We start from the raw sequence: 243,605 nt of genomic DNA on the forward strand, positions 1-243,605 counted from the left end.
GGTCATGAATCCACAATTTTAGTAGAGGCCCACATGGACATCATAACCATGTATTCAGTTTTTTGCTCACATGTGTGGGAGTAGAGAAGAATATTTTTAAGATTTAAAACAGTTTTACTATATGGCCATATTGCCCCCCCCCCCCCTAGAGCCTGAACACCTAACAAAGGGGTCATGAATTTTACAATTTCGGTAGAGGGCCTCATGGACATCATAACCATGCATTTAGTTTTTGACAAATATATATGGAAGTAGAGAAGAAGATTTTCTAAGATTTAATACATTTTTACTATTTTGCCACATTGGCCCCACCCTAGAGCCTGAACCCCTGACCCAGGGGTCATGAATTTCACAATTTTAGTAGAGGGCCTCATGGACATCATAATCATGCATTTAGTTTTAAACAAATATATATGGGAGTAGAGAAGTAGAGCCATCAATTTCACAATTTAGATTCTTCTTATTATAGAGATGCTTCACACCTAAAATGATAACGATTGGCCTGGTAGTTTTCAAGAAGTTAAAAATGTAAAATTGTTAACGCACGACGCACGACGCACAGATGCACGACGACGGACGAAGACCAATTGCAATAGGTCACCTGAGTGACTCAGGTGACCTAAAAAAAGCCTTCTGCAGTCCAACGCACGTATTCATATTCTATACCAAAATACAGCTCCGTTAAACAGCACTATCTACTCACAGAGGAAACCTTCTGTTCAAACCGTTAATAATACATTGCGTTCAAGTCAAGGCTAACAGATAACAATGAGTAACAATGAGTAACAACTGTTGTATATTAATTGTCTTTATTTGCAATCAACAATCGTGCAAGTTTATGTTGTAAACTTTGTTCTATAGTAAACAAATGAGTGTTATAAGTCTATCTAAATTGCACCTAAATTTACTAAGGCTTGTAGGAACTAAGAATTTTTTAACTGTGCATACTTTTAAGCATTGTAATAAGTTACATCTTAGGTATTGTATCAGTTTTAGGGATATGGAAAAAGACACCATATCACGACACATTTGAAAAACACTTCCTCGTAGCTGGCAAAATCTCTGTTTGGCAATACCATTTATTAGGTTATTTAACCTTAGGCTTTTTAAACTAGAGTTTCGTCAAGTAGCCATTTTTGCCAAAGTTGATCGGAGGATTAGAACTGCACGATCATTTTGAAGCTTGAACTTGGTATAACCAAGGTACTAGTATTTGCTTTCCGCAATATTAATAATTCCGGTCTATGAAACACTTTCACCCTTATTGTTACATGTTACAATGTACAACTTAACATACGTGGCCAGTCAGATGCATGTAATGTTGTCATTTTAACAAGACTGTGAACATTGGGTAAAATGTAAGTATTTATTTCATCCATCGCAACATGTTAAAAATGAGATTCGATTTGCAAGTGAAATACGTACACACACTGAATGCGTAAGCAAAGCCTAGAGTGAGAAAATTGTTATCTTTGAACCATTGACTGAACTATATACAAGTCATAGACTGGTTTTGACACAAACTACTCAAATTCCATATGCATGTTCTTGTTAAAATAGCTCTAAAACGGAATAGATATCCAAAAGAAAATTCAATAACATTTTAAGGTTTCTGTAACACATCATTTTTGTTGTTTTTAATTTTGATGCCACGTGCTATAACGATACTCCTTGATAATTCAGTCCTCATACAAAGTCTTCTCACACTCACAAAGAAGTAAACTTAATTAAGTTCTAAATTCGAATCACATTTCATCATCATATTTCATGTTTTAAAATAAAAACTCATCTCCGGATCAAAATTCAAATGGCGTTTAATGGTAAAAAAATGATAGAGGGATTTGTGTACAACTGTGACGTACAGTGAACATTTAGAATTGTCACGATCATGCATGGGTCAACAGAGAAAGAAAGGTAATCGGGATGATGAACTTCAGTTTCAATGTGGCGTGAGCCCATCGATACTACTTTGATTATCAGAAGGTACCAGACGGCTGATACATAGGAGTGAATGAAGCTTATAAGGTATCTCTGTACATGATCTCACACAATAATGCCTCAAGTCTGAGCTGTTGGATACTTTGATGTCCGAAATACAGCATAGTGAGGACTTCCATTAAAATCGGATTAAACGAGCAACGTGAAAACACCAAGAGTGGGTATTTATAATAGGTGATAAGGATTGGAACACGAAGGAATATACGTATATATCACTTGTATCTAAAAAAGGTTTTATGTTACATTAAATAAAAACAGCCTGTTGTAAATATATTACCTCAATAAAAACCCACATGTTTTGAAAGAAAAGATAATATTCCCATAGGGTTCTCGATCCATTGCATCAACCATCTTCTATATCAAATCTAATACCATAATAGAAATGTCAACAAAAAGATATCACTTGAATCTGATAGCTGAGGTAGATGAAATATAGTTGTGGTAACGAAAAACTCATGATATTAAAAAAATGGGACATTGCCTAACATGAAACAAACCATAATAAAATTGGGGGATTGGTGTTCTCTGAAAACCCCATTACTAGTTCTATGTAAATTGTTTCAACACTGATCTATTTGTCGTCTTAAAACCCGAGATGAAAAGCTCCCTAGTCAATCAAAGAATCATTAGATTCACTATATCATCAATTTTTTCAGTCCCTATCCAAGTGATAATGCGTGAGCAGTGTATTAACCAATGACTTCTCACTAGCCAGTCTCTGAAATATGACATTACCGTATTAACAATGTACATCTATCGCCGGGAAAGTTCTCTTTTTTGTGGTATCAGTGCTTGCATTAATGCACTTTTGATTTTCTCATCTTGATGCAGATCACTCACTGCAGTGTACAAGGGATTTTTTCACAGCAATATTTGCGTCGTAATGATATTCGATAATGACAATATGGAAAGCCACTTAACTGTTTTTTCAAGCTTAAGAAACCTATCGCACATTCTAACTGTTTGATGAGAGATTGTTACATGCTCTTTTTATCAAAAAAAATCCGTGCGTCCACACTGACCAATCTTTAATAAAGTTTATGTAGACTTAACGTTCGAAAAAGCTTTAGGGAATTTGGTTTTTTGATAAAAAATATTCACAGACTCGACAAAACCGATAAAATCAAGGCAACTAGCACTCTTTATTAATTAGTTTTCATCATGGGTTTGGTCAGAGATATATTAATCTTGCCTACGATATAGCAGATTTGAACATGCGATTTCTAACGAGGAGATGTCCTCTTAACACGTTTCTTTTTATTCTGAGAGTCGTTTACCAGAATCCTCGTTAGACATCAGAGACTGTGCAAATATATACACGTTCAGACAATGTGTGGTAATTGTAGATGTTTGCTAGCGCTCTGTCAACAAAATGCTTTGGGAAAATAGAACGCTTTCCCAATACTCTGGCATCTGTTGAAAACAATAAGAGCGCTGAATGGTTGTAGCCATTCTTAGGTTAAATTTACCTCCTTAGTATGAAAAGCCTTTTATAGAGATAAAGGACAATGTTCTAATTTTAAGCTAAAATTTTTGGATTTTTTTCTTCACTTCATATTAGTTAATAGCCAAAAATGTCAAATTTTGAGGTATATCTGATGGTGACTCTGTTCACCACTAAGCCACCTTAACACTAAATACTCGTAACTTCATATTTTAACTTTCATAAATCTATTTACTGTAGAGATCCTACAGATCAGGATTTTACATAGTTCTTGCACCACCAATTAATTCTACAGCAAACGTCACTAAACTTTCTTTATAAGGAAGCATGAAATAATACAGAGTACAGCATCTTTTAACAGTGAAAAACATTCAGATCGAAAATGTTTGTTTAAAAAACTAAATATAATTGGATTAACAGCCATACTTAACATATAAGATCTAAAAAGAAGATGGTAAAAATTAAGTTCAACAATGGATGCATCATTCATTTGAAGGTGTGGCCTATGAAGGTCAATGATGCTTAGTACACAAAAAGGTAAAAACGTAAGAATATAAACTATTGTGACGGTAAAAAGCATGAAAGTAGTCTTCCGGGCTTTGAATGAGGGTCCGAATCGTTTACCTTCGCTATTACTAAAGGTAGAACTGCGATGCTTTTGAGAATCACGATTAATCTTCAGCAATGTCAGCAGACTTCCTATGGCCTCGCTCCCAGAGCGGTCACGTGATTCAGGTTTGCTCTCTTGCTGCAGAAATAGGTCGGTCTTGGAAAAGGAATTGTATCCATTGCCTTCACTTTTGCTAAACAGACTTAAGGTGCTTTTATCTTTTTCTTTTGAATAATCGATGGAGGTGGATTGATCGGCGAGATTACAGAGGTCTGTGTCTGATTTACTGCAGATCTTCGTCGTTTCTATGCTTGCGTCATTACTTTTGACTGTCTTATTCCGTTGCTGACATATTGTATATCCTATCAATGAATATATGGAAATGAATATAATGTCTCCGATTAATGACGCAACAATACTAAAAATCACTTGCGCCGTAATGTAGCCAGAGTTGTTAAACCTTGTTGCAAAGTAACAAGTTCTATACAGACCTTCTTCGTAAGTACCATAAAGAAATAAAGTTGGCCAAGTTGTCAAAATTCCTATAAATACGGACAGCCCCACAATTATTCGCGCTTGTCTCATTGTCAGAGATCCTAGCTTAAATCCATATCGAATACCCAATAATCTGTCAATGGCTATTCCCAGAAGAATGACAGTAGATGCTGCATTTAAGCCGTAAGTCAAAAATTTTGAAAGCTTGCAGGCGATTGGAAAGTCAAAGGACATGTAATTGCATACCAACGCCATCTCGAATGGCATGGTAACGAAGCAGTTAACCAGGTCGTAGCCTGCCAAAACAAGGATGAATAGAGTGGATGGCTTCTTTTTTATTTTCCATTTGATTTTGTAGACGTAGCACACCAAGGCGTTTCCGATTACCCCCAAAATGAACAAAATGCAAACGTATACCAAAGTAGGGAAAAACTGCGACACCAGGACTTGGTTATTGAGGACTCTGTAGCTGACCATTAAATGCGTCGCCTGCAGAGGAGAGCTTACATTTAACGACGCAAACGTTTTAGTATCCACCACTAGGGACCCGTTATAATTCCATGAATCGTTCATACTACCAACACTCTGCGATAACTCATTTTCTTGCATTCCTTCGTATATAAAGCTGAAATAAAAAGGTAAACCCTTCAAAATTTGAACGTTTGTGAAAAATGCACTGTTATTATGTAATTATTATTACCTAAATACAAAACCCTCTTAATCGACTAACAGGTACTATGTAAACATTTAGCGTCGATGATACAGTTCTCAGTACTCTGCAGGTAGATGCGTTTGGATCGTTCCTAATGACTTCCGTTTTGAATTGAACAAAGGCAACTGATTACGTTTTTCCTGGAACTTTCCATGATGGCTCAAACATGTGTGCACCGTCATGTAAAAGGACCCGAAGAGATACATTAAGTACATAAATAATTAAATACACTCGTCGAGGAAGAATCGACCGAAATTAGAAAAAAATGACTAAAATATAAATTTCATATTGTTTTACTCGAATTAAAGTTTGCTACAGAATGGCACATGAAACTACCATTGATCAATTAAAACAACAAAATATAACGAGGAACGCTGGAAGCACAGCAAAACGATCCTGTTAACTAGGAGACTGCGGAAGACGATCTCAAAGTGTAAATGACTGGTTTTCGCTTTAGGCAAGTTTTTAATTGCACTGTTCAAATTACACACGGGGATTGCACTTATCTTATCAAATCAATTTTCTCTCGCGCTCTTTATCCTCTCTCATTTATCTTTTTGCACAGTAATAAGTGCATCCGCAATGTTTGCACATATACAAATATATTACTTGAATTTGTTCCAATATTTATTAACTTAAGTATAATAGCGCAAACTATATAAAAGAAAACATTTCTCGTTTGAAGTATGATTTTATTTTAAATGTCACCATTTACAAGCTGTATCACTTGTTCTAACTCTTTACGTTTTCAAGAAAAAAATGTACACGTTTTGGAACGCGCTTTTACAATTATTGTCAGACGAGAACACGTCAAAGTACCTTTTCCCCAACAATCAAATGTTATTTTGAGAACCATATTTGTGTTTATATTAAACTACAATGCAGACAGTAGTCTAAGAATTAAGGATTCAATCAATAATAAATAGAGCAGTTGGTTATGAGGTGATTCATTACAAATTACATGTCTGCGACAACCTGACTTTAGCAAGAAACGATACATGCATAACCGAGGAAAAACATCTCCATCATGAAAACCCTGATTATTAAGATTGTGGTCATCAACGATAACAGTATAACGTAAAAGCATTGACAACGAAAACTATGCTTAAAGTATACACTATCTGTACTGCTGTTGTTGGTTCTTAAATTTACTAATTCTTTAAATATTATTAAAATTCAGTACTTACCTCTTCTGTAGCACTATACTTTCTGACATGAAGTAACAAACAGTATTCCTCGTATAGCAAGTTTAGTCCGCCTTATTCAACTGGACCTGTTCACAACATAATCCGTATCTGATATGCTACGACGAAACAAGGGATTTTTAAACGAAGATCACGTCGACCATCAATGAAATTCAAAACGATGAATTATGCAGGATATGGACTCTCTGGGTCCGATTTGAGTTTCCAGCTGATGCCTAATCAGCGAGCATTAAATTGATCGGTATACTATCTGGTTTTCCTGAAATCGTATTTTGCAGGAACCAGACTTTGGTTTTTGCTGTGTGGAATTCTGTCGCTTTGATTATGGATTTTATGACTACTCTTGTTCAATAAGGGTTTGTAAGATTCCCGAAGGATTACTCGATTCATGTTTATCAAGTGTTCATTTTGCACGAAGGAAAACATACCAAAGCAAGTGTAATGTTGTCATATGGCTAAACAATACTGAATGTTTATATCATGATAAAATATATTTGCAGATGATATTCGTAAATATATTAAAGATAAAATTTTACAAAATGTGGATTCAAGTTTTTAAACTGTTTATAGTATGCATCTCAAAGTCAGTCGCAAATCTGTTCTTCTTATTTTAGTTTAAAAAAAAAAATTTCTAAACAAAAATATATGAATATTGTAATGTACTGTGTCAATCTTATCTTCGAGTATGTCCAAAAAGCAGAATCAGAAATAAAGTGTCACGCGGAAGAGACTGGCCAAAACGAGACTGATTAGGGGAATAACCAAGCGAACAGCATTAAAGATCATTCCAATCAGCTAATGACGGTCTTCTACATGACTGCAAAGACGATAGGTCTTACTGCTTAAAACTGCTGAATCAGGAGAATGATCACAAAAAATCGACTCAATAGTGGTTTTTTAACGATTTGTTTTTAATTGAAGCCTACTTATATTAATCAAATAAAAATTTAGAAATGTGTCAAATGTTTAAAGTTTGCTTTTTCTTTAAATATGTCATACGAAAACACACCCTTTTTAAATTTGAAAATAAAAATACATCATGCTTCTTGTAATCAGACAATTCACAAAGTTGAGGCCCATGATATGTCAATTTTGTTTATCGAAAATGAAAGTAGGTTTTTAGTTATTTCTTAAATGGTTACTTATCAAGTAAATTTAAATTATAGCTTACAGACATTATAATACATGGGTTGAAATACCGAAGGTGTAAGCAGTTACTTTGGTGCAGGCTTTTTAGCTCACCTGAGCTGAAAGCTCAAGTGAGCTATTCTGATCAAATTTTGTCTGTCGTCCGTCTGTCCGTCCGTCTGTCTGTCTGTCCGTAAACTTTTCACATTTTCAACATCTTCTCAAGAACTACTAAGCCAATTTCAACCAAACTTGGCACAAATCATCCTTAGGCAAAGGGAATTCAAAGTTGTGAAAATTAAGGGTCACACCCGTTTTCAAGGGGAGATAATTAGAAATTAATGAAAAATTTCGAGAAATTTTCAAAAATCTTCTTCTCAAGAACCAGAAAGCCAGGAAAGCTGAAACTTGTGTGGAAGCATCCTCAGGTAGTGTAGATTCAAAGTTGTGAAATTCATGACCCCCGGGGGTAGGGTGGGGCCACAATGGGGGGTTGAAGTTTTACATAGGAATATATAGAGTACATCTTTAAAAATCTTCTTCTCAGAAACTAATCAGCCAGGAAAGCTGAAACTTGTGTGGAAGCATCCTCAGGTAGTGTAGATTGAAAGTTGTGAAAATCATGACCCCCGGGTGTAGGGTGGGGCCACAATGGGGGGTCGAAGTTTTACATAGGAATATATAGAATAAATCTTTAAAAATCTTCTTCTCAGAAACTAATCAGCCAGGAAAACTGAAACTTGTGTGGAAGCATCCTCAGGTAGTGTAGATTAAAAGTTGTGAAAATCATGACCCCCGGGTGTAGGGTGGGGCCACAATGGGGGGGGGTCGAAGTTTTACATAGGAATATATAGAATAAATCTTTAAAAATCTTCTTCTCAGAAACTAATCAGCCAGGAAAGCTGAAACTTGTGTGGAAGCATCCTCAGGTAGTGTAGATTCAAAGTTAAGAAAATCATGACCCCTGGGGTTAGGTTGGGGCCACAATGGGGGGTCGAAGTTTTACATAGGAATATATAGAGTAAATCTTTAAAAATCTTCTTCTCAGAAACTAAACAGCCAGGAAAGCTGAAACATGTGTGGAAGCATCCTCAGGTAGTGTAGATTCAAATTTGTGAAAATCATGATCCCTGGGGTTAGGTTGGGGCCACAATGGGGGGTCGAAGTTTTACATAGGAATATATAGAGTAAATCTTTAAAAATCTTCTTCTCAGAAACTAAACAGCCAGGAAAGCTGAAACTTGTGTGGAAGCATCCTCAGGTAGTGTAGATTCAAAGTTGTGAAAATCATGATCCCTGGGGGTAGGGTGAGGCCACATTGGGGGGGGGGGTCGAAGTTTTACATAGGAATATATAGAATAAATCTTTAAAAATCTTCTTCTCAGAAACTAATCAGCCAGGAAAGCTGAAACTTGTGTGGAAGCATCCTCAGGTAGTGTAGATTCAAAGTTGAGAAAATCATGACCCCTGGGGGTAGGGTGAGGCCACATTGGGGGGGGGTCGAAGTTTTACATAGGAATATATAGAATAAATCTTTAAAAATCTTCTTCTCAGAAACTAATCAGCCAGGAAAGCTGAAACTTGTGTGGAAGCATCCTCAGGTAGTGTAGATTCAAAGTTGAGAAAATCATGACCCCTGGGGTTAGGTTGGGGCCACAATGGGGGGTCGAAGTTTTACATAGGAATATATAGAGTAAATCTTTAAAAATCTTCTTCTCAGAAACTAAACAGCCAGGAAAGCTGAAACTTGTGTGGAAGCATCCTCAGGTAGTGTAGATTCAAAGTTGTGAAAATCATGACCCCCGGGTGTAGGTTGGGGCCACAATGGGGGGTCGAAGTTTTACATAGGAATATATAGAATAAATCTTTAAAAATCTTCTTCTCAGAAACTAATCAGCCAGGAAAGCTGAAACTTGTGTGGAAGCATCCTCAGGTAGTGTAGATTCAAAGTTGTGAAAATCATGATCCCTGGGGTTAGGTTGGGGCCACAATGGGGGGTCGAAGTTTTACATAGGAATATATAGAGTAAATCTTTAAAAATCTTCTTCTCAGAAACTAAACAGCCAGGAAAGCTGAAACTTGTGTGGAAGCATCCTCAGGTAGTGTAGATTCAAAGTTGTGAAAATCATGATCCCTGGGGGTAGGGTGAGGCCACATTGGGGGGGGGGGTCGAAGTTTTACATAGGAATATATAGAATAAATCTTTAAAAATCTTCTTCTCAGAAACTAATCAGCCAGGAAAGCTGAAACTTGTGTGGAAGCATCCTCAGGTAGTGTAGATTCAAAGTTGAGAAAATCATGACCCCTGGGGTTAGGTTGGGGCCACAATGGGGGGTCGAAGTTTTACATAGGAATATATAGAGTAAATCTTTAAAAATCTTCTTCTCAGAAACTAAACAGCCAGGAAAGCTGAAACTTGTGTGGAAGCATCCTCAGGTAGTGTAGATTCAAAGTTGTGAAAATCATGACCCCCGGGTGTAGGTTGGGGCCACAATGGGGGGTCGAAGTTTTACATAGGAATATATAGAATAAATCTTTAAAAATCTTCTTCTCAGAAACTAATCAGCCAGGAAAGCTGAAACTTGTGTGGAAGCATCCTCAGGTAGTGTAGATTCAAAGTTGTGAAAATCATGATCCCTGGGGTTAGGTTGGGGCCACAATGGGGGGTCGAAGTTTTACATAGGAATATATAGAGTAAATCTTTAAAAATCTTCTTCTCAGAAACTAAACAGCCAGGAAAGCTGAAACTTGTGTGGAAGCATCCTCAGGTAGTGTAGATTCAAAGTTGTGAAAATCATGATCCCTGGGGGTAGGGTGAGGCCACATTGGGGGGGGGGGGGGTGTTAAAGTTTTACATAGGAATATATAGAGTAAATCTTTAAAAATCTTTTTCTCAGAAACTAATCAGCCAGGAAAGCTGAAACTTGTTTGGAAGTATCCTCAGGTAGTGTAGATTCAAAGTTGTGAAAATCATGACCCCTGGGGGTAGGGTGAGGCCACATGGGGGGTGTGTTAAAGTTTTACATAGGAATAAAGAGTAAATCTTTAAAAATCTTCTTCTCAGAAACTAATCAGCAAGATGATTCTTTATAATTGTTAAGACTTTGGCTCAAAACAATTCTTCGGCCTCCTAAGAAGGTTCAGAGTTTGATGTAGCTAAATATCCCATATATAAACAATTGTAAAGGATCTTTTTGAGAACTGCAATACTCAACATGTGATATGACTATAAAATTGAAGCAGGCAGCTATTTTTTCATTAGAATCTTTTTGTATTACTGTTTTGGGTCATTGCCCTTGATTTATTGATTCTTGATTATTTTAATTAATGCATCCACTGCTAACCAATTATTGTGATGATTATTTTTATACAATAATAAATATTCAATGTATATAAGTTGTTCTGCATAAGTAGTTTTGGGTTAGGCTGGATTAGTTTGTTTATTTTTGATTTCCAATTTTTAGATACTATGAGTTATTTTAGGCTGGTCACATATATAGCGACAGTGTCTATAGCATTGCAAAGAGCGACTGTTTGGGGTTAAACTTGAACAGGTACGGAGAGATTGAGGGTGTTGACATCCCTGCTCTTTCTAATAATCGTGTTATTCTAACCAACGATACAGAATGTGCGGTCATTTCTGCCCTGTATTGCATTAATACAAGTGTGCGGTCATACCTGCTTGTATTGGTGGTGGTTGCGGCGGAGCACTAGTGTATGGTCATCCCTGCTGGTGTTCTGGCCTTTCTAGCGCAAGTGTGCGGCACTCCCTGCGTTAGGTTGAGCTGTTGGCGCAAGTGTGAGGTCATCCCTGCTTGCGTTACCTCTGCTTGCATTAACGTTGGTACCTGTTGAGTTGCGTAGGTGTGCGGTTATCTCTGCCTGCATAACGTTGAGTCCCTATATATGTGCAGGAGCGGTGATTAAAGTCTGCTCTTGTAAATATTTTCAGCAATCAGGGCTATCTGAGTTCCAAGGGGGAAAAATGGATTTTATTTATACAGGCTCATGACTCCATTAAGCTGACTTTATCATACCTATTGTTCCTCAGGTGAGCGATGTGGCCCATGGGCCTCTTGTTTAATTTATTGGCAGAATGTCTTAATTTATAAATGCAGATGTTTTCCGTTTATTTTTGTACATGTACTAGATTAGTACACTAGTGATGCATTTAAGATCTTTGCAACATGTGATTTATACTCCTTTTACATACATAGAGGTACAGTCTGGTTTCTTACGTGCAAACAAAAAGTCAACATTTAACTTTTATTTAATCGTTGATTTTTTTCTTAAAACAATGCACTGTGAATGAATCACTGAAATATAAATGACTTTCACAGGGTGTCATACCCCACTCCATACACATTGAAGGTTTTTGTCACATTTATCAGGGCATGTAAAGTCCAAAATACTATTTTATTACACAGCAGCAGACTTTGCATTAAAAAGTCCCACAATTGCATTGAAATGATAGATGTTTTCTGAAAACAAGTCAGGAGGAACTTCAGTATAAACTATATGTCACAAAATGCCACTCTCCTGAAGTTGGTTTTTTGTTATTTTTACGATTCATTTATGGACTAATTATTCATATTGTTGCAAACCTTATAAATTTATCATATTCATATTATACCCCATTCATATTTCTGATTGCATCTTGGTGTACATTAAACGTTTTTCCTGATCGTCTTCATGTATTTTCCTATGAATATCTGTGCATTCGCATTAGACCTCATTTGGGATCTTTGGATCATGGTTAATAGGAAATTTAAATCTGAACAATAATTGAACGCATTATTACAAATAATGACATTTATAGTTCCAAGATAAAAAACGGATAATAAATCTTCCTTCACTTTATATGATAAGAAATATTAATACAATACAATTTTTCATATTAATTTGGTATGATTTAAACAACTAAATGCTTTCTTTGGTGTTTCATGCGAGTATGGAGAAGAGCTAGCATTGTATAAAAAGTAAAGAAAGTTATTCAAACTTCTTATCTTGAGCACCTTGTTTCATATCAAAAATTGAGAGTTTACATACATATTAAATTTAAACTAAATGTAAGATATATTGCAATTTTCAAAAACTGCATGGTTTGTATAATCCACCAATGAAAAAACCTTGCACACAAAAAACCTCTAATTTTGAAAGGGTTTTGTGAGTGCTGTGCCATAATAAAAATCAAAGTACTGAAGTACTGACGGGAGTTGATTTTATAGATTATCATTTATTTTAAAATCAATTCATCTTGCATGGCAATTAGTTTCTAGTTTGTATTTGAATTACGCACTTTTTTTTATAATATGAATTTTTAGACTTTTCCGACGAGAATTTCGAGAAACCCCATATGAATCATGTTGTGTAATATTTAAAGATAGATTTCAACTACTGGTATGCATTAGTTATCGAAACAATTCTAAAAATTGTATGGATCCAAGCACTATTGATATCAAACTCTAGTCTCGTTTAACTAGACGCTCGGTTGTCTACGTTAATATCCGACAAGCAAGAGAGCCCCATCTCTGATTGTTGAAGATTTACGGAGATAGCCGAGCGTCTGGTTGAACGAGATTATATTAACTCTGGCGTAGGAATACATGAGACTACAAAAATTTCTAAATTGTTCGTAGTATATAAAATTTGACTATTTTCAAAGTGTTTATAGATAAGTTTCCTTGAAAAACAATGCTTCAGCATACATTACATCAAATTTTTTTCTATTATTTTCAAGAACTTAGTCTTGTCAGTGGTGATGATTTGTGCTTAGGTCCAAACACTGTTTCACTTTCGGTTTGCCAGAGTAACTGCATATGAGAGTTGGTTAAAATCAACTCCCAAAAATAGTTAATCAAAGATTACAGAGCACGTCGAGACGAGGCAATCATCTTCATGAGACCAACATAAACATTTTAAACCAAGAACAAAGTTAATGATCTACATGGATATTATAGTATTAATAGATAATTAATATGTAATAGATATATTATAAATACCTTTTTTCCATATCACAGCCTGTATCATCCCTCGACCAATATCATTCCTCGGGCCTTCGGCCCTCGGTCTGATATTAGAGTCTTGGGCTGATACAGGCTGTGATATGGAAAAGGGTATGTATTATTCTCTATGATCTTTTGATATCATATCATATCTATATAATAGTGTTGTGTTGTGCATGTACATAGTCAGGGTTTGATACATAATTTTAATTGCTTTATGTCAGTCGTATACATTTACGTTTTATATTTATATAAACACCATCTTTTACCTTATCGGCTAATATACCGTAGCGTAACGCGTTGGGATTCAAGCTGGAATGATTTTAGCGTCGTGGGTTCGTAACCCGCTATCAAGATTTTCGTTGATAACATTTGCCGTGCTCTATTTTGACATAGTATGCTTACGCTATATAAATCATTTGTATACTATGCGAAAATAGATGAGTATTGAATATATAGCGACAAACTGACAGGAGGCATAAAATATACAATATGATTCTGTTCAAAGATAAAATATCATAGGATAAGAAATCATATGATATCTCATAAATCAACAATGATTATCACATTCATCAAGCAAGATTCAATGATGTAGAACCAAGTTTTCTAATCATTCTTCATAATGGAGATCAGGCCCTGTATTTGAAGCCAACCTTCAGATTACAATTCAAATTTTTCATAAAACACGAAAGTTTGTCAGGACAATATCTTTTACATTCAAATATGCTTTAACCTTTCACAAAACATTTACACCTGTCCCAGCATCTAGATAGGTCAAGCTATGTATCAGAGACTAATCTATCCTATACCTCAATAATCCAATTTACCGGTATGGTTATGAATAGGATTTACTCCGTCATGCAACAATCTCCAAGGCCCCCCGGTGTTGTCAGGAATCACATTTTATAGACATTAGAATCTACAATATCCAAATGCAGAGTTATCTGCAAAACTGTAGCACTATAGTCAATTTTTGATTTTTTAAAAATATTTTCTTTAGTTTTTTTTTACTCTTTGGGCCCCAATTTTTGTAGTGGGGTCACGGTTTGAACAATTTGATATCTTCACTAACTGATGGTGTTTGCAGAGTAATATGTTATAATAAGAATACGGACGTACGGACTGACGAACGGACAGCAGGTGATCAGAAAAGCTCATTTTCATTTTCGGTTCAGGTAACCTAAACAAGAAAAGATGAGAACGATAAAAGGTTAACATGTTTCATTTCGGAGTAAGTGTGAGCGTTAAATTACAAAGAAATAACCAAAAAGTTGTTTTCAGCTTTTTTTAGCTCCAGTATTATCACTATTTTAAGGTGTTTTTGTTGTGGATAATATAAGAGCTATCAATATTCATGTGAACCTGTAAAGTAAATTTATATACCGTCAACAGGATTGTTTTTGCTCTGTTTTTTTATTCGCCCGACTTATCTTATACACAGTTTTGCACCGACTTAAAATCGCCCAGGCACATTTGTGTTATATTTACAATTTAATTTGAATTTACCCAGATTTAATTTCGTATCCACTATTCATACACAATATATCAAACTTAAATTTACATAGAAACAATTTCACCCACACCATAAACAACAATAACAAGTTTTTAATACTTTAAAGGGGAATGGTAACGGTTTTGGTCAAATTCTATATCTATGTTTTTATTATTGACAATGCTTTAGAAATGCATTTCTAATTATAAAATAAAATTTGAGAGTCACTCGTAGAGTGTACGTAATAAGCCAGATACAGGGCTCACAACTCTTTGTCATGTAAACAAGGCTCGTGCCCTGTTTTTGTTTACATAGGTTCAATGTACCAGTAAAAAATCTTTTTTCACCTATTTGTCTATCTTTTTATTTATATTAAGCATAGATAACAAGTTCCTAACGTTTAATACATTCGTTTTAGGTTTAAAATTGTAATTTTTACTTTAACGTTCAAAATGTAAACAAACGCTTTGTTTACATTGCTCTGTAGCTCGCTTATAACTCAACAAATGACACTCAAATTTCAGTTGCCTATTAAAAATGCCTCTCTGAAGCATTGTAAATATCAAAATCGGAAAAATAATTTTTGACCAAAATCGTGACCATGCCCTATTAAGAAATGTGGTTTATTTCAAGCGGTACAGCAATGTTTATAAAAATTATACTCCAGGAAGGTAACGCTCTAGACAACCTCGATCGTCACAGCAGAAGATTTCCCCGAATTTGGTGGACATTAATTGGCAATCTGAACTCTAAAACATGAAATTTCATGTCCTAGAAGAAGCATTTTGTTACATAACTCTAACTAACAAAGTAAAAATATTTTAAGGTGACTCTACTTTTAAGTACATCTCAAACCAGCGAACCTTTGATGCATGATAAGTATATCAGAAAAATTGTTCGAATATCCACATGATTTCCTGAAATTAAATTAAACATGAACAAAAATCTCAGGCAGATTTGAACTCGGGATATGCAGTTCATAATTCCAATACTTAAACCATTACGCTATGATGATATTCATTTGATGGATACAAACAATTCCATTAAACTTACGAATCGTTATCTTTGACGTAGTGTCATAAAAACCCAAAGCCTTTTGGAGTTAGCGGCCTTAAACTATATTCAGCTGATGCTTCATAGCTTTGATCCGACAAATTTCATTTATAGTTCCTATCACATGATCCTGTTCACTATAATAGTTTTTTTCTAACATTTTTGTAATGTGATAAAAAAAATTGATGAAAGTATTTGCCGATAAGAATATTAATAGTTTTGTGATGTTCCGTTAATTACGACCAGCAATTAAGGACGACGGACCCAATTCACTTCTACAATAACTTGAGCTAATATAAAACTCATAACAGTATTGCAACATTCCCTAAAGAAATTTTTGCATATTAAATAATGTTGAAAAGCGTATTTTAGCATGTTAAATTATAAGAAGGTCTGCTTGCACTAAATAACGTAAGTAATGAAAAACAGCTATATATTGCGTCATAAGCAATTTTTAATTGAATTTTAATGGTTGTGACGTAATATTGAGAATTTGATGTTCGTAACAATCACTTGTTTTTTAGGTGCACGATATATCTGCGCAATGCGAATTGGGAATGCCGTCCTTAAACTGTGTTAAATCCTAAAACCAGCGGGAATCCAACTAGATGTAATATGGTTCCCTTTAGTTATTGGAATAGGAAAACATGACAATTTTGTCGGATCGGAATTAAGAAACTGTTCTACCCAAAGCCATTTAGTTCGGCATCAGGGCTATCGCTCATGATACCCCCTCCCACATACACACCACTATCACCAAAAAAGAATATACCTAGATAGTAATAGCAAGATAAGTAACTTTAAAGAAGCTGACAGAGCTAATTACCATAATACAGTGGACTGAGAACTTAAACCCTTGTTCCAATACAGCTCTAACCATACACGTCTCACTGTCGGAGCAAGTCTGGTTCCATACACAATTCAGATCTGTGTCACAGAATGGGCAAGGTTTACCTGATTTAACAAACCGATAAAAGAGACATTCATTAACAATTCTTAAAAATACATGTCTTCATAGCTTAAACTCTAAATTGCAAAGATACCGTTATTACACTTCAATTATGGGATAAAAAATACATTTGTGTTAAAAGAAACAATTTCAAGTCAGGAGCACTTTGATTCTTCCACGTTGTCAACTTTAATTTACCAGACGTTTGGTGCGTTGCTGTTGTCGTAGTTCTCTTTGTTGTTAATACTGTTGCTGTTGTTTCTACAAGCACAAAACAAAATTCTTTTAATTTGCTTAAAGAACAAAAAAGTCGTCCATAATTAGAGCTCAACCTTCGCTCCAGCCGGGGGTTTGACTCACAAACTTTGGAACCGACATCCTAGCAGTGAGCGACCAGCGCGCTACCAACTCAACCTTAATGGCAAGACAAAAATCTTGCTTACGATTCCGATGGAATCTAGCGCGCCGATCTATTACGAAGTCAAACGGCTATGTCATGCGCGGCCCGCACGCTAGACTCTGATTTTGCGCTAGGTTTAGTTTATCATCGGAAGAAAAATTTTTGTGGTAGGCGCACTGGCCGCTTATTGCTAAGAAAGTTGGTTCCGAAAGTCTTGAGGTTATAACCCCAGCTGAGGCGGAGGTGGAACCCCAATAAAGAGAATTTCTCTGTACTTTATGCATATATCTTATTTATACCAAAGATTTGAAAAGAAAATTCTGAATCCTAGCCACACCAAACCATTCTAAAAGACATTTTCGAGTTAATTGCCACATACCTTATGTAAATCTTGTGAATGCAGTCCTGTCAGATCCACACATCTTAAACTTACATAACCAGCAAAATTTGTATTTGGATTTATATGTTTCAATTCCTCAAAGCTTATCAATGTTTCATCTAGATTTAGTAAATCATCAACAAAAACGAAAAACCCACTCTGTATGTTAAATATGAGTAAGATTTAACTAAGGGAGCGAATACGTGTATATTTTCCTAAAAAAATTCTGCTATATTTTAACTGTGTCTCTAAAGACAATGTAAGACCAGACAGTGTGTCTAGATTCCCGTCGTTATAAATAGCGAGCTGACAAAAATGATATAAATAAGGTTGGTTTTGGTGTAAAATTAAAATATAATCGATACTTTAAAACTCAACGTGAATCATAGTTTGTTGGATTTCCATCCGATTTGAATACATCCAATTTACAAAGGTATGGCACAAATTTAAAGTCTTATGTGTACATCGAAATAGAATATTCTTCTAAGTAAACATTCAGTGTAAACGTAACGATTCTTTGAGATGAGATTGTCATGTGGCTATACCATTCAAATTGTCTGAACGACTGATATACAACTATGAAGTTGTATATGACTGTAAACATTAAATCTTGTATTCAAAATGTACAAAGAAATAATGATTGATGAATAATGCATTACCCATAGCAATTCCACAGACACAGGAATAGCTGCGGTCGAAAATGTTAAAATAGCATTTTCCCACTAGTCCCGAGGGACAAAAACAATGACTGTCATCTGTGCAAACTACAAAACAAGAAAACATATTGACACAAGCGTCCAATGGGCCGCAAAAACATAATTGAGAAACACATTAACAGGAAGAAAATTACGAGTTGGTTGTACTCATTTCTATGGTAAATTTTAACATATTTTCTCTTTTTTGTTTTTTTGTTTTTTATTATTTTTTTTATTTTGACATTTTCAATTCACAATTGCATATAAACATGTCATTGGTATAATAGCAAGTGAAATTACAATTTCAAAAAAAAAATTCTCATTAGCTAATGTCTAATATATATATATAGAAATATATATGCATATAAATATACAATAAGTGAAAGTTATAGAGGCGAAATTTCAGAAAGAAAGACTGATAGTTTTATGTACAGAAACATTGTATTGGAGCACTTAGATAAGTAAAATTGTCAATCTATTGACATACATAAATTTATCAAAGTCGATTTTTCATTGAACATTTCATCAGTCAGAGTAGATCACAAATCGTTTTCAAGTGTTTTTCATACTGAGTGAAATTACAATTTTTTAAAAGTTGATATTTTTCAATAAGTAATCTATTGGTTATTATGGTAAACAATGCACTCATATCCAGTTTGGGTACCATTTTGTATTTACAGACAAAAACAAGAAATCTGTGAGCCAATACTCACTAGTGATACCCCCGCTCTGATGTGAATATGCAAAATAAGCAAAGTTGACATTTAGCAGAAAGCTGGCATCCGATTGGTACAGAAATATATCCCACAATTTGGCATGCCTAAACAAATAGTGTGTTAAAATTTCAAGCATCTGCGATAAATAGCTGCTGAGAAATCTTTGAGGAAAATTTTGTTGAAAATTTTGGCTAAAATAAACAAAGTACTCATTTAACAGGAAGATGAAGTCCGATTGGTACAAAAATATATCCCACAATATGGCATGCCTTAACAAACACTGTGTAAAAATTTCAAGCATCTGCGATAAATAGCTGCTGAGAAATCTTTGAGGAAAATTTGTTTGAAAATTTTGGCAAAAAATAAAGTCATCATTTAACAGGAAGTTGACGTCCGATTGATACAAAAATATATCCCACAATATGGCATGCCTAAACATATAGTGTGTTAAAATTTCAAGCATCTGCGATAAATAGCTGCTGAGAAATCTTTGAGGAAAATTTTGTTGAAAATTTTGGCTAAAATAAACAAGGTACTCATTTAACAGGAAGTTGACGTTTGATTAGTACAAAAATACATCCCACGATATGGCATGCCTATACAAATACTGTGTAAAAATTTCAAGCATCTGCGATAAATAGTTGCTGAGAATTCTTTGACGGAAATTTGTTAGAAAATTTTTGCTAAAAATAAACAAAGTCGTCATTAAACAGGAAGTTGACGTTTGATTGGTACAAAAATATATCCCACGATATGGCATGCCTATACAAATACTGTGTAAAAATTTCAAGCATCTGCAATAAACAGTTGCTGAGAAATCTTTGACGAAAATTTGTTTGAAAATTTTGGTTAAAAAGGAAGCAAAGTCGTCATTTAACAGGAAGTTGACGTCCGATTGGAACAAAAATATATCCCACAATATGGCATGCCTATACAAATACTGTGTAAAAATTTCAAGCATCTGCGATAAACAGTTGCTGAGAAATCTTTGACGAAAATTTGTTTGAAAATTTTGGTTAAAAAATAAGCAAAGTCGTCATTTATCAGGAAGTTGACGTCCGATTGGTACAAAAATATATCCCACAATATGGCATGCCTTAACAAACGCTGTGTTCAAATTTCAAGCATCTACGATAAATAGTTGCTGAGATAAATGCGACAGAAATTTTTGTTACGGACGGACAGACAGACAGACGGACGGACGGACAGACAGACAGACACACAAGGGTAAAACAGTATACCCCAACTCCTTCGGAGCGGGGGTATAATAAACGGTTTCACAACAAGTGTCAGTAAGTTATGAACTTTGTAAATATTATTGTTGTTAAATTTACCGAATAATACAGCTATCTTATCAAAAACTATTAGAAAATTAAACTTTGATAGAAACATTTCTTCAACTGCACACCATATCTCTTTTACATTAGGACAATCATAAAAAAGATGCTCAATGGTTTCAACTTCTACCTTACAAAATGTACAAAGCTCATTGTCCTTTTGTTTTAATTTCGTTAAAAAGTAGTTTGTTGCAATTATTCTGTGTAATATTTGAAATTGTAACCAGTGATATTTCTTTGTAGTTTTAAAAGGGAGCTCAAAAATTTTACCCCAATCTTTGTCACTAAATCTATAACCTTCTTCATGCCATTTATAAACTGCTTTGATTGTTTCTTTCTTTTTACTTATTAAAATATTATACATATCTTTACAACCTTTGTTTGCTTTCTTGAAAATTGCAATTGTATTTGGTATATGTGCTTGTATTTTAAATCTTGCCTCTTTAATATTGTAGGTACCAATTCTATCCAACACAGCCTTTTTAAGTCCAGCATATTCTAAAACGTTTGCATTTACATGTAAATTATTAAGGGATTCAAGACTTCTGAAATTGCCTTCTGAATCGAAAAGATCAATGATAAATATGAAGCCTGCATTAAAATAACTTTTTAGGAAAGCTGAACCACTATCAATTCTAATATGTGGGTTATACCATATGTGTTCACTGTGAATGTTTTCATTTTTAAGGGCTGAAATGTCTATTATTTTCTGCAAGCTATAAAATACTTCTTTCCATAAACAGTTATGCATTTTATTACCAAGTCTGGACAGAAAGTCTGTTCCTCTTAGCCATAAATTGTTCACTGTTAACATATTTTCAGCAGCACGATTGAAGTTTAGATTTTACTATTATTAAGAAATCAGCATTTCCAACAGTAATTGTATGACCAGTGACATAGTATGAAGTAATTGAGAACACAATGATTTGTACATTATTCGAATACTAAGTTCAGCTCATCATTACTCTCTTGAAGATAATGTATTTCCAGGGACATACATCCCTGGTATTTCAAACCATTTTGATTTTTCTTTTGAATTGTATTGAATGTAAACTAAATGCATTAGTTTATATGATTTCAAGGGACCACACAATAAAATGGAAATGGATATTTTAAATGTACAAGATCATGCTCATCCGATAGAAACTGCAAAATTTAAAGATAAAAAATAAGCAGGAGATTGTTTTTCCTAACTGGAATTATACATCTTATCTACGCTCAGTTCATGAAGATAATCATGATTATTTAATTGCATGTGGTTAGCAAAAGAATTAAAAAAAAACACAAACTTTCAACAAACAAAATTTGTTGTACATGAAAAGGTAACAAAAAAGGTAGCAGCCTAGACGAAAGAAAGTGACAATAAAAGCTTTGACAAGAACATAAACGACTAAATAAAAAAGAAAAAAATTATATCTAGTATGTTAATAATATAATTGAGATCATAAAAACTGGTACTAATCAATACATAAACACACTAGCTAAAATAAGAAGGAAACACAATAGCTTCAAACAATTAACAAAATTATGCATCTTGTGTACACCTATACTGTTTTGAAATAAATAAAAAGAACAACAAATTTCTCTTACAAAACACTACTTTCTAGAACAGTAAAAAAATCAACCGTAATCTATAGTAAGTTGCAAAAAGACAATAACAATGCAAGCTATGAATCCAGTCATCAGCTAAAAAATGCAGTTGCAATATAAAAACAATTTTGAACATGCATTTTTTGTTACTGGTGTTTAATGGTGATATGATACCTTAAGATACTTAATGATCAAAATCATGCCAATTGTGTAAAGCGTACTGTTTTGAAATAAAAAATTATGACCACTTTCTAGCACAAAAAACTACTTTCTAGTACTGACAAAAAAAAACTCCTTATCGATGAATTAAATCATAAAAAAAATTATATCATTTAAAAAATCCAGTTGCAAAATAAAAACAAACATCCATATTTTGTTTCTGGTGTTCAATGTTCATTTTCTATTTACTTTGCAACATTGTAAAACATGTTATTTGCACTAATGCAAGATTTATATCTGATAGGTAGCCTAAAAATCAACATTTGAATCAGCTCCTCTTTGTCATCAACTATCAACTCTTTTTGTAAAATAACTTCAAGCATGCTTTTAAATACAGTTGTCTTGAGATCTTTTTTCTCTCCTCGCTTGAACAGGAAAATTACACGAAATGTTTTATTGTAGCTGCTGGTCCTTTGGCATACTGGGCACTGTCCTACGTATTTTTTTTTTACGACAAGCTGAAAAAATTCCATAAATAAAATTATTTTACCCGAATTTATCTCGTTTTGCTATGTGGTACACCTTTTTCAAAGAGAGTTAGTTTATTTCATTAAAAGCCTTATTTATTATTTTCAGACTTCCTGTAAAATTGTCATCAATTTACCTGCGTTGTCACAACAGATGTAAACATCAACATCAGTGAAGTTAGTAAGAACAATTTCTTCAGGTGTTGTTTTTTCCAGTTCTTCCGAAAAATCTTGATCAAGGTTCGCAAAACTAAAATCTTCATCACTAAGGTTTACTTTAAGCAACAAACTTAAAGGATAAAAACAGAACTTATTAAACTCGGGTTTCAAAAAGAAAAAGTAATTATATAAATATCTGTTTAATTTATGACATTTCTATTATAAAGATTACTTCACAGGAAGATGTTGGGCAAGTTGTTAGCTGTTTTCTTGTTTGAAACACTTTTGGGTAATCATTTGTGACTTTAACAGTGTCCCCAACATTAAATGGACTCAAAGCATTCTTGTTGAATAAGTAAACTTTGGCGACACTGCTGGTGTCTTTGATCATGATTGATTTCACTGCTGAACTACCTTCCTGACGATACTTCAATGGTGAAACCTATTATATACACAAGTACACATTGAATTCTTAAAATATATAAGTACACATTGAATTCTTTAGGTATACATGCTTCGTTAAAGCATTGTAGAGAATTCTTATATGCAAATATTTCTCGTGTCAAAATAGTGAAAATATACAGATAATTTTCAATAAAAAAAACAATTGTGCAATTTGGTTATGTTTGTTAGTAGTGGAATCAATATGATATTGTTTTAATTACCTTGAATATCTCCCCAGTAACTTCCGATTTATCTGGTGACTGCAAATCATCCTTAAGCAGTCTTAGCTCTCCTTGTTGTGGTGCATTCTCAGGTAAATTTGGTACCTCTATTTCTTCACTGGTTTCCACTGATGCTGCATATGCAATTATACTTCTTGATGTTATCCATAGTTCGTTTCCTGTTTTCGTCAGTGCATTTTAGAATTTAAAGCTCATTCTCTCCTTGATCATGTCAAACCTTGCCTTTTGATAGATTCTAATTTTGTATGTTTCTGTGCCATTCCCACCAATTACGTTGAAAAAGTGCATTGTCCTGTTTGAGGTTTTGTTGCAATAGGACCGAAGTTCTTTTGATTTCTTTAAAACCTTTAATGTAACTGTCAATGTATCATCTGAAGATTCTTGAGACTAGAGAGAAATTATAACATTTTTTAAAAACAAGCACACCACACTCTAGCTCACTATATATGTATCTTAACCTAATAAATCAGACTTCAATCATTTACCAGCAAATGCAAAAGTACATTATTTGACACAAAATTAATATGCTATGTTTAAAATCACAAAATTTCTGCAAAGTGCTGTAAATCCAATTTTAACCCTGTTCGAAAAACTAATTTGCACAAATATTTCTAAAGTGAAAATCTTTATTAAAAATGTTTGGTTATTCACAAATATTGTACCCAATAACTTAAATTCTGCATCGTTTAAAGTGTTATGACTGAAACTTACAATAACCATTTATTTATTAATATTCTTCAGCCGTTCATATTCCACAATAACATCATCTGAAGCTTTTATTTTTGATGGATCAAAGTTGATCAAAATCAAGCCTGTGCTACAAGTTACCCTGCTTAGTGCAACATATGCCATACCAAATTCAAACACAGTACTACCTAAATCAATAATGAATTAAAGAAATTCCTTGGACTTGTGAATTGTGCACGCCAAAGATAACATTAAAGGAAACTGTGAACGTACAACATGTCTACCTCTATAAATAAACTTATGCTCATGTGGTTCTATTGCAACTGGACTATGAAGAGAGGATTCTTGTTTCATCAGTACTCTTCCAATTTTATAACCATCAGACTTCACATATATACATGATGGCTTATTGTTGTCACTTGAAAAAATAATATTCACAATTGTTCAAATAGCTCCATTAACCAAACCATTTTCAGTTTTAATATTCCTCATAAGCATAACTCTTGCTTCAACAGACACCATAAACAAGTTTCTTAACCCTCCAGCAATAGTATCATTGGAAGGAATACGATCACTTAAAACTTGTCCCATGAAATTATCATCCTCTGATGCATAAATATGATCTGCATAGATTCTGATGGTATTTGCTAATTAACTAAGCTGATTATTTTATACATTTCTACTTGCTGTCTTGTGGGATAAAAAGGTAAAAATTTAGAAAACTTTGTTTCATCATATTGTAATATACTTTTCAGAAAGGATATATCATTTTCTAGAGGCATACCAATACGTACTCTATTCAAAAGCAAATGATATGATAAATCAGAATTTTGTCTGTTATTTTCTTTTAAAAACATTGGTTGAAATAAATGCCAAAGTAACTCATTCTTGAATGCAAAATTTCCTTTCACAGGTCGCAACTGAAAAAAATCTCCAACAGCAATTATATTGCATCCCCCAATTGGAAGGTCACAATCTTTTATTTCTGACAACCGCCTGCTAATAAATGTTAAAATGTCACCACTGACCATACTTACTTCATCAATGACAACTGAATGGACATTTTCAAATTCTTTACGTACTTGTTTCAATGTGTAATTAGACAAACCTGCATAATTCAAAAACTGTGCCACAGGAACTCGTAACAATGAACGAATCGTACGACCATTTATATTATTTGCAGCAGTTCCAGTTGGAGCACATACAAGAACACAATTTGAATTTAAAACCCTTGCACAAAATAATTGTATGTATTCAATAATAACTTTTGTACATGTAGTAAAGGTTTTACCAACACCAACTCCACCTGTTAAAAATAAATGAAATCGCAACTCATTTTTTTCAAATTTAGATTTCACAAAACAAAATGCCTCCAACTGGGACGGTGTCAAAACTTTTCACACTTTCTCGAAATTCAACAATTGACATTGAACATGAAAAACTGTGCATATGCAAATCATCATCAAATATTTCTATTTTATTTTTACTTGTATTTAAAGATGCAGCTTCATTCACATCAGCAAAGAATAAATTTTCTAATACAAGATCATTATTCAAAGAAAACAGTGTCATTTTTGGTGTTTTCAGAAGAAGAGTTCCAGGCAACTCTGACATCAATTTCAGTTTCCGTATTGTATTTTCGATTTGTTCCGTGAATGAAAAGTTAATGAAATCAATGCTTGTATTGAATAACTGTCTCTTGTAAATGAATGCTTCTGTAGGGTTGGAATAGGGAAGAACAAGCTCATTTTCAGATATGTGTTGCAATAATAAAAGTAACATGGAATAAAAATGATCATCTGAAGATGGAGGAAAATGTGGAAATCGTACAACACTTGGTTTCTTGCATTTCTTCATAACTACATCATACTTTTCAATATAAATACGAGACAGAGAAACTCTCTTAAGCATTTCATTGCTACATTTCTTGTACCAGTAACAAAATTTGAATAAACAAATATCACTTAATTCCACAGGTTGACAATGATAATAATCAATAATATTTGTCTGAAACACTTCTGTAGAATTGTCATCTAGAATTTCAATTTCTTTTCTACTTTTCAAAATTCTGTATCTTTTGCTTGGTTGTCTTGTATTCAGATAAACAAAACACCTGGTTTCATGAATCAAATTCAAATTGCTTAATCTGAAAGCAGCTTCTTGGGAACTCAATCGTCTATGGCGCAAAACTGTTAGTTCTATTTTCAAAAACCGCTCATGCTGTGGAATAGGATTTTCTCTAAAGACATTGTGAATTAGTTGACCCAGTGCATTTTTTAACTCATCCGGCTCTGACTTGCAAATATAGCTACACACATACTATGCTGCACCCTCAGCATTACAAACCATCTGGATATCCATATTTGCTCTCCAGTGTCTAAATATATAAGGATTTTATGAATTTATCATCACATCTTTACTTGTTCTTTTTGTTGTGTGAAACTTTAAAACTTTCCTTTATTTTTATCTGACTAATTTATATTTCCAACAACAAAAGTTTTTTCACATTCTCGTTTTGGAAAACCAAATCTACATTAAGACTTAAATCCTTTACTGCAATAAGAAGTATGAGAATGACATTGTAATGTAGTCACTAATTGATTCAGTTCAGCATCATGCTCACAGTTGGGAATAACAGAACATATTGTTTTATCTATAAAACGAACCAGGGTTGGAATTGTTAAATTTGAAATTTCATTTGGTACATCTTCAATCCATATAAACATATGAATGTGTGGGCTTCCCCTATTTTGAAATTCTACTCTTGCAAAGTAATCAAGAACTTTACCTGAAGGATATTTTTCACTCTGAATAACATATTTCATTAAAGACTTAAGCTTGAATCTGCGCTCAAAGTATATTGAAGTCATTAAAGGATCACTTCTCATACCATTTCCAAAACTATTCCATTGTTTAGCTTCATTAAAATCAATATTATGTAACATTATTCCCAATTCTGGCCAATGCAAATCATCTGCTGATAAGTTCATGAAAAATGTTGGTGGACCTAAACATCGAAACATCGCCAGTAAATTATACAGCTGGTTTCTGAAATAAGCCACGGTTCCACGAATATTTTTCATCAACATGTAAGAATTTTCTTTCAACACAGCATTATTCTGCAAATTTTAATGTCACATGCTTTCACAGACACAGCATTATTTTGGCCCTTCTTTATTTGCATGTTTATATTTATCTCTGATTTCAGACAGGCAAGATCATATGAAACAGCAGAATGTAACAGATAAGTCAAATCTTTCCTAAAATTTCCATTTTTGTTATATAACATGTATTTAAAATACATAGAATTTGAAATTTTCATAGGTCTATTGTAATTTAAACCATTTTTACCATATGGAAAAAGCCATGGAAAAGCCATTTCCTCACCACTTTCCATTTCGTACACTCTTATAGGTTTTTCGGAAATATGAGGTACATTAATAATGCCCTCATTTCCGATTACAGAAATGTCGTTAGGTAATGTACTATTCATTAGTGTAAGGGTAACAAAATCTTGAAAATTATCCATTTCTTTGTCTGTCAATAATTCTTCATTTTCTTCAGAAATAGCAATGTGTTCATAAAGCAAGTTATTTCTTTTCAACCATAAAAGTGCCTTTTTAACTTTTTTGGGGGAAACAAAATATTTAAATTTTTCAGATTCTACATAACCTTTGTTTTCAAAATTCACAGCAAAAAAAACATCCATAATTAATACTTTTGGGTAGTTGATTTGCAATAACTTGCACATTTCTTGGCAAATTTAGAATCAACCCTCTTTTCAGCCATTTGACCCCCTGGTAAAATAATGACTGTCATAAATATCTGAATAAGTGCAATTAATCTTTTTCCAATTGATGACAAAGTTCGCAGTTCTGAAGGAATTTCAAATGTTTTCAAGCAATTAACTTCCATGCATAAATATGTAATTTCTTTTTTCTTTATTAAAGAATGACAAGTTTGACACAAGCCATCACTTCCATTAGTTGTTATATGTGTTAAGTTTTTTAGCTCTGCATTCTTAACTCTGTGAGTTTGTTTCCGAAATAAAAATCTGTCACACCAAGCACATGAAAAAGTTGGACATTCTCTTACTCTACCCTCATAAGCATGTACATGATTTTTATCATGCAAATAATTAATATCAATTCTTGTAGGAAATGCATCTCAATGATCTGATATTGTAAAAAAAACATGAAACATAATCAAAACCGCTAATACTGCCACCACCCCTATTCAAGTCTTTCAGTATCAAATTGTGTGCAGATCTTTCACTATTTTCAAAAGACACATTTTCATGAAAGTAATTTTGAGGAACATGAACTTCTTGTGCAACTTGCTTTCTCTTTTTTTTTTCATCGAACAAATTTTTTCGTTTGGTTTACAATAACTATGAAAATTTTTATTACTACTACATGTACTATTAAAAACTGGTAAAATCAGAAATTGTTTTGTTGCATGCATATCCATATTGCCTTTCTTTTTGCTCTTCACACAAGTTATTTACTTCATCTTCATTTGAGAGAAAAGAACTTCTTGAACTTGTCGCAATTGCACTACAATCAAAATTGTACCAAGGAAAAAGCAACGGAGTTATTTCATACCTCATATTGCTAAATAACGTTGTTACATATTGAAAAAAATCTTCAAAATTTTCAAACTGAAGCATGACAGCATTCCCATTTTCATTAGGAAAACCTAAAGAATCTCTTTGATGCGAGTCAAAAACATAAACAGTGTTGTCACATATATTACTATAAACTGCCACAGTATTTCCACCAAAAGTAACCAAATGAAAACTTGTTATTCCATAAGCTTCTAAGAAAGCATATTCAAATGACATTTCACCGGCATCTACATTAAAAACACCATTAACAACGCCATAATATCTGTCAAAAAATACTCTATCTCACCAGGTAACCCGTTCCACGAGTAAAATGTTTGTGGTAAATCTCAGTGAGATAAATATCCATACCCACGACCAGAGGACAAAATATGACCATAAAAATTTGTACCGTTCGCAACAGATTGATTCAAATCACTGGGAGATAATTTTGATAAATCAGGCATATGTTAACTTTAACAAACATGAGCAGAGCAACTAAAGCTATCGCAATACATTGTACACCATTATAAGGTTGGAATTTGGCACAGCCTTGATGGCAATTTACTTACAAACTTCTCACCATTTTTCCTGCTTGTGGAAACCGCAACCACGTGCGTTGTGAATCGTAAGATAAACGCAGTCCTCCTCCGAAAGTACCAAAGGAAGCGCGGGAAAAATTGCCGATCCTGATACATTGATTTTGAAAACAATGAAAAACTCTGAAAAGTTCCGAATAGATTATAGTCTCGATAAAAACCAGACAGGCATTGATCTTCTATACATTTACGAGAAATAATATTCAAATATTTTTTAAAAAAAAACATTTAACATATTTATACATTTACTTTTAATACAAATAGTAATAGATAAACATAATATTAATTCTAAAAAAAAAAACTATCCCGCAGAAACACATTAACACTTTTTAAATGTATATCAAAAAACGGACCGCTTCCTGGCGACCCGTAATAAAACCTAACCATTCGCATTATTCATTTATTTCATTTATTATACACGATATGTAAACTAAACAAAATTTATATAATTAAAAAAAATCAAAATATCAATTGTTTATGAATTTGGTTTCATCGTATCAAAGATATCTTACTTTGAAATTACTTGAAATTTTGCTCTGTTCATCTGATTTTGAAGCTATAAACACCGAACTTTTAAAGAAATCATTGAATATATTTTTCATATCCGTAGCAAACAGAAACACACCCACAATGCCACAAATTTATTGTTAACAGTTACGTCTCTTCTCTCGTCGACATATGGTGGGAAATGACGCTGCGCTTGTGTAGAAATCTTCTGAACTATACCCGGTATTGGTTTCTGTTTTCACAAAATGCAAATCGGTTGCCGTTCCACTCTGAGGTTCTAGTTCTCATAGTGTTTGAAAAAGGATTCATATTCGTTGTCCGAACAGTATGAGTTATAGATGCTTTTTTTGGTCTATTATTTTTAAATTTCATTTGCAGTTTACTTTCTATAATACGATACATGTACTTTTTATGCGTTTATTTACAACAGGGGACATATAATCAAGTAACCATCGAAAAGTCTTGCGTGACGCGATTTTAAAGGTCGTTTTATGCATCTTCTTTTGTTTTGAAAACATTTACACAGTATCCTTTTTAAAAAAAGGAATGTGTTACTTGCTTCACTCCCGTAAAAGATCATAATTACAATGGTGATATTTATCACATAGTCTATGCTCATAATGACGTTAAAATTTCGTATTTATTTTCCTTGTATCTCATTTAGCTATGAGCATGATAATTCAAAACTGCTGAAACATGAAGAACACATTCATTTGCCTTAATCAGAAGCAATAACTTAACAGTATTTTTAAGTACTCATCGCCCGCGTCCGATTGATTATCCAACATCTTAACTTACTACCGATTTAACTAAATATCTTTTTGCTCGGCATGTTTCTTTTTATGTGGCACATGTCTCGAATAAAACACAGTCAATGACTCTTGTTCACAAAAAAGCTGGTTACACTAAGGTAGAGTTTCGGTTGCTTCCGGATGATTGCTTTTACATGTAGTTAAGCATATCCATTGATATCTTTAACTCAAAGGGGAAATGGCATTTAAGAAAGAAGTTAAAATAAACAATTCAGCGTATAAAAAAACCCGATGATAATAAACTTAAACATGGTTTAATAAACGTACACTTTTCGATGTAAATATTATAGAAATCAGTTTCTTCAGGTTTTTGTCTTTTTTTTTTTTTTTTTTTTTTTTTTTTTTTTGCAAAAATCGACCCAGGGCCGGGATGCTCCTAAAAATAATTTATTCTTTTGAACAAAACTCAAAAGCTATCAAATATCTTAGATTTATTTTTACAGGCAGGCCGGTCCTGAATGATATCTAGGCCAAATATTATGAGCGCGGGCATGTTAAGGCTTTCCGATTGATTTTTCAGTGATGTGTAGAAAGTCACTTGTCTGTACGATATAACGTCATAATTAACGTTGACGTCACGATCTGCATTCCTGTCGATAGTTCTCAGAGAATGTAACTTAACGTTAAAAGTGAACTATATCAAACAAGTATAAAACCGCATGTTTCCTTGAAAATGTTATAGCCAACTTTGAAGAATATTAACAATATTGTAATAGCAGTATGATTGGTTCACAATGCAAATTTGATTGGAAATATATACTATAGGAAATGACAAAATAACTTAGATTTTCAAAACTGATTTTTTTTTCGGGAAATTCATCTCCCCTATAGGTCAATTCTTTTATTTTTCCTTTACTAAATTAAGGGAGTGGACATGAAAAAAAAAAATAACTCTTCTGCAATTAACTTTAAAAGTCCTCTGAAACTTGATAATGAAAGTTGTAGCTATTCAATTTATTTATTTTGAGATATTTTATCAATTAAACACTCTCAGTGAAAGGTTTATGGAGGTAATCCTTTATTTCCCAGCATGCATCTGTGCTCTGACGTAGATGAGACACATTGCTGCTGCTGACTGGGTCACTGTTACAAACTGATCGCATACGGGAAAATCATGTCTGAATGCCAAGCAAAATTTTGCACTATCGGAAGGGGACAAGGATTTAATACATTTTCTATTCCTGACCCTAAACGTGACTATGAATTGTGCAAAAGATGGATACATAAATTCGGGAATGAGAAATTAAACATAAAGACTTTTGTGTTTGCATATCATAAAATTGTATGTGAAAAGCAATTTGAAGAGGATTGCTTTGAAGATGATGATGAAGGTAGGAATTTGCTTTTATGTTTTTAATTTAAGTTAAATGTGCATTTGATAAACGAATGATTTTTTAGTACGGACAAAATATAAATATTTTGATAAACAATCTTCAATACATAGCATATCTCTTTAATAAAGGCACGACTGATGAATTTCAAACCAAGAAAAAAACTCAAAAAGGGGGCAGTTCCTACTATTTTCCTTGACAGCAAAACTCCAAAGAAAAGGGAAACAAGTGAAAAAAGAATAAAAGAGAAGGAAAAAGAGGAAGTGAGTACAGGGCAATTTTAATAACTAACGTGGATACAGTAAAATTCATGAACAGTGAATCTGTGCATTAAATAAATGCCTTAATTTGTATCATTCTTGAATTCACAGCTACTTGAAAATATTCTTGTCAATGCTGAAGATGATGACAATATAGATGAGCCAGGCTGTTCTTATGATACTGGGAGATCTGGACAGAAAAGGAAAGGAGACACAATTCCTGTGGGAAAAAAACCAAAGGTAAGAAATTTAAAAGTTTAATGTATATATCTATTTTGTAAAGTAAAAGCAAAGGAATATTACATTTAAAACCATACTGTTTTGTAGAATTCAAAGAACACTGTTGATGTTGGAATTCAGTTTGAATATATGGATGAAAGAATTATGAAAGGTATGGGAACACAATGTGACATAAGAACTGAAAAATCAACAGAATTCTGTGTCAACTGTAGATCAAGAGAAAACCATGGTCTAGCAACATCTGATCACGGATATTCAAAAATATTCCAAAATATTCCTTCAAAATCAGAAACTAACACTATTTTTTCTCTACACCTGTAAAATCTGCACAGTGCTTCTCGCATACATTTGAATGGGATGAATTATCGCCTGTCAAATCAATTACTACCAAAGATGACCCAGATTTCTCTTTCATTTCATCAGATCAGTCAACAATTTGACCAAATTTATCAAGTGATGAAGAGCAAGATGTTAATCCTACTGAGGATTCAAAATTTACTGTCTTTTGGTCATTTATCAAATCTCTTTTCTGTATGTTAATGTGCCAAGTTTGCCAACAACCGTTTGATGCCAATGCAACAAACCATTATGTCAATGTGACAGGATTGTCTGTGGAGTTTAAATGCATGAACAACCGTAAATTTACCTGGAAATCACAGGGAAACAAGCCATTGGTAACATTATCTTATTAGCAGTGGATTAACTTTCTCAGGTATTTCAAACTTTGCTAAGTGCATGAATTTACAAATAACATCTAGAAAAACTTTAATCAATAACAGCAAAACATTAGTGTTACCTGTCATTGATATGTACTACAGAGAACAACAAAATGATATTCTTAAAAAAATGAAAAGAAAACCCCTAGTAATTTGTGGAGATAGTAGATGTGATTCTTCAGGTTTCAACACTAAATACTGTACATATACAGTCATGAAGGCAATGACTTCTGCAATTTTAGATTTTAATGTTGTCCAAGTAAGTAAAACGGGGTCATTTTCTACAATGGAGTTAGAAGGATTTAAAAGATGCTCGTCAAAATTAAAACAATCCAATATATCGATAAAAACTTTAGCAACTGACAGACATGTACAAATTCGGAGTTTTCTTTTAAAAAAAACACCCTGGTATTAAGCATCAGTTTGATGTTTGGCATTTAGTAAAAAGTATATGTAAAAAGCTTATGGTAGCATAAAAAAGAAAGGATGTGAAGATTTAGCTCCTTGGATAAGGGGTGTAAACAATCATATTTGGTATTGTGCATGTCGATGTAGAGGTGACCCTGATTTGCTTGTTGAAGGTCTTTATAACATTATATTTGTAATGTGCACGAATTTCCTGGTAACAATTATACAAAATGTGGTCACCCTAAAATCTCAATAGAGGAAACAAGAAAGAAAAAATGGCTGCAGAAAGGTAGCAAGGCCCACAAAGCCCTATTGACTGTTATTTTTCACAAAAGACTTCTAAAAGATATTCTCCAGTTGAATCTGTTTTGTCATACTGGTGAAATTGAGGTATATCATTCAATGATGCTGAAGTACATTCCAAGGCGTCAAGAATTCAAATATGAGCAAACGGTAGCCCGTACACAATTGTCAGCTATTGACCATAACTTCAATATTTGGAGAAATCAAAAAACTACGAAAGCCGAGAAGGATCATTCGAAATACGAAATTCAAAATACGAGATTCGAAATACGAGATTCAAAATTCGAAATTCGAGATTCAATATCTAATCAACCAATCAAACCAAGGATCTGAAAACACGTATCCTAGCGACATCAAACTGTTCTAAATAAAGATCATTTGTACATGCTCTTATATACAAATAAATGCTATGTTCACTTCTCTCTAGCTAACTAAATAATTATTTGTATTTATATTTACACAGAATATTCAAGTAGACTAGTAATAATGCAGTGTGTTTCGCGGATCTAAGTGATTTTGTTTGCCCTGGTGCATTTCCACCTGATGCGTTTGAACCCTGGGGTATTTCACCACCAGTGGTTTAAACCCCGGCTTTATTCCCCCCTTTTGTGTAGAAATGCGGTTATGGTAGAGAGCTTCATAAGCGGAGCCAATTTTTTTCGGTTGGGGGTACCTAGGCCAATTTTCAATAATTTTACTATGTAAATTTAATAAGCTTTAATTTTCCCAAGGAAAGTCCAGACCCCCTGACCCCCTCCTTTATAGCTCCGTGCATGAAGATTAGTATCTAAAATATGTTTTAATCAAAATATAAATAATCAGTCCGGTTTCACCAATAAATATAAGCATTACTTATCGTTTTTTATGTATACAGGCATACACTAGTACTATGATTATAAACTAATCATTGAAATATTATCACATCATACGGAATTAGTAATTAATACAATTTTTTTTCCTTTTCTTGGGTAAACAACTTATTATGAGTCTTACTTTTGGCATTGTTTTAAATATCGAAGGATACATATTCTGTACAATTAAAGGTAGGGATAATAGGGTGCCAATTTGTTCACATTGCCGATTTCTTGTGCAGAGAACAGTAAAATTTTAAAAATTTGATTGTGCATGAATATTTTAAAATTTATTGTTGTAGTTTGTTATAATTCATTCATTGATATATCAACAAGACAGAATAGAAGGTATAGACAGGCATATGTATCACACCCAAGTTGAGTGTCTCTGTAGTTTCCTACCCCCTCCCCACCCCCCCCCCCCCCACCACGCACCAAAATTGACAATAATTGCATATAAATCATACAAAAGTTTACTTTGAATGTAAGTAACTCTCTAAAGATGTGAATAAGCACTGCAAAGATGTGTGTACTTAAATATACTACGACATTACACTAAGCCAGATAAAATGTTATCAGGGTAAAGCTACAAGGGGCGAATGGTGCAAATTTACCAATTTGTCGCCATACACACAGAACATCAAAGAAAGAAACTGTGTGTGGTGTGGGGAATGCATAGAAGATGGCGGCAAATTATCTCAAATAACCAATGCGGAAACCAACAAATAGGCTCTTATTTGTTACCTATCCTGCAAATACATTGATAAACAAGAGGCCCATGGGCCACATCGCTCACATGAACAGTAGTTCCTTGTAACATTACATTTCGTAGCATATGCTTTTTCTATTTTAAACATCGGACCCCTTTCTTGGGACCCAGTATTGGTCCGAGGTTTATGGTTGGCTTGAACAACATAAATAGTAACATATAGGAATGAAAATGTGTAGCACTGCGGTGGGACCACACGTACACAGCCTGAAAAACTGAACGACGAAGAGTTCCACTTCAAGAGGAATAACTCTCAGACTGTACAGAACATCAAGAAAGATAACTCTTGGTTCCACTACATTAGAGTTTACACAATTTGAGGATCCTTGCATAGTAATCTCACAAACCGTATCATTATAGTTCTCGAGAAAAACTTTTTAAAAACATTTTCAATATATCTATCTCTGTTAAACTTCGAACCCCTCTACGGCCACAGTATTAGTCCAGTGCTAAAGTTTTAAGTATTTGGACTCTACATTATTTAAGAATGCTTGCATAGTAATCTCACAAGATGAAGCATTATAGTTCCCTAGAAAAAGAATTTTTTAACATTTTCCCTCTATATTTCTATGCTAAACTTTGAACACCTCTTGGGGCCCCAGTATTAGATTGAGGTCACGGCTTTTATAATTTCGAATCTACACTATCTGAGGATGCTTACGTAGTTATCTGACAAATTGATGCATTGTAGTTCTCGAAAAGAAGATTTTTAAACATTTTCCATATATACTTCTACATTTAACTTTAAACCCATCTTGGGTTCCCAGTATTAGTCCAGGGGTCACTATTTTAAAACTGTCGAACCTTCATTATCCAAGGTTGTATGCATGATAGTAATCTCACAGATTGAAGCATTGTAGTTCTCGAGATTTTTTAACATGTTACCTTAATATTTCTATAATAAACTTTGACCCCCTCTTGGGGCCCCAGTATTGGTCCGGGGGTCACGATTTTACCAATTAGGAATCTACATAAGTGAAGGATGCATAGAAATTCCACAAACTATAACATTGTAGTTCTTGAGAAGAACAATTTTAAACTTTTCCTTTATGTTTTTTAAAATGTTTAAATTTTGAACCCCTCTTGGTGCCCATCAATGGTCCGGGAGTTACGATTTTTACAAATTAGAATCTACATTATTTAAGGATGTACATGTATGCATAGTAATATCCCAAACAGTTGCATTATAGTTCTTGAGAAGAAGATTTTAAAACATTTTCCTATATATGTTAAAATCTAAACTCCTCCTGGGGCCCCACTTTTTGTTCGGGTGTCACGATTTTTACAATTTAGAATCTTCACTATATATACAAGCTTTTGTGTAAATATTGGCATTTTTGGTGCAGTAGTTCTTGAGAAGAAAATTTTTAAACATTTTTTATATGTAGTTCTATGTTAAACTTTGAACCCCGCATGAGGCTGCATTTTTAGTCTGAGGGTCACGATTTTTACAATTTAGAATCTTCATTATACATATCAGAGTTCGGAATGCCCACACAGGCCTCAAGCTGACATTTTCTTTAAAATACATGTAGGTATCATTAATTTAAATTTCTGTACCAATAGTCGTACATCAAATAATATCAGACTAAAAATATTTTGTGTAACTATATTTGTACATATTATAGTATTTATTGCCAAGCAGACAACATACAAATACCCATAAAACATGGGTTCATCAACGATATTTCACAATAGCCCTCGCCATGCACCGTCCTCGACCAGGGATCCCGCGAGATAAAGATCCGTGCACGCGCTGTCTGAGTTAGGTCGTACGTACAATAAGTCCATTTATACCACAATATGCAACTATATTCTTTATATGCAATTTTAACATTACCATGTGATTGTATACTCAGTGAATTTCCTTATAAAATACGTATTGATGCATTTGTAATACAATGAATCATAACCCATCAAGGTTACAAAAATCGAAGAAATTTCAAAGTTCAAAAGTAAATTATCTTTTTTCTGCTTTAAACACTCTTTGAGCAAATTTTACGGGTTCATCATTTGTATACGAGGGAAACACATTAACAGTGTTTCCCTAATTATCATGAAACATACTTATTTTTAAATTTTATTCCCGTGTGAAACAAGATTATCTATGGTATGGTTGTTTATAAATAAATCCACACCACGTGCGTTGATCTGCCGTTTCTATAATGCTCAACCAAACTAGCTGCAATATTGCAACAAAATCACAAGATAAATTTATCGCTTACATTTATTTTGGAGACCGTGCCCGATAACAAATCAATTTACATATTAATTTTTTTTATCGGGCACGGTATCCAAATTAAATGTGAGCGATAAACTAAAATAATATTTAGTGAATTTTTACACCTTATCGTATTCATCCGTCATTTCTTGATTAAACACCCTTATATACTTATGCAATGAGTTGTCGATAATCAGGGAGACACAGTTCGACAATTTAGTGCACAATTTAGTTGATTAAATGGAACAAAAGTCATGAAAACATTTTTCCTATGTATTTCTATGTTAAACTTTGAACCCCGCCTGGGGGCCCAGTTGTGGTCTTGGGGGGGGGGGGGGGGGGAGGGTCACGATTTTTACAATTTAGAATCTTCACTATATATACAAGCTTTTGTGTAAAAATTGGCCTTTCTGGTGCAGTGGTTCTTGAGAAGAAGATTTTTAAAACATTTTCTAATGTATTTCTATGTTAAACTTTGAACCCCGCCTGGGGCCCCTGTTTTGGTCCGAGGGTCACGATTTTTACAATTTAGAATCTTCACTATATATACAATCTTTTGTGTAAATATTTGCATTTCTGGTGCAGTGGTTCTTAAGAAAAAGATTTTTAAAACATTTTCCTATGTATTTCTATGTTAAACTTTGAACCCCGCCTGGGGCCCTAGTTTTGGTCCGAGGGTCACGATTTTTACAATTTAGAATCTTCACTATATATACAATCTTTTGTGTAAATATTTGCATTTCTGGTGCAGTGGTTCTTGAGAAAAAGATTTTTAAAACATTTTCCAATATATTTCTATGTTAAACTTTGAACCCCGCCTGGGGCCCCAGTTTTGGTCCGAGGGTCACGATTTTTACAAATTAGAATCTTCACAATATATACAAGCTTTTGTGTAAATATTTGCATTTCTGGTGCAGTGGTTCTTGAGAAGAAGATTTTTAAAGACATGCACCATATACTCACTGTTTCGCAATTATCTCCCGTTTGAAAAGGGTTGTACCCTTTATTTTAAAAATTTATAATCCTCTTTCCATAAGGATGCTTTGTACCAAATTTGGTTAAATTTGGCCCAGTGGTTTTTGAGAAGAAGTTGAAAATGTGAAAAGTTTACAGACGGACGGACAGACAGACATACAGACGGACGGACGGACGGACGACAGCAACGGGTGATCAGAAAAGCTCACTTGAACCTTCGGTTCAGGTGAGCTAAAAATGTTATCGTCACATAACATAGCCGATTAAATTATTGTTTACATATGGTCAACGTACATGTAATTCTAATATACAAGGAGGGGATCCAGAAAAATAAATTCCAAAAATGATCGGTTGAATTACAATAAACGCTTTGAAAATTGTTTTAAACTATCGCACGGGTCAAAATGCATGATAGAAGCTATGTACAGTGTAATTTGAAACTTTCATTTTATATCAGTATGTATTATCTGTTATTACAACTGAGAGTATAGCACAAGCAATTCATAATGTCCTTAACCGGCACAACCCCTCTCCCCATAAAAAAATGAAACAATTGTCGTTTTATTTGCTAAACATGTGTGGAGAAAAAATTATTTTAAGATTTTTCTAAAGGATATACCCGCTTAGTAATGGAAAATGAGTCGTTTAAAACTAATTTCGTCATATTTTTTAGGTTCTTTTTGAGTATATTTTGGTCAATTTGGGTATATAGATGCACCAGCGCAGCTCTAATTTATTCATGATCAGACCATAAATTCGAAATATTTTCAAAAATTAATAGCTTTAAAACCAGTAGATAAAAAGAGGAACGCAAGTCGAACTCGATGAGTGCTAATAGCTGTGTTGAATGAATAGAACAGTAGGATATGTGCAAAAAAGTCCCGTCTTCTCTTTCCTACCCTATATTTATTGGAACACTATATCCAGTCATAAGAGTCAAATTTGAAATTAAGTACAGATATATACCTGTTTATCATTCAAAAGTAAAACTACTCATACTTTATCTGTAGTGCATCGTTATGGAGCAACACAGAAAGTTTGAAATTAATTTGCCGAGCCAAAACGAAAAAAAAAGCCTGGAAAACGGAGTATTAAATGAGGACTATAGCCCCCTCCCCCGAAATTTATATACTGAAAACAGATCATTGAGAAATTTCATGGGTTTTTTTTCATTTTCACTAGCTAATTTATAAGACACATACCCCAAATCCCCTCATGAGAGAGAGAGAGAGAGAGAGAGAGAGAGAGAGAGAGAGAGAGAGTATGTAAATCACACGTGCGCTAACACCGTTGAAGTTGGTCTGCCCTACCCTACCTACCTCCTCTCTTTTATCCTTTAAGAGACTTAATTATTGTCTATATATGCTTGTATCATTATGTATCAGATGTACTGGTACTGTACCAGTTATCGGCTAAGACCAGTTATCGGCTAAACTGAGAGTTCGGGTTTAAAGCACGCAACAATCCAAGATTTTTTAATTCAGTCGTATTTTTCGAATAAAGAAAAGTAAGTTTGCTTGAAAACTTTCTTGAATATGTTTTATACATGAGCTTAAACGATCATTGTTTACAGCTGAGTTTACATCTTTGCACTTTCAGCAGTGGGGGAAGTGACGTAATAAGTTAAAAATAGAATGTTACCTGTTTGTGACACGTTATTATATCCCTTCTTTGATTTCACATATAAAATCAATACATTTAACATGCATAAACAAAGGAAATTCACAAATTTCCGACAGATTCGTAGCGCAGTTGAACGCATGATTGCATAATTATGCTTTGAATAGTCTACGATTTGGTGTATTACCGTCTGATAATAAACGAATAATTTTATGAGTTTTGTTTATAATGTATCATGACCCCGACTACTTTAGTCTGACCCCACACGGGGCATAATTCAAACTTCATTTAAAAGAGTATAAAATCGACATGAACTTGGATTTTACTATGTTATTATCACGAAGCCGATAACTGATACAGTAAATCGTAAAAACTCGGCAAATTCGGGGCGCGCTAAAAAGCACAAAAAAAGATGTTTTTGGTTCTAAATACAGTAAAACTCGGTTATAGCGAAGTCCCAGGGACCAATGGAATTACTTCATTATATCCGTAATTCGTTATATCCGTATAACGAATTCGTTATAATATTTATAGCGAATTCGTTATATACATGTTTTCTTTCACCAGACTGTATCTTTTGCTAATTAATGCCTGAATTAAAAATACATTACTTTGATACCTTTAATAAACAGATTGTGAATTGAAAAAAAATATAGGAAAATACATTCATTCAAACTATTATGTTAAATGGTAGTGCAAATTTTTTAAACAGTAAAGAAATTCGTTATAAAGGTGTTAAATTTCGTTAGTATTCACCTCAACGGGACTCAAAATCAGTTCGCTATATCCGTAAATTCGTTATATCCGAATTCGTTATAACCATAAAATTTTGCAAAGATTTGTTAAACATTTTACCGGGGACCCGAAAAAACTTCGCTATATCCGAGAATTCGCTGTATCCGTGTTCGTACTAAAAGAGTTTTGCTGTAATGATATAAACTAACAGATTGATAAATAAGGAGTTCAGTTTTTAAAGTATGTCAAGTTTTATCCAAAAATATCAAGAAATAAGGAATTACGAAAAGAAAACGTTAAATTTAAGCCGAAAACTGGTACAGTGCCAGTATGTGCAAGTGATTATACACAAATGAGATGTTGTCTAAATATTGATTGTATTTGAAATGATTCTTTGGGAGTCTTACTTGTTATTTAAGTGCTCTGGGGCTCTTCATCTCTGGCTTTTACCGGTATATCTTAGATAGATAATATAAGCTGTCTCAAAGATGACAGGACTAAGACACACTGTATCAAAATCTGGGTGCTGGGATACGCACTTTGTTGTTTGTTAATGTAGTCCGCCACATAATGTTCAAATTCATAGCAACAAAGACATTCCTTAGATGTCGATAGAATTGTACAGTTTTCACAAGTACACCAATCCAATGATGCTCCTCTCTCATTCACATTAACTGCAGATGGAGGGGCATCATTATGGGCTTCAAATTCTTCCTTTGTAAACTCTGGTTCAAACTGATAGCCTTCAACTTCAATTTCAATGTTTAATTCAGTTTCTGACGATGACATTTTAACTGCATAACTGAGTGTTGATTAACCAATGTGCCAAAATGCATGCTTAAAGATAACCCAGCAGGGAGGTAATGATTTTATCAATATGGCGGCTTCCATGGATTGCAAGAATTAGTTACTTTTAATGGAATATCTTCTTACTGCGGAAATCTATGTCTAATTGGCTTTACAAAATCATAATATACATCAAACTGAAAAATTTAAACCCTTGATCATTTTTTCATGTTCACTTCCTTTAAAGAAACTGTGAAAATAAATAATATATTTTTCAATATATGGTAAAACATTCTATTGAATGCCACATTCAATTTCAAAGATATATTCAGTTATTCTTGAATAGTTTGTATAAAAAGAATCAGCAACAAGAATTACTTATTTTTGCATACGAATAAAAAATGATTTGAAATTTCTTAAACAAGTGTTGATATACAAAGATGAATCCATACAAATCTAGACGAATAACACTCAATAAAAGTATAACTTTTTAAAAGTGTATTTGATAATACAAATCAAATATTTTTAAAAGGTTAAATGCTCCTTAATGTTTTTAGATGAATTTAAAACTAATTTCATTGTAAATAAAATCAGTTTTGGCAACAGAGTTTGTAATAATATACTTGTGTGTGTTTTATTATTATCTCTTTGTTAGTCAACCTTGTAAAATAATTAAGGGGGATATGCTCATCAACAACCATGGTCAAAATACTTTGTCATGTTAGGGATGGTAATTTGCATCTGTGCACAGCACTGGGGGTAGGTTTCAAGATTGTTAAACATAACAGATCAATTAACATGTCCAGCATCCAATCATCTTTTGTAATAAATTATTGTCTTATCAGAACCTGGTATTTATTTTCTCTGATTGTGCTGCTGGGTGTAAATTTTTCCATGAACTTTGTTTTACCCACCCACCTACACCCTTTACATATGCACGCACATTATATCATAGTCAAATGTTGTTCTAAATTTCATTGAGTATTTGAATTATTGTGAGTTGGCGGTTTTTAACCCAACCTTTGGAAAGGAATTTGTCATTTATTCTGGCTTTCATTGAGTATTTGAATTATTGTGAGTTGGTGGTTTTTAACCCCACCTTTGCAAATTAATTTGTCATTTATTCAATGATTTCTCAAAGTTGGGCAAAACTAATAAAGTGTTTCTCTTGGAAATGCTTATGTATTATATTTATTGAAAAATTTGTTTTACAAAAATTAAGTTTTTACATCTCGAAAACAGTTCATAATTAGTTTTTAATAATTTATTTCACATTTTGCACTTTTTACAGAGGAATATTGTTTGTCGTTAAGATTTCGTCTTTTCGTCAAGGAATGATACTTTTAAGCTTTTAATTGCGAGATTTGAGCTTTGATTTCAGTATGTGTCGTTTAAAGTCTGTTATCGTATACTTTTATCAGTGCAGTGGTTGTCATTATTTTCTTGAAAACGTTTTCTAATGTAAAAAACAATTATGTTAATAATTGTATTTATTCGTGAATGCTATAATTTTATTTGCTGATTTATTGTATTTTTCATGTTTATGTTTGATTAGATAAGTTGCATTTCTTTCCCAGGCCTTGTAGAGGTCGTTGGCCATATTATGTAATTTCCCTGCAGCGGTCACTGTCCATGTCTATTTTTAGCCCAAATTCCTAGTCTAAAAACCTCCCAGTGACCTATTATGTAATTGCTAAAAATTCCATGGTGTAATTCTCCCCAAATTTAATTTAATAGCCAATCAAATTAAGCGATACGGTCACGTGGTTTGATGCGGTCAGTATCTGACCAGTGAGAGTATGGTCATTCTGTCTTCATCTATGAGAGTGTTAGCACGAGTAATGTTTTGATACAGTAAGTTTTGAAACGCAGTTTCTAGTTTTTTGTTGTATGCGATATCGCATGATTATTTCTGCTGGTTCCAGTTGGGATATTGTATGTAAACAATGAGTATTTCAAATGTGTATTGTGTGCGTGATTGGACATTCTTACATCAGAAGATTAAGAGATTATTGTATGCAGACAGAAACAGACAATCTGAATTTGGACCCTGGAGTGTTTAAAGTATCATTTAGAGGAAAAGGCGGTTTGAGATTAAGCAAGCGTGTCTTTAGGGCGGAGATTCTCCATTTTGACTCAATTCCTGATGTGGTGTTTTTACAGATTGGTGAAAATGATATCTGTGAAAGTACAAACATTGAGAAATAAGCTAGGGATATTATATCTGTTGGACAGTATTTAAGAGATGGTGTTGGAGTAAAGGTAGTGATAATAGGCCAGTTAATTCGCCGAATGCAGTTTGCATCATGCCAAAATTTTAACGTCTTTGTGGTTCAGACTAATGAACATTTGAAACGTTTTGCTGAGCCCCTTGGTGGAATTTATTTCTGGGCACATCGGGGGTTTTGGAAGGACTTTAATTATTTAGGCCCGGACTGTGTCCATCTGCTGTGTACCCCTGCCGAGGACCAGCCCATGAGGAAGTTTCGCCGCAGCATTAGGAATGCGGTGATCCTGCACTCAAAAGTTTTGAGGCCAGTGTGATTTTAGATCTTATGTGCTACCACTCTAGAATAATGATATTCAATAATATGTGAATATATATATCCATATTTATATATATTTACATTTTATTTGTTTTAATTAAGACAGTGTAGGGGCAGTTTATGTCTTAACTCCCTGAAATTTAAATGCGTGATTTTTTCATGTTGATGAGTATCAGTTCAAGTTTTACCTTGCATTTTTAACTAAGCGTTTTGGCTGGAACTGATAAATTTTATGTTTGATGAGTTTGCATACTAAAGAATGATGAAGGAATATTGGGTCTGTGTTACCCATATGGCCAGTGGGACATGTTCCTTACAATTATGAATTTAATGTTAACATGTAATTAAAAGTCATGTTGGGACTATTTAGTTACATAATGTTTGAATCTACATGTACTAATAATGATGAAGGAGCATTGGGTCTGTGTTACCCATATGGTCAGTGGGACATGTTCCTTACAATTATGAATTTAATGTTAATAATGTTATGTAATTAAAGTCATGTTGGGACTATTTAGTTACATAATGTTTGAATCTACATGTACTAATAATGATGAAGGAACATTGGGTCTGTGTTACTCATATGGTCAGTGGGACATGTTCCTTACAATTATGAATTTAATGTTAATAATGTTATGTAATTAAAGTCATGTTGGGACTATTTAGTTATATAATGTTTGAATCTACATGTACTAATAATGATGAAGGAACATTGGGTCTGTGTTACCCATATGGTCAGTGGGACATGTTCCTTACAATTATGAATTTAATGTTAATAATGTTATGTAATTAAAGTCATGTTGGGACTTTTTAGTTACATAATGTTTGAATCTACATGTACTAATAATGATGAAGGAACATTGGGTCTGTGTTACCCAAATGGTCAGTGGGACATGTTCCTTACAATTATGAATCTAATGTTAATAATGTTATGTAATTAAAGTCATGTTGGGACTATTTAGTTACATAATGTTTGAATCTACATGTACTAATAATGATGAAGGAATATTGGGTCTGTGTTACCCATATGGTCAGTGGGACATGTTTTTATTATTATGAATTTTATGTTAACATGTACATGTATATCAAAATCTGTGTTGGTATTCGCTTAACTGATCAGGTCAAAATACCAAGTACATGGTTGAAATCATCTGTTAATGCAAAAATTATTATGAAAAAATGCTTATGGGTTAGGCTAATCATATATGTGAAAGGATATGATTCATACTTATTATTCTTTAAATTATATATTTAGCCATTATGCCACCCAAAAAGAGAGCCAGGAGAGATGATGTGGCAACGGGAGAAGTATCACCACCAACACCACCAACTGAAGTACATAGGGGCAAAAAAGGGCAAAAAAGAACCCGAAAACAGTCGGAGATTGACACTGTCAATGTGCTACCAAATATTGATTATAAACTTCTGGCAAAAGAAATTGTAAACCAACAAAAAGCTGCTAGTGAGAAACAAAACACCGGTGAAAGTGTTGGGCAACCTCCAATAGTGAATTCTGTTGAAGATACTGCACCAGTAGTTGGGGAAGCTATACCGGCCGCTGCCACAATTCCTACCGCTGCGGCTGCCACAATACCTGCCTCTGCACTGGGAACATTACTGGATAATGTGTTCACAGGTGAGCCCGCAGGCAATTTATCTCAGAGTACGGGTAGTAGTTTTGCATGCTTTAGTAGCCCTCAATTTCACTTATCAGATTGTGTGCCTCTAGGAGCATCAGTTTCCTCAAAACTGAAACTTAAAATTTGGAACAATGAATTTGTTGACTTAAAAAATTTATTGCCGACCTCAGGAGATGAACCCCTTTCAATTGTGGTACAAGCGGGGAAAATTGAGCTACATCAAACGGCTTCACATAAAACACCTATTACAATCCATCAATGGACAGATGCTTTTCTGGTATTCATTACAAGTTGCTTACAGAAATTTTCCCCATGAGGCATGCAATCTGTTAAAATACATGTTTACAATAAGGGAGATTCACAAGCTTCATCAGGACCAACCCTGGAGAATGTATGATGAGTCATTTAGGAAAATAAGAGAGACATCCCTCCTGCCGTGGGAGAGAGTAGTAACAGAGTTGCGACTTAAGGTAGCCTCTATGGGTTTAAAGTCTCCTACCCAATTCCAAGCTTATAATGTAAACAGCAGCCCTTTCGGGCAAAACAGTGCTACAATTATAACAATGGGCAAAAATGTAACTCCCTACCTTGTCGATTCGCCCATACTTGCCAAGCCTGAAGTGGACCCCACCCCCGATTTCAGTGTAGAAACATGTCATCCAAATCTATCACATCAAACAGGAATGGCGCTGGTTCTTCCAACTCCAGTAAACCCGTGAAGACTTCACAATGAACTATTAGGTTATGAGGCAGATGAATTAAAATTGTTAGTGAATGGCTTTACATGTGGGTTTCGATGCGGCTGTGTTAAGTCCCCTTCCATTCATCCTCCTCATAATCATAAGTCTACATATGAGCACCCAGAAGTTATTTAAGATTACATTCATACGGGTTTAAGTAAGCAGAGGATAGCTGGCCCATTCACAAGACCCCCTTTACCTCTTTTTAAAACTTCTCCCCCGGGGGTTGTACCAAAATCCGAGCAAAACAAGTTTCGAATCATTCATGATTTATCCTTTCCTGTTCAGGACTCAGTTAATTCTAATATACCTATGGAATACTCTCAGGTTCATTATGATTCAATTGATACGGTACTCAGTTTGGTTCATCAATATGGGATGGGTTCTCTTATGGCTAAAACAGATATAAAGGATGCTTTCAGAATAATCCCCGTGAACCCAAAGGATTATCATTTTTTGGTTTTTACATGGAAAGGTCAATTCTACTACGAACGCTGTTTGCCAATAGGGGCAAGTAGCTCTTGTCAAATATTTGAGAAGTTAAGTACAGCTCTTCAATGGGTTATGTTAAACAAGCTAGAAGCAGGGGGTATGTTTCATATGTTGGATGATTTCTTTTTTATTGGGCCTCCTCAGTCTGAAAAATGTAAAAATATTTGATGAATTTCTTGGATTTATGTGGAAGGATTAATATTCCAATTAATGATAAGAAAACTCTCTGGCCAGTAACATGCATCACCATTTATGGTATTTTTGGTTGATTCTATTTATATGATGAGTTGGCTGCCACCAGACAAATTAGAAAAATGTAGGACTCTTGTATATCAGTTTAGTAGGCGTAAAAAAGTTACTTTGCAGGTGCTTCAATCATTAATTGGAGTCCTAAATTTTGCTTGTTTGGTAGTAGTTCCTGGTAGGGCATTTTTACGTCGTTTGATTGACTTGACTATAGGTGTGAAAATACCTTATTATCGAATAAAATTTAATAATGAGGTAAGAGCTGATTTAGCCATGTGGCTAGATTTTCTTCAAAATTTCAATGGAAAATCAGTTCTTTTTCAAGAGGAATGGGAATCTTCAGATGTCACGCGACTATTTACAGATGCTTCTGGTTTGTTAGGATTTGCTGCTGTGGTTGGTTCAAAATGGTTTGCTGATGAGTGGACACAAACTCTACCTTGCAAATTGCCGTCAAAGAATTGTTTCCAATTGTTTTGGTTTTGGAAATTTGGGGTTCAGAGATGGCAAATAGAATAATCTTATTTATGTCAGATAATATGGCAGTGGTAGAAGTAATCAATAAACAGTCCAGTAAGGAAAAGTGCCTCATGCATCTACTTCGGCGTTTTCGGATAGGGGCAGCAACACATGTTGCACAGTTAGGCTATTCTGAGAGTTTTATTCAGCATTTAGGCCGCTGGAACTCCAATGCATTACACATATATATTAGAATACAATCGTTTCAACTGTAATAATTTGTATCTACATTCTTTCTTACCCCTGCAGTTTATTTATAGCAGGCCAGTGATTAACTGCTGCTATTGATCTGTACAAAAAAAATGTCCTTATGTTTGTTACTTTTTCCATAAGAGAATCTTGTGCGTAAAATAAGGAGGGTGTCTCAATTTCTTTTGTTAGTTATAGTATGTTTACAGGTGTAGTAATGTGTAATGATAGGTCAGTGTTTAACTGCTATTTTTTAGTTGCACATTGTGTCTTTAGATATTGTTAGTACAACTTTTTAGTTAGTCTATTAGAGTGCCTGCGGGTTATCAGCTTGGAATTGCCATTCATGTTACATTTGTACGGGTTATACTGTAAACGTGGTTATATTGACGAGTTCAAAATTTGACGATTTTTTAGTAAGAGACAATTGGAGAGTTTTAATTTTGACGAATTTTTTAATAAGAGTAAGAAAATCAAAAGCCGAGGGAAAACATCGGCTTAGTTGACATAGACATGAGAACGTCGATAGTTAAACCGCTTCATGCAAAATGGGTGCAGAAAGTTCATGATGTCATCAGCAAGGATTGCAACTTTCTTGCGAACTCTTTTACAAGCGTTGGTAGTAATAAAATTTAACTTTGATTTTAAAAAAAGTCTGTACTGATTTGATGGAATAAAATTGTTCTTTGTATTTTGTTTTTATTCACTATACGATATTGCCTGAGGTAACAAAGTAGGTCAAACACGGCACGATAATTACGCACACAAAGTTATTATAGAATGTTGTGACGATTGATTGATAATTGCATTTAAAACATGCTTGTTTAGATTTTATGGGTTTTTTCAATGCTAATTATGTGTTTTTATAGCTATTTAAATAAATAAATCATTAACTTTAATCTAGTCCTAACGGGAAAATGCCGATTAAAAATTCTGGTATTAATAGGCTATATATATGATATGAAGTTTGGCGAGTGGAAATTTTGACGAGAAAAAAAAAATCGCCAACGTAGTCAAAATTAACACATCGTCAAAATTTCCACGTTTACAGTAGTATAATGAATTATATGCACTTATTGCCATGTCAGTGGCTAACTGCTGGAAACAGTATGCCAAGTCAGTGTTTAACTGTTGGTACATTTGACTATAAACTGTGATTTGTGTATGTGTTCACATCAGCATCAACAAGTGCACAACTCACCTTGGATGGCACAATGGAATTGCCAATTGTCATTATGCAATTCACATTTGGTGGCATATTTTATTTTTGAGGTGCCATCTTTTTGCTGGTTTTGTATATATTGTATATAATTTTGAACAAAATATTGTTTTTCTGTATTTTAAGGGGATCAGCATATTGATAAGTTATTTAATATTTTGTGTGAACAGATTTGGGTCTTATCCCCTATTATGTTGTTTATATTTTTCTTTACTTTCGTCATTTTTAATAAATGACATATTTCATCATGCACAAGTGTTGAGTTTATTTATCAGACAGCAAAAACGGAGCTGTGGTGAGGTTGTGCAGCATGAAAAAACATAAAACAACAATTATGTTAATAATTGTATTTGTGTGTTGAATGCTATAATTTTATTTGCTGATTTATTGTATTTTTCATGTTTATGTTTCATTAGATAAGTTGCATTTCTTTCCCAGGCCTTGTAGAGGTCGTTGGCCATATTATGTAATTTCCCTGCAGTGGTCACTGTCCATGTCTATTTTTAGCCCAAATTCCTAGTCTAAAAACCTCCCAGTGACCTATTATGTAATTGCTAAAAATTCCATGTTGTAATTCTCCCCAAATTTAATTTAATAGCCAATCAAATTAAGCGATACGGTCACGTGGTTTGATGCGGTCAGTATCTGACCAGTGAGAGTATGGTCATTCTGTCTTCATCTATGAGAGTGTTAGCACGAGTAATGCTTTGATACACCCACCACCATCCCCGTTTCACCACTCCAATATTCGAAAGTTGCATACATGTACAAAATATTGTTATTTTGCATAGGGCATATTTTATTTTTGAGGTGCCATCTTTTTGCTGGTTTTGTATATATTGTATATAATTTTGAACAAAATATTGTTTTTCTGTATTTTAAGGGGATCAGCATATTGATAAGTTATTTAACATTTTGTGTGAACAGTTTTTGGTCTGATCCCCTACTATGTTGTTTATATTTTTCTTTACTTTCGTCATTTTTAATAAATGACATATTTCATCATGCACAAGTGTTGAGTTTATTTATCAGACAGCAAAAACGGAGCTGCGGTGAGGTTGTGCAGCATGAGAAAACATAAATTTATTTTGGTGATTGAAATGCCTAAATGCGATGAAGCAGAAATTGGGAATGCATATCGAACTTTTGTCGAAAAAGATAAGATTTATTTTGATACTTTTAGTTTTAAGAAGAGAGAATAATGCTTATTTATTTATGTCAGAGGATGAGACAGAAAAGGAAGTTGCAATGCACACCTGCTGATGGAAACAAAAGAAAAGAATATTCGAAGGCTTTTAATATTCTTCATACTGCAACAAGATTTGTTAGAATTGCGTTATATATATACATATATATATATATATATTTATATATATATATATATATATATATATATATATATATATATATATATATATATATATATAACTGGGCAAAAACGTGATGCAAGAAGACGCAATTGAATTGTTATGTGCGTCTCATTTTGGCAACTGTGTTAATTGTTAGCATGCATTGTACCGGCAGTTTAGAGCGCACTGAAGAGGAGAGAGTACTGTGCGGGGGTCTACTTTTGATTGTCAATTATGTATGTGTTTTAATCAAAGCGGACGAGATCGTGAGAAAACACTTATATTTCTGTTTTTTTTGAATTGATTATTGTGTATTGTCTATCTTTCAAGCTCGTATATTTATTATTAATTCATATAGTATTGTTAGATTCACTAGTAAATAAAAATGTAACAGGTTTTTTTTTAAATTGTTGACAATTGGTTTTTTGTTTGTTTATTTGTTTTTTTTTTTTTTGGGGGGGGGGGGCGAGTGTTTTTGTTACATTAATGTTCTCCTAATAGTACTTGAATTAAAACAAAACTGAAAGGTACCTGTGTTTATGTTTTTAAATTTTTAAGCAGGTATTAAGAAACATTTTCGAACGACCAAAATGGCCGGTTTCTAGTAAACTTAATAATCATTAAATGATTTCGGTGTTGTTTGTGTTTCAAGATCAACTTACCTTTTCGTTTTAAATTTATATTTTAATATGTTCTAAATTAATATTATCATCGTTTTTATGTATTTGAAGCAGATACATTGTTAGTTTCGTCGACTGTAGTCTATAATTTAAAGGTCATATGAAACGATATCCTGACCATATTGAGTTATATACGGGAATGAGTTCATAAGTGCCTATTTAATAAGACTGACATTGTTTTTTGGATTTTTATGCAAAATGTGAGCGCCACAGTCGATCAAAATTACTTAATCGGGAAAAGGAACATTGACTTACGCGGCTTACCTCCCTTGCTTATGACGTCAGTAAGACCCAATCGCCTTATAAAGCTATGTTGTGAATACAAATATCCATGTCATTTTGCAGCATTTTAAAAGAAAAAAAATACTATTTTATATAAAAACTTGTATAATTATACAATAATCAACCACGTCAATATTTTTTCTCTCAAGAAATGAAATCGTGTGCGTTTTTATTTACATGTAATAGCGTGTACATAATGATATTCAGTTTCGAGACTGCAGGGAGAATAAATGATTTTCTTCATAGATCCACATGCAAGTATAATATAATTTTAATATAAGCATATTAATATGTTTTATTTTGATCTTTTTAATGAAATTGACAAATTCAAAAATAGATCTGATCGTTTTTTCCCATTTGCATGTTCATGCAATTCATTAAGATTTTTTTTCTAAACAACTTGTAGGCCTCATTGTGTCTCATTCGCTTCACGATTATATTGTTTGTTTCACTTTCAAATTCACAAATATGTTACCATTTAATAACTTTTAGTCTAAGAGAAATTTCTTCCAATGTTTTGATTTTAAAACGTGTATGTGTGGTGTTTACTCACAGATCCCTTTTACCTCACTTTCTTCTGCAATGTTTTCTTTAGTTTTTTATCATTATTGATGCTTGTTCTTAATAAAATCTGTTGATTATCTTCACATTCGTTCACAACTATTTTTATCAAACAACCGATTTATTTTACCGATACATTTCTAAATCCTTAAATGCCATATTTCCGCGATCTAATTTAATAAAACGTTAATACACGTGTACACAAAGTATTTTCTAAAGATATTGCTACATGTATATATCAATAAGTCAGAAATCTATATTATTTCGAAATAAAATTTAAGAATAATTTTGCGGCATTTTATAGCAGCTCTTAAATAAAAACTATGTACACAATGCCTCAAACATTTTCATTGGCCTGCCTTATATACTTTTTTATGTGACAAAATAAATCAAATCAATTTAAATGCTTTAAATCCCTTTAAATGTAGCTCAATCATTAAACGTACCGAAGAAGAAAATGATGTTTCTATTTCAAAAGGATAAGGATAATTCATTAATCAGCTGTAAATGTTGGAGCATTTCCACTGCAGTACGGGATCTTCACCATGATTTTACTCTGGTGAGAAGCTGATATTAGATTTATTCATTAACGACCAATTAAAACTAAGTCATCTGTAGGCTACTACAAAATCAAATAATCTCATTTGAAAAGAAAGACACGTTCATATATGCAAAAATTACTAAAATTTAATCGATAAACTACTGTAAAATTACACTAGTTTTAATGCATTGTTTACATCGGTGGGTCTTTGTGACGTCATAAATCCACAAAATCAAGAACGATAAGCGGGCAAGAATTTTTTCAGGTGCTCAGTTTTCACGGTTATTACTCAGTAATGCAAAGGCAAAAAAATCTTACATCATGTATTTTAACATTTGTTTATACCAAGCTTTATATTCATGAAAGAAAATCATAGTGTTAAAAATCGTTTCATATGACCTTTAATAAGTATTTATCAGAAATATTTCAAAATTCTATCCTGTTCTTTAATAAAACCTTTTTTTTTTACAGATTATCGCGGAGTTTTTTCAAAATAGTTTGGAATTAAGTAAATTTAGTAAATATATCAAACATATCACAACATTTCAATACGTGTGGGAACATCTTTGAAATTATTTTTCACATGACATCTCGACATCTCCGAAATTTGATGCATGTAATCGGCATCATATCTTTTAAAATCTATCATAAGATAAATACAAGTATATATCTGATTAATTTAAATGATATTTCAATTTGACACATATCTAGATCTCACCAGTACACTGGCAATCCGTTGAACGCTGACTAAAGCTACAGTATGGGTGTTTACCAGCCGGACAAACATGACTACTACACTCCGTGTGAGTCCTACACTTCAATAAAACTTGTGAATCTACTGTGGTAAATTCTAGAAAATAGAAAAAAAAACCCGCTCATTTAATTTTCTAGAGAGTAAGCTTTTCGGCATACAGAACATTCTTTATATAAAGAATATAGACAATAAATAAAATCAAACTGAAAACAATCTAAGTATAAAGTATATAATCAAATTATCAAAAACATTTTATAAAAAGTAATTCAAAGATCACCTACGTCTTATGACATGGAATTTTTGGCTGCATTATGTGTTACATCGAATCTTAACCTTTACGAGACCATGGATGACAGATTTGTGATGTATAATCTTGTTTGGTCTTTAAGGCTATGCAATTTTACCTAATTCTTATTTTTAACTAGATTATCAGCATAAAAGAAATAAATAGCTCTCTACCTGACCTCATGAACTTTCATGTTTGTGAAAGTTAAAACGATGGTCGCTAATACAATCCCATTTCTTTCTTTCTTTCTTTTTCGTGTTTAATTTTGGCGAATAAGAAATACATCTAGTTTAACAAAACTTGAATGAATAATAATTTCATTAATTTGAAAGTGGCATGTTTAATATATGATCATAATAATTGAGTTTTTAAATTCCGAAACTAGAAGCTTTGTCTATTAAAATAGCTATGTTAAATTTACCTACCACGGGTAGTTGTTGGTGCTTTAGTAGTTGTTGTTGTTGGGGTCGATGTCGTTGTTGTAGTTGTTTCTGTCAATGAAAAGTAAAGTCTACATTGAATTATCTTCTTATCGAATAAACAAATTAGCAAGACATTAAAATTGTCTCAAAAAAATTAAATTAATATAGTGGATTTTTAAATAATCTGGCTTGCAATGCTTTGTGTCTGCGCTTTATATACCGGAATATTGATTTTAGAGCAAAAGTTATAATCATTGCACTAGTACTAGATCGGTGGTATTTTTTCCTTTTCATACGGAGTCTATTTAAGTCTATTCAAATCTTGGAAGTAATAAACAATGCAAAAGTGATACTTTATGCGGAAATATTGCTTAAGGTATCTAATTCCTTAAGATTTTTTAAAGAAGTTTATCAATGTAGATCAATTACTATAAAATACAAAAAGGGGAGTGGGTTAGAGTACATCCGTGTGAGTAAAGGCGCATTTAATTTGACCTATTTGCACTGAAAATGAAGTTTTCGCTGTATATACATTCGAAGCAAATTTTTCTAGCGAAGCAGATTTATTACATCTGCTGTTGTTTTAAATTATCTCAATGATCAAGTTGAATATGGTGATTAAGAAAAAATTACATAAAGCCGCATAAATTTTTCATAATCCCTTTTCACATTAATTGGCTTATATTTCAAGAGTTATAATTTGAATTGAAATTTTAAAAAATGAATATTAAACTTTTTGTTTGTCGAGATATGTCCTCGTTATGTAAATGACATGGCAACACATGGAGGAAGGGTCGTGATATAGTTCTTAATAAAAGAGAGCCTCAAATGTAAAATTCTTACAGAATTTGGCTAAAAAAAATAGATTTTTTATTTTGGTATAGTTTTACGGTGAATGTAAATCAATTTTTTTATTTTAGATTCCTACATTTAAATCAAGACCAACAGAATATATTTTAAACATATCACTTGTTGAAAGTTTACGGGAATGAAAAATATACAATGAAATGTTTGGTGTTAATAAACTTTCTCAAAGTCTTTTGAACCAATTATAGTTTTCGGCAAAACTTACCTGATTATTAATTTAGAATTAATTTTCTTTATAAATATTGCTTAATAATAAGAGAAGTATCTTTCTGTCCAAAATTAATAAATATAATTTACTTACTTTCAAAACTATGATCATATGCGCAGTAAACTAAATATGCGACGAGTGAGATACCTTTAACCAATTGAAGTACTTTGAATCAAAGGGTTTTATAACCAGCATCTTTCTCAGGATTTAATTAACTTTGTTAATAATATTTGTTTCTTAGTATGAACTTTATATACGAATTTGAAATACTAGAAGTGTGTTGATTAAAACTGCTTTGGCTATGATTGATACTTAGCCATGTAATTAATAGTAGAATTTTAAAATTATATATTTATTCTAATAATAAATTCAATTCAACATGATAACTGTATTTGCAAAGAAAAATGTATTTCTGAATTCCAAATAAAACAGATGGTCAAAGGGGCATTTTAAAGATGTTATTAATCACATGTTAACTGATGTTCAGGTATATATTTACAATGCAATTGTCTTTGTTCCTGAAAGAAGTTACATGTACTTCCTGGTGTATGTAGTAGTGGGATTTGGCAAAAAAAAATCAATTCGAGGACCCAAATTCAACATGCAAATGGCTATATATATTTTTAAAAGTCCTGTGAATAAACCTGTAAATAAGAATAAATAAGAAAACTTTTGTTTCGAATTTTATTAAATTCACGACCAAAAGTAAAATTAGTCGTCTTATCTGTTTTATCGAGGGTTATTTGACATCTAGAATATTTGTTGACATTCTTGGTTAGTAAAAATAAGATCAAAATAAGTCTTATCTGTTTATATGTTTAAAAAGATAATTAGATATCCTCTAGTAAAACATATCATTTCTAAACTACGAGATCAATATTTATTATCTTTACAACAGTTTACCTCTCTAACCATGACCCTGTAATTATAGATCCTAAACCATGTGTTTTTAAAAACAAAAGTTATCCATGCATGCATTTAGATGCATGTGTTAAACGTCACCTATACAGCTGCATCTTCCATGTAAACACATAGATTTTTCGCTGGCTCTGCAATGATGATTACAATCCGAATTGTGTTGACAGTCGATATCTGTTGAAAAGACAAATTCTTTAAAAGAAAACTGACCTAATTCTCTTTAGGCAGTTATATCGCGCACCTAAAAGGAGTGAATGTTACGAACATTTAATTCTCGACATAACGTCACAATCCCGAAAACTCAATGAAAAGTTGTTCTACGTCATCAATACACTCTACATATAGTACAAGTAGTGACTGAACTTGGTTTAATTAATTAAGCATTGAATCATTCTTTTTTTTTTTTTAACTGAACTCATTATTTTTTTAAAGAAGTAGAATCATATATATCCATAACTGCAACAGTGTCATTATTTTTGAGATATATAGTCTCATAACTGCAGCAGTGTGTTCATGCAAAATTTCATAACGCACTAACACGCGATACTCAATTTGTATGCACACACTGCTGCAGTTATGAGACTATATCTTTCAAAAATAATGATTTAATATTTATATAACACTTTTTGCTCAGCTGAGCTGATTTCAACCCAAACTTAGCACAAAGCTGTGATGGGCAAAGGGGATTTAAAGTTGTTAAAATGAAGGGCCATATACTCTTTCCAGGGAAAATAATTTAAAATTATTAAAAAAAAATATGTTGCAATATTTCAAAAATTATCTCAAAAATCACTTCACCAGAAAAGCTGAAAGTTGTGTGAAAGCATCCTTAGGTAGGTATGCTCTACTTAAAATCAGAAATAAATCAGTCATTTTTTGAGTTGTTAATGTTTACTTTGTTTTGTGATCATGAAGAGGATATTCGAATGAGCCTCAAAATGTCAAATCTAAATCTGTAATATCATAGCGAAAAAAATTTTCATCTACTTTGATCTGAGCATATTGTGATTGTTGTTTTGTTATTATTATTTTTGTTTACCCTTCATTGTCCCAACAATATTAAATAAACATGTAAACTGTTTGTTGTGAGTTTTTTGGACCTGGCGAGGCAAGGGTTATATTGAAAAAAAATCTTTTTTAAGAACAGAACATTCCTCAACCACAAAACCTTTAACTTTTTTGGAAGCATTCTCAGGTTGGGTAAATTGAATTTTGTTCAAATTTTGATCTCCACAGGTAGGGGTGGGCCACAAGGGGGGGGGGGGTGTCTTATTTTTACAGAGGAATATATAGAGAAAAATCTTTGAAAATCATCTAAAAAAACGTGTCCGAGAAAAGCTTTAACTTTAATGAAAGCCCCACAGATAGTGTAAATTCAAATGTGTCAAGATATAAATTAGGGGTAGCCGTAGGGTTAAGCCACACCGGGAGATCGAATTTTACAAACCAATATAGAAAGAAAAATCTTTGAAAATCTTCTAGAAAAACATTTTCCTAGAAAAGCTATAATTCAAGTTTAAGAATTTAAACTATTCTCATACACTCAAATTTTATACTATAAGGAATTACTTATATGCAATCATTTTGACATGCATGTATTGTTGATCTTTTTCAAATTGCTCCGACTTTGACCGCTGGACAATTCTTGGGCCACACACAGGGACAAAAGGTTGATGTAGGTTTATATCCCACATTTAAACAGTTATTTTAGATCTTCTTGAGAACTGCAATTCTTTATGACTATAAAATCATCCTGCCTGTAAAGGGACTCAATAATAAACATAAGAATATCTGAAGAAAAAATTGAAAATATTTTCATACAGGATCTATTCTACTACTTTGGTTTGATATTTTGTATATGACTCCATAAAGCTGATTTTATTGTGCTTAATGTTGCCCAGGTGAGCGATCTGGCCCATGAATCTTTCACTTCATGCCTTGTCTATACCTTTAAGTTAGAAATTCTGTTACCGCTACACACGTGAACTTTGATTTTAGCTTGTGACCTATCATTTTACAGCGTTCAACGTCTGTGACGTCATAATAAAACTCGACGGTTTAACCTTTCAATACTCTGTGTGTGTTACACTGTTTTTGTTACAGAAGTAGCATTACACACACTTTACTTGCAAAAATATGTCAAATGTAAACATATCATACTAAAATGCGCTTTTCAATATTATTTAACATGCACAAATTTCTTTTAGGGAAGTCTCAGTACTGAAGCGAGTTTTAGAATAGCCAAAGGTATTCATAACCATCTACCAAGATAAGTTTATGTACAAAAATTGAGCCAGTGAACAAATCAATTCTATTCCGATCTCCTTCAATACTCCTATTGAATATAGAGTAAAACCGTCCCCGTATTACGTTTTAAAGTATTCTACCTGCAAAAAATGGGCATATACACTAATAGTTGTTTTGTTACATAAATTACCCTCAAAATGATGTACATGACATTTATTTATCGAATTTTTGCAGTACTTTTAATTTAAAATTGAAGAAAAAAAACACATCAGACTTAAGCATTTGTTTAAAAAAAAAATTAAATTTGAATAAAAAATCTATCGCACAATATTTTTTAAATTTCCTTTTCTCTCACAATAAGGCTTTCCCCAGTATGTTTTATTAAAAAATAGAAGTGATACAAACAAATGTTGGAATGCTCCCTACTTTAAATCTATGTAATGCTATTTTTTAATTGATTTTAATTGATCTTTAGCTACTCTAAATTATGAAAAATGTTCACGAAAATCACTATTGTAGATGTGAATTGGTTCCGTTGTCTTCACGTTAATGGATAAGAAATATCCTGTGATGTACACGGCGTTCACAATTACCACAAAAAAGCATTTTTATCCCTAAAATGATGAAGTGGACTTTTACTAACTAGTATATAACAATGATCAAAACCATCTTTCTTGATCTCTCTCTTATTATATACGTGACTATGGTATTTTGCACAGTCAACATTTTTTCACCGAGAATATTAATTCTGTGCTGATCATTTTTTTTGGTGTGTGCATAGCATATACCCCTATTTACTCCTAAAATAAATTCATGACAATGAAAAAAGTTCAAAGATGCTGACAAAATTATTATCTAAAAAGCTCATATTGACCAACCGCTGAACTTCCAGCACACATTTTGTCCTTATTTTCATAAAACACATTTCATAATCGTTTGTGATATAGTAATCTCACTATTCTATACTATGACATATATTACTATCCATAAAAGTTTCATGAGTTCTTAATACCAAACATTTTTAATACGTTGTTTTGCACCTTTATCTTCAAATGCAGTTATTCTCCCATATTAGCAATTTAAACGCAGCAGCATTTTTACCTCTTCAGATTGAAATATTTCCTGATTATTGATGATAAGCGTTGGGAAAATTTACACTTCTTAGGAGGTAAGCATAAAACCATGTTATATATCCCGGCACGTATCATAACAAAAATGAAAACTCTAGAGTGGTAAATCACACAACCGTGTATTTAATACCCATGCGTATTGTGTGACTACAGGAAACGATTGTAAATAACCACCTTTGCAGCTAAATCTATATATTGCTGAGAGTTGATTAAAAATGATTTAACTTAGGTTAAGTACCAATTCTTTGCAACAACTACGCTTCATGCAGTGAAAGGAATTATTCAATTCCACTACCGAAATAAGGCACTTCAAAGGATCTATGTATATCCTTTTACACTTGCCCTTGACATACACCATGAGCAGCATCTAATACCATTACTTCAGCCACGTTGTTAATCTTATTGTTCAAAAACTATAAGAGACAGGTTACCATAACATAATATACCATGCTTCAAAATAGGTTCTATCATGTCTCTAAATCTTCTTTACTGTATTGTTATAAAACATACCTCCACAATGGCAGCTACCACGTGCACAATAAAAGGGTTGATAGGCATTACAATGGTGAGAACAGTCGATGTCAATACACCCTGAATCTTAAGAAAGAAAATTTTGTTAAGCAAATGAAGCAAGGATGACATGAGCCTAGAGATTGACCTTAGTGATTATATGGAGAATTTCCATATACTTGCTTTCTATAAGTTTTGCAAGTACCTAGTACATTTAGATACGATGCATTTATTCGACATAATGCAGCACACAGATGCATTCAGACGAAATGAATAAGCAATATGATAATTTTCCAACTTACATCTCGTCAAAAATTGTTGGAGAAATAAAATAAACTTGTCTAAAACGTAGACTGAACTGAGGACCGTCTGTAATCTAAGATAGCGAGTGTTGTCCCTTTAAAGAACTTTATATACAAAATTCTTGCAAAATTTGGCATTAAAAAGCTATTCGTTTTCTTTATATTTGAATAATGTACGCTGAAAGTAAATAAAAATTTGTTATTACATGTATAGATTTCTATATTATGGTCAACAGAATATGCCTCAGACATTACTAGTTGAAAGGTTGTGGGAATGCAAATATAGAACGAAATATTTGGTGTTATATATAGTTTCAAAGAGTGCATGATGTTTATCTTTTCTCTCAGAAAACCTTCCGCAAAAAATAAAATTTTCGGCAAAACTAACATGTATCAATCTATTTTTTTTTCTATTTATAGATATTTTTTTATTTATAAAATATTTAACTTAATGTGAAAAATGAATATATTCATGCTTACTTTAAAGAATATGATCATGAGTGCATAGAATCAAATAAAAATACTTTGATTCAGAGAGTTTTTCTTCATAACCATTTTTTTTTATGGATTCAATTCAGTTTGATTTTCTTACTTCCAAATAAAGTATATGGTTAAAAGAAGATTATTTTATTGATGTTATCTATCACATGTTAACTTATGTTCAGATATGTACATGCATTTACAACGTAATTGTCTTTATTCATTCTGCGAAAAAGTTACTTCATTAAGTATGTAGTGTATTTGCAAATAAATTCGAGGACCTAACTTCAACATGACTGTACTTGGCTATATTTTTCTTTTTAAAAGCCTTGTGAATAAACCTGTATGTAAGGAGCATTAGAAATGAGGGTATTTAATAACAAAAAACTAATAAATTCATGGCCAAAAAACAGTTTATGTCAGTACAATGTTTATGTAAGCTGGCAATAACATCATCTGCTTTACACATGAGTCATTGTTGATGTTTACACTTGTCTACATTCTAAGCATTACTAGGCATGCGTATTCAGACCATTTAGTAATTTCAGCAATATGCACGCGCATTTATCCATTCTCCTACTATTGTTGTCGCACTAGGAAAGACCATTTACCTTTATACATGTATGAGTTTTTTTTGTGGCAGGCTGACATACAGAAAATTAGTCGACTCATCTGTATTATCGAGGGTTATTGGAGGATAATTATACATGTTGACATTCTTAGTTAGTAAAAATAAGATCACAACTAAAATTTAAAAACATAGCAAGTTATTTTCTATTAAAACATATCCTTTCTAAACTTCAAGAATATTATTTTTTATCTTTACAACAGTTTCTCTCTCAGTTACCTCTCTAACCATTACGTCGTAAATATAAGTAGATAATAGATCCTAAACATGTCTTACCAAAAAGCAAAGTTATTTATGCATGCATTTAGATGTATTAACGTTACCTATACAGCTGCATCTTCCATGTAAACACGTAGATCTTTCGCTGGTTCTGCAATGATGATTACATTCCGAATTGTGTTCACAGTCGATATCTTTTCAAAAAGACAAATTCGTTTAAAGACAACGGACATAATCCTATTTGCGCAGATATATCGCGCACCAAAAAAAGAGAGATTGTTACGAATCTGAAATTCTCAACATTACGTCGCAATCACTATAACTCAATGAAAAGCTGTTCTACGTCATAAATGCCCACTGCATATAAAGCAAGTAGTGGCTTAACCTGGTATAATCAATTAAGCATCAAATCATTATTGTTTAAAGATGCAGCCTCAGAACCGTAACTGGAGCGCTGTGTGCATACAAATTGAATCTCACACGTTAGTGCGTTATAAAATGTTGCATGCACACGCCGCTGCAGTTATGAGACAATATCTTTCAGAAATAATTTAAAGCTATTATTTACATTTTTGCTCACCTGAGCTGATTTCAACTAAACTTGGCACACAGTTGGGTAAAGGGGATTCATATTTATTTAAATGAAGAGTCCTGCCCTTTTTCAAGGGAAGATAATTAAATATCCTTGAAATGACGTTGGCATTTTTCAAAAATCTCACAAAAACCATTTGACCTGAAAAGCTGACACTTGTGTGGAAGCATCCTTAGGTAGGTTAGATTCAAGTTAATTCAAATTATGATTTCCGTGCATAGGGTGGGACCACAATGCAGTCAAATTTTTACAAAGGAATATACAGAGAAAAATCTTTAAAAATCTTATTTTCAGAAATCGATTGCCCTGAAAACCTGAAACTTATGTGGAACACTCCTCAGGTAATGTAGATTCAAGGTTGTCAAACATGAACTATGACTTGTGTGGAAGCATCTTCAGGGAGGTTACGTTCAAGTTTATACAGATCATGATCCCAGGGGTAGGGTTGGGCCACAATTGGGGGTCGAATTTAAACATACGAATACTGGTCCATTAAAACAATCTCATGGTGTGTAAATTCAAAGTGGTGATAGTCATGGTCCCCTGATGAAGAGGAGCAAAACGGGAGTCAAGTTTTCAAATTGGAAAACATAGAGAAAAATCTTTGAAAATCTTTTTCGGAGAAACCGATCAACAAGAAAAGCTGAAACTTATGTGGAAGCATTCTAAGGTTGCGTAATAAAAAAAAATTCTTTAAATTATTATCATCAGAGGTACGGTGGGGCTACAATTAGGGAGAGGTCTAATTTTTACAAAGGAATATACAGGGAGGAATCTTTGAAAATCTTCTAAGAATAACATTTTTCTATAAAAGCTGTAACTTTAGTGAAAGGCACCTCAGATAGTGTAAATTCAAATTTATCAAAAACATAATCTTCAGGGGTAGCCGTAGGTTGGGGCCACATCGGAGGGTTCAACATTACAAAAGAATGTATAGATAAAAATCTTTAAAAATTTTCTGAAAAAACATTTTCCAATAAAAGCTGTAACTTTAGTGAAAGTAACGTCAGAAAGTGTAAATACAAATTTGTCAAAATATTAGTCCTCAGGGGCAGCCGTAGGGTTAGGCCACATAAGTGGTTTAATTTTACAAACGAAAATAATTTAAACTACTCCCAAATGTTATAATATATGGAATAACTTATATGTAATATATGACATACATGTATTGTTTATTTTTTAAAATTGCTTAGATTTGGCCCCTGGACAATTCTTGGGCCCAACATGGGGACCAAAGGTTGATTTAGGTTTACATCGCACATTTAAACAGTTGTTTGAGATCTTATTGGGAACTTCAATTCTCAATGACTATAAAATCATACAGCTTGTAAAGGGATTCAATGATAAACATAAGAATATCTGAAGAAAACTAAAAATATTTTTATACAGGATCTTTTCTACTACATTGTTTTGATATTTTGTATATGACTCCATAAAGCTGATTTAATTGTGCTCAATGTTGCTCAGGTGAGCGATTTGGCCAATGGGCCTTTCACTTAATGCCTTGTTTAAATCTTTAAGTTAGAAATTCTGTTACAGCAACAGGCGTGAACTTTGTTTTCTGCTTAGGACGTTTCAATTAACAGAGTTTAACGTCTGTGACGTCATAATAAAACTTGACATTTTAACCTTTCCGTACTATGTGTGCTTCAATGTTATAACTGCGGTAACATTTTACATGCAAAATATTTTGAATATAAACAAAACGCACTAAAATGCGCTATGCAACATTTTTTAACATGCACAAACTTCTTTCAGGGATGTCACAGTACTGAAGTGTTTAACCCAAGATATCTTTCTACATAGATAAGTTAATGCACAAAAATTGAGCCAGTAAACAAATCAGTTTTATTCCGATCAGCTTCAATATTTGTATCGAAAAATTAATAGAGTAAAACTGTCTATATGCTTACGTTTTAAAGTATTTTATCTGTAAAAAATTTAAATATACACTAATAGTTGTTTGTACATAAATTACCCTCGAGATTATCTATATGACCTTTATTCATAGAGTTTACGCAGTACTTTTAATGAAAAGATGAAGAAAAGTAAGGACACACCGCAATTTGGCATATGCTTTCAAAAGAAATCTAAATTTAAATAGAAAATCCATCGCTTTTTTTTTTTAATTTTTTAAATTAATTTTTCTCTCTCAAGTACGCTTTTCCCAAGTATGCTTAATTTACAATGAAAAGTGATACCAACAAATGCTGAAATGGTCCTAACAAAAAGTCTGTTATTTTTGGATTGATTTTAATACATCTTTAGTTACTCTAAATCATTAAAAATTATCATGAAAATCGCTATTGTAGATGTGAATTTGCTCAGTTTTCTATAATTTAAGTAAATGGATAAGATATATCCTGTGATGTACATGACGTACACAATGATTGCAGAACAGCATCTTTATCCCTAAAACGATGGAGTGGACGCTTACCAATTAGTATATAACAATGATTTAAACTATCACTCTCTATTTTCTTCTATTTATATACGTGACTATGGTATTCTACACAGCCAACTTTTTTTACCAAAAATATTAATTCTGTGTTTATCATTTTCTTGTTTGCAAAATATATACCCCTAAAATTTTCAAGACAAAGAAAATAAGAATAGTTGATAAATGCTGACAAATTATTATCTAAAAAGCTCATACTAGCCAACAGCTGAACTTCTAACACATTTTGTCCTTATATTCATAAAACACGTTGCATAATAGTTTGTGATATAGTAATCTCACTATACTGTACTATGACATATTTTTACAACCCATGAAAGGTTCATTAGTTCTTAATACAAAACGTTATCTTTAATACGTTGTTATGCACTATTTATCTTCAAATGCAGAAATGTTCACATATTATCATTTTGAAAGCAACAGCATCTTTACCTCTTTAGATTAAAATATTCCTGATTATTGAAGATACGTGTTGGGAAAATTAGCATTTTTAGGCGGTTAGCTTAAACCCACGCTATATACCCCCGCGGGTATAACTAAAATGAAAACTCTAGAGCGGTAAATCACACAACCGCGTATTTAATGCCCACGCGTATTGTGAGACTACAGGAAACGAGTGTAAATAATCACATTTGCAGATTTAACTTTTTTACTGAGAGTTATTTAGAAATGATTTAACTTAGGTTGAGTACCAATTCTTTGCAACAACTACGCTATATTCAAGATAAGGGATATTATTTAATTTTACTGCTGAAGTAATATTCTACTGTATATCCTTTACACATGCCCTTGAGTTGTGAGCCATAGAAAGCTTCCATTGGTCCCGATGAAGGACTTAATATAAATTTTTGGGACCTCTCTAAGTCACAATTTATAGGATTTTCCGTGTTAATTACTTTAATATATTAATTTTCTTTATCTAATGTATCAAGTAAAGTTAAAAACAACTGAGATAAACTATAAAAGATTAGCGATGTACAACTGAATTTTATGTTATTTTGTTTGATGATCTAAATTAAGAGTATAAAACGTTGACATTTGGGTATTATAAGTAAGAATGATTAAACTCTCTTGACATAAAAGACCTCAACATTAAGAAGTATCTAATACCTTCATTTCAGCCATCATATTGTTCAATAACTTTAAGAGAAAGGTAACCATAACATAATATACCATCCTTCAAAATAGTATCTATCATGTCTGTAAATCATCTTAACTGTAGTGTTATATAACATACCTCCACAATGGCAGCTTCCAAGTGAACAATAAAAGGATTGATAGGCATTACAATGTTGAGAACACTCCGTATGGTTAAGACACTCTAAACAAAAAGAAAGAAAATATGTTAGGCAATTGAAATAGGGATGATATTAGATGAGTTAAAGATGTTTAGTACCATTGCACAGAATTTTTATAGACATAAATTTATTAACCACAATTGACTTTTGATTAAATTGATTGTCAATTTTATTTTTTTTTATATGTTGCAAAACAAGGAATATAAAATATATACAGCAAGCTAGAGTATCTCACATCAAGTCAAAAATATCATATTAGATATTTGGTCAAAGGTGCTTAGAAATGAATTTCTTATCCTCGTTAAAGAGTTTGGCTTAATTTAATATCAATGATTAATTTGTGATATTTTTAATATAGGTACTTCGGTAACTAAACAAAGTATAAAATCCATCAAATAAAACACCACATACTAAAAGCATTAAACATAAAAGGTGGAAAGAAGGGTTCGAGATAGAATATGGTAAAACCCTTTTAATCCAACAAAATTAATTAGAAATAAATAGGATTTAATACATGTACCTGAAAAAGCTGCCGACTTCAAAACAACTTGCTTACTTAGCTTAGTTCAGTTTTTCTAGCACTTCACGGTTGTGGGAGTTTTATAAATAAAATATTGCTGTCAGATGATTGTCATACCTTACTTTAAACTAATTATCCGCAGCCAGGTGTTTCTGTTGAAATTTCCTATTTTTGTTGGTACACTTACCTACACAGTGGCAGTGTCCATCATCGGAACAGTGTGGCCTCTGGTTAATACCACATTGATGTCCACATTGGGAGTTTTCATTACATTCTATATATTTTAAAGCAAAATAAACTGTATCTTTTGAAATTATAATTTGCTGTGAAAACACATTTAATGAACATTCAGTGCTTCATTATTATGGTTCAATCATTTTCATCAAAATAAATACTACTTTCAGATTGTTATACTATACTTTAGAAAAACATCCCATTGATGCAAGGTACATGTATCTGTGTTGCAATTGCCAGTGTCAATTAGCTTACCTCTACAATGGCATTGTTCTTGTGAACAAAATGGCCTCTGGCTGGTAGTACAGTGATGTGAATGACAATCTGAATGTTTATGGCACCCTGAATGTTCTGAAAAAAGTGTAATTTGAAGCAAACTAACCTTTACTTTTGATATCCTAATGTGCTGCACAATTACCACTTACATGTATAAATGACAATTTTATATAAACATTAAATATGAAGTGAGAAAAAATATGAAAGTATATTAAAAATACATTTTTCTCTACATTATGAGGAAAATGTTGATATGTATTAATCAAAGCGTCGGAATAGATATTTTCATAAATGTAGTAAATATACGCTTATTGACCCTAATGTTCTCTGTCAAAGAAGATTTAAATTAAAACTTTTAAATTTATCAAAAGAACACCCTTATTTATATTGCATTTAATAGAAACTTAATTGATATTCTAAATGTAGAAAGAATACAAATACATGTTTAATATATATATATATATATATATATATATATATATATATATATATATATATATATATATATATATATATATATATATATATATATTTCACCTTATTGGAGCTCCACCTCCGCCCCAGCCGAGGCTTGAGCTCACGACCTCTGGAACCCATTCTCCTAGCTGTGAGCGGCCATGTGCACCGCTCTAACCACTGGGCCACGTAGTCAAGACAAAAATCTTGCTTACGATGACGAAGGGAAACAAGCGCGCTGGTCGCTCACTACACGGTCGTTTGAGATACAGGTGGAATGCAGTTAAACGACAATTTGAGAGGATCGTGAGTACAAGCCCCGGCCGGGGCGTAGGTGGAGCTCCAATAAGGTGTATTTCTCTTTACTTTATAGATATATAAATACTGGACAACAAGTTCCTTTTTCATGACAAAAGAAATAAATAACATGGGTAAAAACAAAGAAAAGAAAATCTAGCGCTACTACTAAAACTACTAAAGAAACTATCAAAAAGAACAACTAAATTATAAACAGTTTTAGTTCACATTCTTAAAGAAGGTTTGACAATTAATGCGGCCAATCACTCGAAAATAATCAACAACTGCCAACTTCACACCTGCTTAAGTTAACTTGCTTATTGAGTTGAGTTAACTTGTTAAATTGACGTCCGAGTTAATAAATGAAAATTTGAACCCCCGTTGTTAACTCCTACGGCACTTATAATTTAGACCTGTATTTTTCAATTAAGATTATTAAGGGTAAGAGTTTGATTAAAAAGCGAAAAAAAAATAGATAATTAAAAATAAAAAAAATTATAAAAATGGTTATTAACAAGTAAAATGTAATCAAGGAAACTAATAATTGAAAGAGGTGCAGTCGACAGATTTGATAGAATTACTATATGGGTGTCAGGTGATGTAAGGTTACGAGACGTTCATTTTAGTGAAGTAGATTTATTGTTCATCCCATATATATTGACAGTGCAAATCAAACCCGATCAAACCCAACTAAAACCTGGACTTACTTTCTGGGTTTACTCTGGATTTACTAGAGTGAACCCATAGTAAACCCATAGTTAACCCAAAGTGGACACAGAGAGTAATCCCCGCCAGAAGTATACCCCTGATAGCAGCCGCTTCAATGTATTTGGAATATACAAGGGGCAGGAATAACAGACAGTAAGATGGTTAGATAAAATACAGGCCTGCTTCACACTTCAGAGCGTACAACTGACCCTAAATGCAATTTTCGAGTAAACCCAAAGTAAACCTCGAGTGGACCTAAATTGTCAAAGAGTTAACCCGGAATAAACCCAAAGTAAACCTAGAAAGTAAACCCGGAGTTTAGTTGGGGTTTACTCTGGTGTTAGGTTGGGTCTGATCGGTACTGTATCTCATTCGTGTAATGTATACTACCCCTGTAATAAACGTTTGCTTTATCAAATGGGTGAAGCTTTAGTTTTTCAAATACTTCCGGTCCGAACACTGCCCCTTGCTTCAACGCTTGAGTGACCTGTTTTCGAAGTCTTGCAAGTACTTTCATAAAAACTATATCTACTACCAAAAATTGATATAAAATGGATTTTGTCAAAGATTTCAATTACAAACATGAAGGAAAACACATAACTGTGTAGCATAGGCGTCGGAACCGGAGGACGCGATATGATGAAAACAGAATTCTTTTGTTGTGTTTACATAAAAGAACTTACCGGAATAATGTTTTTAAAACTTTTATTCCACCACCATTAAGTATCCTTACTCAATATTTTCAATTTTGAATCATTAGGCTCGTGTTTTTTTTATTATTATTTTTATAAAATATTAAAAACTGTTCCTCGTTTGAGTCAGTTTAAACTAACGAGCAGTCGCAACTTTGTGTATGTCAACTTGATTACTTAAGTCTTCTGATCAGTATTTCCGTTTAATCATGTGATTAAGCTCTAAGAAAAAAAAATGAGCCTAAAATTATTTCAACGTTTATTTCAGTAAAACTTTACAATTAAACAGATTTATCTCCTAAATGATGAACGAAATTGTATTGTTTTGGTTATGACTAGAATGTCTCGACGTCATTGGATGAAACGCGTCACGTGATTGCCTTACAATATTACTTATTAGGTTTGTTAATGACTGTTTACAGAAATTTGTGGCTTTGTTTTGTCAGGACCTAAAGTTTGATACGTAAACAAAAAAAATAAGTGACAATTAAATTCATAGCTTAAGTCCCTAATTTTTTTTACCTTTCTCGTCAGTCGTCTGTGCAAACCAGGATGCCATTGTAGGATCGTAATATTACGTAGCGGGCAAAGGGGGGGGGGGGTCACTCTAAATATTTTGGGACTTCAAAAATTAAAGGTACATGTATGTTGGAAGGTTTGTGTAAAAAATCAGCTCAAATAACGTTACGTCCGCCATGAAACAAATTTCTTAAAAAGGCGAGCGTATACACTATTTCGTTGGATAAAGCAAATATAAATATATATATATATATATATATATATATATATATATATATATATATATATATATATATATATATATATATATATTAGAACCTGAATTACGAATGTTTGATCTACATTTTTATTAAAGTAATATGGTAAATTTATAGCGGAATATAAAGCGCGAGATCACTGTGAGCTCATACGTTGAAATCTATATTCATTTGTTTTCGTATCTAAAAGCTAAAAAGAATCCTTGAATTATTTGTAAAGGTGAATTACAGTGAGGCGTTTGATCAGTACCACAGGGATAAGTATGACAAACATTATTAGTGTAACATTCTGAATCTTTCAACAACAAAAAAAAAAGTCGACGAACTGTTTACTAAAAAACGTAAACCTCAGAATAGTTAAAAAATAAAAGAAACTTTTTTACATGCCATAGTATAGAAATATACCTCTACAATGACAGCTTCCAAGAGAACAGTAAGGCGTTTGACTGATACCACAGCGACAATTATTATCAGAGTAGCATCCTGAAACTGTTTAAAGAAGTTGCCTAGAATATTGTAAACCAAGTTTTATGTTTTAATAACTGTGAAGAAATTTGCATGATTAGTGATTTTTTCTATTTCTAAACTACATACACCGGTTTAAACATCTTGTTTAAATTTTTTAATAGTTTCTTTCCAGTAACGCATTTATAGCTGTTAGAAAATGATGACTCAAAAAATAATAGAAAAATCCATAATACAATATCAATATTTAAATGAAAAATCTTCAATAAACAACGAAATCACATTATTGACATCATTCTCGGGAAATATCAAGTTCTGTGAGTGATTATCATTGTTCAATGCGTATATATCATATCACTTTAAAGATGTAGCCGTGACATTATATTTCAAAAATGTTTACATGCATCGCACATACCTGTATTTGTTTGAAAACAAAATGAAAAGGTTTTTCTTATTTTAATTGGCATTTGAAGTTGGCATTTGATTATTGATTGCATTCGGTAGTTCGTTGAGAAAATTTATTTCCCGGAATATATTATAAGTCAAAAGCCACAAGGACACAAATCAATTTGTTCCTCTACATCCACTCAGTTGTTCAAATAATTGTTTTTAATTCAAATACCAGTATATCGTTTGAAAATTTGAATCAATAGATTAACTAATTATTAGCTAAAAAGACAAAATTAAATCGTTCTTCTTTTGAAAAAGTGGATTTTTTATGATTAAAGTTGAGCAGCTACTATTCCTATTAAGTTTTAGTCTTTGTTATACAATTCACATGGTAGTCCTTTTTTGAGTCTTAATATAACACATAAATTTACTAAATGTATCTGGGTAAACAATATCTCAAATGTTAACTATATGGCATGATACTACATCTATATTGCATGCCCTATAACGATTTTTCCGCGGGATGCTATTTTTACGAAACTCTATAGTAAAGTCTTAATCGCAAAAATACATTAGAATTTGCTCGTAAAAAGCCCCATTGAAGACTTCTTTTTAGAGTCCAAACTTTGATATAACATCGGTTATTTTAATTCATAGCTTATACCTGTCAATTGAATTTTGATGGTTTTACATCTTCAAAACTTATTTGACTTTTACACAACATTTTTATTTCTTTATTTATTAAACTCATTTAAACAACAATTTGTGTGGTACAACAATAAAATAAAAAATAATAAATTATTAATCTTTACCAATAAAATAATGAACTCCGATTATGGTAAAAAAAAATTCAAACGGCTTCTTATCATTTTCACAGTAATGACAAAACTGCGTTTTAAACATTTTCTGTTACTTTTTACAAACGTCTTCTTTAAAAAAAGGATAGTAATAAGGTGCCAAGTTAACAGCTGTGTAACAAGATAATAACCAAAAAAATATCGAGGGATCAAGTTTGTAAAAACTTGATAATACCATCAAAAAAGTGTAATTCTTTTTCTTTTCTGTTTTTCTCAAATTACTTTGATGTTTTCTACAACTGTTTATTTTTTACAGAAATGGCCCATTGGAATACCATTATTTTTAATATTATCACTTTTCTCTGTCGAGTTCATAATTTATCAGTGTTCTTTTAATTTTTTGATACATTATTTTTGAAAAAAATAATATTAAAGCTTTATATCATTTTTGTTGGTTATCGGGTACTTCTTACTCTGTAATCTTAAGGGCAGATCTACGACTTAAACTTTTCATCTTCAGCAATTTTATTGCATGTCCTATATTTCTTCTTAATCTGACAAAGTTTTTTTTATTCATTTTAATCAAATGTCCCATGCCTCTTAGGACTTGTTTCTAAAAGCCATGCTACCATACTTACAACAAATCGAGTACAGATGTATAATAACTAAATGAGATTTGGAATAAGTATGCAAATCTAATCACTAGGTGTTTAATAGAGTACGAAAGACCTGCCTTTTTAATAGCTGTTTCTGAGCCGTCAACAACATTTTGAAATTAAAAAGACAAATCGGTGAACACCGTAATGTTATTTGTTATTTTAAAAATTAATTTACCACGTTATATATTTAAATAATTAATATGTTTGAGATACATAATTCCAATTTTCATAATTTAAAAGAACCTAGCAATTTAGGTTTTCATAAATTCAAAATTTCATAAATTAAATTAATTCATTTTATTTTCATTCAAACTTTCGATTTGGATTAATCTCTACTTGATATAGAAACGATTTTGTTTAATAATAAAAACCCATTTAATTCCTTTTTACTAATAATTTAAGAGAGCTGGATTGTAAACCATACTTTCCTCCTTAAAAATATGATCTATAAATAAAGATATATGGGGAATATAAATTTTATTGCTAAAATATTTCAAATGCTTTTATTTTTTAAAAATGTTCATGTTAGTGGTAAACTTTGGCTTCTTATCATTTTACTTCGAAATTTTTTTTAACTCTTTGGTGCATGAAGCCTTTTTTCAAATATTATAGCATATCACAGCATATCACTAAGTCCTTTATTTCAATTTCTCAAAGCATAGCATTCAAATCTTACAGCATTGCATTTAAATCTCATAGCTTATCATCAAAAATGAATAACATAGCATAGCATAAAGTTGTAAAAAAAACATATGCATGAAATGACTGCATATTACTTGAAATTTTTGTAAAAAAAAAATCACGTCAATTTAGATTTTAAATTTAATCCTCCACCAAACTTACCAATAAATCCTGCTACTTCCAAAATAGACATTCCTATATCAATAAAAGAAAACTTTTGAATAAATGTTAACTGAAATGAATAAACATTTTTTTTATTGACGGACAACTTTGAACAATCAATTGAGACCTATTAGAAAAGCGGTCACATGATTATACAACAAGGTAATAGATAATCAAAAGAAGTGTTTCTCAAAATGTATTTCAACATATATGATATATATCAAGCCCCTTGCCCTATTGATATGTGTACATTATCTATTCAACATAACCATGTTCCAAAGTATGTAAGTATGTCAACAAGTAAAGAATATTCCTTACTGCATACATGTTATTCATCCCCACCACCCTCAAATGTATGACCACTTCTCTAAAGATGCTATGTAAGAATTGTTGTCATGATTTGCCCTATTGTTTAAGGAAAAAATTCCTAGCGAGACAGAGCATGAGTGAAAGACAAAAAAGAGTAGCAATATATAAACTACGTGGCTGGAATGAGCTAAAATGACTTAAAAAAAATTCGGTATTCTTGCGACCTACAATTCACAAATTGTGCAAAAAAACAATTTCTTTGCTTACAGGATAATCTAAATTCCTAATTTTCAAAGTGATGGGATGCGTGTCAAAAGATAAAATCTATTTCCCCTCTCATTTCAAAATTTTGAAGAAAAAACAATTAACTGCGCTATTTCGTAAACTCCAAACTACAAAAGGAATATTATTAAGGCTGTATTAAACATAACAGTTCGGAAAAAGTTGATTAAAATCGACGACCAGGTCTGTGATTTGCATAGAAAAATTGCGTTATGATATTGATATGATAATTTCTACATGCAGACATTCTCATAATGTTTGCAGTCTTTACATTATCTGACAAACTACTTAGCTTCTCTGTTATTGGAACAATTATTGTGTTCTTCAATTAAGCTTTTCCAAATTTTAATAACTTACTTTTTTTTTAAAATAGGATACTTTAAGCTGTTTTTACCTGCTAAAAGAACCAGGAATAACACTGAATTTAGCATTGTCTTTTACTCACAAAATACCAAGCCAGATAAGACGACAAGTAATTGAATGCATGGTTATATAAGATCCACTGATAAGATATGGTATATCTGCATATACTGTCTGATCACGTTGAAATAGTTTAAATTTACCAAAATCTGGACAAAAAATTGCCATGTTTCTTAGGGATTTAAAAAAAATTAATACGCAAAAATCATCATTTCACTAAATTGAGTCTCAATGAACTGTATTGTTATTAGGTCAACGATTTTAGGTTAGTCTAAGTAAGCCTTATTAAATCAATGCATCAACATATGCCCTTTTGAAAATTACCTCCTAATATTGTTTTACTGATTGTATGGCTTTCTATCATAAGGGGAAAAATGCAATTAAAATTTAAATAATCATTCAGTATAATGTTATTCTAAATGATTTGTATAATGTTTAAAAGAAATAGTCAAAAATGTATTTTTTCTTCAATTATTGCAACCGTTCAACACGTCAGGCTTAAAGGTTATTTAAAACGATTTCAATTTTTTAAACTACTCCTATCTGTAAACAAATGCTTTATGAATTACCTTTTACTCGGAATAAAAAAAACTTCAATTAAGATAATGAAATATAATTGACCTATATTTTTGAAGCTTTAACGTAACAAAACAATCAAAGTTCTATAACAAACAATACATATATATGACCTTCTTTTTGAGTTAGTAGCTTTGGAGTGTTTTTTTTTTTAAATTCAGTAACATTTAAAACTATAATTGAGAATTTCTTAATTGTGAAAGAATTACAATTAACACAACTCTTTAAAAGATGAAATACAGTTTATGAAAAGGCAGTGTTGTTAAATAGATACAAAGCATAAGGTTTTGAGCAACATTTTTTTTTATCTATTTCCCAGTTCGAATTTCAAATATACTCTGACAGAACATGGGCAATGCAGTTCTCAACAAACCTGAGTGGTAATATATGCAGTTTGTACTTCAAAATTGTTACAGTCGATGGGGATTGTTCTTTCTGGGCTGCTTAGCATATATTTGCATGTAAACTTTGGCCAAATGACGTTGCTAAGGTAAGCAATGTTGCCCATATGTCTCTTGTTCTGATATGATATATAAACAGTACCAATCCGACCTAACACCAGAGTAAACGTTAACTAAACCCCGGGTTTACTTTTGGGGTTTACCTGAGGTATACTCTGGGTATGCGTTTTGAACATTTGGGTTCGCTCGGGGTTTACATTGGGTTTACTTGGAAAATGCATTTGTGGTCAACTGCACGCACTGAACTGTGAAACAGACCCGTCATTAATCTTACCATCTTAATGCCTGTAATTCCTGCCCCTTGTATATTCCAAATACACAGTTATCATCTGTTTTCAGGGGTATACACAAGTACAAGTCCACTCTGGGTTTACTTTGGGTCCACTCTAGTAAACCCGGAGTAAACCCAGAGTAAATCTAGAAAGTAAACCCAGGTTTAGTTGCGGTTTACTTTTTGTTAGATTGGGTCTGATCAGGTCTGAAGTATTCTGTTTTTACATACTAGTGGTACAGTCTAGATAGTAATCATGCGTAACGAATGCAGTGACTACACACGAGTGTTGGTAGCAGTAATATGAAAATTGATATGAATGCGTATGGTTCATAATAAGCTTCAAAGCACCTGTATAAAGTGTTTTTCTTGATATTAATGTATGTTTTATCATGCGATGAGCATAATTACGGCGTGTTTCAAAATATAAACATTGCAACGAAATTCTTTTTATTCGTAATTCAAAAAGTTTTTACATATTCCAAAATCAAAACGCTCACGCGTTAACATTACAAATCTCAAAATTTCATTCAGACTTTGATGTATAGGGTGGATTTGCTAGGAATCTGCTTCGAGTTACATCCGTCCGATGTACAACAGAAGTGACAGCTAAAGGAACCTTCTACAAGGACGTTGCCATAGTTTGTACAGTGTTCAAGGTCAGATGTTTGGTGGAGCCACTTGTTCCGGCATTCCTCTTCCGTTACACATCTGTTTATTGAGAAAAAATGATGGTGCATTTGCAATTACCTATTATCCATAAATTTTCAAAATAAAGGCATTAAACTAACCAAAACCGCGTAAGGAAAAACAAACATAAAATCAACAAGACAAGTAAGAGTGGATTTAATGATTAAGCACATTTCTGAATCTACCTTATTATGTACAGATATATTTGACATTTGGCGATTTACACAGCAGCTAAATAGAATGCACAGCCAAATGTTATGTGTTTTTGTTCTTTTTTTATTATAAAATAGGACATATAACCTTTTATAGATTTTTGGATACGCCTGTCCATCATGAATCAAGTCCGTCATACAGAAATCTTCACCTTGACCACACTGCTGGAGATTACCAGTGTAAATGGATCGTAAGTCGCAGGATTTACCGTTAGCATTGTCTCCACATACGTGACACTGCATCATTGCTGTTATAATGAGGGTATATACAGTGTTGAAGTAAGGAAAAAATCATATACTTATTTATGCACGACATATTTAAATAATGAAGGTTTTGGCATTTACATTTAATTTTGAATGTTTTTTTCATATTTTGTATGAAGCTGATAGGTTACAACAACTATCATTTCATATGGAAATGTATGTTGATGATTTTTTTATCATAAAAATTGATGTTTCTCATTTAAAAATTACTACTTCAATAAAAAATGTTTAACGGTTTGCTCCTTGAGTATTATAATCTATACCATTAAGTTCACATTGTTTGTAGGATAAATTTGCGTACTTGATGCTAACGTGGTTTGTCGCGTTGTGTTGGTTTCAAGCTGTGCTGCCGAGGGCTGTACCAGATTTGTAGGATCAAATGTTGATGGTAAGTCTGTTGTTGAGGATACAACAGGTTGATGCTGCGATGATGGCTGGACAGGTATTGTTGTAGTTGTCGTATGGGCAGTAGTGAGTGGTAGTGTTGTTACTGTTGATTCTTAAGATATTTTTTCTTGTGAAATATGTAGCAGTCAACAAGTTTTATTTTTTATTAATCTAAAATAACTGTATTTAATTGCCATGTCTATAAAGCTTTTATTTAAATACTAATGAAATAGAGCATGTAAATCGCACAGAAAATCTTTTAATTAACTATATTTCTTAATAAATCATTATTCGAAAAAAAATTTGGTAGACAATATTGTTCAATTAAACAACTAAATTAAAAAAAAATTATTTGTTTTAAGTATCAGTTATTGTGCAAAACATGATATAAAATGTATCAATTTCTCTCTCTCTCTATCAATTTATTGATTCTTATAATTACCTGCTAGATGTTCACAAGTGCAGCTATATCTAAGTAGAGATAAGTCGAAATGACACTTCCCAATTTGTCCCACAGGACATGAACAGTGACTGTCGTCCGTGCAAACTGCAATATATTTGGGATACTTCAATTTTCAAAGAATTTTTTCATTGGAGTGTTTAAAAGGTTCGTTTAGTTTACGTCATGATATTTGCGGAATAATTTTTTTCCTGCTTCTATTTTTCAGCATAATTTTCAGCATAATTTTAACGGTCTACTAACTGCAGAAAAGATGGACAAGATTAACAAAATTCCGTCAAAATTATCATACTGTAATACAGTATTGTATTTTAAAATTGAAACAACAATCACAATCAACATTATTTTTAAACAGTTTATTGTGTAACTTTGTCTCAAATAAACACTGCCCGTCTTGGTATAAAACTTTGTAAAGCCGTAAACTTTTGTTCAATGCTATTCAAGACTTCCTAAAGATAATAAACGAAACGGATACGATACTTAACTAATTTTCGCATCCCAATCTATATTCTACAACTCTGATTTTCTATTGTGGCTTCAGTCTGTTTAAGGTTCTATTAAGTTTTGCAAAAGAAGGAATATAACTTGTTTGCATAAATTAATATAACAAAGGCTAAAATCACAACGAGGGAACAACTAGCATCAATATGTAATTTATTTTCTACATACGGCATAATTTTACCTTAAATTGCATTTCAAATTTAAATTATTAATAACATTCAAAAATGTTTTGTACATTGTTTTTTTTTACTGGAAGAGCAGTTATTCTCCAAATGTGTCAGCAAATACTTTTAACACGACGATCTTCACAGATTATTCTATTGGTAACGTTTATCGTAGGGTCAGTTAAAAACATACGTAGACCAGTGCTCTTTCACTGGTTTCCATTTAGAATGCATTCAGAATTTATCAATAAGGAAAACATCCTTTTATCTGATATGTAAGATAAGAAGAAAAAAGGCCAATAAACCTTAACGGTCATCTGAGTACCATAGCCCATACACAAACTTGTCGAGAAGTCTCAAATTTGCATTTTATTGAGTTCCATTTTGGAGTAGAACAATTGTAATGTCAACCTCCTCCCTGCCTGAAATCTTTCATAAAGAACTATTAAACCTAAAATTCAAATAAATCGTATTTATCTTAATGGAATGTATGACCTAATATTTAAAAGGCGCAACACTCTGAGAGAAAATATTTTTTCCACATATGCATGAATTTACTTTCAAGGTTTTTTTTATGGTTATATGCTTTAATATAAACTGAAAAAAGGTGGCTAGTATACTAGTTATCACTTTACTATATATAAACAAATCTACTTGTTTATTTTAAAAACAGCTGTATTTGTTTCAAACAATAAACATACTTTTTTTGGTCAAACAAATTCTTAATCAAATTATATTTAATGATTAATTACTAAATATGAAGAAACAAAGGAAGATAACTCCATTATGAAGAAGCAAGGAAAGATAACTCCAATAACTGTTAGAATTCTCTTTCTTGAATTATTTTCAAATTCTTTCACAATATCTAATCAATAACTTTGAAAGACAGCTTCAATTTTTTTTCTTTTCGAAACATGTGAAATGACTCATTTATTTCATTGAAATTCCTGTCAATGAGCAGAATATGATAATAGGACAAATACATACACCCCCTCTTCCCAGCCATAACCCTTGCCTTACATGCAGGTTATATGAAATATTATTAAAGATGACAGCTTAATGGGTTTTTTCCCTCTAAATAAACAGTTAGTTTCTAATCTGTCAGTAGACGTTTTTAAACATGTCATAAACATTAACACTAAATGACCATTTTGGCCACACCCTGCGTTAATTACCCTTACTTTATACATTATTTGAGTGATTTGCCCCCTCCCTAGATTCATTTTATTTTCTTTCTTTATATGCTGTCAGTTTCATTCAGTGTCAGAGGAAGTTAAGAAGATAATGTTTTTAGACATTAAATGCATTAACAATATATCACTTTTTTATCCCCACCGTAGAGTCAGAACATATACCTCCGGGGACATAAAATTAATAATCTTTGTACATGGTACAAAGTTATAAATATAGTTTTCCTAATAGGTCTGTGGAAGTAGAGAAGATAAATTTAAAACATCATATTCATTAACAACATACATCCACAGTAAAAGACTTCCTGGTTAACATAATTATTGAGTCAATTTTTCTAACAAGTTTGTGAAAGTAGAGAAGAAGATTTTTAAACAATATATGCAATAACACACTATGGTCACATTGCCACCATTCCCACCCCACGACCTGAACCCCCGACCTATAATTTTCCAATTTATGTAGAGTAGTTCGTTGACACCATAAACCATGCGTTCAGTTCTTTTTCCCACATGTGTGGAAGTAAAGATTTTCTAAGATTTCATACATTTTCACTATATGGATAAATTGGCCACACCCTAGGACCTAAACCCATGTCCCAGGGGGTAATGAATTTTACAATTTAGGTAGAAGAGTCTGTAAACATTATAACCATGCATTCAGTTTTTCCTCCTATTTTGTCGAAATTGAGAAGGAGATTTTTTAAAATTTGGCTTTTTTGCATATTTTGCCCACCTGTGCCCCCCGGAGGTGGTAGAATCATGAATTTCACAGTTAACATTTCTTTTACCATAGATATGCTTCAAACAAATAATAGTAACAACTGGCCTTATAGTTTCCAAGAAGATGTTAAAAATGTAAAATTGTTAATGCACAACGCACGATGCGTACCGCACGACGCACGACGACAGAAAGAGGACTATTTGAAATATATTACCTGAGTGACTCAGGTGACCTAAAACGCTTAAAAGTGTGTGCGAATTAAAACTTGATATTCATAAAGAATGCAGTGATTCGTACATTCTAATTGTTGATGATCCTTATCTAAGATTTTTACACTTTAACTAAGGAAACTCAAGATTTCTTTAAAATTCAAATAACTATCTTAGGACCATTGCATTGATTACATTGATTTAATGCATATTTTACCTGTACACTGACACTCTGATGAATGCTGGCCAAATTTGCAGTAAGGGTGGTGACCTGCTTGACACACGTGTCGGTTACAGTCGGAGTGATATAAACAGGTTGTTGATGAGAGTGGAGTAACAGTAGTTGGTTCTTAAAATAAAGATTGGTCAGGTAATTTGACTAATAACATGATGGATGCAACTGTTACCCAATATTAGAAATAAGATAAATATTTTTTTAAAAATATTTTATTTCTTGCAATTCGAGGTCAGTAAAATTTTGATCTTTTGAAGTTGCTTCTGGCTTGTATTTAGCTATAATAGACTGATTTGCATGCACAACCGTGCTGCCTACTCTCGCTTAAATAATTGATGAAGTCATAAGAATTTTGGTGGTATATTTGTAATCTTTAAATTGATTAGAAATTACAAAAGACAATTTTTTTTATTACAAACCGATATATATATATATATATATATATATATATATATATATATATATATATATATATATATATATATATATATATATATATTTATATATATAAAACGTTGATTTATAAATGTAAGTTGTCCATTGCTGATCGATGTGAATAATCTTATGATTCAGTACAGAATAGATAAACTCTCCATAATTTTATGTGATCATTAGTTCTGGATGGAATACCCCTTCTTGAATATCTGCTTTTTCTGTTCTTTTATTTGAACACTTTCAATTAATAGCTTTTAACTTAAGCTGTTTATATCAAAATAGGGGTACGGTATATTCAGGTAGCAAAACTAGCCTGGTTTTTAATATATAATTGCTAAAATTATTTTAAGCGTGAAACCCAAAATTACAATTCAACAGTTCTTTCTTTGAATTTTCTGGGCTTTGTTTTTAGCAACCATTCTTCAACTTATTCTAATGCAGTGTATAAATAGTTATTAGTTGTACAAATGAATATGTGTGGTTATTTATGAACTACAATTCTCAATAAATCATTATTCAAAACAAATGCACTGGACTCTATCATTTAATAAAATAACTAAATTGAAAAAGGAATTTTTTGTTTATTTTTTTTTTTGGGGGGGGGTTCAAGTGCTTTCCATATATCCGTCAGCAAATAAGGCATTTTTATTGATAAATGTATTTACTTAATAAATTAAGTATCAGATATCGTGCAGATCATTATATTAAATATATACTCTCTCTCTCTCTCTCTCTCTCTCTCTCTCTCTCTCTCTCTCACACACACACACACACACACACACACACACACACACACACACATACACACACACACACACACACTATATTTCTTAATAAATTATTATTCGAATAAATTTGGGAGACAATATTGTTCAATTAAACAACTAAATTAAAAAAAATTATATTTGTTTTAAGTATCAGTTATCGTGCAAAACATGATATAAAATGTATTAATATTCTCTCTCTCTCTCTCTCTCTCTCTCTCTCTCTCTCTCTCTCTCTCTCTCTCTCTCTCTCTCTCTCTCTCTCTCTCTCTCTCTCTCTAACATACACACAAATTTTAGCTGGATAATTGTGTTATCTATCAATTTATGAAATATATCATTACCTGCTGGATGTTCACAAGTGCAGCTATATTTAAGTAGAGATAAGTCGAAATGACACTTCCCAACTTGTCCCACAGGACATGAACAGTGACTGTCGTCTGTGCAAACTGCAACATATTTTCGATAATTCATTTAAAAAGAAGCTTTTACATTGATAGATTTTAAGGTCAGACGACACGTTCCTCGAGAATCTTTTTTGTATTTCCTCGTAATAAAGAGTTCCGATAAAAAATATTAATTTTATAATTACTTTAAAAATGATCAAAATTAACTTGAATTTGGTTATATGTGTACATGGTCGAGTGGTTAAAACCGTGGCCGATCACTGCCAGAAGCGTATAGGTTCTAGAGGTCGTGAGTTCAAAGCCCCGCCCCGGCGGAGATATAGTTCTAATTTAGTGAATTTCTCTGCTGTAGATGTATTTATTTTTATATCAGCAATTCAAGTGTATTTTCAAGAAGATTATATAGGAAATTCCATACTCTAGTATTTTGCAGAAATGCCTGGTAAGGTACCCTAATTTTTTGCAAGAAAGCTTGTCAAAGTAGTAGTAAACCATTAACAAATTCCTGGAAAAAGTTATCTAAAATTGAGGAACGTGTCGTCTAACCTTAAAGGTAAGTTTTGGGGTTTTTTTTACGATCTTTGTAAAATATTTTTTTCCCTGTTTCTACTTTACAGTTTTTATTGTCTATAGGCTGTTAGAAAGATGGACAAGATTAATAAAACAAAAGTCAAAATTATCATACTGTAATACAATATTTAAAGTTTACAAGAGGCCCATGGGCCTTGTCGGTCACCTGACTAATTGCAGTGGGAAATTTGCAATGTATATTCATGTGAATTATAATAACATGGCTAATAGAAACATCTTTAATATTCCGGGATTGCTTAGTGCAATAAACATTCTAAATTAAAAAAAATATATATTTTAAGCTTTAAGCATCACATAGTGTGATATAATTGAATAAATCTTAAGTACAAAAAATAATCAGTCGAAATTACACCCCCTACCCTATATAATCATTAGAGCCCTGCTCTTACATATGTACACCAGAAATCCTTTCCCAGGGACCATGAAATTTACAATTTTGGAAGAGGCATTCTTCATTATCATAACTATGTACTTAATTCATTGGAATATACCCAGGAGCAGGGAAGAAGATTTTCAGCAAAGTATTGCAATCATTCAGAGCCCCATACTAACACAACCCCCCCCCCCCCCCGACCCAGAGGCCATGAACTTCACAATTTTAAACGTGGCATTCTCCCATATCATAACTATGTACTAAATATTCCTCTACGTAATATTTAGCAGGTAAGGAGAAGATATTCAAAGAATTAACGCATTTTCTCTATATAATCGAGAACATCACCCTAACACAAAAACCCTATGTACTTAGTACATTTGCTTAAAGTCCAAGTGAAAAAGGTAAGATTTTTAAAAGAATTGATGCATTTTCTCTATATAATCAAGAACCTCGCCCTAACACAAAAACCCTATGTACTTAGTACATTTCCTTAAAGTCCAAGTGGAAACGATAAGATTTTTAAAAGAATTAATGCATTTTCTCCATATAATCATTAAAGCTCCGCCCTAACACTAAGACCATTGATCTAGGGGGCCATGAAATTCTCAATTTTGGAAAAGGCATTCTTCCCCTTCAAAACTGTTTACTTACTTATTGGGCCCCCTTCCAAGAATCAGAGAAGATTTCTTATGTTTTTTCACGATATAATAATTAGAACCTCAACCTAACACCTAGAACCCCTGATACAGAGGCCTTGATATTCCTAATTTTTGAAAAAGCACTCATCCTCATCTAAACTATACCCTTAGTTCATCAGCTTAATATCGAAGAGGGAGGAGAAAATTTTCAAAGAATTAATGTATTTTCTCTATATAATCATTAGACCCCTGCCCTCACACCGACACAGGGGCCATGAAATTCAAAGTTTGGAAAAGGAATTCATGCTCATCATAACTATGTACTATATTCATTGGCTGAATATCAAAGAGCAGAGGAGAAGATTTTTAAGGAATAAATGCATTTTTTACTATATAATTATTAGATCCCAACCCAAGCGCCAGAACCCCTGACCCTAGGGTCATGAATTTCACACTTTTGCTAGGCAGCTCAATGTATATTACAATTATGCCAGCAGTTTGATTACCTGATGTCGAGAAGTAAAAAAGAAGACTCTTAAAGATTGCATTAGTTTGGATGGTTTAAGCCCCATTCCATAGGCCCCGGGGGTTGGAGGGAGGGGCCATAAATTTTACAATTTTTACTCCCCTTTACCCATCGATGCTAAATGTCAAAATTGATTTAAATTGGTTCAGTGTTTCCAAAGAAGAAGCTAAAATGGTCATTGGACCGACGAACGACGACCGACAAAAACGAATACTAGTAGGTCACCTGAGTTACTCAGATGACTTAAATTTTGTAACAACAATCACAATTCACATTCTTTTTCTCTAAAACTGTCCTTTGTTTAATTATGTCTTAAATACACATTTCCTATCTGGATACACTACTGTGTAAAGCTGTAAATTCGTGTTGCAGTGATATTCAACATTTCCTAAAAACAAAAAAAAAACCAAATGGCCAGGATGCATAATCCAAATTATATTCAATAACTCTGATTTCCTTAGTGTGGCTTCATATTCTTTACATTTCTATTAAAATATACAAAAGAAAATTGTTTGCATAGAATTGAAATAATAAAAACTAAAATCACACCAAAGGAATAACTAACATCAATAATTTATTTATTTTCTTAAAAAAATAATTCTTTTTCTTTTGCTCAATTTTACCGTAGATTGCATTTCAAATTTAAATAATAGTTACGTTTAAAAATTGTTTAAAACATTGCAGTTTTACTTGAGCTGTTTTTTCTCAAAATTTGTCAACAATGTTTTGATATAAATCTGTTTATCCTAGGAGCAGTAAAAATTTTAGTAGACATTTAAAATGCATTTGGAATTTGTCAACAAAAAGAACGGATCTTTATCTGATAATTATAATGAGAAAAAAAAAACGCTTTAAAATGTATGCGAATTAAAATTTGGAACTAATAAAGATTGCACTGTGATTCGTAAATTCTAATTGTTGATGCTCTTTATCAAAGATTTTCAAACACTTAACCGCGAGGAATTCTAATTCTTTGGTTTTTAAATTCAAATAAATATCTTATGGCCATTGCATTGATTACATTGATTAAATGCATATTTTACCTGTACACTGACACTCAGATGAATGCTGGCCAAATTTGCAGTAAGGGTGGTGACCTGTTTGGCACACGTGTCGGTTACAGTCGGAGTGATATAAACAGGTTGTTGATGAGAGTGGAATAACAGTAGTTGGTTCTTAAAAGAAAAGTTGGTCATGTACTTCTAATATTGTGATAGTTGCAACTAATTCAAAATACAAGAAATGATAAAAAACTTTTTCTTTGAAAAATTTCATTTCATACAGTTAAGTTCCGACAACTCACAAATATTCATTGAAGTTGCTACTGGCTTGTATGCAGATACAGCAAACTGATTTGCATGCACAACCGTGCTGTCTACTCTTTTTTATCACCAATTCAAATGTTATAAGATTATATTGGAAATTGCACACTCTAGTATCTTGCACAAATGACTAAATAAGTACCCTAATTATTTTGCAAGAAAGCTTGTCAAAGTAGTTGTAAATCACTAAAAAAAATCCTAGAAAAAGTAATATAAAACTAGACACGATCTCGTTGCGAGCAACGAGGAGGTCTTCCGTCTGATTTTAGAATTTGAAATATATGTTCGATCTTGATTTTGCTATTTAACAGCTTAACATGATTTAGAATAGAAAAACAGGGTCTACATTCTAAGGGCTAGATACTATTTTGTTTCAGGGATAAGAGCTTTGTTCAACAAGTGTTTAGAAATACGTCACCGTTCTTGAGATATCTAAGAAAAAGAAAAGTTTTAGGGGCCAGTCCCTTATCTCCTTATTGGAGCCGCTGAACCAAAATTTGAAGGTTGCATTTTGTAAAGTACATCATTTTGAGCATCTTTTCTTCTATACTGCATTTCAAAATATTTTCCTTTTTCAGATATAGGTTGTCATAGTTTATGGACTCTTGACCCCTAAAAAATCCTTATTACATAACACATGAATAAATCATTACATTACTTGGATACATAACTGTAAGATAAACATATTTACTTCTATAGCCTTTCATTAAATTTCCCTCAGTAAAGAGCTACAGATGAAAGATTTTAGAACCCTTTAGTTCCCTAATTTGAGGGGCCAGCCCCTTTTTCTTGATATCAAGTAAAAGGTCATTTAATTCTCAACAGATTTTGTTCAACAGCTGTTGAGAAATTTGTTACCGTTCTTGAGATATATGAGAAAGAACGTTTTAGGAGCTGATCCCTTAACTCCTTATAGGGACTGTTTAACAAAAATTTGGAAAATTGCATATTATTTAGTACATCATTCTGAGTATCTTTTCTTCTATACTGCATTTCAAAATATTTTTCCATTCTGAGATATTGGTGATCAAAACTCTGGACGTTTGGCCCCTAAAAAACCTAATTACGTAACATATGATAAAATCATTACATTGCCTGGATACATAACTGTAAAATAAACATACTTGCTTCTATAACCGTTCACAAAATATCCCTCAGTAAAGAGCTACAGATAAAGGACTTTAGAGCCCTTTGGTCCCCTAATTTTAGGGGCCAGCCCCTTTTTCTTGATATAAAAAAAAAGGTCATTTAAATCTCAACACATTTTGTTCAACAACTGTTTAGAAATTCGTTACCGTTCTTAAGATGTATGGGAAAGAACGTTTTAGGGGCTGATCCCTTAACTCCTTATAGGGGCTGTTTAACGAAATTTTGAAAATTGCATATTATTTAGTACATCATTCTGAGTATCTTTTCTTCTATACTGCTTTTCAAAATATTTTTCCTTTCTGAGATATTGGTGATCAAAATTCTGGACTTTTGGCCCCTAAAAAACTCCTAATTACGTAACACATGACAAAATCATTACATTGCTTGGATACATAACTGTAAGATAAACATATTTGCTTCTATAACTGTTCACAAAATATCCCTCAGTAAAGGGCTACAGATAAAAGACTTTAGAGCCCTTTGGTCCCCTAATTTTAGGGGCAATTCCCTTTTTCTTGATATCAAATAAAAGGTCATTTAAATCTCAACACATTTAGTTCAACAACTGTTTAGAAATTCGTTACCGTTCTTGAGATATATGGGAAAGAACGTTTTAGGGGCTGATCCCTTAACTCCTTATAGGGGCTGTTTAACGAAATTTTGAAAATTGCATATTATTTAGTACATCATTCTGAGTATCTTTTCTTCTATACTGCTTTTCAAAATATTTTTCCTTTCTGAGATATTGGTGATCAAAATTCTGGACTTTTGGCCCCTAAAAACCCCTAATTACGTAACACATGACAAAATAATTACATTGCTTGGATACATAACTGTAAGATAAACATATTTGCTTCTATAACCGTTCACAAAATATCCCTCAGTAAAGGGCTACAGATGAAAGACTTTAAAGCCCTTTTTTCCCCTTACTGTAGGGGCCAGCCCCTTTTTCCTGATATCAAATGAAAGGTCTGGTAATTATAAACTTTTTTTGCTTTACATGTCTTAACAAAATATTTTTTAGAAAAGAGATAAACTAAATAAACCATGAAAAATTACGACGTTTTTTCAGTCTAAATTTTCGGGACCAGGCGAGCTTGAACGCCTTTTGAGCATGACAAATATGAATGCCAAATGGCACATCTACAATATATTGTCTACAATCCCTGAAAGTTTGAACTCAATATCTTTTACCGTTTAGGAGGAGGTCCCTGGACAAGCCGACCCTCTGAAAATCTAAAGTTTCATGAAAATCGGCCGAGCCGCTTTTGAGATATCGCGGGCACAAAATTTGTAAGAAAAAAAAAGAAAAATAATAATAATAGGGAAAAAGAAACCGTACGAAAACAATAAGGTCTTCCGTTGGAAAACGGAAGACCTTAATTAAGGAACGTGTCGTTTGACTCCAAGTGAGAAACCAAGAATTACTTTTCTGGACTTTAAAAAAAAACTTCTTGACCTTGTTCTTATAGTAAACTAAAATATCCAATTTACATTAGGATTGAAAACATTATACCTTTAACTTTTTCTAATGCATTTTATAGTTATTACATTTCGTACTTCAAATGATTATGAATGGTAATTAAGTCAGCACTTTTAACATTCAAATGGCATTTACCAATTCATGAAACAATACCACATCACAATAAACTATCCCACACAAATAAAACAATGAATCATTTCTGTGGAGGTTACGAAATTATCATTCTCTATCAATATTAAACACAATGATTTAGAGTAAATGAGTACCATTACCAATTAGAGATAAACGTTAGGTACTAAAAAGGGAAGAAATTACAATAACTGGTAATACCTGGTAAAACACAGATATAATATTTATTTGCTTTATTGATAAGGATTTTTATCAGATGATCTATTGTATGTCGGTGAAACCATTAAAAAAGTACTTAAATATCGTATTAGATTATTAGGTTGGACCTTTTTAAAAAATTTGGAATTGCTACTCTTTTTCAATTGAGTATAATGGGAAAACGCGTTCTTGTGAGAGAAAAAATAATTGTAAGAAAACATTTTGCGATAGATTTCTATCCAAACTGAATATGATATCTAAATGAAGATCTTGAATTAATATCATTTAAAAAATGACCATGTCATGATTTTACGGGGGCACATGCCAAAGTGCTGTGTGTTGTAATTTTTCTTCAATTTTTCATTAGAAGTATCGCGCAAACTCTAAGAAAAAGGTTATCTACATCATTCCGATGTTGATAATGAAACAAAGAACTATCATAGAGTGCTAAACATTTATCTATCATAAAAAAAGTGAAACGGAATGTAAATGATTTGTTCACTTGCCCAAACACTGTAAACTAATTTCTGTAGACTTATAAATTTCTTCAGCTAATATAAATCTCACTACAGTACTTTAAAATCCCTAAAAGTCATACATCTTTTAAAAACAAACTTAAAAAGCGTAATTTAACATTTTTAATGATAGCAAGGTCAGCCACTACTTGCACTATATAAAATTTGTTTGAGAATATCTATATATTGCGACACAAGCAATTTTTTATGGAGTGAAGTGATTGTGACGTAATGTTGCAAATTCGATGTTCGTAACAATCACTCTTTTTCGGTGCGCAACATATCTGTGCAAAGCAAATCGGGCCCGTTGTCCTTAAAAGTAGGGTTGGAACAGTAATCAAAGAAACTCCACATGAATGACTGTTTGATAAGACCAGTAATTGACTTCAAATGCTTTATCACTTTGTCTCCTTATGGTATGATGCATCTTTGGGGTAAGTAAAGAACATAAATTGTACATTACATAACTCTTGCATCACATAGGCAATAAAGAAAAGACCAAAATTACCAAAGATTGACCATTTTTATGTTGTTCCCCATGGTATACGTTTTTTGGACCATTATATATATATATATATATATATATATATATATATATATATATATATATATATATATATATATATATATATATATATATATATATAACTTAAATGAATAAAAACACAAAGTCCGAGTAAAACATAGGCGCTTTCATTTTCATCTTCAGATGTTTTACTGTTAGTTGTAAAACATCTGAAGATGAAAATGAAAGTGCTTATGTTTTACTCGGACTTTGTGTTTTTATTTAATTAATTTTTCTATATTTTATCCGACCACTGACTTTTTTCTAGATTTACCTATATATATATAACGGATTCAATTATAAAATGATATATTAAGCATAATTAAGGAATCAATTCGATAAGAATTTTTTATTTACCTATTCCGTCATTCTTTTTCTTCTGATTTCATTTGCCAAAATAGTAATTATAGTTACACAATCAATAAACCTAATATTCAAAGCATAAATCCTGTTTTGTAATGTGACGGTAAAACCTTGGTAGAAGGGGACAAAATAAAATAATTATAAACATGACGTATAATAAGCTTGAGATTTACCGGGTGTTGTTGTTCGTAGATTTGTGGTTTGTGTTGTTGTCGCTGGTGTTGTTGTTTGTGGCACTGGAGTTGTTGTGCTTCTTGCAAATGAGGTAGTAGTTGCTACAAAGAAATACAAATTACGTTTTGAGGGAGACTGTATGCATTCTTGATATTTTTTATTAGTCAAATATTGACAAAACTTCGAAATTTGTTCCTCAATTTCTTAATATTTCGTTTAAAATGACAGTTTAAAACATGGTTTTTCATTGTGTCTACCAAAACGTTTAGCCCCAGTACATCCTATCTAACAAGGCTATTGTTATGAAGCATCATTGAAAGAATTTATGTCTTCAATTTTATGAACATGTAGGCACATTTCATTTATTAGATCTTGACCTTAATGCATTTGAAAAGCCCTGTTTATATAATTAGTTTCTTAAAACAAAGTAGACTAAATTAATCCATCAGTTTGAGTATAATAATCCATATTTTATTATAATTCTTCTAAAACACATTGCTTTGCTTTCGTTTGTATTCAAATAAGGAAACTTTACAGACAACATACACAATAATAAAACGACATAGATGCAGTCAAACCTGCACTTTAAGCTAAATAAGTCGAATGAAGACAAAATGCTTCTAAACCATTCAATACTATTAAATAAATTATCTCTTAAAATACTGCATTATGGTCATCTGCAAATGTATAAACCAAAGTCAGTTTGTAATAGTTGTACCAGATTTTTTTAAAAGGAAGGGGAGGGGGGTCATTTAAACAAAATTTAGATTACCTTGATTTTAAAACAATTATAATGAGTTGTGGACTCTTTTGGATAAATATTACTAATTTTTGCATTTCCATTGCATTATTATCTACAATCCTCACAATCATGTAATTTAATTATTTTGTGGTAACGTCATGGTTATCTTTAGATTTATACAATAAACAAATAAATATTTTATTTTGCATTTTTAAGTTTACTTGAAAAATTTGAAGAGACATATTTGGCAAACACCCTTTGTAAGAAAAAGTAACCAACTATTGCATTATCTTATCTTATCTAATCTAAATTTGAAAATTAAAATGCAGCATGGATATCAATTCAAAAACAGTAAGATCAAATCACAAACCAATAAACTCTATATGCATTTAGTAGCTGTAAAATGTATTACTTGTGATGCAACATTAAGTCATAAATATTGGAAAAATATTGCTCATTAGAACCAACAATTTGGCTATAATGTTTCACAAAATGTCACAAAGACTGCTCGTGCACCTTTTTGAAATAAGTCACGTATCCACCAGTAATTGTAATGCTGATTTGTAATGTCCTCTCAAATGACATTACTAATATCAATCCAAACAATTTGAGACGTCATTAAGCACGCTTCGTATTTTAAACAAAATGAAACAAAAAAAGACACTTGCTCGATAAAAAAAAATTTGCATTTTTCTAATAAATTTCATATTACTTTATCTTTTGCTTTTTTTCAAGGAAAAAATATGTTATATATTGTAAACGAATTACAAACCTATGCAATGGCAGATTCCAGATGAACAATAAGGCGTCTCTTTGCCACTACATCTATGATGTTGACATTCTGAATCTGTGTTACATTCCGAATCTGTATTAAAATGTTTTTTGAGAGACTGAATGCAAAATATCATTATAGATACATTTATATATACAGCAAAATACTTTTTTGCCGATGAGTAAATTGATTGGAAGAGACCTCATTTTATATAAAATTCTGACATCCGGTAATGTTCATTCATTCGAAATGTTTGTTTGAGCTCTATTAGAAAGACCCAAGAATCTGCGATTGAGGTTATTTCATGTGTTAAGCAGGTCTCTTCATTTCCGCTAAATGCTGTGGCAGGGGCAGCTGTCTTATTTTCCTGTCTACTTCGTCAAACACAAGATATTCGGGGTTGAAGTGATACTACATGCAGGGTAGTCAAGTACGCAAATTCTTTTTTTTACAGCATCCGTTGTGTGAGGAGTGGCATTACTTGTATATAAACCATTTTACGATTTGTTCTAATGTGCGTAATCGACACTGGACTGGTGGATATCTGTTTTGGTTCTTCGGAGCATTAAGAATTCGCTAAATAGGTAACACTGGTTTGTTTTTAATTAAACCTATTATTTTTCCAATGAAATTGAATGGGATTAAGCAGCGAGCAAAGCTTATTTTAGCTATCTCCCACGTGAGGGTTTTCGTGTGTATAATATTCCAGCTAATCCATTACTAACCGCACCGATATTGCCTCTAGTTTAGCGTTTCTTCTCTACGAGACACACGGTCCCGTCCATTTGATTGCAATAAGTTCAATCAAGAGATTTCAACCCCAATCTTCACGGGTATAACTCAAACGTCCAAGCTTACTAAAGTTTTTAGCTCACCTGATCTGAAAGCTCAGGTGAGCTATTCTGATCTGTCATCTGTCTGTCTGTCTGTAAACTTTTCAAATCATCAACATCTTCTCAAGAACCACTGAGCTAATTTCAACTAAACTTGCCAAAAAGCATTCTTAGGCCAAGGGAATTCACAATTAAAGATCACACTCTTTTACAAGGGGAAATAAATAGGAATTATTGAAAAATTTCGAGAAAATTTTTAAAACCTTATTCTAAAGAAACATTTAGGCAGGGAAGCTGAAAATTGTGCTGAAGCATCCTCAGATTGTGTAGATTCACAGTTGTGAAAATCATGACCCCCGGGATAAGGTGTGGCCACAAAGTTTACATAGATATTTATAGAGTAAATCTTTAAAAATCTTCTCAGAAGCCAATCAGCCATGAAATCTTTGACTTATGTGGAAGCATTTGCAGGTAGTGTAGATTCAAAGTTGTAAAAATCATAACCCCCGGGGTAGTATGGGACCACAATGGGGGGGCGGGGGGTTAATTTTTACATGGGAATATAAAGAGTTAATTTTAAACATCTTCTTATCAAGAACCATTTTGCCAGGAAAGCTGAAACTTGTAAGGACACATCCTAAGGTAGTATAGATTCAAAGTTGTGAAAATCATGACCCTTGGGGTTAAGGTTAGGGCCACAATTGGAGGGTCAAATTTTACATAAGAGTATATACAGTAAATCTTTAAAAATCTTCTTCACAAGAACTATGTGGCCAGGAAAGCTGAAACTTATGTTGAAGCATCCTAAGGTAGTATAAATTCAAAGTTGTAAAAATCATGTCCATTGCATTGGGGGTAAAGTTTTGGCCATAATGAGGAGGAGTCGACTTTTTACATAGGAATATATAGAGTTAATCTTTAAAAATCTTTTTCTCAAGAACCATTAGGCAAGGAAAGCAAGGTTAGCAACGACGATGATACTCTCGCGAAGCCCGCGAAATTTTTTCGCACGCGAATAAAAGTTCGTAAAGGGTATTTGGATTAGTATAAAAGTACACTGATATCGTCTTCTGAAAACTTTATCAAGTTAATGCAAATCAACTTCACTTTATAGTATCTCAAATCGTCGTTCAGTAGACAAAGGGTCAGTTTTTACAATAAAAGTGATGTATTCCGTCAATATTTTATACGTTAACATTAATTTCCTTTTCTTTAGAAAGCAGTCTTGTTATAATTTATAGAAAATCCGTAAAATATATTAAAGGCGTCGTTTTAAAACAGTTCAAATTAATGACTAGATCCTCTAATTACATGTCTGGTATTGAAACATACCTTTACAATGACATTGTCCATAATGACAATATGTCGTTCGTCCTGTACCACAGTGATGAGAAAGACAATCGGAATCAGAATGGCATCCTGAATTTGTTAAAAGAAGAAGTCAGTTTTATAATAGAAGTGATTTAATCGGTCAACATTTTAAACGTTATCATTATTTATTTTTTTTTAACGCAGTTTTGTTAGAATTTATACAAAAATCTGTATAACATATTACGTGTCTTGTTTTCCAGCAGTTCAAAATCAATGAAAGGATCCCTTTATTACATGTCTGGTCTTGAAACATACCTATACAATGACATAATCCATGATAACAATACGGCACTCGTCCGGAAAAACAGTGGTGAAAATGACAATCTGAATCAAAATGGCATCCTGAATCTGTATAATCTGAATTTAAAAAAGTATGGTGTTTATATTTTACGTGTGAAACATTAAAATATGATAAACATTTTTGTTACTATAAAACATCAACTATTCCATATTCAATATTTAATCAACCCAAATTCAAAATAAATGGAAATGTTTAAAACAACACTATTCCATTTGAGGATAACGCCACATGCATGCAAGTGCGTCAGTCACTAATGGGCGTCCCACATATTGGTTACGGCATCATCTCAAACAGACAACGCTTACCAGGGCCAAACTGGTAAACCTTTTGCCTTAGACAGTAATCAGGCGTTTGTTCTTTGTAGATTACTCCTTGTTTCCTGAGACAAATGGACCCTACAGTCAGTTCAAACATATATTTTACACATACACTGTACTAAAGTACACAATAGCATAGCATAGCATTGAAATCTTACACCATAGCATTGAAATCTCATACCATAGCATAAAAATCTCATATCATAGCGTACAATCTCATAGATACTTATGTTTTTTGTTGCAACCCTATTTAACCTTTCTGTGATTTTTTTTCATTGAAGGGCCATTTGTGTAGTTGCATCATACTTTCCTGGGGAAAAATACCAAATGAGCACACCTAGACTTGTACATTTTAAGACACTACGTCACAAGATGGTAATTTAAATGTTTAAGGTGTAGTGAGCCACCTTAAGAAAATTTGTGTTTAGAACTGTGTGTTATTTGATTTAGTATGTTTAATTTTGGGCATTCAAAGATCGCTTTTGTTTTGTCTCTTCATATCTTCTAAGATTTTACTTGCAAGGAAATGTTTGGTGAGGTCTCGACTACTTGATTTGTTTGTCTGCAGATTGGAAAGAAGACTATAACATGATTAAGCTCCATATCTAAAGAAAGAAGATACTAAGTTACTCTAAAAAACCATTATGTGCAGCCTTGATTATTCAGGGATGTGAAAAATTCTTAGATTATCACAAAAATTTTTTTGAAATAAATCAAAGTAAAAAAAACCACACACAACATATTATGCAACATTCAATAATATAATTTGATAGTGTTTATAACCTGTTCTCTTTATCACGCTTTTCAATAGTGTTTAAATATACAGTTTATAAAATACTGTATATTTAATGCTTTAACTTATTTTCTCCCTCGTTTCACTCCTCCGAAAATAAATCTTTTCTTCGCTTATTTAAAAAAAACAACAACAAAATGAAATAGGTTAGGTGCGTTCGTTACAAGATCGCATATAATAACATTAAGACACAAAACGTATATATAAAATAATCGCAAACCATATAGCCAAACATATAAACTGTACAATACAGTGTACAGGGCGGGCAGGGAGGGATACTATCAACTCCTAACAATCTTGTAACGAACGTCGCAATGACCAAAATCACACATGAAAAACTATTTATACTACGCGCCAAGTCACTCGTGCTTTACGAAACTACTAAGAATAGAATAGAGATTTCCGTAATGTCGTAAAATAAAAAACGTTAAGAAATTCATATATATTTTTAATATGAGTAACTTGTAACTCATATTTACCCGGTATCAGTAAATGCAACAAAGGTAGTCACTTGTAAATTGTGTATTCATTATCACAACATATTGTACATATATTCCAACATAAAATTGGAATCAATCTACATAACATTGAAGAGAGTGAATGCTATTTGTCATTTTTTCAAGTTATTTAATTCTTCTTTCACCAAAAACGTTCTATATTCATAATCGTATTTAAACTATATTTAAAATAGTTCAATCACAAGATATATATTGAAATTTATAGCCAAAATTTGATGTATTAGTTTAAAATACATTTTTCTAGTACAAAATCATAATCAACAATTCCTTTGACGTGTCATCGGGTTATTACTTATCTGACTTAAAATTTAACTTATAGCTTCTTTCATTTTGTACTTACGTTGACGAATTTGCCTTGGCAGAATTCCCTCTAAAACCTGGATTTCCAGTCCTATGGGTAAAATAAAATGTCTGACTCCAGATGTGACCTTTTTTTTAATTCAACAAAAATCATAGGCAAGCTAAATATTTCATTTTTGCCACGCATGTAAAAACGTATGTGTAAAGATGGGGATGGGTCTGGTTCCTTAAATTTTAATACGACAACCTTTTTATATATATATCGCTAGAATTTGACATGCAACGATTTCACCCTCCTCCTCATGTCTGGCACCCCCACCTTGAGGCTACTGGTCTGATATACCATTCCCTTAAAACTTAGTTTCCTCAAAGTTGATCACAGACACTAACATAGAAAATTGGGAAATTTTTCTTTACATATGTATTAGCTTTTTTATAAATATATGGAAGCTATAATAATTTTGAAAGAGCATCCTGATTGAGGCATTTGTTTTATGTAATGTTCCTATGTAACAATGCATGATTGTGACGTTTAAGAGTTACAAAAAAAAAACCTTCAAAAGGTCAACCAATATTGATATCATTTTAACAATAATTATATAAAGTGGGATGTACAGTCATCGTGACATTTGGAGACAAAAATGTAAAATATACATCTCTAAAACTGTCTCCAAAAGTTAAAAAAGCATTAACGTTGAAGTTTTCCGTGTTGTTTTCTGTGCAAATTATACAGACAAGAACAGATCACTGCCATTTTAATAACCTAGAACAGCGCAGATGCATAGATTAAATTATAGCTTTATCTCTTTATACGGTATTCCATTCTTTTAAAGCGGGTCACAGAAACTATGAGTTGACACGAGATACATTGTTAATTGAGATATGGCTATATTTTTTCCCGAAAAATTTATGTATATTTATTTTATAATTTTTTTTTTTTATTTTTGTTGGACCCCTTCCTTGCTTCAAACAAGAATTTACCATACATTTATACACAAAGAACTAAAAGATAACAAACTCGAGGCTGGTTTACAGATGTTTGTCACATACCACATAGATTGTTGTGAATTGATATATATTTTATTTCATGAAATTTAACATCAATGCGGCTTCATAGAAATATAACCTCTATGTATAAACTGATTTTTTGTTTGTTTTAAAAATAGATGCCATGTCGATAAGAAAAAGGTATTTTGAGACAATGCCACAACATTAATGTGTATTATTGAATCTTTTTCTCAACAAATGAATATAGAGTCGACACCAATGACATTCTTTCATATTTTTAAATGTTCAATTTAAGCCTTCAGCTGCGCAGTTCTAAGTGATTAACAAAGGCATAGTTTTTTTGGTACTTGTTTAAGTAATTTGCGTAAAAAAACATGTATAGTTTTATAATTATTGTGGTATTTCTTTTATCTTTTGACAGCAGTTTTAGTCAATGTTTTGGCATATTTAAATTAGATAAAAAAGGTTAACATTTTGATCCACATGTGTACAACTATGCCCTTCATCCTATTGAATATTTCAATAATTCCCTTTTACAACATAATTTTTGAATTATTTTGATAACAATATTATAATTTTATATTTGTACACTAACATTTTAATTCCAAATAATGTTACACAATGTGCGAGGTGTTTAAATTAATAAACTAATACGGCCAGATAAGATGTTTTTAGGTCACCTTAGTCACATAAGTTGACTTTATTGCTATCTGTGCTCATCTATCGTCGTGCATCTTGAAAGATGAGTTGTTCATCATGCGTCGTTTGTTAAAATTTGAATATTTTCAGCTACTTTTTTAAAACTCCGAAGATTATCTTGACTAGATTTTAAGAAAAAGAAAAAATATATATATGAAGTACATGATCGATCCCCATTACCAAATCTATGGGTAAAAACTAAACGTTTGCGCAATTTCGATAAATTTAAAGCAATATGAGCTGTATTTTTTAGAATTTTATTTTGCTGCAAAAACCTGCTAGTACGATAAGTCTGCATGTAACTTAAACTTTAATGATGAATAAGGTTGGAAAAATCATTAATTTTTGTCAGAGGAAAGATATCTCTTCTAAGGAACATATTGCAAATCAATTTTTGTACAGGACGACAATAATTCAATTTCGCTCCAATTAATTATCAACAGCTAGATAAACCGCAAAAAATAGGCAGCTGGTTAACATAAGCAAGAGGACGTCTATTATAGCGGTAAATTATACGTCCCAAGGGTTAGAGATCCTGGTTGTTGTTTAGAAGAGGGATTGGACTTGACATGTAGTGAAGGTGCTATAATTTTAAGTCTGCTTTAATGATTGACATTTACCAGGCATTTTAACATGGGTAAGATTAACATGGATTCTTATAGTAATATTTTAAAAATCATGCAATGACCCTTGGGTGATGGTCCTTGTGGGGGGGGGGGGGGGGTGGTCAATGGTAATGTGGTTAATATGTATTTATCTTGAAAGTTCAAAATTCTCATTGCCTAATATAGGGCATCTAGCTGGCAAACTAAGTGCGCATGTGCAAGGAAGCTTTTACTGAAATTGTAAGGTGCATGCCCCTTTATACTACCCGACTGTTTTATTTTCTTGCTCTTTCATAACCTCTTTTATGCATCACGTTTTTAGCTGCATATTTTTCTTTAATACTTTATTTTGCATCATCATCGATACGTCAAATTTTCATTTTATAAATCCTTAAAATTGCTGCATCGTATTCAGGTGACCGTTAAGGCCCTGAGACTCTTGCTTTTCATGTGATTCAAAAACAAATTGATTGTGTCGTTAAATAATTTTAAAAGCGCTTTGTATTAAACATCGTTTGTTAAATATCGTAATTATTTTTATACTCTTACAAAATTCTGATTACCTGCAAAGAGAACCAAAATAAAACAGGAATATTTCATTGTCTCCCACACAGCTGATAATAAAACTTCAGTACCTTAGACAAGGTGTGCTTGAATAAGTATGTTACAGTCAAGGCCTTTTCATAAGGACAATGCGTGAATGTTACACACCTGATGAGAGTATATAGACCAGTGACGAAATGAACGGTATAGACAAGTGTACTCTAAAAGACTCAGGACTAAATTTAAAAGACTCAGTGTGTATTGTCTTCAAAAACAAGAAAATCTCAATGATCTTCCTAAATCAAACCAACAAACGTTATAAACTTCCGGGAGTCTACATGGTAGTACGTGTAACCGCATTAAACTAAAAGAAATTTCCGAGCATAAAACCAAACAAAACACACAAGAAGGGATTGATGTATAAAAAATCAAATACTATCCAAAGACTTGTAAGGAAAAGCAATGATTTATTAGCTAAGAAAGATTGTGCTTGGAGTATTGATAATGTCAGAATGAAGATGAAAACAGGATATCACAGCCAATTAATAATTTATGAATCTTAAGGGGTGACTATTTATGGAATGTTTTCTTACAAAGGAGCTAAGATACTATTGGAATGAAACCTTGAAAATACTAGACTTAATACCCTTTTCCAAAAGATCTGTTCGGAAAAGAATTATAGTTTCAAATGTAACAAAAACATTGACAATATATTTACACTTCAGGGTTAGGTCGTGTCAAACAGTAATAAGCGTTATGAATAGTGCAAAATAGTGGAATTTTATCGAATGAATGAAAATAGGATTTTTCTCATGGAGTAAGAAAAACTTACAGTTTCAAAAAATAAATATTTCTCACGAAATATTCTATCAATACTATGCGTTTTTGGAAATCGCAATTCAAAATACAATTATTTATTGGATGAACCACACAACCACTGAATTTAAAATAATTAAGAACATAAGCAGCTGCCAAGAACACAATACACACTTTTGTTGATTTGACAGTGGTTGTGGCAATCAGATATAGAATGGCAAACAGGGTCTGCAAATAATTTTCTTATTTATAAGAATCATTTGATATTTTCAAAATCTCCAGATATAAGCAAATTGTTTCAGTAGTTGAAATAGTTACATTGATCATTCGTTGTATTCGTGCGTTTCTTTAATAAGAGAGTCATCTGGGTATATTTTGGGTTTTGTAAGCTAAAAGGAACGTCTGGGAAAATACCTAAAACTAACTCCAAGTACTTGCAGTTTACTGCGCAAACTTTTCTTTGAAAGAAGGGGGGGGGTCATTTGTGATTAACTTTATATTGTTACTCAGTCTGTCTGTAGAAACATAAATTTACCTCAACATTCATCAGACAATATTTACTAATGATATTGACGCTTTACTTACTGCTGATTTTCTCTCAAACATGCTTACTGACCTCGGTTCGGAATGCTTAATTCACGTGCAGATCGAGTCGCCATTTTAAACAGTATTACATGTATATATACAAAAGGTTCTTAAATTTACGGAGCTGATGATGTTTCAAAGATTTTCAGTACAGATTTATTGTAAGTAAATAAATAAAGACATATACGCTGTTAAACGTTAAATGGATTTTATGGCGTGTCAACCCGATGATATTGATATATCAGCGTTCGGCAAACTATGATAACATGCTCCATTTATATGATTAATGGAACCGTTTCAGTAAAAATAAACTAATTATTTTCAAGAAAAAACATAAGTGAAAGAATCCCTGTCACCGAAAATGAAGACCATTTTATTTGTATTGTAATATTAAACAAGTTTACATTATACTCCATATAAAGTAAGGCTCAGGCTTTAATGTAAAGTGTGGATTTCTCAGGAATCTGATTCGAGTTACATCCGTCCGATGTACAACAGAAGTGACAGCTGTAGTGACCTTCTACAATGACGTTGCCATAGTTTGTGCAGTGTTCAAGGTCAGATGTTTGGTGGAGCCACTTGTTCCGGCACTCTTCCTCCGTCACACATCTGAATTAAAGAAAATAAAAATAAACACTCGTCTAGTTTAGTTTTTACGGGAAATAATTAAAAATCATTCAACAAAGGTATATAGTGTTTGTGTATTTTTGTTGTTTTTACCGTTTAAATATTGTAGGATACGTCTGTCCATTGTGTATCAAGTCCGTCATACAGAAATCTTCACCTGGACCACACTGTTGAAGATTACCGGTGTAAATGGATCGTGTGTCGCACGGTATACCGTTGTCATTGTCTCCACAAATGTGACATCTCATGCCTGTCATGAAAGTTCAATTTGCTGTGTTTGTGTGACGAAAATCGCAATTCATTAAACTAACACACTAAATGTAGTTTTTTGGGGAGTTGATTTTAATCAACTCTCCTATGCAGTTACTCAGGCAAACCGAAAGTGAAACAGTGTTTGGACCTAAGCACAAATCAACACCACTGACAACATTTAGTTCTAATCAATAAATTCGATGTAATGAGTTCTTAAGCATTGTTCTTCAAGGAAACCCATTTATAGATACCTTGTAAATAGTCAGATTTTAAATGGTACGAACAATTTAGATATTTTTTGAAGTCGTACATTTTATGTATTCCTACGCCAGAGTTCAATACAGTCTCGTTCAACCAGACGCTCGGTTGTCTCCGTAAATCTCCGACAAGCATAGAGTCTCTCTTGTGTTCGGAGATTAACGGATACAGCTGAGAGTCTGGTTGAACGAGAGTAGAGTTCAATTTTGTTTGGATCCATACAATTACTCATAAGTATTTTGATTACTAATACGTAGTTTGATGGAATAATTCTTTGAATATTACTTAACATGATTGATATTGGATTTTCACGGAATTCCTGTAGGATTCATATTATGAAAAAGTGCGTAATTCAAATACTAATAGGAATTTACTTGCCATGCAAAATAACATATCGTTGATTTTAAAATAATTAACAATCGATAAAATGAACTCCCGTCAGTACTTCAGTACTTTGATTATTATTGTGTATTGTGGGCGCTAGTTCTTTTGCAGGAGATATAGAAGAATGGTATATCTTGAATAAAATATTAAGTTTCATTTTATCATAATTATCAAGTATGAGCATACCTAAAAAATATTTCATTATTTTTTATTTGATTCAGTGTCAGATAATCAAGATTTATTGTTGTTGTTTCGTATTTTGTGTATAAAAATAAGACTTTATAACATAAATTCATTACGATTAAACCGTTGAAGGAATTTGAAAAATGAAATTTAAAAAAATGTGAGTATGGATGGATTGTTCTGCAATGTACACTACGTACCTAATGCCGGCGTTGTTTGTTGTGTTGTGGTAGTCTCATGCTGTACTGTTGTTGGGGGAACTGTTGTTGTTTCTTTGGGTTGTATTGTTGTGTCTTTGGTGATAAAACATTGTAGCTTATTATCCCTTTAAGTGCTACTTTTTTTTTACATATTGCAAACACATTCGATTAATAAGATTTATTTTATATTGAGTTTTCTTGATTTACCTCGTGCTAATCCACAGACACAGGAATAGCTGCGGTCGAAATAGTTAAAATGACATATTCCTACTAGTCCTGCAGGACAAAAGCAGTGACTGTTATCCGTACAATCTACAAATTATAAAAAAAACAAATATGTGTATCAAAGTTAAGGCATTCTGCTTCCTAGCATTTAAATGAAACAATAGTTTTAAGAGTAAATTTGTTCTCAATTATACCTTAATCAATTAAAGGGGAACAGGACACTGATCACGTGACTAACATCGCAACGATGCTTTGATGATCTTTTTAAAGTAATTAACGGCTCTAAAGTTGTCATTGTCACAACATGGGTTGGGGGATTCAACATGTTTTATTTAATAAAAGTAAATGTACAAAATCATAAGCCGTTAATATAATTAGATATAATATATTTTGATAATGATCTGTTCATGTTAATCAATAAATATAAAGAATGCATTACTAGTCTGATGGTTTAAACAGAATTTGTCACAAAAGGCCGTTTTTCCATAATAAGGGGTCGGGGTGATTCCTATTGTAGTATCTCTCTTGAATGCATAGAAAGTTATAAGTTATAAAGCACATGTTAAGGTTGATATAAGAATTTTTTTTTTAATTTATTGACGATCTCTTTTATGTTTTATCACATTTTCTTCAAATTTAGAATCAAAAACTTCAAAATTTGAAGTGCTGATTTCAGCATTATTTTGATAAAATAATGATATTGCTATTTAAAAAGGCCAATGTTGTAAATAATTTTGAAGTTTGTTTCCGTATTTAAAATTAATGAATATAATTTGCAAATAAATTCCATTATATGGAATAATTATTGCACTAAATTAAAATTGTAAAAAAAAAATCACAATGCCAGAAAAGTGGGATACTTCCTATCAAAATATTTCCCTTGCAATGTAAGAAAGTAGTCATAATATATGTTATAGTGGACATCTTTATTTCAATATTTTAAAAAAGCAACAACAAAAATTTGACAAATAATTTTACACTACAAAGTCCTGTTCCCATTTAAAGATAAAGATGTAATGCTATATCAATTGTATTTTCATTTGCAAAGGCACACCTAAGATTTCGAACATAGTTGTTACTATATACAGAGAAATATTCGCCCCTTTTGCCGTTGTCGTCGTTAGTGAGCGAAATTAGGACTGTGCTAATTCCAATGTCTCAAATTATCACTTTTAAGAAACCATGTCCTGGCAAGTTCAAAACAGGGTGAATCCGTTTGAAAGTGAGGGAAATGCAGGTCGGATATAACCAAGATACCGTAATTAGTACTAATAAGATAGTTCATGAAGAATTTAAAGAAATATAAACAAAATTGTGTTTTTAAAAGCAGACAAGTAGAATATATTCCATAAGACTTTATTTCTTAACCCTGACAGGAATATAGATCTCACCGGTACACTGGCAATCCGATGAACGCTGACCAAAGCTACAGTATGGGTGTTTACCAGCCGGACAAACATGACTACTACACTCGGTGTGATTCGTACATTTTATTAGAAGTTGTGGATCTACTGTGGTAGGATCTAGAAAAAAAGAAAGAAAAGGGTTCATTTGAATTTTAAGAAAATTTGAGCTTATCGGGCCACAGAAAATTCTCTGGGTATTACTTTTTTAGTCACTGCATGTGTTTAACTTCGTACTTTATCGAAATCATAATAAATAATAGTTCAAACTGAAAATATTGGTTTTAATTCTTCAAATAATTTCCGTGTGAAATTTCGGGAAAATTATCATTTCTGTTTGGGGTCCCATATTTTCAGAAAATGGCATGTGACATCGGTCACAAATAAAATAAATGAGCATCTTAGGTCCTCATCTTGATATTTAAGATGGATTCGTATGACTGACATTACTAGTATTTCAGGTACCAACTTTTAATTCAAGTGTTTCATGTTTTTTACGATCAGAAGTAACAGAGCTTTTTTTAATTCCAAAACTATATACTTTGTATATTTGAATAGCCTTATTACATCTTCCTACCGGGGGTATTTGTCGGTGCTTCAATTGTTGTTGTTGTTGTTGTTGTCGGTGTCGTCGTTGTTGTCGTCGATGTTAATGATGTCGGTATCGTTGATGTTGTTGTCGGTGTCGTTGTTGTTGTTGTTTCTTTTTTAAAGATTAAAACTGACATTAAAATATTATGTTATCGAATAGAAAAAATAGCAAAAATGTCACAATATCCTGAATACTCGCAAAGCTTAACAAAAACAACGAAAGTTTTCATTGATATAATCACAAAGGTGTTCCAGAAAACAAAGGATAAGTCTAGAGAGCCTAGGGAGGGAGCAAATATCCGTAAAAAATTTCTCTTGGTTTATCTTATGCTTTTGAATCTTCTCAGTGATTACCTAGAGAGTTTCCATCAACTTTCGTTGCTTTCCATGAGTTTGGCGAGTACCTAGTACATTTCGGATCGATGCGTTTATTCTGCGGCACACAGATGTAGTCAAACGATACAGATAAATAATTTGATTATTTTCCAACTAAGATCTCATCAAAAAACGCTGGAGAAATTAAAGAAGGTATGTAAAACTAAAGCGTGAACCAAGGACCCCTGTATATCTAAGATGGCGAGTCTCGTCCCTTTAAACAGCTTTAAATGCAAATTTCTAGCAAAATTTGGCTTTTCTTATCATCGATGTTCATCATTTTTCTCAGAAAATCATCTGCATAAAATTATAATTTCCGGCAAACCTTACCTGTATATCAATCAATGATTACTTTTCATCATAAATATTATTTATGAACAAAAATAAGTATCTTTATGTGCAAAATGAATAATATATTTATACTGATACATGTGCACATTGAACTAAATGGAAATAGTTAATAATCTTGGATATTCACAGATAATGAATTGTGTTTTAATACAATATCGAATTTCATATGTTAAAAAATTGTTTAATAATCATATGTTAATGTCATACGGAATTGCATTTTTATCAAAGCACTAATAAAAATATGATCTTGCATCCTATGATACTATACAATTTTGTGTCATATGATATATGATACAATATAAAAGTGTAATATATATATATATAAAAATACAAATGATATTGTTGCATTTGATGTGACATCATATCAAGATATTATATTGTATCATATCATACGATCAGGCTTGGGGTAATGCTAAATGTAATGGTAATGCATTGCAATGCATTACATGTTTTCAAAGTAATGCTAGTAATGTGTAATGCCTCAAAATTAGCATTACAAGTAATGCTAATGTAATGCATTACTTTCCAAAATCTAATGTAATGCTGGCATTACATGGCATTACTTTGCATTACTATGCATATTTATGCATGTTCACTTTAAAAAATGTGATGAATAAATGAATAGTTGAAATTGAACTTGATTAAAAGAAAGATATAATTCTAATTAAGAAAAAACATGTTCTAATTGTACATGTTTTATTAAAAAAGGTTTTTTAAAATTCATTTTTGAATTGTTTATATTACTAAAGATAACAGCACAATTTCATAACTTTTTTTAAAAGATTGTTGTTATTAAGAGTTTTTAATCATTTAAACAATTTACTCCAATTAGTTTGCACTTCAATAAGAAGTGTGTCAACAACACACTATGCCTCCAGGATAACCTAAGTATCAAAACAATCTATTGTTATAAGAAGTACTAGTGCTAAACACCCCAATCCCCTTCCCTTCGCTATGTCACAATAGAATAGGAGACAGACATGCACATTTAAAAGCAAAATGAATGCACTGTCCATCCATGATGAAAATCAATATCACTTCCAATATTATAACCCATTTGAAAATAATCTTACTTATTTTCTCTCTCTTTCTCTCTCTCTGTCTGTCTGTCTGTCTCTCTCTCTTGTATATTAATTACACTGTACATTAGTTTGGACTGATAGAAAATACAAGATTTATGTATTTAATCTATTATTGCACTTAATATATCCTAAGATAAAGATCGTCAAACAGTATTTTCCAGTCCAAGCTTTGACTGCTCCTGCAAAACATTTATTTAGTACAGCCCGGAAGATGGCTGCATTTAAAAGATGAACCCATTGAAACTTCGATCATAAAGTGCAACAGCAATCTTTTGTCTTAAAGTGTCCTCCGTAAAAAGAAATATGATTAAAATATATTAAGAAATATAACTGGGAAAAATCATCTGTTTATAAATTAATAAAATTTAGTGTCCAAAATTATACAGATTTGTGTAATCTGGAGATATATCTATATTTAGCTTTTAAAAACCGCAACATTATTTCATAAATTGTTTTTTGTTACGCATGTTATCCTGTGTCTCTATTTCATATCTGATATTGTATCATGTCAAATGTCTATAAATATCATTTTACTTATGTAATATGTTGTTCATATTGCCACAATATGATTATATATTGAGCAAATAAAGAATGACTCTTGGTTATTCATTGAATTTGAACCTGATACTGAGCATGAAGCTGTAGATATGTTAAAGAGTGTTGTATATTTAAAACATGTTTATACTCTTTATAAGCTTTACTTTAAAAAAAAAGTAATGGTAATGGTAATGCATTACTTTACTCATGTAATGGTAATGTAATGCATTACTTCAAGAAAATCAAGTAATGGTAATGGTAATTTAATGCCCAATTCATGAAGTAATGGTAATGTAATGCATTACTTTACAATGTAATTCGCCCCAAGCCTGCATACGATACAGTATTGTATCGTGTTATACGTTATTGTATTTGATCACATACTACAATATCATTATATATACATGATACAATATACCGTCAAATGACACAATATCATATTACTTAATACATCACAACATTGTAACATGATATAATACTGTATTAAATAGTATGATCTTATTCTATTAGTTACGATATTATATCATATGATATTGTATGATAATTTATCATATAAAATACATAATATAATATTGTATCATCTGATACAATATGTTTTAATATAACTTTGCATTTAATCAAAAAATACAATATCATGTGATACAATGATAGAGTATGTGTTATAATATCATGATATACAATATAATATCATATGATACATTTATATTTTATAATCTCATATTATACAATATCGTATCATATGATACAATATGCTATATCATAAAATATTTTTTCATATGATACAATAATAGATGTTACTATATTAAATGATTCAAAATCTTATGATACAATAATACTTACATGTCAAACAATTTCATGCTATACAATATGTAATACTTATCAACAATATTATATATGACAATATCATATGATACAATATCATATCATAAAATGCAAATTATTTGAAACTATTGTATCATTTAATTTATTATAATATATCATTGTATAAAATAATTTTGTATTTCATCATATAATAAAAAAGAGAATCATATCATACATACTATATCATAGTAATCATTTTATATTATTTAACAATAAATAACACTATCAAGCAAGTTTGAGTTAGGTAGGATTTTTTTTTTAGGCATATTTGTTCTCCATCATCCGTCATTCTGGAGATCAGGCTCTGTATTTGAATCTACCTCTGCGATCTATTTATAAAGTTATAGCAACCATGCAAGTTTAAAATATTACTTTTATTTATTAAACGTGATCTGTTAAAAAAAAACCTGAGCCTTCTCAAGCATCTGAAATCTACAGCTCAGCGCCCTAGCCTGCGGAATGCATCAGAATCACAAATTCATCATCACATATCAAAATTTGAGATAGATTCAACCAATCATAACTAAGATTTGTCTACCAAAGGGCACCCGCTCCAAAAACTTTCACCAGTTCCAAACACCTTAACTTTATTCGGCAACCGAAACGAAGGGCTTAGATTCAGCGTTATTCAATATTTCCTTCCTCAATTTCTATCTAATTATTGTATTTTATTTTTTTTTAAAACTTTTATGTGAAAAAAGAAAATTGTACTTCAATGCACTTAAGTTCTGTAATTAAATCATTCAAAAATGTAATGTCTTCCCTATTATTGCGTGAACTCGTGTGACGTTTCAAAAATTTACTCACTTGATTGATGAATACACTCGAATGAAAAATGTTGTCACGTGATATTTCAAAGAGCTATTCTTTCAATGGATTGTCAGGTATATCACTCTAATGTACTAGGGCCCACCTATTAATTTCATCTTTATTCAAAAATAACAAAGGATTACAAACCAAAGTTGATTTTTTGCTGTAATATTATCTAAGAACAGCAATAATGCATTTAATTATCCCAATAACAATGCTGTGCAAGAACTATTGAAATGGTTTATGAATCAGACATCGTTTTCATTTATTCATGTCTAAAAAAAACTATCAATATTGGTGTATATCTCGTACAATTCATCGTAGAAAAAGTGTTTGCAAAATGTACTTACAGCATATCATCCTATTAGTTATTCTGAACAAGGATTTAATATTTAACGAGCCATTTCTAATGATCAACCAAATTTCAGCGTCAATCGTAGAATTATAAGCAAGATACATAGCTCATAATTCTGCTAGGTTTGAGTCATGTTTTTGTTCACATGAGTTTATTACATTCAAATTAAAAAAAAACAACTAACAAAACACATTGCATTATTCAACCATTACGGAAAGATCATACCGTATCGCCAATAGAATTTGTATTTTTGTACGTTGTTAATGTACGGTATTCATTATTAAATACAACTTATTTTTTGCAAGTTAACAGTCAGCTGTCTTATTTATCGAAGTCTATTGACTTGTTTATCATACGTCCAACATGGCCGCTTTAAAGATGTTTTCGAGATATGGAATACCGAACCCGAAGTTATAAACTGTTTGAAGCCCAACCCCTTCCCATTATCATTATTTTCGTAATTACTCAAATTCAGAAAAAAGATTAGCCCTTAAATGAAATATTATATACTGCATGTTTAAGCAGAGCGATTGGATAATCCTTATTATTATTGTTAAACATATAAAGATTACTCGAAACTTTCGCAATTAAACGCGAAATGATCGCGACAAAACCGGAAACTTCCGCGTATTAACCTGCTACTTTTGCAAAATGACTCGAAAGTCAAAACGTTTGTTTGTTGTACAATGCACAGGTTACAATAAGCATATCTAAACTAATGTCAGAACAATACTTTTTTTAAACTCGCTATGAACAAACAAAATTACATATTAAATACGTTTCGAAGGTTTTGAAAAAAACCCCAAAATTCGTGTTCGATCACAGGCAGGAGACGGCGAAAAAAAAGACACGAGAAGAATGCATGAATTTTTGCTTGCTTCAATTATGTTTGCATAATATTAAAGTTGATTGGTTCGATTTTTTGGTCATTACAGTATCAAATAATTATTTGTACTAACCAACTATATTAGAAAGTTTCACCTATTTTCAGCAGCATAATCGGTCTCCTTTCAAAGATAGAAATATACAAACTAAATAAAAAATATTTCAGCATGGGACACACAATATATGCACCATGGGTGTGTTAAGAAAACGAAACCGTTTGGTTTCGTCCCCTGATTAATTGGGTTTAATTAACCCGCCGATCATGCATCGATTGTAAACAAAACAAACTTCGGAAAGATGAAGAGGAAAAATGTACACAAGTTTATTTTGATTTGCTAAAACATTTGCGAAATCTTATTTTCTTCATCTATAGCGAATGTCACAGTCGTAACTTAGTCACCTCTGCTTCGACGTCGTGGAAGAATCTTTATAAGGGACGAAATAATGCAGTACACTTGTATATAAAGTTTATTTGTCAACAATGTTGTTATAATTTTTCATTGAAATATGCTTTTAGAATATACATAGAAAATAAAACAATTTACAGGCATTCTATATTAAATCACATGAAAAGTAATCCCGACACCTATATTCAAATTAACAACATTTTAAAGAATTCAAGCGCTTGTTAACGAGGCCGAGTACAGAACGAGTACGCACGCTTTCGCGCAGCGTTTCATTTGTATTGTGACGTCATCTTTTTGCTTTGTTGACGCCATGGCGGGATAGTTTCAACTGCAGATATTCAGCGAAATTTGTCGAAAATAGCTCGTTTGAAGAGTAAAATTAAAGTTATATTGTGGAATAAAGATAAATGTCTCGAAGTATAAGCTATACTTGGGCTCGGGTCGAAAAGGTGAAGAGGGTTCAGCAAGCCTAGCCCTCTGTCACGTTTTCTTAACCCGCCTAGATATAGCTTAATTCATATATTTCAAGACAATAACCATATATTTTATATTAATGGCCCTTAATATGTGATGTTATATATTTATTTATTACTTAAATATGTCTGAATGTTTTAATAATACCATATATATCACATTTTCCGCCTTTGTCAAATAAAAAATAGCCATTAACTGACAAATCTTGGAAATTGGGCATACAAAAATCAACTTTGATTAGACCCCTGGAACAAACCAGGAGGTAAACGTATTTTTTAAGTTGACCATTTGATGCCTTTTAGCAATAACTTTTATATGTAGAACAGAAAAAGAAATCCTTAGGGCAGAAGTTTAAAAAATGTGCAAATTTGGTACATTTCAAGCAAAATCCCATAGGGTCCTATGTTAAAAATTAACACACTTTGAGATGACCCCTTAAACAAACGGTGTGGTAAATGCCTTATTTTTTTTATCTTAAAATAATAATTATATCAGTAGTACTTCTTGTAAAAAATTTCATTCAAAAATCTAGGGCAGAAAAAATTAGACCCGGCCTCGTTAAATGCTGTTGTTTTTTAAAGAGACTGTAGACATTTCAGATATATTTTATTACTCAAGAATGAACAAAACTCTTGAGTTTTTTGTTTCTTATTTCCTTCATATTTCGTTAAGAATAGCAGTTTATAGAATGATTATCCATTGTGTTTTAAAAACTTAACCCCTTTAATAGACCCTATAAAACAAAGATATTGTTGTGTAGCATATGAAAAGAATTTATATCTCGAGTTTCCTTAATCTGTAACTGTAGACACCTCTTATTTACTCGATCGTGACCTTAAACGGATGCTATTTACTTGAGATTATTTAAAACTTCAATGTGTTTATTCCTACTATCTGTTCTTCAAAATGGTTCTTGTTTGAAATAACATAGATTATAATAAAGTTTTGTGTATATTCGTCCGTTTATTCGCGACAAAAGTGAGATCTATGGAAAATATTTAAATGGTGGCAAAGTAAGAGAATTATGAACGTCCAAGCAAAACAAATTTATGATTTACCAGGTATTGTTAGTAGATTTGTTGTTTTCGTTGTATGTTGTGTTGTTGTTAGTGGTGACAATGCTGGTGTTGTCACTGCTGTGTTTTTAAATGAGGTGGAAGTTGCTGCTTCTGTTGAAGTTGTTGCTACAAAGTAAGATAAAATGTAGAACAACTATTTCATAAGTTTGCATATTTTCTAAAATATGAACAAAACAGAAAAACAGCTACTTTTATATTCATAATCCAACCATGACCATAACCATTGTGTGCTTTGAACCTATTTTATTTATAGCCAAGCAATGTAATATAAGAATATTTTTAAACAACATATTAGTTATTCGTCATTTTGATGAAGAATTAGAGGAAATGTTTTATTAACAATATTGCCAAGCCACGCTGCGATGTGAGCTGTAATTTTAATCAAATCGGAATTTTTCCTAGTAAAACCTTAACTGTTTCTGTAAAATGGGAATTCTTTTTAAACTTTTATTCCGCTTTTCTTTAGGTTGTAGTTCAAAAGGGTTTGAGATACACGGTTATTATTGCTTTCAAAAATGGTCTGTTACATACTTACTTTATTTTTAGGGTTTTCCGTTTTCAACGGAAAACCCTTTTGTTATTCAACGGTTTCTTTTTCTTTATTATTAGGGTCTTCCGTTTCCAACGGAAGACCCTCTTGTTATTCTACGGTTTCTTTTTATTATTATTCTACATTTTTCCTCTGACATTTTTCGAGAGCTATAACTCAAAAACTATTTGGTCGATTTTCACCAAATTGACAGGACTGATAGAACATAAAACGTGCTTGCGAATGTAAAATTTTGAGCTGATGACGTCACATCCGGTTTGAGATTTTGAGGATTTTGTGAATTTTTAAGGACCATTTTGTCCACGTAACTCCTCCGAAACTAAAGGGTATAGAAAAGTGAAACTTTCAGGAATATGTAGATGAATGTCTGTAGATGATCCTCTGTATTTGACATTGTGGAAAATGCGCACGGCGCCGAAGCTCGCCCGAGGTCAAAAATTGGCACCAACATTTTTGGCAAAATTTTAACACGTTTTGCAAAATATCTTTTAACCTGTTGATAATATGTTAAAACATGTAATGCAAAAGTTGTTAAGATTTACACGAGCTTTTGTTTTGTTTTAATAAAAAGGGGCTGGCCTTTTTAATTAGGGGCCAGGAGGGCTCTAAAGTCTTTTAATTTTAACTCTTAACTGAGCAATAATTTGTCATTAATTATAGAAGCAAAAATGTTCATTGTACAGCTGTTGATCTACACAGTACCTTATTTTAAACATTTGTTAAGTAATTAGGGGTTTCAAGGGGCCAGAAGACCAACACTTTGATCATTAATATCTTAAAAAGGAGAAATATTTTGAAAGGCAATGTTGAACAAAAGTTGCTTAAAATAACGTTCTTTAGAACATGGTACCTTAAAATTTATGGTTTGTGGCCCCAGTAAGGAGTTTAAGGGTCGGCCCCTAAAACACTGTTGTCAAGATATCTCCAAATCGGTCAACAATTTCTGAACACTTATTAAACAAAATATGTTTATATTAATAAGATCTTTTATTTAATATTAAGAAAAAGGGACTAGCCCCTCAAATTAGGGGCCAAGAGTGCTCTAAAATCTTTATATAATAACTCTTTACTGAAAAATTATTTGTTATTATTTATAGAAGCAAAAATGTTCATTGTACAGCTGTTCATCTATTCTGGACCATACTAAAGTCATATGTTACATAATTAGGGGTTTGAAGGGGCCAGAAGTCCAAAACTTTGATCAATATTATCTTGAAAAGGAGAAATATTTTGAAAAACATTGTATAACAAAAGTTGCTGAAAATAATGTTGTGAACAATGTGATACCTAATTTTTTTTCGTTGGTGGCCCCAGTAAGGAGTTGAAGGGTCGGCCCCTAAAGCACAGTTGATCCGATATCATTATAACGGTTAATAATTCGTGAACACTTGTTGAATAAAATATGTTTATATTTGCGAGACCTTTAATTTGATATCAAGAAAAAGGGGCGGACCCTTCAAATTAGGGGCCAGGAGGGCTATGCTACAAAGTCTTTTTATAGTAACCTTTTTTAGAGCGATAATTTGTTATTAATCATAAAAGCAAAAATAAAAGCTTATTAAGTTTAATGTAAAACTGAAATCCGTTTTAAAATCGGCCGATGCATTACAAAGATATAGGTGTTTGAAAATTGACTTTTCTGGAAATTTTGATTCCACATTCTTGGTAAAGAAAAGAATGTTATGTTCATAGTTTAATTAACTCGTACCTAAAATATATCGATAATTGTTAAATCGTACTTAAACACATTCGGATTTGTATTTGCTAAGTCGTTCTTGAAATTGATAATGTTATTGCTAATTCGTACCTAGAATCATTTTGATTTTGTGAACTCGTACCAAAAATAATTCGATTTTTTTTTCTTTTTGTTTTATTTACTTATACTTATTGGTTTAAGAACTCTGCTTCTTAGAGACAGTTTTAGCTTTACCTTCGACATTATCGGAAGACCCACTCGTTGCTTTGCAACGAGCTTTGCTCTAGTTATACTTTTTTTTCTTTTTCTGACTTTTTTGGATCGTTATTTCTCAAAAACTATTCAACCGATTTACATCAAATTTTCAGGACTTATAAGGCATCAATGTCGCTACAGATTATCAAAATTTCAAATGATTACGTCACTTCCGGTTTCAGATATGGACGATTTTGTAAATTTTTAAGGGTCATTTTGTCCACGCATCTTCTCTGAAACTAATCATGATAAAAGCTTGAAATTTGCAGGGATTGTAGATGAATGTCTGTAGATTTCCCTTCATGCTTCCAATTGCGAAAAATGTGCAAGGCCTAGAAGCTCGCCTGAACCTGAAAATTAGCACCAAATTTGTTCACAAAATTTTCGCACATTTTCCGTAATATCTTTTGACGTATAAATATTTTGTTAAAACATGTAATGCAAAAGCTGTTTTAATTTGCACGGGCTTTTATTTGATATCAAGAAAAAGGGGCTGGCTCCTCAAATTAGGGGCCAAGAGGGCTCTAAAGTCTATTTGCAATAACTTTTTACTAAACAATAATTTGTTATCAATTATAGAAGCAAAATTGTTCAATGTACAGCTGTTTATCTATACAGTACCATATTTAAGTCATATATTACGTAATAAGGGGTTTCAAGGGGCCAGAAGTTCAAAACTTTGATCATTAATATCTGAAAAAGGAGAAATATTTTGAAAAGCAATGTAAAACAAAAGTTGTTCAAAATAATGTTTTGTACAATATGCTACCTTTAATGTTTTTGTTTATGACCCCATTTAGGAGTTAAAGGGTCGGCCCCTAAAACACATTTGTACAGATATCTCAAGAACGGTAAACATTTTTTGAACACTTGTTTAACAAAATATGTTTATATTTACAAGACCTTTCATTTGATGTCAGGAAAAGGGGGCTGGCCCCTAAAATAAGGGGCCAAGAGGGCTCTAATGTCTTCTTACAATAACTCTTAACTGAACAATATTTTGTTATTAATTATAGAAGCAAAAATGTTCATTGTACAGCTGTCCATCTATACATTACCATACCTAAGTCATATATTACGTAATAAGGGGTTTCAAGGGGCCAGAACTCAAAACTCTGATCATCAATATCTGAAAAGGAGAAATATTTTTAAAAGCAATGTAGAACAAAAGTTCTTCAAAATAATGTTCTTAACAATATGATACCAAAAATTTTGTTGTTAGTGGCCCCGGTAAGGGGTTAAAGGGTCGCCCCCTAAAACGCATTTGTACAGATATCTCGAGAACAGTTTACAATTCATGAACACTTGTGGAACAAAATATGTTTATATAAGTGAGACCTTTTCTTGGATATCAAGAAAAAGGGGCTGACCCCTCAAATTAGGGGCCAGAAGGGCTACTAAGTCTTTTCATAATAACTCTTTTCTGACCAATAATTTGATATTAATCATAAGGCAGCAAAGAAGCTTTTATTAAGTTTAATTTAAAACCGAAACCCGTTTTAAAATCGGACGATGCATTCAAAGATATCGGGGTTTAAAAACTGATTTTTCCGGAAATTTTGATTCCGCGTCCTTGGTTTAAAAAATAGCGTAATGTTTAAAGTAAAATTAACTCGTACCAAAAATAATTGTTAAGTCGTACTTGAACACATTCGGATTTTTTTTGTTAAGTCGTTCTTGAAATCGGAAAGGTGTTTGTTAAGTCGTACTTAAAATCATTCGTATTTTGTTAAGTCGTACCAGGAATAATTCGATTTTTTTCATCTTTTATATTTTTGTAACTCTTGGTTTTGGTTTAAGAGCTCTGCTTCTTACAGGAACTTCCAGCTTTACTTCCGACATTAACGGAAGACCCACTCGTTGCTTTGCAACGAGCTTTGCTCTAGTTATTTATGTTTTTGTAAAATAAGTTTTGATCGGCAAAAATGCAACTTAACTAGGTTATCATATGACATACTGTATAGTTATTACATCTGGCTATGTTTTCTATTTCGTGGAAAGTAACTTTCGCTTAATCAAGTATATTGCAAAATGCCATGGATTTATATGTTAGAATAGGGACGTTAAATATACGATTATTTAAAAACATGCTAAATATTTGAGAAACCATTTTTACGTCGAACATAGCAGACTCTAAATAAAAAAAAAAGTTTTCATTAGGTATCCTGCACAATGTTTTAAGTTATTGTGTTGTTTATAATTTGAGACTGATATATTTGTCATTTGATGATTAATTTCATTTTGATATGGTTCATGAACTGATAATTTTAACTCTCGCAATTTTGTATTATTTACCTTTATCAGCTATGGAAACTTGCTATTGTAAAACAAGACTTATAGGAGGATGCATCAGCATCATTGCATATTTTTATAACAAAAACATTGATCATCTGTTAAACTGATCGATAACAGCTTTTATAAAAAGTTTCTGTAAGGAACGTACCTTGTTTAATGCGTATTAACAATGCGAGGATGTCACTTCAATTACTTTTTGCACCTGCAGTAAGTGGTAATGAATCTTAAGGGGTGAATATTTATGGAATGTTATTCTTACATAGGAGCTGAGATACTATTGGATCGAAACTTTGAAAATACTAGATTTAATTCTTTTTGAAAAAGATCTCTTGGGTGAAAGAATTATAGTTAACATAAACATCGACAATACATTTACACTTCAAGGTTTAACCTTGTTAAACAATACTAAGGGTTATAAATAGTGCAAAGTAACTGGAATTTTATCAATGTTAATTGATTTAGTAAAAATCACATTTAAAAGATAAATATTTTTGACAAATGATAACTAAATGAAATCCATGTGAATTTGAAGAAGTGAGTAAATGCAATTAGAAGAAGTGTGAATCTGTCGACACAGACTAAAGTATACATTAATACAAATATACATTTTAATTGTTTTCAGAGTTTGCATTTGCAAACATTCAAATACAAGCACATCATGTTACACGAGCCATGTAATGCGATTTAAAGGGGCATGGTCACGATTTTGGTCAAATTTTATATTTCTTTTTTTATTATTTACAATGTTTAAGGAATGCATTTCTAATGATCAAAATGAATTTTGAGAGTCAATCGAAGAGTTATAAGCAAGATACAGGGCTCACAACTCTTTGTAATGTAAACAGGGCTTGTGTCCTGTTTTTTGTTTACTTATGTTAAAATACCAGTAAAAATCTTTTTCAAACTGATTTGTCTATCTTCTTATTCATTTAAAGCAAAAACAAACAGCTCCTAACGTTGAACACATTATTTTTGGTCTAAAACTTTAATTTTCACTTCAACATTCAAAATGTAAACAAAGGATTTGTTTACATAGCAAAGAATTGTAAGCTCTGTAACTCGCTTATAACTCAACAAATGACCTTCAAATTTTGGTTGAATAATAAAAATGCCTTACTGAAGCATTGTAAACGTTAAAATCGGAGAAATAATTTTGATCAAAATCGTGACCATGCTTCTTTCAATAGATCATTTGCAATATTAGGATTCGCCCGTCACGTGATTACAAAGTACATATGATGTCACAAAAATGCATCAAAATCAACATCGGTGTCAACAAATGTAACATAGATTTCAAGAAATACTCCCGGTCAAAGTAATTTTGCAATGATTCAATATCGTTTTTCAGCCGTATTTTAGTATCGGGACGCCTTAACATTGCTGCAAGGCGCGGATCGAAAATTAATCCGGGGGGGGGGGGTCGTTTAAGCATGTTAATTGTTGCAATTAGAGAAAAATTTCTAAATTTCGTTTAATCCAACAATTAATGAAGGTAAAATTTAAAATTTAAAATCAATAAACATCTAGATTTTATATGTGACTACAAGGACTTAGATTCTAGAAAATAGACTGTAAACACGAGGCAGGATTTTTACTTCGAAACTAAAAGCACTAGAGTGATTTGTGCATGTAGCTGGGTAAACACTGAAGTATATGATAGGATTAAGTATAATAACAAAATAATAACATAAATTGATTTTTAACTGTCAAATATTTATACTGGATCGAATATTAACTAAACGTTAGGTGTAATGAACGGAGGCAGAGTATATATATGATAAACACTATGCACCCAGGGAATACGCATGGCAAGACATAAAAATTTTCATAAAAGTATAGTGCCAGCTCAGCTACTCTGATTAATGCATTTTTAAAAAGGCTGAACCCTTTTATTTACAATTAATCGACTTTGATAAAATATTTGAATGAAAATTATACCCTCACAGAAGCAGCTACCAAAAACACAGTATGTTGTTTTACTATCCTCACAACGATGATACTGACAATCTGAATTGGTTTGGCACACAATGTCTGTAACAAAAAAGTTTGAATAGTTGTAGTGAGTGTGTTGAACACTTGTACTTGTTTTTCGTTCATATTATTTTAATTCTTTTTTCCGTCTCTTCATGTTATTTTCGTCGAAGATACGATACTTTTATCAATTGAAAATCATAAGTTCCATCTATTTTGGGTAAAAAAAAAATTTAAATACTTTCATTGTACAGTAAAATATAGATTAAGATTATTGGTTGAAGACCACATTTATACCTTGTATGTCCAATTATCAATAAACAAATGTTTGAATGACATATTAAGATTTTCTCGAGATTTGATTTTCTGTAACATCCCATTTAAACTAATCAACGATTTCATGATAGAAAAACAATTCAATAATTCACTTCTAATTTTTAATTTCTGAATTTGTTTTAATTTTGCATTCGCCTTACCTTTGGTGTATATTCTCTTATATAAACCCCTGCTCAAGATAAAACACTCATATGGGAGATAAACATCATTATTTTTGTTAAGGGTACACTTTTACATTCAGTTTTTGCAGACTTTTAGCTCCGCATCATATTTGCAAGCCTTTAAGATACATCAGCGTGGTTTGGTGCATTTTTCAACTTAGCTGATCAATGTTCTTTGTCAAAATTTAACTATATGTAAAGAAAACATTTCTTTACTGCCCTTATATGTAACTTCTTAAAGACAAATTATTCTTTGCTTTTGTTCAGAAATCAATTTAGAACGTTGACTCATCATACGTTGCAGTAGCCGTTGTTGTTGTAGATATAATTTCTAAAGTGGAAGAAAACAACCGTTGAGTCTATACAATTAAGTCATATCATTTTTTCCCTTAAATTTTTTCAAAAAGCTATTATCAATGGTATTATTAATGATAAGTTCCAGAGTGATTTGTGCATGTAGCTGGGTAAACACTGCAGTATATGATAAGATGAAGTTCAATAACAACATAGTAACATAGATTGATTTTTTAACTGTCAAATATTTATGCATTGGCAAGATGGACTTTTTCTAAAGGGACATTTACAAACCGGAGGATTTCTTATTATTCTGTATGAATTTTAAAAACAAAAGATGTTATAATATCTTATAACCCTTTATGAATTTTATTTCCTAAAGAATTGGAGTTTTTCCAGGAAGTCGGTTTTAATAATTGATTTGTCTTACGGGAATTCAGTTTTTCTTCAAGATTAATATTCCTGATAACTATTCAAGTAAACATTATATGTAATGAATTGTTCTAATATTTAGCGAAAAAAGCTCTAAAGAATGATTGAATGCTGATCATTTCAAAAAATGAACTGCTCACTATTGTATGAGACATACACTCACCTTGCAATAAACTCTTTTTAAAAAATTACAATAGTTACAATGAATATTTGTAAAACTGTGCTTTAGTCGGATGCAAAATGCCACATATTCACTGGCTTATTTATCCGAAATATTCTTTTGGATGCAGCTTATTAGAACATGTCAGAAAAGTAATGAGTACATGTACTGAGCATAAAGTATGACTCTGACTCAAAGTTAAATCTGATAATATTATTAAAAAATAACACTCGCAATCATTTTAAAATTCGTGCATTTGAACGAGAGTTTCTGAGATCAAAATCATATTTTTTTTATTGGAGTTTAATGATGGATCGAATATTAAGTAAACGTTAGGTGTAATAAACGGTGGCAGAGATCGATTGCAGATATATATGATAAACACTATGCGCCTAGGGAATACGCATGGCAAGGCATAAAAATATTTATAAAAGTATTGTGCCAGCTCAACTACTCTGATTTACGCATTTTTAAAAAGACTGAACCCTTTTAGTTTACAATTAATCGACTTTGATAGGTATATGAAAGAAAAATATACCTTCACAGAAGCAGCTACCAAAAACACAGTGTGGTGTTTTACTAGCTTCACAACGATGATACTGACAATCTGAATTGGTTTGGCACACAATGTCTGTAACAAAAAGTGTGAATAGTTGTTGTGATTGTGTTGAACACGTATACTTGTTTTTCGTTCATATTATTTCAATTTAATTTTCTTTTCCGTCTTTTCGTGTTATTTTCGTCGAAGATACGATACTTTGATCAATTGAAAATCATAAGTTCCATTTATTTTGGGTGAAGTTTTTTTAAAATACTTTCATTGTACAGTAAAATATAGATTAAGATTATTCGTTGAAGAATACATTTATACCTTCTGAGTCCAATTATCAATAAACAAATGTTTGTATGTCATATTAAGATTACTCTAGATTTGCTTTTCCGTAACATCCCTTATAAACTAATTAACAATTTCAAATTATAAAAGCAATCCAATAATTCACTTCTGATTATAAATATCGGAATTGGTTTGAATTATGCATTCGCCTTACCTTTGGTGTATGTTCTCTTATATAACCCCATGCTCAAGATAAAACACTCGCATGGGAGATAAACATTATTATTTATAGTAAGGGTACACTGTCTACATTCAGGGTTTTTTTCAGAAGTTTAGCTCCGAAAGCCTTTAAGATACATAAGTGTGGTAAGGTGCATTTTTCAACTAAGCTGATCAATGTACTTTATCAAAATTTAACTTAATGTAAAGGAAAAAACTCTTAACTGCGCTTATATGTAACTTCTTAAAGACAAATTATTCTTTGCATTTGTTTAGAAATCAATGTAGAACGTTGACTCATCATACGCTGCAGTAGCCGTTGTTGTTGTAGATATAATTTCTAAAGTGGAAGAAAACAACCGTTGAGTCTATACAATTAAATCAGATCTTTTTTTCCCTCTCATTTTTCCAAATAGCTATTACCAATAGCCATGTTAATGATAAGTTCCAGAGTGATTTGTGCATGTAGCTGGGTAAACACTGAAGTATATGATAAGATGAAGTATAATAACAAAATAATGACATAGGTTGATTTTTAACTATCAAATATTTATGCAACTGCCAAGATGGACTTTTTCTAAAGAGACATTTACAAATCGGAGGATTTCTTATTATCCTGTATGAATTTAAGAAAAAAAAATGTTAGAATTTCTTATAATCCTGTATGAATTTTATTTCCTAAAGAATTGGAGTTTTTCATGGAAGTCAGTTTTAATAATTGATTTGTCTTACGGAAATTCAGTTTTCCTTCAAGATTTAATATTCCTGATAATTATTCAACTAAACATTATATGTAATGAATTGTTCTAATATTTAGCGAAAAAAGCTCTAAAGAATAATTGAATGCTGATCATTTCAAAAAATGAATTGCTCAATATTGTATGAGACATACACTTACCTTGCAATAAACTCTTTTTAAAAAATTACAATAGTTACAATGAATATTTGTAAAACTGTGCTTTAGTCGGATGCAAAATGCCACACATTCACTGGCTTATTTATCCGAAACGTTCTTTTGGATGCAGCTTATTAGAATATGTCAGATAAGTAATAAATATGTGTACTGAGAATTAAGTATGACTTTGACTCAAAGCTAAATCTGATAATTATCATTATTAAAAAATAACACTCGCAATCATTTTAAAATTTGTGCATTTGAACGAGAGTTTCTGAGATCAAAATCATATTTTTTTTATTGGAGTTTAATGATGGATCGAATATTAAGTAAACGTTAGGTGTAATAAACGGTGGCAGAGATCGATTGCAGATATATATGATAAACACTATGCGCCTAGGGAATACGCATGGCAAGGCATAAAAATATTTATAAAAGTATTGTGCCAGCTCAACTACTCTGATTTACGCATTTTTAAAAAGGCTGAACCCTTTTAGTTTACAATTAATCGACTTTGATAGGTATATGAAAGAAAAATATACCTTCACAGAAGCAGCTACCAAAAACACAGTGTGGTGTTTTACTAGCTTCACAACGATGATACTGACAATCTGAATTGGTTTGGCACACAATGTCTGTAACAAAAAGTGTGAATAGTTGTTGTGATTGTGTTGAACACGTATACTTGTTTTTCGTTCATATTATTTCAATTTAATTTTCTTTTCCGTCTTTTCGTGTTATTTTCGTCGAAGATACGATACTTTGATCAATTGAAAATCATAAGTTCCATTTATTTTGGGTGAAATTTTTTAAAATACTTTCATTGTACAGTAAAATATAGATTAAGATTATTCGTTGAAGAATACATTTATACCTTCTGAGTCCAATTATCAATAAACAAATGTTTGTATGTCATATTAAGATTACTCTAGATTTGCTTTTCCGTAACATCCCTTATAAACTAATTAACAATTTCAAATTATAAAAGCAATCCAATAATTCACTTCTGATTATAAATATCGGAATTGGTTTGAATTATGCATTCGCCTTACCTTTGGTGTATGTTCTCTTATATAACCCCTTGCTCAAGATAAAACACTCGCATGGGAGATAAACATCATTATTTATAGGAAGGGTACACTGTCTACATTCAGGGTTTTTTTCAGAAGTTTAGCTCCGAAAGCCTTTAAGATACATAAGTGTGGTAAGGTGCAATTTTCAACTAAGCTGATCAATGTACTTTATCAAAATTTAACTTAATGTAAAGGAAAAAACTCTTAACTGCGCTTATATGTAATCTCTTAAAGACAAATTATTCTTTGCATTTGTTTAGAAATCAATGTAGAACGTTGACTCATCATACGCTGCAGTAGCCGTTGTTGTTGTAGATATAATTTCTAAAGTGGAAGAAAACAACCGTTGAGTCTATACAATTAAATCAGATCTTTTTTTCCCTCTCATTTTTCCAAATAGCTATTACCAATAGCCATGTTAATGATAAGTTCCAGAGTGATTTGTGCATGTAGCTGGGTAAACACTGAAGTATATGATAAGATGAAGTATAATAACAAAATAATGACATAGGTTGATTTTTAACTATCAAATATTTATGCAACTGCCAAGATGGACTTTTTCTAAAGAGACATTTACAAATCAGAGGATTTCTTATTATCCTGTATGAATTTAAGAAAAAAAAATGTTAGAATTTCTTATAATCCTGTATGAATTTTATTTCCTAAAGAATTGGAGTTTTTCATGGAAGTCAGTTTTAATAATTGATTTGTCTTACGGAAATTCAGTTTTCCTTCAAGATTTAATATTCCTGATAATTATTCAACTAAACATTATATGTAATGAATTGTTATAATATTTAGCGAAAAAAGCTCTAAAGAATAATTGAATGCTGATCATTTCAAAAAATGAATTGCTCAATATTGTATGAGACATACACTTACCTTGCAATAAACTCTTTTTAAAAAATTACAATAGTTACAATGAATATTTGTAAAACTGTGCTTTAGTCGGATGCAAAATGCCACACATTCACTGGCTTATTTATCCGAAACGTTCTTTTGGATGCAGCTTATTAGAATATGTCAGATAAGTAATAAATACGTGTACTGAGAATTAAGTATGACTTTGACTCAAAGCTAAATCTGATAATTATCATTATTAAAAAATAACACTCGCAATCATTTTAAAATTTGTGCATTTGAACGAGAGTTTCTGCTCAGATCAAAATCATATTTTTTTATTGGAGTTTAATGATGGATCAAATATTAAGTAAACGTTAGGTGTAATAAACGGTGGCAGAGATCGATTGCAGATATATATGATAAACACTATGCGCCTAGGGAATACGCATGGCAAGGCATAAAAATATCTATAAAAGTATAGTGCCAGCTCAGCTACTCTGATTTACGCATTTTTAAAAAGGCTGAACCCTTTTACATGTATTTACAATTAATCGACTTTGATAAAATAAATGAAAGAAAATTATACCTTCACAGAAACAGCTACCAAAAACACAGTATGGTGTTTTACTAGCTTCACAACGATGATACTGACAATCTGAATTGGTTTGGCACACTATGTCTGTAACAAAAAAGTGTGAATAGTTGTTGTGAGTGTGTTAAACACGTGTACTTGTTTTTCGTTCATATTATTTTACTTTTCTTTTCTGTCTCTTCATGTTATTTTCGTTGAAGATATGAAACTTTCATTAATTGAAAATCATAAGTTCCATTTATTTAGGGTGAAGTTTTTTTAAAATATTTTCATTGTACAGTAAAATATAGAATAAGATTATTCGTTGAAGACCACATTTATACTTTGTATGTCCAATTATCAATAAACAAATGTGTGTATGACATATTAAGATTTACTCATTTTATCAGATTTGATCTTCCGTACCATCCTATATAAACTGATTAACCATATCATATATATTTCATCATAGAAAAAAATTCAATTCACTTCTGTAAATAGATATTTTGATTGTTTGTCATTTTTATAATCTGCTACATATTGCTTTAAATCTCCTCTTTGGCATATATATATATAAATTCAAAACGCCAAATGAAAATTATAAAAAGTATTTAGCTAGCTGTAAAATTTATTTCCTGTTATAAAGTTCTAGGTGATAAATGTTGAGAAAAAGTCAAATTGTGCTCATAAGTACCTATACTTTGAACAAATCTTTGAAGAACAGGTAAAATTTTTAAAAGAACTTTTAAAAATCATTCTCTGGCTGATCAATTCCAGTCAATCAAACATTACTTGCATTACTTATTAAGAATTAATATTTTTGATGTCCTCTCATAGGACATAGTAAGAGTTCACTGACTGATATCAATCGGAAAATATTTAGACGCCTTAACTCATGTTTCGTATTTAAAAACAAAATGATAATAAAAAAGACGCCTCCTTGACAAAAATCTATTTACAATTTTTTAAAGAAAGTATGTTTCATGAATTTCTCTTATTTTTTTTTGGGGGGGGGGGGGGTCGTTTTGTATTGCCCTTTTCAAAGAAAACATGTGTACCTCATCGTTATTGAACAACAAACCTTTGCAGTAGCAGATTCCAAATGAACAAACGGGTGTCTCTACGCTACTACAGGAATGATATTGACAGTCTGAATCGGAATTACATTCCAAATCTGTAGGAAACACGTGGTTTAAAACATTTAATCTATACAATTTTAAAGACATTTTATAATTCCAATATCAAATCCACATCAACGAATTAAGTCAGTTCAAAAATACAAATACATTTGATAACACATATATTTATAATAAAATCATCCTTTTATTGCATTTAAACGTAATCTTCTGTTTGGAAATGAAACAAATTAATTTAAATCCACAAAGAAATCAAGAGCTGAACTTAAAAACAAAATTTGCTTACTTTGCTTATCCTGTGATTACTTGAATTCCTTGAGAAATGTAATAAAGCTAACATAATGCACAACTATTCATAATCTTAGTATAATAGTAAAGCCGTCATGATTACATTTGTCAGCTTTAAAATTATTTATCACTTAAACATTGAACAATGGTTTAAAAGGGATGTTTATATATACTTATATTCTGTGTAACTTAGGATGTGGAGGAAACCGCGACAAATTTAATTGTAAACGTTCGATGAAAATTACGATAAACCTCTTATCTGTACAATGTTTGCAATTCCGTAAAACATGAATAGTTAAATTTCACATTTACATGCATTTAAACGCAAGTCATACAGAGGGGATGAAAAAGGATTTTAAAATTCTAAAGGACTGATATCTTATTGTAAAATTTATCAATTTCATTTGAATTAACTTTAACTTAAATGTAAAATCACTGTCTACACTGTTGTATGGCTACATTTTATGTATCTAATTTGGATTGTTCAAACGATTTTAAAAAATGAGATTTTGCTTCGTTCGTGAAAATATTTTTAATTTTTGAAAAACAATGCTGTCTCCAGAGAAAATAAACTGTCGTTTTTTGTTGTTTTTTCGTGAGGATTTTTAATGTCTATGATAGTTCTGCTAAATGTTAGGATTAACACTACACAGGTGTTACACTAAATTTTTCCTGTTAATCTCAGTAAAGACACAGTGATCATGTTTAGTTGTGAATTCAATAAACGCCATCTACTCTAAATGAGCTTTCATGGATAACGACATGTGTTATATTTGTAGAAGTTTGTTTTTAAAAACAAGTACTATCAAATAAACAAAGTTTTTTTAGGACTATCTGCTGTCATGAATTATGCAAATAAATTCGTCATACATTGTATCTTTTCAAGTTTTAGATTACTTTAAAATGTATCCTGGCTAGATCTCTTTTTTATTGGTAGTGGTATTGAAACATACCTTTACAGTTACAGCTTCCAAGAGATGAACAGTGATGCGTTTGTCCGGTACCACAGGGATGAGACAGACAGTCTAAATCAGAGTGGCATCCTGAATCTGTTCAAAAGAAGTTGACGAGACGTTTTCATGTGACATATGAAAAAAGTATACATATGTATGTATAGTTATTATAATTCCGTATTCAAGATCCGTATTTTATATGTTTATATAAGGAAGTCTATATTTACAATACCGGTAATATTCGAAATCAATTTGTAGTAACATATTCCTACTATTCCTACATGTAAATTTTTAACTAGTTTTTTACCCAATTAATCAAGTCAAACTGTACACCTGAAGTGATTTTCCGAGTTAGAGAATAAACAACAATCATTCTTTTTTTTAAATTTATGTTGTCGTAAATAATACCCACATTGCGTATAATATCGGTGACCAGCAAGGCAAAGTTAACTTATTCCTTAATGTTTAACGAATTTTTAATATAGTGTTGTGGGTATACAATAGGTATCAAAAAATTGTTGTGCTCGTACGTAAAATATGGTTTGAAAAATACCTATCGAAAATACCAAAAATTCGACTGATCTAGATCACTAGCTATTTCTCTTTTGGCATTCCTGTATATTCTTGGCATTACACAACAACAGAGGGGATAAGAAAGAATTAAAAAAAAACATTCGTGATAGAATTCTATGTAGATACAAATATCATGAACTAGTTATTATTGCAGTTTTCAAAAATCTTAGATCGTCATGTAAAATTAATCATTTGTTTTTTAAATTAACATTTACTTAAATATAAAATAAATGTCTAAACTGTTATATGGCACAGTTATATGGCAAAATGTTATGTATATAACTTGGAATTTTCAATCGATTTATAAAAAATAGATTTCAATTCAGTCGTGAAAAATGTTCAATTTTTATAAACCATGCTGTTTCAAAAAAATGAACTGTTGTTGTTTTTCTGGACGGTATTTTAAGGCTGTGATAGCTCTACCATGATTTATCATTTACACTATGATAGTGTTATTCTAAAATTTGTCTGTAAATTTTATTACATAAAGATATACAGATTTAGTTATGAATTCAATAAACGACATTTGCTCGTATGAAGCTAACATGGTTTACGACTTATGTATGACATTTGTTTTTACAAACAAAAAGTGTAGATTAAACCTTTTTGGTTTATCTCTCATGATAAGGAGAACAACTAGATACGACCTCGTTACGAGTAACGAGTAGGTCTTCCGTCCAATTTTTTTTTTTTTAGATAAAATGATACCATGAGATATCGATACAATTTCAAAATTACCCCCCCCCCCAAAAAAAAAATAAATAAATTTGAAGATAAAGAATAAAAACCCTAATTACGTCAGACATGGGCCTGACGATGACTCTTTCAAACCGATAGTGTAGAGATCAACAACTTTGATTTTTATAATGCATAACAAAACATTTATCGTTTTTAAGTTATTCGTAATAGAATTTACGAGTCTCTTGGTCCCTAATTAAAGGGGCCAGCCCCTTTTTCTTGATTTTATTGGATAGAACTTTTGATTCTCTACTACTTTTGTTCTATATGTCTTGTCAAAATATCAACTGATAAAAAGATACTGATCAAAACATATGGAAATTTTGATTCGAAATCTGTACCCCATTTTTGTGCCTAAGCGAGCTCCAAGAAATAGCGCCACTGGTGCAAAACAACTAAATAGTGCACAACTTCAAACCATGCTCTACCTATCCCGAAAATTTCAAAGTCATATCTCTTATAGTTTCTGAGATCAACTCTGCACAAAATTGGTCGTAAAAAATTACAAAATCGACCGTAAATCCAGACCCGACGTGATGACGACAAAAATTCAAAAACATATAAAATTCAGATAATTTCCCATTATCTGTGAAAAAATTGTTCAGATCGGTTGAGTAGTTTTCGAGAAATCGCGTGCACAAAATTTGGAAAAAAAAATAATAATAAACAGTACAAAAACAATAAGGTCTTCCGTTGGAAACGGAAGACCTTAATTATAGTTTTTGCACTATTGAGTACTGGAATGTTATGAAACTAATGCAATGCACAACCATTCATAATTTATAGTATAGCCGCCATGATATCAAAGGTGCATTCAAATTATTTAGCAGGTAAACATTGAGTAGTTGTCCAAAACGGGGATAATTATATTTTTTGGATAACTCAAGATATGGGGAAAACCTTTTGGTCGAATTTGAGTGTGAATGCTTGGTAAAGATTCATTTTGAAAATTACTATAAACTCATATTTGGTCAATGTTCGCAGTTTCATGAAATAGGTGAAAAGTTAAAGTAAGAGACACATGGATAAAAACATAAGTTATAAATGTTGGAAAGACAAAATTAAGGATGAAATATTCAAATAAACTTTAATATTAACATAAGTGCATGTTTCACACCTCGAACAAAGAATTTTTGTCGATACCAAATGATTTGGAACACACCATTGATTGGTATTTAACCATTGCCACATCTTAGGTTATTTACCAATCATTGCAAATTATAACCGACATAATTATGGTTATATTACTAATGATACTAATAACTAGAGAGGAATTACCCTAGTGAGTAACCTGGCTAAGATTTTTATATCTGTCTAAAATAATAGGCTGTTAGATTGATCCTCTGCTAATGATGCTATATCTAACGCACAGTTTGGATTTAAACCAGGGTTTGGTACTGTAGATGCCATATTCGCACTACACGGAATGATTTCACATCACATTCATAGGGGTAAAATGTTATATTGTTGCTTTATAGATTATAAAAAAAAATTTGACAGTGTCGACAGAAACAAAATGTTTTAAAAACTTGCTACAAGCGGAGTCACGGGAAAATTTCTTAGTGTTATTCGTAAACTCTAAAGTGATGTCAAATCATGTGTGAAGTTCGAATCAGACTTCTATGAGTTTTTCCACAAGGGGAGCAATGCAGGGTGAGGTACTCTCTCTATTCTTATTTTCATTATACATTAACGACATCGAATTTGATCTCCTTAATAGTGTATGTGAACCAACTCATTTTTAAGACATCTCATTGTTTCTTTTGATGTACGCAGACGACACTGTTTTACTGTCTGAGTCTAAGGAGGGTCTTCAAAATACCTTAGATAATTTGCATGTTTACAGTGAAAGTTGGAATATTGATGTAAATGAGACTAAAACAAAAGTTGTTGTATTCCAAAAAGGATCAAAACTACCTAACAGTTAAAGATCGTTTTATAATAAGCAACCGGTCGAGCTGGTAAATAGCTTCAATTATTAGACGGGGTCACGTGACCCCGTCTATTGGTTTACTGTCAGCCGAATTCTCAAACCGGAAGGCATGCTTAGAACACACGAATTGAGTCTATGCGTAAGAAAATAGTGCAGAAAGTTTTCATGCATTTCAGTAAATATGTATCATAAAAACACGCATTTAATCTTTCTAAGTCCTCTGTGTATAAACAAAGTTCTATTTAGAAAATAAACAGATATTTTTATTGATCAAAACATTCTTGCTCGGGTTCAAATGTGGAATGAGTTACGTAATTGGATGCACAGCGCCGTTGACGATTCAGTTGGTGTACGAGCTCATTAATCAATAAAAGAGGTTGATGGTGGAATCGAAATTAAAGTTCCCAAACGCAATGTGCCATTTTTGAAAAATTGTGAATTTTATTTTGACGATCTTTCACTTAAATACTACCAAACTTCGATTCATGCGCAAGCCGAAGTTAAAATCGGGACGGGTTATACACAGATGTTTTACAAATTAATTAGGTGTTTCATTGGCTTCTAGTCTACTTGCCGTACGACTGCTGTTCGTCTCTAAAGGAATTTTGTACAAAGAAAATAAAAACAAGTCTGAATTTGCCTTCTCGTACGTTTAATCTTTCGTTGATTAAACTGAATTTAAATTTTAAACAATGCATTGTAAGCATAATCTATAATAGATTATACATTCTGGAAGACTTATACATCATATAATTTATACAATATTATCGTTTGCAAAATCAAGTTAAATGTTAATGTTCTTGTTTTCCGGCTTAGTTGAAATCAGGCTTGGAGTGAATTACATTGTAAAATAATGCATTACATTACCATTACTTCATGAATTAGGGCATTAAATTACCATTACCATTACATTAGTTTCTTGAAGAAATGCATTACATTACCATTACATGAGTTAAGTAATGCATTACGATTACTTTGTGAAAAGTCAATAAGTTTTAAAAAAGTAATTTAAAAACTAAATAAAGAGTTTTTGTAAATATTTCATAAATAAAACATGCTGAAAATATTTACAGGTTGATGTTCACTATCAGGTTCAAATTTAATGACTTATACAAGATTGCTGTTGCACTTGTAGTTCTCAAAGTAAGGTTGGTCCCGTAACATTTACACGCCAATGGCAGGGTTGACAATCTCTGTTATTTATCTCTCTGATTTTCGGAGTATGATTCATAATGAAAGGAACGGTTGTATCGTAACTCGTGTAGGTGATGCACGAGTTTACACAAAAAAGTAGTAAGTGGCGAACGGATTTATTATTACCTATTATTTTTGCATGAATTGCAAATGAAGAAAATCGTGTCAGATAAGTCGGTCTTAAAAATCAAAATGGCGACCGTGTCAAATCTTTTTATTGTCAGAGTTCTTGTAAAAAAAATATTTCTAGCGTCAGGTGCCTGTGTTTATTATCGGTATACAAATGTTCACTTTGTTACTTCAGCAGTTTTAGAGTTTTCTGGGTTTTTATAAAACTTTTATTACGGATACCGTTCGACTTGTGGATTTTCCCTTGGATCACAAAATTGAATAAATCTTATTTAAAATTATCTACTTTGATATAGTTGTTTTATTTTCCTGGTTAGTAGTAATTTTTAAAAAAATTTCCTTGGGGTCTTATTTTACATAATATATCGTTGTGTTAATTTTTTACAATTATGAAGGCCGGGATTGAGTAAAATTTAGACAAAGTATAAGACAATTGCGAAAAAGCCGAATTAACATAAATTGTAACAACTAATTCAAACTCATAAATTTTGGAAGCAAATTCGAGGAAATCCAGGACAATTACGAATTCCAACTTTCAAGACCCCGTCTTTCAGTACTCTCAGTACTTTGATTTAATCATGACCTTGAGTGTTAATGGTAAATTTAATTTAACACAGAAGATACTGGCTCAACAAGGTAGCAAATGTATATATATTTGGTGTAATTAAAACATGTAAGGAAAACTTTTTGAATATTGAATCCAAACTAAAAGTGTTTTATACATATGTCGCCAGTATTCTTAATTACGGTGCCGAGGTGTGGAGTTTTCATACAGGAAAGGACGTTGTGTAACGTGCAAGGGGGTCACTGCCTGTGATCCCCGCGGGCCCGTACCCGAGATAGAATCGGATAGCCCTGATTGCTGCCAATATTTACAAGTGCAGACTTTAATCACCGCTCCTGCACATATATAGGGACTCAACGTTACGCAGGCAGGGATGACCGCACACCTACGCAGCTGAACAGGTACCAACGTTAACGCAAGCAGGGATGACCGCATACTTGCGCCAACAACGCAACCTAACGCAAGCAGGGAGTGCCGCACACTTGCGCTAGAAAGGCCAGAACACCAGCAGGGATGACCACACACTAGTGCTCCGCCGCAACCACCACCAACACAAGCAGGGATGACCGCACACTTGTATTGATGCGATACAGAGCAGGGATGACCGCACACTCTGTATCGTAGGTTAAATCACACGAAGATTAGAAAGAGCAGGGATGTCCACACACTCAATCTAGCCGTACCTGTTCAAGTTTAACCCCAAACAGTCGTTCGTAACGCAATAGACACTGTCCCTGTATATGTGCCGGCCTAAAATAATTCGTGGTAACTTAAAACAAGAAATCAAAAATAAACAAACTTATCCAACCTAATCTAAAAAATAATTATGCATAACAACTTATTTACAAAGAATATTTAATATTGTACAACAAATAATCATCACACTAATTGGTTATTATTGGAAACATTAATTGAATCATCAAAAATCAATAAATCAAAGGGGAATAACTCAAACCAAAAATACAGTAATGTTCTGCCCGCTTCAGTTGGACGCGTCCATACTCGATTTTGTAAACTAATACTAAGAGTGTTCAGTTCCACGCCCAATTTTATGATATATACGGGACTGGGTCGTTTTCCCATAATTATTTTTAGAAAGTTAAAATACTGAAATAGTGGATGAAAATTTTAAATACGCAAAATTGTATATCAAAGACCATATAAGAGGATATGTATTCCTACCAATGTGAAAATTCTTGGATTTTTATGGTAAAAGATTTAGTGTGCTCTGCTGGTTTTAGCAATGTTTAGTATGCACAAAATGTTCCAAATCAAAGAAAGCTGTTTTTATATATTAAGCAAACACCATGCGACGTCTTTATTCAGGAAGGAGACGCTTTCTTTGCGTGTTCCTCTAAATGTTACGTATACAAATATTTGTACGACCATTTTGGTCTCCAGTTTTATCTTAAAGAATGTATAACAGAAAATTTTCACTATTTGACAAAATACAGATTGTCTGCACATAGACTAGCAATAGAACAAAGTCGGTATAATCAACTGTACGCTCGCGTCGCATTTGTAGATTTTGTACTCTTAATACGATTGAAGATGAATATCACTTCATTCTAGAATGTCCAAAATACAATCATTTACGGTATATTAATATCAAAAATCATTACTGGTCAAAACCTTTTTGCTTCAAGCTTGTTCAGTTGCTGAGTTCGAATTCGAAATATAAGAAACAATTAAACAAACTATGTATTTTTCTTAAGAAAGCCACAGAGTATAGAAATATTTGCTTTAATTAATATGTATATTATCGTCCTAAAGTGATAAGTTATGATCAATTCTATGTAAGAATCAAAATTCGGTGGCCACGCATAGTCACGGATTTTCATCATACTTTACAATTCGATAGACTTTGATGAGTAAAAAAGGTTAACACCATTAATTTGTTGCTATGTGGTCCCATTGCCATGGTAACAAAGGGTTAAGATGTAAAAATGGTATTTTAATGCTTATTTGAGAACACATTGTAAGTAATGTGCACAACTTGGGGCCTCTAGGGTAGAATATATTACTAAACAAATTGTTATTTTTCAAGAAAAAGAAAAGTATTTATGGAGAAACACATATAATTAAAGTGTTTCCATGGTAACTAAAAAGAAATTTTAAAATATAATTTATTCATTTAATTTGAACTAATAATGCAAATCTTGAATTTTTTGGTATATACTATTATGGTAGTGTAATTAAGAATTTATAAACAAAAACTAAGAACCGTTGCTATGATAACAAGCTAAAATATAAGGTATATTCTAATACTTAGAGGCATATTTGAATGGTTATTATTCGTATAAAAAGTATAGATAACTTATATCAATGGGTGAGAAAATATCAAGTATGTCCTGAACTAGAATGCAACTTGAAAAAATTCTGGCATTTGTTAAAAAATATTGCCGTTGCTATGGATTTTCAAAAAGTAAGATTTTCTGTTAGATTTTCTACGCAGCTTTAATTTCCTAGGAACAACACTTCTGTGTTAAGTTACAAAGATTTTTGTGGTATACAATAACAATTTAGGCATATTTCAACAAGTTCCAAAACAAATTTGCTAAAAATTTATAAAATCAGGAATTACTGCATATCAAAATCATCTTCAATTTTTCAGTTTTTTCTGTTTCTTGGCCTAGTTGCCATAGCAACGGGTGTCAAATTTTCATAGATGAAATTTATATTGCATGGACATTGATAAGATATAAAAAATAAATAATTTACCATTTTAGCTTTTAAATAAATACAAAAGACCAATTTCAAAAATTTCTAACGGTTTCCATGGTAACATTTCAAAAGTATTGATCTCTCAATCAGTTTTCTTCTATGAAATTAGAAATGACAATAGAACAAAGATTGTAACCATTGCAACGGTTACTCCCAGCACCCAACTATTAGTGTCATTTTGCGTTTTACACCTAGGTGTGTCCATGTATGAAATATAAACAAAAATCGGTTACTATGCGTGACATTTTATAAATCATTGATTCTTACATAGAATTGATCTTTAGTATTCAAAAATACATATATGTACATTTTTCTTTTCTATTTTTTATGTAATTATTACATTGTACATTTGTGGTAATATCTTATTATGGCAGATGTGTCTGTGTACTGCAAAAAATTTGTTCACAATGATTATGTTTTTACATGTATTTATACAATGCCTTTAAACCATGTGGTTTTGAGCTAATAAACTATAAACTATACTTTAGTATAATCATTTAGCAATGAAACTGGTATTGGTGTGTACCAAATTATTTGGTATCGGCAATAATCCGTTGTTCGAGGAGTGAAATATGTACTAATGTTAATGTTAAAGTTTATTTTGATATTACATCCTTGTTGAACAAAAAAAGCTACATTTAAATGAAATGAAATATTGAAATATAGTAAGCAAACAAATAGATAAGCATGGAAACGATGCTTCTGATTAAAATACAATATTAATGAATTATAAGCTTTGCAATATATATTTGAGTATAGATTAATGAAAAACAATAACTGGACCTTGAAACAGAAAATAACAAAGCATCTGCCTCTAAGAACGACAACTCATAACTTATTACACATACATTGATTGATATGTACTGCCCAGTCTTCGAATCTTCGCTAAAGACAAATGAACAATGAAATTTTTATCTAAAAAAAAATCGGAACTTTTTCTCCTGAATTCTTAATAATTATGAGACGCAGAAGCTTACTCCTATCTTTTTCTCAAACAACATTGAAAAATATTGAACGATTGTTGCATTTTCTTATCCAAACGATATGTTAACTTGAAAATGACCAAATCTTATAAATGTTTTCAGCTTAAAATTGGGATTTGAATACTTTTCCTTTCAGTCAACTGTTTTTGATAAATGTAAAATTGTCGGAGATAATCATTCATTTTACAATCACTTTTACCAGAATAAGCTACTGAGACAATTGTCCTTTTTCGATTAAAAAAATGTAATCCTGAACTAATGATAGCTTACGCAACAGAATTGTAGAAATACATATAGAATCACAAAGAGTTTAATCATCGTGTGATACATGTACTACATTGTAGGTATATATATATGTTGTAAACCTTTCTTCCCCGCCATTCGATTAGCAAACTATTAACTGTGCAGACCGTAAATTAAAAAAAATATCCGTCAAATTATAGTAAGTGGAAAAATGAGCTTCTGATATTTACTTTACATGAAGTAAAAAATAACTTGTAATTAAATTTTAAACTTTTTCCTAACCTTAAATTTTGTATTATAATATAATTTATATCCATTGCATTTTTTAACTCGCTTTGCAGTTAATTGGTGGTTCCGAACAAAGTATTTCACAATTTACTACCAAATTTTAAAAAGTATTTTCAGAAACTCTCTATCTAAATGGTTTTTGCAGAGCTTTTACTAATATAAAACCATGAAATTGGTAAAATCTAAAATCTACAGTGCTAGCGGAAGCGGAAAATAGAAACCCTTGCAGTATCATTCTTTACATGTCATTTTGAGAGAAAAAAAAACAGACCTCTACAATTGCATCCTCCATTTTTACAATAAGGCGTTTGTCCGGCATCACAAGAATGAGAATGGCAATCATTTTCAGAGTGGCATACTGAATCTGTCAAACATTAAGTTGTTATCAGGCATTTATTTTGGCCACATGAAAACAGTTTATAAGTATAGTCATTATAGGGTTAAACATTATTCAGCATTCAAGATTTTAAAAGCTATAATTAATTTCTTTTTAGCAATATAATTTGCCTTAAATTTTACCAAAAAAACATAAAACATGATATCGTTTCAGAGTAGTTAAAAATTAAAAGAAACTTTTTTACATGCCATATCATTGAAATATATAAGAACAGTGAGGCATTTGTCCGGTCACAGGATGAATGACCATCTTTAAGTTCTCCTTAAAGATAACTTTAAGATGCTTAAAGGTAGCTTAAAGACGATTTTTAAGCCACCTTTAAGCTATATGTGTTGCTTAAAGATGGCTTAAAGAAAGCGTAAAGATGGCTTAAAGACAGTGTAAAGACTATCTTTAAGCCACCTTTAAGGACAACTTATAGGTCTTTAATGTCCAAACTTCTTTAAGCTACCTTTAAGCCACCTTTAAGCTACCTTTAAACCACCTTTAAGCCATTAAAAATCTTTCAATTCAATATTGTGCTTAATTTACCAACAAAATATATTAACTATATGATAATGATAGAAAAGGTATTAAAAACGGTTTTTATTCTAGAAAATAAAATGAAAAAAAAAAATAATCAAAACGCCCAAGACGAGAACTGAACGCGGGACCCTTCGTTTACCAGTATTACTTCACTTCCTCTGCGCCACGGCAACGGTTTTTAAATCCTATATATCGGTGGATATTGAATCAAGAATTCAATGTGTATTTTTTATTTGAAAAGAATTTGACTTCCATTCAAATTGTAACAATCAATTATATCTAATTTATAAATTACTTGCCTGCATATATTTAAAATGAAATACGGAACTTGGTCTTCACTGAAAAAAAATATATTAAACCTAAATGGAAACCGTTAGGCTTACTTAGTAAATGAATTTAAACTGAGTAAATATAAACGTTCATCTAATTCATAGCTAAATGAAATGCAAGGAAGAAGATGAAATCATTTCTTTTATTAAATGCATTGAAACTATTAGGGTAGTAGTTCTACGCAATTTTCCCGGTTTTCATGATCACGGCGCTGTTCCAGTATATTTAAATATTTAATTGTATACATGATTTTTAGACTATTAAATGAATAACAAACAATATTACCAATTACGGGTGACGTATTTACTGCATGTGGCAATTGCAAATGATGTATACATATAGTATATGTATTATAATAATACTTGTACATACAATTGTATGATGTACCAGGCCGGGTAATTGACATATTTACTCTTATACACATATTTAAACAATTAACCCCTATTAATGATCACCGGTACAGTAATTAATTAGCCTCTATATTTTACTCTTAAATGCATGTATCTTTAATTTGTAGACGTAACATTTTTAAAACCCAGAGTTAGGAAATAATACTTTGAAAATGAATTACAAATGTAAATAAACTTTTATTCACTAAACTTATCGTATACACGTACATACTAAGATTTCAACGCCTTTAGAAACCCTGACTTGCACCTGGGCACACGACACACCTGTTGTGTACATCTTGTATATTCTGTGTTAGATCCAGGGGTTTTCTTAAGTTGGACAAAGAATAGACTCTAATTAGATATACACAAATGTGCACCTGGGCACACGATACAACTGTTGTGTATATTTTGTATACGATTCTGTGTTGGTTCCAGGGGTTTTCTTAAGTTGGACAAACAATAGACTCTAATTAGATGTACACAAACGAACAAAACTAGACTAACAAAGCAGTAATATCCTGCCCGATATAACAAAGGCATTTGAGAGTCTTTTCATCTTTAACATGTATCTAGCAGATCTAGAATTAGACCTAGAAATAATTAAAATTGAAAAAAAAATATAAACCTTAAACCGATTATTAACTTAAATCATGCATTTTTGGTTCATTAACATAATTTTGTTTAATAGCCGGATGAACTGAGAGAGAGAGAGAGAGAGAGAGAGAGAGAGAGAGAGAGAGAGAGAGAGAGAGAGAGAGAGAGAGAGAGAGAGAGAGAGAGAGATGTATTTCACCGATTAATTTATAAAATAGGAAACAAAGATACTTAAATATAATTTCATGCACAAATTTAGATACAGAGACTGCGCTAACACCTACAATAATTTTGAAACAAATTTTTTTATAAAGAATCTTATAACGGCAATCTGTGTCCATCAGAGCGTTGTTGATGATAGCGATCTGTGTTTAATAGAGCGACAATTAATACCGCCTGGAACACCCCCCCCCCTTCCTTGGAAATTATATCATCACTCGGATCACCACCTCCCATCCCTATAAAAGAGCTTTGCATTTAAGATATATTTTTATTGTTCAGTTTGATCAAATTTGACTTAAAGGGAACTTAAAGATGGTTTAAAGACAACTTAAAGGGAGCGTAAATGACACTTAAAGATGCTTAACGGTGGCTTAAAGATGGCTTAAAGGTGACTTAAAGAAGTTTGGACATCAAGGACCTATTAGCTCAGCTGAAAGGTGACTTAAAGGAGGCTTAAAGATTGTATATCCTTTAAGCCACCTTTAAGGACTTGCTTGAAGATTGTTTTTCGCCCTGTGGGTACCACAGGGATGATGACGACAATCAATATCAGAGTGGTATCCTGAATCTGTCAAACAAGAAGTTAAATGTGGTGTTTACGCTGTTCGCATGAAAACAGTTAATATGTATAGTTATTACAAGATGAACCATTATTTAGTATTCAAGCTTTTAAGTGCAATAATTAATTTCTCTTTGGCAATATAAGTTGCCCTTAATTTTTATATCAAAAAAATGAAAAACATGTTATCGTTTCAGATTAGGGAAAAAATGAAAATTAAATTATACCTCTACAATAACAGTTTCTATGAGAACTATGAGAAGAACAGTGAGGCGTTTGTCCGGTACCACAGGAATGAGACAGACAGTCTAAATCAGAGTGACATCCTGAATCTGTCAAACAAGAATTTTGATGTGGCTCTTACGTTGGCCACGTGAAAACAGTTTACATGTATAGTAATTACACGATTTAACATAATACAGTATTCAAGATTAATTTCTCAACGGCAATATCAGTTGCCCTTAATTTTACAACAACGAAAAACCGTAAAACATGTGATCGTTTCAGAGTAGTTCAAAATTAAAACTTTTTTACATGACATAGTATTGAAATATACCTTTACAATGACAGTGTCTATGAGAACTATGAGAAGAACACTGAGGCGTTTCTCCGGAATCACAGTCATGATGACGACAATCATTATTAGAGCTGCATCCTAAAACTGTTTAAAAGAAGTTAATAGAAATATTGTTGACCAAGATTTATGGTTTAGAATGTGTGAAGAACCTGCATGTCAATTTATATTTTGAATCATTTTTATGATCAAATATACCCGGTTACCATATTTATTTTTAGTTTTTAATGGCGGAATTTTAAAACTACAAAAGTTTTTTTTTCAGTAAAGCATTATCTGCGATTATAAATAGTTGTTAGAAAAAAAATTAAGGCGTAATAAACATCATAGAAAATCAAGAATCGGAGATTTGAAATTCAAAATTAAATATCTTCATTAAACAACCAAATCACATTCTTGACATCATTCCCAAAAATTAACATCAAGTTCTGTAAGTGATTATCATTGTACAATGCGTGCCTACCATATAAAATAAAAGCTGTAGTCTTGACATTATTTTTCAAAAATGTAAAATTATATTGTACATATATGTATGTGGTTAAAAGTAAAATAGACAAAAAAAAAATTAAATCTTTAAGAAATGTTGACATTAGATTATTAATTGCAAACTTTTAATGCGGAATTAATTTTAATTCAATGGCTTCAAAGACGCAGATAAGATTGCTCCATCCAATCAATTGTTAATATTATTGTTTTTGGTCAAATATATCTTTTAAAACTGCAAAAATTAGATAAACTGATTAGTAAATGAAAAGACCAAAATTAAAGCTTGCTTCTTTAGAACAATCAAGAGGACAGGTTTTTTATCATTTAAGTTGAGTTACTTCCCTTATTAAGTTTTAATCTTTGTCATACAATTTAACAAGAGGCCCATGGGCCACACCGCTCACCTGAGGAATAATAAGTATCATAAAATCAGCTTAATGGAGTCGCAATACAAACTATCTGGACAATAGACAATAATACGTGTAGATCTTGTATAGATTAAAATCCATTTTTCCCCCTGGATATTCTTATGTTTATAATCATTAGTCCCTTTTCTAACAGGATGATTTTATAGTCATATCACATGTTGAGTATTGCAGTTCTCAAAAAGATCCTTAACAATAGTTTATATATTGGATATAAACCTACATCAAACTTTGAACCTTCTTGTGGGGCAAAAGAATTGTCCTGGGGCCAAAGTCTTAACAATTATAAAAAATCATCTGGCTGATTAGTTTCTGAGGAGAGGATTTTCAAAGATTTACTCTATATGTTCCTTTGTTATACTTTGACCCCCCATTGTGGCCACACCCTACCCCTGGGGATCATGATTTTCAAAACTTTGAATCTACACTATCTGAGGATGCTCCCACACAAGTTTCAGCTTTCCTGGCTGATAAGTTTCTGATAAAAAGATTTTGAAAGATTTACTCTACATCGACCCCCTATTGTGGCCCAAACTTTCCCCTGGGAGTCATGATTTTCACAACTTTCTATCTACACTACCTGAGGATGCTTCAACACAAGTTTGGCTTGTTGGCTGAGTAGTTTCTGAGAAGAAGATTTTTTAAGATTTACTCTATATATTCCATTGTTAAACTTTGACCCCCCCCCCATTGTGGCTCCACCCTACCCTCAGGTGTCATGATTTTCACAAATTTGAATCTACACTACCTGAGAACGCTTCCACACAAGATTCAGCTTTCCTGGCTGATTTGTTTCTGAGAAGAAGATTTTTAAATATTTACTCTATATATTCATATTTTAAAATTTAACACCCCATTGTGGCCTCATCCTACCCCCGGAGCTCATGATTTTCACAACTTTGAATCTACACTACCTGAGGATGCTTCCTCACAAGTTTCAGCTTTGCTGGCTGATTAGTTTCTGAGAAGATGATTTATAAAGATTTACTCTATATATTCCTATGTAAAACTTCGACCCCCCCATAGTGTCTCTACCCTACCGTCGGGGGTCATGATTTTCACAACTTTGTATCTACACTACCTGAGGATGCTTCCACACAGGTTTCAGCTTTGCTGGCTGATTAGTTTCTGAGAAGAAGATTTTTAAAGAATTACTCTATATATTCCTAGGTAAAACGTTGACCCCCCTTTATGGCTCCACCCTACCCTCGGGTGTCATGATTTTTACAACTTTGAATCTACACTACCTGAGGATGCTTCCATACAAGCCTCAGCTTTTCTGACTGATTAGTTTCTGAGAAGAAGATTATCTAAATTTACTCTGTATATTCCTAGGTAAAACTTCGACCCCCTATTGTGGCCCAAACCTACCCCTGGGAGTCATGATTTTCACAACTTTGTATCTACACTACCTGAGGATGCTTTCTTACAAGTTTCAGCGTTCCTGGCTGACTTGTTTCTGAGAAGAAGATTTTTAAAGATTAACTCTGTATATCCCTATGTAAAACTTTGACCCCCATTGTGGCCCCATCCTACCCCCGGGGGTCATGATTTTCACAACTTTGAATCTGCATTACCTGAGGATGCTTTCACACAAGTTTCAGCTTTCCTGGTCTTATAGTTCGTGAGAAAAAGATTTTTGAAAATGTCTCGAAAATTTTCATAAATTCCTAATTATCTCCTTTTGCAAAAAGGCATGGTCCTTAATTTTTACAACTTTGAATTCCCTTAGGCAAAGAATGCTTTGTGCCAAGTTTGATTGAAATTGGCCCAGTGGTTCTTGAGAAGATGTTGAAAATGTGAAAAGTTTACAGACAGACGGACAGACAGACGGACGACAGACAAAATGTGATCAGAATAGCTCACTTTAGCTTTCAGCTCAGGTGAGCTAAAAAGTGGTCTTTTCTTGAGTCTTCGTATATGACATGAAATTACAAGTCTATCGTATATAATATTTATATAGAGATGTTTTACTGATACACTACATTTTCATTGATTTTTTTTATTAAACTCATTTTGTCAGTTAATTGTACACTACAAACATATGTGTACTACTATGCTATCCATTTACTGTGTTACATGCATTTGTTCCTTTTTGTTAACTCATTATTTTCAAGCTGCAGGTTTAACTATTTCCACTGATAATATGTATAGTGGCGACAATACGACAACTTTTTTGGAAGAAGGTAGCGTAACCTTTATTAGAAGTAGTTTGTGTTATTTTTGGTTGTTCCCTTCTAAAAGTTTTGTGTGCACTCATTGAAGGATTATCTCCAAATGATAAGATAAAAGTCATACTCTCCTATATGTAAATGCCTTGAAAACGAAAATATTATGTAAGACTGTACATAAATACATGCATGCATCCATCCATCCAACCATCCATCCATATATACATAAATACATTCATCATCCATCCATCCATCCATCCGTACATATTCCAAAACTTAAATTTTCGTAATTTTTAAAATCATATTAAATGATAATATGTGTGTTTGCTGAGCTTTTTAAATTTAAAGAGGGCATAGACAATTTTTTTCTAAGACGTTGATCCTTTGCCAGACTGACCGCTCCATCCTGGTCCTTCCAAAATGAGAATACACATTCCTATAAAAATAGTAATAAAATTGTTTGATTAGGGTGTTACATGAATTATATATGATTTTCAATGATTAACGAATGGATACACACAACTTTTACAAGCAAGAGACCCGATGACGAAACGGTCACCTGAGTACAGTACAGTGTTTAAGATGATAAATAAGCAAAAAATAATCGAAATGTTTTTAAATAATTATGATATATTGCCATGTCTTGAACCAGTCAAACTACCGTGATAAAAAAAAGTTGTAATATTGACAGGTACAGTGCAGAAACCGCACTATCTGACAAATATATAACAAATCTCAAACCCTTTACCCTTTGAATTACAAATCGACATCAATGCTATTTATCCCCCTGCCCTCAAACATAGGACTACTTATCTTAAATGCTACGAAAGAAATGTTTTCATTACGAGAGCTGTTCGGAAATATCCCTTGGGAAAAAGATAAAAAAAAAAAGAATACGGAACTATGGGTATTGGCTACAACGTAAACAAAGCTTGTTGGGGGAAATAAAGAAAAACTACAGGACGACCGCTGGCAGTCGTGACTTATTACTGTATAATGAAAATGACCCCAGACTGGTACTTCTAGCAATATCAAAGTATTTATAAATGTGACAATATTTAAATTGTCGTGGTCACGATTTTTTTTTAAAACTATTCTTCCGCATTTAATGCTTTATAATGCTTCAATAAGACAACTAAATATCTCTGGTTTTTTACGCCAATAAATAACATTATCCCCCATTTTGTAACCACATAATTGTGTATTGAATATATTCTGCACAAATAAACTCAATAAATAACCAATAAAATGGCTCTATCTACCTTTTTTAAGTATAACAACTGACCATATAGTGTTTAAAAGTCGACTTTCATCATCGCCATCGGAAGTACTTGTTTCGCTGATCTCTTACGAATATTCCGTAGGTTCGGCTCTTGCGGGGGGTTCGAACATATACGGCTGAATCTCTACCCTCAAAGGAATGTCATTGATGTCATGAAACTCGTTTTCAGAAAATAGATCACGTAAAGTTTACAAAGGCATATCTATCACTATACTAGTATCACCAGTCAGAGCTATTGCTTCTATGACGTCACGGCACCACGTGACACCCTATCTAATTAACTGGAGATTTCGATCGTCGGAGCTTTGAAATGAATCGTCTATTTAACTAATTTGGGCCCTAATTTCGCATTTTTAGGGCCAATCATTAATGTTTACATAATAAGGAACATATACAGTTAAACTTCGGTATCTCGAACACCGATATCTCGAATACCACGGATATCTCGAGGTATGTATGTGGTCCCGACCAGTTTTACTATATAAATGAATATAAAAAACCCCGGTATGTCGAACACGGAAATCTCGAATACCCCGCTTATCTCGAAGTAAACTTACGGCCCCAGTCACTAAAAGACATGCGTTATCTCGAAGTCAAGTCAATTAACCGCCTCGGTAATTTCACACCTTCAGTGCACTGTCTCTCTTTTACGCCGATTTTCCGGTCTATTGAACAGATCCGTTAGTATAGCACGTGCTATTACTGCGAGGTCACCTGTGATTTTCACGCCTTAACAGTCCCAAGCTGTTGAAACCCTTTCTTCATAATTATGCAAGCCAGGTTATCGACGATGCTTACATAGTGACATCGGAGGACACGATAATTAAATATAACTTGGACTGATTATTTTGTAAAGACATAAAAGTGAAAAAGAAATCAAGAAATTAATCAAATTTACACTAGAGACTCAATTCTCGGTACCCATCATCTCTGATAAACAATCTAACGAAGGACCCGGTCTTAATCCCGGGAGACAGTTAGATGATCTAGCAATGGTGCTTACCATTAAAACAAAATTCAAGGCTATAACAGAAGTCGAGAAGGCATAAGTTATGTTGATTTTCGTTTTCCGTTTTTGTTCTTTTTACCGTAATTGGTTTATCAATTTAGCCAGAGTAATGTATATGCGGTTGCAAGAATTGCTGACAAACAAAGACGATCGGAAGTCTTCTTTTATAAAGTATTGCTTTTCAAGATAATTGAAGAACATTTTAGGTTTATACAATAATAATAAAACACATTAAATCTTTGAGTGTTTTATTATACACTATGAATTACGATAACATAAATGACTATATACATGTGTTTATACACGTATAGAAAAAAATATGTGCATTTGCGTGTCTAGAAACATTAAAGACCAACTTTCATCAACTTCGATATCTCGAACCCTCGGATATCTCCAAGTTTTTACTCAGTTCCGCCAAGTTCGAGATACCGAAGTTTTGGGTCTTTTCTGAAAAGATTAAAAATCTTGATAATAGCCCTTTAATAGGCAACCAAAATTTGACGGTCTTTCGTTGAGTTATATGCAAGTTACAAAGCTTACAATTTAGTGTTATGTAAACAAAGCTTTTGTTACATGACAAAGAATTGTAAGCTCTGTATCGTGCTACTAGCTATATGACGGACTGTCAAATTTCATATGTATAATAAAAACAGAAAATAGAATTGGACCAAAATCGTAACCATGACCCTTTAAATACCAAATGCACAATCCACAAGTCAAATGTTACGTCACTGGATTCATATTGATACCCAGGGAAACTTCTAAGACAGGAAAACAATCATAGAGAATTAAAAAAAGAATGAGGGCATTATAATTTTACAATAACATGACCCTGATATGTTGAACCCCTTTCCTATTTTCAATTCAGATTGAGGAAGGTGTTCAATATCTTGCGGCCATGATATTTTGAACCCCCTCAGTCCGGCCTCTACAATGAGAATTGGAAATAAGAGATTGGTTCAGTATTTCGACGACATATAATTTAAACCCTCTCTTCAATTGAAAATGCAAATAGGAGGGGGGATCAATATATCGCGCAATATTATTTTAAACCCTTATAAAAATAGGAGAGGGTTCCGTATATTGCTTTCATTATACTTTGAAACCTCATCTCTCACTGGAATTGGAAATAAATAGGGGTATCAATATTTTGCATCCATAATATTTTGAACCCCGTCTCCAATAGCAATCAAATCATGGAGGAGGTGGGCAATTTTTTCAAGCAATGATATTTTGAACCCCCTCTCAAATGGAAATGAACATCAGAGGGGGGTCAATATTAAGCCATCACAATATTTTCTTAAATTAGAGAAATTGCGGCTATCATTTTTGAACCCCCGTTTCAAAAAGAGGTGAGTTTAATACTTCGCGGCCATAATATTTCGAATCCCCTCTCCTATAGCAATTTTTATTAAGAGGGGGGTTCAATATATCGTGGTCATAATTTTTAGAACCCCCTCTCCAATAGCAATGAAAATCAGAAAAAGGTTCAACATTTCGAGCCCAAAATATTTAAAAGGCCCAATTGGAATTGTAAATAGGATGAGGTAAGTTAAATCGAGGCCAGAATATCTTAACTCACTCTCCTTAAGCAGAAAAAACGAAGTGGGTTTAATATATCGTGGCCATCATATTTTGAACACCCTATCCCCTGAAATGGAAAACCAAAGGGTGGTCAATATACCGCAGCAACAAAAATGTTCACCCTCTTTCCAATGCACTGGATGAAATATCTGGTTTCAGCGCTGCGGAAACCCTTTGGAAACTCTGCGGAAACTTAAGGTTACTTTATGTTTCCGACAGGTTTCAGCACGGAAACTTCAAGTTTCATTAAGTTTCCGCAGTGCTGAAACTTAGGCTGTCCATGAATCCAAATGGTTTCCGCAACGGAAACTTACTGAAACTTGAAGTTTCTGCATAGTTTCAATCTCCATATACGTTTGGGATACATATTGTTTACAAATGGTTTCCGCGACGGAAACTTACTGAAACTTGAAGTTTCTGCATAGTTTCAACCTCCATATACAATTTGGATACATATTGTTTACAAAGGGTTTCCGCAACTGAAACTTACTGAAACTTTTTATATTTTTGCTTTCACAAAAGCTGAGCAAGGTTTCTACTTTATGTACAAACAAAACAATTTCAAACAGTTCCAAATTTATTTTGTTCAAAAATCTGAAATTGTTTCCAATAATAAATAAAATACAGCCAAGATACAATAATGGAGAAACATCCATATGGCAATTCCCTTATTAGGGACTTTTATCTAAAAAATGATAAAATTGCACAAGAAAAAAAACTCCCATAAAAATATTTACATTTGTATTTTTTTTCATCTCGATTAAATGCCTATCAAATCTCCCTTTAAAAATGAAACAAAGATCTTACTTTTTTAAAAATATGAATGCAATTTACAAAATAACTTGAATAACATGAATAAACAAAGAAAACTTCACTGTTACATGAACATAATACACTTGTCTCAATTTGTTTTGAACTACAATGAATATGTACACCATAAAATATTTTTGAAAAGTCTATACAGTAGTATCCATCTTTAAAAAAAAAAAAAAATACACTACAAGATAGTAGTTGACTATAGAGGTATGACCCAGATTTGATTTGAATATGTCAATAAATTCCAAAATTAGGTCAAAGTGACCCACTTACAAGTTGGGATAAACCTTTTCTTTGTTAGTACATGTAATATAATCTAATGTTTTACAATAGAACAGGATTTGATATCATTTTTTTGATAATCCATTAAGTCCAAAGTGAACTTTTCATTTCCACCCATGATGTACCAACTGATCAGATTTTAATATCATAAGCCTGTCAGTATTTAATAGGTGACCCAGAGGGAGATATGAAAAGCTTGTTGGCCAATAAAAAGCGAACAATGGAGCAGTCTGTCAAATCATGTGCAAAAATATGATGTACACATTTAATTAATTATGCTGATTGCAACACACTTCATTCCTGATGAATATTCTTCTTTACACACGGTTTACCTTCCTACATTTCACTACTTTACCTACATTAATATTTTTAAATCCAAGACATGAAGTAAAATATATATTGTTTATATATGACAAGTATTACTACATGTACATGTACTTGCTTTTTGTAGCATGAATGTATAAAATACAAAGTATCACACAGATCATTCACCTTACAATTCTCATCAATACCAGCATTTTACTTATGATATAAAAGCTAATTCCAATATTAGTTACATAACACAGATTAAAATAAAACCCACATGATAACAACTTTCCATCCAAGTAATTTTGTTATATAAAAATTGTAATACATGGGGTATTTGTTGTCTTTATATATTTTCATATACGACATAATTGAATATTGTTTGGTGTATTTTATCATTTCTATGACCCATGCATTCATCTCCTAATGCAGTGTTTTTACATTTAAGATTGGTTTCTTAATTTTGCATATATTGCTGCAAATAAAAACTAAGTTACATGTATCAATAAATGTTTAAACAAAGAAAATGGAAAAAAAAGTAGGTGACACTTATCAACTTGGAGGTGTGAGGATAAATGTTACATGGAGTCTAATATTTTATGCAATACTTGCAAATATAACAAATTATTTAAGAAAATGGAAGTTAATATCTAATCAATCATTTAATAAGTCAAAACCATGTGATTTTCTAAGATTCTAGCTTACAGACAGACATTGTAATATACTGGTATTTGATCATATAAAAAAAGTACTTTTATAGTTTATAGGTTTTTTGAAATGAGAATACTTTACAGTTAAAAAGTCTTGTTCTGCAGAGGTTTAGTCGGGTCGTAGGGATGTGTCCATTCGAATCAATAAGGAGTGTCCTTGGCTGTTGTTGATGTAACCCGAGTCGTAGTTTATGGAAATAGGCCTTTTTGGGGGATTTTCGACCATTGTCCAGACCGGTGAAGCACTCATATGATCACATCATGGTTACAGCAGACTTAGTAGTTCTGGACAGTGGTAGCATTAAAATTCCTCTTCTTGCGATGAAATTGTTCCTTTCACTGGGCTGTACTTTATGTCTGTTCTATTTATCTTAAACAAGAATAATAAAGTTTCATTTAGATTTTTAAACAATAAAAATTCAGCCTAACATGTAATAAAAGCATTCTGAATAAAATTCTGAATACAGAAGCTACTATGCAGTTGCCAGTTGCTGTTTAAACTATGTCATATAATGGCTACAGTAGTATCTGGTCTAAAATGTTTCATTTTATGTTTGAAGCTATGTTATTTTCATTTTGATTCAATTATTGTTTGTTGAACAATGGAAAAACTTATCAACAATAAGTGTGTTTCACCACCACCCCCCCCCCCCCCAATCAACCTTCCTTTCAAGAACTTAGACCTGGATTTCCCAAAAATTACTACAGTAAATTATAAACATCCAACACATGTATAAGTTAATGGTGAAAATAATCAATTTCAAAGCAATACCTTGCGTTCACATCGTCCAGCTGGTCAAAACATTCACGTGAATCACCGAACAGAGGAGCAACTAATCACCGGAAACATTGACTTTGTATGCTGTCAATGCTGAAAAAGAAAAACGTGAAAGATTTCATTTTCCGGATTTAATTAATAAGTTTTTTTCGTTACATTTAGAGTTCGTAAATTGTATAATGTGCGAAAGATTCATTGTTCGTCTTGTTTACCAACCAAGCATTCATATATATTAGGGACGTTTATATAATTATATATGTGTATACCCTGGATAATCTTGATTATCATGCATATAAAGTTGGTTAATGGTTAACTTGGTCAAAACGTATATTTAAAAGAGATACGGTAATAAAAATTAAAACGCCGAACCAAGTTTGAAAAAATGACGCCATCTTGATTTGATGGCGCGAGATCTCGTTTACAAATGAGAGATAAATTAGAGCCTTGAAAATGTTATTGGGAATATCTATATTGTGAATTAAGTTACCTTGACATGAGTTCTTCGTTCCTGCATTATCATCTTGTTGTAGAGGCTATTAATGCTTCTTAATTCTCCATTTTACAACAGCACCTTCTTGTCCATTTTAACCTTCGCTCGGAATCATAAACTGCGCCAATACTGACCAATCAGAACCCCGTAAATCTTGGAAAAGTGCATCTTGGGATAGTTTGAAATGAATAATGTTTAATCAAAATTATCATTTTTTACCGAACAGTATACTTTTTACATGTATATTTATCTTAAATAAGAACTTTCGGTGTCAGTATTTCCTGGTTAAATACGACAAAGTATTGGCGTGTGTTTGTTACAATTGTATTTGTAACACGTGATTAACCAAAAAAAATGGCCGACCGTTTGTGTACAAATGTCTAATGAAATTAAACAAGTTTGAAGGAGACATATGTATCAGATTTTGTCTTTAACTATATTTTATTTACATGTCCTGATGATTTTGTCAAACTAAATATGATAGAACCATATATAGTTTACTGACAAGTTAGTCTTGACTTGTCCAATTTTAACCGCGATTCTAAGCACGGTCATATTCTTATTCAGAATATAGAGGTGTGAAAATATAATGTTCATCACAGAGCAGGTTCTGCATGAACACACAGAAATCACAAATATAATTAGATGCCGATCAAATAACGTGGTCCAGTTAACAGCGTTCACCCGTACGGTGAATATACAACTACGATGAATTGATGGCAATTATTTTACAGTTACACATCTGCACTGATTGGTCATGCGATGAAGAGTACGTTAAGAATACTTATGAAATTAAAATACAAACGCGTTAAACAAGCCGGGAAGTAAGATGTACACGTCGGACTGATATATAAACAAAATATAATTTTAATTATTTGGTATACTTTCTACATCAAATGTATACAAATGTATAATCAAATTTTAAAAATGGGATTAAAATCACGTGCACCACATGGCTAGTGCTGGATTTTAAACTGATTTTGTAATATAACGTATAACTTCAGTAAAATTATAAATAATGCTTATAATATCTTATAACAGAAACATGTGCATGTTTCATAAACATGTATCAATATCTGTGTTTACAGTACAGAAAGTAAATACAAAGTATACAAATGCACGAATCACATAGGCGTCGAACCGGGGGGGGGGGGGGGGGGGGGGGGCTGGGGGGGGGGGGGGGCTTAGTGCAAAGTTAGACTTAACCAATAGGCACATAGCCCCCCCCCCCCCCCCCACACTTTTTCTCACCGGAAATGTAATTGTTCTTAAATCTACCTTGAAAGATTGAGAAGTTGGAGTAATAGGCATACTAGCCCCCCCCCCCCCCCCCGAACACGGATTAGGAATTTCATGATTTTGGGGGAAAAAAATTGGGTAGGTAAATTTATTTTCGGAAGTATATAGTATAGGAATCCCCCCCCCCCCCGGATAAGGATTTTCATGATTTTGGGAATTAGGTTTTTTTACGGTTTTTCCTCAATATTTCTGAGGATTAGTCTAGCCCCCCCCCCCCCCCCCCACTTTCAATTTGCTTCCGACGCCAGTGAATCATGATACAATCATACATGTAGTAAAGTCTGAAATGCATGTAAATAATTTAAAAACAATTATTATATTAGACTCAAACTCCAAGTGGGTTTTACTTGTTATTATCAACTGTAGAATTTGTAAAAAAAAAATTCCTGTGTACATCTGTTGGCGTGGTATTAAAAACCTCAGGTTGTACGAATATTTGGTACGATTTGTAAAAATTTACAACGACTTTACCTTAATTTGTTTGCTTAATTAGTTACTGTACCTCAAAGTTCATTCAAATGATAACTAAATGATTTAAGAAGGAGTCTTACAAAATAGGTATATTAATTTATTGAGTGTATTAAGTAAAATACTTCTTCATACACTGTTTGCGATATACAACTATCTAGATTTTTTTTTTACTAAATAATTATAATGTACTTATCAGTTTTACTAACTCAGGTACACACAAATTGAAAAAACATTCCCGCCGGGCTCCAGTTATAAACTCACGCTTCGCACTGTGTATATGTTATGTAACAGTCTTTTGTTCACTCCTGACAGAAAAAACCTTGCAATCCACACAGAATATACAGGAAAATCACAGAGGAGGTCACCTGGACAAAGAATGTATACACATGTATACTCGTGCCCGAGTACCTAAGATTAATAATGATTTCATCATATGCATTAAACAAGATCAGACATCAGTTTTTCTTTTCAAATTCAATTAATTACTTAGTAAGGCACCGGTTCTTAATCGCCTTATTTGCCACATTTGAAGATAGTTACATGTATACATATAGTTTCAGTCACGCTGAAACCTTACTATACGGAATCATTATCATTAGGCTAGAATTAAACTTAAACCTGTTGAAAATAAATGATATCACTATTAAACTCAAATCAATTTTAGTAATAGTTTCAGCAATGCGTAAACCATTTGGAATCATAACTTAAAGTTTCAGCATACTGAAACCTAGCGGAAATGTTCTGAAACTGATCGATATTTCCATAATAATTTACACAACTTTTCACATGATTCAAATTTAGTTTCCGCATTACGGAAACCATCAGTAATCTTAACTTAAAAGTTTCAGCAGCGGAAATGTTCTGAAACTGATTGATATTTCCATAATAATCTACACAACTTTTCACACGATTCAAATTTTGTTTCCGCATTGCGGAAACCATCAGGAATCTTAGACTAAAGTTTCTGCTGACTGAAACCTAACGGATACTTGCTGAATCGATATAATGGTTTCCGCATTGCGGAAACTATACATGAAACTTCAACTTCAAGTTTCAGCAAGGTTTCCATATAGTTTCAGTTTTGCTGAAACTTGATTTTTCATCCAGTGATGTGAATTGATTATAAGAGGGGTTTAATAGTTTGCGGTCATGATATGTTGAATCCCCATCTTATAGCGATGAAAATAAGAGGAGTTAGGTGTTTTATATACCGCGGTCATAATGCTTTAAGAACCCTCTGTTTTTTTATTAAGAATGAGAAATCACAAGGGGTGAGGTTCAATATTTCGCTGCCATAATATTTAAACCCATGTTTAATATCTTAAAGAGTGTTGATATTTGCAGCAAAATGTTAAATTCGGGTTTAGAATATCGCATTCCGGATAGATGGCATGACGTCAAAATAATTGATGTTTTTGGTTTTCAATACAAAAGAGATTTAAATTATGAAAGAATATATATATATATATATATATATATATATATATATATATATATATATATATATATATAATCCAAAATACGTAAAGTTAATCCACACAAGTAATAAATAATAAAAAATAACAGAAAGCCGATTCAAAACTCTACCGGTTTCATTATAATCTTCAGGAGTTCCTGAAGATTATAATGAAACCGGTAGAGTTTTGAATCGGCTTTCTGTTATATATATATATATATATATATATATATATATATATATATATATATATATATATATATATATATATATATATATATATATATATATATATAGTTTATCTTCACAACGGTATAACCAAGTGTAATCATTTAATCCACTTTACTAGTTGTATCACCTCACTTCCACTTTTTTGCTGCTTCGTATAAATTTATCGATTTTTTTTTTATTAAGGAATAAAAGTGTTATTTGGATGTCAACAAAAGTATCTTTGAAATCGATGAAAGAGAATATCAGAGCGAATTAATTATTCAATGATACGCTTTCTCTTTTTATCCGGAGAAAATGACAGGAATTAAATAATTATTACGGAGATTAACTGTTGGAAATTATCTTTTTAATGATATTAACCACTTCCTTATAAGGCCGTTTTTGTGATGCAAAATTACTGTAAATACTTAATTTTAGCATTCAACCTGACAAGATAGGATGTTGCGAGAGAGAAATATTTAGAACTGGTACTTCTTTCGAAAAACTCGTTTTAAATCTTAAGTATTGATAAAAAACAAAAAATTTTAGAATTTATGGTGCATAATTAACTTTGGACAGAAGACAGAACACAGATTCATTTGTGGAATGAAGTGTAGTTTTGAACAGATGTTAAACTGCTCTATTTCGCCAACTAAAACCAAACTTCAATAATTATTGAAATATTAATGAGACCGTTTGTAACATAAAGTTAAAGCAAATCGACGACCCAATACTGTAACGGATTGCACTGTGGTATTAATAGAAATATAAAATAAAAATATTAAAATTTCTACATACAGACTTTGGCATGCTTGCAATTTTTACAATAATTGACAAACCACTTGGATGCTCTAACTATTATTCGAAAAATAAGAGTGTCATTTGAGTAAGCTATTCTGAATCTTAATAACTTACGTTTGCAACAAAGGATGCAATAACTTATATTTACCTGCTATGGAAACTAGGGAAAATACTGAATTTCTCATTGTCTTTAACTCAAAACTTATCTCGTTAAATCTGACGACAAATATGATTGTATGCATGGTTATATAAGATCCACTGATAAGATATTAAATTTCTGCATATATTGTCTGATCTTGTTGTAATATTTTCACCAAAATTTTGACGAAGAATTGCCATGTTTCTTTATTTGTTTTAAAACATTCATATACGGAAATCACCATTAAATAGAAATGAGTCCTTCAATATTAACCTGTACTGCTAAAAAGGCCTGCGAGTTTAGGTTCGGCTACGAAAGTAAATTTGTTCCAATGTATAGACCAATGTCCTTTTACAGATTACTTCCTATATACATTATTATACTGATTGTATACCTTTATACCATCAGGAAATATGGGTTACATTTAAATAATCCTTCCGCTATATATTGATATTCTCATTGAATTATACAAATTGAACATTGAAATATTTGCTATTTTACTATGTTTTGGCAAATCAAAAACAAACTTGTTTACATTCTGTTCACTGTTTATTCTATATTTATATTAACTGATAAGTTTACTTTCTTTGCGATCGATGTTATGCGGGTTGCATAAACAAACCATCATTCGGTTGACGAAACCAAACGGTTTTTTTTTCCAGATCAATTGTACATATATTAGGGGAGTGCATATTGTTAGGATTTTGATTTCTGATTATTTATGAAAAAATACCAGCTTTTGTGGTAGGCCTATTCGCGGCGATTCACGATTTTATGTATACAAATAAAATCCAAGCTATCTACACTTATCAGGATGCGTCATATTTATTCACTCTTGTTTTATAATTATAAAAAGCATGGTAGATTTTCTATAATTCATTGTATAAAAATGGTCCGCTTTCACATGAAATTAATGGTTTTAGAGCTCCGTAATTCTTTTAGTCATTTGTCGCATATTTTACACAGAAGCTGAGGAATTGAGGAATGATTTTTATTACGAACAGGTGTTAAGCGCCGTTCTAACTTTGGCTGAATCGATCATAAGCTTAGATGTTGAAGAACCGATCGGGAGACGGAGAGGGTCACAAACTAATATAACCGATGTGTTTCAAACAAAACTTTCTGTTGATGTGACAGTTTTAAATAAATCTAAGATGGCGTAGATGTGTACCATGTATACTCTAGGTATAAGGTACAATGAATTTGACAGCATGATTTAAAAAAATTTAAAAATTATTAAAGTTGTTTATATTCATATGTTAAAAGCAAAAATAAAGGGTAAATTGCTAAAATAACGCATGTTACAAATAGAAAAATGGACTTTAACTTTATTATTTTTTGAGTGCGAGATTTTAAAGCGGTTAATATGTATGAAAGTAAATGATATTCAATTTATTATTACCGTTTTAGACTCATAAAATTGTACAATATTTGAGCTTAAATAACATCATCTTAATCATTTTGTTAAAGATTTAAAATGGTAAGCATATAAAGTATGCCACAATATTTAGATCTAATAAATGATCTCTGAATGGTTTTCTGTGCTATATTTATCGTCATTTCATTTATTTTTTTTAAGCCTTTCTCCGCAGTTTCATTTTTTTTTATCCAGGTAGCCATGTTCAATTTATTCTAATTTAAAAAAAAACAAACAAACAAAAACGAGAGGGGTCCAGAGCATAATTAATACCGTTTTAGGGAGTTTTCATAGATTTGCAACAATTACATGCATATCTATTACTGAATTTTTTTTATAATCAATCAAAAATGGCTGTTCAAAAACACATTTGCTTTATTTGCCTATACAACAAATCTTGATTCACGTTGTTTTACTAAGTTGTTTTATCAAGTATCATTTTTAAAACTCATAAACTCGGAGGCTCCTTCAATTTATAATATCGTGACCTATTCAAGCGAATGCAGAAAGTAAATCGGTGAATCGTTATTAAGATTTGTAAGATATTGAATATTACATACTTACTTACTGCCCGTGACCCCTTTGGCGTATAATGGCAGTAACGAGGGTTCTCTGTGCCAGTATGTCACTGAATAGATCTTGGAGTGTGTCCCAATATTGAATTTTAAATGTTCATATCTTTGTTTAAGTTTATTATTTTATCTACAACATACATTTTGCACAATAGGCAAGTCTTTACATTATTATTTGCTTAAAAAGGCTTCATGAAAGGGCCAAATTGAAATTAAAAAATCTTTTGTGATGAATAGCCCTGTCCAAAAATGTAGTGAAATGTACCTTAATTCAAAATATTTCGAAATTTTCTTTACAAAACTGAAATTTATAATCAGAAATAATATTTTTGATTTTCAAAGAATAAATTTCAAGGCTGATCTTTAAGTATACGTTTAAGTATATTTGCTAAATATATAGAATATACAGGAACTAAATCACATCTGGAAACCTTAGATTGTATGGGGGTTTTCAAAACGTTTTCCATCATAAAAGGTAATACTGTGAACATTTTGTGACATTTATGCATGTCCACATGTAACGATAGCAGATAACCTTGCAGTTGTTAGGACGTTTAAAAATAGATTTATGGAATGAGTATCATGCTAACTTTGATAAGACAAATACTAAAATTCACTTGTCTTAGAATGAGTTTACTAGATTAGTGCCATTCATATTCATGTCCATCTATACCTATAAAACGATGTTTAACTATTTCAAAGTTACATACAATAATTGCGAAAAGGATAGATCAAACAAACACTTTTTCCTTTCGTTTGAAAATTAGCTGATGTATATATCTACACGACATTTCAATTTTTTTTTGTTCTTTACAGATAACATTGATATGGCGGCGTTCCGCCAACTTTTAACAACCTGTATATACCAAGACACTAATATTATCAATTGAGCCATTTTGGTTAAAAATAAACTTTTTATTTTGGTTAAAAATCACATTAGTGACGAAATTCGTCTCACCGAAAATAAGACTATTTTATTCGTTTTATGATATTAAAAAAGTTGACATCACACTTCATATACTGTTAAGCTCAGGCTTTAATGTATAGTGTGGATTTCTCAGGAATCTGATTCGAGTTACATCCGTCCGATGTACAACAGAAGTGACAGCTGTAGTGACCTTCTACAAGGACGTTGCCATAGTTAGTACAGTGTTCAAGGTCAGATGTTTGGTGGAGCCACTTGTTTCGGCACTCTTCCTCCCTAACACACCTGAATTCAATAATTAATCCCTCCTCTAGTTTAGTTTATACAGAAACAAATTCAAATATTATTGAACAATGTCGTGTAGAGATTATATTCTTTTTTGTTGCTTTTACCGTTTGAATATAGTAGGAAACGGCTGTCCATTGTGTATCAAGTCCGTCATACAGAAATCTTCACCTGGACCACACTGTTGAAGATTGCCGGTGTAAATGGATCGTGTGTCGCACGGTATACCGTTGTCATTGTCTCCACAGATGTGGCAACTCCTAATGCCTGTCGTTATGGTCTCATTTTAGTGAGGTTGTGTGGCGAAAAGAGCACTTTACATAACTAACACACTTAATACATTAAAGTTTATTTTAAATTTTTTGTATTGTGAACGCCTGTTGTCTTGCAGGAGACATAGAAAGGTGATATATTATGTATATGAATTCAAATGTCATTGTGTCATAGTTTTAAAGTATGAGCAAAGCTAATAAAAATCCAATTGATTTTTTTATTCAGTTTTAGATAATCATAGATAATCAATATTTATTGTTGTTTCGTACTTTGGTTATGAAATTAAGACTTTATATATGTAACATTAATTCATTACGATTAACTATTAAATGAGTATAAGAAAATATGGAATGTAAAACAATTGAGTGTGAAGGAGGGGGCGGGTGTTCTGCTATGTACACAATGTACCTAATGCCAGCGTTGTTTGTTGTGTTGTGGTAGTCTCATGCTGTGATGTTGTTGGGGGAACTGTTGTTGTGTCTTTGGGTTGTGTTGTTGTGTCTTTAATGATAAAACATTGTAGAATTTATTATCACTTTAAGTTCTATTTTCATTTTACATACTAGTATTCCAAACACATTAATTGATTGATTATGTAAAATGAAGCTGATTACTTGTAATACAACTTTTAGTAACATGTATACTTCACATTATACAATTATAAAACATTAATAGTATAGGCTGGTAATGTGAAATTATTTTTTAATGATTTGTTTAATCACAATCTTTTCATTTAAAACAAGATTTATCTTTAGACAGTTTGCGAGCGTCTTATCTAGAGAAAGATAGATACGGTTATCCTTATATTTTGATTTCAAAAAGGAAATGATTAGTTTTTAATCTCGTTATATTGATTTCATGTTGTCTTTCACATACATCACAAACATGAAAGTATAAATAATTAATAATTGAGTTTTCTTAATTTACCTGGTGCAATTCCATAAACACAGGAATAGGTGCGGTCGAAATAGTTAAAATGACATTTTCCTACTAGTCCCGCAGGAGAAGGGCAATGACTGTCATCTGTACATACTACAAAGTACGCATAAAATAGATATGTGTATGAAAGTTAAGGCATTCTGCTTCCTAGCATTTAAATGATACAATAGTTGAAAGAGTAAATTTGTTCTCACTTATACCTTTATCGATTAAAGATAAAGATGTAATGCTTTATTAAATCTATCTTCATTTGCAAGAGCACACCAAAGAATTCAAATATAGTTGTTACTGCATGCAGGGAAATTTTCGCCCCTTTTGCTGTTGCTTCGCCAGTGTACGAATTAAGGAAATATATCCTGACAACTTCAAGACAAGGTGACGCGGTTTGAAAGTGAGGGAAATGCAGGGCGGAAATAACCAGGATACCGTTACTAGTTCTAACCATCATTGTGAAATAAGAGAGTGTTTGAAGAATTATGAAAATATATATAAAAAATTGTGTTTTTAAAAGCAGACAAGTAGAGTTTAATCCATTAGACTTTATTTTTTAACCCTGAGAGAAATAAATATCTCACCGGTACACTGACAATCCGATGAACGCTGACCAAAGCTGCAGTATTGGTGTTTACCAGCCGGACAAACATGACTACTACACTCGGTGTGATTCAAACATTTTATTAGAAGTTGTGGATCTACTGTGATTGGGTCTACAAAATAAAAGAAAACAGGTTTATTTGAACTTTATGAAAGTGTAAGCATTTCGCGGCCCAAAAAATCTTTAGATAAAGAAAATTAATATAAAACAAATTCAACAAAAAAGAATCCTAGAATAAAGTAGTGTAATCATAAGTTATCAAAGTCTTAACACATTATTTTTTTAGTTTTTCTCACCTATATAACCTAGCTTGGTCTTTAAGGCTATGTAATTTTACATGATTTCAATTTTAAACCAAATTATTTGCATAAAAAAATACATACATGTAGCTTTAAACCACACCTGTCATGTTTGAAAAAGTTAAACAATGCTATTATTATCATACTTTTGTTTTTCTCTTGTTTAATTTTGCCTAATAGGATATTTATACAACTTATTTTATAAAACTTGAATAATGCTTGCATTTTATATGATCAGAAATAATTGAGTTTATAAATTCCGAAACTAGATGCTTTGCCGTTTTGCCTATTTAAAAAGCCACGTTCCATCTGCAAACCTTGTGTTTTTGTCGGTGCTTTAACTGTTGTTGTTGTCGGTGCTTCAGTTGTTTTTGTTGTTGTCGGTGCTTCAGTTGTTGTTGTTGTTGGTGGTGGTGCTTTAGTTGTAGTAGTCATTGTTGTTTCTGTCAATAAAAATTACGATAGACACTGAATTATCTTCTATCGAATAAAAAAAATAGCGAAATGTCGAAATATACAGTACCGATCAGACCAAACCTAACAACAGAGTAAACCCCAACTAAATCCCGGGTTTACTTTTGGGGTTTACTTGGGGTTTACTCTGGGTTTTTACTTTTTGAAGATTTGGGTCCACTCACGGTTTACTTTGGGTTTACTCGGGGTTTACTTTGGGTTTACTTGAAAATTGCTTTTGAGGTCATCTGTACGCACTTAAGTGTGAAGCAGATCCATCTTTTATCTTACCTTGTACCATAACTTCGCCCACTATCTCGAATAAAAACAACATCAACAAAGTTGTTTTTAGCGCGTCCATAATACTCCACAGTAAGAGGTTCCTCCAGATCAATATTGCTAAAAACTCAACACGGATAAATGACTCGACTAACTTCGTTCGTCGAATAAATCCCATTTTTAGCTCGAGACAAAACAATATCGGCAATGGCTTTGTCAGAAAGACTCTATTTTAATATTCCTCTCCATGTGTGCGAACAAATAGAGAAACGCGTGTTAAATGAAATAGGGGTATCCTGTTTAAAGGTTTTATAGAAAGTCAATCACGTGATAGGAAAGCGTTTGAATAGAAAACTTGTGGACAGAGTGAATAGCGGTAGCCAATCGAAATTGACATTAACCATTCACGGTTTCGCGACATGCATTTCTCAAATAATATATTTTTTTGCTTATTGATTGATTCTGTTCAAAATATAATTATAGGTACATGATTTTTCAGCCACTTTTAAAAAACATACATTGATACAGTGCATCAAATAAGACTTTGAAAAACTAATTACCTTCATCAATTTAAATTTAATTTCAGTTTTTTAAACAGAAGCATTGCACAATTCAGGGTTCGGTCATATGAAATTGTGTTAATACGGTTAATTCTTTGAAGCAAATATCGATACTATAAGTCGGAAAATTAATGAATATGAAATAAAAATATAACAATGAGAAGTCGATCTAGTCATTATAACTATTAATTTTTAAAAAAAATGAAGATTAATTAATCTTTGTCGGGGATAGAAAGTCATTTTGGAAATTCACGAAGTACATTGTACATGTATAAAGACCAGCTCATTGGCACCGTACTGTTTAAAGGCAAGTAAACTCCCGATATTACTATAATAATAAAATATAATGAAAAATCGTAAGCTATGGTACAAGTAACTTACCCCATATAATATTGTTGATAATGTGCAAATACCCGATGGGCGTGGTCATAACGACACTCGGGAGCTACGCTCCCTCGTGTCATTATGACCACGCCCATCGGGTATCTGCACATAACCAACAATATCATATGGGGTAACTACTACATCCTACTGCCTGTTATTCATGCCTTTTGTATATTCCGAGTACACAGTTAGCGTCTGCTTTCAGGAGTATACTTCCAAACAGGCTTACTCTCTGTGTCCACTTTGGGTTTACTTTGGCTTTACTCTGGGTTTACTCCGGGTCAACTCTAGTAAACCCGGAGTGAACCCAGAGTAAACCCAGAAAGTAAACCCAAAGTTTAGTTGGGATTTACTTTATGTTAGGTTGGGTCTGATCGGTACTGTACTAGGCACTCCAAAACTTACTGAAAACAACGAAAATTTTACATTTGAGTGACGTAAATTATCCCTATAATTACTGCGATGTTCCGAAAACATGTAATTAGTCCAGAGGGGCTAGAGATCGAGCAAAAATCCGCGAAAAGGTTCCTTTTGAGTTTAATGTATGCTTTTAATACTCCTCAGTAAGTTTACATCAACTTCCGTTACTTTCCATAAGTTGGCGAATACCTAGTACATTTTGACACGATGCGTTTATTCGACATGGTGCGTCACACAGATGCAGTCAGACGAAAAAGAAAAAAATAATCATTTTCCAACTTAGATCTCATCGAAAATCGAGTGAGAAATAGGAGAACTTGGTTGAAACATAGAGTGAACCGGGGAAATCCTGTTAATGTTTCAAACATATCACTAGTTGAATGTTTGTCGGAATGGAAAATATACTTCAAAAGTTGCATATGTATTGGCCTATTAGGCTTAATTACTTTTTATCCAAATATGATATTTATCATAATCAAGAAATGTTCTGCCGATTTGAGAAAATATTTCACTGTGTAGTAAGCCACCTTAACTTTGCATAATGTAACTTGTTTGTACCACGCCTGTCACATGACATACATTTTGGTAAGCGAATTCGATTTGATACTCGCAATTCCGACTTATCTTTTGTTTGAAAATGCATAAACGGGTTTCTTAAAACTAGATAAAAATCTTTGACTGAACAACTACTATTTTGGTATGATAATATTAATACCCCCTCGAAAAAAATCAAGTGTAAGCTGAAAAATAATAATGTGCTTGAAGAAAAGTGAAATATGCAAATCGAAAAAAAAACATGGTTGTAAAGTGTGTAATATGGTGTTATGTACAGACTTGAAATATCTTTTTTTAAAAACGGAAACTATCTGCAACACTATTTATTATACTATTGTAAAAAAAAATCTATTTAGTACGTTGACTCACCATACGCTGCCGTTGCCGTTGTCTGTATAATTGCTACAGTGGAAAACAAGTTTAAGTTTATACGATCGTATCTTTTTATTTTTATTTTATTTGCACCAAATACCTATAAACAATGTTATGTTTGTATTTAGTTACAGAGTGATTTTGAAGTTTGATGAAACACTGAAGTACATGATAAAATAAAATGGAATAAGAATATAATAAAACAAAATAATTTTTCACTGTGTCAAATAGATATATCAGTGCCAAGTTGGGATTTTTCAAACAGAAATTTTACAAATTGTAAGATTTCTTAAAATCCTTTCTGAATAATATTTGCTAAAGAATTAGAGTTTTTCCAGGAAATTAATTTTAAAAGCAACGTTTTGTTTTTTTTTCCTAGGGTATATCAATATTCCTTTGAGATTGAATTTTTCTTAATTATTATTTAAATAATTATTATTATTACCTTCAATAAATTGTTCTTATATTTAGTGAAAAAATATTCTAAAGAACGTTCGAATGCTTATTATTTTCAAAGGTGAATTTCTTACATGTAGTATGAGTAATATTTGAACTAAACTCGCTACAAATTAAACTCTGTTGACATTTACAAAATGTTACTAGGATCCATCTGAAAATATGGATGAAGAATAAAAAGAAATAGAAGAATAAGAAGAACTAGAGCAAAGCTCGTTGCAAAACAACTAGTGTTTCTTCCGTTAAGGTCAAAAATAAAGCTAAAAGTCTCCTGAATAAGAGTTGTTAAACCAATAAACATAAGTAACTAAAACAAAAAGAAAAAATCGAATTATTCTTGGTACGAATCATCAAAAACTTTATCAATTTCAAGAACGTCTTAGCAAAATCCAAATATGTTCAGGTACGACTTAACAATTTTCAAATTATTTTAGGTACGAGTTTATTTCAATCTGAATATAACACTTTTTTCTTAACCAAGAATGAGGAAACAAAATTTCCGAAAAAAATCAATTTTTGAATTCCGATATCTCTGTAATGCATTGTCCTATTTTAAAACGGATTTCAGTAATAAATTAAGTTTAATAAGCTCCTATTTTTGCTTGACGATTAATTACACATTATCGCTCAAAAGAGTGATAATAAAAAGACTTTGTAGCCCTACTGGACCCTAATTTGAGGTGTCAGCCCCATTTCTTGATATTAAATGAAAGGCCTTGCAAATATAAATATATTTTGTTCAACAAGTGTTCGCGAATTGTCAGCCATTCTAGAGATATTCAAACAACTTTGTTTTAATGGCCTACCCTTCAACTCCTTACCAAGGCCACCAACAAAAAAGTTTTAGGTATCATATTGTTAAGAACATTATTCTGAGCAACTTTTGTTCTAAAATGCTTTTCAAAATATTTCTCCTTTCCTAGATATTGATGATCAAAGTGCTCCTTTGTCCCAATAAACCCCCTAATAACATATGACCTATATATGGTAATGAATAGATAATCAGCTGCGCTTCTATAATTAATGACAAATAATTTTTCAGTAAAGAGTTATTATATAAAGACTTTCGAACCCTTTTGGTGTCAGCCTTTTTTCATGATATCAAATAAAAGGTCCTGTTAATATAAACACAATTTGTTCAACAAGTGTTAAAGAATTGTTGACCGTGTTACAGATATCTGAACAAATGTGTTTTAGGGGCCGACCTTTAAACTCCTTATATACTGGGGCCACCAAGTTTTGGACTTCAGGCCCCTTAAACCCCCTATTTACTTAATATATGATTTAAGTATGGTACTATGAAGATAAACAGCAGTACAATGAAAATTTTTGTTTCTATATTTGAAAAATAAAAAAACTTTAGAGCCCTCTTCGCCCTAATTTGAGGGGCCAGCTCCTTTTGGCTGATATCAGATTAAAGCCCGCTTAAATTCAAACAACTTTTGCACTACATGTTTAAACAGAATGTTTTTACATTAAAAGTAATAACAGTAAATATGCAAATATTTTGTTAAAAATTTCAGGTTCAGACGAACTTCGAGGCCTTTCACATTTATCTCATTTGGAAGCATCGAATGACAACTACAAACATTCATTTACAATCACTTAAAATTTCAAGCTTTGATCTTAATTAGTTTTGGAGGAGATGCGTGGATAAAATGACCTTTAAAAATTTATAAATTGGTCAATATTTATAACCGGAAGTGACGTCATTACTTGAAAGTTTAATCTGTAGCGACTATAGAGCTCAATAAGTCCTGAAAGTTTGGTGCAAAATAGTCAAATATTTCTGAGAAATAACGCTCAAAAAAGTCAGAAACAATAGTCTTCCGATGGAAAAGGAGAACCCTCATAAAAAATAAGAAAATCGACCAAAACAATATGTCCCCCCTTTGAAAGAGGAGACATAGATATGATCATTATCACTATCATAAAAATAAAATAACGGTTACAATCATCTAATGTTCATTTTTGCATGAAACTTATTTGAAACGAAAATTTCGAGAAAATATGTCTGATGGCATATATACATGACAAACACTATGCGTCCCAGCAATATGCATGCCGGGGTAAAAATTGTGTATAATCAAAATTTAGCTCCCATTCAACTTCCCTGATCACGTATTCGTCAAAAGGATTAACCATTTTAGCTCATAATTTGTTAACTGTAATAAATAAACAAAAGAAAGATATACCTTTACAGAAGCAGCTACCAAAAACACAGTATGGTGTTTCATTGGTATCACAATGATGGTACTGACAATCTAAATGGATCTCGCACACTATGTCTGTAAAAATTTTATAACAGAAAAATATTTTAATAATTTACTTCGGTAAATAATATATTTTAATCATTTTTCTTTTTAAAATACGCCGACATACTGTTTCAAATTTCCTACATGGCATATATACTAATTATCATAAAAAAGTACGATAGAGTAAAATGACAATAATAGGAATTATTTCGCTAGGAGTTAAATTTATTCCTTGTAAACAAATGTTTAGTCATAAATATTCGAAAACAAGACCAATGGTGCTCATAAGTTTCAAAAATTTGTACAAAATCTTTAACAGTATGTCGCACAGATTGTACCTTTTCGAAAAAGTCATTGTGATGTTGAAGTACGTGAAAGATTAAAATAACTAATGAAATTATCCTTTCGGCTGATAAAACCGCATCATTTAAATAGTACTTAAAATACTCAGAACGAATCATATTTGTATTGTCCTCTAATATCAATCCAAACTCAATTAAGACGTCATGAAACATGCTTTTATTTTAGAAAAAAACAATAAGAAGGCTCGACAAATATGGATTTACTTTTTTTGGAAATTGCATTCCACATTATCTTCTGCATTTGTTCAAGAAAAAATATGTAATTTGTAATAAGGGAAAAGCAAACCTTTACAATGGCAGCTTCCAGATGAACAATAAGGCGTTTCTGTACTTCTACACGAGTGATGTTGACAGTCTGAATCGGAGTTACATTCCAAATCTGTATGGAAAATTCCATTTGAGAAAATAGATCTAAACAGTTGTACAAAAAATTTACAATACAAGAACTTGTTCTCAAACTCTACCTCATTAATTAAGGAATAAGAAAACACTGAGTATTACTTTATCGCTTCAGAATTAAATACACAACCAAAACAAAAAGTCGACGGGGATTTTACATTTCAAACGACACGGAAAATATCCGAATAATAAATGTGCGAATGTCCAAAGATTTTCAAAATGGATGAAAGACGTCAGATTTCCCATTATAAATCTATATAAAAACGTATTTTCGTTTCTGTGAATTTTGCAGGTATAAAGATTGAGCGTGTAAAAGGCGAAATCCTATACGTTTGCCATATATTGATTTCAATTGGGGTTTTTTTAATCATGGGTACATTTACTTTTTTTAATTATTTGTACTTTAGGGTTTTAATACACCATATAATAAACCAGTAATTGTATAAATCTGCAAACCATTTATTTTTAAAAAGTCATTAAATAAGAAGTAAGGAATCATTCTTTGAGTATTATGAGGTGATAATTTTGGGTCGGGGCGTGGTCAAATCCAATGAAGCCCGAAGGGCTTTATGATAGATTTGACCACGCTCCGACCGAAATTACCTGACACTTAATAATATTAAAAAAAAGAATGATTCCTGATTACTTATATTTATATTATTTCCAATCTATACCGTTAGAACGAAATTATTTTAAACCCCCTGATTTTATTATGTAGCACATGCTACATGTATGTATTACTACGCGGCGCAGCCAACACCGTTTTTCGGTTATGCTGTTAGACACGCCCATTTTGTGTAACTCATGTTATATGAAGTTATCGTATTTCAGGGCTCAAAATTGATTTGTAATGTTATCACAGACAAAAACGGTTGAAAATATAAATTTTAAATTAAGCACGTTGGATCCTATAAAAACATACTTGTATTGATACAAACACCTTAGATTTTATATTCAAATCACATTATTATTTTTTCCTTCAAAACGATAAACGTTTATATCATCATTTGATATATCTATCATTTTCAAATATGCTTCGCAGTTGATTGGTGGTTTCGAACAAAAGATTACTGCCTCCAGTATATTGACAGTAATATCAAAATCATGTTTTATGATGCATGTACCTTATCTTTAATGAATATATTACCAAAGAATTACTCTTTCATCGACCATAAAACAACCACACTGAAGTTATCTATCTTAACTGTTTAGTAAGGGTGCACTTGTACTGTTTATAAGAAATCCCGATAAACTTTTATTAGCTCCGTCCCATATTTGAGAGCATTTGAAACACATAAACGTATCTAGGTACATTTTTCTCCTTCAACTGGTCAATGTATTTGATCATAATTTATACTTATGCAAAAGGAGTAAAATGTACTTTACTTGACTCATTTTAACTTGTTAAAAATAGTTAAGTCTACTTGGTCTTCATTATTTCAAACTGGTATTGTTGTCCTAATGTGAAACCATTTAACATTTTGTCGTTATTTTTGGTGCCATGCGTGTTATGTACGCATGTTCGATTTGACTCCTCACGCTATCCTTCATTTATCGGAATACGTAGTTTGCAAGATGTGTTTTAACGAAGACTAAATATAATCGTTGTTCTTTCTCAGCCTTGAGGATTTAGCGATAAATATCGACACGTGATAGGCAAATGAATCGTGTCCTATATATTTAATTTCTTTTTGTGCATGTCGTCGATTGTACTCAGGACCGGTGTGAAGCAGAACAATAACCCCCGTAGACTAATTACCAGGGGTTATTTTTTGACGTAGAATAATGACCCCCGCTCATTATTCTACGTAAGAAGAATGACCTTTTTTCCTGAAAAATAAGTGTCATTTAAAAAAGACCGAGCACAATCTACGTAAAGAAAAGTAACCTCTGTAGAATAATGACCTCCATATAAATCTTATTTTATCAGTATCATTTCTTGTTATTTGTGAAAACGTCTTTACAATATTTTAATTTTTTAATTTTAGTATACAAAAAGGAACAACAATTATAATTCATATTCATAAACTTAAAGTGAGAAAATGGGTAAATTTTAAAAGAAGCAAGTTCTTTTGTTATAACAATATGCTGACATTTTGCACTTGGATATAGTACTCATCGGAACAATTCACGTGTACATGCATCTCATTATGAGTGAAAACACATTAAAAATAATATTTCGAAATGCAAGTCACTTTATAACTTTTCGATAAAAGAGAAGACTCAATATTATTTATAAATAATACTTGCATTGACGATTACAATTTCCCCTACTATTACCTATTGGGTATACAAGTGCAGCACCCAGAATTAATGATTAACCCAAAATTATGAAAAGTTATTTTTTTAGTAGTAATAATTACTTGAATAATCAATCTATCAAATCTTAAGCTCTAAAATACCTTGTTCGCAGTCAAAACATTTTTTTTCCGTTTCTCTAAAAAATACGTAAAAAAATCATATAAAATTATTTATAGAGCATTAATGAAAATTAACAATATTCACTCAGACATATGTTTTGTTCTTGACAGTCCCAGCCAGATTACCAATATTACATACAGTTTTAGCATACCCTTTACAACACACACCATAGCATGTCATTGCTTTTAAATCTCATACCATAGCATTAGAATCTCACACATAGCATACAATCTCATAGATTTTCATTTGTCATATCATAGCATAGCATAGCATAGCATAAATTATGATTTAAACTCGATTTGAAATGCTTTCATTTTAAAGAATAAATGTTCACATTGCATATCAGTGGTAAACATTGCCTTATTATCTTTTCACTTTAAAATGTCTGAAAGACTTCTGTATATCGAGACGTTTTTGTTCAATTGCCATAGTATACAATAGTATAGCATACCACATCTTTTAGCTCTTTATTTCAGTTTCTTATAGCATGCAAATTGCGTAGCAATGCATTAAAACCTCATATCATTGCAATCACACACCATAGAATAGAATAATAAAAGATATGCTCGACATGACCATACATGAAACCCGATATTGGTCTTTGTTTAGTGAAATCATATTTCATAACAAATTCTTTGTCTATCCATTAAATAAAATATTTGTGTGTCAAGGAACCTTGAATTTAAATATTAAGAGGTTTCAATGGTTGTGTCCATTTTAGACTATTTAAATCTTCTTTAAAAAGAAATCTTCATAAAGATATAGTAAACTGATAAATTTTAAAGCTAAAATTGAAGTGAACTACATGTAAATGCTTTTTATACCTCATCAACACTTTTAGAAATAATCTTTTTGTTAATTAGCTATTTAATATATTTTACTACAGTCAGGTATTCTTCGCACAATTACTCTAAACAAAATATAGTTTTTATCCCTGATCAGCAAATACACAATACAACAAGTTCATTAGAGTTCAAGAAGAATCAATTGCACTGATATTTAGTTTTAAACAAAAGAAATGTATCAATCATGGAAAATTCCAAGCTATTGACTTTAATTATGATTGATCTATTTCTTTCATTTTTGTTTTTAAAAATTATCAAATGTTTCGTATTTTTGTTAAGCGAATATTATAATTTGGCATTAAAAAGGGCTAGTGATTCATGTGACTGATGTATAAACCTTTGCAGTATTATACATGTATATAATAAAAAAATGTTTTTTGTTGTTATTGACATAAATTATACATGATATATGTTTAAAATGTTATCGTTTCAGAGTTGTTAAAAATGCACCATGACAGATCTTATTACATGTCTTAGTATTGAAACACACCACACCTCTACAATGGCATCCTCCATTATCACAATGATGAGTTTGGCCGTTATAACAGTGATGATAATAACAATCTGAATCGGAATAACATCCTGAATCTGTTCAAAAGAAGGTTACCTTTTAAAAAAAAATGTGTTTTTTTTCTTTTATGCGTGTGCTTTTTTATCATTGTGGTTGACAAAAATTAGACATTGTATGTGTTAAAATGTTATCGTTTCAGAGTTTTGCAAAATTGTAACGTGACGAGTTCTCTTTATTACATGTTTGAGTATTGAAACACACCTTTACAATGACATCCTCCATTATCACAATATGACGTTTGGCCGTTGTTACATTGATGATAATGACAATCAGAATCGAAATGGCATCCTGAATCAAAAGAAGTTGAGATAGCGTTTAATGTTGATACATAACAAAGTCTATTTGTAGTAATTTTGCGATTAACCATTCCATACTGAAAATTTAATTGATTATCATTAATTTTTCTTCAACAAAAATATACATATTATTCGTTAAAAACAATATCAGTTCAGAGTAGTTAAAAGAGTTTTACCATGACAAGATCCCTTTATTACATGTCTAAGTATTGAAACACACCTTTACAATGACATCCTCCATTATAACAATGCGCTTGGCCATTATCACAATGATGATGTTGACAATCTGAATCGGAATGGCATCCTGAATCTGTTCGAAAGAAGGTAACCTTATAATAATTTACTATGTTTTTTGTTTTTGAAAGTGTGACGATTCTGCCCAAAGTTACTATTTGCATGTTCAACATTTTTATTTAATGTACCTGTTTACTTGTTTAGTTTAAAATGTTTAATAGACAACTTAAAAGAGCCACAAAAACAATAGCTTGTCTTCAGTTTAAATTATTGTTTTTAGTCATTAAGATCTCTTAGTTTAAAAGTTTGATTAGATAGATTAACTAATTGACCGCTGAAAAGACAAAAATTAAAGCGTGCGCTTCTGTTTAACAATCAAAGAAACTCTGTAAGTTTCAATCTTTGTTCCGAAATTCAAAATGTGTTAAGGGTTTTATTTTGGAGTCTTAATTTATGCATTTTACTTACAAGATTGATAAACATCTTGCTTAACATCTTGTCCAATTTAAGTCATTTAAAACATTTAAACTCGTCAATATTATCAATCTCACATTTCAAATACTCTTTGACAAATTTCGCTTAATCCATGTTTACTTACAATGTTTCGTTGTTATTCAGTTTTAAATGTTTTCTTACTTTACTCTGCAGAGATTTGAGCAAATTTCGACGCTGCCATTTTGTTCTGGTCCAGACACAACAATGTGAAGTCAATATCTAAAGGGCAACAACTCTTAAAGAATTTCAAAGGGCAACTTCTCCAAATATTTTAGAACTTACGGCACGCGGTTTCTGTATTAAATATGAGATGTCGAAATGAGTAAGCTAGCGTCGGCCAATGACTGACATATTGCCTATTATTAATTCTCACTGAACTAAATAAAGATATATAAGGCAGTCACGTGCTATGGTTAAACAAATGAAAGAATGACATTTCAGTCCAAAGGAAAACAAAAAACTATATTATGTCATTTAATTTGTTTGTTGAACTCATTTGATTGTTTATTTGTGCACTGCAAACATGTTTTTTGTAAAAAAAAAAAAAAAAAAATAAAAAAATAAAAAAATAAAAAAAAAGAAGGTAAAGATAGGGGTTTATAGCCTTGCTCGCAAAGTAAAATGCCTCGCACGACTTCTACATATTACTACCTGGCGAGAACGGTGCAATCCTTACCATCCTCAACTCCCGGGGAGCATACAAGCAGAGCTGCCAAATAAAGCCGCTAATGCTTTTCATTCATATATCACGAGTGAAGGATAACCATATTTACCCCTAGGCGGAGAGAGTGCACTAGTAGGGTAAGTAACTTGTCCAAGGTAGCAATGATACTGCGATAGCGACAGCCTAGACTCGATCCTGGGCCTACCGTGTCCAAATCGTAACCGACGCTATCGAATGAACCAACACTTCATCAACAACAATGTGTAGTACTATGCTTTACCTGAGGACCGTATTACACAGTTCTTTTTGTTAACTTATTATTTGTAGCTGCATGTTTAGTTGTTTCTGAAGACAATTTGTTTAGAGGCGACAATATGACAGTTGTATTGAAAGAATATATATATATACACACATATATATATATATATATATATATATATATATATATATATATATATATATATATATATATATATATATATATATATATATATATATATATATATATATATATATATAAGAAATGTTTTGTGTTATTGGTGTTAGTATTGTGCCCTTCTAGTGGGAAAATGTTTGGTACCGTTTTAAGAAGTTTTTTTGGCACTTTATATATACTAGCTTGTGTCCTTATGATTACAGTCTGACCCTCCTTTATATCAATAGTCAATCAATTTAGGAGTCTCGGGGAGAATGTTTCAAACACCAAATTTCCTTTATTTTTCCAATGAAAGGTCAACGCACGAGTAAACTATGCATCAAATATAAAGTAAATTGACCGAATAGTTTATCTGTTTACCGCGCTTAAACTTTGGTCGTATGTCCGTATCATCTATTTCATTTTATATAGAATGATGTACATGTATATAGAATGATTGAATAGGTTGATGAGTTTTTTAATTTTAAGCTTTTCTAAGTTTGTACACACTTTATTTGTAGTGTTCCATGCTGGTCAAATATAAATTAAAACCATTTATCTGGTGTGCAACCTCATGCGATTACTACGATTACAGTGAAAATAATTTTAGTGAGATTTGAAAGGTAATTCTAGTAGTTGCAGCAATGATTGGTCAATACACAAACATTGTTTATTAAAGTTAAGGTCGTAAAACGTGTTTGAAAACGTTGTAAAAATATTGTATAATTCATTATCTTTCATTTTTTCATGACAGAGGTAAGTGTGGACACAAAATTTTACCTAATAAAACGTGTAATGTTCAAACAAAGAACTGTTTTTAAAAAATCAATTGTTCTAGAGGGACAACAATTACTGACATCATTTGACCAAATTACTTGTATTTATTTCTCCGTCATGTCCTCCGTAACCTCCTCCGTTATGATGATAACTTCGTTCTCCTTCCAACATAGAAATACACATTCCTATATTGATAAAAGAAAACTTTTTGGTTAGGATGTTACGTAAATGATATAGGAATTTCACTATTTACTGATTGTTATACACAACATTTAGCAAGCAACAGACTCTCTGATAAATCGGTCACTTGAGAATACTTCAACGTTATAGATGATCAATAGAAGAAGTATTTACTAAAATGTTTTAAAAAATTATCAATTGCTATTTTTTTGACTAGTCAAATTGCCGAACTAAAAAGTTGTACGATATTATTGGCAGGTATAAACCGTATTAGCTGACGAATATATCGCAAATCTTAAACTCCAAACCCTCGAGCTATACATATCATTGAAAAGACACTTCTGTTTATTATATCAATGTCTTAAGTTTGTCTGCAAGATGTCAATGATTAAAAAATATTTTTAGTGACATAAATGTTATCTATTATTCAAAAGTATGATTAGTTCTCTGAAAAATGCTTCAAAAGACATTTTGTCAGGATTGGCTTATTGTTTAAGAAAAACGTTTATAAATCTACGACTTTGTACGACATAGAACACACAACAGAGAAAAACCGATTGCAATATGTCAACCTAGTGACTGGGATGAGCTATTTTGACTTTTATTTCAAGTTTTCTTATGTTTCACAAACTTTGCCATAGTCTGTTCCAAAATATTCTCAATTTACATTTTGATTAATTACTCGATATGAATTAATAACTCTTTGTTCAAATGATGTCAATTGAAAGTATGTATAATTTCCAAGATTTATCCGTTGAAACGTCCGTTTAGCTTATCACGTTTCAATACACGGCTAAAAATGTTATGTCTGCGTGGATTTAGTAATGCAGCAGACAGGATGATGACGTTTGAAACTTTGTGCGCGGTATTTCGAGTGACTTCCAAATGCAGAAAAGATGTAAACATACCCCACCACTCCGCAAGAAATCGGTTTTCATCCTGTGAATTTTTCTGAGTGAAAAATGATAATGGGTCAATAAAAATATCTTAGAAATTTTCCCTTTCATCTATTTCCATCGCACTTCTTACACAGCCAGGAACGTGTATTTTTATTTTAAAAATCGGCCAAATGTACTGCATTAAAGTATTTGGACATACTTTAAAAATAAACCGTCACGGACTAACAGTTTAATCTACTTGTGAGGTATCAATTTCAAAATAATCGCAACCTTATAAATTATTATATAGATGTTGAATTAACAGTGCTTCAAGTATTTTATGCAAACAAGAATGTTTTGATATATATGTAATTCTTATCAAAAGGATAAACTCTTATTTCTAATATTTGACTTTGTATTTTATACAACATTTATGTTTAAAAAAAAAGTGTTCTGTGTGTGTTATAAGAACCCTAGGCATTTTTTATTATAGCATGATGATAGTATGTCCCAATTTAACGTCTTCTTTACTTTATTTCGAATGTTATCTAAAATACACATATCTGTCAAAGAATTTTAATTGAAATCGATTGAAGAAGAACAATCTTAGATTTCTCTAATGTCAGACATCTCTTTTCACCCACGGCCAAAGAAAATGACAATCAAGAACGAAAACAAGTTCCTTATAGCGATTTACAATGGGAGGTTGTTTCCCCTAATTAAACAATGTTATGAACCGCTAATTTTTTATGTCAATCCAAACTTTCTACATGTCTAGACTTTTTATGATTTCATAGCATTTAACCTGATAGGATGACGTTTCCAAAGAGAATTATTTTGGAATTATTACATTGTTTAAAAAACACCCTTTTTCACTTCAACGTATCGAAGAAAAAGGAAATACTTTAGAAATAACGCTGTATACATATCTTGGGACAGAGAACAGAACACACGTATGAATCATTTGAGGAATAACGTGTTATTTTGAACAAAATTTTGACAGCACTATATCGCTTCCAATGAAATATTAATAAGACCTTTGGTAAGATAAACTTTGAAAGAGTTTGATTGCAAATCCACGACCTGGTCTGTGATTAGCAAACCCATATATTATAAAGAATTGCACTGTTAAACAAATAAGTTATAATTATTTCTACATGGCACACATGATGCTTGCAATCTTTACAATAACCGATAAACCACTTTGGTACTATAACTGTTACACCCCTGCGACTGTGTTCGGAACGTTTTCTTTACCGTTGCTAAGTATGTAATAAATCTAGAGGTGCTCGAATGAAAGTTCACGAGACTTTACCGCGATTTATTCAGTTCCTGTGAAATTTCGAGCGGAAGTATAAGTGTTCGGATAATATTCTCAAAATACGTAAGTAATAGTCGATTTTCTTATCATATCCTATTTGTATTTATGCTAAAACATCAACATCTTTTAAGATGTATGTCTTATTTCACCATATAGCGGTTTTTTAAATTAAACGATGATATTCAGAACAGAGTTATCGTTCGTTTAAACCACGTGAATGGTTGATAATATAAACATTGGGTTGCTTAATAAAATCATAGCCATGTTTGATGCTTGTGGTGTGCAATACCATGGTTTTTTTTAATAATGGGTGAATGTTTTGCATAAAATATTAGTATATCGAGCCATTTTCAAGGAACATTCTGCATAAAATAGCACAGTCTGTTTCACTATTGATGTTATTACTAGGTCAGGCGCAGATCGAACATTAATTCTTAGGGGGGGGGGGGATCTTTACTACGCATGTTAATTGTCGCAACAGTAGACAAAAAACACCACTTTTTTGGTATTGTTACATTTATTTCTAGAACACATTTTATCCACCAATTAATGAAGATAAAAGTTTAAAAATCAATAAACCTCTAGAATTTTTTTCTGACTACAAGTACCTAGATTATCTAAAATAAACTATAAACACGAGGCACGATTTTTACTGCGAAACTGAAAGGGTAAAATAAAACCACGTGATCTAAAATTTAAATGACAATAACATTCGCAGGGGTGTGTTATTAGAACAATTACCTGCATTTTGTCGTCCAATTAAACAATTTTAACAATTTACTTTTCAAAAAAGGATACAATAAGTTGTATTTACCTGCAAAGAGAACCCGGAACAACACAGAATGCCCCATTGTCTTTAATTAACAATACCTATTCAGCTCAGACAAGGTATGATTGAATGCATGGTTATAAAGGATCCACTGATAAGATATGGTATGTCTGTATATATTGTCTTATCGTGGCCTAAAATCTGGTCAAACAATAGTACTGTTTATATTAGGTTTTAATACAAAATCATTGTTCCTTGAAGTTCACTTCAGATAGGTTTGTCCTGATACATGTAATTAGCCTGCAAGTTTAGGTTCGGCTACGAACGGTAATTTGTATCAATGAACAGACTGATGCAAATTTACAGATCACTTCCTATATTATTATACTATTTGTATGGCTTTATACCATGGAAAATTTGGTTCCAAATTAAATAATCCTTCCTATTCATATTGCTATTTCGTTGATTTATAAATATGAACAATGAAACAATTTTAAAATACTAATTAGAAACATTTATTATTTTAATAATTAGGTATGATGTTGCAGAAATAGCAAAAAAAAGTTACAACATGTCAAACATAATAAAGGGTAATTGTTACGATTTCAATTTAAAAACATTTGTCACTCTTAAAAAAGCAAGTGAAAATTACTTTAAAACTAAAGAATAATACGATTTAATCTGATTCAGGATGTGTAGCAGTTTTCGGCACTCATGGGGCATACTATCGTTGGTCTGGCCATTGTAAGGGGTCCGATAATTTTTAATACATCATATTTTTGGAGCTGGTTCCTCTTACTATGGATTTTTCAATTTTAGGTAAGTGATTTGTCTGGTAAACGGGTAATAATTCATACTGATACTTGTAATGAAGTTTCAAATCTTATTCTTTATACCTACAAATTCAAAAGAGTCATGTATTTGCTTAGGCAATCAATTTCATAAGTTTTGTTGCTCAATATGAAGTGTAAAGCTAACAACATAGCAGGGGTATATAATGTTAAATGAGATTCTTAATCACAAAAAAGTTCAGTCTTGCATTCCGTCATATTTCAAGATAAAATCAACCCCTTGTATTTCCTACAATTATACTTCAACCATTGCTTCCAAACTCTTCAATTACAAACAAACGTTACAAAGCCTTAATATCTAACATCTGAAAGATAATCCTCCAAAGTGTTCATGTTCTTTTTCACCCAACAACTATAGTCCTGCCGAACTCGTCATTACAAATGATATTAATATAGTAAACAACGAAGACATAAGATCACTGATTATGAAATAAACTAAAAAAAAAGATCCTTCGCATTGCGTCATAAATTTTTACATATCACGAATTCTGTTGAAGATACCGCCAAGCAATGGGCCAAATTTGAAAAATAAGACCTTGACACCTTGTCAGAATGGTTTAAAAGCATCATATGCATATTAAAACCTCGTATTAAATAATTAAGAGACCACATGTGAGAAAAGAACTAGATAGATGGCACGATCAGTATTTACTGGCCCCTGCCTACAAGGCATGTAACAACATTGACTTTGTTGTAAGGCAAATCATATTCATTGCATTTTTCTAAAAAAAAAATAAATTCAAAGTTTTTTTAAAAATTTCTACAGTTCGTAAACACCCAAAGCTACCTTTCATAGCAGGAAATACTACAAAATCATAAATCAGTTATGGATATCTTTAATATCCCCAATAAACAAAATTACTTTGATTTACCACATTTGTATTGGACTCCAAAGCCTAAAAAAATCCTTACAAAAAAAAGATATAAAGCAGGTTGCAGTATATGCAGATGTACCAAGCCTCTTCCTTTACTCCTAACTAAACTTCTTAAGTAGTGAAGGAGATACCTCAAGAGTTCTGTACAACAATATACTCCAGAAGCGGTGTGAATCAGATGTGGATACCTAAAACTCTAAATAATTTTAGAACTTTCATATCACAAATTCTTACCAAAATCAAAAACATCGAAAGGTACAATTTTCAACGCTTTATACAACCATTTATCATGACAAATTAAAATCTAGGGTTTTTTTTATATCATTGACAATTGTTCCTTATATGAAAATGGAACCTTTCTTACCTAGTCATTGGAAATCTAAAAATATATTTTGTAAAAAACCATTCTGATTGCACAAGTACTCTTAGGTTGACATAAAAAAGATCTTTGAATTTCTGATAGACAACAGCTATGTAGACAAGGTTTTCCAACAATCTTATTTCTATATTCTTATTAAGCAGAATTTATTTAAAAGCTTGGGCAAGAAAAGAATAAAGCTCTTGCTGTGGCATTCAACTCCACATTTATTATACATGTATTGAAGATGTTTTATCCATTAACAACTGTTACTTTCACTTCTATGTTAACTCAATATATCCCAGTGAAATTTGAATAAAAGATACCATAGATTCCGAAACATCTGTGTCATATTTGGATATTTTCCTAGAAAATGACACTGATGGTAACCTAACAACAAAACTATACGATAAACGTGATGATTTTAATTTTTCCATCGTCAACTTCCCTTACGTATGTAGCAATATAACATCATTACCTGCTTATAGCGTTTATGTCTCACAGCTTCTTCGTTATCCAAGAACATGCTCTACATTCAAACAATTTATTAAACGAGGCATGCTACTTACAAACAGGTTGTTGGAAGAAGAATATCAAGAACCTCGATTATAATCTTTACACAAGTTCTATGGTCGATACAATAACCTTGTCAGTAAGTACAATGTTTCATTTGGGGCACTTGCCGACTGATGTTTTTCATAAGTGTTAGACCATTATTGATACACGGGACTGACTACGGTTTCTTCCGTTTTTCATGATCTTGACAATGAGCACACGGCGGGTGCGATCAGTCGGCAGGGGATGCTAACTCCTCCTTTGATGTGTTATTCCCAAAAATAATAAGTTTTGGAAAGATGTATTTAAATCAATTCTCTATGTTATAAAATCTTTTGATGATAATTATATTGAAGAAAACTTTTTATTTATGCCTATTTGGTTATTCATATTAGAGTTGGTATGAAAACACTGTTTATAAAAAGTTGGTACAAAAAAGGTGTAACGGTCATCAATGACTTTCTAGATGATAATGGAAATTTTTCTCACATGTAAGTTTTCAAAAAAAATTTGATTTGCATATTTGCACAATGCAATACAACAGTATAATTAGTGCTATATCAACATATCTAAGATCCTCTCTTCCAGAACATATCAAATGTTTATTTAAGAGATCCTTTACTCCATATATTCCATTATATTACAAACCTTTTCTTTTGCAAGATAAATGTACAAAACCAATCTACAAACAGATAATTGCCTGTAAAATAACCCCAACTGCAATACCAAAGTGGAATTCAGAATTGGTACAATATGGGGTAGAAATGTGTGTTTATGTTGCTTTTAATGTATGTTTTAAGACAACCAATGACTCATCTATTCAATGGTTACAATACATATTACTTCATAGAATTCTTCCTGTAAATTACTATTTGAAAAAAATCAATGGTCTGATATCTTCTGATTGCTGTTCCTTCTGTGAACGTGATGTTGAGACAATCCTACATGTTTTTGTAAGCTGTGAAAAAATATCAACAATTTGGAGCAACCTAAGCATGCATATTTACCAATATACTTCTATACGAATTGGTTTCAATGTTATCAATATTTTATTGGGTGAACTCCCATTGTCAAAAGACAACAAAGTTGCAAACTTTATGATTTTGTATACAAAACAATATTTATTTTGCTGTCTTAAAAAGATAAAATGCCTAGTCTATTAGGGCTGCTATTTTATCTATATAACAAAGTTGAAAAATATATTTTATGTCAGAAATTTCAAATGCAAAAGTTTACCAACAACTGGCATGTATGGAAACATATATTTGATACAATTCAGTATTTTTTTTTTTTTGTTTCTTCTTTGTTTATGATTAATATTAACCGTTTGCCTTTGTTAAACAAGCAACCACTGCCAAATCTGGATGAATGTGAGCACGAATGTGTGAGTGGATGAATAAAAAAAGGCTTTGAATTATATTATTAAAATGTTTGTATGCATATGAAAAAATAATAAATTAAAAAAAAAAATCCTCCTTGGCACCTGATCCCACCTCAAATGTAATGAAGGTCCGTGTTTGCTTATGGTTTGTATTTTGACAATCGCAAACGAACTAAATCATAAACGTTTCGTATTTTTCTATTATGACGTTTCCCGATTTTGACAATAGCTCGAGCATGATATGCAAAAGAGTGACAATGAGCACACGGTGGGTGCGATCGGTCGGCAGGGGATGTTTCTCTTCCTAGGCACCTAATCTCACCTTTGTCGTTTTTAGAAGTCAGTGTTGCTCTGATTTAAAAATCGATTTTTGAGATGGTTGACAGTTTGTTATTGTCATTTTTCATTCTCGACAGCAGTGGAATCGATTCAGGGCCAGTTTTCCAAAAGCAAACAGCCAGCCATCAGCAATTCCTGCATAATTATTTTTATTTTATTATTTGATTTTTCAATAAAAATGGATTACGTAAATTTACTTACTTTGTCATCGGGCATTTGTAAAACTATGATACGTATATGACTTTTATAGTCCTTAACTATTTTTATTGACCTTATTATGCCGATATTACCGGTATTTCTTTATGAGGTCATCAGTGAACAACATTTTGAAACATGGTATCTTTTATTGTCTTTTAGCATTTTTCAATATTTTATCATTGCATGCAATACGGTTATTTTCAAGAATAAGTTAGAAAAACTAACAGAAAATACCTGTCAGGACTAAATTTTTCAGAATTGTTTTTCACTGAAATATTTTTGGTAGTACTATAATATTTGAAATTAAGATTTTATTTCTTAGTCAACATAATTTTCTATATTTTCTGTTGGTTTTATCTCACTTGTTCATTTAGATGATCTTATGGTACAAAAATATTGAAAATGCTTAAAACAATATAAGACACCATTTCTCAATCATTGGCGTCATAAAAATTCCATGTCAGCAGACTAAGGTCAATATACTTAGTTTGATACTATAAATGGTTTAGTATTATCATCATTCAATTTTTTGTTAAATTTAATCGGACTGGAATATTTATGAAAATTGTGAATGAAAACTTAATGCTTTGTATATATTATATGTCACTGCCATTCATAAACTGTATTTCATTTTTAAAAAAGGTTTGTAATTTGTATTTTTTCACAAATAAAAAATCTCAACCATAACGAAAAAGTTTAAGTTATTTTTCTTATATTTTCAAAAAATATTGAATAAAAAGTAGGTCATTGACCTACATTTTATTAAAAGTGAAAAATAATACTACTATGAAAGGTCTATAACACACAATAGGTTTTTTTATCATCATCAGTGGAATTTTTTTTCATTCTTAGTAAACGTAATCCGTAACACATTAAAGATGAAGTGGAATGCGACCCCCAGTAAATTGCCTCCCAAAAAATCGGATTTTTTGTTGGTGTTTAATCTTTGATATATGTTCTCTAAAAGAACCCCTTTCTTACCCCCCAAAAAATGACATTGAAGATGTAAATCATTTTTTATGATAGGGGTGTAATGTTTACATTCAATCACCGTAGATTTTGAACTCAAAATCTATATAGATATGAAACATGAAAAATTTACCTCATTGTGCTCATAATAAACTTTTTTAAAAATGCAGAAGTCCAATGGGTCTTCCACATTATAAACATTTTTTTTTACCTGGGGTACACTTACATTAACTTTCATAACGTTACTCGTCTGTGCCACATGTGTCATGTGACATAAATTTGGGTAAGCGTGTTCGACGTGACTTTATATGTCATTCACATTCATTTATGACAATAAATTATTTGTAAGTTGTATCATCAACGTTTTTCATTTCTGGTTGCTAGGTTTTCCCTCAACTGGTGAAAATTTGGTGATAAATAAAGTTACGTTATGGAAACGAGTCTGTCCGATCTGCTAAATTCCTTAAAATACATATTTTCTATTGTACCAAGATCCGCTCATTTTATTCATTTTTTTGTTTATCTGAGACAGGGTCACAAACCAGAACAAAATTCACTGTTACAGGGTGAGCAAAATCATCGATAATATCCACCAATCATTACACTAAAAGGCGATTCAAGCTATCGACACTAATGAGTGTCGATTTATTCACTCTTATTTTATTATTATCAAAAGCAAGATAGATTCTCTATAATTCATAAATAAATTAATAAAAAGGGGCCGCTATCGCTTGTTTAGGGATGTCATCCGCTATATTTAATAAGATAAAATAAATGGATTTCTTTGAAGAATGTAAACTTCTGTCCTTCCTTGAGGCATTTATCGCATTTCGAAGACAGAAGATGCAGATTGAGGAGTGATTTTTATTACCTACAGGTGTTAAGCACCGGTTTCGTTGAATCGATCGTAAGCTTAAATGTTGAGGGATCGATCGGGAGACTGAGGGGGTCGCAAACTAATTTAACCGTTGATTTTCAAAAAAAAATTCTCGGTTAATGTGACAGTTTTTATTAAATCTAGAATGGCCGAGATGTGTAATATGTGTACTTTTTGTATAAAGTAGGGTGTATATATTATTATATTATTTTATAGTATTACTTTATATTACTATTTTTTATATATAAATAACTGTTGGTGCTTGCGCTAAAAACTCAAAATTTTAACTGCTTGTTTTTGCATATATTTATCGCAGAGTATTTTCATGATGAATTTGACAGCCCGATAGAAACCCTTTAAAATTGTTAACAATTGTTTATATTTATATATTTAATTAAAAATATAGGGTAAAACTACTAAAATACCGCATATTACAAATAGAAAAATAATTTCATTTGACCATTAACGTTATTGTTTTTGAGTGCAAGAATTTAATGCGGTATGGGTCACATTGAATTATTAATGTGTATGACATTGAGTAATATTAATTGTTTATAACCGTTTACATCCATAAAAATGTACAATAGTAATAACATGATTTTAATCGTTTTGTAAATCATTTAAAAAGGAATAGGGGGTTGCAGTGTATAATTATTTGTCAATGAATATTTTTGCTTTTTTAACACATTACATTAGGATGTCCACTACAACATATATCATTTTCATGACCACTTTCTTACCTTCCACGAGAGATATTTTGTTAGGAAGTATCCCTTTTTTCTAGCAGTATGACTTTTTTAACAAAGCAATAGCATAACTCTATCAATATAATGCTGAAATCAGCACTTCAAATTTTGAAGTGTTTGATTCTTAATTTGAAGAAAATGTGTCGGCACATAAAAAGTTTTCAATAACATTTTTTATTAAAAATTCATATACCAACCTAAGCATGTGCTTTATAACTTCAATTTTCATGGCAACTTTCTTGGCATTTAAATGAGATACTATAATAACATTTACCCCTACTCCTTATTCTGGAATTATGACTTTTTGTGACAAGTTCTGTTTGGAACCTAAAAAGTAATGCATAATTTAGATATATCAATTGAACAGATCATTATCAGAATACATATCTGATTATATGAACCGCTTGTAATTCAGATCTTTCAAATCCTGTATGACGTCATGATGAATAAATGACATCATAGCAATATGAAATACAATCAATTATGATGTCATAATGGTATGTGTCTTGTTTCTTCTTTTAAAATGGTAAGCTTCTTAATGTATATAAAATATGTCATAATATTTCTCAGTCGGTTTTTTGTTTTTGTGCTAGATTCATCGTCATTTCATAATTTGTATATAATGTTTCTCCGCAGTTGCATTTTTTTTATCCAGATAGCCATGTTCAATTTGTTCTAATCTAAACAAAAGACGAGAGGGGTCAAGAACATAATAAATGCTGTTTTAAGAAGTTCATAGATTTGCAACAAACTATATTTATTTCTTATTTTATTTCATATATTTTATCAAAAATGGCTGCTTAAAATCACATTTACTAGTATGCCTATGCAACTAGTTTTGGTTCACCTTGGTTTACTAAGTTGTTTTATCAAGTACATGTATTATTTTTTAAAATACTTTAAATTTCATAAACATGTAGGCTCCTACCATTTATTCCATTTTGACCCTTTAAAGCAAATGCATATATCGCAATATTGAATAAATTTAAACATCTAACAGTAAATCGGTGAACTGATATTAAGAATTGTAAGATATTGAATATTACTTACTGACTGTCCGTGACGTATTTGGCGTATAGAGCATTAACGAGGGTTCTCGTGTCAGTCTGTCACTGAATAAATCTTGAAGTGTGTCCCAATATTGAATATTCATAATTTTGTTTAAGTTTATCATTTTATCTAAAACATGCATTTTGTAAAAATAGAAAAGTCGGTACATTATGTGTTTAAAAGGGCTAGATAACAGGGCCAAATTAAAATTATAATAAACTCTTGAGATGCATAGCCCTTTTTAATGATGTAGAGAAATATACCTAAATTTTAAAATATTTGGATTTTTTTTTTTACAAAACTATAGTTTATAGACAAAAATAATATTTACTTTTATTTTTAAGGAAGAAATCCCAAGGTTGGTCTTTAAGTGTACGTTTAATTTCTATTTGCTATATACATGTACATGTATAAGAACCTATAGCAACTAAATGACATCTTGAAACCCTAAATTGTATGGGGGTTTCAAGACTTTTCCATTATGAAAAGGTAATGTTGTGAACATTTTATAATATTTATGCACGTCCACATTTAACGATAGCAGATAACATTGCAATTGCTAGGACGTTTAAAAATAGATTTATGGAATGAGTATCACACTGTACATGCTAACTTAGATAAGACAAATACTATATTTCAATTCTCTTGCAATGAGTTTGCTTGATTATTGCTATTAATATTCATATCCATATATTTACATTAAGTATATATTCCCCCTTCTGTTTGCATTGGAAATCTGCGACGTTCAATTTTCTATTAATACATAATGCTAATTCATTCGACATGAGCACAAAAATAAACGTCTTCACGTGTTTTGAATATATTTATCTTTGTGATATTGAATGTAACTTTCAATCTTACATAAGCAATTTGATTTGCACTTTCGAAAAAAAACAATAATTTATATATATCTTATCCTAGATTTAAAAAAAGAACATTCTCCACAAAGTTACTGGCACTATGAATAACATATTAATATGGCAGTTCCATGTTTCATATCTTTGACTAAGAGCGTAAATAATGGCTTTATAGCAGCGATACACAAAATTTCATACAAACAGACATCAGTATGAAAATATTAATATAAACATTGAAAGCTTATTTTTGGATGTCGTCCGTCCTATGACACACCAAGCGGTGCAGACAACTTATCATATAGCTTTTTATCATAAGTATCTTCATAAAATTAAGTTTTACTGTTTTAAAGTTACATTTAAAAATTGCTAAAAAGAATAGATCAAACAAAAGGAAAAAGGTAGGAATTTATACTCTAGCTCGCAAAGTACATTGCCTCGCACGTCTTCCACATATTACCCCCTGGCGAGACCCGAACAATCCATAGCATCCTCAACTCCTTGGGGAGCATACAAGCAGAGCTGCCAAATTACGGCACTAATGCTTTACATTCACATAGCCAGCTCGTCTCATGTGCCAGGTACCCATTTTAAACCCTGGATGGAGAGAGTGGAGTAGAGTAAAGTAACTTGCACAAATTTACAATGTTACCGCGATAGCGACAGACCAGCCTCGAACCCGGGGCTACCGTGTCCAAACCAGTCGACGCTATCAAAATGCGCCAACACCTTTAAAGAAACGCTTTTCTATTTCTTTTCTATATATCTATACGATATTTCGTTTGTTTTTGTTCTTTACGGATAATATTGATATGTCGGCGTTCCGCCAACTTTTGACAACCTGTTTATGACCAATACACTAATATTACGAATTAAACCATTTTAGTGAAAGGTTAACTTTTTATTTTGACTAAAAATTACATTAATGACAAAGTCGTCTCACCGGAAATGAAGACTATTTTATTCGTATTATGATTGTAAGGGGACCTAGACAAAATTTTGGATAAAAATAAAAATTTTAATTTTTATGTATAAAATGGTTTATTTGTGCAACTTGAATGATTCACCAAAGTTTGAAAGTTGGATGTCTTGCTACATTCAAGATACAGAGGTAAGAAGCACTTGTTGTGTAAACAAAGCTCGAGTCTTATATTTGTTTAAAAGTACTGTACAGTAAAGAAATTATAATTTTTTGTCAAAATAATTTCTGACAAACAAGATAACCTGATTCAATGTGTTTCTAAATAATTATCAATAACAAAAAACAATATTAGATTGAAACTTATACGAATACCACACATATGTAAACAACAACAGAACTCGAGCTTTGTTTACAAAACAAAACATTCTAACCTCTTTATCTTTCTTCTTTCTCAAAGAAAAATTTCAGCTCAAATCGTGTCCAAGTTGACATCACACTCAATATACTGGTAAGCTCAGGCTTTAATGTATAGTGTGGATTTCTCAGGAATCTGATTCGAGTTACATCCGTCCGATGTACAACAGAAGTGACAGCTGTAGTGACCTTCTACAAGGACGTTGCCATAGTTAGTACAGTGTTCAAGGTCAGATGTTTGGTGGAGCCACTTGTTCCGGCACTCTTCCTCCGTTACACATCTGAATAAGATAATTAATCTCTCCTCTAGTTTAGTTTTTACAGAAACAAGTTTAAATATTATTGAACAATGGCGTGTATAGATTCTATTCTTTTTTGTTGCTTTTACCGTTTGAATATAGTAGGAAACGGCTGTCCATTGTGTATCAAGTCCGTCATACAGAAATCTTCACCTGGACCACACTGTTGAAGATTGCCGGTGTAAATGGATCGTGTGTCGCACGGTATACCGTTGTCATTGTCTCCACAGATGTGACAACTCCTCATGCCTGTCGTTATGGTTTCAATTTAGTGTGATTGTGTGAAGAATGCGCAATTCATATAACTAACATATTAAATGTAGCTTTTTTCCTACTGTGTATTGTGGGCGCCTGTTGTTTTCCAGGAGACATAGAAGAGTGATATACCATGTATAAATATTTAAGTCTCATTTTTTCATAATTATCAAGTATGGGCATACTTAAAAAATATTCCATTGTTTTTTATTTGATTCAGTGTCAGATAATCAAGATGTATTGTTGTTTTATACTTCGTGCATAAAAGTAAGACTTTCTAACATAAATTCATTACGAATAAACTGTTGAAGGAATTTGAAAAATGAAATTTAAAAAATATGGGCGTGGAGGGGTTATTCTACAATGTACACTACGTACCTAATGCCAGTGTTGTTTGTTGTGTTGTGGTAGTCTCATGCTGTGCTGTTGTTGGGTTAACTGTTGTTGTTTCTTTGGGTTGTGTTGTTGTGTCTTACGTGATAAAACATTGTAGCTTATTATCCCTTTAAGTGCTACTTCTTTTTTACATATTCCAATATTCCAAACACATTCCATTTATTAGATTTATTATGTAAAACGAAGCTGATAACTAGTATTACAACGTTTATTAACATTTTATTTCACATTCTACAATTACATATAAGTAATAGTATAGGTAATGTGATACAATTTTTTTAATTAATTATTGAATTACGATCTTTTTTATTTAAAACAAAATTTATCTTTAGACTGTTTGCGACCATCGTATTTTTAGAAAGATGTATATGCTTATCCCTAAATCTATGTTTGATTTCGAAAAAGGAATGTTTAGTTTTTAATCTCGTTATATTGATTTCATGTTTTCTTTCACATACATCACAAACATGCAAGTATAGATAATTGATAATTAAGATTTCTTAATTTACCTGGTACAATTTCACAAACACAGGAATAGCTGCGGTCGAAATAGTTAAAATGACATTTTCCTACTAGTCCCGCAGGACAAAAGCAATGACTGTCATCTGTACAAACTACAAAGTATGCATAAAACAGATAAGTGTATCAAAGTTAAGGCATTCTGCTTCCTAGCATTTAAATGATACGATAGTTGGAAGAATAATTTTTTTCTCACTTATACCTTTATCGATTAAATATAAAGATGTAAGACTACATCAAATGTATCTTCATTTGCAAAGCACACCTAAGAATTCAAACATAGTTGTTACTGCATAGAGGGAAATATTTGCCCCTTTCGCCGTTGCGTCGTCAGTGGGCGAATTTAGGACTGTGCAAATTCAAATGTCCCACATTATCGCTTTTAAGAAAATATGTCCTGGCAACTTCAAGACAAGGTGATGCGGTTTGAAAGTGACGGAAATAAAGGGCGGAAATAACCAGGATACCGTAACTTATACTTATCATTTTGAAATAGATAGTTCAAGAATTTTAAAAAAGATAAACAAATTTGTGTTTTTAAAAGCTGACAAGTGGAGTTTATTTTTAACCCTGAGAGGAACATAGATCTCACCGGTACACTGGCAATCGGTTGAGCGCTGACCAAAGTTACAGTATGGGTGTTTACCAGCCGGACAAACATGACTACTACACTCGGTGTGATTCAAACATTTTATCAGAAGTTGTGGATCTACTGTGGTAGGATCTACAAATTAGAAGAAAAACAGGCTCATTTGAACGTTTAAAAAGTTTTATCTTTTTGGGGCACAAAAATCTTTAGATAAAGAAAATTAATATTAAACAAAATTAAACTTAAAAGAATCCTAGAATGAAATATTATAATCATAAGTTATCAAAGTTTTAACACATTTCATTTCAGTTATTCTCACCTATATAACCTTCATTGGACCTTGAGACTATGCAGTTTTACCTGATTTCGATTTTAAACCAAATTATCGGCATAAAAATAATATATACATGTCGCTTTATATCAGACCTGACATATTTGGGAAAGTTAAACAATGGTTTATAATCATATTTCTGTATTTCGTTTTCTTGTTTAATTTTGCCTAATATAATATTCATACATCTTATCTTATCAAACTTGAATAATGCTTGCATTAGTTCAAGTGTCTCATGTTTTATATGATCAGAAATAATTGAGTTGATAAATTCCGACACTAGACGTTTTGCCGTTTTGCCTATTTAAAAAATCCACGTTACATCTGCCTACTTTGGGTAGTTGTCGGTGCTTTAGTTGTTGTTGCTGTTGTTGTCGGTGCTTCAGTTGTTGTTGTTGTTGTTGTTGTTGTTGTCGGTGATTCAGTTGTTGTTGTCGGTGCTTTTGTTGTTGTTGTCTGTGATTCAGTTGTTGTTGTTGTTGTCGGTGCTTCAGTTGTTGTCGTCATTGTTGTAGTTGTTGTTTCTGTCAATAAAAACTAACATTGACACTCAATTATCTTACTATCAAATAAAAAATAGCGAAATGTCGATATGTACTAGGTACTCCAAAACTTACCGATAGCGATGAAAGTTTACATTTGATTGACGTAAATTATCCAAAGTATTACTGCAATGTTCCGAAAACATATAATATGTCTAGAGTGCCTAAAGATCAAGCAAAAATCCGCGAAAAGATTCCTTTTGGTTAATTGTTTGCTTTAATTCTCATCAGTGATTACATGGAAAGTTTCCATCAACTTCCGTTACTCTCCATAAGTTTGGCGAGTACCTAGTACATTTCGGCACGATGCGTTTATTCGGCACGATGCGTCACACAGATGCAGTCAAACGAAAGAGAAAAAAAAAATAATCATTTTCAAACTTTGATCTCGTAAAAAATCGTTTGAAAAATAAAAGAATTCGAACTTGTTTAAACAACAGAGTGAAGCGGGGATATCCTGTAAATGTTTCAAACATATCACTAGTTGAAAGTTTGTGGGAATGGAAAATATAAGACAAAATGTTTGGTGTTTATAAAATTTCAAAAAGTGCATTATGTTTATCATTTTTCTCAGGAAACCTTCCGCACAAAAATATAATTTCCAGCAAAATTTGCCTGTATATTTATCTATGATTATTTTTCTTTATAAATATTGTTTATTTATAAATTAATTATCTTAATTTGCAAAATGACTAAATATATTTTTACTTACTTTAAAGCATATAGTCATGTGCGCAATGAACGAAATGAAATTGATTCGGGAGGTTTTCTTCTTTTTCTCAGGATTCAATTTTTTTTATTTGATACATTACATTCGTATCTCTGACTTGATATGACTTCTATTTAAATACAAAAAGTGTGTTAATTAAGACTCGTTTGGCTATTGTTAATACCTAGTCTGGTAATTAATAGTTAAGTTTTAAAGAATATATATTTATTCTATTAATAATTCTGATTCATCATGATAACTGTATTGGCCATAAAATTATATATCTGACTTCCAATGAAAGCATACGGCCAAAAGGGAATTTTTTATCAATGTTTTCTATCACGTGTTAAATTATGTTCAGATATATATTTATAGTGGAATTGTCTTTATCCATTTTATGATAAAGTTACTTCATTTTGTATGTAGTAAATTTGGCGAAGATACATTCAACATGCAAATGGCTATATTTTTCTTCATAAAAGTCCTGTGAATAAACCTATACATAGGCAGTATTAAAAATGAGGGCGTTTACTAACAAAAGACTTGTGGTTTGAATTTTATTAAATTCATGCCCCAAAAACAGTGTATGTCAGTAAAATGTTTATGTAAGCTGGCAATAACATCATCTGCTTTACCCGTGGGTCATTGATTATGTTTACACTTGCCTAAATATTTTAAGCATTACATGGCATGCGCATTTATCCATTCTCGAATTATTTTTGTCGCAATAAGAATGACCATTTAACTTTATATGAATTAAATTTTTTCTTGGCAGGCTGACATAAAGAAAACTAGTCGATCTGTATTATCAAGGATCACTTGAGGATACTTATATACTTCTTCACATTCTTGTCTAGCAAAAATGATATCAAAACAAGTCTTATGTGTTTTATGATTTAAAGAGATACTGAGATATCCTCTAGTAAAACATATCATTTCTAAACTAGAGAAATATTGTATTTCTTTACAATAGTTTACCTCTCTAAATATTAAGTAGTAATTATAAGTAGTCATAAATCCTAAAACATATATTTTCATAAATCAATTGAAAGTTATTCATGCATGCATTTAGTTGTGTTAAACGTCACCTGTACAGCTGCATCTTCCATGTAAACATATAGATTTTTCGCCGGCTCTGCAATGATAACTACATTCCGAATTGTGTTGACAGTTGATATCTGTTGAAAAAGACAAATTTATTTAAAGACTAAGGACCATATTTCGCTTTGCTCGGATATATCGCCCACCTAAGAAAAATGATTGTAACGAATCATTATTTTTTAAAAGATGTAGTCTCATAACTGTAGTGCTGAGTCCATACAAACTGAGAACTGCGTGCTAGTCTGCTGCAGTTATGAGACTAAATTCAAAAAATAATGATTTAATGTTTCTCTTTACATTATAACTCACATGGACCGATCTCAACCAAACTTGGCACAAAGCATCATTGGGTTAAGGGGATTCGAATTTGTCATAATGAATGACCACGCCTTCTTTCATGGGATGATAATTAAAAATCATTGAAAATATGTTCGTAATTTTCAAAAATCTGCCCAAGAATCATTTAATCAGAAAAGAAGACACTTGTGTGGAAGCATCCTCATGTAGGTTTGATTCAAGTTTGTTCAAATCATGATCTCCGGGGATTGGGTGGGGCCACATTGGGGTCGAAATTTTAAAAAAGGAATATATTAAGAAGAACAAAATTTCAGTAGCTGAAACTTGTGTGGAAGATTACACAGGTAGGGTAGATTAAAGTTTTATCAAGTTATGACTCCGGGGATTGGATGGGGTCACGATGGGGAAGGTCTAATTTTCACATAGGAATATATAGTGAATCTTTCTGTCAAGTTTGTTCAAATTATGGTCTTCGGGGGTAAGGTGGGGTCACCATTGGGGGGGGGGGGGGGTCTTATTTTTACAAAGGAATACATAGAGATAATATTTGAAAATCTTCTATTAAAAAACATTTTTCTAGAAAAGTTGTAACTTGATTAAAAGCAACCTCAGATAGTGTAAATTCAAATTTGTCAAAATCATAATCTTCAGGGGTAGCTAAACGGTAGGGTAACGGGACGTTTCGCTTCTATTGACGTTTCGCATCGAGACCATACGCTCCTAAATACGTTTCGCGCTGATACGTTTCATACTGGTAGTATTTAAGAACGTAAGTAATTTATTTATAGTGACATGTGTATACATTTCCAAGTGTTATATCAACAACTGTTCGCACAGATTTAACACCCGGCCCGTCGGGCCTATATGCCACTTTAAACACATGAAAAAGAAAAGAAAATAACACAGCATCAAGTGGTAAACAAAGACAAGATTGAAAATATACATGTATAAGTATAAAGCTTTAGTATATGTTTATTTTCTGAACAATAAAGATTGTCTTCGTGTAAAAGCATGATATGAATAATTGGCAACCTGTCGAGGATAATTTGAAATAAAAACAATTAGTTCATATGTATCTGCAATCGTAGTAATTGATTAAATCCAGTATTTTTGAAAAGAATTCTTCTATAATCGCTATATTAAGGGCATTGTTATTAAAGATGAATTCCGTTTTCTACACTACTGTTACAACAAAAAGTACAAATTCGCTCCTCAACGAGTTCACCGTGGTATCAACCCGTCTCAATTCTTAATGGTAAAATCCCACATCTAAACTGAGCCAAAATTGATCGCAAATGTTTAGGCATATCTAAAACTACATAATTTTCTCTACCAAAAACTGTTTTAAAAAGTGCGTAAGTACGTAGTTTTGGAATATTAATCATCTCATTGCTCCAGAAATTTGAATAGAAGAAGTGTATTTTTGATTGTTCTATATTTGTGTCAACGATCATTCTAGAGTCAAAATAGTAATCTAAATCTAAATAGCGAAAAATTTCTTTTAAATCGCTGCAACAATTTATTTATTTATTCATAGCGATATATACAGCGATGTTTTTGAGATAAACGTTTATAAATGTGATTAACATTGATTTTATTTAAACACTGTCTATAAATGACCTTACTTATTGTTGCAAATTCACTCAGTGATGACTTGAATAATGCATCAATGTAATAATGTATAAAAGAATTATCCACGCGTTGATGTAACTATGTTTATTTAGCGGAAGGTGTAATTACTAATTTGGTGGCTCACTGTGTCAAGTTAAAGAGGAGACACTCATTAAAACTATATTTGAGAGAGTTGGCTCTCTCAAATTTCTAGATTTCTTTTTTTCTCCTTTTTTGTATTATCACTCTTTCACACATGTATTGTAATAAAGATGACATGTATCTTGGGTCTTTTTTCTCAATACTGTAAAGTTAAAAAGTTGTCAATTAATAGTAGATCGGGTATAAAATATTATATAAAGATACCGTACTTATAAACTCGTATAGCTCTAAAATTAACTAATAATTTCCTTGTGTTATTCCATTTATTTTTTCATCAATACAAAATATTGTAATTTGAGTAAATATAGTTAGTAATAATTAAGTAAATCTTAATTAAAAAATAAGTCGTTAATCATATTTAAACATATCAGGCCATTTTTATCAAATATAACTATATAAATGCTACGTTTATAAGATTGATATTCACTTTCAAAAATCACCGTACTTATTGTTGCAAATTGATTAAGAACTCAAATAAAATCAATGAAATACTTATCCACGAGTAGATATTATGTTTATTTCATAAAGTGTCTGATTAAGGTGTTATACATGTAACTAATTTGGACACTCTCCATGTCAAGCAAATGAAGAGAATAAATTATGGGGCGGGTGTTGTTAATTAATTATGAACACTAGGGTAACATATTTGAATAATGATAATACAAAACAATGCAACAGACAAATCGTATCGAGGTCCCTTTCAAAAGTAACTATAAATTACTGTTAACAAATGATTATGAACACATAAATTAACGGTGCAAAGCATCTCGGAGCGAAACGTTTCAGTGCAAACGGTCTTTCAGGGCGAACAGTCCCGCATTCACCGTAGAGTGGGGCCACATTGGGAGGGGGTCAAAGTTTACAATGGAAAATAATTTAAACTATTCTCAAAAACTCAAATATTATAATATATGGAATTACTTTTATGCAAGCATTTTGACATTCATGTATTGTTGATTCTTTAAAATTGCTTAAGACTTTGGACCCTAGACAATTCTTGGGCCCCACACGGGGACCAAGGGTTGATGTAGCTTTATATCCAACATATAAACAGTTGTTTAAGATCTTTTTGAGAACTGCAATATGACTATAGAATATCTGGAGGAAATTTCAAAAATATTTTCATACAGGATTTTTCTACTATTGTTTTGATCTTTTGTATATAACTACATAAAGTTGATTTTATTATGGCTATTTTTCCTCAGGTGAGCGATTTGACCCCTGGTTCTTTAACCTCATGCCTTGTTTATACCTTTAATTTAGAAATCCGGTTACAGCCACAAGCGTGCACGTTGATTTCATTGTATAGTGTTCATCGTCTATGACGTCATAATAAAACTGGACATTTTAACCTTTCAATAACCTTGTGTGTTACAGTCTTATAACTGCAATAGCTTTCCGCACACTTTACATGCAAAAAATATGTGGAATGTAAATATTACACACTAGATTGCGCTTTTCAACATTTTTTTACATGCTTAAATTTTATTAGGGGGTGTCACAGTATTGAATTGAGTTTTAGATAAGCCCAAGTTATTTATAACCATCTACCTAGACAAGTATAAATACAAAGTTTGAGTCAGTGAACAAATCATTTTTCAATACTCGTATCGTATATAGAGTAAACCCGTTCCTGAGCTAACATTCTGATTTATTTTATCATAAATATGTTTGGCATACACTTATAGTTGTTTTCTTTCATAAATCCCCTCGATGTGATGTACGTGACCTTTATTCATAAAGTTTTCGCAATACCTATTATGAAAAATTAAAAAAAAATAACAACACATCGCACTTTGGCATTTGCTTTCAAAAAATTCAATTTGGAAAAAAAAAATTTAATGCACAATTTTTCACATAACGCTTTTCCCAGGTATGTTCAATTAGAAAAAAAAGTGATACCAGCAAATGTTGAAATGTTTTATAAAAAACTCTATGATATGTTATTAAGGGATTGATCCTTTTATATCTTTAGTTACTCTTAATCATGTAAAATTTTCATAAAAATCACAATTGTAGAAATGAATTGGGTCTGCCCTCCTGAATATATTGGATATGAAGTATTATGTGATGAAAATGACGTGCACAATGACCGCAGGTCAGCATTCTCATCCCTAAAATGATGAAGTGGACTTATACCAACTAGTATATAACAAATCTCTGTCTCTCTAACGGTATACGTGATTATGGTAGTCTGTACAGTTAAGATTTTTTGACAAAAAATATTAATTAATTGTTTATCATCATCTTTTTTGCAGAATATCTACCCTGAAATAAATTTATGACAAAGAAAGTAAATAAAGTTCAAAAACGCTGACAAAATAATTACCAAAAAAGCTCATATTAACCAACAGCTTAACACATTTTGCTCATATAGGCCTATAACGGTTGCATAATTTTTTGTGATATATCAATCCCACTGTACTGTTACATAACATTTTTACTACCTTTACAAAGCTCACGACGTCATACTGCAAAAAATTTTCTTTAATACGTTATTTTGCATTATTTATGCAAATGTAGTCATTCCAACTTATTATCATTTTGAAAGCAACAGAATTTTTTCCTCTTAAAATTAAAAATATTCCTGATTATTGACAAAACGCGTGGGGCAAATGTACATGTACACTGTTTACGCGGTATGCTTAAAACCATGCAATATACCCCTGCATGTATGGAAAAATAATTCAAACTTTAGAGTGGTAAATCACGCAACGACGTACATAGTACCCACGTGCAATGTTTGACTAATGCGTATTTTACCACCAGTGTAAATAACCACTGTAACAGTTTTACCTATATTGCTGAGAGTTATTTGGAAAAAAATCTTATCTTAAATAAAATTATCTTAGGTCAAGTACCAATGATTTTGAAACAACTACGTTACCTACAGGACATAAAATAATTTAATTCCAATGCTAAATTAAGGCACTAATGTATATCTTTTTCACATGCCCTTGAGTTGTGAGCCATAGAAAGCTGCCATTGGTCCCGATTAAGGACTTAATATAAATTTTTTGGATCCTCTCTAAGTCATAATTTATATGATTTTCCGTGTTAATTGTTTTATTATAAATGTTCTATATTTAATATATCAAGTAAAGTAAAACACCACTGAGGTAAACTATAAAAGATCAACGATGTACACCTGAATATTATGTTTTAGTGTATTAAACGTTGACTGGGCTCTCTTGACATAAAAGACATGCATGATAAGCAGTATAGTCATTCTCGTTTATATGACTCAATTTCGCTCAAGTTAAGATCTTTCTTTTTTTCTTAAAGTAACGGGATAATATTTAGCATGTTTTGCAGTAAATGATTTAAGGACTTTATATTCCATTTATATACAATAAATCATGTTTATTTTTTAAACGCATTATTATCATTTTAACAGCCAAATTATAGATGTCACAGTGGTTTCCATAAGTCGCTATATAGGCTCAATTTTCAATTCTTTATTCACTCAAGACCAGTTCACTGGTATTTGAGGTTCAAAATCAGTATATACAAATGTACACGAACACAGTCAAGGATCACATGTACAGTAGGAGTAATAATGACGAAAAAAGGTTAAAATCACAATAGGTTGTTAAAGTTGGTTTCTTGAAGAACAGACTTTGAAAATAAATATTGACAAGTTTTTTTAGTTTTTCTACATTAAAAGTATTCATGAGCTAGTTAAATTTTATAATATTTGGGTTTTCATAATATCTCTTGGGCAAAAACATTTTCTATAAGGCTTATGATAGTGGTTGCCCACATTTTAGAGACTAAATTGTTTGCCACTCGTCAATATTTTTTTTAATTAAGGATTGCTAAAACCTGTCGCAATGTTACCATTAACAAGCGTTACTAATACTTACTGTCCGATAGGAATGAAGCCAAAATCGATCTAATCTGAACCAAGTTTCATTTAATATATCTATTTAATAGGCATATAACTAAATCATCCGTTTTTACTATATCACATTTTCATTGTTCAAAAACTCGGCATGCATCTATCCGATTCTTTTCACTGTCATATGATTAAGGATTAACAAGCGTCACTTCTTTTTCTCAGCGTAAACAGTATAGTCGATTATCAATCATATAGCATATTTTTTACAATGCACATAAATCAAATTATTAAAACAATCTGACAAACTTAATTTTTTTTACAACGTAACCAGTGTAATGGAGTAGCAATTTTGAGAACGACTGGGTATCAAATGCCTTCACTGCAGCCACGTTGTTACTGTTCAAGCAACTATACGAGACAGGTATTCATTATAGCATTGAATGATTTATTTTTGACGTCGTCGTGTCAATAACTGTCGTCAGGCGGGCAGACAAATTGAATGGCGCGCTAGATTCAATGCTTATATCTACATTCCCTTACTGATGAAATCAATTATTTACTTAAATTAATCGATACAAATTGCACAACACGGAGGGAGTCAATTAGTACCGGCAAGAACAGCTGTTTTCTAAAAGCCGGTTTAAATTGGCTATCACATAGACTGTTGAGTTGAGATCGATGAGAATGAAATTATAATCCATGAAAAATAACTCTTGAAATATTCCTTTAAACAATAAAATCAACTTTTTGTTGAATAATTGTAAAACATGGTGTTTTGACAACATGTATAAAATATATTTTTTAATCTTTTTACATAGAAAACATTATTTGTGAACTACTTATGTAAATTACATGTAAATTCATACGCAGTGATTAATTGTTGCATTTAGAGGCATTTATACATCACAAAATTTAATTCAAAAACACAGTTGAATGTAATTATAACATACATGTAAATACCATGCTTCAAAAAAGGTCCTATCATGTCTCTTAATCTTCTTTACTGATTTGTTATATATAACATACCTCCACAATGGCAGAATCCAAGTGAACAAAAAAAGGTTTGAGAGGCATTACAATGGTGAGAACAGTCGACGTGAAGACACTCTGAATCTTAAGAAAGAAAATGATGTTAAGCAATTGAAATAGGGATGATGTTAAATAAGTTGAATATGTGTTTGATACCACTGCACAGAATATTTAAAAAAATAAATCAATTAACCACAATTGACTTTTGCATAAATTGAATTGTTCCTTCTTCTTTTTTTAAATTTCAAAATATTATTAAACGTTGGACTAAAACATATACAGCAAGCTCGAGGTATTCCACACTACGCCAAAAAAATCATATTAGATATTTGGTGGTCTATTAGTCACATGTTTCGAAATAAATTTCTAATATTAGTTAAAGCGTATGACGTAATTTAATATCAATGATTAAGTTGCGATATTTATATAATGGAGTGAAATTTGAGTAACTGTTATCTATTCATAAATATACCTTTCCCTTTGTACAAGACAATTATTCACTTAAGTTATAATTGCTTAATTATTTTATTAACTCTTACACCTCACCTTTGATTTAATTGACTCACTCATATTGAAGTTTTACTCTATGACATATGTCACTCGTGCTTAAGTGCTAATTTCTATTGTTTTCAATTCTTATTTATATTGTGTTACACACCATTGTCAGGAGGGAGGAATTAGGTTTCGGATTGTCCGGGTGAAGTTTTTGGATTCCCAGAAATCACCCATACCGACCTAACGTTCAAATAAAGTGCTTTTTACCATCTAAAGCATTTTAGTTTTATTGTCGCCGGATATATAGAAACACCTTATTTTCCCCGGTGATAGTTTGGTGGAGATATCCTAAGGGTATTTTACCCGGGGCTGCCACATACATGTATACTTTGTAGCAGTTAGATCCTGCGTACTAGCAACCGAGCGAGTTTTCCAAGAACATCAACAAACGCCGATATTACAACCCAAGAGCAGAAGATTCAACCGACTTTTACCACCATATACCAACGTCGCTGCTTTTCGAGTTTTGGACATCCCAGGACTTGCACGGACATACTCTACGCCTGGATTCCATCCAGCATGTAACAAGAGCGGGATGACGTCATCCTGCGAACACTTGTTCTCGTTCTGTGTGTTTCGTGTGTGGATTTCTTTGCCATTGTGCTTATATGTTCTTTTAAGCGACCGATTTATTGCATTCGAATCCTAGGAATATTTTCCTGGTGTGGCGACCGACGACAAAGGTTCGTTTAAAATATGGTTCAGCCCAGAATGTTGTGTTACAGTTGTGGACCTCCGCAATGTAGAACACATTTTGCATATTCCGGCCAAGACCTAAGCAAACGACGCTGAGATACAGACTGCACATTACCTACAAATCATTCCGATTATCTTCTAGACGAGGACGTCTCATTTTTCGAAGCGTGAGGGAATTGTCATGGAGTGAAATTTGAGTAACTGTTATCTATTCATAAATATACCTTTCCCTTTGTACAAGACAATTATTCACTTCAGTTATAATTGCTTTATTATTTTATTAACTCTTACACCTCACCTTTGATTTAATTGACTCACTCATATTGAAGTTTTACTCTATGACATATGTCACTCGTGCTTAAGTGCTAATTTCTATTGTTTTCAATTCTTATTTATATTGTGTTATACACCATTGTCAGGAGGGAGGAATTAGGTTTCGGATTGTCCGGGTGTAGTTTTTGGACTCCCAGAAATCACCCATACCGACCTAACGTTCAAATAAAGTGCTTTTTACCATCTAAAGCATTTTAGTTTTATTGTCGCCGGATATATAGAAACACCTTATTTTCCCCGGTGATATTTATAATATAAGTACTTCAGTAACTATAAAACAAGCTAAAAAATCTATCCAATAGGACATCGTATACTATAAGCATTTAACATAACATTTGGAAGAAGTAGTTCGAGAGAATTTATGATAAAAACCATTTTTTCCAACCGAATTTTAAAAATTTAATAATAAATAGGAATTTAACGTGTATCTAGAAAGCTGCCTTCTTCAAAACAATTTGCGCTCTTAGCTTAGTTTAGATTGTCAAGCACTTGACGTTCGTGTGGTTTTTTATAAATAAAATTAAATATTACTGTCAGATTTACATACTACCTGGTATATTTAAGACTAATTCACCGCCGATGCAAAGTGTTTGTGTTGCAATTTCCCATTTTTGTTGATGAACTTACCTATAGCTTTACAAATGCAGTGTCCATCATCGGAACAATACGGCCTCTGGTTGGTCCTACAGTGATGCCCACATTGGGAGTTTTCATAGCATTCTAAACATGTTGAAGCAAAATTAGCGGTATCTTTGAAATTATATTTTGCTGTACAAAGACACTTAAATGACCATTCAATGTGTAATTATTTTAATCAAATTAATTTGTACTCTCAGATTGATATACTATTCTTAAAACTAATTCCCGCCGATACAAGGTACATGTTTTGCAATTTTCAGTGTTAATGGACATACCTCTACAGTGGCATTGTCCTTGGAAACATAAAGGCCTCTTGTGGTCACTACAGTGACAATGTGAATGTTGATTGCATTCTGAATGTGATGAATAAAAAATATAATTTGAAGCAAAATAAGCTGTACTTTTATATCAAAATCTGCTAAACAATTACTTATAAATGGCAATTCATTATAAACTTTAAATATGAACAGAAGGAAAATATATGATCACATGGAAATATAATTTTTTTATACCTGATGACGGAAATGTTTATCTGTATCAAACAAAGCTTCTGAATTTTTATCTTCATAAAAAAAAAGTTAATAGAAGTTTTTTAATCTTAATGTTTTCGGTCATTGAAAATGTTAATTAAAACATCTAATTTTACCAAAAGAAAAACCTAATTTATATAGCATTTAATATAGACGTTGATATTCGAATGTGCATAGAATACAGATACAGGTATAAGTGGTCACAAACAAAACGGCAGTTAATTTCCGATAGACGTTGTTATTCGAATGTGCATAGAATACAGATACAGGTATAAGTGGTCACAAACAAAACGGCAGTTAATTTCCGATTATAGATATGATAGACATGTGGGATACCTTTTTGAATAGTCTGAGTGCTACGCGCACCTTACTATTCTACATGTAGTCATTCTAAGGACACATCTATTTATGCCCAAGACATCTTTGATTAGATAGAACTCCTAAAACATTGACTATCACAAACCTCGAGACAAATATCACGTTACAGACATCATTCAGTTAGAATTACCTGTATTGTGGTCGTCACGTTTCCTGCCGTCGTTATGACAGTCCCTTTTCTGTGAACCACCTCCAGTTCCTCTTCGACTGTGTTCTGACGAAATACTCTCAGAAATCGAAATACTCAAGGCTGTGGTAAAAAAAAATACACATATTCTTAAATATTTACATTTGCCAGTGTCTTTGCCTGTGATAACACTACGTATCGATTTTGTACTATAAAACCCATAACTTCAAATGACGTATAATTAAGGCGCCAGCGGGGTTTGCTTATTCATATTTAAATATTTAATCGAACAATGGCTTAAAATTATATAAATATAAGTAATAAGGAATCATTCTTTGAATATTATGAGGTGATGATTTCGGTCGGGACGTGATCAAACCTATCATAAAGCCCTTCGGGCTTTATTGGATTTGATCACGCCCCGACCGCAATTATCACCTCATAATACTCAAAGAATGATTCCTTATTCTTTAAAAAAATGCAATATTTATTTAGATTTTTATACCCGCACTTTCGAGTATATTGTTGTTACCCAGTTCCGTGCGTCCGTCCAGTTTTCTTGCTCTTACATCTTACATGTATAAACCAGCAAACTGAACTGTTGGAGTTTGATTTTGGGTGTCAAATTGTTTTGTAGAATGGCTTCAAAAATTCATTGGTAGTTCTGGGAGTCAAGTAATTGGTAAAAAATTACGTTTTTCACAAAACCTTTCACCTTTTCACCTTTTCCTCGAACTCCTCCTACATTTTCAACAATAGATTAATCATCAATTTGAAGATGTTTTGGAGTGTCCTATAGATGCGCAATATAAGTTTATGAAGGTTTGTGAAAGGACTATGTGCGGTTTTATGCATTTTTTGCCCCCAAAATAAAAGTTTTAGAAAGAGCTTTAAAAATAAGGTGAAAGATAGTTAAAATCATATTAAAAATAAAGGTGTAAAAGGTTATCACCACAGTGACGTCATAATGTAGAAATGACGTCTTGAAGATTGCATTATTTTGATAAATTGATGTTTTGTAGCAAACTATGGGTGTTTTCCGGTGGTTTTTCGACTGGGAAACATCGAGCGCAGGCTTGCTCAAGTACCATATTTTAGTATAATGTGTATAACTATCTGAAGAAAAACATATTTTAAAATCGCACTTGAGCAGACCTGCGCTCTATACTTCCGAAAGCAAAATATAGAGCAAAAATGAGAATATTTTCATTTGTTTGCAAATTTGTGGGAATTAGGTCATTTAGGTGACGTCATAGATAAAAAGCGAATGGGCAATGATGACTAAAATCAATATTAAAGTTATAGGCATCCTCTATACAATGATTTGTGAAGATTTGATTTTTATACGATATAATTTAAAAATTGGTTGAAATCGGGGGGCAGATATTAAATTTTGACCATTCCGCACATAGTCCTTTCACTTTTGTCCTGGGGGTCATTTAGTGGCTGAAAAACGACGATTTTTTTTACAAAAAGTCTGGTTTCAAAAACGTCAACATTTTTAGCAGTAGCCAAATGGTCTTCTTATTATGATGTGTGATCAGGTTTCAGATTTTTTTACCACGGGGAACAGTGGGCAACAAAATATACGTGGGGGTTTTTTTGCAAAAAAAGTATGCATATGGTTTCCGGAACTACTCTTACAACTTATGGAGTAGGTACGCCATCTCTTGGGATATGATAGTGGCTGTTTTATAGATGTGCAATAAGGTTTAAAATTTAAAAGTCAAATAGTAGCAGAAAATTGACGTTTATCACTCCTTAAAAAAAACCTAGATTCATGAACTCCTCTTATGATTTAATGAATAGACACATCATATCTTGGGTTATGATATGGGCTGACCTATAGAAAAAAAAATCTGGATCCGCGCATGAATCCCCGCTTAAACTGTAAAAAAAAATTTACTTTTACATTTACTTTTTCTTAAAATAAAAAAACCTTACATTCACTCTCGTCTTAATTGTTGAATAATTTAATGTTATAATCTGGAGTCTAAAAAATTTTAAAAAACTAGTAAAAAAAATATTTTTCAAAAAAAAAATCACATTACACTTTGCATAATTTACAAATGGTTTATTGAGATATGATAAGAAGTCTTATTTTTACCTGGGACCAATACCTAATATTAAAGGTAAACTTAATAACAATAAATTATTAAAATTAAATGTTTATCCTCCACACCCCGCCTAATCAAACCTGGGTCTAGTGAATCAGAGTCTTCTTGCATCTTACATTCTTACATTTGTACAGTAGCAAATTTTAAATATTTTCTTGATTGGTATACTGTAGATGCACATTAAGATTTTGGAAATTGCTTTTTAATTTTTAAGATAAACAAAATGTTATAAGTATTCGGAGCAATTGTCTCCTAAACAAAGCAAGGTCATCATTAGGCTAGGAATTACCCACATGAGTCAAACACTACATATGAATAAGATAAAATATTTTATCATTTCCAGTAATGGAAAGTCAGGGTGTCTCCAAAAGGACATAACCTATATATACCATATGATGTACAATGACAAAAAGAGAGGATAAATATGGTTTAGGGATGGGGATCTCAAAAGTTATCAAAATATATCTCTTCCTATTTCAGAGGGAGGGGGTGGTTTAAAGACAACTCCAGGGGGTCATGTACTTTACACCATTCGATGCATCATAATGACATTAGAAAAAGAATATCTAATTTACCATTAAAGTTTAGGGAAGAATTACATTCTGATATATGTGATACAAAATATAGTATATTTGTGGAGCAAAAAGTATACGTTTATCATCAAACATTGGAATTTGGGAGCGATTCTTCTCTGTACTCTGTCCAAGGATATAATATCCTCGATTCACATTTTGCCTAATTACTCGATATTAATGAATACCTCAGGGTTCAAATGATGTTCATTCAAAAGTATAAAAAAAAAATGTCCATGTAACCGTTGAAACGTCCCATTTAGCTTATCGGGTTTCAATATACGGCTAAAAAATGTGATGTCTAAGGGGATTTTATATTTCAGCAGACCCGGATGATAACGTTAAAAATTTCCGAGGGACTTCCAAATAGAGAAAAGATGTAAATATTACCCATTATGAATCTTAATGCTTTATTAAGAGCAAGTGTCATACATTGATTGCATATTATAGACGTACTAGTTCTACAGCTGGAATCAAAAGCACGTTGTATGAATATAAGAAACCGTAGCAAATGTATATTGATAATCAATGTTAGAGTTAATAATTATCTAAACGAGTATTCGCACACTAGAAATAATAAGATAGGATTTTTTCGGGGCACCCCTGACCTGAGGTCGAAATTTGCAAAAAACACCTACAAAGGTTTGTATTATAGTGGTTTATATATACGTGTTACACCTGTAATATCTCAGTTGGTTTCCATTACCGCATATCTAAAGTTTGTTTTTTTAAATCCTGGTTTGATTCTACCTGTTGGCATGATTTTTAAGATTATCGGCTTGTGTAAACACCTTTTCATTATCATTTTACACATGGTTGTGTATTTTGTATTTTACTCCGATTTTCTTCCTTAAAAGGCATGTTTGCTCTTCATACTGAAGTCTTATAGGAAAAAGTATAATACTGAACTGAAAGCAATCAACCGTACTTATACATTAGTGTAAGCACGCTTTGTTTGAGGACAAGAATAATTCACTAGTTACTAGAGACAGGTGCCACGGAAAAAATAATCATGCCCAGCAAAAACTGCATTCCAGAACATCTATAGGAAATAGTACAATTATGGGAGAAGTACTGCAAAGTAGATGCAATTCATTCTTTTCAAGGAACGTGTGCATTTTGCGTTATCCTCCCACATTAAGGACCACATCCCGTAAAACATCCGTACCAACGAGAGACATTAATTTAAGAACTTGCTTGTCAATCGCTGTGAAATAAATAAGTTCAAATTTTTAAAAACAAATCTTGTAAAAACATTGCATCTGGTTTAAGCAATTAAATGTTTTCTTCTTGTAGATACATGTTCAAAACTGAATAAAATATATGGAAAATAAATACCCGATTTTAACGTCATTGTAAACACTGCATATGTAAGAACTGAATCATAGTTATTATGATTATATACGGAAATGAAATAAAATAACACATTCCCTATTTTTTAAAAGGATATTGTGTTAAAGTGTTCAATAGAATGAAAAAAACAATAGTGCATAAAACGACCTTTGAAACTGCGTCACACGAAACTTTCGATAGTTGTTATAGTCTGTCCTAAGATATGCATGCAGCACATTTGGGCCATTTTTTTTTATAAAAATACACATGCCTGTGAAAGAAGTGCAATTGAAATCGATTGACACATTATTGATTTTCACTCGGAAAAATTCACAGGAACAAAAACAGATTTCTTACGGAGATTTATAATGGGGAATGCCTACATCCTTTGTCCATTCGGAAGACACTCGGAACACCTTGCGCAATTTTTCGAGTAAAATTACCAGAGTAATTATCGAGTAATTAGGCAAAAATCTGAATCGATGATATTTTGGAACAGAGTATAATATGTCCCTGGTTGTAAATCAATGCATATAAAGTACATGAAATTAAAGACAATAATTTTTTTTTAAAAAGCGTCCATAACTCATACTGCTCGGACAACGACCGTGAAACTTTTTCCAATCACTATACATTATGAAAACAAGAACCTAAGAGTTTACTGTGTATGACCCAAAATCATGAAAGGGAACGGAAATCGATATGCTTTTTGTAAAGACAAAAACTAATACCTGCCCTGTAGGTTAATTCTTTTGTTATATACAAGTGATCTTTTTAAAGAGAATTTTGACATAGACTGAAATCTCTGGTCTGAATTATCTCAATGATATAATTTAAAATATTTTAATGGCAATGGCTTTATATAGATATGGCTGCTTTCTTTGATTTTACAAAAAATATCGGTTACCTGCAAAGAGAACCAGCATGCACATAAAATATCTCATCGTCATCATCAGAGGTGATAACAAAATGCTGCTATAAAAGCGGACACCATAAGTAGATATACATATAGTTATAACAGCAAGGTCAGAATATACTGATAAGACATTGATTGCATTGTAGACTGCAGTGCACTCCTATTGTGTGGTTTGGAAAGATTTTTAAAAAAGCCATTATTTTCAATTTAAATAAAATTATGACTACGCAACGAATATCATATCAAAGTATCGTTGTGTTTAGTTCACGTGTAAACTAAAGCTGCTTGGTCCGATTTTATATCAAATTATGCACGCTTTTAAACGATGGATATGATAAGTATATGTTCAATAATAGACATTGCAGTAGTTTTCCCAGTCAATTGAGCCAAATTTCAATATTTAAAGAAAAATACGTACAAAATTTGCCAACAAAAAAAACGACATAAAAGGGTACTGCGTTATTTCGCCTCATGTTAAAGTTTACCCCTGACTACGCGACGGGTATGTGTATTACGATTTTGACATCGCTTTAAATAAAGGTCGATATGATCAGACAAATTAAAAATAACATGTGTACGTTTTGTTCGCTTATATTTCTGAAGTTTGCTTTCTTTACAATCGATGAATAGCATGCTGGTTGGATAACCCCATTTATTCGGGGGACGAAACCAAACTGTTTCATTTTCTTAACATTCCCGTGATGCATTTTGGTTTGTTTTTTCGTTTGCCCAAAAAGAAATTTTATTTACTTTGAATATTTCTAACTTTGAAAGAGGGCTGATTCTGCTGGTGTATATAGGAGAAAGTCCATAACTTTCTAGGATAAATGGTTTGTTAAGAAAAAAAATTGATACTGTAATAACAAAAAAACCGGACCAATCAGTTTAAATATTTCGTGAGAAAGAGATATTCTATTAATTTCAAAGTATTGATTAGTTCACGAATATTTTTTGGGAGGGGGTGCTTTAATAAAAATTTTGATTACCAAGAAAGAATAGGTTATTACAAATTTTATTTATCATTCAAAAATGGGAGCTAATGGCGATTGCAGTTTTTGTATGTTTATTTTTGTATGTATTACAATAATATTTTTAAAAATATGTTCATTGTTTTAAATCAATTTTATGAATAAAAAATAAGTTGCCACTAATAATAAGCAGCACCATGACTATGAACACAATTTAACGTCGTATTGTTGGAACTCGGTATGAAGGCAAGAATAAACTAGGCACCTACATGTAATCTAACATTAAGTTCAGAGACGTGTTTAATAGGTTATCTAATTTAATATCTTGACAAACCTAGCTATAACCTAGAAATGATAATCTACTTACAACGACAATATATCCCCTAGTTACCTTGCTTGTTTTGGAGCAAATACCACAAGTGTAGTACTTCTGGTGCTTCCTTACATTTCCGAGTGTTACTTTCAATTAAGTTCTAATTTTATATCAACAATTGTCTCGGTCGTATATCTATCTATAGATACATCTAGATTTGAAATGTTGATAATTACACATACCTAGCAACTTGATATTGAATGTACAATCTAGCAGTGAAGCAGACTGTACAATAGAATAGCCTTGAAATAGCATTTAGGGGGGGTCAAAATATTGAAAAGAAAAACTTAATAAATTTGAATGAATATTTTACCCTATACAGAGCTTTTTTAGTAGATCAGTAAAGTCTGAAGATTACAGAGCTCACCGAAACGGGCAAAAACCTTAAAGGGGATGTGTGGCCATTTTGTACATTTTAGGAAAAGAACGTAAACATTTCTTGACCTGGATTGTCTCTGCCCGAAACTGGCCAAAACTGTTGCCAAAAGATATTAAAGCAATAAATATGAAGTCCTACATGTCATTTTGTTTGAAAAGTATGCATACAAGAACAGGACATTGCCTTTTCCATCAATCAGAACAGCTGTCGAACTGCGCAGCTACAGACTTATTTTGAAGATTTAAAAATTTGAACAAATATGAAAGGGGTTCATTGGTGTCCTCTCTAGAACCATTTGTTGAGAAAAATGTCTAAGCTTGCTTATTTAAGTTGTAACTTTGTCTCAAAGTAAGGTACCTATTTTTAAAATGGGTCTCAAAAAACCACAAGATATATTTGTCTGTGTCTATGGAGGTACATTGCAGATATATTTTCATCAAAATATGATGTATACTTTTTTTAATTGAAGACAATCACTTTTTTGTACCCCTATCCCACTTCTAAAGGGAATATACCTTATTTTATACTTATAGAACTAAACAATCCCCATAAAACAAACAAGGGCCAGACAGGATAAGAGATGGATATCAAATTTAAAACGGATTAGTAAGGAGTAAGTTTCCCTTTTCTTAAAATGGGATTTAAAAAACGCAAGATATATTTGTCTGTGTCTATGGAGGTACATTGCAAAGTATATTTTCATTGAAATATGATGTATACTTTTTAAACTTAAAAGACGCGTTTTTGGACCCCTTTCCAACTTCTAAAAAGAATTTACTTTAATTTATACTTATACTAGTAGAACTAAAAAAAATCCCCATAAAACAAACATGGGACAGGTATAGAGATGTATGTCAAATTCAAAACGGATTGTTTTGAATTGACATTAATTTTTTTCTATGAAAATTTAACGTCAATGTTCTCCATAGACACAGGAGTTCTGAGTATGAAATGGATTTTTCTTGTTCTAAAAATAGATTCTAAATGAATTTTTTTTTTCCAAAATACAAAACATAAATAATGTATGCTTTTTATTTACACAAATTTTCGATGTGATAAAAATGTGTATGTATCATTCACAGCCATGCTTATTGTAGGTTAACTTTGTTTATTTTAATATAAATCATGTACATGTATAACTGAATGTCAAGATTTGAAGGTGTTTATATAAGCTATGATACATGTAACTTAGAGACATGAACCTCATACATGTCTACCTGTCAACTGATCTTGATTAAATGAAGAGTTGAATTGACCGACTTCCATATCAAGCTTGCGATGATGATAATTATGATACGGGTGCTAATTATGAGAACTGTAAATTATATCGTCTCATGTAAATAACTGATGTGCAGACTTAGAATTTTATTTTATTTTAGGAGGGGGTCCAGTCACTCCACCACCCTTGAAAATTCAAACTTTTTTAAATTCACATAGTAAACCTACTGAAAATAGAACTCGACCTACAACCCCCCCCCCCCCCCCAGCTTCACCCCGGCAAACAAAATTATAAATTATTCCTTAGTACATAAACCTCCCCTCCATTTCTTGATCTGAACATATAAACATTGGAGCGAAATGTCATGGTGCGAAACATCCCACATTTAGCAAGCTACGTTGTTGTTTTTTCAGGGAGCAGCAATTGTAGCGCGCACACTGCCGCCTGGCGTTATAATGCAGCATTCAATTCATGCAACAGGCATTCGTCTTTATTGAAAGTGCCTTATGGTTTGCGTGTTTGAATTCACGTTTGTAACGGAGATAGAAGAAAGAATTAACACGAATAAGAAGAGAAAGTTGCAACATAGAATTAAGCAAACAATGAAAGATCAAAGAGAATCAAAGTGAAATTAGATAAGCATGAATATGAAAACAATAAAGTGACATACAAGTGTAAATGTAAAGAAGAATAAAGAAGTAAGCATAATAAGAATAAAAGCAAGATACATAGAATTTTGGCGGTAATTCCCTTCCATAGTTAGCGTGAATGTATAGCGTGAATGTATTGCGCAAGCGCAAGATTGTAAAATCCAAAAAATCCAGATGATTTCCGGGATTTTTTGAGGAATTTTCGTTGATTATTAATTAGCGAAGCTTAACTGAGAACATCTTCGCTAGCCAAAGGTTTACGATCCGCTTCTCTCCTTGTAGAGGAGAGAAGCGGATCGTAAACCCTTGGCTATATAGCGAAGATGAACTGAGAAAAAATAAAAACAAATTGATGTTCTTCAATTACCAATGATGTTTAAAATATATAAAAAAAAACCCGACAGTATTCTTCCGATTTATCGGTATTAAAGACCAAAAATTCGAGTCTATTATTTTCATATAGTAGTATAGATACCATCTTCGCTAGCCAAGGGTTGTAGAGGAGAGACGCGGATCGTAAACCCTTGGCTAGCGAAGATGTATAGATACCAGTTTTAACGATATTGTTGCAATTGTTTGCATTACAAAGGATAGACTTGTAATACACATAACTACATGTATTTATCAATATCCTTGTGGAATAATACGGGTTCAAACACCTGTAATACCCCTGTAACAAGAGGCCCATGGGCCACATTGCTCACCTGAGCAGCAATAGATATGATAAAATCAGCTTAACAGAGTCATAATTCAAACTATCTTGACAATGTAGTATAATACATATCACCTGTTGAGCATATATTACACCCCCCCCCACCCCGGGACTATGATTTGAACAAACTTCAATCTACCCTACCTGAGAATGCTTTCACACACGTTTCAGCTTTCCTGGCTGATTAGTTTCTGAGAAGATTTTAAAAGATTTACACTATATATTCCAATTTAAAAGTTTGACCACCCCCATTGTGGCTCCACCCTACCCCAAGGGTCATTATTTTCACAAATGTGTATCTACACTACATAAGGATGCTTCCACACAAGTTTCAGCTTTCCTGGATGATTAGTTCTGAGAAAACGATTTTAAAATTTTTACTCTATATATTCCAATGTAAAACTTTGACCCCATTGTGGCCCCACCTTATCCCCATGGACAATGATTTGTACAAATTTGAATTTACACCCTCTGTGGATGCTCCACACAAGTTTCAGCTTTCCTGGCCAAATGGTTTCTGAGAAGAGGATTTTTGAAAAATATCAACAAATTTTCAATAAATCATAATTATCTCCCTTTGAAAGAGAGTGCGGCCCTTCATTTTAACAAACTTGAAGTTTATGCTTGCAAAATATATATTACAAATCCATTGTGGTTCTTTTATTTTTTCTTAAAGATTATACCTTGTGCATAGTGCAGTCAAATATGCGTTTCTTCCATGGGCCACGTTAATCGTCCTTGGCTACATCGTTAAAAAAAATCGACAAAGCTTGATGTCATCAACACTCTAAACTTCTATCTTGCCTTTACCAAGTTTCAACCCCAATATCAATTCTAACCTTAATATCAATATTGGCTTTGCTTGTTCAAAACCTAAAGAATTCTTTGATGAAAAATGAAATAAAGAGAAACATATCTTGATTTTTTACTATTTAAGTTTACTGACAAAAAGAGTTATAACTGATCAAAAATACAAACATGAGATTCAATAATTCTGATCAAGTAAAAATACTGGTCGTGAAAATAATTGTTCAGATTCAGTAATGCAAAATAAATGTACTTTGATAAATTGTGATATCATTAACATTACCGGTATTTCAACTCTGTGTTCATACCAAATGCTTAAAACGTTTAAAATGATGCAGTAAAATATACAAAAACAAGTTAAATATTTAAACATCCAACAGTTTGGCATAGACAATAAATCAGAGGCACCTGACTTTGAAAATATCCCTTTTTATACTAAGAACAATCATGTACTAAAATACCAGATTATTTTTCAATTAAAAAATAGTTTATATCAGGTTCCTGTGAATAAAATGAATCAAATACTTATCAAATCAGCATACTCTCTGCTAGCTGCATGCATCTATTGTCATCATAAATTACATTCCAGGTTGTATACATGTACAGATTTTACAGGTTTTCCACTTCAGTGAAAAGACTACATGTAATATGGCACACCATAAAATTGAGGGAAACAAACAGTGCACAAATTTTCACACAAACAAAACTTGGACAACATAACAAATGATTTACAAAGAATTTCCAATTAACTGCTATATGTTTCACAATATCTCATTAGTATTTTTTAATATGAAGCAAACAAATAATTTTTGGTTAACTTATTACTTCAATTGAAATGATACATGCCTGAAATGCCTGCTTACTTGATGGAATTCTATATAAAAATAATGAAACTTTTACTTTACTTTTTTTACTTTATGCTAAATACACATTTGTTTAACTTTTCAAGTGGTGAACATTTGTCTATACATTCATGCAGAATAGGGCATCTGATTTTCCTGCAATCTATTTCACTGTGCATACTGAACATACTGCTCAAAGGAATTACTACCTGACTCAGGTTTAAAACACATCTCAAATATATCAAATCATATTTGGTAAATGTACATGTGAAATCAATAGATTTTATGTATTCTACAATGTAAACATAAAGATTCATACATGTATGTAGATGGAAGTGCATGAATAGCTTAAGCTAGGAAGGAAATGTTGGTTTCATACTATCCCAGCATCCTTTGCCAGCTGATAAAACAAACTATTCGTCCTCTGTAGTAGAACCTGCGGATTGTCAAATTCTTTCACTTCTCCCTGGTCCAAAACCATGATCCTGTAACAAACAGTATATAACCAATGATTGAAAAAGTTAATTAATATCCTAATCCTACCTTTTGTTCTATATAATCATACAAAATTACAAAGAACTTAAAATTCTTACTATCTCCTACCAAGAAATTTAAGAGAGAGAACAACAATTTTTCAGTCTAAACCAATTCACACTTTACAAAAGTTATGTCCTTTGCCGCCATCTTTGGGGAAAAACCCATATGTTTCTCACAGTAGCCTTTGTAGTTTAGAGGTTTGTAACTTTGTCATTTGACAATAAAATTCCGTTTCCATTGTGTATTTTGATTGCCCCGGGATAGGGCATCCCACACATCGAAGGAATAAATTAAATTCAAGGAGATTTTATCACAGAACACCCAAATATTTGGTAGCATAAAGAAGGAAAAAGTTCGGTTTTTCCCTTTTGACCTTTGGGTGGACCCCGCAAAGGGAAACAACTTCTGCAAAGTGTGGATTGGACTATAGGTAATGTGCAATCATCCAATTTCTGTGATGTTTATGAACTCCTTCTTGCTTTTAGAATTTTGTTTTGTGTGTTTTGATGTTTGAGAACTTAGAGAGACTTTTTTAAAGTAATTTTAAATTTCCTGAAAACCCCTGAGAGTACCTGTCATAGTCTATTACAGTGTTGAGTCGATGGGCAATGGTTAGAACAGTGCAGTCATTGAACTCCTGTTTGATCGTGTTTTGAATGAGCTCATCTGTTTCCATGTCAACAGCTGCAGTGGCTTCATCCAGGATAAGAATTTTGGTTTTTCGGAGAAGTGCTCTCGCCAGACATAGTAACTGCCTCTGTCCCACACTACAATTCAGGAATTACATGGGTGAATCTCTTGATGATCTTGCTTTTGGGTTCAATATTTCGTGGTATCAAAATATTACATGACACCGGGACCCCAGCAACTCTAATCAGGAATTCTATTAGCCACCCAGTCCAATATAGATGGTCCATATTTCTCTAAATTCTACACATCATTCTGTACCTCAGATTTTGGCCCCCTTCTCCACAGTCATACTCCAGGGCTGAGGGCAGGCCCTCGACAAAGTCCTTGAGGTGGGCGTGCTCCAGGGCCCCCCACAGTGTCTGGTCATTGTAGCTATCCATCGGATCCAAGTTCATCCTCAGTGTGCCAGAAAACAGAACTGGGTCCTACAGACAAAACAAGAATGCTACTTTGGAAAAATGCACAGGTAATCATCTTTCATCTACAGGAAACATTTGTTTTTCATCATAATTTTGTACAGTGTAATTAACAATTGTTTCTACATTATCACATATTCTCAAAGTATACATGTATATATAGTGTAGAACTTAAAATATGTACATGATATAATACATATGTATTAGAAAAAGAAGTTTCAAGTACTTGTTTGCTTTAGTTATTGCTAATACTTGATGTTTTCCAGTTCATGGATTACCTGTGGAAGAATGGTCAGCCTTGACCTTGAATCATGTAGGCCAAGGTAAGACAGGTTTTCATCATCAATGACAATGGACCCAGAGGTCGGTTCAATCAGGCGGAACAATGCCAAGGTCAGTGAAGACTTTCCAGCTCCTGTTCTTCCAACTATACCAACCTTCAGTTCATAAAAGTTTTAAAACAATGATTAAGTCCTTTACAGAATTATCATCTTTTAAATGGGATATTAAAGAAAATTACATTTCAAAGCTTGTGTACATGCATATTCAGTAGAAACATAATATGTTTTACAGTGTGCACATACAATGTATTACCTTTTCAGCTACGTTGACCTTGAAGTTGATATTTTTAAGCACAAGGTCAAGGCCACTCCGATACCTTGTTGAGTAGTTCTTGAATTCAACCACCCCTTTAGAGGGCCAGCCAGGCATTGGGCGTTGAAATTCATTTATAAGGTCAGCCTTCAGATACATAGAACAGAAAACAGAAATTTTAAACCTCTAGTATTCACTGTATTCTAAACTCAAAGATTTTTTAAAGTAAAACAAGAGATCCTTCTTCATATTAAAATGTGACACAATTTCAACTAAAAAAATTATTTTTGATTTTTATGTACATGTATTAAATAGTTTACTTTTGTATTTTAAATGATTCACCAAAGTTTGAATGTTAGAAGTTATGTTACAAGTGAGATACAGAGGAAAAAAGTCGTTGTTAAATAAACAAAGCTTATATTTGTTTACAAATAATGTAAAGTAAAGAAATTCCCATTTTTTGACAAAATAACTTGTCGAAACAAGATTAATAGAATCATTCATTATTACTTGTGTGGGATGGTGAAATTCCACCGTGGGGACAAGATTCACGGTCTAGGACGAGGCTCTGCCAAGTCCTAGACCGTGAATCTTGGCCCCGAGGTGGAATTTCACTATCCCACTCGAGTATATAATTATGAATGATTATTTTTCTCGCATTATTTTACATTAAAAAAAACATGTCTGACAACTTTCTGTTATGACGTTATAAGATTACTTTCAGTTTATCCCTCCGCATGCTTCAAATAGGGCAAGTCAAAATGAGAGCACACAGCAGTTTTAACGATAAAAATATGATAAATTGAAATTAACAAAGCAAAACAATTACTTAATGAATAATCTCAATCAATCATTTTGCATTTCCCTACAGCAGATGTTTGTTTTAGTTTTAAAGTGGCGTAGTAATACACAATGTAAGACAGAAAAATCTCACACTGCTGTCTCACACTGGACAAACCGATCTCACACTGGTGATAATGTGAGAAAAACTGATTCAATGTGTTATAAAAAAAATTCTCAACATCAAACAGCAACATAAGATTGAGACTTATACCACTACAACACATAGGTAAACATTATCAGAACTCGAGCTTTGCTTACAAAACAAAGAATTCTAACTTCTGTAACTCGCTTGTAACTAGATATTTGACTTTCAAATTTTTACAAAGCATTTAAAACGTCTATATTAACAATTCTAGACATAAAAATTGAAAAAATAAAAATAATATTGGAAATATTTGAGCTCAAATCGTGTCTAAGTCCCTTTAAGTTAGATAACTAACTGAATATTGGTCTAAGATTGTTACTTTAAAATTTCATTAACTTTTAAAGCTGGTAATATGAAAATGAATCCTAAAAGAATGAGATCAAGATATTTCATCAGACTAGCAATTAAGTGGAAAAATTTCAATGATAGCTAACAAAATTTCTAAGTCTAAGATTAAACGGTTGATATCTTGAATTAATTGATTGATATCTAACACCATACCTCAACTGGAGTCTTTGTATACTCAGATACCCTCTCCACAGCTACCACATTGGTCTCCAGTTGGGATATCATCCGCACAAACCAATTCAAGTTCTCTGTGATCTGCAAAAAAAATAAAATATGAGGAGAGTTAACAATTATTTATTACAAATAGGAATATAGTAACACAGTTTAAAAAAAACATGACAGATAGATATACATGTGTACATTGATCAAAATAGAAAACAACTTTCTTTACCTTATTAAAATGATGAGAAGTAATAATGCTGTGACAGTAAGGAAACATTCATTTGAAAAAGACTTTACCTGTAAAGCATATGAGATAGAGAGTCCAACGATTCCTCCCTGAATAGAGCCTCTGGCTAAAACAGCAAAAATGGCTGCTGCCAAAACAACAAAGTTTCCTAGGAGTTCCAATCTAAAGCCTAACCATCTACAAATATTCATACAAATTACTGTCTAGTCTTTATAACAAGTATTATTTTCTAGAAAAAGGAGTGGTTGATTATAATAGTTACTTTTCTTTTGAATTTTTTTTTTAATCTACAGCATTTATTTCTCTGTTCAGAATTTTGATTTCATTCATTTTTTCCCCAAAATCTTGGCTATAATGGAAATGTACATTATTACAGCTTTTCTACCTTTATAGACAAAAATTGTCCACTTTTGTTAGAGGATAAAAGTTCTTTATAACATGTACACTGTAAAATGAGACTTATCTCAATTTAATAAATCAATGTTTCAGAAGGCCAATAAATTTTATAGCTTTGTAGGGTTTATTTTGCATTTATCTTGGCATGTTCAAGTGAAATGTATTCTCAACTTTGTTACCTATTAGCAGTGTTGCTGGCAAAAGTAAATACTTGGTTTGTGTCAACTCTTTTCTGAGACTCCAGAATGAACTCTCCCTGTAAACCAAAGGCTCGAATGACACTCGCCCCTGTAACCGTTTCACCAAAATGGCTGTAGATAGGGGAGCGAGTCTTAGACTCAAGCCGCTTGAGTTGTCGAGATGTGGTAATGTAAAATCTCTGAGCAAAATAATTAAGAATATTTTTTACAATAAATCTGGGGGGAAAAAAAAAATTTCTTTGAGATAAATCATATTTTTAAATTTTAACAACAGGATTATTGTTTGTGTTTTTTCATTTTTGTAACTTAATTGTCTTTTCATTTAAAGTTTTGAGAGCTAGCATGAATAGATTTTCAAAAACAGGAAATAATTTAATTTAGATAAATGTAATGAAGGTATTCATATAAATAAGAGACGGAACCACCAATACCTGGACTAAAAAGTAGAGGATCCCGAGCGGTAGAATCACAGTCATAAAAACCGGGGTACTGAATGAGATGACAACTAACGCTCCAACGACCATCAGTAAGCTGTCCATGAACATGAAGAACGTGTTGGGGAGTTCCCCATCAATGGTGCTGATGTCATCTGAGAACCTGTTCACAATGCGCCCAGTGGGGGTCGTGTCGAAGAATGACATGGGTGAGCGGACAATATTGTGTAGCATTCTCTGGTGAAGCGAGCGGGAGGCTATGATGGTGCGGTACACAAATATCAGCTGTATCAGCACTATCAGGGCAGCTAAAAAAGGTTCCACATCATTTATGTTTCATATCTAACTAAAGTAATAGGAACCCAAACAATCTCAAGAAAAGTTTGAATGGTAATACAATTAAGTTAAAATAAAAGAATGCCTAGAATTTCACTTAGATAAACTTGAATTGATTACTAAACCTTGGCAGTTTAGCAAAAGACTTTTTAAATAAGATTTTCTACACAATATGTAAAAGATAAAACTCATTCTTCCATATTTCGGCTCATCAAAGATTTTTATTTTAAAATTTTTAAATTAAAAGAAATGATACACATTAGTGTAAGCTTTGTCAAATGAGTTAAGCTGAGACATTCAATACCAATAGAGACTTGCCTTGAGCTGCACCCAGCCCACCATAAACACCAAAGTAGTAGTCATTCTTCTCCCTCCTGAGTGAACTGTTTCCAAGGACTGTGATGTTATTCAAGGTCTGGTCTTCTGTCCAGTAACTTATCCATGTATTGGAGAAAATACTCACACCCATAAACATGATATACAGAACCATGTAGAGAGCAAAATATGGCATACCAATGGCTCGGGCATAGGTCAAAAACACACCAAGTTTTACCTGCAACATAAAATATATCACACTTATACATGTACTATTATATCCTTTTTTAAGCTAATTTAGATATCAATTCTTATTTTGAAGGGAATATCTAAGTGATTTTCTTAAATACTTTGAGCATCATTCATATTTTATATGGTTGTAATTTGCAAATCTATTTGACATCAAATCAAACAGTTTCAAATTACATCTTATACATCTTTCATTAAACTTTAAAAATAATGTGTTTTACCACCTTCCTATGCAAAGTTTTAAGCACTGAGCCAAAGGGGGCAAATATATACAATATTAAAGATGGTCTTAGCATCCAATTTTTCCAAAATCAAAAATATTTATGTTTCCATAAAGCTTATGTCCAATATGGTTCATGACAAATATGTGCAACAAAGAGGTACATGTACTCACATAGCTAGCAAATGTCACAAATATTTCACAGACTCCATAAAAAATAACAGGAGTCAAGTTCTACTTCATCCTTCATCTATTCTAAAAACTGTTTTTTTAATAAAGTACAAGTATGTTTTTTAAATCTAGTGCTCAGCTTGCTCTGATTCCAAGTGTACAAGAAATTTGTCTTGTGGCAATGTCATATTTTAATGACATAGTTTACAAATAAAATATTTGACAATGCTTGATGCACATGGGCCGGTATGCTGAACAAAATAACAATGGTGATCCTTGAGAACGCTTTAATCTGTAGAGCACCCTGAAGACTTACATTGCCGATTTCAGCCTTTTCCTCCTCTATCAGCTTATGACTTCCCTTCTGTATTCTGCTTTTATCTTCCGTTTTTTCTTCCTTCATTGTAAGACTCTTCTGCCGTAGCAATAATCCCTTTTCACTTTCTGATTCAGATATCCTAGAGTGAATATGGATATTGTTATCATTGCAAAATATTTACACCAGTATGTAAAACAGATACCTCTTTCATTTCATCAAGATGTATCATGTATATCTTGAGCAAATAAAGGAAAAAAAATTAAAATACTCTGTTAATCAAAACCATGATTGCATGGGTAAAAATAACAAAGGGAAGAAATCAAACCTTTTAGCCATTGAATATTTAATGTTTAGAGGGTAAATTTAATAATGTAAAATATGTAATACTGAAAATACTTCAAAATGCTTTACACCTAGATAAAATTGGCAAAGTTCTGAATTATAATACATGTACATGTAAATGCAATGAACTCCTGGACATTGTGAATACTTTGTGTTTCTAACCTCCTGCCATCCCCGTCCTCATCTGAAGTCACTGACACCAGTCTTTGCAGTATCATTTCTTTGGTTTTTCTCACTTCAAAAAAAAAAAATCTGAGAATCCATGCAAGTATGTACTAAAGATCATTACCTGTCCAATTTTAGGAGTGTAAAAGAAAGGGGGATAAAAATTTTCATAAATTCTTAATAAATCTATGAACCTTTCTAAGGGAAAAACAAGAGTATAATTCCCAGACAGAATCATACTATTAAAAACTACATTTAAAAAAGAAAAAGAAAGGAGATTACATTTTTAAACAATTATACTACATATTCCCAATTAAATGTGAGGAATTAATATCCAATAAAATCGCAAGAAGCACGTCACTTCACAGATTTTAAAATCTCATTGTCATCGTTCTGACAGGTGTTAACTATGTTAAAAGTTAAAACTATGATCAAATCCTATGTTCAAAATTTTTTATTTTTATGTTTCGAAGTAAAACTGTGGAATCTTGAAAATGAGTACTCAAGTAAAATAAGGAATCTAGTCAATCTACTGAAAATGCATTAAATGGAAATAAAAATCAACCGGAGTAATTAATAAAGAGGACATGTATGTCCCAGCCCTCGGAATCAACAGAAGAAATCAGTACAAAGTACAAGTATACCCCTACCGTCAGGGTCCTCATCACTCTCCTCTTTGTTGTTGGTGAGGTATGTGGTCAGGAACTCTGCGAATGGTCCGGCATGATTTAACAGCTCCTCATAAGTCCCAACCTCAGTAATACAGCCATTGGCGAGCACAACAATTTTATCCACTTTTGGTAACCAGTGTATTCCATGAGTGACCAAAACTCTCGTCTACAAATCAAATGTTTTATCAGGCTCGTATTTAACATGATTTGAAAAGGATGGATTACAAATTTTATTTTTTTGTTCAAGAATTTTTAAAAATATTTTATGTTTTTACTGAAAACTTAGAGGGACTTGGACACGATTTGAGATCAAAAAATTTATTTTTATTTTTTATGTATAAAATGGTTTACTGGTGCATTCTAAATGATTGACTAAAATATTGAATGTTAAAGTCAAGTTACAAGCGAGATACAGAGGTAAGAACTGATTGATATGTAAACAAAGCTAAAGTCTTATAGCTGTTTACAAAAAATGTAATGTAGAGAATAACCATTTCTTAGACAAAATGGCATGTAAAAACAATTTAAACTTATTCAATATCTTCATAAATACTATTATCAACAAAAGAAAAGTACATTTGATTGAAACTCACACCAATACAATACAAATGTAAAAAATGACAATATTCGAGCTTTGTTTACAAAACAAAGAATTGTGAACTCTGTATCTTGCTTATAACTTGATATTTGACTTTCAAATTTTGACATAGCATTATGAACTTCTTTATTTATCAGTATAAACATTGAAAATGGAAAAATAAAATTTGAAACTTTTAAGTGAAATCGTGTCCAAGTCCCTTTAAGTCATTGGTTAGAAATACATGTACATGCATAGTATTATTTTTTTCTATTAAAAGGAGGAAGACAACATGAAATGTTTCCTTTCTTTGTAAAAGAAGAGTATACATCTATAAACTACAGCATGCCTAATTAATTTACCTTATTTTTGAGCAGTCCTGTATTTCCTATGACTTGGTCAAACAAATGTTTGCCTACATTAGAATCAACAGCTGACAAAGGATCATCCAAGAGATAAATGTCTGTGTCGTGGTATACAGCTCTGGCTAAACTCACTCTCTGCTTTTGTCCACCACTCAAATTAATGCCCTGCACCCAATGATATACACATTTTAACCAAAAAAAATCAAGATTTTAACTCTTAACAATAACAAAATTTACGTTAAAGCATGTCAAACTAAAACTACAGATATCAGGGTTTGTGTCTTCTTTGTAATGGCAGTAAAAACTCAAGGAATCTAAAATCATGACTCAATTTTTCCTGTGATAGAATGCTTACATTTTCTCCTATCTCAGTGGCATCCCCTGACGGCAGCATTTCCAGGTCAGGCTGTAGAGCACAGGCCTTAATGACTTGCTGGTAGTAGTCCGATCGCATTGGTTTGCTGAACAATATATTATTCTGGACGCTGTTGTTCTGTATCCATGCCTGCTGGGGAACATAGGCCACAGAACCCTACACATAGACAGAGGTCATAATAATACTGTTATACAAAACATGGAAACCCACGGTAGAAAGAGGCTACATGCTGTTCAACACCAAATCACTTCATGATATAAAAACACTCTTTAAAACAAATTCAACAAGAGATGTTTGTAAAACACTTATGCCCCCCTCAGTTGGAAACATCTGTGTAGAAAATGAACCTAAACTGCAAATAATTGAAATCTCTGCAAAGAAAATGAACGGAAACTGCAAATAATGAAAAAAAATTAAGTCAAAGGCACACATAACTCTATCAAAAAATGCTTGATTCTTGATTGTACTCAAAATTAAACTTGACTTAGATATTATTTTGAATAACCTGTATACCAAATTTCATTTCAATATGTGCATCCTCTGCAAAGAAAATGAATGGAAACAGTTGGTTGACCGACAGAAAGAGTCTGACAGACAGCAGCAAAGCAATATGCCCTCTCTTCTTCGAAAGGGGGCATAAATATAATGAATTTATAGATATACATATAACATATTAATTTTGTTTCTCATCTCCTTTATGAGATTTTTTAAGGCTTAACAAATTATAGACAATAAAGTAGACAAAATTTATTTTACAGTGTTATCCCAGTATTTCACTACATATATTAATAAGAGTTTACTGTTGATATATGTACTATTTCAGAAAAATATTTACTAAAGCACATGAAGACACAATGAAAGACAACTGGATCATGATATTTAGATGTGCAGGAACAATCAATTTTACCTTGACATTAACTTGACCTTTGACCTTGATCATTTCTCCCAGTATGGCTGACAATATGGAGGATTTCCCTGCCCCCACCTGTCCAACAATAGCCACCAGACTCCCTTCTTCAACTGTCAGGTTGATGCTTCAAATTATAAGGAAATAAAAGTAAATTAATTTGTAAAGCTAGAATTTTTTCAAATGAAACTGATAACTCAGAGAGACTTTTTTAATGAAATAAATACAGGATTTTGAATAAATGACCTCATGTTAACAAGATCATGTCACTTAAACTCTCAGGATATGAACATTTCATACCTTATTGGGTTATATATGAGTAATTTTTTAACCAAGTATGAGCCTAAAATGATTTTTCAACCAGTATGATAAAACAATGTTACATGTACTTTGAGTGTGCTTTTAGTGAATCTATAGTGAATTTATTATCATTTCCCCAAATCGTAATACCGGTACATCTCATGAACTAATCAGAAGTAATGATTTACGTTTTTGAAGATTATAAATTCTTGTTTGTCTTTAGCACATGCTTTAAGAGTAACTTACAGAAAATATCATTAATTCTTGTGTGCAACAAAATGAAAAAGATGTCCTTACTTTTTCAAACATTCACCAACTTCTGAATCCCACATAAAAGTGCCATCTTTAATGGATATTGTGTCATCTGAAATGAAATGTTTTTTCTTAAAAGTTCATGAATTAGAGGGAAACAAGTAAATCATTCTATATATAGTAAGTTAATACTCTATTTTCAACAAAAGAAAACTTTTGTTATCAAAATTACCTCTATCAAGATCATGTGATACACAATCCAGATCTATATCATCATTGTTCAGGAATTTATTGAGCCTCTTCAATGACACAAAAGCTTTGACTGCCTCAGACATCATCCATGGCGCCATGTTTACAGCAAAGCGCAGAATATTCAACAAAGAAATTGCAACAAAGGCCACTTCTGGAGAGAGGAAGTGGGTGTCGATAGAATACACGTACACACCGAATGTCAACATTGAGACCTTAAATTAAGAAAACAGAAATTCAACCTATCTAAATCTAAAATGAATCTGTAAAACCTATATCAATAACAATATGGTTAGCTGTAATAACTGAAGTTCAAATTCAAATTTCAAATAGGTAGCTGAAAGTGAGAGCAAAATAAAATATCCTTCAAATTACTAAATCTAAATTGCTTTCATAAACTCGATTTTTTTTATGAATCTTGAATTTTACAAATAAAATCTTTTCAGTTACCATGTATGGTGCTAAAATCCAAGAAAACCAGAAGAATAGGCCAATCATACTTTCTTTCTTTAAAAGACTCAACTCTATGTTGCGAATGGCTTCAATCTTCTCCTTGAAAGACATTTCCCAAGCATACAACTTCAGAATCTGAAAGAAAATGACAAACCCCTATTTACAAAACCTGTTTGCAAAGCAAATTTTTCCAAAACTTAATCATAGGAACACTTAATATTGCCCTCAAATCATCAACAGTTCTTATACTGGCTTAATGGCTACATTATCAGCATATGAAGCTTACTCTTAAAGATTGGTTAATACCTTTAAACTGAAAATGCATATATAGATAATAAACTAAATTAAAACAAATGATATAACACCTTGATTCCATTCAGAACTTCTGTTAGCAGTTTAATACGGTTGTCCTTTTCTTTCATCTTGGCTTTCTGTAATTTCTGCATCATATTCATGATCACTCCATTGAATGGAAACAGAAGAATAAGGAACCCAAGTCCAGCAAACATTGCGTATTTGACGGTGTCATACAGGAAGTACAAGCACACCCCTATCTGGAGCACCGAGGACCAGCACGCCCACAGGTAGGGGATCATGTTTTGTATGTTTTCGGTGTCCACCGACATCAGGTTCACTATTTCCCCGACAGTTGCACCTTTTCTTGCTTGGTTGTTCATAGTCAGAGCCTGAAATTGAAAATTAGATATAAGAGAGTGAAACCATATTAACTCTTTCTGACAAATCCTTCCTAGCTATATCAAGTATCAGTATAAAGTAAGTTTATTTTGGGGGGTGGGGGTGGGTGCGGGGGTCAATGAAAAAAAATTAGAAATTGTTATAACAGCATTATATAAATTCATTTTCTTTTAATTTCCATAATTTAATACAATTTTAATGAGCAATACAAAATTAATTAATTATAGTCTAAACTACAATTATACACAAAATATACAGTATAAACTATTCTACACTTACAAGGTGATTATACATACATATACTCATTATATGAGTTGTTTAAAATACATGTAGAATCTTTTTAAAGTCTCCCTATAACTTTTAGTAATGAAAATAGCACTCTATATGAAATTATTCTGACGCAACAATGTTAACCCCAATAAGATCATGAGAGACTGTTCGATTTCATCACCCTTAACTGCATGTAGTCCATATCTACCCACCTTTTTATACACAGCAGACACCAAGCAGGCCCTGATTCGGAGTCCCACTCCCACCCCCCAGAAGAACAGCTGATGGAAGAAGAAGGACTGGAGTATCACAGTCAGGAAGAAGCCCGCGGCCAGCACATAGCCCTTCCAGTCCTCTCGCCAGGTTGTGTCAGTCGGGTCGTTCTTAGAGAACTGGATCAGGTACCTTAAGGGTTGAACTGTGTGGTTAAATTAACCATTTCATACCACATGTCAATGGTAAAACAGGAAATTTATAGATGATACTTGATCATTTAGCTTAATTTAGATAAATAAATGTACTTAGGGAAGAATTATAACAATAGAAACAAGGTTGAACATTTAACGCTTCATAAACTGCAAAGAAGTTTATCAAAAGCTTACCAGGTAAACTGCTTCAACCCAGTTTATACATTAACTAAGTGCTCAGTCTTTTTTGCATAATTTTGCCTTTTCTGATGATTGCTTATTTCATGTTAGGTTTGCTTAACTAAAGTAACATGCATATTTTAATGCACATTCCAACTGCCAAAAATTATCACTTTATCAGCAGTAAAAAAACTTACTTGAGAAGCTCCGGAAGAACAAAGACAAGTCCATCATAGAAAAGCTTAAAAGTCTGAGCATGTAATATCTCCCATCCAAACGTTTTGATGATCACTTTTATCAGAGAAGGTCCGATCACTTCTGGTTCTTTCTCGGACTTCTTAGTTTTATCTCGCTGGAGGAGAGGAGTTTTTTCTGATGTGTCCTCTTGTATACTGGTGTAACAGTTTGGCCGATTCTGATTGGCAGAGCCAGGGGAATCGACCAATACTTTAAGTGACCTACAAGTTATTAGAAAAAAATAGAGAATTAGTCTCTAAACGAAACTGGACCAAAGACCCAAGTTGATCAATTTCTTAATCATGAGCATCAAATTCTGAGGATCATACACTGGCACAAGTTTTCATTTACACTTCCATAATTTAATTGGTGTTAATTGACAAATACATGTACATTAATGAACCCTTCCTTAGAATTCACCTCACTGTCCTATATTTCTCTTTTTCCTTGCTCCAATTAGCTTCAAATCTTGGAATGACTGTTTTGGACTGTTCTCTTGGATTTAATTGGAATATTTCACCTTCTGTCACTGGTTTCTTGTACCCTGAGATCATCAAACTGTAAAGTAATGAAAACATTTTATTAAAGCAATGAAAACATTGTATTAAAGCAATGAGAGCATTGTATTAAGCAATGAGAGCATTAATTAAATTAAAGCAGCGAAAGCATTGTACTAAAGCATCAAAAGCATAGACATAGTACTCATTATTACTGTTTAAAATTTTGAAAACCTAAATTCTCTTATTTCGTATAATTAAGAATGAGCATACAGTTTACTTTCAGGGTTTACTTGGGGTTTACTCTGGGTTTACTTCAATTAAGTTTACAGTTTACTTTCAGGGTTTACTTGGGGTTTACTCCGGGTTTACTTCAATTAGGTTTACTCGTGGTTTGCTTTTGTGAAGCAAACCTCTCTTTTATTCAATTATCTTAATTACTGCCTGTAATTCCCACCCCTCGTATATTCCAAATACACATGTAGCGTCTGCCTCAGGAGTCTACGTCTGATAGGGGTCTACTCTCTGGGTTTACTTGGGGGTTTACTCTGGGTCCACTCTAGAAAACCAGGAGTAAACCCTGAAGTAAACCTGGTGTTTAGACTGGGTTTACTTTCGGTTATGTTGGGTCTGATAGGTAATGTCTTTACTGAAAGAAAATCATTTGTTTCAATAATAATTTAGTTTTCTATAATTACTTTTGGGGCCAAGTGACCATCTTATTATTTATTGCTCACATTGTATCTCTTGAGGGCATTTTATACACCATAATACCACAAAAGTGGGGTTTTTAAAGAACTACAGCCCTGAAATTCTACAGCATGGTAGTGCACCGTCTTACCTACTTGAAAATTTCACACCGAGATCATCTGTATTTTTAAGAAACAAAAGAGCATCTTCAAATGAAGATTTTTTTATTCCTCGAGTCAAGACATGTCAAGCCGACACCTTTTACTATAATGGTATTTCAGACTGGAATTTTTCACCATCACATATTAAATGTACAAATGGAAAGAATGTTTTTAAAACAAAAGTAAAAAGTTTTATTTTACAAAGGAGAATTTTTTTTAACATAATAGTGATATGTTACACTATTACACAAAATATAATTTTACCAAACGCTTATTATCAGTTCAATGTTATCATGTATACTCAGGATGAGTTTATATCGCTGTGTATGGTATAATTAGCACAGTGCCTATATTTTGTACAAACACATATTGTGTTACAGTAAAAACTAAACTAAATAAGTAATGTTTCATATATCATTGAAAGGACCCCATTGGATATATGCTTTCGAGCTTTCATGGGTTACCCTGGTATCATATTTATATGTTTTTCGAACACCACCGTTTGATGAAATTAAAATCATTTAAATACTGAAACATAGTAATATGTACAATACAAGAGGCCCATGGGCCACATCGCTCACCTGAGGAACAATGGGTATGATAAAAGCTTAATGAAGTCATAATACAAACAATCTGGACAATGTACAATAATACATGTAGATCCTGTAAAAATAAAATCCATTTTCCCCCCTGGATATTCTTATGTTTATAATCATTAGTCCCTTTTCTAACAGGATGATTTTATAGTCATATCACATGTTGAGTATTGCAGTCCTCAAAAAGATCCTTTACAATTGTTTATATATGGGATATTAAGCTACATCAAACTCTGAACCTTCTTGTAAGGCCGAAGAATTGTCCTGGAGCCAAAGTCTTAACAATCATAAAGAATCACCTGGCTGATTAGTTTCTGAGAAGAAGATTTTAAAAGATTTACTCTATATATTCCTTTGTAAAACTTTAACACCCAACACCCCCCAATGTGGCCTCACCCTACCCCCAGGGATCATGTTTTCACAACTTTGAATCTACATTATATATTCCTATGTAAAACTTCAACCCCCCATTGTGCCCCACCCTACACCCAGGGATCATGAATTTCACAAATTTGAATCTACACCGCCTGAGGATGCTTCCACACGAGTTTCAGCTTTCCTGGCTGATTAGTTTCTGAGAAGAAGATTTTCAAAGATTTACTCCATATATTCCTATGTAAAACTTCGACCCCCCCCATTGTGGCCCCACCCTACCCCTGGGTGTCATGATTTTCACAACTTTGAATCTACACTACCTGAGGATGCTTCCACACAAGTTCCAGCTTTCCTGGCTGATTAGTTTCTGAGAAGAAGATTTTCAAAGATTAACTCTATATTTCTATGTAAAACTTTAACACCCCCCCCCCCAATGTGGCCTCACCCTACCCCCAGGGATTATGAATTTCACAACTTTGAATCTGTACTACCTGAGGATGCTTCCACATAAGTTTCTGCTTTCCTGGCTGATTAGTTTCTGAGAAGAAGATTTTTAAAGATTTACTCTATATATTCCTATGTAAAACTTGGACCACCCCATTGTGGCCCCACCCTACCCCCGGGGGTCATGATTTTCACAACTATGAATCTACACTACCTGAGAATGCTTCCACGCAAGTCTCAGCTTTCCTAGCTGATTAGTTTCTGAGAAGAAGATTTTTAAAGATTTACTCTATATATTCCTATGTAAAACTTCGACCCCCCCATTGTGGCCCCACCCTACATCCAGGGGTCATGAATTTCACAAAATTGAATCTACACTACCTGAGGATGCTTCCACACAAGTTTCAGCTTTCCTGGCTGATAAGTTTCTGAGAAGAAGATTTTTAAAGATTTACTCCATATATTCCTATGTAAAACTTCGACACCCCATTGTGCCCCACCCTACCCCCAGGGATTATGAATTTCACAACTTTGAATCTACACTGCCTGAGGATGCTTCCACACGAGTTTCAGCTTTCCTGGCTGATTAGTTTCTGAGAAGAAGATTTTCAAAGATTTACTCTATATATTCCTATGTAAAACTTCGACCCCCATTGTGGCCGCACCCTACCCCCGGGGGTCATGATTTTCACAACTTTGAACTTAAACTACCTGAGAATGCTTCCACGCAAGTCTCAGCTTTCCTAGCTGATTAGTTTCTGAGAAGAAGATTTTTAAAGATTTACTCTATATATTCCTATGTAAAACTTCGACCCCCCATTGTGGCCCCATCCTACATCCAGGGGTCATGAATTTCACAAAATTGAATCTACACTACCTGAGGATGCTTCCACACAAGTTTCAGCTTTCCTGGCTGATTAGTTTCTGAGAAGAAGATTTTTAAAGATTTACTCCATATATTCCTATGTAAAACTTTGACCCCCTATTGTGCCCCGCCCTACCCCTGCGGGTCATGATTTTCACAACTTTGAATCTACACCACCTGAGGATGCTTCCACACGAGTTTCAGCTTTCCTGGCTGATTAGTTTCTGAGAAGAAGATTTTTAAAGATTTACTTGATATATTCCTATGTAAAATATCGACCCCCCATTGTGGCCCCACCCTACCCCCGGGGGTCATGAATTTCACAACTTTGAATCTACACTACCTGAGGATACTTCCATACAAGTTTCAGCTTTCCTGGCTTTCTGGTTCTTGAGAAGAAGATTTTTGAAAATTTTCATTAATTTCTAATTATCTCCCCTTGAAAACGAGTGTGGCCCTTTATTTTCACAACTTTGAATCCCCTTTGCCTAAGGATGATTTGTGCCAAGTTTGGTTGAAATTGGCCCAGTAGTTCCTGAGAAGATGTTGAAAATGTGAAAAGTTTACGGACAGACGGACAGATGGACAGACGGACAGACGGACAGACGGACGACAGACAAAATGTGATCAGAATAGCTCACTTGAGCTTTCAGCTCAGGTGAGCTAATAATTGTTCATATGTATGATCTGACATATGATACCAGAAAATTTATCTACCTATCTTACTTTTAATTATCCTCGGATTACCAAAACATCAACTCAATTCAAATTTACCATACTAAACATTCACTAGCTTGTACACTTTTCTCTCCTCAAAATGATAAAACAGCATTATTATTGAAGAACAGTACTGTTACCTGTTCATCCACCAGAAAGTAATTCGAGACAGGAATGAAGCACGCACATCTGGACATTCTTTCTGTTATATAAAATGCAATATACATGAACATATGAATTTTTTTGATTTTTATTATTTTGAAAACAATTGATAATAATTTAGTCATTAAAAAAAACCTATATGTTATTTGGACTGGTTGTCTGGCAAGTAATAATTGTCAAGTAATAGATTTGGAAACTACTGTATACAGGGTGATTTTTTCCCCATGTAATTTTCACACTTCAACACTTACAAACAGTGTAGCCGTTTTTGAATTCACACAGACAAAGTTGTGTTTAAGGAAAGATAATTTAAGGCATTGAAATTCAAACAGTCTTAAATTCACCAGCTGTCAATAAGGGTAAAAGGAGCAAAAATATGAGGGGCAAATATTTCCCTGTATACAATAATCAAATACAAACCAATAAAAAAAAATCTGAGATAATTGGAAAGTAATGTTCACCAGGTGAATGTGACATTTTTCTCCCCACAAGTAACACATTTTAAAATCACTCCAATAGTGAATACATGTGATATGGATAGAAATATTTTTGTCATCTACTGCTGAGGTACATGTATAACATCAGTTTTTAACAGGTTAGGACTCATCATAAGAGTTTTTACCTCAATTTCTGGTCTACTAATTTTGTCAGCTGTACAGAAAAGGATCCATTGTATGAGGCAGAGGCCAAAATAGACATTGAAGACAATAAAATTTGGAGGTTTGTCCACATATTCCTAGAAACAAGCGAATGAATTAATAATTAATATAAAGTGGCATAGTTAAATAAAGACTGTGTATTAAATCTTTGTTAATTCACTAAGTGTTCTAAATGATTCCTTAATTTTACATGTTTACGCAAGTATGTTAGGCTTCCCTATTGATTTTACAGCGATGTGTAGAAAGTCACTCGTCTGTATTTGTATGTTGTAATAAATGATTTAAAGAAATAGTCTCTGTCAAAGTATTTTTTCTCTGATTTAAACAATACTGTTCCCCAGCCATATTTTAGCTTTGGGACACCTTAAATATGAACATGCTAAAAAATTTAATTTCATGCAATGACTCTTTAATTACCTTGAGTATAATTTTCCGATAGAATGGAATGATATAAGTAATGTTGGCAATTGTCCAATACATGAATAGAATTCCGGATGTAACAAACCCTTTCTGTCTCTCCAGGAAAATATATACTAAAACAAGCAACTGAAAATAAAGATAATGTGATTAAAAAGTCCAATATGTACTATTATAAAAAAACATCATAATACTTGTCAAACGCAAAATCTACATGTTAAACTTTACACTTGCAAACTTTTACACTTATAAATATTACTGTAAATTCCTTAAATTATGTGAGTACTTAAATTCCACAATTCTGCCGTTTTATATCAAATTGCGATAATATATAATTGCGATCACCAATTCTTTGTTATAATTTTCTATAGTTTAAAACTGTCCGATTTAAAGCCAGATTTTAAAGTTCGCACTGGTTGCTTCTTGCGATTTTACACAGAATTTTATCTCATCGTGTTTGATTAGGAATTATCTACAGTATTTGATCAGAAAATAATGCCTCATCTCATGATCAATGGACATGGGGGTTTTGTTGAAGGAGAAAGGGGAAGGGGTCCTGGGAGGAGAGCTTGATGTCATTGACTTACATTAGCTATTCTCACTGGCTAAACATATCGATTTATCCTGATAACCTTCATTAATCACATAAAACACATTTGACATTTAAGGTGGCTCTATACACCACTTTTTTATGACGCAGTACGCAAAAAAGTAAATCTGGAAGCATGCAATTCCGGTACTGGCTGATTTAAACTGAGGCGTATTGTATGGGTACCGCTCTTTTGAAAAATTTGTTAAATAAATAGATTTAATTTGATAATTAGAAAATTCATTACTTACAAGTAATGTGGTATGTGACACATTCACGTTGTGTGGTTTAATTTATCGAAATAAACAATAAAATTAAGTATAATTTTTTAAATAGTTTCTTTCCCGTTATCGATATTTTACAGCGTAGCGCAGAGGTGGGTTAGTGGGTTCACTACAAACCTGTAGATCATCAGTTCGAATCCCGTTGAGGACAATAAAATTTTTAACTTTCCAAAATTTTCTAAAACGTTTTTTTTGGTTGAATACTGGGAAAGAAAATTCTAAACTGGCGAGAGTATTTCAATTATAATATACTTTAATCTACATTAATGTCGACAGATGTTCCTGACCATCTTAAGGGGATGGGAGGGGGGCTTTGAATTTCTCTCAGGTTGGGATACATAAATCCTATTAGCTAATTTTCCCCTTTATTTATTTGACTTAGTTTTGCATTAAAGCGAATACATTCACTTATGTAGGCCTATAATGAAATATGTATTTATTTATCATTCCAATATGATATTTAGGAAATTTTCTTCAACTCAGAAATGAAAAGTCCCATAAGTGTTTGGGCCTTGGGACTTAGGAACTATAACTCTTACCTGAGGAACTTTCATACCAAATAAAATTTAAAATATTTTTTGTGTTTATTTGCAATGATTTTCATTCAATTTTTTATGTCACATTTATTAAAATACATAAATCAAGCAGCTTTTTCAGATGATTTGTCAACAGAGTAAGAAAATATGAAAAATTATGTTTTGGGGAAATACTAAAAAAAATTGCAATAATAACATTTTTGATTGTTAAGAAATGTTATATTTTTTTTAGGTGTCCGAAAGAAATATCCATCATATGACAAAAACAATTCTCTCAATTTGCTAATAGTTAACTTTTTAAAAATCATTTTACAAAAACACGAAAAAACATTAAAAAATTCTTTAAAAATACCTATAGTATCCCTATCATCATTTTGATATTTCATAAGTATATGTTTTGTGGTCTTCAATTGAAAATTAGAATAAACTGTGGGTTATAGAGCCACCTTAAGACATTTATTAAACCAGAAGCAATGGTAAATCTTAAACGGGGCAATTCAAGTAATGCAATATTAAACAAGAATAGAATTCCTGGGTCCCCCGCCGGTCAAGCAGTATACTAGTATCGAGTCTATCGACCAAGGCTGATTTAGGAACTTGACCAAGGTATTAGTGATATAAACATTAAGTATAAATTTAATGAAAATCCGTCAAAATTTGTAGGCATGAGAGCGCTTACAAGGTCAATTTTTGGATAAACTGGAGTCATTACTGTGGTCAAGGTCTCATAACTCCAACAAAAAGGATCGACCAATGCTGATTTTCGAATTTGACCAAAGTATTAGTGGTATAAACATCTGGTATAAATTTAATGAAAATCTGTCAAAATTTGTAGGCATGAGAGCGCTTACAAGGTCAATTTTTGGATAAAACGGAGTCATTACTGTGGTCAAAGTCCCATAACTCCAACAAAAAGTATCGACCAATGCTGATTTTCAAACTTGACCAAAGTATTAGTGGTATAAACATCTGGTATAAATTTAATGAAAATCCGACATAATTTGTAGGCATGAGAGCGCTTACAAGGTCAATTTTTGGATAAAACGGAGTCTTTATTGCGGTCAAAGACTCATAACTCCAACAAAAAGTATCGATTAACGCTGATTTTCGAATTTGACCAAGGTAATAGTGGTATAAACATTTGGTATAAATTTAATGAAAATCCGTCAAAATTTGTAGGCATGAGAGCGCTTACAAGGTCAATTTTTGGATAAAACAGAGTCATTATTGTGGTCAAAGACTCATAACTCCAACAAAAAGTATCGACCAATGCTGAATTTCAAACTTGACCAAGGTAATAGTGGTATAAACATTTGGTATAAATTTAATGGAAATCCGTCAAAATTTGTAGGCATGAGAGCGCTTACAAGGTCAATTTTTGGATAAAACAGAGTCATTATTGTGGTCAAAGTCTCATAACTCCAACAAAAAGTATCGACCAATGCTGAATTTCGAACTTGACCAAGGTAATAGTGGTATTAACATTTGGTATAAATTTAATGAAAATCCGTCAGAATTTGTAGGCATGAGAGCGCTTACAAAAAAGTGTGACGGACGGACACACGGACGCACGGACGCACGGACGGACGCCCGGCATTTCTATGTCCCCGCACCGCGATGCGGCGGGGGACAAAAAAAAAAGACAAGAGAAGAAATAGTACTCTCGTTTTGAAGTCAAACCATTATACATGTACGTACCAGTGTCAGTGCCTCAATACTTGGACCAATCAGCCAGGCTTTCCAGTACGAGTTGATCGCAGACAAATCATGCACAGCTGTCACTATCTCTATGATACATATGGCTAGAAAACACAAGGTCAGCACCTACAGACAAATACAGGCATATCAGCATATTATTTTCAATTTGGAAAAACATATGGAATAATATTTTATCATAATTCTATCATTGGTCTCTGAATTTATTCCCACTGAATGCTCATGTTCAAGGCATATATGATCTGTATGCACAGGCCATTCTTGCTGACTGAGTAAAATGCAGTGACACCCCTAAGGACTCCAAGACGTCTTTGCAAGCTAGCACAGTTGACTAGCACTTTGTCCATCCTGAATCATGTTTGTAACTAGATTGTGTAAACAGAGATCTTGTGATGCAAAGGCACGAAAAGCGCCGAGCCCTAATGCATCAAATAAAGAAACCATCTTGTTGTGATGACACTATAGGAGACTCAACTCGAGCACCTCATGCCATCCTATGGCTCTGGTGAGGAAGTCTAGGTGTTCTATATCTAGGATAATTCTTCTTAACTTTATGTATTTTTTTAATCTAAAAATGGCAATGAATTAACCAGCTATCTTACCTGAATTACCTGTACAATGAAGTGGTTTCTGCTAATGGTGAATAGTTATTAACTTACAAAAAGCATTTGAATTGCTCTATGCATTAAAAAAAGAAACGGCTGTGGGAAATATGCAGGTGTAGAAAGTCACTTGTCTGTACTTCATACAATATGACATTATAATCAAGGGAAATATGCAATGTAACAGCTGACATGAAATATCATATAATACATGTGGTGATAATAACAATTTGTTACAATCACCAAGAAGCTACCACTTACTACTTTGAAGACAAACTTGGTTGTTACGGGGTTGGGGTCATTCCTTTGTCTCATCAGGTATAGCAGATAGAAAGGGGAGGTAACCCAGAGCCAGCCACTTGCCACCCATATAAGAACAGTGTTCTGGAAACATTCTGTAAACTGTGGCCAGCTATTTCTCCAAGTAAGATTGGTATCCTGAAAAATGTACATTTACATATATATGCATTATATTAACTACATGTATATTAACACACACACTCTCTCGTGTGTCATTTTTTGCGTTTTAAAAAGTTTCTCATAAAAAATGATACAGTACTGGTATATAATTTCTGCGTATTCAATTATTTGCGATTTAAAGAGATTGCAAAAAAAGCAAAATTAGATAACGAAAATTTCCGGATATACGGTAAGACCTACCTTGTTCAAAAAAATGTCAAATGAGCAATTTAAGGGAGAAAATGGAGATTGAGAATAAAGAAAATATGGCACACACAAATGATTCATTCATACGAATACTTGGAAAGTTATATCTATACAGAAATAAAAAAGAGAGTGAATTCATGTATCAATCTGAGAAAAGCAGGCAATTTTTTTTTCTTTCAAAGTTTCCAGGTCTTCCTAACAGTCATTTTGTGCACAAGAGATGTGGTAGCAAATGGAATGTGTAAAGGGTTGTGCAAAATGCCAGTATGATGACAACCCATTCATGGCCCCCTGCTCTTTTAAAAAATTCCTGGATTAATATCATTCATGCATCATAACACTTGGCAAAATTAGCAATCAACACCAAAAAACCCCCATAAATTCCTCTTATATCAGCACAATATACAGCAAAATATGATATCTTGAATTTTTTTTTAAATTTACATTCAATCAGCATCTGTTACACAGATTTTATTTTTTTAAACAGCAATATTTAATGTATGGATTTTGAACTTCCAAACAGGAGCCAAGGTCCTAGAATATGGTTGTTAATTATTAAAAGTTTTATTTTGGCAAAATCAGGTGAAACTTCCTTGCAATATTTTTTTCTTTCATCCTTTTTTCAAATTTCTTTTTTTACGACATATGAAATGTACCAACATGCTTTTATTTTTGTTCTATGATCTATAAATAGTTGTTTTATCATTAGCATACAAATGCATCTGTTATATTCCCATTCTGTTTTCATATTTTAAATTGTTTTGATTTATAAATCAGAAAAAAGGTAAAGAAAATACTATTGTCCACTCAAATTTATTTATTTGCCAAAAATTTTGGCAAAAAAAAAATTAGATTTATTATTTATCATTAATAATCACTAGCCTATTCATACTTCTTTCATCAGAAATTATATTAAGATGGCCTCTGTCTTTTATGGTGAGGTATGTGATATTTTCTTATCTGTATAAATACACTAACTACTGGTATAAAACGTCCAGATATCTACAGGGTTGTCTCTAAAAAGGTGAAGTAGAAGGAAGAAATAAAAATGTAGAAGGGGGTCTGGGGGTCTAACTTTTAGCTAGATTGTGTTTGAAATGCAAAAATAGCTAGGTAATTATATCAATTAATCAGGGGATTTCCTCCCCCCCCCACCCACCCCCCGAGTCTAAGAGACAACCCTGTATCTACCCCCCCCCCCCCACCCACCCCCCTCCCCCAAATACTCTCTATAGCCATTTAAAAGTTGGCATAAATGCAGGTGTTTCAAATTATTTTTCAATTAACTCTTGTGACTAATATAAAATAAATGTGTATATAATCTTTTTGGGTTATGCATAATGAAAACCGATTTCACAAAACTTTATCTGGCCATTATCATATCCACAGAGATTCATCATTTATGCATACATCAACCTTTTATAGAGATGTATTAGGTTTCCCACCAAATATCTTAACCTAATTATTGAAGCAAATCCACCAAGCATATCAAAATTTACAAAATTTGTTTAAAGACTAATAATTGTAGTGTCCAGTGAAGAGAACCTCAGGGTTCAATGATTGTGGAAACAAGGAATGTAAACATGGTAAAATGCATTAGTACTACAAAATGAAATACCACACCAATACATGAAATTACATTTACAGACTTGAATCAAGTAAATCTGATCATGAAATTTATGACCGAATCCAGGTCAATGTTCTCAATATTCAACTACTGTGAGGGTGTAGTTTATACATAGCTTGTATAGTTAACTACACTTAAGTTGTGTTTCTCAATATTGTATAGTTTCATATTCCACTGGCAATAGAAACATTTTTTTTATAATATGAATAATATACATGAATTATAACTGCCCAAGATAAATATATATATTTAATCTGATGCCAACATAATTTGCATTTTTTTTTAAAGCTATACAGAGACATATATCACGTTGATACCACCAAATAACTCCTTTAAATCAAATTTGATCATTTTTTGGGGGGAGGGGGATGGGTTACCCTTTACACTTGCTCTATGTTTTACTTCTATTACACGCATAGATTTATGTACATCCGTACTTCGAGAAACAGAGAAAAGCTGTGCACCCAATGAAAACTTACCCATACAACTGATCCATTGCAGAAGTCCTCCATTCCGAACCCTCACGGAATTCTGCAGATAATGAAGAATTCAAGTGCCGTCTTTTAAATAACTAGCGTATTGCATAATACAATGTCAATACAAAGGGTTAGAGAACGTGTACTTTTTCCGCTACTTTGCCGACAGTTGTTGCTTCATCGCTAAGAATATACCGAAGAGCGAATTCAGGAAAAGATAACTCTCCCGTACGTTTCTCTCATGTTCCCGTCTTCCTGTCACGTACGTACGTGTACTACATGTACATGGAAACTTAAATCTTGGAAACTTAAGTCTCGCCCCAAACAGGTTAAATCCACGTGGTTTAACAGACTTGCACACTCCCCACGAAGCTGCTGCATGTGCCATGAAAGAAGTGGTAGGGTGTTCGAACGAAGTAATGTCTGGGGGAAAAAGATATCACCTAACAATTAGATTACATGAAATATCCTTCTCAGCGGTACAAAAAAATAAAACTGAGTAAAGGAAAATGTAGAAAAGAAAAAAAATAATTCTGAAGTATATACCCCGGGTTTATGTCCGAGAACTCTCTGTAGGCTATGCTTGTCCACTTCTCAAAAGAGAATATGGCACATAGCATCGTTCAATTTTGAAAGGGTGAGATAAGGGCAGACTTACCCGAAAGCTTGAAAAGCAAAAACAACGAAACAACTTCGTTAAATTGGGAGATGGGGCGAGCCTAAATTTATCTTCCGTGTGGTTTTTATTTTTTTAAACTTGCACCATGATTAATTCCTTTTAAATTTCAATTATTTTTGTGTAAATTAAGAAAAATGATTGAAAGATGTCCTCTTTATATATGTTCTGAAAATAATTAAACTTGTACTATTTCAAACTCAGACATAACTGCAATCTCTTCAGAAGGAATGTGTATCGAGACCTTTATGATATTTGTTTGTATGTAACAAATATACCTAATGGATTGTTTTCAAACCCTATGAACCAAATGTACAAATGAAAATTATTATAGGCACATAATATTATACTTTTGTGGGGAGATGAATCACTAAATGTCAAACTCAGCAAATGTATCTTTTTATGATTATTATATAAGGGCTGTGGTAGATTTTTTTTAAATACTGCTGCCTAGTACCAACTTCAAAATTTATAAACTATTTATTTATACCTGAAATAATTTACTCTAACCCCCCTTAGAAAGACAACAGTGACCGCATTATGTTTGTCATGATATATAAATACAGACCGATAAAAATTATGTTAAGAGCTATATATGATATGAGTCCAATTTGGCCTCCATAATTCGCCATTTTTTTAAAAGTGTTTCAGATACAGTAAATTGTTCTGTTGCTTTTTAGAAGAGTTGATAGAAGATATATTTTTCACCTATTTATTTGATTGATTTGGAGTCACTGGCATTATAATTAGGACGTCAAAAGTTACGTTATTTTCATAATCAAAATCAGTCTAAAATTGACTTTTTTCTTATCTTTTTCGAATGATAAATAGTGAGCGACATTTTGAGGAAAAATTTTTGGCTACATATTAGTCTTAGAGAGATACATTTCTGATGAAAATATTTTGTTTGTTCAAGCATGCTCTCAACGTTTTCTGAAAGAAATACGGCTTGAAAACATGCAAGCCGTTTTATGTTAAAATGGCGGGAAAGGGTTATGACATCATATCTCTAAAATGTGGGCTCTTGAATCAAAATGAAAATTATGAAAAAACTTCACACGTATGTTTGTACAAAGAATCGCAGTAAAATGACAGGATATTTTAATGTCCCAGCCTAGTGCATTTATTTAAACTTCACTATTTTACGTCACAATGAGCCCATCGTCGCGACTTTACTGTGACGTCATGTTTTGTCAAACATGTTTAAATACCTATTGTGACGTCACAATTTTTAAGCCGTCATATAAACATTTGACAACGTCTTTGGATATTTGTCGATTGGTAAGCCATTACATTTAAATGTTTTATTTGATATTTCATACATCCTTTTTGAATGTGTTAGATTTATTTTACCCCTTAATTTCTTTCTCTGTACATGTATACCACGGTCTTTACCAAACGAATGCAATTTAAGCTACAAAATATTACAAAATTTCTAATTTGACTTGCTCTTTTTAAGGAGAACTACACAATGATTGGCCTAACACTATTTGTAATGGGGGTCTTTGAGATCTACAGATTGCTGAGTAATTTAAGAGAACTGAGGGTAAATATTAATTTTATTATTGTATGTTAAAAATCATAGACCAGTACAGTCTAACGGATTTTGATAATCATTTACATCTTTATTGTTTTAAGTATTCACTGGTTTTTATATATTGACGATTTTAAATGCACAATGTTTGTAGGAATTTTTTAATTAAAAGCAGTCTTTTATTATTTACAAGGTAATGAAGTATAAGACTGTGAGATTCCCCCGCAGAAATTAATGTGTCGTCACGAAAATGATGGGCTTGCGACATATACCAGTTTTTGGGGGGTTTTTCAGACCTACACAGGTTTGAATCTCTCTCGATCGTGATGGCATAAACAACAAGAATAAAATAAATGTACATGGAAAGCGTTCTGAATTAAAATGCATATATAAATAAAATTTTATAAATAATTCTAGTTGTCCAATTATTTTCATCTTATTTAATACTGTCTGGATGATTCAAGACATAGAGCAAAATTAATGGGTTTTTTAATGCAGGTTGTTTAGTTAGCATTCGCGAAAATTTGAATTTAAATTTATTTTTACGTATACTTATATACAAGAACCAAATGTCTACCAAAATATCCTGGTAATCATCGACATTAAACGATTTAAGGGTATTTAGTGTAACCTTGACATTCTTTCCACTTAATAATGTTTACTTAGAATGTAAAGAGCATCTAGGATATATTTATATAGAGATGTTTTACATACACTGATGCCCTTTAAAGTATTACTTTAAATTGTTCTAAACATAGATAATACGCTCGTGCGTCGATTAACTCACTAGTTAATAACGCACCTGTAATTCCAACTCTCAAATTCATTATGCATATATCAAAATGTCTACTCTTGATTGATATGTATTTTGGATGATATTTCCTCTTTTAAATAAGTTTTCTGATTTTTTTTTCCCATCATACATACATGTAATTTGCACCTCTCATATTTTCTCTTATTAAAGAGAGGGTTTGTATAAACCTTTTGACTTGTCCCAGTCTAATTGTACACTATGTCAAATATATGTACATGTACCTGCTATTGTAAAATATCAATACATATTGTTTAAACTAATCTAACTGTTAATTTATTGGACGGTTACACGTAAACTGGAAAAAAAGAGCAATACATTACAATCAGTTTAAAATCTAAGACCTTGATCTGTATCACAATCCCATACAAAATAAAATGTCACTGTCTTGTACAATGATGTATTTGATAAGTTTATTTTCATTCTTATACAAGTATCATATCACATAATTAAAATTAATTTCACATAATGTCGTATTATATTTTGATTCAATAACTATCATATATTTATTCATTCATTCATAATTTATTTCCCTCTGTAGAGGATCATGATGAGCAAATTATAACATCACAAACAAAACATCAGTAAATAAATAAATAAATAAATAAATATACGAACATATATACAAAAGAGCATGGGCATGCCAGTAAATAAATCATATTGTCACATACATTGAAATGATAATGCCCTATTGTATAAGGCTACAGTGTTTTTTAGGAGCCTGTAATTCAGCATGCGAAAAGATGTTGCTGCTGAGCTTTCTAGCGGTGTTTCAGTTCGTCGCCCCAAAAGAATAACGAGGAAGTCCGCCGACAGTCTTATGTCATATACATGTAGGTTGATGACCTCCTCCCACCATACATCGCGGATGGTTTCGGTTGCTGCACATGTGCATGAAGCATGCGCAATTAAGTTTTTGAAGGGCCTTTGGCACAGAAGGCAAGTGTATACGTTGATGCACTCTCGGATTTGCATACAAATTTACATAGGTTGATCTCGTAACAGTTTCTGGGTAGTTTCCAGAGTGATGAGGGATCCATGTCGTCGAATATCAGACGATAAGTCAAAAAGTCGAAAGTGATTTTCGACGCTTCGTTGTTTTTAAAGCCCAAACTGTCCCAAATCATTTTATATTGTATAAAACTAATAAATATTGAATTCATTACTTGTAATTTATTTTTCGTAATTTTTTAGTTGTAGATAAAAACAGTCATTTGTCCTTTACGATGACATCAAATTGTAAAAAATTCAGACGTAACGTCTTACGGATCGATACGTTTTTGACGTTAAATTAAACAATTTTTAGCCCATCAAAAATCACGTTATAACCAGAATTAAATTATATTGATACAATATAAACTTTTACCAAAGGATTTATGATACAGAATAAAATTATATGATACAATAATGTATTGAATGTTAAATTGCATCATATCGTGAAGCAGTATTATAATGCGGGAAAATTATTTGAATCAATTTTGTTTCATTTGATATATTGCATTATATAAAACAGTATCGGTATCATATGATTGTTTTCGAAAATAATAACATACATTATGATGCAATTATATATAAAAACAGGGAGTAGACCTATACTTTCAAAAAAATAACTTATCCAAAATTTTTTTTTCCAAAATCAAAATCATTAAATTTCTAATCCGGGGGGGGGGGCTAGTATGCTTCTGAATCCAACTTCTCAATCTTTCAAGGTAAATTTTGGAACAATAATCTTTCCTGCGAGAAAAAGTGGGGGGGCTGAACCCTCTATCATGCTATGTTTTTAATGGTTATGTATAACTTTGCAAAAAAAGTGGGGGGGGGGGGGCTAAGCCCCCCCTAGCCCCCCCGGTTCCGACGCCTATGACTTAGATATGTTCACCTGCACTGCTTCAAAAACTTTAAGCTGTCCCAAACACCTTATTTTTCCTGGCCTCCAGCATCTAAAACCCATGGCTCAGATTTAGCATCCATACATGTAGTGTACGTCCTTAATTATATCATTATCAACATTATCACTTAAATCCAAATTCAGTAAAGATAGGACCAGTGCATGGTTACTTAGGTAATGGCATGGTATCAAAGACCATCTGCTCAAAAAACCTTAATCTCCTCTAGCTGGTGGCCCAGATTTAAGCCTGTCAAGTGCATAAGTATCATAAGATGCACCATCCATGAAAGTTTGGTGAAGATAGGGAAATAATTATTAGTAATTAATTTAGATACGTGCATCAAAGGGCACCTGTTCCAAAAATCTTAACCTCCTTTAGCATCCAAAATTTTGGCCCAGATTCGGCATCAAAATCTGTAAAGTCTTTAAATATGCCAAGATGCACTTATCATCCATGCAATTTTGTGAATGTAGAATCAGTGACAACTTAGATATGGGACCTGCTCCAAAAACATTAAGCTGACATTGCAAGTATAGCTTAAGCTCCACCAATTTCTTCTCGGTGAGCTATTAAAAATGCAAACCCATGATTATACTTTTATCTCTCAAAAATGATTGATGGTCATTGCCATTTTTTTGACTGTATTGATCTCCTTTAGAAGAAGAGCTCTTTATGAAAATATAAGAACATACCCAAAGAACTATATATGATATTAGTCAAAGGACTATATATGATAAGGGCCTAAAATGGCCCCCTAAAATGAACATCATCATTTTACTATCATTCTTTGTTTTCTTAGTACAGATATATATGTGATGTGTTTACATAATATTCATTTTGATTTAAGTGCCCACAATTTAGAAATATGATATTGTAAAGACAACCTTTTCCCGCCATT

General features: G+C 32.1%; 7 protein-coding genes, 3 long non-coding RNA genes and 2 pseudogenes across 16 annotated transcripts; 3 read left to right on the forward strand and 9 right to left on the reverse strand.

The window, feature by feature from the left end:
- Window positions 1–813: 813 nt before the first annotated feature.
- Window positions 814–6,725, reverse strand: LOC128173150 (G-protein coupled receptor 84-like). Of its 2 annotated transcripts, none has more exons than XM_052838901.1 (2): window positions 6,447–6,725; window positions 814–5,172 (listed from the first exon to the last, which is right to left on the reverse strand). In XM_052838901.1, the coding sequence occupies exons 1-2, from the start codon at window positions 6,473–6,475 to the stop codon at window positions 3,747–3,749; spliced, it is 1,455 nt and encodes a 484-aa protein (XP_052694861.1). In that variant the 5' UTR covers window positions 6,476–6,725; the 3' UTR covers window positions 814–3,746. The 2 variants fall into 2 exon arrangements, with proteins under 2 accessions (XP_052694861.1, XP_052694924.1); XM_052838964.1 differs by lacking the exon at window positions 6,447–6,725 and adding an exon at window positions 5,248–5,368.
- An 8,471-nt stretch (window positions 6,726–15,196) lies between these two features.
- LOC128165617 (multiple epidermal growth factor-like domains protein 10) lies at window positions 15,197–74,656 on the reverse strand. 2 transcript variants are annotated; one of them, XM_052830346.1, is made up of 15 exons: window positions 74,584–74,656; window positions 73,599–73,631; window positions 70,850–70,933; window positions 67,495–67,590; window positions 67,193–67,279; window positions 66,425–66,508; window positions 62,242–62,331; window positions 60,509–60,595; window positions 56,706–56,795; window positions 54,632–54,697; window positions 53,885–54,016; window positions 18,530–18,634; window positions 17,290–17,352; window positions 16,969–17,096; window positions 15,197–15,838 (listed from the first exon to the last, which is right to left on the reverse strand). In XM_052830346.1, the coding sequence occupies exons 1-15, from the start codon at window positions 74,618–74,620 to the stop codon at window positions 15,746–15,748; spliced, it is 1,275 nt and encodes a 424-aa protein (XP_052686306.1). In that variant the 5' UTR covers window positions 74,621–74,656; the 3' UTR covers window positions 15,197–15,745. The 2 variants fall into 2 exon arrangements, with proteins under 2 accessions (XP_052686306.1, XP_052686297.1); XM_052830337.1 differs by lacking the exon at window positions 70,850–70,933.
- On the forward strand, window positions 44,137–45,023 carry LOC128165638 (uncharacterized; annotated as a pseudogene).
- Window positions 45,964–47,855, forward strand: LOC128165628 (uncharacterized; annotated as a pseudogene).
- Window positions 74,657–76,356: 1,700 nt separating the features above from the next.
- On the reverse strand, window positions 76,357–99,489 carry LOC128165644 (uncharacterized). Of its 4 annotated transcripts, XM_052830378.1 has the most exons (13): window positions 99,408–99,489; window positions 96,573–96,623; window positions 94,559–94,660; window positions 94,265–94,351; window positions 92,100–92,192; window positions 90,585–90,686; window positions 85,731–85,862; window positions 82,494–82,598; window positions 80,933–81,064; window positions 77,913–78,017; window positions 77,385–77,582; window positions 76,908–77,067; window positions 76,357–76,628 (listed from the first exon to the last, which is right to left on the reverse strand). In XM_052830378.1, exons 1-13 carry the CDS (start codon window positions 99,442–99,444, stop codon window positions 76,448–76,450), a joined length of 1,485 nt encoding a protein of 494 aa, XP_052686338.1. In that variant the 5' UTR covers window positions 99,445–99,489; the 3' UTR covers window positions 76,357–76,447. The 4 variants fall into 4 exon arrangements, with proteins under 4 accessions (XP_052686338.1, XP_052686349.1, XP_052686357.1 ...); XM_052830389.1 differs by lacking the exon at window positions 92,100–92,192; XM_052830397.1 differs by lacking the exons at window positions 82,494–82,598; window positions 85,731–85,862.
- A 1,651-nt stretch (window positions 99,490–101,140) lies between these two features.
- Window positions 101,141–154,843, reverse strand: LOC128155385 (atrial natriuretic peptide-converting enzyme-like). Its single transcript, XM_052817079.1, has 18 exons — window positions 154,778–154,843; window positions 143,533–143,571; window positions 140,036–140,140; window positions 139,707–139,811; window positions 136,732–136,824; window positions 127,091–127,186; window positions 125,795–125,887; window positions 124,729–124,821; window positions 122,769–122,861; window positions 120,816–120,908; window positions 118,862–118,954; window positions 112,107–112,232; window positions 104,898–105,023; window positions 104,309–104,440; window positions 102,900–103,004; window positions 102,693–102,785; window positions 101,509–101,665; window positions 101,141–101,397 (listed from the first exon to the last, which is right to left on the reverse strand). Exons 1-18 carry the CDS (start codon window positions 154,812–154,814, stop codon window positions 101,217–101,219), a joined length of 1,860 nt encoding a protein of 619 aa, XP_052673039.1. The 5' UTR covers window positions 154,815–154,843; the 3' UTR covers window positions 101,141–101,216.
- On the reverse strand, window positions 147,570–150,680 carry LOC128155411 (uncharacterized). Its single transcript, XR_008239599.1, has 3 exons — window positions 150,390–150,680; window positions 149,897–149,995; window positions 147,570–149,494 (listed from the first exon to the last, which is right to left on the reverse strand). It is a non-coding gene; the product is annotated as an uncharacterized LOC128155411 (long non-coding RNA).
- Window positions 154,844–157,714: 2,871 nt separating the features above from the next.
- Window positions 157,715–176,569, reverse strand: LOC128155395 (integumentary mucin C.1-like). Of its 2 annotated transcripts, XM_052817089.1 has the most exons (14): window positions 176,480–176,569; window positions 173,385–173,471; window positions 170,922–171,011; window positions 170,607–170,693; window positions 170,330–170,422; window positions 166,456–166,548; window positions 165,748–165,840; window positions 163,094–163,126; window positions 160,391–160,516; window positions 159,755–159,886; window positions 159,168–159,272; window positions 158,649–158,741; window positions 158,075–158,234; window positions 157,715–157,967 (listed from the first exon to the last, which is right to left on the reverse strand). In XM_052817089.1, exons 1-14 carry the CDS (start codon window positions 176,514–176,516, stop codon window positions 157,787–157,789), a joined length of 1,410 nt encoding a protein of 469 aa, XP_052673049.1. In that variant the 5' UTR covers window positions 176,517–176,569; the 3' UTR covers window positions 157,715–157,786. The 2 variants fall into 2 exon arrangements, with proteins under 2 accessions (XP_052673049.1, XP_052673055.1); XM_052817095.1 differs by lacking the exon at window positions 170,330–170,422.
- A 9,929-nt stretch (window positions 176,570–186,498) lies between these two features.
- Window positions 186,499–189,674, reverse strand: LOC128192794 (integumentary mucin C.1-like; the record flags this gene model as incomplete). Its single annotated transcript, XM_052865768.1, has 6 exons — window positions 186,499–187,104; window positions 187,212–187,371; window positions 187,756–187,848; window positions 188,283–188,387; window positions 188,885–189,016; window positions 189,545–189,674. Coding segments are annotated over 6 exons (801 nt in total), but the record flags the coding sequence as incomplete, so codon positions are not given.
- A 4-nt stretch (window positions 189,675–189,678) lies between these two features.
- Window positions 189,679–198,590, reverse strand: LOC128155416 (uncharacterized). The gene is made up of 2 exons (XR_008239601.1): window positions 198,502–198,590; window positions 189,679–189,736 (listed from the first exon to the last, which is right to left on the reverse strand). It is a non-coding gene; the product is annotated as an uncharacterized LOC128155416 (long non-coding RNA).
- Window positions 198,591–211,917: 13,327 nt separating this feature from the next.
- On the reverse strand, window positions 211,918–238,014 carry LOC128191320 (multidrug resistance-associated protein 1-like). Its single transcript, XM_052863400.1, has 29 exons — window positions 237,801–238,014; window positions 235,290–235,466; window positions 234,409–234,534; window positions 231,302–231,430; window positions 230,848–230,961; window positions 230,204–230,265; window positions 226,139–226,276; window positions 225,679–225,939; window positions 225,107–225,299; window positions 224,294–224,614; window positions 223,926–224,063; window positions 223,459–223,690; window positions 223,272–223,338; window positions 222,675–222,801; window positions 221,747–221,923; window positions 221,389–221,556; window positions 220,429–220,615; window positions 219,776–219,848; window positions 219,269–219,410; window positions 218,316–218,550; window positions 217,659–217,969; window positions 217,207–217,406; window positions 216,682–216,808; window positions 216,376–216,477; window positions 214,887–215,033; window positions 214,571–214,729; window positions 214,135–214,301; window positions 213,759–213,953; window positions 211,918–213,134 (listed from the first exon to the last, which is right to left on the reverse strand). Exons 1-29 carry the CDS (start codon window positions 237,831–237,833, stop codon window positions 213,023–213,025), a joined length of 4,620 nt encoding a protein of 1,539 aa, XP_052719360.1. The 5' UTR covers window positions 237,834–238,014; the 3' UTR covers window positions 211,918–213,022.
- A 1,681-nt stretch (window positions 238,015–239,695) lies between these two features.
- On the forward strand, window positions 239,696–240,389 carry LOC128172231 (uncharacterized). The gene is made up of 3 exons (XR_008242216.1): window positions 239,696–239,754; window positions 239,933–240,019; window positions 240,201–240,389. It is a non-coding gene; the product is annotated as an uncharacterized LOC128172231 (long non-coding RNA).
- The last annotated feature ends 3,216 nt before the right edge of the window (window positions 240,390–243,605 follow it).

This window comes from Crassostrea angulata, chromosome 1, assembly GCF_025612915.1.
Source record: "Crassostrea angulata isolate pt1a10 chromosome 1, ASM2561291v2, whole genome shotgun sequence".
In the NCBI taxonomy this organism is placed as follows: domain Eukaryota; kingdom Metazoa; phylum Mollusca; class Bivalvia; order Ostreida; family Ostreidae; genus Magallana; species Magallana angulata.

Bases quoted from the DNA above. Each gene is read 5' to 3' on its own strand.
- LOC128191320 (XM_052863400.1), bottom strand. From the start codon at position 237,833: ATGGAGGACTTCTGCAATGGATCAGTTGTATGG. The intron at 230,962-231,301 runs GTAATTAAAGAG...GCTTGTTTCTAG, and splicing joins ATCGGAAAATTATACTCAAG to GAATATGTGGACAAACCTCC. The intron at 215,034-216,375 runs GTATGGTGTTAG...ATGTATCTGAAG, and splicing joins ATACAAAGACTCCAGTTGAG to GCTGACCTTATAAATGAATT.
- LOC128165617 (XM_052830346.1), bottom strand. From the start codon at position 74,620: ATGCTAAATTCAGTGTTATTCCTGGTTCTTTTAGCAG. The intron at 67,280-67,494 runs GTAAGCTAATTG...TAAAATATATAG, and splicing joins AGAACAATGCCATTGTAGAG to AATGTAATGAAAACTCCCAA. The intron at 54,698-56,705 runs GTGACGTTTAAC...TTTCATTGACAG, and splicing joins TGGAAGATGCAGCTGTATAG to AAACAACTACAACAACGACA.
- LOC128155385 (XM_052817079.1), bottom strand. From the start codon at position 154,814: ATGAGAAATTCAGTATTTTCCCTAGTTTCCATAGCAG. The intron at 124,822-125,794 runs GTTTGTTGTTCA...TTTTTGTTACAG, and splicing joins TGGAATCTGCTACTGCAAAG to ACATAGTGTGCCAAACCAAT. The intron at 101,398-101,508 runs GTAAAAACAACA...TCTTTAATTCAG, and splicing joins TATCCTACAATATTTAAACG to ATGTGTGACGGAGGAAGAGT.
- LOC128173150 (XM_052838901.1), bottom strand. From the start codon at position 6,475: ATGTCAGAAAGTATAGTGCTACAGAAGAG. The intron at 5,173-6,446 runs GTAAGTACTGAA...TTTTTATTTCAG, and splicing joins AGTATAGTGCTACAGAAGAG to CTTTATATACGAAGGAATGC.
- LOC128165644 (XM_052830378.1), bottom strand. From the start codon at position 99,444: ATGAAATATTCCTGTTTTATTTTGGTTCTCTTTGCAG. The intron at 85,863-90,584 runs GTAAATCTCAAG...TTTTCTTTTAAG, and splicing joins TCTACGAACAACAACACCCG to AACCAACTACTGTTATTCCA. The intron at 76,629-76,907 runs GTTATATGTCCT...CTCAATAAACAG, and splicing joins TATCCAAAAATCTATAAAAG to ATGTGTAACGGAAGAGGAAT.
- LOC128155395 (XM_052817089.1), bottom strand. From the start codon at position 176,516: ATGGGGCATTCTGTGTTGTTCCGGGTTCTCTTTGCAG. The intron at 166,549-170,329 runs GTGTGGTGTGTT...TTTTCCATACAG, and splicing joins TGGAGGATGCCATTGTAGAG to ATTTGGAATGTAACTCCGAT. The intron at 158,742-159,167 runs GTAAATTAAGAA...TTATCATTAAAG, and splicing joins TGTTTATGGAATTGCACCAG to ACACAACAACACAACCCAAA.